The 234,689-nt window shown below is 45.8% G+C and overlaps 1 protein-coding gene across 1 annotated transcript; it reads right to left on the bottom strand.

The window, feature by feature from the left end:
• Positions 1-11,862: 11,862 nt before the first annotated feature.
• NTN1 (netrin 1) lies at positions 11,863-226,786 on the bottom strand. Its single transcript, XM_050919332.1, has 7 exons — positions 226,472-226,786; positions 225,025-226,067; positions 121,649-121,837; positions 96,874-97,023; positions 93,459-93,512; positions 38,768-38,842; positions 11,863-12,311 (listed from the first exon to the last, which is right to left on the bottom strand). The coding sequence occupies exons 2-7, from the start codon at positions 226,040-226,042 to the stop codon at positions 11,983-11,985; spliced, it is 1,815 nt and encodes a 604-aa protein (XP_050775289.1). The 5' UTR covers positions 226,043-226,067; positions 226,472-226,786; the 3' UTR covers positions 11,863-11,982.
• Positions 226,787-234,689: the final 7,903 nt, after the last annotated feature.

The raw sequence follows: 234,689 nt of genomic DNA, 5'->3' as shown, positions 1-234,689 counted from the left end.
AAATCACTCCAGAAGAACTAGGTATTATTCTTGTTAAGCTTCCCCAACACCATCTTCTGCCACTGTGCCTCAACCAGACCCAAGCATTCAGGCTCCATGAGCCAGTCACACCAGGAGCATATACTGAAACTATGCTGCTAATTGTGGTGGTGGTTTTTGTGGTGCACAGGTCACTCTGGAAGTTGGATGGATCTAGAAGAGTTATGTCAAAATGACTATTCATTCCAAATTTTCTTTGTTTTATATAAAATAAGATAAAAAAGTCAAAATCAAAATAAGTTTTGATTGATCCGAAACTAATATTTTCAGAATTTTGATTTGGGATGAAAAAAATTTCAAACTCTCAATTTTTTTTTCATGGGACAGAAAATCTGTTTTCCAACCAGCTCTTCACAGCCTGAGCTATTGCGCTCCTGGCTGATGTTTCAGTGTACGGGTAGCCCAAGTGGGGAATGCAGATGATATGGGAGGCGGGTACACAGGAATAGTTCAGGTGAACAAACCATTAAGTGAGTTTTAACCTAGCAACTACCAAGGGAAGTGGGATAAACACAGCCATGTATTAGGGAGTGAAAAATACCTTGTCTTCTGTGCAGTAAAACCCAAGGACTCAGCGCCCCTCCATCCTGCATTGCTGGGAAAGGCTCTTCTGAAAAGCTCTGACAAGTCAGTTAAGTCATAATTGTTTAGGCCTCAGGGTCATGCCTGTTTGCGCGTTGTCACTTGGAAAGGAGCTCTGTATTCAAACGCCTCAGGAGAAAGCAAGAGGCCATTTAACCACTGCATGTTTTGCAGGAAGTTCTCAATGATCTTATTGCTTGACTTTTTTCCAGTACAAATGGAAATGCGGTAGATCTAATTTACCTCGATTTCAGTAAGGCGTTTGACACGGTTCCACATGGGGAACTGTTAGTTAAATTGGAAAAGATGGGGATGAATATGAAAGTTGTAAGGTGGATAAGGAACTGGTTAAAGGGGAGACTCCAGCGGGTCGTATTGAAGGGTGAACTGTCAGGCTGGAAGGAGGTTACTAGTGGAGTCCCTCAAGGATCGGTTTTGGGACCGATCTTATTTAACCTTTTTATTACTGACCTTGGCACAAAGAGCGGGAATGTGCTAATAAAGTTTGCGGATGACACAAAGCTGGGGGGTATTGCTAACACGGAGAAGGACAGGGATACTATTCAGGAAGATCTGGACCACCTTGTAAACTGGAGTAATAGTAATAGGATGAAATACAATAGTGAAAAGTGCAAGGTCATGCACTTAGGGATTAATAATAAGAATTTTAGATGTACGTTGGGGATGCATCAGTTGGAAGCGACAGAGGAGGAGAAGGACCTTGGGGTACTGGTTGATAGCAGGATGACTATGAGCTGCCAATGTGATACGGCTGTTAAAAAAGCAAATGCGATTTTAGGATGCATCAGGCGAGGTATTTCCAGCAAGGTTAAGGAGGTGTTAGTACCGTTATATAAGGCGCTGGTTAGACCCCATCTGGAATATTGTGTGCAGTTCTGGTGTCCCCTATTCAAGAAGGATGAATTCAAACTGGAACAGGTCCAGAGACGGGCTACTAGGATGATCCGAGGAATGGAAAACCTGCCTTATGAAAGGAGACTCAAAGAGCTTGGCTTGTTTAGCCTGGCCAAAAGAAGGCTGCGGGGGGATATGCTTGCTCTATATAAATATATCAGGGGGTTAATGTTAGGGAGGGAGAGGAATTATTTAAGTTTAGTACTAATGTAGGCACGAGGACGAATGGGTACAAACTGGATATTAGGAAGTTTAGACTTGAAATTAGACGAAGGTTTCTAACCATTAGGGGAGTGAAGTTCTGGAATAGCCTTCCGAGGGAAGTAGTGCGGGCAAAAGACTTATCTGGCTTTAAGACAAAGCTTGATAAGTATATGGAGGGGATGTTATGATAGGATAGTTTAATTTGGGCAATTGATCTTGGATTATCATCAGATAAGTCTGCTCAATGGTCTGCGGGGAGATGTTGGATGGGATGGGAACTGAGTTACTGCAGAGAATTCCTTCTTGGGTGCTGGCTGGTGAGTCTTGCCCACATGCTCAGGGTTTAGCTGATCGCCATATTTGGGGTCGGGAAGGAATTTTCCTCCAGGGCGGATTGGCAGGGGCCCTGGAGGTTTTTCGCCTTCCCCTGCAGCGTGGGGCATGGGTCGCTTGCTGGTGGATTCTCTGCAGCTTGAGGTCTTCAAACCAATTTTGAGGATTTCAATAACTCAGTCCTGGGTTAGGGGTTGTTATAAAAGTGGATGGGCAGGGTTCTGTGGCCTGCCTTGTGCAGGAGGTCAGACTAGATGATCATATTGGTCCCTTCTGACCTATGAGTCTGAGCTTTTAAACCCAGCCACTCCAGCCGAAAACAAATAATTGTGGTTCCTGGTGTTGTATTTAAAATCTGCATTCGAGCAGTTTCTGTGTTAAGGAACCTGAAGAACCTGGTTTTTAATTAAAACTGCCATTTATGGGAGGGGGAATTCGGGTTTTATTTGAAATCCTTGGATACGCTGATCAGAATAAATTGTGCCACGGTTCTGTGCAACATTCTGGGTCCATTCTGTAGGGGCTTTTTAAAAACTGCTTTCTGATTTGTTGTATTCTTGGGGGAACAAAATTTCTGGGGCATAAGGAAGGAGGAGAACCAGTGAGTCTTATTGCTGAAATATTTAACAAAGAGGTCCTTAGATTTGCCCTTTAAATAACATTAAACATGGCATGTGGGTGAGGAGTTTTAATAAAAAAGAGAGAAGTGGATTTGGCAGAGCTTTCATGGTGTGTGTGGAAATCTTTTGTGTTTTACTGCTCTTTGGAAGGGAAGGCTAAAATAAACAGACTGGTTTTATTGTCTACAAGCGAGTGGGACTGAAGAGTGCGAAGTGTGATCAGTCTGAATTCAGTGCGTTTTCGGTTTATGCTATTTAATGAATTTTATAAGCTGGTTGCTGTGGCATCTGAGCACGTGACACAAATGAAAATCAAGCAATAGGTTTAAATTGCCTAGAGTAGACACCAAGGACACCCTCACTCCCTGTACAGAGCCATTCCAGCCCATCATACGTCAACCACCACCGTCCCCAGCAAAGATCTGTATAATCAGACTCATGCTTGATCAGAGAGAGACGCCTTTCATTGTGTGTTCCTGTTGAGACTCCCCAACTGCAGTGGGCCTGGTGGCCAATGGGAGCTTATCTCACAGCTGGGAACCCTCTGTCTCCAATTTCCCAGGAATGCATTTTAGGGGAGGATGAGCCAAAGCAGCTTAGCTTAGTGGTGCATAGACAGAGAGGTCACCTGTAACAAAGCCAGGACTCAAATATAGCTAGGACCTTAGAGTTGGAAATCAATGCCTTGACTGTCCCCTAGTAGCAATGGGGAAACCGGTGCAGTTCAATATGCTTATTAATTTGGTTTTAAATACACTCCAACTAAAAATAAGGGTCTTTTTAATAGCCAGGGTAAGTAACCATTGGAACAACTTACCTGGAGATGTGGTGGATTCTCTGGCACCTGATGTTTTTAAATCAAGGCTGGAGAGCTTTCTAAAAGAGGTGGTCTAGCTCACCTGGAAGTTATGGGCTTGATGCAGAAATTATTAGGCGGTGATCTTAAGCCTGCTATGCAGGAGGCCAGATTAGGTTATCACAATGGACCCTTCTGGCCTTTAAAAATCTGAGAGTAAAAGAGCCCACCCTGGGGTTGAGGCACCCTGGCATGAATTAATACGGTGCATAGCCCTGCTCAAGCCTTACCCAACCTGAAAGGGAAACGAATCCCTGGGCTCTCGTAGCTGGGAAACTCGACATCCTGGCAGATGGTCAGCTGTTCCACATGCAACCTGGTCAGTCCCCAGGTGCTCATCCCCAGGGATCTCACCAGGTTTGCAGAGGTAGAGAGTTCTCCTTTCCTTCTGTGCCAGCCTAAAATATGATAAGCAAAGTGCCCTGAGCTCGCTCAGTGTGGTCAAACCCTTAATATTACCTTGAAGGGATGAAAACATTTAGCTCAACTAAATGCTTCTTCATAGGAAGGCCGAGCATCTCCCAAGACCTGGATTTCTGGATGGAAGCATCCTCCAAGAAGAGATCCTTTGTCCCCTCTCAGAAAAGTCTATTAGACAAGCAGTGTAGCTGTAGCTATGTCAGTCCCAGGCTATTAGAGAGACAAGCTTTCGAGCCACGTACCGCTCTTCTTTAGGCCAAGAACTCTGCATGGTTCGAAAGCTTGTCTCTCTCTCTCTATCACTCTCTCCCTCACCAACAGAAGTTGGTCCAATAAACGATATTCACTCACCCACCCTGGTTCTCTATTACACGAGTCCGGCAGGACAGGATGGCGAGATGGGTGACTACAATCGAAGAGGTTACAGACAGGTCCCTTGGAGACCCATCCACTCCATAACTAAGTGTTCTGGGTAGGTGTCCATGCCTCCACTGATGCAGCTTTCTGCCAGTGCGTCCTCGGAGCAGACAAGTTGATAGGTTTGTTTTCCCTTCCCTATTTGACTCATTGGTGCTGCTGTTAAGAACCTACGAGTACAGACTGCTGGAGGCTCTCGCTGCTGAAAAGGGAATTTCCATTTCCTGTAGCTAGCTTTGGGTGCAGGTAGCTCTGACATACCACACACCTGTGCAGTTATTGGTAGGGTGCATTAGTGATGTTGTATGTTAATCGTTTTGGTTGATCTGCTAATCCTAGAGGAGTCACTCTCATGGCTCCTGGGTGTGCTAGCGCCACAACTCTTGTGCTGGGAGAGGATTCGTCTGATTTGTCCATCTGCCGCTCAGTCACCAGTGGAGGTGGGGTGATGTGACTCGCTAATGTGGACCACGGAAACTGCTCTCGCAGAGTCCAGTTGCAAAGTAGACAGAATTCCCTTTCTTCTGCCAGCGCCTGATCCTGGCATTGCTTGTACTTCCAGACTGGAGTCACAGCTTGCACTACCTGTGTGTGCATCAGGATCTGAAGAGAGATTTCAGATGATGATGTGAACCCATTAATGGCCTGGAACCTGTTAATGATACTGGCTAGATTTCTATGGGAAGCATTTACGTTGCTTTGCTGGTGGATGGCTCCCCTGCTTTGAGCATTTCCTGGTGTTTTGATTGTCGCATTGTTTTCTGTTGAGTGAACATGTGCTCTGGAGTCTAAAATACTTTTCTCTCTCTTCATTGTTTCCAATTTTAATTTCTTTGTTAAGAGGGTAAAATACCAGAGTGGGAGAAAATGCAAAGTACAAACTCTCTGATGTTCTGCTGTACAGTAAATCTGCTGTGAACAGCACTTATTTCTGTTGGAGTCTAGTTCCTACAGTCAGAATAAATGAGCTCTTAAAGCTGTTACACTTTGTTAAATTACCTTTCTTATTGCTTATTTATACAGCGCTCCACTGATGCAACCGCTGCTGCTGCTGCTCCAGGAAGGATAATTTCATTAGGCACTGAGCATGTCAGGCCAGAATTCACATCCCAGAGCCAATTGTCAGCCCGGGTTACCCCAAAATTCACATCCCAGAGCCAATCGTCAGCCAGGGTTACCCCAGAGCCTTTTGAAGGGACTTCTTTATACTTTGGGCTGTGAGGAGAAGTCAGGACACTACTGGGATTCGTGCTGAGGGCGAGGAACGAAAGGCCAAGGCAGTTGCTAAGGCCGCATGTACACCCATCGTTCAGCTGGGAATAGGCTCATTTCCCCCGGTTCTCAGAGCTGCTGCTGTTTCTCCTTTACAGACCGTTAGCTAAAAGCAGGAAAAACCTGGTAAATCTATTTTCACTTTTTTAAAGCTTCAATCAAGATTTCCAAAGAGGAGGTGGCAGCGTGTTTGACCCATATGCCTCTGCCATAAAGATCTGAGATTGCTGACCTCCAAGATGTTTTTGAACTAATAAATTATTGTAGACGTTAAGGGCTAGAAGAGATGGATTGGGTCGCTCAGTGTGACCTCTGTGCAATTCACAGGATCTTTGCCCGCACTATTCCCTCTCACAGCATTTGGGTGTCTGGAAGCCTCCCCTCCAAATGTCACCCTCTGCTCTGCTTAACTTGTCATGTAATGTTTTAATTCTTGGCTCATTTCTTCCTGAAACAGGCTGCCTGGTATGAAATCTAGCCACACTCATGGTCGTGCAGCATCATTAACCGCTGACATCCTGAGAGCTGTATTGCAACTGAGAGGGAGATTTGTAGTTTTCAACACAAGTCGCTCTCAAAACAAGCCTGGGCCGGATTCCTGAAGGATGCATGTTCCTTTGCTGTTCTTACATCTTTTCCTCAGGCTACATTTCCCGTGTCTTTTGATGCCCTGGATCTTACCAGCATGTTCAAAACCCCACCTCCTCAGAGACCTAACCTGAGACGCTATGGGGCCAGCAGAACGGTTGGAGAACATGGAGGGGGAGGAGGTGCAAGGATAGGAGGAATGAGTGGAGGGGAAATAAGACAAGTAAATCATTATTCATGTCAGGGTTGGCCCTGGCCAGGGTTCTGGGCTTTGCTTGGCTTTCTCAGGGTGCTTGCTGCACAGGCTGTGTAAGCAGGGAAAGTCCTAAGGTCCTAGCCCTGCCCCCACCATGGGAAGGGATTTCTTTAATCATCCATCAGTTCCCATGTGCACGGAACTGGATGCAGCTGGGAATGCCTGGGAGCAGAGCGGAGTCGTGCAGGGTGGCTCAGAGACTTGCTAATGGGACACAAGAACCCAAGTCACCCATTCAAACCCATCCCACCTCAGTCAGTCCCATCCCATGGGATACTCAGTGGCCTCCATGTGCTAGACTGGGGAGGTGGTTCCTGCTCGGCGGGCGTCTGCATCATGGAAACCACCCACCACCTCCGGCAATAATTCATACCACTGCTGGCATCCTCAGGGAGAGGCCATTTAACGCCGCGCGCTTGGGAGTCACTGGCCTGGCCAGGGCTGAGGCCTGGTACTAGGGCAGTGGAGGGAGGTTAGCTGTGCTGCTGCTTGTGTTTGTACCAAGGACCGGAAACCTGGCAACTTTCACCAGCACTAAATCCCCAAATTCTGCTGTTTGCTGCCAACATGGACTGGAGCGAGGCTGCTATATTACTGTTAGGCTCCTCCCTTGGCACCCATCCCCAAAGTGTTGATTGCACAGCATGTTAGGGAACGCCCAAAGGCAAGCCCCGATCCACCAGACTGATCCCAACACAGCTAAGAGCTGATGGGGCCTGTATGCCACAGTATTAGAGCCTCTCTTTCAGAGCAACGTAACTAAAAAGATTGGCCTAGGACGAGTACAGTTTACAAGAGTTTATTCAACTGGTTTCTGACTTGAATTCTACCAAGTGGGTGCTGAACAGTTACAAGCTCCGTCTGGGTCAGTTACAGCCATCTAACAAAACAAAACAAAAAAACAACTTGGAAAAAAAAAATAAGAAAATCCACAACTTTTTCATGTCATTAAATATATTCATATATAATAACCATAATATATTAGTATGCATTGTAAAGAAACATTGCCCAAAACAGTATGTAATGGTCATAACTAAACAACATTTACAATTCAAGATATTAACAGAGATAAACAAAAAACACAGGTTTTTCTGCCAGGTCTGTGTAACACGAGAAAAGGCGGGTGGGTGTGTGCAGGGGTGGGGAAAGGACACAGAATGAAACAAACAAAACAACTTTTGCTACTGTGGAGTGATGATTGTTTTGGCATTTCAGCTGCTTTCCAGAATCGCTTTGTTGGCACCGCAGCCCTTTATCCTGTTACAAATTCCACATTACACTCCCTCAGAAGACCTCGGGAGATATTTACTTATTTTTGTGGTGTTCAAGTTACTATCACGTTCCACCACTGTGTGTGACCTTTAATGATCACTGCCAGTACAGAACTCTCTGAAAGCCCTTCACCCTCTCCCTGGGCCCCCGGGTTTTTCTCTCGTTGTCCTGGGTGATGATTTTGGTTCTTTCCCCTGTAAGACTCAGATGAGGGTTTTTTTCATTTCAGTGGAACGTTCTGACGAGGCTCTCAGTTTCCGGAGGGAGCACTACAGCGTGACATTTAATTCACATCAGCCATTGGGCTAGCAGGCCCGAATTAATCAGCCACCAATCCGCTTGCTTTTAGGTGGTGGGTATAAATTCCTTGCTGGCTGGGATATGAGGTTGCCTTATTGGCTACCTCCAGATGAAGAGATGTAAGATTCTTCTGAGGAGCAGCTGCATCTATGGAAGTTGTTACCCAAAGAGTATAATCCGGGCCCTACTAAAGTCCAGGGAGTTTGTCCTTAAAGAGAAGCCAGCAACCTGTGGGAAATACTTCATAAGACACCCCCTGAAATGCAGATTGTTTTGCTTCGCTTTACCTAGTAGTAATGGAGATTGTATATGATACACATGCTCGGTATTCTGTATGAACGTATTACGCACAGCTAAAGAGGGATACTTCTTAGGTGTGGGCGGAGTGAAACAAGCCCCTCAGACTTGTTGGCAAGCACAAAAGTAAAAAACCGAAACCCAAAAAGACAGTATTTCTTACTAGGCTTGCACGACAGGGGAGGGGGGTTTAAAAAATCTACAATATTATACTTCTGGTTAACAAAATTTGAGCACTAGTTTGTTTTACATCTCATACTAACTATACAAACAAACTTGGTTTTCTTTTTATTTATTTTCTTTTTACTGTCTGGAGTACACATGGCCCTTTGCAGTGTTTCAGCCTACAAATATCCTGTGTTGGAGGTGTGAACATTTTCTGCATGTTCTTTCAGGGGTTCTTTCAAAAATGTTAAAAGCAATGGCCCGAGGGGTGGGGGTTTTCTTTTTAAAGTTTAATTTTTTGTTTTGAATGCCATCCTAGGTGCCGGGCTCCAGGTTAACAATGCTAACTCCACAAACCCAAAGGGGAAGTGTCTGCCATTGGACGGCTAGCCATCGTGGGGAATGCAGCAAGTCCGCCTGCAAGGCAAAGCTGCTGCCCCGAGGGACCCTGCTGCAGTTCAATGTGCATTTGGGAAACGCGAGTGCAGGAGGAATGTGCTGCATGCCAGCCAAACCTCAGGGACTGGGGCGGGTACCTGTGTTTTGAGGTTATACTAAACACAAACTTGGGAGCTGGGGTTGTAAAAGGCACCGGAGGGTACTCGCCTACCACTGAAACTCCCTTCTCACTCCAGCCACAGGGTACCTTGGAAATCTTAGTTGGAAAACCTCATCAGCCAGTTGAATGAGCTTTGGGATTATCAACAGAACATCCTCATAGCGTTATACAGCGGCCTGCCTAGAGTTCTCCTAGAATAGCAGGTTTTTTGCAAACGTTCCTTAGCTGTAGATAAGCCTTTACTGCATGTAGTGGCTGGCAGCTGCAGGGTGATGGGACTCAACCGGGTGTGCCATGTGTGCTGTACCACAAGAGCAGCCAGAGCAGCTGGGTGCCATGAAGCACAGACAGATCTCCAAGCCAATGCAGGCTCTCAAGAACTGTGCTTTGGCCCAGTCCAATTTAATCAGTTTGGCCAACATTTTATGCTCTCAAGTACGTATTTAGGCATTGGAGGGTGAGATTTTCAAAAGCGTGCAAGTGACATAGGAGCACTAGTCCCGTTGACTTCAAAATTGTTTGCCTTTAACACCAGATGCCCCTTCTTCTTTCTGGCCGGTGGTCAGTAAAAGGAGATGCGGGACAAATACTTGGTTTTGCTGAACACTCACTGCCACGGAGCGGTCTGTAGATTTTCTCTCCTAACAACTAAATTGGCTTTAGTTAAACCTTGTAATTCACACCAAGGGTGAGACAAGCTCAGAGGAGCTGGTTTCCCCATCCTAGCCATGAATTTCAACTCTCCAAGCCCACTCTGCGTTTCACTGGGCACCTCTCCATTTTACACCGATTTACATCGCTGCCTTGCTTTAGGGCAGTTTATGTCATTATATAAATATTGTCAATTGCTATAAAACAAGGCAAAACTGCTGGAAAATGTCATAAAATGGATGTTTCCAAGTTTCCTAACCGGAAAAATATCAGGGAGGTTTTGATTTTTGTAGCATGGGCATCGTAGAGATTGAGTCTGAATTGTGCACCCAAATTGCGCCCGTTTTTTGTTATTGTTTTACAAGCAGTTGCTTGTACAAGTTGTGTGTGAGTGCAAACCTCCTTCACCCCTTATGAGCCTAATGTGGAAGCTAAGAAAAATCTGCACCGTGACTTTAACAAAGCAGAAGTGCCACAGGCTCCGTGGAGGAGTTAAGCCCCTCAAACGCAAGTCTGAGCTGATCTGCCCCAACCGCTCCACCATAGCAGTGTTATAATGGTGAGGTGCTGAATATCAGCAATGCCTACGGAAGCCAAGAGAGAGCTGAATACAGCCTCTACCTAGAAGAATTGACCTCTATGGACAACAGAGGTTCTCTCATTTATACTGGCAGATTATTGTTCTGTCTTGGGAAAGATTTGTTTCTACAGTGGCTAAATGGGTAGAGCCTTTTGCATCTAGTTGTTTTGGCTAGTGTTTCTCCCGGCGCAGGGCTATACATCATGTACATCAAGTGGGACTGAAGTAGCACACACGCCTTCATGCTGGCCCCTCAGCACAGGCATGAAACTGCATCTGAAGCTTTGTGTTATTACCTGCTGCTCTAGCACAAATCCCCAAAAGAGAGACATTCAACCTGATGCTGAACAAAAATCTCCCCTTCTCGTCGTCACTTGCATGAGAAATGAGAAGACAGGTGACCAGCTGTCTCAGGGACACATGAGGACTCTCAGGGGCAGGAAGTAACGTGACTGTGTGGGCTTCCCAGCAGTTTGCCCAGTGGGGCCTTCATCTTCTGAGTAACATTTAAAGGGGGCGGGAGGGTTGGGGAAGGTGCAGTGGATTGTGAAGGGCTAGTTGGGTATAGAAGTGAAGCTACTGCTAGCAAAGAGTTGGAAAGAAGCCTCCAAGCAAAGCCTGGGCACCAACCTCCCTTAGGTGCTTCTGCAAATCTTCTCCTCCTATCTCCTCCACTCTCTGGATTTAACACAGTGATGACTGGCCATTGGCAAATGGGACCTGAATTTATTAAACTCTAGACTGAGGATTATCAGCTGGGAGGTGGATCCATGTGTGCCGCAACGTGGTTCAGTGCATATCTTGTGCTAACCAGCTAGCATCTAAACAGCATGCATCTCTCCTTTGAAAATCTGGATTTGAATCCAACAGGAATAGCTGGGCCATGATTCCAAAGTTAGGTGCATGTGAAACACACTGACTATTGTGTTGTCTTCTAGTGGCTGCTCCACACACACTGTAAGAGGCACACAGTTGTGAGGGTGCAAGCAGCCACTAATAAACAAGCACCATCACACACGCCCAACTTTGAAAATCGAACCCTATCTCTTAGATACTGTACAGCAGGCAAATGATTATTAGAACTATATTTTACTGAAGACCATTCAAGTAACCATTGTTAATTGATCCTCAAATATGTCCTCAATGATCAATTTCTAATTAGTTCCCCTACAATAATTGTCTCGTTCAACCTAAGATGAGAAAATGTGATTCTGGGATAGGAAAGTTAATTTCCAGCATTGCCGTTGGTTAGTTTCTTGGCTTTGGAACTAGCAGGCGTTAGCAATTTTAAGGCAGTTTGGCGTCTGTGATCTCTTCGACACAAAGGGGCGAAATAAGCGAGGGGACCACGGGAACTGGTAACTGAACAAGCCTGGGTACTGTGGCGATCGAGGCAGTGCAGGCCCCAATCCAGCCTCGTGGCGCAAAGGTTTTTGGGTGTGTGTGAGAGATTTTTTTTTTATGTACTATGAGGTGCAAACTTGGCAGTCCCAAAGAAGTGATTCCCCTACATCCCACCCGCCCGCCCCCCTGACACACACAAACTGCAAAGTGAGTTCCTTCATAAAATCCCTAATCCCAATCCCTATCTGCTCCAGGTTCTACACAAAGCAGCATGCACAGTCTCTCTTTCACGCTCCGCTGCCACCTCTTCCTCTAGGCTTTCTTACACTTCCCCTTCTTCTCCCGTTGCTGGAACTTCCTGAGCCGCCGAGCCCATGTGTCCCTCCACTGTATCACCAAGCTGCTCTTGTCCGCTACGATCCCATTCTGGTCCGGCGAGTCTTCATCATTGCCCAGCAGCAAGTACTTCTTCATGGGCTTGATTTTCGGGCACTTGCATGCTATATCTTTGGAGCGGATCCACAGGATCTGGTCTCCACGCCGTATCCGGTTGGTCCCTTGTTTGTACACAGAGATGATGTTGACGGTGAACTTCCACCAGTCGCCAGCTTTGTCGGCCTTCAGGATGTGGATCTGCACCGCTAGAAAAAGACAAGAAAAGGAAGCAAGTTGAGGCTTGTTTTTAACTCCAGCTAATAAAGCACCTGAGAAAAAGACCCTTCACCTCTGGTGACCGGCCTCTGGAAGGAGCAGCCAAAGACCAAATAGATTTGTGGTGACCACATGTGAAATGAGTATTGAATGAAGCTAAATCCCCCTGAACCAAAGTCCATGTTGCAAAAGCCACCACAAGAGTCACTGCTAATTAACTACTATGCAAGCCGTCTCTAAGCAATGATGTCAACCATTGCCTGCGTCATAAAGAATGCACTCTGGTCATACCCCCAGGCATGGTCCCAGCATGTCAGGGATGAGACTTGTTAGTGAGATGCTTGGAGAGAAGTTTCGCCCTGCTGCTCATGAGGTACCTATTCTGAGGCTAAATACAGGGCATCTGGCACCAGGGCCATCAGTTCAGGAGACTTTCTGAGCACAAACGTCTGAGACACTAGAATTAACCCCTACCCCAAAGTACTTCTTGTGGAACGGGGGGTTGCTGCACACACAACATGTTTGAGGCTGAACCGTAAAAGCAAGGAAGGGAAAAATGCATCCCCTCTTCTCTGCCCAGGCACCCACCTTACCATCACTGCACCTACTGTACACCACAGAGCATGCACTAGTGCCTTAACACCACCCCCTGGGTCCTTCTGCCCCAGGCTGTTATCCCCCATAATCCATAACTGGTAGGTGTGAATGTCTGGGGCAGTGGTACAAAGGGCGATGGGACCTGGCAGAAAGGACTGAGCTTTGGGGGTCAGTGGAGGTTTCAGCCATATGGGATAGGCTCACTCCTAGCTGAGAATGGCAATTAAAGGGACCTGGTTCAAGGTGGTCATTTGACTCATGGCAGGGAGAGGGGCTACAGGGAGACCCCCACGAGCAGGTCAAGGAGGAGGCAGACATCAGCAACCCAGGTGCAGAACCTCCAGCATCCTAGCAGGGAGTGTCCCGCAGAGTCAGGGAGTGTGTGGCCTGGGTATCAGGAAATGGTTCCTGGGATGGGGTTTCAGCCTTGGAAGAGTCTCTCAAGAGAAAGGATGGAAGCCCCAGTGCCGGTGACTAGAAATGGGACTGCGGGGAATGCTCCTGCCCTGCAGGGTCGTGGACTGGCTGATCTGACAGGCCTTCATCACTCCTCTCTAAGTGGAAGGAAGAAAGCTAGAAATACGGCAGCTTCTGAATGCTGCCCATGGGAGCCCTGGTTCGAACTAGTGCCCAAGAGCTGGGCACTGTATATAACACTCAGATACACCACAGGTGCACCCAGGGCACAAGACTTCCATTCAGCCTCTCAGAGCCTTCAGTTTGCTGTCTTAGCTATGGAGGTACCTTAATAGGTTTGGCCCATGGAGACTAACAATGGAACAAGCCAGAGCCCTTTCTGCCTGATGGCTCTGTGACCACTTGGCTGCTTGGTTTCCATGGGTGCTGATCTCTCCCAATAAGCCATTTGTTTGTTTACCAAAGGGAGTACAAGTAGGAGCAAGTGTAACAGTCTAGGACCATGGAGAGATGGCTCCTTAGCTGATGTAAATCCACACAGTTCAAAGGGCTTCCGTGGTGCTACGCTTGATTTACGCTAGCTCAGCATCTGGCCATTATTATTTCTGGTAGAATTATTGGCAGGCTACTGTTGGAATTTGGTGAAGCCCTGGCTTCCAAGGTAGAAGCCTGTATGGGCCTGGGATGTGCTCTCCTTTGGACCATCCTGCCTTGATAGCTCAGGGTGGAGCTCTATGCTGTGATTCCCTCCATTATTCAAAGCACTGCTGCTCCACCCGGAGGGTGGGGTGAGAGGCAGGGACAAGGGCCAGGGGTGCCGAAGATGCACATGGATGACGTTCAGAGTTATTCATGGTTCTTGTGGTGAGAGAGACCCATTCAACTTTTCTCTCAGATGTTTCTGGGCATCCTGGTCTTTGCACGCCAGGCTCCATGTTCAAACCCGGCTATGATGGTAACCGTTGCCATGTTTGCCTCACCAAGGGATTTGACGCTTATTATGAACTTTGAAACAATAAATAAAATAAAAAGTAAATTGGGTTCATGTTTGACTGAAGTCATGAAGGTAACCATGGTGACAAAATGCACCCCTTCCGCTTAAAGCAACAGGGGAAGGGGGGGTGGAATAAACCATCCAGAACCCTTATTTTCCTTGGACACAGCTGGCCAGGACTGTGCAATGAATTTCATTGCAAGATATTCTCAACATTTACTCAGCAAAACTGCTGCTTGTTAACCTGCTCCTAGGGCACATTGCCTTCTCTCCGGGTGCTGGAGAGCTGGGAACACACAGCAAAGAACAAACACAATTCTCCCACACACCCGCAGCACAGCTTGGTCTAGAATCCTCTACTATTGGAGCAGCTAGAGCGCCTCGAGGTGGCACTATTGCGCTTATCCTCCTTGTACATCTGCCACTAGGTGGCAAGGTGATCTCTCACACCCAAAACCAATCCTTGGCAGTGCGAGTTAGGCATGTACATGAAAGAATGGCCATACTCCTAAAATGGGAGTGGCAAATGAACCTCAGCGCCTAACTCCCATTGAAATCCATGGGAATTAGGTGCCTAAATATCTCCCCTAGATTGTGACATTGCAAGTCACTGCTTTTAAGATGCTGTCCCCTGGACAGGCCACTCCTGGGACATGGAGAGGTCATCATGGTGGATGATGTGCTACATGAATCTAAATCAAATCTGCTATTGAGTCAGATACCAGAGCTGCTTTGAAGTGGTATGTGGGCCTTTTGCGCACAAATCACTAGCATTTATGGAACATACAGCAGGACCAATGCGCACAGGACAAGCTCAGATGTCAGAATGCGCCTCAACACCATGACTTTGCAGCCAGGGCTGCTGGGTTGGGTGTGAGAATGACCCTTGAAAATGGAAGGCCTGTTACATGGCCATGAGTGAGTAAGCAGTGGGATTTTTGTGGCTGGAGAATTTGGGTTTGGGGGTTATCTTGACTGTCATTCATCATCTGTTTAGGTTTTTGAGGAATATTTTGTCTTTGCCTTGCAGATGAGTGAGATTAGCTCAGGAGAATGTAAAAGTTTGATAGCAGCCTGCAGCTCTGCATTATCTGGACTAGTGGCTCAGTGTCCTAAGACGTCAATGTCTTTCCAGACCTAAACCTGAACTGCATCACAAGTCACGTGAGTATGGTGACCCCCATGTGTGTACATCTAGCCATGTCGCCCAACCAAGAGGCACATGGACACCATGAATAGACTCTGGTTAGAAGAGGCTCTGCACTGGAATAGCAAAGGAGTGCTGCTGGTCAGGAATGTAAAGATGCTGATGGAGCTGGAAGAGACCTGGTCATGGCATGATGGAGAGGGTGGAGGGTGCTGCCACTCAGGACAGAGATGTGGTCACAGCACTGGGGGGGGATGCAAGGGAGTGATGTGACCATACCTTTTGGGGGATTAGCTGCAAGAGAATCTGGGCTGGCCCAAGGAAATCAGAGTGGGCCAGCAGAGGGCAGCTTGGGTAACAGCTGGGACAATTGCCCAATCCTCTTGCACAACTGGCCTGTTTTCCAGGAGAGAGTCACAGCCCAGGCTGAGGCAGGATCTGGTAACAGCACTTGCAGGCAGCCCTTTCTTCCCAAGACTTGATTTCCCCATTGGGAGGCTATTACAGGATGCGTTTAGCAGCTGAGTTAACTGTCCAGCATCTCCTGTGAACTCAGCCTATTCCCTTTTGGAAGGAAACAGGATCTAGGATATCTCCCACAGCGATCTCTCTTCAGAGGAGAGAGGACACACCTGGGGTTATATTGACCAGCTGCGCAGAGACCAGGTGGCTGGAAGACAGTTTAGACTAGGACAGCCTCCCCGCTATTAGCGCAGGACTTCAGCCAGTATTAACAGTACAACATCCTCACCCCCCCTCCCTCCCGGCCAGTTTGTTCCAGCTGTTTGGACAACGTGCTTTTGGAAATAGCTGCGTGTTCAGAGCTGGATCCCAGCCTTTGCGACTGCTCAGATTCGGCAGTATGGAGGGGAATTGGTTTGACCCATTCGTGCATGGGCCCATCCTGCACTGAGCCCAGGCAGCTGGGCAGCACGATCTAAGGAGTATCTCCCCTTTCTAGCTGCATCCTGGCATCACTGAGCAAACAGGACATTGTCTTTGTGTTCACATCACTTTCAGCATAGGAGAGAAGTACTGTACCTGGAATGGAGGTGAACAAGCCCTAAATCCCAGTCTGACCCCAGGGTTTCAGCTTCCCTTCTCTGTGGCCCTGGCCTGTTGCATTCGATCTGAGGCAGCGTCTCAGGTGCCATTCAACTGAATTAGAAACTCAATAAGTGGATTTGGCCCTTCCAGAGCAGAACACTAACCCCACTGCCCGAAACATGCATGGATGTTACCAGCAGACTCCACACAAGTCTCATCAGACCGCACCCTCCCAGTCTAACCCTCCATCTTCACAACCCCGCTACTGGTGACAATGGCTGCCCAAGGTGTGCACAGCATGGGATGGGAGGGAAATGGAGTCATGTAAGCCTCCACCAAGCTGCAGAAGTTTAAGCTCCCGCTTATAACCTGGGGACTATAGGAGGGGATAGTGCATCTGAGCTCAGCCTGGCTGTGGCAACTCCAAGAGGAACTGGTCCAGGAGAGTTGTAACCACCTTTCTTTTTATGGGACAGGAAAGGAAAAGGTCTCTTACTATGGGGGGAAAGGATCTATAAAGTTTGTTGAGTAGCAGCTATTGTGCTGTCTCGCAGAACAAACCGCTCCTCCCCTATGATGCTCAGTCATGTGCTTGCCAAGAGTGCAGCATTCTGCACCCAATGTACATCAGTCTGGGCTTAAATCAACAAGGTCTAAACATCGGATGGAAGTCCTGCTGGGAAAAGGAGGTGGGTGTCTGCCGATCGCCCAGGGACCTAGATTTCCAAGAGCATCAAAAGGTGGTCCCAACGTCCATGAACAATCTGGGATTGCTGTCTTATTAGCACTTCCCTGGCCGGGCTCTGGTTTTGTCCATCTTGTCTGCAAAGGCCATCTGAGGCCACAGCACTGATTGGCTGCTGGTGCCAACATCGCCAGCCAGCTGGAAAGGCTGAAGGTGGAAGGAAAATCAACTGGGAGTCAGCTCAGAGCAGTGGACTGGAGCTGGAGCCCAAAGTCCCTGGTTTTATTGCGCAAGACTCTCTCCTGCCAAGGGGAAGCACATGCTCTTGGTCAGTTACCATCTATTAAATTTGTATTAAAAATCAAGCAAGCAGGCTGCTTAGCCCTGTGCAGGGATGGGGCAGAGACTGCTTCATGGGGATGGTGCTGAGGAGCAGTGCTTGCAGCTGGATCTCAACTTCCCCAAAGTTGAGGGAAAGGTTCTGGCTTAGTCCACTGTAAAGAGATTGGCTTGAGCCAATGTTTGGCCCCAGATTTGAATCTACACAAAGTGCAAGGAGGCTTGGATCTGGGGGTTGGTGCAGGCTCATCTCTCCTAGCACTGTTCAGCAATGACCCCTATTGCTAATTACAATCCACCGCTTATGATCTTGCAAGGATATCCTATTGAGATCTGCACAAGCAGAGGAATGAGGTAGCGATATAGGGCTTGAGGGCTGCAAACTCCAAAGCCATGAAGTTCAGGTGTTCGTAAGCAAGAAGAATAATTTTGGATGCTTACCCATTCCTTTGGAAATGTTGGGATGAGGAGGTGGTTCTTAGTTTAACTGAGCCAGTTCACCAATCTCTGGCTGGAGTGTAGAGAGGCAGAAATTTAGAGAGGGGCCAAACCAAATCCCCAGATCCAAACACCCAGATCTGGATCTGGCAGATGATGGGTAGTTTGTCTCATATCAACAAAGCCCAGTGCATGTTTCTGATCAATGTTTTGATTGGCCAAACAGGTCTGTTCCACTCCTACCGATCTCCCACTTTCTGAGCATACAGGTACAATGCAGTGCTGGTGTGTGCCTGTGTAAAGATGAGATGGTTCTTTTTGGCCTACATTATGTGCAGAATCCATGATCCAAAGGTTCAGTTCCTAGTCTAAGCAAGTTCAGTGCAGAAATGGTGCTATCCTTTCAGCACCACAACTGACACTTCATAGCCCAAGCAGAGACACCAAGAGGTGCCATCTGGGCACTCTCAGCAAGAAAATGGGAATGTCAGCTGACTGTTCCTGGGAAATCCCTCGCTCAGTTTTGGATACTGTCATTTATGGGACACAGGGAGGGGAAAGTGGAATGACGGTGACATCTGTTAAGACATTCAGCAGTGTGCTGCGCTGCTATCTCCCATCCCTGTGGCATCTTTCACACTGAAGGACCCAAAAGCACAGTGCAAACTACTACTTGTATATTGCCGTATCCTTTCACCCACATGCAGTCACCTCCGGCGTGGAACACAGAGGCTGTTTAACAGTGCCTAATAGCACTACTCCAACATTACACAAAGGTGACGTTACATCATGATCTGAAGATAGCAGGAACAGGCCTCTTCCTGGTCTTCTATCGGAGGATCCAAAAACTAGGCCCTGTGGTTGACAAGAGCTTTCTTCCAGCTCCCTTGAGTTTACACCTGTGTTCTGATACCTGCAGGATGCTAGACTGTGCCTGCCATGATTCAGAAGGTCCAGGATTGATCATAGTTCTTCCATGCTGAAGAGCTGGTTTTGATCTGGCTCAGGTGCTGAGTGGGATGCAGTGCAGGTTATGAAACATCTTCAGCTACACCGGATCATTGCATTATGCACTAGCTTCAGCCCTTTTGTGAGACAGTGTCTGGACCTAGCCAGTAGGGTGCTGGGTACTGGTGTTGGTTCTGATCCACCCTCCAAAGGTTCTGGGCTGGACTGGAACCTCCTTATGGAGGAGAGAGGCTGCTCTCCAGAACTTGATGCACTGGGCTGCTTGATGTTTGTCATTCAACAGCCTCCTTCTGTTACCACCAGCCCCTTTTATCGTTTGTGTGCCCACTTCTGTGGATGCTGCCTCTGTCCCAGCCCATGTCCGTTTCTTTTTGAAATGTGGCCTAAACAGAACACTGTAATCGCTCACCTGTCCTGTGCCCAGGGATCCACTCCACTGCCATCTTCACCCAGATGCTCCGCTACAAGCCATCCACTCAGGCAGCTGATTTAATATATCTCAAGTTGAGCACCAAAATTGTAGGTCCCCCAAATGTCTAAAATCACTTCTGAAAACCCTAGATCATTATCCCTACTCAGAGCTCACCCAGAGCAATGGAACCAGAGGTGCATTATAAAGCCCTATCCAACTCCTTTGGTTACCAACAGCCTGATAAGAGTTTTTGGCAGCTATTGTTCACCCAAATAATTCACTGCACATGCTACTTGCTTTGTTATACTTATTTAAAGCACCAGTTCATGCTATAGATACACAGACATTTCCAGGTGGAGAAACCCATCCATTCACCTAGTCCCTGTGCCACTTTCACCAGAAGTGAATGCATTTCAAACAGGAGACAAACACTGGCTCTGGGCCCTGAGCTCTGCACAGAAAGTTAGTCTCCATTGCTGCCATGAACTACCGTAGGGTTGCCAGATTGGTGATGCATGGTGCAGTCGGAATTTCCATTCATAAAAATGGCAGTGTTGTGGATTCAGTTTCAACCCACAAGGAGGGAAGGAAAACTGCTTTCATTACTCGAGTAATGGAGCATTTTGAGTGGCTGCATGTTGATGAAACAGAGACAAAATCTGGAGGCACCTTTCTTTGCCTTGTTAACGTGTTTGTTTCTTTTAAAGAGCTGTCAGTCAAATGAAACCCATGGCAGCTGTAAACAGAAAATGGGGGAGGAATAGGCGACCCTGCTGTATGTTGCAAAAAGTTGACACACCGTGTCTCTTATTTTTGTCTTTCCTCTGATGAGGGAACGGTTGACTTCCAGGAAAGTGCCTCGCGGGGAAATGATTATGCAGACTTCATTAATTTATTTGCTAATTGTGAGCTGAGAGGAATCAATAAAACCAGAGAGAGGGAGAAGAAAATCCACTGGAAGTTACAGCACTGGACAGGAGACAAAATAAAGAGAAATCACTTTATGGGAGATCCAAGCTGGCTCAGCCCAGAGGATGTAGTCATGCCACTTTTTCCGTTTTCCAACCTGCCTTTGTAGTTCAACAACGAAACACTTTATTGATTGGATTTTATTTTTTGCCTTCCAACCTCTTGATTTACAATGCAGCCTCTCTGTCTGTCTGTCTGTAAGATTTATTGTGAGCCAGGTCAATGCTGGAGGGATGCAACCTTCATTATGTAGGTTGAAAAAAAGACCTAATCAACCACCCAAACAAAAATCTCTGACCTGTTTAGATGACAAATGAACATTCAAACTACTGAATTAACACTTGTAGGAGCAACACATGTGCATAAAAAACCTCATACACAACATGATTTAATGCTAAAAGGTGGGGGAGGAAGAAAGCTGGTAAGTCCACAAATACCATAAAAAATTGCAAAATATATATTGTTTTTAAAACGCGCATCATGAGTGCCAGATGCTTTCATGAAATCCGAGCTCTGACCACATATTTCCCAGACTAGTGTGAAGGTAAGAAATGGTGAAGATGAGCCAGTTTATTATTTTTTTGGAAACAAGTCTTTCCAAAAAACTCAAACCTTTGGCTGGCCCTGATCCGCACTGACAGAATGGAGAAAATGAATGCGAAGGAACTGTACAGAGGTGGTTAGAGGAAACATGGTTTGTCTAAAAATATAGGCTGTATATTTTGATGTCAAAGTCCTCTTTTTTTTTCTTTTATTAATGAAGTGGAAGGACTGAAGGCTTAGGTGAAAGCTTGGCTGGCACAGCCACTGCTGTTTTCATTGACAGAAAGTTTTATGCACCAACCTTTCATCTAGAACATGTGGTTTCCCTGGAGCTGAAGGAAAAGAAGTGGCCTTTCAAATATTGTTTCCTCTAACTGGTAGGTGACTGTGGCCAAACATCTGTCACCCACATCTGGGGTTCCCAAAGGAAGCTCCTGCAGTCAGAAGGGGAGTGAAAACTCACCCCTTTGCCTTTGGTTTTACAGTGGTAGCGTGGAGTCACCTTCCCAGTCACCAGGGAGGGCTGAGTTTGGGCAGAACGATCCCCCAATGGCATATTTAGATGGACTTCTGTGCTAGGGCATGGGGAGAGACTTTCACTGTCTGTCTTTGGAGCAGGTGGTTGGCATGTTAGCTGGGACCCAGCCACAAAGGTCAGGGGGTCAGTTTTCAAAAGTACTTACATGACTTAGGAGCATAAGTCTGATTTTCAAAAGTGACAAGAGCCCACTGACTTTCAATGAACCTTTAGCTTTCTAAGGGCCAGATGTTCAAAGGTATTTAGCAGCCTAAAGATGTGGAAAGGCATCTACTGGGATTTTCAAAAGCACCTAAGCAGGTGAGGTGCCTAATGCCCATGGAGTTCATTAGATCAGGTCCTAACCTGCTTTTGGAGCCTAAGTCAGGCGCTTTTGGAAATGTCACCCCAGATCACGAATGCACACCCCTAGTGTAAATGAGCTGCTTTGGTGCAAATTACTCTTTTTAACTGTCTGCAGTAAATCACACTAGGGTAAGCTTTCAGGGCAACACATCTTCACTGGCGGTTGCACCAAGGAAATGGCATTGCTTTAGTGTACCCCAGTGCATTAAAAACACAGGGCCTAAGGCTCAGGGAACAATTCCCTGTTGCCTCGCAACATGTGTCCTTGTTTCAGTGTGCAATGTTAGCAGGCTGGGGTTTTATACCCACTTCCCACTCATTTGCATGGATGTAAATGATGGCATAAGTTGCAGGCTAACATGACAAGAATAGTCATAAGCAATAATAATAATGTTGCTATTGTTATAAATTGCCATAGACAAGTTGTCACCTAGACAAGGTGCAGGGCAATGGAGAATCAGACATGAATCTTCAGACTCAGATCCTCAAAGGTGCCTAATTCCCACTGAAATCAATCCCATGACAGTTTTGAGGACCTCGGCCGAAGTCCAGAGAGAGGCAAAGGCCCTGTCTTGGTTAGGAGAAAAGGTGCTTTTCCAAGGAGCATTAGCGAATGTGGTGAGAACCACTGAGGGCACCCACTGCCTCTCACCTGTGCGAGTCCATTAGCTGCATGTGTTGTAACCCACATCGAACCCAATGAGGCGCTTGTTTCCATAGCTATATGTGTGCTGTGTATCATAGGCAACTGAGGCACCAAACCCACATCTCAGACTGTTCTCCTCAATTCCACCTCACTGGCAACCACCCAGCTCACCACACAGCCTCCCTAGCCTCATGTGACCTTAAGAGCCCCTCAATGCCAACTGGCCAGGGCGATGCAGGAATATCCTGCTCCTGGGCTATACATTCTGGTTCGCCAAAGAATATCATGTGAGGTCTGAAACAGTCATTAATACCATTGTGAAATGTACAGACAGATGCTATGTCAGGTGGTGTGTGTCTGCTGGTACTACATCCCTGCAGTCTGTATCAAGAGCAGCACTGACACGTGGGTTTCTGCTGGACACAAGATGTTTATTCCTGTCTCTGTCACTCACATGTATATTAAGCATTGTAGGCCAGTGCAGTGGAAGCTTCATTTGCATATGAAGTCAGTGTGGGCTGGGAAGCTAACAGGGAGGGTGCACACTGGAGAATAAGCTCCAGAGGCTCATCCTGACTCTGGGAACGGACCATGAACTTTGAGTCTACAAGGAGAAGGCCAGGGTAACACCCTTTCTCCTGCACCTGTGAAGCGAACAGTGCATTGATAGTCATGAAAACAGGATCTGAAAGTGCCAAAGGACATTTGGGGTAGGATAAAATGATTTAGCCCGCAGGTTAGCCTGCAAGGGATAGACTGTAGGAAGCATTTATAATTTAGTTTTATATGTAACCCTTTTCTTACCATTATCCCTGCTCACCCTCTCTGAAATGGTGATCTGTGATAATTGACAGCTGGTTTCACTATAACTATATCTCAGTGCTGTGGTATTAAACGAGCAGCGGTGCCTGTGATGCATCTCACATGCTGGTGTGTGCACTGGTTCCTTGGGAAAAGAAGACCTGCTAGTTCTGTGAGTGCTCAGTGGAGAAGGGGCTGGGTGCTACAGGGGACCGCCTCAAAAGGGCGCAGGGATTGGGGGTTCACCTACTGTTAGCCTGCAGGGCAAAGCCCAGATTTGCCTGTTTGGGTGGCTAACAGGCTGGTGCTCTTAGGGAGCTGTCACACCTTGTCTCACTGATTTTTCCCATTGGGCATCATTGGCTAGGCCAGCAGATCTTGTCTGAAAATAGCCTAACATCAGACTCTGAACCCAACAAGAGGAAAATCAGCAGTGTGCATTGTTGCGGGGTGGGGAGATAGAGGGGTGTGACTGCAACGTGGCCTCTGGGGCAGCTCCAGTGTTTTTCAGTCACTTGGAACCTCCCAGAGGGCAGAGAAGCCAGTGATAAATGTCACTGCTGGGCATTGTGGCCTCTCTGCAATGCTGATCTCGCTGTGGTGGCCCATGAGCCCAGCACTCCGGTGTTGGCAGACAGGCCATGCTCCTGTTCCACAGGGCGATTAATGGTGGCAGGGAAGGTGTTTACTCCACTGGCTCCTGAACCATTCCCCCTGACACAGCTGCACAACCAAGGCCTAGGGCACGGCCTTGTCAAGCCGCTGCTGGGCACCCTTGTGGAGTATGATCTCATCAGAGCCCTTTGGGGCTGATTAACAGCTTAAGTGCCTCTCTCTTTCCCCTGCCTGGCCCCCTGGGAACTGGCTTGGTAAAGCACACGGCCAGGGCAGCGCAGCAATGCTCAGGGGAGAGACATGCACACTCGCAGCCCGTTCCTCCTCCCATCTTTGCTTGGAGGCCCATCCAGCCAGCAGGGAGATCAAATCAGCATTTAGCCAAAGGAAGGTTTGACAAGCCAGCTGGTTAACAGGGCTAGTAACCTCTCCCAGCAGGGAAGAGGGGAACTTCCCGCTGCAAGGCATCACCCCCATTGCATTCACAGTGGTGCTCACACAGCAAGCCACAAAGCCCACCCGATGATCAGAGGCAAAGTGGATTAGTCTGAGCCCTGGCATAAGAAATACACGATGGGCGAAACTGCTGTGATTTGTAATTGAGGCGAGCTGTTGAAGCAACCAGCGGGTGCCCTGTAAGCAGCCATGTGATGCTGCTAAGTTCCAGCAATGTACCCCCTGAGGGGAGAACAAAATCAAATGAGTCACAGCTTTCATAGAGCTCTGGCTGCAGCCTGGGCCGATGACACCGGTTTTCAACACGGAATGGCTCCTGTCCAGTTCCTGAACAGAATACCTTGGGAGCGCACAGCTCCAGTGGCCGAGAGCAGAGCAGGCATCCCTCTGGCTGCCTTCGCCTGCTTGTTTGCTTTGGGCTTTGAAAAATCAGCTACCCACCTTCTTCTTAACCTCTCCCCTAGCTCTGCATTTGCAAAACTGGCTGTTGCTTTCCAGGCTCCCAGCCAGTGGTGCGGGTACCCGGGAAGGCCCACTGCTATCTCAAGCCAGTGAACTGTGCAGGTGTGGTTAATTCCACAGGATGCCTCACTTGGATCAGCAATGGGGATTCTTTCCTTAGACCAGTGGGTGTCCAACTTTTGCACTGGTAACCCCTTTCACACAGCAAGCCTCTGAGGGCGACCCCACAGTCTACATTAAAAAAAACTTTTTTTATATTTAACACTATTATACATGCTGCAGGTGAAGCAGAGTTTGGGGATGGAGGCTGACAGCTCACAACCCCCAGGTAATAACCTCGTGACCCCCTGAGGGATCATGACCCCCAGTTTGAGAACCTCTGCGTTAGACCATTTGCTTCATTTATACACTCCTCCCTCAGGCAAAGGCATGTTGGCCTCGATGAGATGCTGGTCTGACTCAGGAATGAGTCAAACCAGATTAAGACTTTGTTTGTCTCCAAGGCCTGGTCTACACACAGTTGCCTGGGTTTAACTAAAGATGTGGTGTGAAACTAATTCAATTAAATCAGTGCAGCTTTGTGCGTGGATGCTCTTAACTCACTGGAAACCTAGTTTGTAGCTGTTTGGCTTGCCCCTGCAATTAACCAGTTTTGAACTGATACAAGTGTGTCCACACACTGGTTTGCACTGGTTTCACTTAAATCCCGATGTAAGTGAAACCAATGCAACTTCCACCTGTTCCTGGGCCTTTTATTGTGGTTAAAGCTCTCAGAGATACAGCCCCAGAGAACAAAATGCAGGTACAGCACAGGCGGCTGCAGGGCCAGCCACCCAAACCTGCACTACAGCACTGATGTGCCTCAGCCAGGACCGTGAGGTACTGCCCCAGAGATGGGAAGATGCTCAGCTGTTTGGGCCATTCTGCCCTAGGTCCCTCTGACGTTGTGGTGGCATGGACACCTCATCACTGGAGCTGAATCGAAACCCACCAAATTTACTTTGGACATACCCTGAGACAGCCACCAGATGGCGATACGCTGCTGTGATCTTTAAACAGGGCAAGAACTGGCAGCCCCTCCCACCTGAGCACAGGTTACAGCCTCATGTGACAACGAAGATGATGTGAGGATCTGATATATCAATCAAAAAAATAGATTTTTAAAAAATGTTGGAGGCCATCATCATAAAAGACCAAACGAAAGCAGCATTGTCAATCCCCAGAGTTCAAAAAGCTTGAGTCAGGTCCTGAAAATCATGAGGGTGCCTTAAAAAAAAATCAGGAAATTTTCAAATATAACCAATTTGGGGTTCTTTTTATTGGCCTTCTGGTTCCTGAGTCTTTAGGGTCCCTGCTTTTAAGCTTTTCTCCTTAGCTATGATACTTAGAAATTTACTTTTCAAAAAACAAAAACAACCCTCTCCCCCCAAAAATGGAGCTTCTGACATAACCACAGGACTCCAGAAGCTAGGGCTTTAAGAAAGGCATCAAACAGTGTGAGAGTTGGCAATACTGTAAAAGGGTAACATTTCCTAAAATGTTCTAGCTTCAATGTTCATCTTTACCTATTATTTTTAACATTATCATTAATTGGGCAGGCTGAACTTACTGCTGGGTGGTGTGTGTGTGAATTTATTGCAGAGAAAGTCTTGGTATCTTGTGGAAGGAGTCTCCAAAGAACCCCAAATGGCAGGTACTTGATGGAAAATGCCACCATGCAAACTGGGGTGTCTAGCAGCTCATTTTATTGCGAGTGATAACATATTAAGGGAAATACACTGATTGCACAGCATTACTGCGATGCTTAATCAGCCAACATTTGTAAAACACTCTGAGCGCCTCAGACGGAAGCTGCTGGCGAAGGCTAAAGTGTGACTGGGTTGCATCCTGGAGAATCTCAGATGGGTTTTGCTTTTGGAAGCCCTAACCCAAACCCAGTGGCGGCTCAGGGCCAGGTTCCATGTCACCCAAGCACTCTAAGTGCATGAGGGTTTGACCTGTTTTTATAAGTGGTATAGGTACAAGCTTATTCAATAATAAAGCCTGTCTATGGCACCACCCCACCATCCCTGTGGTAACTGGGCACCCCACAAACACTAATGTATTTACCCTCATTGCACCCTGTGCTGTAGGGACGTAACATCATCCTTGTTTGATGGCTCAGGAACTGAGCCACAGCGATCATGTGACTTGCCCAAGGTCACACAGGCAGCCAGTCGCAAAGCCAGGATTTGAACCTAAATCCAGCCAAATTTAGTCCAGCCCTTTATGTGCATCTGTTCGGTTTTCACTAACCAGGGTTGGGGAGTGAAAATTCTGCTGTCACTGAAGTCAATGGCTGTTCTGCCACAGATGGCAATAGCAGCAGAAACAAATCCCAGTAATGGCTCTGATACTGTTCCTAGCTCATCTAAACTCCCCGCATTTAAGGGCAATCCAGTCAGATGGTTCTGGTTTCATCCTGCCTCTCCAGCAGCATTAGAAGATGGTGTTCACCCTGCAGCATTGTTTTATTGGTTAGCTTCACTCGTGTCATACCAGTTTAATATCAGAGATTTATTAGGTTTAATCTCTCGCTGTTTGACCCATCCAGGCCCTTTCCTTTTCGCACGGTCTAATTCATTCTTGCACCAGTTTTATTACAGCCCTGGAGGAGCAGGTTACCTCAGTGTTCCTCTGCCCCAGAATTTTCCTTTGCCACACAGCGTTCCAGAGCATATGGACACAGTTATGCTGGGGATTTCGTAGCAATTCACTCCCGCTCCATGGACTTTCCCCCTGCATTCAGAAATATGGTTTCTCCACAATAATACAGAGAGGAGGTCTCTCTTCTGGAGAGAGGCTTTATAAAAAGCAGAGGTATGGGTTATCCCCTCACTCTCACAGGCTGTCCCTAGGGGCCTCCTCAGAACAGATCGGTTTAGGTTTCTATGTGGAATACTTTAAAAAAGTTGCCTTTTCAAAACATATTTTGATTTTTCCATGTGCCGCTGCCAAGATGCCTTTCAACAAAGGGGTGAGTAACTGAAGGCTCAGTGAAGGAAGGATTTTTCCAAGAAAGGGCAGAGTGAGAAGATGATCTCACCTTTTCAAATAGGATCCCACCATCTCCCCCCACCCCCAGCCCCTCTTCCAAAAGTTGATTGGGAAGGGACTGGTGAGTCAAGGGAGCAGGGGTAGGCCAGCAGCTGGGCAGCATGCTGTGCAATGGCAGTCAAGTGACTTGTGTTTGGAAGGCCGCCCCCTGTCCCACTAATTCCCCTCGCTCCCCTGGGTGTGCTAAAGGGATGTGGGTGTTGGGGGGGGTCACTTCCTGCTACACTCAGAAAGCTGAGATCTCTGCTCTCAAGGAGGCATGAGGCACAGGGAGGACAGCTTTGGATCTTGCTTTAAGAAGGGGCTTAAGAAGGGGCTTGTGGTTGCAGCCCCTTTGTGTTCAAAGCCGAAGGGAACTTGCGTGCTAGGCTGGATAGCATCAGGTGTGGAGCAGCCCCCGAGATGTCAATAGGAGTGAACAGGATCGGGTCCCTCTGGAGAGGCAGGAGGAAGGGCTCACTCCTAGTTAGGTGACACTATTCACACTGGGATCCCCACGAAGAGGCTACAGACCTGCTCCCTCTGACTTCGGTTGTGCAGGATCGGGCCCACGCTGGGGGCAAAGGGAACCCTCCCACGTGAGGTCAGAAGGACTGTGAACTCGAAGACTCAATGTCCAGGGTGGGTAGATTTATTTTTGCATTTGGAGCGGAAGGGACAGGGGGCAGGGTGAGAGAGAGAGGGTGGGAGGGAGAGAATGTATAAGGCACATGTCTGTAAGAATTAAGAGATTAACAGCTCTGGAAATTGAAACCCTCTGTTTATTCACAGGCCAGGTGTGGTGCAGCACAAACATACCACGGGGCAGTTAATCTTTCCTTCCCTGGCCTCCTAATGACCTCAGCTTTGACCTGGAGGTGCTACCTTCTCTAGAGGTCAATACCCAGTCACTTTCTATGCTGACCCAGGCCTGTCCTCAGCCCCTCCAAAGCCACCAATTAGCACAAATCCTATTGTGCTAGGGAATGGAGCCGGGAATCCATACAAACACAGCCTGTGGTTTTGCTTTCTCCTTCGTGGCTGCTCAGGATTTGGCTTCACTGGGCCTGGTGCCAGAGCCTTCAGGTGAGGATAGAGCGTCTGGGACTGCCAAAGAGATTGTAATGGAGATTCCGAAGCTGAGCTGGAAATGACAGAATCCTTCCCTCCTCAGAGAGTGGAACAGCCAGAGCCTCGAGGGATGGAAAAGGGCTATTTAATCCCATCCATCTCCCTGCCAGCGCCAGACTGGCCTGTCCAGTTCTGTGCTAAGTGGGCCAGGCAATAGGGGGAATCCCTTAGGAAATTTATTCCATGGGATGTTTATATTCAGTCTAAAAGCCTCCGTACTTCACTAAATAATTCCTCTGCCTCTTTGGACTTCAGACCCTTCTAATAACCTGCAGATTGTTACTGTGCTTCGGGCTATGCAGATTTACCTTCTTCGACTTGGCCACAGGAAGCCATAACCACTTTGGGTTTCTCTTCTCTGAACTCCATCCAACTTGCCTATCTCTTTTAGTAAATAGTTGCCCAGAAATGCTCACAATTAGCCCAATTCTCTTCTCCCTCCCAGCAGGGTAAAACTGGAGTAACTCTACTAAAGCCCCTGGTAAGAAAAGAAGCAGGCTAATATTCCAGAGCTGCAGAAAGAAGGGCCTGGGGCTTTGTGATGACGTGTGCCTCTCCATCTGCAACCCCAAAACTAGACTAGCCCTTTTCCTTTCGGCAGCTGCATCACATTGCATATTCATGCCTAACTCCCAACATGTATTAGCAGCTGGGTTCCAAACTGAATCTTGTGGTGATATTTCTTGCTCAAATCTCTAGCGGCCTTTGCCCAGATACCTCAATGATATTATGTACTGAATTCCCATTTTCAATAGGAGTGAGACACCTAAATACCTTTGAGAATTGGATCCTTATCCATTGCCCACTTATGCCAGTAACGAGACTCCCACTGACTTTCATAGGCCTTACCTCCCTTTGCGTTATTTCGCTCCCCTCACTGCTCCTTCACAGATTCATAGATCCCAAGGCCAGAAAGGACCATGTGCTCATTTAGTCTGACCTCCTGTATGACACAGGCCACAGACCTGCCCCAAAACAATTCCCAGAGGAGAGCTTTTAGACAAACATTCAGTCTAGATTTAAAAATTGTCAATGAGGGAGAATCCACCACAGCCCTGGGTAAATTGTTCCAGTGGTTAATTACGCTCCCTGTTAAAAACGTACGCCTTATTTCCAGCCTGAATTTGTCTAGATTCAACTTCCAGCCATTGGCTTATGTTAGATCTTCCTCTGCCCACTGCTGGATTGAAGAGCCCACTGTTAAATAGTTGTTCCCCATGTAGGTACTTATAGGCTGTAATCAAATCAACTTAACCTTCTTTTTGTTAAACTAAATAGATGGATTTGTAAAAGCAGCAAAGAATCCTGTGGCACCTTATAGACTAACAGACGTTTTGGAGCATGAGCTTTCGTGGGTGAATACCCACTTCATCAGATGATATGCATCTGACGAAGTGGGTATTCACCCAAGAAAGCTCATGCTCCAAAACGTCTGTTAGTCTATAAGGTGCCACAGGATTCTTTGCTGCTTTTACAGATCCAGACTAACACAGCTACCCCTCTGATACTAGATGGAGCTCTGTCACTATAAGGCAGGTTTTCTAAGCCGTTAATCAATCATTCTTGTGGATCTTCTCTGAACCCTCTCCCAATTTATCAACATCCCTCTTGAATTATGGATGCCAGAACTAGATACAATATTCCAGACACAGTCACACCAGTGCCAAACACAGAAGTAAAAAAATAATCTCTGTAATCCCACCCAAGGTTTCCCTGTTCATGCGTTCCAGGATCGCATTAGCTCTTTTGGCCATAGCCTTACACTAGGAGCTCATGTTCAGCTGCTTATCCACCACAACCCCCAAATCTTTTTCAGAGTCACTGCTTCCCATCCTCTAAGTAGGGCCTACATTCTTTGTTCCTAGATGTATATATTTACATTCAGCTATAGTAACATGCATAGTGTTTCCTTGCAGCTAGTTTATGAAACAATCCAGATTGTTCTGTATCACTGATGTGTCCTCTTCATTATTTACTACTCTCCCAATTTGTATCATCTACAGATTTTATCAGTGATGATTGTATGTGTTCTTCCACGGCATTGATAAAAATGTTAAATAGCTTAGGGCCAAGAACCGATTCCTGTGGGACCCCCACTAGAAACACACAGTTTACAATTATCAGAGGGGTAGCTGTGTTAGTCTGGATCTGTAAAAGCAGCAAAGAGTCCTGTGACACCTTATAGACTAACAGACGTTTTGGAGCATGAGCTTTCGTGGGTGAATACCCACTTCGTCGGATGTATGTAGTGGAAATTTGCATATATATACCTGCCCCTGGAAATTTCCACTACATGCATCCAATGAAGTGAGTATTCACCCATGAAAGCTCATGCTCCAAAACGTCTGTTAGTCTATAAGGTGCCATGGGACTCTTTGCTGCTTTTATAGTTTACAATTACATTTTGAGACATATTGGTTAGCGAGTTTTTCATGTGTATCATGTTAATTTCATATCTTTCTAGTTTTTTTTAAATCAGAATATCATGTGCTACCAAGTCAAACACCTTACAGAAGTCTATGTTTATTACATCAACACTATTACCATTAGCAGTCAAACTTCAGAACTAGATATCAAGTTGACAGGATATATTTTCCATAAACCTGTCTTGACTGGCATTAGTTATCTTATTGTCCTTTAATTCTCTATTAATTGAGTCCTCTCACCCGCTTAGTGGTGTCAGGGACTGCTCTAACATATCCAGCAGCTCTAGGTGCTTGAGCTCCGCCCCTTGGAGCCAGGGGCACTGTTTAACATAGTTCCTGTTCATCACTGGTTAGGCACCACGGGTAAAAGACACCTACCGACAGGAAAACCAAGGCTTGAAATGTAGGGATCTAAATAAGTGTCTGGCTTTTCAGAGGTGCTGAGCACCCATCACGTCCTCGGGTCAAATACTGATGTCAGGTATCTGATCCAGGTACCCAGTTGTGCTGGCAGAAGGGCAGGCTTTCTAGTGATGCTGCTGCAGCCAGCAGCATCCTGGACACATGTAGCTCGAAATTCTCACCGGTGGCCACAGAACGGCCTCTGAGATCTCCAGGGGCTTGGAATCAGGCACCAATGCTTACCCTGGAGTCACATTGGCAGAAACTTCCCTGGACCAAATTCCCTGGCCACTTATGGTTGCTTTGTGTGTCCCCCGTAGGGCAAAACAGCTTTAAAGCCAGCTTAACTGGCCAAGGTAGGATTCCTCTTGCATTAGGGAACCCTCCATGGTGTAAGGCTAGCAAAGCAGCTCCAGTGCTCCCCCTACTACCCAGCACTTGGGACCAGGCTGGGGAATCTCAATGCCTCTGTGATCCCTGGATTTGGGATTGGCCCTCTGAGACCACAAATAGCTTGAGTAAAGTAGAGCAACCCTGAGGCTGATCTAATTTGCCTGGCTAGCAGCCTGGTGATCGGACAACTCTGAATGGGGTAGGCACAAAGGATGGCTTAAAGAATGGCTCAGTCCTTGAATCTGATGTGGGATTGCATCACATTCTAGTGGTGAGCACATCTCAGTAGGACCAGAGTATTTGGTCTACGACCAGACCTATGCTTTTACTAGTATAGCAATGTTGGTTGGGGGGGATGATTTTTTTTTTTTACATTATCCTGGCAAAAGCTCTAGTGGAGATGCAGTTATACAAGCCTAAAAGGGCTTTTGCTGGTATAGCTTAATCTGCTTGCTGCCCTGGTATCAGCATTACTGGCAAAATAACCTTTTTGCCGGTATACCCACACCTGCACTAGGAGCGTTTGCTGGTGTAGCTCTAGAGGTGGAACTAAACTGGCAAATCTTTGCTAGTGTAGCCCTGGCCTAAGCCACTGTGACTAAGCAGGAGAAGAATGGAGCTGCAGCAAACCAAGTACATTTGACTCCAGGGGCTGGCCTGCAGAGATGGGTGCACCTCCTTAGAATGGAAACCAGGGGTCTAATTCTCCTTTGCCTTGCATGCTGCATGTCATTCTCCCCTGTGGAAATGGGAGTAAAATGCAATCCAGTCAGAATCCTCCGCTCACTCACACCATAGTGTGAGCGTCCCACGCCCTCTTTGCACAACTGTGAACGACCACACAAGGTGCAAAGCAGCTGAAAAGTAACCTCTGCCATGAACTTCTTTACTAGGCCAGGAAGATGGGGGGGGCGCCTCACCAACTTCACCCCCAAACCTAGATACCCTCACAAACCCAAGGCTTCCCAGTGCATTGCTTGCAAAGCCCTGAGCTCAGAAAGTTTAACAACTTCCCAGTTTACCAGCTCAGTCTTGTTTTCTGTGTAATGGGGATTTAGCAAAGTCACTAACTAATTCCACTTGGTAGTAAAGTAAAAAGAATTTTGTTCTACCCCAAGTCTCATTGAAGTTGCATCCCTCTTACATGGCTTAGCTCAAAATATTTGTACAGAATATACTTTGCAGGAAAGAGCCTATTTAAAAAAAAAAGCACAAATAGATAAAAATAAATAAATAAAAAGATCTGCTTTGAGTCACTGAATTAAAATGGAAGATAAAAAGCCCTATTGAGCAGAGCTATCCAGATGATAGCTCCCTGCTTTAGCTCACAGGAGAAGTAACCGTGTTCAACCTAATTGGGGCTTTTTAGGACATTCAGAGCCGCTATCATTCCGTAAAGTTGAGGCAAACTGCTTCCTAATTGGCTTCCCGCTGGGGTGTCAGTCAAAAAGTCTTTATCATCACTCCGGGCGCCTTTTCAATCCTTTATTCCCTCCTGGAATGTTTCGGAAGCTGGGCTGCCCTCACCTAACGCATGCTTACACGGCCCCACTAGCATGAGTGCCGGCTAGCCTATGTGGCTGGAATCACTCGCCCCCACCCTCTTCTCCCTGTGCAGAGCCGAGGAGTACACATTTTTGGTGCCCTTGGATGTTCTTTCATTTGACTTGATACCATTTGGTACGTTCACTCAAACACCACTGCTTGAAAAAGTAGAGTCCCAAATGTTCTTCAGCCCTACCTAAGACGATCTACTGACTGTAGGCCTGTATAGGCAGGGGAGAATGGTATGAACTGCATTACAGGTGTGATCCTGAGGGCCTGAGTCCCTCCATTTTAGAGCCTCTTCAGCTGAGGTGAAGGGATGCTCCACTTCCCAGCAGGATCTCAGCACATCGCAGGATCGGAACCCAACCCCCCTACACAAACTTCCTTGGAAAGTTGTTTTTGTTTTGTTTTGTTTTTAAACAAGTGTTGCTACTGTATGGAACAAAAATTAACAAAATATTGCAACTTCCATAGCTCCCTCTTTCCTCCTACGCATCCCTGTGGGGTGCTTCATTGCAAGTATAGGTTTTTGTACTGTTCTGTACAGGTTTTTATACTGGCTTCACAACCGTAGTATCTGACAGGACAGCATCTTAAAGCAATAGCATGCGATTGTTGAAGACCAGAACTTTAGTTCTTCTTTTAAAAAATGTTTCACAAAACCTAACAGAGCTTTAAAAAAAACAAATCAACTCAGCAAAAACAAGCATTTTGAGGGGTGAAAAAAACCTAACCATTGTCAAGCTATAAAATTCCTATATTGCAAGACTGCTAGTGCATGAGAACCAGGAGCTGTAACTGACTGGAAATGACATTGAAACTAACTTCTGAAATGCAAAAAGTCAACACACAGCTTCAAAGATGAAAAGTGCTTGTGATTTTTAAAATTATTTCCCTCTAATAATTGAAGACACTACTTGTAAGTAACGCTAAGGAAAGACATTTGTGGCTGATTTTAGGATTTCAAACTCCTGGTTGCTCGTGTATCATTGGGAGCAGAATTTGGCAGGGTCCTTTTTAATATTCTGTAGTGCATGCATTCCAGCCCTGCCTGGTCATTGTTGCAGAATGGGGATGGTCTTGCATTTAAACTTCAGAACACATTTGCCATGTGGTATAAAGCAAGAATAAACAGGCAGATTTTGCATTCAAACCCTACGCGGTGGGACTGGCTGGGAAAGTCCGGATTGCTGCTGTTTCAAAGTTTGCCCCCTCCCCCCCATGTTAGAAAACAAAGATGATAAATTATTCAGGGTTTAATTCTGTAAATGCACGATGGAATTTTATTTCACAGTGAGGGTGGGTGGGAGCTGGGGGGTGGAAGAGGAGGCGGGTATATGTACAAGAACAGGGCCGCCTTCTTACTGCCCCTCTGTGCGCACTGATCGCGTGAGTTCACACGAAGCTGTCAGATTACAAAGCCAAAGCAGAGCATCTTGGAACACAGCAATTTTTGCCACTGCCAGGAATCCCTTTGTATGAAAAAGATGTTGTGAAGGAGTGTTAAATGGAAATTAGTTCTGCGTTTGCAAACACTTCCAGGATGTGCCGTGTGGCTGGTGTGACTACACGTTCGGAACGAGGAGGAGGAGGTGCCATTACCACTGCTGCTGGAAACTTTGATACAGAGAGGATGCCTTTTTATTTTTTTTTCCAGAGGCCTCCAGCATTCAGCTGAGCTCATCTGGGCTTGCTCCAGGCATCACATTAAAAACTGGCCCTGGATTGACACAGCAACAGTTTGAAATCGACATGCACAAGTATGCTGATCAACCCCAAACATGACATGGGTAGGATACGGGGCTTGGAGAATAATATCTTAGGCCCCCAGCAAGGGAGCCAATGGGATGGGGGTATAATGTGTTAATTGTGACTAGGAGTGGTGGGGATGAAATCAAGACACCCACAGAAATAAAACATGGCCAGACAATATCTTGTAATTACTTCATTATTCATTAAAGAACTGATTTTAAAATATGCCTGGTACATCTCTAGGAGCATGTACAATACTGGCTGTAACAAGTAACTATTACAAACAAAAGGCCCTAATAAATACCCTAGACCGGCTCCTAAGTGGATGTAGCACTGTTGAGATCACTGGAGCAGTGTATGCAGTGCATGCGTGTGTGCCCTTGAACCAGCTGTGCCCATGGGACAATTCCATCTGGCCCCCAAACACAGCTGGAGGACACCACGTTCTAGACTTACATGGCAGGCTCCGCACAGCGTGGGCTCTTACGCACCATATGGGCGAGGTCATCCTACATGGAGGAGGCTATTTTGCACGACAGTGTAGAACTGCATGCCTGACTAAAGATGTCAGGCCCTGCCCCTGCAATGTGCTGAGTTTCACCAGCTGTGGATCTGAACCCCTTTACATAGTGTATTATACACCAGTCCACTCCCCCACTGCATATAGGCAACAGCCAGTGCTTAGAGATGGACTCTGAAGATTAGTAGACACAGGAGGCTGATTATTTACACAAAGGCCTCTTTACCTCACTCTGGCAGCATCAAGGGGCTTTAAAGTGGATACAACTGTAATTCACGCCCACTTTAAGTCTTCTTTACACTGCCAGAGTGAGGTAAAGGAGCTTCCTTGTAAGGGAGAAGGTGGCCCAGGCTCTGCTAGGGCCCAATCCAGTTTCCATTACAGTCAACGGGAAGATTCCCATTGACCTCAACAGAAATTGGGTCAGGACTTCATCCTAGTGAAGGAAGTGAATTCAGGAGTCCAGAGTACTTGACTGCACACAGCTTGCTGCCTCCAGTCCCCCTCCCTAATGGGAAAGCCCTATGGAATTAAACAGAAAATTATCACTTTTCTGTAGGATTTCTGGACTATCCTATAAAATGTAATAGAAAATTAGATCCCGAATGTGGAATTCTATAGGTGACTTTAAAAAACCGTATAGAAATGATCTCAGTCCCTGTAGGCATGTTTGAAGTTATTGCTACAAACTTCAGTTACATTTCTACAGAGCCCCGTTGATTCTACCTTTAACAGATAGATGGAAAATTCCTGTGCAATCTGCTTCCTAACACCTAGAATACCCCCAGCTAATCTCAACTGCAATGGCAACACTTGGGAAGCAGGGTTGATCTCCCCGAAAGCCAAGACAGATTCTAACCTCATTTAACTTCAGCTAAGCCCACAGTAAGTCTGTTGACTTCTTTGGCGCCCCCTCAGTGAAATGCTACCAGAGTATCTAGGATCAGAATGAGGCCCATTGAGCTCTATAGATGAGACTCAACACTTTGAATTGCAGCTGACACTGGCCTGAGAACTTGTCAAAGATATTGATGATGTAATTAAATCATAGCTCCATTACAAACTTCTTTTTGTGAAGATACCTTCATGACCAAGGATCTAAGCATCAACGTATCATTAAAGGGTATAAGAAATGCAAAGGATTGATGTTTGACTCAATACAGAAGTAACATTCTATGGTCTGTGTTTATAGACTACATGATCTAAGAGTCTCTTCTGTCCTTAAAATCTATGATACTTCTCTCACAGACACTGATGTGAATCAGGAGTAACTCCATAGAAGTCACTGGCAAAACTAGTGTTATAAATGAATCAGACCATTTTGCATAAGTATATCAGTTCCATCTGGTATTTAGCTGTGACTCTCTTAGTACCTTTCCCAGACCCGAAGAAGAGCTCTGTGCAGCTGGAAGGTTTGTCTTTCTCACCAACAGAAGTTGGGCCAATAAAGCTTGTTCCTCTACATTTAAGGGGCAGATAGTTTAGCTTAGGAGCTTATTGGGTTTATTTTATCTACATTAAATCAAAACAAAAACAGAAGTGTGTAACCAATAAGCTAATCATTAGAGGCCAGGCTGTCAGCTGGTATTAACTGGCACTGCAGCATTGACTTCAGAGGTCTCTGTACTGCTAAGTCATGTGATGTGACACACCACCACCCCTCTTGCCAAATTATCCAGCTACTCTGTCTGGTAAGAGCCAGAGCGTAGGAAGTTAGGGCTCTGGAATTGGAAAAGCCTGGATGATCTTAACCTCTCAAGCTGGTCTTTTGACTAGATGTTCCCATCTCATTTGGAAAACTGTAACTTTCCAGACAAATGAGATGGGAGAGCTTTTGATTGTGCACGGTCTGACTTTTGCGAGGTATCCCAGTGAATTGGATGCCATCCTCACTTGAACAATCATTAAAAACCTACTGTATAAAACACACAGTATTCTCTTGCTAAGACACAGCAGACCGGTCACTGAGTCTGCAGACGCTTCGTTTCCCCTACCCCTTGTTTCAGTCACTCTGAAAATTGCTAAGCGCTAATGATAACCTGTAGCATGGAGCCCAGATCATGAGACTTCCATGCTACAGGGAGAGCTGTGCCTGGTGTAGCTGGGTGGGGAAGAGTATATGCACTCAGATGACAAAGCAGCACTGGCCACTAGTTTTCCGGAGCCTAAAACAATTTTAAAAAGGTCACCTGCCGTCACAGAGTACGCATCACTTGGGCTGAGGCGTGGGCATGGCCCCAGAGGACTCTAGGTAACAGAGATCCCAGAGTTGGGGCTGGGCAAGGATCCTGGGGGAATTGTGTTCACTGTTCATTGCACATACTTTTAAAGCAGCACTGCATGTTCTAGAAGTGTCATTGCACACATAGGTATCACTGCGATATACAGCCTTGCTTAGAGAGTCTGATTTCATCTCTAAACCATAGAAAAATAATGCCTGAAATACAGGTTACAACACACTCAGAGCATGGGGCAGGAATGACCAGAGATTGCACTAGAGCTGAGATGAAGCTGTACGAGAATCTTGACCGCTCTGCTCCTTCCATATCTACAAGTTCTTCCAAGGAAGTGCACGTGGTCCCTGCCACATATGTGCCCCTCTCCTGCACACTCTGTGACTATGCTGGGCAGAACATGTCCTGGGTTCAGACATCTAGAGCTCATCCCTTGCAGTCTCATCTAATACGAATGAAGCCAACTGCATTTGAGGAAAGAGATGTTTTTTTTAAAATCCCTCTCATTTTAAAAACGCTGGGAAGGCCAAGAATGCACAACTCACCATAATCTTTCTTGCAGTATTTCTTCATGTTAATCTTCAGCTTCCCCTTGGATGCCTTGCAGTATGAGTCACAATCTGTATGGAGGAGAGAAAGCGGGAGGGCAAGAAAAGATTAACAAAACAAATTAGCCTTAAAAATGCATAAAAGGCTGGGGGAGGAGGAAGCGAGAAAAGCTGCAGGCTGCCATGAATAAGCAGCATGCCTGTGATATCCATCTGCCAGGCCCCGATTGGGTCGTCTAGCAGGGGCATTCAGCAAAACCTTCCTTTCTAAAGAAAGGCTTTTACAAAGGAAGCCATTCCTCCCTCCTCCCCACCTGACGAATCCCTTTAGCTGTCTTCGCCGGGCTGCCTCTGCCTTCATGGGAGAGCCCGGGGCCTCCCTTATTGTGCCACCCAGCTCTTTTGAGAGCCACACAAATTCCCCCTGTTCTTAAACTGCAAACTGGAGCCTGATTAAAGCCCACAGAGGCCTCATTGTAACCCCTAACCCAGGCCTGTGGCAGGCTTTGGCATTCATTGCAGCGAGATTCTGGCTGCGGTCACACTCCAACAAAAGAGGTCAGAGAGGAAATTAGCAGCCCATGAAGCATTAGCAAAGCCTTTTGGTGTCCACTCTACTGGAGTGTGCAAATAAAATACCCCAGTAGGAACATTTCATTTCTAATGGGCCCTACTGCTGTGACATGATGATTTTACTCCTCCGAACATCAGCCTGTGTTCCACTGCCTCTAATGTGATGGAGCCGGGACTGTCGCTCTGGCAGCGCTGGCAACATAGTGACTGTGTTTGCTTTGCTGGAGCAATTCCATGCATTGCAGCCCACTGGATACTGACTTATTCCTGATACATGGGAGGCTCCTCCCTGCTTGGATTTTGACAGAGCCAGCCCCGTTTTGACAGGCTAGTTCTAAGTCTGGCTACGTGGCTGGAGCAGACAACACATCATGATGCAGCCATGCTGCAACGGGATGATGTAACAGCAGTACACTGCACTGCCAGAAGAACATAAAAACGGCCATACGGGGTCAGACCAAAGGTCCATCTAGCCCAGTATCCTGTCTTCCGACAGTGGCCAATGCCAGATGCCCCAGAGGGCATGAACAGAACAGGTAATCATCAAATGATCCATCCCCTGTCACCACGACACTGCACTGTGATGTGCAAATATATTGGCACGAGGTGGCGACAAAGTAACGTCACATGCAACCATGCCATGGCCATGTTGCCATGGCCGCACTGCACCTTGGCACTGTAACAATTTTAAATGACTTGGATATTGGTGCTTCCACCATTGGCCTTAGAGGTTCTGGTACACACGGCTGCTCTGCTGCAAATGGGCCTGATGGGAGGGGGGAATGTAAGGGGAGTGAGAGTTTGACTCAGGCAGGTGGCCAGGCTGAATCCACAAAAAAATACCCCTTCTGCAACATCTTGCTCACCCCTCTCCCATTTTTAAGCAGTTTTTTTGGTAATCCTTAAAAAAATGCAAATGGCACCAGAGCTCTGTGACTTAGGGCCGCCGGGAGGAGGAAAGCAGGGTCAGTGAAGGGAAAGGCTGCCAGGGCACAAGCAGATGAGCCATCTGCCACTGGTCACAGCAGGGTTTGCCCAGATCCAGCTGATGGGAAGTTGCAGGTGACTTTCTGACACACCTCCCCAAGCTCATGTTCTGACCTGATGCAATTTGCTGCTGGAGATAAGCCTTGGCTGGAACCGTGCAGTGTCCGCCTGCACCTCCTCCAGCGTTGGACCTGATCTTCTGAACCTGCTTGTAACACTATTGCCGCTTACAACCTTGTGGCCATTCCACCTCTATTTTCCCTTCATACAGGCCCCTTTAACTCACTCAGTCTCCAGTGACCTTGTAAGGTCAAATCCCCTAATTTGCTCTTCACCGGCACTCCTCAGGCTGGCAACAAACTTTGTCAAAAGTCCAGAACAAACACACAGCTTCTCAGCTCACTTTCCCTCCTGTAACTCCAGCGTGGTCTGGCTAGGACTCTGCAGCAGCATAATTTGCTCCTTATAGCTGCTCCATCCACCAGCCCCAGCTCCACCCAATGTCCTGTTTCCCAAGCATCCCATTTACAGCCAGGCCACCTGTACTGCCTCTGGCAAGCTCAGTACTTTCCCAGCCATGCCCCTCTTCGCAGCATCCTGCTGCCTTTTATATTGGAATCACTAGATTCCTCTCAGGTGGGGCTCATCTTGCAATCAGGGCTGCCTTAGCTCCAGGCTCTCCAGCCCACACATAAGCCACCTTGTTACACTGCTCTTATTATTTGCATTACAGTAGTGTCTGGAGGCTCCAGCTGAGATCAAGGCCCCATTGTGGTATGCCTTGTCCAAACCCATAGGAAGAAATGGCCCTTGCCTGGAAGACCTCACAATCTAAATAGACCAAGGGTAGAGGGGTAACAGAGGCACAGTGTGGGGAAGTGATTGGGAACTAGCAACACCTTACCCACCATTCTCCTAACCTTGGAGAGGTGCAGAAAGAACGAGAGGTGTCTAAGCCCACTAGGGCCTTTGTAGCTGCAATAGCTATTTGAAACTGGAGTTACTCTCCAGAATTCCTGGGGAAGTTTGTTCTATTGAACCTGTGCTGACTCTGGTGGGAAGTCGGCATGTCTCCAATGCATGATGAAGACACAGACCTCTGCATTAGCCAACTGACTTCTGCTGGGACATACCAGGCACGCCTAAGTAGAAAGCATCAATCGTGCCAGCTTTACTCCTCAACGTATGTATCCTACTCCATGAGTAGTGCCACGGATTTCAATGGAGCAAGTTACTACTCAACAGGAGCAAGAGTATCAAAATCCGGTCCTGTGTTAGGTAGAACTAGTTGGAATGCACCTCCTGTATTGCTAAATACACAAGGTACAGCCAGGAGAAGTGCAGTTGTCCAACACCAAGGGACCCGGAGTCAGATTTTCAAAGGTATTTAGGCCCTAAAGATGAAGATAGGCACTTAGTGGGATTTTCAAAATGTTTAGATGCCTAACGTGATGAGAGTTAGGTGCCTCGGTGCTTTACAAATCTGGGAGAATTCAAATCCCCTGATCCCAGACCCAGCCAGTTGTTTTGGTACCAGGTCACGTTTAAACTCAGAAGCAGATTATTTTCTGGTTCTGGTTGGGATGTGGCCACAGTCTTGCTAAGAGACCAAGATGATAGAAATTCCAGGATGGCTAATCTTCCAGACTTCCACCAATTAGGGCTAAAATCTTGCAAGATCTCAAAATCTAACTCTGATTCCACCTCCAACCCAAGCCCCAGCCCCCAGACTAATCCTAACCAAATACACACACGGCCTCATCAGACCATCTCCATTCGCTCCTATTGTTCTCCAGACACTAGTCTCTTGACTGCTATCAACTTTATTCCCATCCCTCAGAATGATGATAAATTGCTTTGTGCTCTCTAAATATGATCTAATCAAAGTCGGGGCCAGAAGCAAAACCTATCATTTGAAACAACACGGTTTTCCATGCCAGAAGCCCTGCTGAGATTCCCTACCAGGCTCCCAAACTGCCAAGAACCTTTTAAATGGAAAAGAATAGCCGAGGGCCAACAGATTATAGAAATCATTACGGCTCTTTGTTTTCGTCTTCTAATGTGACCCTGAATGTCAAGCAAGACTTGAAGTTTGTCCAATAAAAGATATTACCTCACCCACCTTGTCTCTCTAAGCAAGACTTGAAACACACTGGAACAGAGAGTGGATATCCCATAAAAGCACTGGCAGAAAGCTTTTGCTGGAATCTTTTATAATATCTAACCCTTGCTTTCACTAACCCTATAGGGTTGCATTCTGACAATCATTCAACTGCCTGTCCTCAGAGGTTTCCTCTGTAATCCTTAAACCTGTCTGCGTGTCCTATCCTCTGTAGGGGTAGAGAAAGGCCAGAACTTGGTTGCAATTCATGTAAAGGAGATTCTTTATGAAGGCTACAGTCACAGACAGATCCCGTGGTTCTCTCTGGCTCTCAGACTGTGCTGACTAATGTCACCATGAAGGGCTACCCTAAGTCCTGGCCTGAACTTTGGAGGAACTGCTGATTACCCTGAATTCCCTTTGTTCAGACCACAGGAGATGCACTTTCCTCTTTTTGTAGTGACACTAAATGGCAGGCCAATGTTTGCAATGGGCCATACAACACCAAACCATCCTTTGAGGGCACAGGCCATGTCCAGGATGGGTTATTTGAATGTTGACAATGCTGAGGACCTGTGAAAGATTCCACATGATGAACACTGAAAGAAAACTTGTGTGGAAGAGTCTGCAAAGAGAAGAAGTCCTATGGCCCTGACCTAACCAGAACAGATAGAGCGCTGAACAAACTCATCCGGCTAAGCAATGTGCAGATCTGAGACTAGCAATCGGATTCACTGAATATGCAGCTAATGGGATTCTAGTCAGGAACAACAGGAAGGATGTTTTCTGGATACTAATGCACTACGATGATGATTATTTACCAACGCTTTGCCCTCCCATAGCACTTGTCATTCAAAGATCTCTAAGCTTTATAACTACTCACTAATTGGGCTTTGTAATTCTCGTTTCACAGAAGAGAAAATGATGCACAGATAGATGATTTATCCAAGGCCATACAGCAGGTTACTAGCAGAAGAAACTAAAACCCAGGAGTTCTGTCTATCAATCTGCTGCCCTAACTGCAGGACAACACAGGGAGCAAATTACCACATCCTGATACTTGTACCAAATGAAATGAATGAAATGAGCAGCAGGGATGTAACGTTAGTTATAAGCTGGAGCAAAAATGCCCTCTTGGATGAATGGCTAATGGTCGCCCAGCCCAATCTACCCCAGATGGCAGAGGCTTCCTTGTGTCTGCTAGCTGGTGGGGGGACATGACCAGTAGACAGAGTCCCTGATCTGGGTCAAATCTCACTTTGAGAGTGCAAAAACTCCAGACATGACCAGTGTGGTCCACAAGTACCACCTCTACTAGAACCAAACAGTAGATTTGTCACTGGCTGAGCCAGCGGGAGCCGTTCTGAGCATGTCAATACAGGAAGGCTTTCTGCCCATCTCCTATAGCTTGCCCTGTCTTAGCATCAGGTCCAGAAGTACTGCTGGTAGAGAAAGTGGGATTAATCCTAGACCAAGAATCACTCTGGAGTTTGTCTGGAACCATGCATGGAAATGAGGTCACATTTCTTCAAGAGCTTCAGAGAAGTTCAGCAACCTTTTCTTGTGGCTTAAATTCTCTGCACCTCCCAATCACCAGGCTGTTCTCATAGTATTTCCAGTTGGGCTGAGATTAGGAACTCCAAGAAACCTTCCCTCGTGAGGTTTCCAAACCCAGGAGCCTGGGATAAGATTCAGAGAAGTATCCAAACTCGACCGACTCTCCAGACCTTATGAGCTTGGCCTGCCAGTATGTACTTCCTAAACGGATATTGCATTGAGTCAGCAATCAGCACATTTGAGCACCACGGGCTCAGTCCTGCTTTTAGGGAAGGGAGTAGCATCGGGGCTGGTGATTCTTAACATGACAGGAAACAGCCTAACGGTGCCCAGCAAGGATTGCTAATAGCTGTGGTGTGAATACATCCTCTGTGCTTCAGCAGCTGTGGCTATGGAGATACTGTGAGCCTCATGCACCAAGTGGAACCAGTTTAGCTCTTAATTAACTATCTAGTTCTATGTTCTGGGCCTGGTACTCCCTGACTTTCGCTGCTGTCAATGAAGAGTAATTCCACTGAAGTAAGGGAGAGCTGGATCAGACCTTCCTACTCTGCCCTCTCTTCCTTTTTTCTCCCTCCTCACATCTCTACTTTCTGGGCCAGCACCTCAGCTGGTTTAAATTGAAGTCAATGGGCCAATTCCCCAGCTGGTATAAATCAGCACAGCTCTAATGAAATTGGGCGGGCCGGATCCCAACTCATGTAAATCAACGTAGCTCCAGTGAAGTCAATGGGTCAGATCCCAGCAGGTGTGAATCCACAGAGCTCCACTGGAAATCAATGCTGATTTACATCACTAGTGGATCGGGTCCCCTGGCTCTCTCTCTGTCTTTCGCATTCTGAGCTCTCTCCTTTCTCATACTGCTAGAAAACCCACCGGAGACTTTTTCAGATGACAAATTAAATCTCTGAAACAAAGCTCAGATTTTGTGCTTGCGAATGAGCTGCGCTGCATACTTAATATTAAATATTAGCCAAGCCAAATGCACACAGAGAGCGCTGTAGTCTATTACACTAATGTTGCCTAATGATTAAAAAAAGATTCCGCTCAAGTCCATCAAACATAATTTCAACAGCTCAGACTCCAGTGGAAAGATTTACTGTGCTGCTGCTCCCTTGCTGAAAGCTGATCACTGAGCCAAGCTCCAAGGGTTGCTGGGTGCGGGGGTCGGAAATGGGGAGGAGACGCGACTTGCTGACAACTGGAATACACTGAGCACTGCTGCAACACATACAGGACATTAAAGGGATGTAGGATTCTCCCTGCCTCAATTATTTCCCCGTGTTCTTCCTCGCCATACGCCCATTGCCTACCAGGCTGAGGGGGACTGGTCTGATTGTGAAAGGTGCTTAGTATCCACAGCTCCCAGTGGCTTCCATGAGAGATGCAGGTGCTCTCTTGCACACCTCTTGGGTTAACGAGGACCAACCATGTGGTAATCCCCCTCTAGACGAATGATCCCAGAGACCAAAGGATGTGGCTGAAGCATCGAGAGGGGAGCTGCTTAGCAAATAGGTGAATAATTTTCACCTTAGACATTCTACTCACCCGCTGTCTCCAGATGGAGTGATAGAGACCAGGGCAACACAGGGCCTGCTGCGAGAGGGAGGGGAACCTGTAGTGCAGTGTAGGAACTGAGCTGTAAGAGCAACTGGGAAGAGTTGAGTTGCCATTTGTCCCGGTCCCATGGGGAGCAGTCCTGGGCTGGAGGTTTTGCCCTCTGCTCTGCCTCTCAGGGATTGGCTGGAGGATGGAATCAATCCTAGCTATTTCTTAACCATTACAGCTGCTGCCATGTCACTGTTCAGTAATGTTTTGGCAGCCATAGCGCTAAGGGTCAGGTGACTTCCTGGAGTGGGTGGAGACTTTCCACCTCAAACAACTCCTTTGTTTTGAACCTTGCTTCGCCGGCAAGAAAGCTGGGTTCTCCCGTTTCTTCCTGCCTGACAGACATGATCTCTTGCTTGAGAACATAGCGTGCTTTCCTCCTAAACCCAGCCTGCACAAATTGCATCTGGGACCCACTGACTCACAAGGTGACCCATGCGCTCTTATGGATTCAAATCTATTTAACAAGGAGAAACTACAGTACAACACTTGTCACTAGTCCAGCACCTTTCATCTGAGGGCTCAAGTGCATTAGAAACCTGAACTAACCAAGCCATACAAGTATCAGAGGGGTAGCCGTGTTAGTCTGGATCTGTAAAAGCAGCAAAAAGTCCTGTGGCACCTTATAGACTAACAGACGTTTTGGAGCATGAGCTTTCGTGGGTGAATACCCACTTCGTCAGATGCATGTAGTGGAAATTTCCAGGGGCAGGTATATATATGCAGGCAAGCTAGAGATAATGAGGTAGTTCAATCAGGGAAGATGAGGCCCTGTTCTAGCAGTTGAGGTGTGAAAACCAAGGGAGGAGAAACTAGTTCTGTAATACAAGCCATACAAACCTCCCTTCATTGTATCATCCCTGTTCCCCACAGATGGGGAAATGGGGGCACAGAGAGGTTTAAAGAGCCAGTTTTCAAACACAGACACCTAAATCCATATCCTTGACCCTAAATACCATTTTAAGCACCTAAATTCTGATTTAAGGGAGTAGATCAGCACTTGGGTGGCAAACAAAGGACATGAAGTGCCTACTTTAGGCATCCAAATTAGAAAATTGAAAATACAGGAACTCTGAGGCAGGACTAAAACCCAAACCTCAAGATTCCCAGGTATATGTTCCTCCCACCAGCCCATGTTTCCCTTTTCCATGGGCTGTAGACCTGCCAATATCAAAGAAAGGGGAAACATCATGATAAAAAATCTTACCATATATCATGGGAGTGACTGGATGGTATTCCATGAGAAAACATGAACTGGGAAGGCAGTTGCTGAGTCTCAGTGGTAAACTGAGCAAGAGGGAGTTTGGAAAGATGCAGTTGGTACTACTTGTTCTGAGAGCGATCCAAGATCTTAGAGCAGGGAGCAGGAGGCTATTTTGTGTCCATCTCAGCTTAGTAAAATATGTCAGCAATGCATTTACAGGCTTTATGGTGCTGCCTATCCCTTTGCTCTAGCTAAGTCTCTGGCTGTGTGAAGGGCTTTCACGGCTAACACTTTGTTTGTTTTATTAATTTTTTTTCTCCCGAAAAAAATCACTTTAATTTAAAAAACAATGTTCTCCCTCCATCTTTTTAGGGAGTGTTAGTGCTGGTGAGAGCCAGGCATGGTGCAGTCAGGTGCTGGAGAAACAACCACACTCAGCTCTACCTGTGCATCTCCTTTCGGATCTGGGAGAAAGCTGAATGAATAATGGATTTTTTGGCTCAGGAACGAACTTGAAAAATCCAAAAAATATTACATATTTATTCAAACTGAAACTGTATTTTTGGAATTTTTTTGCTGAATCAAAAAAAAAAGGCTGAAAAAAAGTTCATGTAGGTTAACCCAAAACCAAGTTTTTTTGGTTTTTCATTTTGTTTTAGTTAATTTTGGGGTGGTTCCCTGCCTTTTTTTCTTTTCTTTTTTTTTTTTTCTAAATGAACCACATTTCTAAGCAAAATGCTGTTTGGAACTAAAAAATGGAAATAAAATGTTTTGAAATGGTCAAAGTGAAATATTTTGACTTTTCAGAAATGTTTTTTTACATTTTTTTCAGGCCAAACTGTTGTCAAATTCACTAATTGTTTCATTGCTCCCCCAAATGCATTTTTTCTCCAAATTTAGTATTTGCCAAAATTTTCTGCCCAACTCTAATTGGAACAGTGCAAGGCAGGGACGTCCCATCATGCCCAGGCTAAGCTGCAACCAGGAAACTTACTTCACTTGTGATTTAAAGATGATCTTCACATCTCTGCTAAAACCACACTGCAGTAGTGAAAACCAAATGCCGCTCAGATATAAAGAGTTAGAAACATTTAAAACCATTTTGAGATTTGAGAGCCTAACCTCAATATTGATGTAGCTGCCTAAATATAGATTTAGGTGCTTAACTTTAAGCACCCAGATCTGAACATTTGGCCTCAGCACACATCAGTGACTGAAACTCACCTCCTCCCCACTCCTGCTGCACAGTCACAAGGTTCAGATGCAGCATGGATTGGCATCTTTCACCTGATACAACTCAGAAAACCTCCCCTGCATGAGAAGGCTGCAGTAGTTCTAGTACTAGTGCGTACAGGCTCTCCGTTGGTGTGAGGTGCATCTGGTCCCCTGCCTTGTCCCCACCACCCAAGGAGTAAGCATTTTCCAAAGCATTTGAGTTTCTTGTTTTGCGCCTTGAAGGCTATGAACGCAGGCTGTCACAGAGCAGAGCAGGGATACAGATAGTTTGGATTTCAAACGCTCCCAACGCTGGCCCTTCATCCCGTTACAAAGATCGGGTTGGCCTGAGAAATTCAGATCTGGGTCCTGCTTTGTATCTCAAAGGGTTTGGGATCTGGGGTGTTGGTTTGGGCCTCTCTGTTAAAAAGACAGGACTGTAGGAAAAAATGGGCTTCACTTCCCCCTTCTCTCCATCCCCCTCCTTCACCTTCTCCCCCCATGTGCAGCCTGTATGCTCCAATGCTGCTGTATTGTAGATGGGACTAGAAGAATGAATGAGAGGAAGGCTGCATCAAGAGCCAGCTGATGGAAACTAAAAGGCCCCATTTCAACTCCTTATGTACCAGAATGGCTCCTACCCTGTTTATTTAGGTGATTCAGAACCCACCTCTATTGTGCTGGTTTTATAGAAAGGCTAAACGAGGTTTAAAAAGTGCTCTGCAGTTAGGATTGCCAACCTTCTACTTGCACAAAACCAAACACCCTTACCTCCTCCTGCCCCCTCCCTCCTCCGAGGCCCTGCCCCTTCTCCAAGGCCCTGCCCCTGCTCACTCCATTCCTCCCTTCCTCTGTTGCTCATTCTCCCCACCCTCAGTCACTCACTCATTTTCACTGGGCTGGCTCAGGGGGCTGGGGTGTGGGAGGGGGTGAGGGCTCCAGCTGGGGAGCAGGTTTTGGGATGAGGCCAGAAATGAGGATTTCAGGGTGCGGGAGGGGGATCGGGGCTGGGGCAGAGGGTTGGAGCATGGCAGGGGTGTGAGGGCTCTGGCTGTGGGTGCAGACTCTGGGGTGCAGATGGGGATGAGGGGTTTGGAGTGCAGAAGGGTGCTCCGGGCTGTGATCGAGAGGTTCGGAGGGCGAGAGGGGGATCAGGGCTGAGGCAGGGGGTTGGGGCGCAGATGTGTTGTGAGGGCTCTGGCTGCGGGCTCTGGGTTGGGGATGAAGGGTTTGGAGTGCAGGAGGCTGGGATCGAGGGGTTTGGCGGGCAGGAAGGGGATCAGGGCTGGAGCTGGGGCAGGGGGTTGGAAGTGGGTCGAGGGTGCAGGCTCCAGGCGGCTCTTACCTCAAGCAGCTCCCAGAAGCAGCTGCTTGAGCAGCTGTTTCTACACGGAGACACAGCCAGGCAGCTCCGCATGCTGCCCTGTCCACAGGCACCGCCCCTGCAGCTCCCATTGGCCATGGTTCCTGGCCAATGGGAACTATGGAGGTGGCATTTTAGGCAAAGCAGTACGCAGAACCAACTGGACAGATAATGGCCTGGTCAGTGGTGCTGACCAGAGCCACCAGGATCCCTTTTTGACCAGGTATTCCAGCTGAAAACCAGATACCTGGTCACTCTATCTGCAATGCTAAAGTACCAGGTGAGTGCTATGTATGATTGCTAAGGTTCTCAGCTAAGCCTGCAGAGGGGAAAGGCTGGTGTATTTGATTTTTTTAGTGTGAAATTCACCGCTGTGCAGGAGGGTCTATGCACCCTAAAAGTCCCACGTAAGCCCTATTTGGGACATTTAAATGAAACTTGAGTGGGGTCTATGCACCCTTGTGCTGTCCCTCTGTGCAGTGGTGAATTTCACTTTAACCCTTGGCCTCTCTTGTGAGACTACCAACAAAGAGGCCTTTCTAGTGACATGGACACATGCAGCCCACTGGAACTGGACTGAGATTCACCAACTCAGTTTGCATAGACCACCAAAGAGTCATCAGACGACACTGACGTTAAGTCACTAGAAATGTGGGCTTTGTCTGAGCCACCGATTTAAAGGTGAAAGGTGTTGTATCCCAGTGCCTGTGCCCTGAACCACTAAGTCTGCCAAAAGGCCTCTCTTTGCCACCCCTTTTCAGATCCTTTCCCATTTCCTTTTTGAGTCTCAGGCACATCACACAGTTCTTGGTTACATGAAACTCATCTGCTTTCAGGTTTCATTACAAATGCAGCAGCATTTACTGAAAGATTCCCCTCATTTCACAAGGACTTTCAGGTAAATATGAGCTGAGATTCTCCCTAGTATTTTATTGTTTTGTGTGGAAACTGTACAAAATCCAGGTGTAAACCCCACATCTGGAAACAGGGAAACAGTTTACTTTATTCCTCTGTGAGCCAAAACTGCAATGCTTTGCACAGTTAAGTTTAGGATGCTAAAACTAGAGATAAACCTGAACAAACCTTCCATCCCAATCTGAAATTGGAGGAAATCTCAGATCTAGCTCTGGATCCATATCCTGGCTTTGCAGCCTGCCTCTGCGTCTATAATGGGCTGAACCAAACCCTGGATTTGAACCGATCTGGATCCAAACTTGGTGGTTTGAGCCACCTCCCATAATAACTAAGCTATCTAATCTACATGCTGCCTTCATACAAGCTACTCAAGTGCCATGTAGTCCCCTGTCAATGGCCTAGGAATTGATCCTACATTACATTGTACCCTGTCTGTAAAGCCAATCAGTCCAGGGAACTGGACTGGAATGGGGATTTCTCAGCAGGGCCAGAAAATAATATGGTGACCATAGCAGTGCAGGCTGTGTGCATGTGAGTGCATTCCATTAAACGAATGCAACATATTCTGGGGATGAATTATTTGGTAAGCCAGCGCTCTCCATGTTTTGCACATGGGAAAAGCATTGGCCAGCACCACAATGGATCAGCAGAATTTTTCAGCCTGAATTCATTTCTGTCTTTGCAGGGCTGGGCTCTTTATTTGACTCATGCTCAGGCTGCAAATCAAGTCTCCAATCCCCTTTATAAGAAGAGCTTTCAAACAAAAGGCCTGCCACAGTGAACATCTTCAGCATGTAGTCAAGGATGCAAAGGAAAGAACCTGGGGTGGGAAGGTGGTGTTTGCAGGATTAGAACCAAGATTGCGGCAGGAGTGAGCGAGTGGATCCCTCTCCATGGCTGCTCATGGAGGCACACATGTGTATTACACAGAGATGGGGGATCAACACAGAACAATGAACTGACATGACTCTTTGCCCAAAGCATGAACTAAAAAGAAGTGACTTTTGGAGTCGGTGGGTGGGTCAAACATGAAAATGACATTTACATAAGCCATATTGAAGCATCCCAAAGCATTGTACCAACTACAGAGCAGGAATCAAACAGCACACCACTGTAATGCAGCCATCTCTCTGATACAACTATTTAACAACAGGACGGAAGGTGAAGAATATCCTTTTGCTTTCCGTTGTCTCCACAATTCTGTCTGACTCCCAAGAGATGATGTCCCCTGTATGGCCATGCTTCACATTGTAATCAGCAAGTTGTTCACCCTCTAATAAACCCACCCAGGCTTTGTACTGAATTACTCTGCAGTCAGGAGCGGCTCCAGGCACCAGCACACCAAGCGCGTGTTCGGGGAGGCAAGCTGTGAGGGGCGGCCTGCTGGTCGCCATGAGGGTGGCAGTCAGGCTGCTTTTGGCGGCGTTTCCACAGGAACTGCGCTGGTCCCATGGCTTCAGCAGCAATTCGGCGGTGGGGACACTGAAGGTGCAGGACCGGTGGACCTCCCACAGGCATGCCACCGAAAGCCGCCTGACTGCCGTGCTTGAGCAGCAAAATACATAGAGCCACTCCTGTCTGCAGTGCCAGAGCGATCAGCCATTTGTGCTTTATATACAGTCAATTTTTAACACCTGCCATCGATGTCTAATATCTAAGTATGCAAATGAAAAGGCAATTTGTGCAGCATCCCCTCCCCTCCCCGGGACATAAGGCCAGCAAAGGGCATAAAGTAGCAGCTAATTTGGAGGGAGCATGTTTGGGCAGCACGACAGGCACTCTGTAAAATTAATCTAATGGTTGCTACAGAAACATCAGCTGTGGTAAAACTGCAGAAATATTAAAACCATCCTCCTTGGATGGGAGCATGTGGTGGTTCTAGTGCTGGGCAAAGCACAAAAGGTTTGGATGGTCTTCTTGAAGAAGTGTCCAAAAGTTCAGTGCCAAATTCCTCGCTGCTCTAATTCCTTTGATTTCAGTAGACAGTCAGATATGAATTTTGCCCAAGGTACACCAGAATATGTATTATTCTGATTGATTATTTTGGCTTGGAACTGATCAGATTATTACATTTCGGAGTGTCCTTTCTGTAACATAAAAGAAACCTAGTGACAGAGAATCCCTTACTGCAGTCACTTTAAGAGCCATGGCTTCCACACTGTTAATTTCTTCTGCATCACCCCACACACTTTATAATATAATTGACAGGGAAATGCTGAGCATTACCATAAAGTATGGTTATTTGCAGAGTCAGTTTAAATTAGGGTGGACCCCTGTAGCTGTGATTAAATACAGTAGTTAATATGTATAACGTGCTTTTAAAATATGAAGTTGTATGTAACTGCAAATTATAATTCTTAATTATGATGATTGCATGAGACTGAGCATACTCAGTCCATGTGGGATTGCACCTTGCTGATATGAACCCCAACTGCATCTCAACATTTGCAAGATCAGGTATTGTGCTGAGCCTGAGATTAAGGTGCCATAATAATATAATACTATTTAGTATTTTATAGGGCTTTTATGTGCAAAATGCTGCACAAAGATCCATGAAGGTGGGTTAAAGGAAGTAGGTAAATATTATTAACCCTATTTTACAGATGGGGAAACTGAGACAGAAAGGTGAAATAACTTACCCAAGGCCACCTGATACTTCAGTCTACACTGAGCAATTACAGTTAGAATAAAGCACTCAAGCATGATATTAAACACTCAGGCTCTGCTCAGACTAGGAAAAGGAAGTGTTTAGCAAACGTATCAGCTAAAATACTTTTTAACACCACTTAGAATAGGCCAGGAGGATGATGTTTAGAAGGGGTGATGGTCACACACCCAAGGACATGACAGTGCTGATCTATACAGAGTGCTGAGCCATGTTTAACATCAAGTTAGTTACATGTGTTCTAATATGATGCAGTTTTCCAGCACTGACAAAGTCACACAGAACCAGGATTCAGAACTCAGGACTTTCCATGGCCCAGCACTGGTCTCGTTCCTCCAGGACACGCTCCCTAACATCTGCTGCCTCCTGACTTTGTCACTGGGCCACAGGCATGAAAGAGTAAAGTCATTGCACCAATGCATACTGACTCAAACATTACAGTGTAGCACTAATACAGTGTCACTAGCCCAGTGTTTTTCAGACTGGGGTTCCTGACCTCAAAAGGTGTCGAAGCTTATTGTAGGGGGGTCACAGTATTGCCACGCTGACTTTGCACTACCTTCAGAGCTGGGCGGCCGGAGAGTGGCAGCTGCTGGCAGGCTGCCCAGCTCTGAAGGCAGTGTCACTGCCAGTGGCAGTGCAGAAGAAAGGGTAGTATGGTATGGAGTAGGGGAAGGGACATCACAGCCTGAACTATGTTCAAAAAGGGGCCCAGCAAAAAAAGTTTGAGAACCTCTAACCCAGCCCGCCACGCCGAGCTCGAGGGTACAGCAGGATTTGTTCACTGTCCTCTGAGATGCAGCTCCCTCAGACTCAGCCTTGTCTACACTAGCAAGGGTTGTCCGGTAGAGCTATAATGGCAAAGTCTCCTAAGACTTATTTTGCAGGTATAGCTGATACCACTTCGTTGAGATAAATTAGCTACACTTGCAAAAGGACTGTTTCGCCTGCATAACTGCATCTGCAGGGCTTTTGCCAGCACAGCTGTGTCAGTTAAGGGCAGGACCAGACTAACCCCTAGGCTAATAAGGCCTGGCTATAGCCTTAGGCCCAGGGACAGCTTCAGGCATCAGCGCAGCGGGGGCGGCGTGCCAAATCTTGAGAGGGCGGCAGTCAGGCAGCCTTCTGCGGCGTTTCTGCAGGAGGTCCACCAGTCCCACAGCTTCGGTGGCAATTCGGTGGTGGGTATGCTGAAGGCACGGGACCGGCAGATCACCAGCAGAAACGTCGCCGAATCTGCGTGACCAGTGGAACTCCCGCAGAAACCCCACCGAAGGCTTCCCGACTGCCGTGCTTGGGGTGGTAAAAAACATAGAGCTGCCCCTGCTTAGGCCCTCCTATTTTTAGGCCCTACTGTAGGCCCTCCAGTCTATACTGAAGTAACAGCTGAGTGACAGTAGCGAGGCCATCGGAAAGCTTTCCTCATTAGATATTGCTTTGTACAAATTAATCCATCAAGATTGCGAATTCCATTTATGGTGGTTGTAATTTTTTCTGCAATATGTAATTCATACTTAGGCCTTTCCTTTCCAAATCGCCTTTGGCCCCTCATAACCTTAATCCGGCCCTGTTAAGAGGGTGATTTTTTCATACTCCTGATATACCTACGCCAGCAAAATTTTGAAGTGTAGACCAGGCCTAAGGCTACAGGCCAAAGACCAGGTCTACACTTTCAAGTTATGCCACATGAACTATGTTTGTATGCTTAAAGTGGACCCCCCTAGTGTAGATCCAGCTATACTGGTATAAAAGTGCTCATAGCAGTGTAGTTTCTTCAGAGTTGACCAAGCAAAATAAGCTATACTGGTGCTTTATATCGGTATAACTCAGGGGTGAGAGTAACTTAAAAGGACTTGCCGGTACTCTGGAATCCTGAGAAGGGGCGTGGCCTCCACCGGAAGAGGTGGAGCCTTTAAATCCCCAGGCCTTTAAATCAGGATTTAAAGGGCCTGGCGCTAGGGCTGTGGTAGCAGCAGCTGGGAGCCTCAAGCCCTTTAAATCACCCCCTGAGCTCCCAGCTGCAGAGGTGGCTTGGAGCCCTGGGGTTCAGAAGCAATTTAAATGGGGGGATTTAAAGGGCCTGGGGCTCTGGCTGCTGCTACCAAAGCAGAGCCCCAGACCCTTTAAATTGCTGACGGAGCCCCAGGGCTCCAGCAGGAGGGCCCGGGGCTCTGGCTGCTGCTACCCTCCAGTTCCTTTAAATTGTCTCTGGAGCCCTGCTGCCAGAGCCCTGGGGTAGCGGTGGCAGGCCTCTGGTGGCTATTTAAAAGGCCCAGGATGGTAGAGGCAGCAGGAGCCCCGAACTCTTTCAATAGCCACCAGAGCCCTGCCACCGCTACCCCAGGGCTCCGGCAGGCTCTGGGGGCTATTTAAAGGGCTTTGGCCTTTATTTGTCCCTGGAGCCCTAGGATAGTGGCAGTGGGGTTCCAGCGGTGATCCAGCAAGGAGCCCTGGGCCCTTTAAATCACCACCCGAGCCCCGCAGCTGCTACTCCAGGGCTCTGGCAGCGGGGCTCTGGCAGCAATTTAAAGGGCCCTGGGCTCCAGCCCTTTAAATTGCTGCCTCAGGAAGTCAATCCACCCCAGTATGGCATACCAGCTCTTGCCGGCAGGGGTGGCAGGTTTGTAGAAATTTTGGCGGTGCCCAGAAACTGCCCCTGCCCAAACTCTGTCCCCCTAAACTCCACCCCCCAGCTGCCCAAGACTCTGGGAGGGAGTTTGGGTGGGGGAGAAGGTCTGGGGTGCAGGCCCTGGGCTGGGGCAGGGGACTGGGGTGCAGGAGGAGTGCAGGGTGCAGGCTCTGGGAGGGAGTTTGGGGATGGGAGGGAGTGTGGAGGGAGGGGGCGCGAGTTCTTGGAGTGAGTTTGGGGATAAGAGGGGGTGCAGGGATGAGGGCTGTGGGGTGAGACTGGGGTGGATTTGGGATGAGGCTGGGGATGAGGGGTTTGGGGTGTGAGAGGGGACTCAGGGCTGAGACAGAGGGTTAGAGTGCAGGGGTATGAAGGCTCTGGCGGGGGCTGGAGGTGAGGGGTTTGGGGTGTTGGAGAGGCTCAGGGCTAGGACAGAGGGTTGGGGTATGGGGGGATGAGGGCTCTGGCTGGGAGCGTGGGCTTTGGGGTGGGGCAGGGCTGGGGATGAGTTTGGGGTGCAAGCAGGCTCCCCTGGGACTGGAGCCAGAGAGAAGGGACCCCCCCAACCCTCTCCCTGCTGGCAGCAATGAGCTCTGGGGTAGGGACCCCCTTCTCCGCCCCCGGCAGCACACTCACTCCCCCACTGTCACTGCACATGCTCCTAGGGCCCCTCTCAGGTCCAGGAATTCCCCTGCCTCCCCTGTGGTGGGTGCCATGCCGGGGGGGGGGTCTGCCATCACATGTGCACCTCCTCCCCTGTGCTGCCCCTCACTGTAGCTTCACTGGGGCTGCCCCTTGCCCAGCATGGAACAAAAGCAGTGACTGCAGGCAGGGGGGCAGCTGTACTGGTGGAGGGTCCCACTGGAAAATGAAAGGGTCCGAGAGGGAAGGGCAGCCTACCCTGCAGGAGTGGAAAGGGGCACTGGGACCCTGTGGTGGCAGTTAATGCAGGCAGGCAGCATGGAGCTGCAGGGGGCGGGGAGAGACAAATGCTCTGCTCCGGGACCCAGGGAGGTGCATGAGGGCAGCAAAGAGGGGCCGTGGCACACTCAGGGGAGGTGCGAGGGGGCAGCAGGGGGGAGACCTGGCCCCGAACATTCATGGAGCCGGGCTGCCAGACCCTCAGTTTTGCTGGAGGCCGGAGGTGGAGTCAGAGAGGGAGAGCGTGCTCCATTTTCTTGCTGGTAGCCACTGGACTTTTTCTTACCAGTCCTCCGTACCGGCCCGTACCCGCTTACTTTCACCTCTGGTATAACTGCATCTGCTTTAGTGCTTCCAGTTAAAAAAAGACAAAAAGCCACAGCCCTCACTGACATAGTTATGCTGGAAACTTTTAGAAGTGCAGACCAAACCTGAGATCTTGTCTATGCAGGAAAAGTGTACTGATTTAATAAATCAACTGGATTTACTGACCCAGTCTAACCTGATCTGGATGAAGCTTAACCCAGTTTAGCTACATCTGCAGCGGGAGTTTGCACTGGTTTAACCACATTAACTTTGAAATGGATCTAGTTAAATCAATACGCTTGACTACATACATAAGGCCTGGTTCAAAGAGACACTTATGTTAAGCTGGGCTGTTCTGTAACCGAACAACTTTGCACTGATGAGTGCTGTAGGAAGATAAGGTTCAAAATGACACTCACTCAGGGCAGGCTGTGTCATGTGCAAACAGGAAGCCAAACTGAGTGAGGGCTGCAGCCCCACAGGCAATTCCAGCAAGGATAACTGCCATTAAACTCACTCTTGGAAAAAGAAGGTGCAGATAAGCCCACAGCAATGCAATGTCCTTTCTTCTGACTGAACAAGATTGATTGAAAAACAAATTGGCGCAAATAAAGCATGTAATTAGATTAAAGCCTCTTGCCCGGAGCTGCCGGGTTGGAAACCGAAGCCCAGGCTTTTTGCAGGAGCCAGGGCTCCATTAGTATTCCCATCTCTGCCCCTTTCATCCCCTGCAGCCCGGCGAGAATGCCACGTCCAGAAGTTCTGTTTGCCACCATGTAGTTATAACCCAGAAAGCAGGATCCTTTTGCCCCCCACTGAAGGATGCTTATTGGAGTCATAACTGAAAGTCCCCACCCAGAACCTCTCTCCCCTCCCCTCCACTGTTCTTCCACTCTTTGATGGGGAAGCAATTGCAGCTGGAGCTTGGCAAGAGGAAGGCCTGATGGCTCCAACACCACTAGCAGAAGCTAAGGTACCCCATTTAGAGCAAACGTTTCGATGGAGCATCTGCCTGAGTGTGCATCTCTTTCAGTCTAGGGCTAATCTGTGTCTAGCTCAGAGGAGTGACACATGGAACTCCCCCACCCCACCCCAGTACTTGGACACACAGACAGACCAGCAGTCCCTGGGCTTAGGGAGAGTAATGGGATTGCCCCCTCCTAGAGCCTGCAGGACTGCCAGTCCCAAAGGGTTGGGGGAGAAGCAAGGCCCCCTGGCTCCATCTCACTGTGCAGTGCTGGCCAGACAGCGCACAGGGAGAGCAGATTTGTAGTGTGCACTCTCCCCTCCAAGCACTGGGGAAGGGATCGTGTCTCACACCTGGGGAGGGATGGCCATGCAGCATACCCAGCATGGGTGAGCACCACAACTCAGCCCTTAATGTAATATATATTAATGGTCATTAACTCTTTCACTGCTGGTTCCCCATTGCCCCTGCCTGTGCTGCCGTCATCCATCGATATTCCCTGGGAAAACAAAGGGCTGTTAAACCTTCACCAGTGATGGTCCCCTTCCTCGCTCTCTGCATGGAACTCTCGAGCGAGCTGCTTTGGCCGCAAGCTTGGCAGTTCTTAGAGATGCCCAAAAAGCCCACAAGAAAGCATAGGAGAGGTTGAGCTGCCCCGTCCACATCCCTGTCTGGAGCTGCACTTCCCCAGAATTCCCAGCTGTCTGGTTCAGAGGCAGCAGAACCAGAGCTGGGCCTGGAGGCCGAGGCTCCCTTCCTGCAACATTCTGGGTTCACTGGTATCAGGCGCTGAGGTTTGCCCCAGTCTATTGTTATTGTTCCAGATGCAGGGAGGCAGATTACGGAGGCTGCTGAAAATTGCTTGGGAGTGAGACTACGGGCAGGAAAGGCCTGAGAGTGACAGGTAAATGGATGGTGTTGAAGGGGGCCCTGAGACACATATTATAAAGTGCCAAAGCGGAAGCAACAGGAAGTGATCTGGAATGAATTGCACCTCCACCCCCACCACTTGCACATGGCAGTTCTCGCTACATTGGAATCCCCCACACTGCATGCTCCCATGGGTGCCTCTTTGCAGCCTCCAGATTCCACAGCTGAGAATGCCAAGGTGCCCCCTGTGGAGAATGATGGGACGCTCAGCTGCCTCGCAGGCATAATCTGCCCTGGCACGCCTGAGCTACAGTCAAGCTACAGTCAAGCAGCCAAAGGGAAAGTCTGAGCACACTAGGACACTAGAAAACAAGTCAACATATGAGCAGTGAGGTTTTGCCGTCTTTGTGCCTCCATGTCAATGGGTGGTCACCTGCCACACACCCCTCATAGCCTCAGGTCACTCTGCACGCAGCCTGCCTCGGTTTCCCCCATCAAGGAGCTTCTTAAATAAATGCCACACACATGCTTTCCATCCAGTACCACTTGTTCCTTGGGGCCTGAGGTTTTATTAACAAAACAGTTTAAAATAAAATTCTCAAATCCCTGCTCAACACCATGCCTTTGCCCCCTCACTCTCAAGCCTTTCCTGCCTGGAGTCTCACTCCCAAGCAAGTTTCAGCAGTCTCTGTAATCCACCCTAATCTCCCTGAACTCCCCCCTCTGCAGCTTCCTGCTGTTCTTTATAGGGAAATCAGCTGATTCCTGCTCCTTAGATACATGATTGGCTGGTCCCAAGCCTCTAGCCCTTAAGGGCAAGCCACCCTGTTACACTCCACCAGAGTCTTTACTCACTTGCTTCCTTTTAAATTTGAAACAGCCACAGTCCCTATCAGCAGATCCAAACCACGCAGATACTGCAGCCCTCTCCCCAACATTTCTTTGTATGCATTGTCCCACCATTAACCGGATCAATTGCATCCCAGCCAGCCAGGCCCCAAGGTGCAGTTGCCATTGGCAACTTCTCTCTGGAGTGAATTAAAGCCCTGAAGCCTTTGGCTTGTTTACTAAGATCCCTGTGTCAAACTGCAAGTGCCCAGCACCCTGCATCCTCACAGGAGAAAAGGATCAAATCCGAATGGTCAAAAATATTATATTGCCTGAACTGTGGAGGGAAATGGATCAGCCTGCAGCAAGTGTCTGGAAAATGCCCCATATATCTGCTGAAAGATACAAATCAAATGAATGCAAGTCTCTCTACTGGGCGAGCTGGAAATCTCATGGGGGCAAGGAGTGACCAGGTGTGAGCCCACCCTTCAATCCATCCAGCAGAGCTCACCTGGTGCAGGGTAGGATGCGTACTGCATCCTATAAAATGGAGCAGTAGTGGCAGTGTTTCACCCTGCACTTTCATGTCACCATGCAGGATTCAGGCCACTGCTCCTGAGAGTATGTTTACACTGCAGGGGCTGGTGTAATTTCCAACTCAGGTGGATGGACACATACCAGCTTGGTTGAACTAGCATGCTAAAAATAGCAATGTAACTGCAGCGGCCCAGTCAAGACACCCAAGTACAACTCCTCCAGAGAGCCTAAGTACATACTCAAGTGGCTAGCCAGTGCACTAGCTCTATCAAAGCTAATGTATGTTTATCTACCTGAGCTGCAGCTGCAGTGCAGACATACTCTCAGGAGCCATGCCTCTTGGAGCTCGTACTGCAGAGGTAAGCCTGAGAGCTGGTCAACACACTGAGTTGCACTGGTTTAACTAAGTTGTGATTTTCAACGATTTAGCTAAACCACTAGACAAGGCTGAGGGGCAACGCTTATTTTACTTTAATCCAGGTTTATTCTGATTTCTTTTAAAGAACAGGTTTACATTAAACCAAAATAGGCCGCTGTTTAACCAAAAAAGTATCCAACCAAGGGTTTGCACCAGTTTAAGTAAACTGGTTTAACAAAACCAGTTTAACTGAACCGATGCAATTTTGTATGTAGACAAGGCCTCATATGCACACACATATGCATGCATGCACAAATGCATGAACACAAAGAGACACACACACACACGAGCACACACACACATATACACTCACAAAACACATGCACATGCACAGATATGTACACGTGAACACATACACACAGACGTGTGCAGACACACACACAAAAATACAGAGATATGCATGTGCACACACACACAGACATGCATCCACACACCCACATATGGAGACATGTGTGCACACACATACACACACAGAGTGAGGCTTCACGCCATGGTTTAATCCTACAAAATTTACAAAACACTTCACTCCAGCCCAAACTGCATTTTGTCACGAAGGTAACACAGCCAGGAGCAGGGCTGATGAGGGGGGGTGGAAGCTGGTACAAATTACCGGGGCCCAGCAGTCTGGAAGGGGGCCTGCAGCCCGGTTTCCCCAGCTTCATCAGCCCTGTTTAACCCATCTGCCCTTGCTGGGGTGCCCCAAATTTTTTTTCACCGGGGCCCGAACCCTCTCTCAGCAGCCCTGGCTGGGAGCTTTTCCTCTGGAGAGCCATCCACAAGCCAAAAGCCTTTATTCCTATTCCCAGCTTGAAGAATAGCCCCCGAGTTTGTGCCCCAACTGCTGACATACTTCAGAATTCCCTATTACAGCTGCCCTCCAGGATACCAACTCACAGAAAGCTCTAGTCTGTGTGATTAAATACATTAATAGGAAACCATCTGTCCTCAGTAGCATTGGCCACTCTATAAATTACCAGCCAGCCAGCAGCTCTCTGTCAGAATGGCCCATGCACTGTACCAGTGCTGTGAGGCACGGAGCATGTACAGATGGAAAGGCTGTAACCCAGAGGTGGAGTCTGTTGCTCATTGGAATACAGTGAAAGTTTCTCTTTAGAGGTGAGCTGAACATTTTAATCCATCAGTTGATGTACTTAAAATCCGGGATCATTAGGAGCATACACACACACTGGGCAGAATTAGTTACGCAGAGACACCAGCTTAAATCCAGAGCCATTCTGCTGACATCAACAGAGTGACTCAGATTTATATCAGAGAATCTTAAAGTAGAATTTAGCCCATAGCTTTTAACATAAATTGTTTTAAAACATTTATACTCAGTCCCCTTTCATTCCCCCAAACCGAGACCTTGTCTGTGCATGGAAATTGCACTGGTTTATTGGTTTAAAAAACAGTTTATCTAACCCCATTTAGCAAATCCTAGTGTGGACACACATATGATGGTTTAAAACTAGTTATTGTGGAATGGTTATAGAATTCCTTGTCCTCCACAATTACCAGAGAGGACCACCATGTGTTGCAGCAGGGAGCCTAAAAATGTCGGAACTTCCTGGTTTGGGAGGTCTCCAGTTGCTGTTTAAAACATGGCTCTTGATATGTGTGTCTACATTGTGTCAGGAGTGAATCCCTCTCTCCAAAGAAGGAGTTGTGATGCTGGCAGGCCAGGTGCCAGCTTGTGCCAAGGTCCCCATGTCTCAGCTGGACACTAACAGATACACAGCTGGAATCTGTCTGGCTCACTTGGGGGTTAATATTGATAAAATAAGTATTAGAATTATAAGCAAATGTGTAATGTCTGGACTCCTATTGAATGCCTATGAGTTGCTGCCTGTATTAATCTTACTTGTAATATCTCTGAGCTAAGAGGTGAAAACATTATCTAAACATTGTATCTGTGCTCCATATTGTAATGTAACATTTGAGCAGTTGTCTTGTGAGACTCTGTGACTGTGTGAATCGCCATACAGGGGAGGGACATTAATTAGTGTGAAGAATTGCTCTTCTACAGACAATACCAGACAGTCTATGGGTGGATCTTACAACTGGAAATGCCCCACATCTGGATTGAGGAATCGTCAACAAAAGGACTAACAAATCCTATTGTTGTATAGCTCTTCTCCCTGAGAAGATGAGTCATGCAAGTGGACTCCTTCCATCAGCTGATTTTGCAGGTCAAAGCACATAGAAGGACAAGGAAAAAAAATCCTAAATCAAAGGAACTCAGGATATCTATGCTGCTTTGACTCTAGGGGGCAAAATGTTTCTAAGCTTAAGCAAGAGATCCCCAGTTTTTTAGCCTGAGTTAGCCCTAAAGATCAAATAGAGCTTCCTGATGATAGAAGTCTATATTATCTTTTCAAACCTAAGGCAGTAACTAATTTGTGTGTCTATGTTTGCTTGTTTTAAACTTTTAAATAACTCTTTAATTTCCTTTTCCTATTTAATACATCTTTATATAGTTTATTATAGGGCTGGCTATAAGCCAATATACATCGGGGATTAACTGAAGTTGTGCAGATAAACTGGTGCTTCTTACACCAACAACTATCAGTTAGACCCAGATCTCACACTAGCAAAAGTTATAGCAAAAGTCAGAATGCAAGAAACTATAAAGAACAGCAATGTGACTTACATGTTAGCAGCAGAGGGGACAATACTGATACAGTAAACAAAAAAGACAAATGTGAAAGGAGCAATCAGACCAAATGTATAACATACATAAAGTGCAGATCTAGAGCATCTGAGACTAAAGAGCCTTAATAGGAGGAAAGCTTGGGAAAGCTCTGGAAGTTGTGGCAAGACACCAAGCCACAGATGGCAAAAATATCCAGCAAAAAAGACAGAATGTGGTAGATGTTATAAAATGGGACATTTTGCAATAACATGCACGTCACCAAGAGTAGTGGAAACAATCCCAGAGGGAGTGTTATCATCAGATGGCAATGAGTCCATACTTCTCAATAGAACAGACAACACCTTGGTACACAGCCATTAATCTAAACAGCGAAAACCTTAAATTTAAAATTGATACTGGGGCAGCCATCACTGCAATTCTAAAAAAGAAGATTATAACTGATGCCAGGATGGATATCTGCAAAAACCAAATAAAATGTTATGTGGGACTAGTAACAATACATTGGATGTTTGTGGCCAGTTACTTGGGAAACTAGAGAAATGATGGAAAATTCTTCATCAGATAATAAATGTAATATAAGAACTGACAACTCCCCTACTAGAGTTGCCAGCAATACAAAACTACATCTCGTAGAGAAACTGCAGTGCACTAATGGCAAAAAGCAAACTAAACAGGAGATGTAACCACATGTCTTCACAGGGATTAGGAAAGCTGTCAGGGCAGTACAAAATACATTTGGTCCACAGTCCAACCCTGCATTCCTATACTCTTGCTAGGGAAAGTCAAAGGAGAGTGAAAGCGAATGGAAGATATGGGAGTTATTTCCCTGATAGAAGAACTCACTCACTGGTGTGTGGGGACTGTAGTAGTACCAAAGCTCGATGGCAAAATCTGAATTTGTCTCAACCTGACACAACTTAATGTAAGCGTGTGCAGAGAAAGACATGTATATTTTGTTCTGCCCTGATAGCTTCCCTAGCCCAGTGGACCAGATGATAGGTGTTACCAGAAGCCAAAGTCTTCTCAAAGTTAGCTGCTACAGAAGACTTCTGGCAAATTCCACTTGCTAAAGAATCTATACCATTAACTACATTCATCACCCTGTTTGGAAGGTACTGTTTCACTTGTTTTCCATTTGGCATATCTTCAGCACTAGAACATTTCCAAAAGAGAATCTCTTAGATTGTGTCAGGTTTGCCTGGCATCCTTTGCTAGGCAGATGATGTGTTAGTATTGGTATATCATAGCTATCATAGTTAGCTTCCTCTGGGCCCAGGGGGTGCTCAACCCCACAGCTCCACTCCAAGCCCCATCCCTCCAACCCCTTCTGCCAAGTCCCCACCTCCACCCCACCTCTTCTCATCCCTACCTCATCTCTTCCCACCAAGTTCACCCCCTCTCCAGAGCATGCCTCCTCCACACTCCTCCCCCTTCACCCAGCACCTCCTGCATGCCGCGAAACAGCTGACCGCAGCAGTTGGGAGGTGCTGGGCAGGAGGGGGATAAGTTGATTGGCAAGGCCACCAACAGGTGGGAGATGCTGGAGGGAGGGGGAAAGGGACCTGGCTTCCATGTGTTAATTTTTTCCATGGGTGCTTCAGTACCTATCTGTTATATGACAGAGAGAAAAATGAACATGATCAGCTACCACATGCAGTTTTGAGATGCTTCCAACAAGCTGGCCTCATTCTGAATGAGAAATGTGAATTTGGAAAGGAGCAGATAAAATTTGTATGACATATAATTAGCAAACTAGAATTCAGACAAACTGAAGGCATTACTCACCTCATCCAAACCCAAAGATATTTCTGCTGTAAGAAGATTCCTGGGCATGCCAATTCATTTTGGGAAAACCTTACCAAGTGTAGCTCATCTAACAAAACCCATAATCGATGTCCTTAATGGTCATGATATGTCTATTTAGGGTAACCAACACCTAAACTCATTTAATAAAATAAAAGAACTACTGACATCTCCACCTGTTTTGGCACAATATTCGGTAAATTATCCAGCAATGGTAGCAGTGGACACATCTTCATATGATTTGAGAGCTCACATGGAAGCAGCTGGAAGGAGACCAGAGACCTGTTTCATTCACAATAAGAAGCCTCACAGAAACTGAGCAGTGGTTTGCTCAACTGGAAAAGGAAGCTCTAGCAGTCACTTGGACCTGTGAATGGCTCAAAGAATAGCTGTTTGGCTTGAATTGTAACATAGAAACAGACCACAGGCCCTTAGTAGCATTATTGAGTTAAAAATGACTGGCTGACCTTTCCCCGAGGATTCAAAGATTTTGACTATGGCTGATGATGTGACTTTCTTTCAACACCGAGCACATACCAGGGAAAGCACTCACAGAAGCAAACACTCTATCTAGAGCCCCAATTGAGCATCCATTGATGGGAGGAGGAAAAGCTTAGAGAAAGATGTCAAAATCTACACTGACCTTGTTCTGCCAGAAATTCCAGCATCTGCCAGCTGACTTCAGCAAATTAGAGATGAACAAGGATGAGACTTGCCAGAAACAGACTCAACTCTGCCAAAGAATTCGGCTGGGAGTCAACTTCCAACAGAACTACTATCATAATGTCAGGACCAAAATGACCTTCACATGGCCAATGGCTTACTTCTGAAAGGATGGCACATTCTTATCCCTGCGGTAGTTCGGAAAGTGATGCTCTCCGAAATCCATGAGGGACACCAAGGTATGAACAAGTGCAGTTCAAATGCACAAAAATCCATATGGTGGCCCTGTTTGAGTAGGCAAATTCAGATGTTAGCAGAGGGCTGCAAGTTATGTAACAAGGGGGGAAAAATTAATCACCAGAACCATTACTTTCTACAGAGCTACCTGGCAGACCTTGGCAGCGGGTAGCCACAGACTTGTTTTTCTGGAAAAGACACGCATGCATTTCTGTAGTCGACTACTTCTCCAGATACACTGACTTGGCTATATGCAGACATCATCGGCACAGGTCATCGAGAAACAAAAGTCAATCTTTGCAAGACCTAGAGTCCTGAAATCCTAATAGCAGATAATGAGACTCAATTTACTGCTGAAATATTCCTAGCATTTGCTCAGGGCTTTGATTGTGAACATCGTACTCCTAGTCCACATTTCCCCCCCAAGCAACAGGGAGGTGGAGAGAGCAGTACAGACTTTAGAAAGACTTCTAACAAAATCAGTGGACCCACTCCTGGCATATCAGTCAGCACTGTATGAGTCTGGACTATCGCCAGCAGACTAAGGATACCTTTACCTGTGGCACCAATACAGCTTAAACTGGAGTGGCCTGACCTGTAGGAATTTTGAAAATAGGATGCTGAAATAAAAATTTGGCAGCAACAAAACTTCAATGTTTGGCTGAGAACAAAAGCACTATGTGAAATGAGACCATGGAACAAAGTTTGGCTCTAAAGCTCCCAGACATTTGGAGCTGTTCAGAACCAGGCAGAAACTCCCAGGTCCTACCCAGCGGAGACTCCAAAAGGACTTCTTCTGGAGAATCAGGTTCATCTTCAATATTTCCCAACACAATGAAGAGCCGATCTGGGACCTGCAGGTCCTCTGTCAGGAAGTTCCACAGGGAACTTCACGTGCAAACTAAACAGAAGCGAGAACACGCTCCAGAGAACTGCTCAGACTCCCTTCCCTCCATTCCAAAGACTCGATCTTTAGAACACTGCTCAGGACTATTTAAATGCAACTGATAAGGGAACCGAGTAGTGTAAATAGTTTTAAGGAATCTGGAGTTTATTTTTAATCATTTGTATATATATATATATATTGGTTTATATTTTAAGTTTTAATATTTTATTATAAAGAAAAGGAGATGTGGAATGGTTATTGAGTTTCTGGTCCTTCATAGGTACCAGAGAGCACAGGATGTGTTGTAGAGGGGAGCTTAATAAATGTAGGAACTTTCTGGTTAAGGAGTTCTCTAGTTGCTGTTTAAAGCATGGTTCTTTGTTTTTATGTCTTCACACTACACTTATAGAGGTTTAGTAGCCTCTTAAAGTTTACCACACAAGCTAAACTGATATATACCGGGGTTAAATCAGTATAAAACTGAGGCTCCACTGCCCCAAAAGATGGTTCTTTAAAGCAATATAACTAATGTGCATTAGCAATCCCACTGTATGGTCCTAGTGGAGACAAGACTCAGATAGAATTTACCGTGATGTAGGTAGGGAACCTCAACACTATGTTTCACCCGCGGGGGGTTGACCTTGCTGAGCTACAGTGCCTTGTTTCCACAGTGGGAGAGGTAACACACCTGAGCTCTCTTGCTGTAAGAGCACACCTTTTTCGGGAGTGATGACATAACCTAAGGGCACGTCCAGACTAGGGTATTAAAATCGATTTTAGATACGCAACTTCAGCTACGTGAATAACGTAGCTGAAGTCGAGTTTCTAAAATCGAGGTACTCACCCGTCCAGACGGCGCGGCATCGATGTCCGCGCCTCTCCGTGTCAATTCCGGAACTCCGTTCGCGTTGATGGAGTTCCAGAATCGATGTTAGTGCGCTCGGGGATCGATACATCGCGTCCAGACTAGACGCGATATGTCGATCCCCGAGCAATCGATTTTAACCCGCCGATGCCGCGGGTTAGTCTGGACGTGGGCTAAGAGTGCCAACTCAGAGTTGTACACTGGTTTAACTAAACTGATTAAAAAATGAACTTGAGTTAACCTGGTATGACTTTGTGTGTAGACCAGACCGGTAAAGGGCAAGCACCTTTCTGTGCATGTCATTTTTAATACTCCATTGTGACAATACTACTTACCCATTTGGTAATACCAAATGGAAATAGCACCACTCACCCACTGGCTTCTTACCTACCTTTGTAAAGCTCTTTGAGTTCTTTGGATGAAAAAGCACAGTGTCATCATTAGAAGCTCATCCTCAGTAGAACAAGAAACAGTGATGCATTAGGCATGTGGGCTCCCTAATTCATTTGCATTCAAGTGGGTTGTGAGAATATGCCCAGTCTGCTGAGATGGGGCAGGACTGTGCTCAATAAAAGAAACTGCTGCTCAGAAACTAGCCACCACAGAAATCCCTGTCCATTCATTTTCTATGATCAGAGAGCCTTTACCTAAAGAGGAATATTTCATAACCCTGCACATGTGGAAAGTGGCTGCATTTGCACCCATTGCTCTGTTTTAACTAATCTGTGTGTGTGTGTGCACACCTTTTCACCTAATATAATACCCAGCAAACTTCCAAGACGTTACATGTTAGACCTTAATAAACTAAGGCTAATCAGTTAGTTTCTCACTATTTTATGAAGGTTGGTTGTGTGCACAGTGGAAGGTGCATTCTGTGATTTCACCAGATCTGTGGACAATTCCAGTTTGAAATCAGATACCCCCATAAGCCTTTCCTTACCTGACATATTGTCCAGGAAGAACAAAATAAAGCTGTATATGAGATATTTTGCTTGTCCTTTTAATTCTGAATTTGCAAGCAGAAAAATATAGAATATGATGGGAAGCTGACCTGTTAAAACAATCCACTTCCCGTGCACAGATACAAGCACACAGCAGAAATATTTCAGACCTGCTAAAGAAACAACATGAATGCCTGGCACTGCTGAGCACTGTTCCCCACTCATTCACTTCCTGCACAGCTGGGCTCCTGTTTGGTCCTGTTCCACTGAGAGGGCTGTGCAAGCACAGGCCTCTCCTGTATAACTTGCGCCAAGCCAATCCTTTGCCACCAGAAAACCCCACAGCATCGCAGGGCAAGTTCAAGATCCACAGGACGTGACTGTTGCTGCAGCTGTGCATGCTGAAGACGGTTAAGGCAATATCCTTGGAACACAAGGCAAAAAGCCAGCCTCTGAGTTTGGGATCATGAAGCAGTGAGCCCCAAGGACCTGCCTTTGTAGTGAGGGAGCTGCAAACTCATCCCATAGGCCTGCTGAGCCAGCTGCTTGGCCCCAGCCTAAGAGCATGGAAAAGACCACTCAGAGAGGCTAGCACAAAGACCTGGTGGCATCCTGGAACTGATATGCCTTCTGCTGCTTACCAAATCCATCCCTTTGCTGGTGTAGGTCAGAGCTCCTGCAGGCTGCCCTGAGATGTGCCACTGCCCAGTGCAGAATCACTGGTGTGTAAGAACTCCCTGCCCACTCCCAGTCTGTCTGAAAGAATCCCCTTCCCCTGGGGAATTCAACAGGCAGCCTGGCGGGGCACTCTGGGTGGATGTAATGTGGGGTTCAAACGGCAGATTTGACAGTTCTGAAATCCTGGCTGAAATGCCATAAGCTGAAGACAGCAAATTGCTTGTGTCTAGTCTTAGATCAGACCTGGAGCTACAACCACAGAGAAAAGTCTGGATCTGGAGGTTTTGATTTTAACTTAACCAAAGTTCAAAGGGCTTCAGGTTCAAGGGTCTGGTTTTGGGCCAACTCTGAGAAAAATACCTTGGCTGTTTTTTGACTCTGAGCCCTGCATCACTTTCACACGGCCTTGCTCTTGGTGCTGGAAATCCAAGAGCCCCATGAACTGGTAGCACAGTCTGTAAGTGAAGGAAACATCCACGGTTGCTTTCATTCCACTTAAAAATACGAAGCAAAAAGCAAACCTAGCTGAGGACATCTTCAGTGCACCCAGAGAAGAAACCTCCTCCTGCCTCCAGCATTTTCCTTCAAGATGCTTCAATATCTCCATGGGAATGCCTTCAGAAATAATAAATTCCTCCCCGGCAACAGAAAAGCTGATCTTGGCTGCCCCGCATTCTGAGGAGACCGACACAAAGACTCCAGCGAGACTCAACTCCCAAGACAAAATAAAAGCCTCCATAGAAGGACTTTTGCTTTGCAAAGGATAAGGGTGGGTGTGGGGAAGGGGAGTGAGGTGCACTTATAAAGGCCATCCATGCTCACTCCCCCTGCCCTCCAACTCCTACCAAGATGCCCCATTGTTGCAAAGTAGCAGCATCCACCTGCAAAACCAAAGCAGAGTGAAAATAGTAAGAACTGGAGAGGGAAAGGCAGACAGCTTTCCTTTGTGTTGGTTGGGGAGTCCTCAGTGACCCTTCACAGCCTTCTAACCTTTGGCACAACCTTTGGCTTCCTCCATTGTAAATGGATTCCCATTGTGAGGTGTTATTCTTTAGAGCAGGAGTCGGGTGTTAAACATGATGAACACAGCAAAGGAGCCTGGAGTTAAGAATGGTTTCAGAGCAGTAACCGTGTTGGTCTGTATCAGCAAAAACAACAAGGAGTCCTTGTGGCACCTTAGAGACTAACAAATTTATTTGGGCATAAGCTTTTGTGGGCTAGAACCCACTTCATCAGATGCATGGAGTGGAAAATACAGTAGTAGGTATAAATACACAGCACGTGAAAAGATGGGAGTTGCCATACCAAGTGGGACGTCAGTCTAACAAGACAATTCAATTAACAGTAGGATACCAAGGTAGGAAAAATCACTTTCATAGTGGTAATGAGAGTGGCCCATTTCAAACAGTTGACAAGAAGGTGTGAGTAACAGTAGGGGGAAATTAGTATGGGGGAAATTAGGTTTTGTAATGACCCATCCAGTCCCTGTCTTTATTCAGGCCTAATTTGATGCTGTCCAGTTTGCAAATTAATTCCAGTTCTGCAGTTTCATGTTGGAGTCTGCTTTTGAAGTTTTTTTTGGTTGAAGAATTGCCACTTTTAGGTCTGTAATTGAGTGACCAGGGAGATTGAAGTGTTCTCCTACTGGTTTTTGAATGTTATAATTCCTGATGTCAGATTTATGTCCATTTATTCTTTTGCGTAGAGACTGTCTGGTTTGGCCAATGTATATGGCAGAGGGGCATTGCTGGCACATGATGGAATGGATCATTACAAAACCTAATTTCCCTTAGTTATTTCCCTTAGTTTATTATTTCTAGGCACTAAGGCACCTAGTGGTGGAGTGACACTTTCCTCGTATAATTATGGATTTTATTCAGATTATGGTAGTACCTCCAATGTGATGCTAGTGCTTTTTAAACAAGGAATTTACAGTCTATGAAAGCATTGTTGGCTCTCGGGAAGTATCCACTGGGAAATGGGAAATAGCCACTGGGAATTGCTTGGCATGGGCAGTGACAAGAGCTTAGAATCATAGAATATTAGGGTTGGAAGAGACCTCAGGAGGTCATCTAGTCCAATCCCCTGCTCAAAGCAGGACCAACACCAACTAAATCATCCCAGCCAGGGCTTTGTCAAGCCGGGCCTTAAAAACCTCTAAGGATGGAGATTCCACCACCTCCCTAGATAACCCATTCCAGTGCTTCACTACTTAGTATGAGATTAAGTGTGACCAGTAGAACTCGCCACCCACTCTGCACACAAACAAACACACTATGTGCCTGTTCCATTCACAAGCAAGAGCAATTTTGGGATGAAGAGCAGATATTTAATCATGGTAAAACCAGTCATGTTACTGGGAGTGGAGACCATGGGTCTAGTAGGACTGGGACATTTGGTTTACGTTCACGTTTGATTTATGACATTATCAACCCCTGGAACCTTTTAATAAACCCTTCCTCCAAATCCCCCCCCCAAGGGCATGCACCATAAGAACTTGGATGTAGCCAGTAAGCCCACTCCCGTCTACACACAAAACCCTCTCACCCATGGTTCATGGTGCTTTCAACCCAGGCTAGTTGGTTTGGCTGGGGATGTGGGATAGAGCCTGGGTTCTGCTTTCACTTGGGCTGGGAACCCATCCACTTTGCAGTGAAAATGCAGTTTAAATCCATTGTGTTGATAGTTCTCCACTGCCTTCCGAAAATTCACCCCGTATGCCCAGAAGGGCAGACAAGATTACCCACAATTCATGAAGAAAGGCGCATACAGAGGCTGTGCTTACTGCAGCACAGAGAACCATGGGATATGGTCCCAGAAATCTGGGTGACACACATGAGAGAGTGCAGCACCAGTGAGGACATGGTAGGGCTTTGCCATACGGCTGCTCACACCCAGGCTAGGCTAGCGGAGGGGCTCAAACCCATGTGCCGATCACCCTGGCTAACTCTGAAGTGAAGACATACCTTGTGATTCACAGTGACCAGCCCCCCAAAATATCTGAGCCATACGATGTTTCCTGTGGATACAATTGTGTGTTATTTGTAAGGATTTGGGCATTTTAAATGGTGACATTTCCATACAAATAGGTGGACAGTTGACATGTTTTGAAAAGAATGACAATGCTGTTCTCTACATTAACACAAAGATGGGCTCACAGCGGTTGATTTCAATTTCTATGAGCCCAAGATAATAACCAACATTCTCTTGTGCTCTGCTCCTCCTCCTTCCCCTCCGCTCCCCCTCCATGAGATCACATTTGCACTGATTCACAGAAATGGAATTGACTTTTTAGGTCAAGCATAGTCCATCCTCTGGCCAGTGCAGGAATGTTCCCTACTGTATGTTCTCCAGGGTTTTTCGTATCCAGTTTTCAATAATGCTGGTACTTGCATAATCATGTTTCACAACAGCTCTTGCAAATTAAATGTCACAGTTTTACACAACAAAGGGGAAGAGTAAGGTCATTAGAAACCCCCAGGAACTGTTGCTCCATTTTGCACCCGAGTCCTGTGGTAAACCTTGGAAACATGCCAAGTCTGCCCACCCTGCACTGTGGAATTTCTCTGGTGTGTTTTTCCAGTTCCCTGAGGGTGACTTAGCAGTGCGTCATTGGCCTGGGATGGCATCTTGCACAGAAGATCTCAGTCCAGGGAGGAACTTGGGATCAGAAGGAGGGGATGTGAGTGTGGCTGTCTGGGGACACAGCAAGAAAGCAGAATTACAGTACACCAGCCAAAAGGCAGTCCTGTAGGGATAAGAAACTGATTTGTGAAACGCCTCACATTGTTATTAGAGAGGAGCCTCAATCAGAACCCCAGACATTAGTCCTCTCAAACTTGGGGATGGACTAAATGTAGTCTAAATATAGTGCCCATATTTAAAAAAGAGAAGAAAAAGAACCTGGGGAACTACAGACTGGTCAGCCTCACTTCAGTCCCTGGCAAAATCATGGAGCAGGTCCTCAAGGAATCCATTTTGAAGCACTTGACGGAGAAGAAGGTGATCAGGAACAGTCAGCATGGATTCACCAAGGGCAAGTCATGCCTGACCAACCTGATTGCCTTCTATGATGAGATAACTGGCTCTGTGGATATGGGAAAAGCAGTGGATGTGATATATCTTGACTTTAGCAAAGGTTTTGATCCACTATTCTTGCCAGCAAGTTAAAGAAGTACAGATTGGATGACTGGACTACAAGGTGGATAGAAAGATGGCTAGATTGTCAGGCTCAATGGGTACTGATCAACAGCTTGATGTCTAGTTGGCAGCTGATATCAAGCGGAGTGCCCCGGGGTTGGTCCTGGGACCAGTTTTGTTCAAGATCTTTATTAATGATCTGGATGATGGGATGGATTGCACCTTCAGCAAGTTCACAGATGACACTAAGCTGGGGGGAGAGATATATAAGCTGGAGGGTAGGGAGAGGGTCTAGAGTGACCTAGACAAATTGGAGGTTTGGGTCAAAAGAAATCTGATGAGTTTCAACAAGGACAAGTGCAGAGTCCTGCACTTAGGATGGAAAGATCCCATGCACCTCTACAGGATGGGAAATGACCGGCTAAGCATCAGTTTTGCAGAAAAGGACCTGGGGATTACAGTGGACGAGAAGCTGCATATGAGTCAGCAGTGTGCCCTTGTAGCCAAGAAGGCCAATGGCATATTGGGCTGTATTAGTAGGCGCATTACCAGCAGATAGAGGGAAATGATTATTGCCCTCTATTCGGCACTGGTGATGCCACACGTGGAGTATTGTGTTCAATTTTGGTCCTCCCACTGCAGAAGGGATGTGGACAAATTGGAGCGTCTCCAGCGGAGGGCAACGAAAATGATTAGGGGGCTGGGGCACATGATTTATGAGGAGAGGCTGAGGGAACTGGGCTTATTTAGTCTGCAGAAGAGAAGAGTGAGGAGGAATTTGATAGAAGCCTTCAACTACCTGAAGGGGGGTTCCAAAGAGGATGGAGCTAGACTGTTCTCAGTGGTGGAAGATGATAGAATAAGAAGCAATGGTCTTAAGTTCCAACTGGAGAGGTCTAGGTTGGATATTAGGAAAAACTATGTCACTCGGAGGACAGTGAAGCGCTGGAATGGGTTACCTAGGGAGTTGGTGGAATCTTTATCCTTAGAGGTTTGTAAGGCTCGGCTTGACAAACCTTGGCTGGGATGATTTAGTTGGTGTTGGTCCTGCTTTGAGCAGGGGATTGGACTAGATGACCTCCTGAGGTCTCTTCCAATCCTAATATTTTGTGATTCTAAGATTCGGATATGGCTCCAGACTTTGCAGCTCTGGCCCATCTCTAGTTGTTATTGAGGTGTTGGCCCACTGAGGAGGAGCTCAGAGCTGGGGAAAAGGGTGCTGTAAACATATCTATTCACACAACATACCAGCCAGTCCAGGTGCTCACATGGCTTGGGCTCTCCCAGGGGTAAATCACCTGCTCCTTTACCTAGAAATAATTGTTGGTGAGAGGAGCTAAAAGGAGCTAAATCCAGTCTTTCCTCAGCCCAAACCCCCACCGACTTCAATGGGAGAGTTTGATCCAAGGTGATAGAAGGCAGGGGCTGGCAGGCGCTGACTGCAGCTAATGCAAACACAGGGAGACAGGGCCCAGTTCCCAGCCCATGGATAATGTGTAATGCTCTGCCCATGCTCTGACTTTCAGCCAGAGCTGTGTAACCAGTTAGAGGTAACTTTAACCAGTTACAGGTCACCTGGCTCAGTGTGTGTCCAACCAGCAGTGTTACTGCCATCGTAGCTGTGTTTGTCACATTGACTCACCCAGGTTGGTATCAGTTCAAGTCCCACTTGACATTCTCCTAAAAAAAATAGGGAAATGTGGTCTAGATGAAATTACTATAAGGTGGGTGCACAACTGGTTGAAAGACCAGACTCAAAGAATAGTTCTCAATGGTTTGCTGTCAAACTGTGAGGATGTATCTAGTGGGGTCCTGCAGGGGTCAGTTCTGGATCTGCTACTATTCACTATTTTCATTAATAACTTGGATATTGGAGTGGAGAATATGCTTATAAAATTTGCAGATGACAACGAGCTGCGTGGGATTGCAAGCACTTTGGAAGACAAGCTCAGAATTCAAAACAACCTTGACAAATTAGAGAATTGGTCTGAAATCAATAGGATGAAATTCAATAGATAAGTGCAAAGTACTTCACTTGGGAAGGAAAAATCAAATGTACAACTACAAAATGAGAAAAGAGCTGGCAAGTTGACAGTATTGCTAAAAAGGATTGGTGGGTTATAATGGATCACATTTATTATTAGTCTAGAATGTGATGCAGTTGTGAAAAAGGCTAACATAATTCTGGGGTGTATCAACAGGAGTGTTGTATGTAAGATATGGCTGGTAACTGTCCCACTCTACTTGGCACTGGTGAGACCTCAACTGGAGTAGTGTTTCCACTTCCAGGTGCCACACTTTAGGAGAGATGTGGACAAATAATAATATAATATATGGAGATATACCTATCTCATAGAGCTGGAAGGGACCCTGAAAGGTCAGTGAGTCCAGCCCCCTGCCTTCACTAGCAGGACCAAATACTGATTTGTGCCCCAGATGCCCCTTTAAGGATTGAACTCACAATTCTGGGTTTAGCAGGCCAATGCTCAAACCACTGAGTTATCCCTTCCCCCAAATTTGAGAGGGTCCAGAGGAGAACAACCGAAGTCATAAAGAGTATAGCAAACTCAACCTGTGAGAAAATTTAAAACAACTGGGCATGTTTAGTCTTGAGAAAAGAAGACCGAGGGGGGACCTGATCACAGTCTTCAAATATGTGAAGAACTGTTCTAAAGAGGATGGGGATCAGCTGTTCTCCGTGTCCACCAAAGATTGTACAATGTTGGGGAACTGGGATGAGGACAGTCTAGCCTAGTGGTCAGAGCAGGCATTGGGAACCAAGCTTTGGAACCAGAGATTAAGCTTGAGTCAGTAGTCATTAGCCAGAGCCATGGGGCAAGCTGGAGAGCAGGAACTGGCTATCAGAGCTCAGGGTCAAGCTGGAGTTGATAGTCAGAAGCTGGAGCCAAGGGTTAAGCCAGAGGTCAGGAACTGAGGAAGCAGGGGAGCAGGCAAGGATGGGTGTAAGGCAGGAGCGGCAGAAACAAGGTAAGATAGGAGCAAGGGCAGTGGTGGGCATGAGCATGGCAAAGCCAGTGAGCTGCTGCTGCTGGCTTAAGAGCCAGCTTGCTGGCCCTCCAGTGGGCCGGCCAATCCGGTTGCCTCCTGCAGGCCAGCTGCACTGATGGGATTGCCTCAAGACAAGTTCTGATGCAGGCCCTGATTTCTGACAGACGAGCAGTAATGGGCTTAATCTGCAGCAAGGGAGAATTAGGTTACATATTAGGAAAATCTTTCTAACTCTAAGGGTAGCTAAGCTCTGGAACAGGCTGCCCAGGGATGCTGTGGAATCCCCATTGGAGGTTTTAAAGAATAGGTTGGACAAACACCTGTCAGGGATGGTCTAGATTTACTTGCTTCTGCCTCAGTGCGGGGGGCTGGACTTAATGACCCCTCAAGTTCCTCTTCCAGCCCTACATTTGGAGCAGAGAACCCAAGAGGCATGCCCAAGAAATGCCAATGCACTCTGTGTGGTGCCCTAGTGCACAGAGAGCAGGGAGGAAGAAAGGCCAGCCAAACCAGTTACACAGAGTTAGTGTTTCCTGTCTGAATTGGAATCTGAATCCTTCCCGCACCATCAGACATTGCTGTCTGGACTGCTAGAAAACAGTGTCTCAAAGCGGTTCCTGGAAGATGAGCATGTGCTTCCTGTCAGGGTGGCATACTGCCATGCTTACTGAGTATTAACCACCCAATGTGTAGGCACAAACCACGCTCCAAGCCAACACCGTCACCAGTTAGTGACAAAGTCTGATAAATGTTGTACTGTAGAGAGGACTAATATGCTGATGTCCCTGGAGTTACTGCAGATTTACACTGGTGTAAAAGAGAGAAGAATCTGGTCCATGGGTTCCCCCCACTAATATCAAGTGAAGTATCCTGCCTTCAGCAGCAGCCAATATGTTATACTTCAGAGAAAGGTGGACCCCTCCCTTCCTTCCCTTCATGGGCCTACACCATTGTGTAGGTTGAAGAGGAGAGTGTGGGATTGTCTCCAAACCTCTGCAGTGACCAGCTGATTGCCCCACCCAAACAGTCAGATCTGAGTGCCCTTATCTCAGCACATGACTACAGACATTATTATCAGCCCAACAGAGGCCTGGTCTACACTACGCGTTTAAATCGATTTTAGCAGCGTTAAACCAATTTAACGGCGCACCCGTCCACACTACGAGGCCCTTTATATCGATATAAAGGGCTCTTTAAATCGATTTCTGTACTCCTCCCCAACGAGAGGAGTAGCGCTAAAATAGGTATTACCATATCGGATTAGGGTTAGTGTGGCCGCAAATCAACGGTATTGGCCTCCGGGCGGTATCCCACAGTGCACCACTGTGACCGCGCTGGACAGCAATCTGAACTCGGATGCAGTGGCCAGGTAAACAGGAAAAGCCCAGCGAACTTTTGAATTACAATTTCCTGTTTGCGCAGCGTGGAGCTCTGATCAGCACGGGTGGCAATGCAGTCCCAAATCCAAAAAGAGCTCCAGCATGGACCGTACGGGAGATACTGGATCTGATCGCTGTATGGGGAGACAAATCTGTTCTATCACAGCTCCGTTACAGAAGAAGAAATGCCAACGCGTTTGAAAAAAAAATCTCCAGGCTACACAGTGCTGCGTGACAAGCGTAACGGGAAGCCAAAGAATCAAATGGACGCTCATGGAGGGAGGGAGGGGGTACTGAGGACTCCAGCTATCCCACAGTCCACAGCAGTCTCCGAAAACTATTTGCATTCTTGGCTGAGCTCCCAGTGTCTGTAGGTTCAAACACATTGTCCGGCGTGGTTCAGGGTATAGCTCGTCAATTTACTCCCTCCCCCTACCACATGAAAGAAAAGGGAAAGAAATCGTTTCTTGACTTTTTTATATGTCACCCTATATCTACTGAATGCTGGTGGTAGACGCGATGCTGCAGCATTGAAGAGCAGTATTCGCTCTTCTCCCCTCCCCGGTGGCAGACGGTACAATATGACTGCTATCCGTCATCACCATCAGCCCGTGAGTGCTCCTGGCTGGCCTCAGGTGAGGCTGGCCGGGGGCGCCTGGGTAAAAATAGGAATGATTCCTGGTCATTCCCAGTAGATGGTACAGAACGGCTGGTAACCGTCCTCATCATAGCAACTGGAGGCTGAGCTCCATCAGCCCCCTCCCTTTCATGTGTAAAGAACAGATTCTGTAATGCCTGGACTATCATAGCAGTGGGATGCTGGGCTCCTCTCCCTCACACTGCTTAATGTTCTGCCTGGACTGTCATAGCAGCGGGAGGCTGCCTCCCCCTCATTTTATCTCACTAACAAATCACTGTTTCTTATTCCTGCATTCTTTATAACTTCATGACACAAATGGGGGGGACACTGCCACGGTAGCCCAGGAAGGTTAGGGAGGAGGGAAGCAACGGGTGGGGTTGTTGCAGGGGCAACTCCCGTGAATGGCATGCAGCTCATCATTTCTGCAGGATCTGACATGGAGCAGCTGTGCTCTCTGATACACTGGTTCTCTAGTACACTTGCCCCATATTCTAGGCAGGACTGATTTATTTTTAGATACCATAAAGAGGGATTGACTCAGGGAGTCATTCCCATTTTTGCCTTTGCGCCCCCGGCCGACCTCAGCCAGGGGCACCCATGATAGCAGCAGACAGTACAGAATGACAGATAACCGTCATCTTACAAAGTTTACAGTTTACAATGGCAGTAGATGGTACAGAATGACTGATAACCGTCTCTGCTGTCATGCAAAAGCAAACGAATGCTGCTGTGTAGCGCTGCAGTAATGCCTCTGTCAGCAGCATCCAGTACACATACGGTGACAGTAAAAAAAAAGCTGAACGGGCTCCATGGTTGCTGTGCTGTGGCGTCTGCCAGGGCAATCCAGGAAAAAAGGGCACGAAATGATTGTCTGCCGTTGTTTTCCCGGAGGAAGAAATGAGCGACGACATTTACCCAGAACCACCCGCGACAATGATTTTTGCCCCATCAGGCACTGGGATCTCAACCCAGAATTCCAAGGGGCAGGGGAGACTGCGGGAACTATGGGATAGCTACGAATAGCTACTCACAGTGCAACACTCCAGAAATCGATGCTAGCCTCGGACCATGGATGTACACCGCCGAATTAATGTGCTTAGTGTGGCCGCGTGCACTCGACTTTATACAATCTGTTTTACAAAGCCGGTTTATGTAAAATCAGACTAATCCTGTAGTGTAGCCACCATATTGGCTCGGGGGCTGAACTCCACTGAAGTTAATGGGAGGTTGCCACTGATGTCTCCAGGAGTAAGAGTGGGCCCAGTGATTTAGGTAATCAATCAAGAATGGACCCACGTTTCAAAGTTTAGATCCAGCCCCAGACTATCCCCAAGTCCGGTGTGCTTGGATATCTGTGTTTTGGTTTGGGCCCTAAGTCCTGGAGAGGCTCACTGGAATTCCATAGCCCATCAGCTGCCAAACTGTACTCTGTTTTCCTTGCACTCCTTGCTGATGTTACTTCCGGTCAGAAAGGTCCCACAGTGCTGGCCACGTGTTTCCAGATGCTAAACCATACTAGAAGACACTAGCAAGACATTAAATCCTTTCCTAATGGCCATGCAGACAATTGCTGCAGTTACTGCCAGGGGAGTTATGTGACCATGAATGGGAGGTTCATGTGTCCATGAATGCACATGAAAGCCAGTGGAGGTTGCTGTAAGATACGCTCCCCATTAAGCTGTGCTCAACAGTATGGAAACCTCTATTTAACTTTCTGCCACAGAGCCTTCCTGGCCACAGGGCATGTACATCTGCGCAGGTGGAGAACACTGTTGGCTTCCTGTGGAAGCCCCCTCATGTCTCTTACCATTCTGGATTGTTTGGGAGCAATGGTGGCTGGTATGTCTCTGCAATGCTGATCTGCAATGGAGAATGGGCAAATGAAATTAACCTTCTCTGACCCTTCATCCAGCCTCGAACCTGGCATGTTAGTTATTTGTTGATTTATTTAGTTTAGGTTTGGTCACTTGATGTTGCTGATGTCTTCCTTTTGCACAGTATTTCTTTCAGGCTTCCTGGTCCTGGCCAGACCCAGAGGCTGGGATGCCAGAACACCATGACAAAGGCTGTTTCTCTTCTTTTCCTGGTCCCAGTGCAGGCAGGAAGTACCAGCAACGTCAGCTCCAACTGAAACTTACAGACTCGAGAGGTTCGGAGAAGCAGTGAACGTTTTGCAGGCAGAGACTGAAACTGCAGTGTAAAGTGGGTTTCTGCTTGGCTAGGGGAATGCTGCCTATGTTTCCCAAGTACGTTAGAAAGTGATCTGAGCCCCTGGATTAATATGAGGGGCCCAATACTGTGGTGTGCAGAGCCCCTCTCGAGAAGTGCTAACCCCCCACAGCTGTCACAGAAGTCAGTGGGAGTTGGTGCTCAGCACCATGCAGTATTGAGCCTGTGGCTCCCATACTCTGCCCGTCCTTGCCAACTGGCAACTCCTGTATCAGAGTCCTGCACTGATCTTTATTTTGGAGTCACTTTAAGGACAAATATAAATCCAGCGATAAGGCTGCTGGGCGGATCAGCTCAGCACATGAGCTGGAGAGTTTTCCCTCCTGGAGAAATGATGTTTTTACATGAATGTTTTCTAATATTTCTTATAAAGTTTCTGTTGCCCAGACCGGAGCCATAGCCTGTTTTTGTGTTTTTTTCCAACTGAGGCTTAGCAATAGGAACAGTCTCGAAAGGCTCTCACAGCTTGCAGGGGTTGATTTTTTTCCTCCCCTCAAATCTATTTCAAATTGTTCCAACACAGAGAGCAGCTGCCTGCCTCACATCTCAGGAGCTGATTCCGGAAGATATCAATCCTGCCTGCACACTACAGGAACTCCAGCTGGGCCTGATTCAATCTCCATATTGGATCCCCCCCAAACAGAGGGAACGTTTGGATCTGGAGCCTAACTTTGTAGCTGGCTTCTATTTCTCTAACAGCTGCACAGAGCTTTCCATGGCTGATGAGTCTAGGCCAGGATTTAGGAAGACCCTATGGAGGCAGCGTGTGTGGGTCAGCTTGCAAGACAGTCAGAGATCCACAGGGTCTGTCTGTGTTCAGCCGCCTCAGTAAAGAGTGTCTTTTGTATTCACAGCTATAAATCCCACCTCTTCCTTACCGGTAGGAAATCAGAGGGCCAAACCCAATCCCTGGATCTAATCACCTTTTGGGCAAGTTCAGATCTAGACGTGGAATTTGCTAGATCTATTTCCAGTGGGAAGTCATTCAACATTGCGTATGACCCCAAATCACCTGTATTTATTTCTTTAGGCAAACTTACTAAGATAATTGTTTCCAAGCCAATCTGGGCCAGATTCAGATAACAGAAGAACTGACTGGCAGCTTCGCTCCAGGTTTGTAAAACTTTCCACACCCCCCATTGTTTTTCTCCTTTACTGTGCCTCTGTCTGGACCTTCCATGTTGCAGATAGGACGGGATGCCAGCAAAGGCTGTGCTCATTTCTGTCCTGGCTAGCAGCAGGCAGCCACCAAAATTTCCAGCTATCCTGGCCTGTGCAGCAGACCCTAGAGGGTGTCAGAGTGTGGACACGGTTCGTACAAGCAGTGGAATTTGAGCTGCTTTACCAAACTAATCCAGAACTGTTGGGGTTGCAGAATGTTCTGGTTGTCCCTCCTGAAGTCAATCTTGTTTTGCCAACTTACACCAGAGCTGAATTTGACTCTTTGGAGATTAGCCCAACTCAGAGCCTTTAAGGCCAGAAGGGACCATCGTGATCCTCTAGTCTGACCTCTAGCATATTGCAGGCCACACAACCTCACCCATCCACTCCTGTAACAGACCCCTAACCTCTGGCTGGGTTACTGAAGTCTTCGAATCTTGATTTAAAGGCTTCAAAGCACAGCAAATCCACTATTTGCTCTAGTTCAAACCAGTAAGTAACCCATGCTGCAGAAGAAGATGCAAACCCCTAATGCCTCTCTGCCAGTCGACCAGGGGGGAAATTCCTTCGTGATCTCAAATATGGTGTGTGGGGAAGCCCACCCAAGAAGACACTTGGGGAAGAATACACTGTAGTAACTCAGAGCCGTCACCCCCAGCGTCCCATCGCTGACTGTTGGAGATATTTGCAAAAAGCAGTCAGGGATGCACTGCATGCCACTGTCGGCAACCTCGTCAGACCAGCCCCTCCATAAACTTATCAAGCTCAGTCCTGAAGCCAGTTAGGTTTTTTGCCCCCATTGCTTCCCTTGAGAGGCTGTTCCAGGACTTCACTCCTCTGATGGTTAGAAACGTTTGCCTAATTTCAAGCCTATACTTGAAGACTCGATGGCCAGTTTAAATCCATTTGTTCTTGTGCCAACACTGGCTGTTAACTTTAATAACTTCTCCCACTCCCTGGTATTTATCCCTCTGATGTATTTATAGAGAGCAATCCTATCTCCCCTCAGCCTTTGGTTATTAGGCTAAACAAGCCAAGCTCCTTAAGTCTTCTCTCCTTGGAGACACTAATTCAGTTGTTGGCTAGGAAGCCACTTTCTGCCAGTCTTAGCTACAAACCAAGTTAAAGGAAGCATCTTTCCAGGAGCTGGTTTCACAAAACCTCCTCCTAGATTTCTCTCTGGATTTCAAGCTGCATGGCCCTTTGTGGCCGTACCACAGGAACCCTGGCTACTTCTCCTGGAGCAGCAGCCTGCAGAGACGCTGACTTACAGATTGTCTAGGAAATGCTGCGGATTTCGGCAGGCTGCCTCGGAGGATGTGTGCAGTGGTGGAATCTAAACGGCGCCGAGATCCAGAGCCGTCTGACACGTTGGCCAGATAATGAAACGGAAGGAACAAAAATATGGGAGGTTCAAGCTCCCCAGCTGAAGTGGTGCTTAAAAAGTCCAATAAAAATTGTTATAAAAAGAATTATTATCAGGCGCTCTGGCATACTCGGCCAATCAGATTGCTCAATTTGGCTGAACCTTCCTTGTGCTTTTAAAGAGAGGGCGCCTTGTGCTATGATCGGTTTCTGAAAAGATGGATTGTTCCATTGTAACTGATCCAGGCAGGGGAACGAGGAAATCCTAATTTTAAACAATACAGGAATCCAAATGACACTGCTGAGTCATTTTTCATAGTTCCCAGATTGCTGGAATTCTTGGTTTGCTCTTCAGTCTGTTTGTTACTCTCTTCTAGCAGTCTGAAAACAAGAATTTCCTTTCCCGCTTTAGCCCACAATCAAAGTACCTAAGCAGGTGCTTAACTTTAAGTGTTTTGCCCAAATCTAGATTTAAAAAAATGTTTTAAAGCTCAGATAAGTAACAATTATCCATCTACAAGCAGATCACAAAATAAACTGTAGTTAGATCCATCTCTCTGTGCCAGAGGCACACGGCTACAGGCACTGGATAATGACACTGTGGACACTAGTGAAACAATGAGTAATAACAAATGCTCTGCTATATTACCATGGGACCTTTCATTTCAAAATCCTTCAGAGTGTTATACACAAGGATCACTTCTCCTGTCACTGAAATGCAGGCTAAGCAGGGCAGCTGTGCGGTGCTTGATCTGTAACAAAAGAGGTGCCGGGGCTTAAGCAATTTTTTTTACTTTCCAAACTGATGCAGGAAGCCCAGAGGTGCCGGGGCTATGCACTCCCAAGCTCGGAGGTGCCAGATTCGGCCCTGGCAAGCCCTGGCGCAAATTAAGCACTGCAGCTGTGTAACTGCACAGCAATGCTAATAGGAGTGATGAGCATGGATAGAGGGCTTTAAATGTTCAGTGTTTTGAGGCTCTGGGTTCAATTCATCCTGGAGGGTGCACCAATCTGTGCTCTGGGATGATTCTCCTCTACACACACTTTTCAGGAAGCATGGGAGCAGGCAGTCTTGCCACTGGTGCCTTCCTGCAGAACTTACACCAAGAGACCAGCTTCTGTTGGTCGAAAGCTTGTCTCTTTCACCACAGAATTTGGACCAGTAAAAGACATTACCTTCCTCACCTTGGCACTGTGGAGGGCAGGGTGTGAAGAATACGGTATCCTATCAATGTGGCAAAAGGAATATCGGGTAGTCAGGTACAATTACTGTATCTGGAATTTCGCCAGGTCATTGCAGCCGGCTCTTTACTTTACAAAAAGAGCTATTTCTCTCTGATTTTCTCCTGACTTTGAATTCAGTACTTGGATTGGGGAGGCATGTCACCCGCAAACACTCAGTACCGCGTAATCACCTGAAACACCGGTAGAGAAATACTGGGTGGGCTGTCTATTGTGTCCCTTTAAATTGGAGTGCTGTCTGACAGAGACTGGCAAAGACAGCAAGAAATATCCACCCCACCTGGATTCATTGGGGCTGCATATGTGTTCCCTTTGCATTCACTCCCTGTGAAGATTTGAGAGGTTGAGTGTATTGGCATGAAGAATGGCCGTAAAGGAGGGAGTGAGCATTTGCAGAAAGCAAATTTTGGGCTCATAAAGATGAATATTTGTAGCAGAGACCCAATCCCAAGAGTTACACTCATCCAATCAGAGGACAAAGAGACACCAGGTGACCTGCATGTCCAATCAAAACTAACTGAATAACTTGAATTTCTGATACCAAATCCTTGGGCTTTAAGGTGCTTGCAAGTAATCCCCAGGATCATGTTTAGAGACAAGCTGACAGGTGAGGTGACTGATGAGGAATGTATTGGAACAGACTGCAGGCAATCTGCACATAGAGACCTGGACTGAACCAGTTCCTTGTGCAATGCTCCTCCTCCTCCTCGTGTTCCCATTATACCTCTGGCGTTTAGGGCAGCGACGAAGCTCCTCCACTCCTTCCATTTCTGGCAAGTCTTTCAATGGTTCCCCAGCTGTGCCCCAGGTTTTTCAGCTCAGTTTCCACAGCTCTTCTCCAGGTTGTTTCCAGGTGACTTCATTTTCACTTGCCTTCAGGTGTCCCTCTTATTGCTATTCTGGTGATGGAATCAGTTTCCATCTGAAGCACGTGCCTCCTGGTACTGATGGCGCTCATATCTTCTTGGCTGGACTGTGTGAATAGGTCTTGGTTTGAGATTGTTCTGGGCCAAAAGATGCCTCAGAAAAATCCTCTGTAAGTTATATGGAATGAAGACAATTTGGACATGTCATACTTTCTCATTCCCCAGCATTCTGTACTATAAAAGTATGCCGCTCTGATAAATCTTGAGTTTGATTTTGGTGTTGTATTTTGATGATTTCCAGACTGTATTTAAGCTCCTGAAGGTGTTCCTGGCTTTATTGATTCTGTTCCGGATGTCCTGGTTTGTTCCAGCCTCCTGGCTGATGCTGCTGCCCAATTATGTGAATGTTTCAACATTGGTGAGAACATAATCCTCTCTCTGTACTGGTGATGGTGAGGCAATATTAAACGGCATGATATCTGTCTTATTGCAGTTGATTTTCAGTCCAAATTTGCTGGCTGAATGCGTTGAGTCGAGTTGTTTTTTTCTTGTATATGGTGTTGGGATGTGATAGGAGAGCGAGATCATCTGCGAAGTCCAGGTCTTCAAGGGATGAGAAGAGTGTCCATTTAATGCCTCTTGGCATGTCTTCAGTTGTATGCTGCATTACCCAGTCAATCGCAATGTTGAAGAGAATTGCAGATATGACACATCCTTGACGTACTCCTATTTGACTTCAAAACTGAGCTCACTGTGATCAAACACTGGATGTAAAGTTAGAATAGAAACTTTTGATGATGTTGATTGCATGGAGAGGGATTCCATATGCCTGCAGAAAGTGCCATAGGCTGGTCCTGTGAATACTATCAAAAGCCTTCTCAAAGGCTATGAAGTTATATAGGATTGCTGTTGTCATTCTAATCAATCATTCTTCTATTATGTTTCGTAGAGTGAAGATCTGGTCTGTGCATCCACTCCCTTTGTGAAAACTAGCTTGCTCTTTCCTGAGAATGCTATCAACTGTCTCTGATATACACTGGACTATGATCTTACACAACACCTCGCTTGGCACAGATAAAAGTGTGATACCAATCACTGAGAGTCCCTTTCTTTGAAATCTTCACTGTAGCCCCATTGGTCCACTCATCTGGCACTTTTTCCCTTTCCCAGACTGCTGTAAATAGAGGGACCAGGATAGATGCTGTTAACTGAGGATCTACCTTGAACAATTCTGCATTCCTGTTATCCTTGCTAGGAGCTTTCCCATTTTTTAAGGATTTGAGGGCTGGAATGGTCTTTTCCTTAGTTGGTGTGTCTGTGTTGACATCAAGATCTTCTTCTGCTTCCTGGATGTTTGCTTCCTCTTTAGGTGGCGTCCTGTTCAGCAATTCTTTGAAGTGCTCTGTCAAGCGCATTTCTTGTTTGTCCCTGATGAGAGTGTTTGTTGGTGTCTGTTGTTTACCACTGATAAGCCATGTTGCCAGATTATCAATATAATGTCGTTTGTCTGATCTCACAAGGCGTTTGACCTCCTGGTGTGCCTTGCTAAACTGCTTGTGATATTTGTCCTTTAGCTTCTGGGATTTTGTGTCAAAAACTTTTTTCTTCAGGGCTCATCTGATTTCTATGGCATTCCATGGGCAGGATGTAATCCACTCCTTTCTTCTCTTCTGTCTGTAGCCTAGACAGGCTTCACTGTTCTGTTTATAGATCGTTGTTACTTTGTCCCACTTCTTGTTGATCTCATCTCCATTCCCCTCCTCTTTATCAAGGTCTTCAAGTGCCTGAAACCTGTTGTTTAAACACAGAACGAAGGCTTTCTGTATTTCAGGGGACTTTAGCTTGTCAACGGGATAACGTCTATGGTCCTTGTTTGATGGACCCACACTTCTCAGTTTTAGCTTGATGGAGGCAGTCACAAGTTGGTGGTTGCTGCCAGCATCTGCTCCCGTTCTCATTTTCATATCTGTCAGTGAGCATTGCCATTGATCATCATATGGTCAATCTGGTTCTTATCTCTGACATTTGGAGAACACAATGTCAGCTTGTGAATTTCACAATGTTGAAATAGGGTTCCGACAATGACTAGGTCATTCATACTGAAGAAATCACAATGTTCTCTCCATTTTCATTCATGGTGCCACACCCATGTCTTCCCATTGCTCTGTCATTGTTTGTGTTGTCCTTACCGACCTTGGCATTCAGGTCTCCCATGACGATAGTTAGGTCGTGGCATGGTACTCTCTCTAACTCCGCCTGTAATGTAAGGTCAAATTTGTCCTTTGCTTCTTCCTCATTGTCATTTGTCAGAGCATAGCATTGAATCAGGGTGATATTATTATATTTCCCTTTCAGTCTGGCTCTCATAACTCTGCTGCTGATGGATGTCCATTCAAGCAGGGACTGCTCCACCGCTTTCTTCAAAAGGCTGGCAACACCCTCATGGTGTTATACATCATCCCATCCAGAATACAGAAAAGTTTCTCTGAAGGCTGTTGTTAATCTCACTGATCCTGTCCATCTGCTATCGCTGACACCCAGGATGTGTAAGCTGTGGCATCTCATCTCTGCTGTGACCTGATCTAGCTTTCCTGTTTCATACATTGTCCGTACTTTCCAAAAAAACAAGTTTGGTTTTTGTCTTGGTGATGAGCATTTCAGTCTTCATGCCAATGGCTTCCTTTCAGCTGTCACCACTGGCAGTCATACAGTCATCATGCACAGTAACAGTCGATCTCTCCGCTGCTGCTTCCATAACATATTTTGTTTTTTACGTGACAGAGTTGTTAGCCCTGTGCCTAACCCCCAACTTGGAGGACCAGGGTGTCTGTTTTGTCTGGCCCCTCCCCCACGGACCAAATCAGCATGGTTGAACCTGCCAGGAGAAAAAGCCCCCACCGACATAGGCTCTGGGGATCATTAGAGCACACAAGCTGCCCCGCCACGACAAGGCACTAACACCAGAGGACAACAATGCAGCAGCAACAAATTCAACATACTGGTATATAGCCTCTTAAGGTTGAGCCTGTCCAGCACAGGTATGGAGTGGGGCATGTATTTGGGCATAGGTAAAAGTCTGAGATCTTGCACTAGTGTGTGTTGCTTCATTGCAACTGGGCTACTCGGAGCAGGAAGCACCTCAGCAGCAAGATGATCCTCCTATGGCCAGTATCGTCTCAGACACACCCATTCTTTGCCCTTCATGCTTTCTGTTAGCCTTTGCTCTTGCTATAACTTACCACAGCTCAGTGCATCAGGCTGAACCTTGCATACTATAACTCATGCCTGAGCATAGCCTCCTCTCACCCTTCACCTTCAGCTAGCTTCTGCACACCACACAAAGACTTGCAGAATCCAGGCACTTTCAGCAGCCCAAGCCATCGCTGCATGTGTTCCCAGCAGCCCTGATGGGCGATGCTGGGGACGGTCACGTGAACCAGCTGCAACAAAATACCACCCAACCCAACCAGTTTTGTAACATATGTGTTGATCTGTGTAGCTCACTTTCAGTTTCAGTGTAAATTCAGAGCTACTCCACTGAAGCCAGGAAGGTAACATTAGTGTAAAGCCAAAGGGAGATCAGAATCAGACCAAGAGATGCTTTGGACACAACTTAGGCAACCGAGTGGGACCTGCCCAGCTGATCTGCTGGCTGCTCAGATGAGCATGTGAAATGAATTGTTGGTGTAAGTCCAGTTCCGAGAGGGCGAGTGTCCACAGTACCAAATGCATGATGACATTGGGCACTGACTGACTGTCTCGGTAATTCAGGGCAAATACTGGGGACCTGTGCAGACTGAATTGCCCTCTCAGCATCTGAACCCAGGGCAGGGCTGTGGTACATTGGTGGGGAAGAGGGGGCAGTGGAATATTGAGGTGGGACAAGCTTGTATCATTGCTGCCAGGGGCTGGGGAGGACATGAGCCTCCAGCACTCTCAACCCAGCAAAACGGCCTCCTGAGATCCGTGCACAAAGCAGCTCAGGGGTTACCCATTAGCCCTATGCACTGACACTGTCACCATCACCATGGTTTATGCCGGCAATCAGTACCATTACCAGAGCTCTCTTTGGAGAGGCACCCCAAACCAAGTTAGGCAGAAGAGTAGCCATGAGAGTCCACGTCTGCATCTCCTCGGCTACAGAATGTCCATATTCATCGGCATGGCCTTTGATACACGCACCAGTGTTCTGGTTTGACATTGATCACACTGCAGTGTATTGGGAAGTGCTTGTGAGAGGGCCCCAAGGCATGACATAAAAAACACAGTGTTCCCTGGCCTCGAGACAGCATGCTAACTCCATCTGTGAGTCACCCCACGATAACCAGACCCCGTGAGCATCAAATTTAATATTCCATCTGCCTTTCTCTAACCGGGTCTGAGCCAGACCTTATGCTCGAATTTACCATTCTCTGATGGAGCCGACTCAGTATTACTACAAACTGCAGCCTGCAGAATCTCCTAATGAACTTGCTGTCAAACCCCCACTGGAATACTGTCAGGATTAGTCCCTTCGCTGCCCGTTAATTTACACTTATGTACTCCTCTTAATCTGAAACCTTTTGGGGTCCCCCAGACTGAGACTGGGTTATTGTACATTCCCACACATTTCAGGAACAGCAAAGATGTCCCTCAGCACCTTCATGATATGTATCGCATCCCAAAGAAGTCTTAATTTACAGCACCGGTGAAGGTTTTGGGTTTAGCTCCTTTGGCAATTTGATTTTTGTCAAGGGAGAGCAATGGGACAACGTTTCCTTTAGCGTTCCAACCAGATTGTCACAAGCATATTTCCAGATGAGCCCTTTAGAGCCTGTTCCCTCTGGCACCTGTTGCACTGCTGTCGCTCATTAGCATCCCATGGAAATCATTAGAGTTTTTGGATACACCTGATATTGTGCATTCAGCAGCACAACAGTGGTTTGGCAGCTATCAGACAGCTGACGCCTTTTAATCTTTACACTTCAACAGATTAAAAATTGTACAACATTTCAAAGGTCCTAGAAAGGGTCATTTTCCTCCAGTATTTCATAGCACACTACTGAGGGTGAAGGAATAACCAGATGCTTTTCATCTAGACAGCTAAACAAATAAACGGCATAGAACATCTTATTCATCTCCTCTCCGTTTGTGAGCTCACTTTCTCACTGGTGCTGAATCGGAGGATGGTTATTGGTGATCGGTCCCAAGTTGCTTTCTTTCTCTAAAGAGAGATTGTCTGAAACTACTGCCACAGATATCAGTTAAACTTCGAAAACAAACACATTACAAAGAGATATGCCAATGTAAGATACAGCTCTCTTATCCTTATTCTGAATCCAGTCCATTTTATCATGGTCAGAAACCTTGGTAAGGCCACTGGAGTTAATTTTCTGCAATATCACCCATTGGTACATGTTTTCCCATAAACTGGTGGCACAAGGTCATTCTTTGGTCATTTACTTATGTCAAGCATTTCTTAACTCTATAGCCTAGTATGGCTAAGCTAAAATCTTACAGGCCGCAGTCTATAGGCCTTGTGTTTCAGTCCTACTTACTTATACACCAAAAACCTAATTATCTCTTCTAACTACTGATCCACCTTGTACTTCTATAATCCTATAATGTGTGGTCACTACTCTTGGACTTTGTGTGCTCCTAGAGACTCTACATCTGAAGCAAGTCGCAGAGGTGACTTTCACTTTGCTGAGCTTGAAACTGTAGCCACCAGAGCTGAACCCACGGTGGTGTAATACCCCAGGACAAAATTTGCTTTAAATAAAATAAAAGGCTACACATGCATTTCCACTGAGAATAGCCAGGTCCCTAGGAAGGAACTATTACCTCTCGTCAGTATCAATGAGAGGCTTTAGTCAGGGAAGCACATTTAGTACTGGGGACGTTGCATAAGAATGAGGTGGTTGCAAACTGGAAGAAACTCATAACAAAGTAGCAAAGACAATGAAAAACTTAGAAAATAAACTTCTGGAGGAACTCTGAGAGTCAGAAGATAATTGCTCAGAAGTTCACCATGACAGTCTAAGGACAAAAGGGAGCAATAGTTCTTCCCAGTGAAAGATGATAAGACAAGAGAAAACAAGCTGGAGCTGTAACAAGGAAGGTTTAGATTTGTGGTTGTGAAATGTGTAACAAAGACCCAAACATCCAGCATTTTCAAACTTAGTTGTTCCAATTCTGCAGGGCTGCCTCTGTTGCTAATCCTTCTTACTACTGTTTTATTTATTGTTGAAACACGCATCAATCTCCTGTCATCACATGTACAAATTTGCTAACGTTAAAAGACAACAGTTAACAAACTGACCTAATGTCAGTGCAAGCTCTCAATACCAAACTCGGGTTAGGGGACATACAGTTTGGGAGGAGTTTGTTTTTGCACAGATTCATACTTCGTACCTGGGCCATGGGGACTGCAGTTCAGTGAACAGTCTTCATGAGGCATAGATGAGAGTTACAGACTCCAGGCTTCAAATATTTCTTGACCTGAGCAACAGATTTCCCCTCTTTAATCTGGGCCACCAATCAACCCGACAAGACAAGTTGAAATGCAGGGTTGCTGCTGCTGTGACTGAGTGACACAGGAGGAATAGAGCAAAGGCTTAAACGTCAGTGCTAAAGAAAACATTGAGCAGGCTTCAACTTTCCATGACACTGCAAACTAAAGCCTTCACCCTTTCACTTTCCAGGTGTCCCTGTCGTGGAAAGGGTTACTAAGTACGGAGCAATGTGACTGGCCTGAAAGTTCACTGGGTGAAAAGTCCTGCCACCAAACAGTGCAAGGGACTGAGTTCAAGTGAAGGCGACATCCATCACTTTTAGTACAAAATCCCTAATTTATGAATCCTCCTACACTGCTGGGACAAAAGCAAACAACCTCTGCTCCCAAAGTCCTGCACAGAGACAGTTCTGTTCAAATACTGCAGGAATCTACAAGTCTTTGGACATCATCAGTTATGTCCACTTTCCTGGGGGCCTCTTGCTTGCATTGTAATTGCCTGTTAAGACATGTTAGGCCTCAAGGAAACTGTATATAAATCTCTGGCAAATCACTTTGTGACATGGGAGCTGGGGTGAGGGGTGGGCATTCTTCTATGAAATACGCTGGTATTAATCAGGAGTAACTCCATTGTAGTCAGTGGGATTGCACTGGTGTAAAGCTGGTGTGAGTGAGAGAAGAATCAGCTCTGAGGTCTTCAGCTCCAACATCTGCACTGTATAAAAGTATTTGTTTCTAGTGCAAGGAGGAGGAGCATGAATCGCACGTCATGAGGTGCCTGGGCTTTCTCAGAAAGATTCAGGTTTATCCTGGATCAGGGACACTGTACTGAGGCTGTCAATCTGGACATTATAACAAATCCACAGCCACCTAAATATTCCATGGTTATCCCACGGCCCCTTGGAACTCCATTGCAACAGAGGGGCTAGAAACCAGATGATCTTGCTTTAAAGCTCAGGCTCATACCATGATTATCCTCCTGCCTTTACTAGTGTTGGGCATAAGGAGTGGAGGGCAGTGGTGTAAGTGCATGCACATCTATTCCCCCCTCCCCACCCAAGCCAGCACATTGCACTGAATCTCTGTCCCAAACCTAGCCCAGCTTCTCTTTGACGGTGGAGGGAATCCCTCCCCTACACGCCCTGGCTCAATCGGCTGTAAGGAGCGAATGTGCCATCCTGGCTTGCCCAAGCGTTTGGGGCAAGCAAAAGACAAATCACTTTTGCCCTGCTGATGAAGAACAATTGAGCCAGGCACTGTGGTGGCATGGAGCCATTTTTAGCCTCACTGTCACTAGACAAGGGAAGATTTGTAACCACGCGGGTGAAACTTGGCTTCTAGTCCTTATCTCAGTCTGGTCATGGTGTTTCAGTTCCAGGCCCACTCTGGGCAACCCCAGACTAGAACGTCACATACACACAAACCAAGCCAATGCAGTCACCATGTGCCTCCTCCGAAAAGTCTCCCTGCGTTTCTATCTGTGCAGCCACATGATGCAGGGTCCCGGATGCGACCACCTGCACAGGCATTTTGGATCTTCTCTCTGCAAGCACGTCTTGGCCTTTAATTGGTATTAGTTTATCTCAGTATAGTTAACAGAACCAAGGGGGTACTTGTGGAGCGAAAATCTCCCATTTCCCCTGCCTTTCTCCCCAAAATGGCTTTCACTCTTGCTTGCCTATCCAGGAAGCCTCCCTCCTCTGCACTGAAAAGGTATTTTCCATCCATGCACCCATCAGTGGAGTGGATTAAAAAAGAAAGGAAAATAACATACCTGCAGGTTCTTCTGCGCTGCTGGCCGCAGTGGTGGGTGGAGCAACAGGAATCTCTGTGCAGGAGAACAAGAAACAGGAAGGGAAAAGAAAGGATAAAAAAAGGAGGGGGGCATTATTTCAAGCTCCAGATAAGATTGGGCTATGCACACATCCTACTTGCTTTTACTAACTCCATCTGCAGGGGAGTTGTTTGCACAGTCTTACATGTGTCACAGTGAGAAAGCAAAGGGTTACACTCGAGAGCCAATGATGCTCTTGAAGGATACAGAACCTGCCCCAGGTTGACAATTGCTTGTGTTGCCCAGGTGGGTGTAATATAGGAACTGGGAGTTCATCTGTTTATTTTTTTAAATAAATAAGAAACATTCAAAAGATGGCCTGGGGCTAAAGCAGCCAGTTTTAACTGTGTTCTAGGCTATGTCAAACAACGGAAAGAGAGAATGATGCTAATGTTTGCTTCTTCTGCTCAGTTGTTGTGTGGATGCATGTTTCAGGAAATGATCTTTGCAAATCATTTCTTTCCAGTGCAGTAGGCTATGCCATGTGTCATGTATGAACCCTGTTGTATCTCCTTGGTGGGACAGACATTTTATCTCACACCTCAAAGGAAATACAAATACCTCTATTTCTAATGAAATGTTCCCTGCTTTGATTTCCTAGTCATAGGATATTATGTATTTTGATACACATTTGAGGCCCAATAATGCCCTGGATCTGCATGCCCAACTCTAACTGAACACAGTGATGTCAATAGGATGGAGTGCAGGATATGATCCTAAGTGCAGTGAGATGATCTATTCTTTCCTCAGTGCACATGGAATGAAAACTTTTGCATATTTAGAGAAAAGTGCCGGGATTTCTGTTCACATGTGAAAATCCTGGTAAGAGAACAGAATATGAGTCAAAATCCTCTATGTGAATCTGAGAGCAGAATTTAGCCAGAGGAAAATAGCAGACATACTAATGCTTGAAATCCTTCTCTTCATAACTTGTGTGGCTCCCTCTGAAATCAGTATAAACCATACAGATGTATGTCTGTCGGATATTTAGCCATAAGCGTATTCCTGTTCCTTACATGGGCTGTGAATTTTATGAAAGATGGAAGTCTACTGGATTTTGAATGGGGAAAATATAGGCAATGGTAAATCAGAGAGTTGAATCAGAAAGTTAAAGACAGATGGAGGAACCTGTTCTAGACAAACTTTACCGGCTTCCTCCCTGTCTGTGTCATGAAAAAGATGCTTAGTACAAAAACCATTGCTCTGCATTAAAAATATCTATTATGCTGGTTAACATTTTCTACGGATGAAACTGTGCTATTGCTTGAAAAAAATTAGAGATCATAGTGAGCAGATTTTATATAAGTTTTAACGCTTTTGGCTGCATATATTTGGCATACGTGTATTTCATGAAATATCGGACCTGCAAAATTATAGTTGTCCTCATGCCCTGGGACAGGTAATTTTTACTGATTGGCAACTAAAATATACTTTCCTCTTGATGATCATCATTGTAAAGAATATTCACTGGTTCGTAAATTGTCGTGACAATATACACATATAGGAACAGGATTTGTAATCAGTCCTCAGTTCTGAAATTATTCAAATTGAACCCCCAAAATGTGTGGGTTCCTTAAAACAATATTTTACAATGAAAAGAATTAAAATCCAGTAATAACAGGAAAAAAATCTCCTGCAGAACTAATCAGGGAAGTGCTTAAAAGCCTTCAGACATCATCATGTTTTCTGTCAAAGGCAGAGCAGAGTGCCTGCATGTTCTTTAAAATGCCAGCAATATGGAAAGCCAGACATCCAGCCACTAGAGAGCACCTTAGCATTCTAGCAGGCTGATACTCCAGCAACATGACTGTTTTGCAGGCTGATCCCATGAGTCGGCATGAACATGCTCCTCATTGTGTTCACTTTAATCACGTTGAAATTCTGTGTCTGTCTTTATTTAGTGCAATACAACCCAGGGCAGGTGATGCAAGGAGCAACTTACCCTCTGATTTACCATGGCTGTTGGGGATGGTAGTGATAAACCTTTGCACATATCCATTGCAAAGCACAGTGAAGTGTCAAGATTATGGCATTTTGGGAAACAAGCATCTGCTTTTGGCTCCTGCTGTCCCATTGCAACATGGGAAAGAATGAATCTCAAATGACCAAAACCCACTATGGAATGCATGCTTGATTCAGTAATAAAAGCAGAGAAGGAGTATCTCTCCATACTTAGAAATAGTCATCATCTCAGGCAGTCCTTGGGAATGGACAATGCTGAAATAGACCCATGGTCTCTGATAAAGACTTGATTCTTTCAACCTTCATCTTCCTTTTTGTCTTAACAATAGGAAGTTAGCATAGACAAGGAAGGCTGCTGTCTACTGCCCCTCCTGCTTTCCGAGACTACTGTGGTTTTGTTTTGTTTTGATTTTAACGGTTAGAATTTTGTCATTTGGTTTCTTTAACAGAATTAGAGAGAGAGGGACTGAAACAACCATACACATATCACGGGTGGACAGAATTATCCAACAACAGCAAAGACAACAGGCAGCACAGCGAATGGTTCAATTGAAGAGATTAGGGGTTAGCATTTGACTGAGACATAGAACACACTGTGGCTGGCTGTGCAGATGTGGATCTCCCTAAGGCTGGTTCATAAGGGGGTATAAAAGGGAGGGATCTGGCATTTTACAAAAGGAGGAAACTTTGGAGGTTGCAGCCTGGTGCCTGTTTCTGTTGCCGTTTTTAAAGTGTATTTTCAATCGGAAGATTAATAAAAACTTTAAAAGACAAATAAAAAAGTCAAATGTTCCACATTTCTGGCTGGATCATGTGAGTGTACAGTCCCGTTTAACAGTCTGGGTGTGCGTCCTTGTAGAGCGCTCAGCTGCTTTCGATATGCTTTTAGGATGACAGCAACTGTTAATAATGAACCCTGGCAATCTGCTGGTTTCAGTTGAAGGCCTTTGACAATACAAGGCAAGGAAAGGAAAACATCATAGCAATTTGCCATAGGAACCAAGATTGTGGTGATATCTCAAAGGAAATAAACACTCAGGACACCCATTGCATTAAAGAAGTGTTTGCAAAGCAAAAATCAAGCCCTTTTAAAAAGTACCCAGCTGTTTGATTAAGCGGGTTTTAAATTGCACTCACATAAACTAACCAGTGTGGCAACTGAGATGCATGTAATCTGTGCATATATCTACGGCATATATGCACACAGTACATGCAATCTGTCCAACTAGGAGTTCACAAATGTGTTTTCAATTTAACACTGGTAATTGAGCATATAAAATCTGGTGTTAGTAACCATTCGGCTCATTCAGGTCTCAGTGGCTGAGTCGCTGTTGTTATTTTTAAAAGGTTAATTCCACTATGCTACAGACTTCAAAAAGAGTGGTCCACGTACTTATGCAAGGGGCAATGGGAGATCGGCTTTGCTGGTAGCCTTTGGCACATCGATTGCACGTGATGCCAGTCACACCATCTTTACAGGGACATTGACCTGTGGTTTGATTACAGGTTTTGCCAGCTGCACCCACGGGATGGCAATCGCATGCTGTGGGGGGAACACACAACAAAAGGGTCAGAGGTGGGGGAGGGGAAAAATGTACAATGTCATCTAGCAACAATATCAAAGAGCGCCACCTATAGTATGAGACCGTGTTACAGTAGAGCTGTAGGACTAGGTAAAAGTAGCAGTGATTGCCACAAGGTTTCCACAGCTATCCATCCAATCTAATGCTACTGCATGTCTGTAGCCAGCAATCTCGTCAACCTGAAACAAAGGTGGCAATTTATAGAGGTGGATTTAAACAGTCACTATGCAAGTCAGAAACCACAAGGGGATGAACAAGCCCACAATCCAATTGCTGAGGACATGGCTCAGGCCAAACACATTTTGAAGGCAAAACACGCACCTAGTTACATCAAACCAAGTGGATAGTGTTTAGTGGAGGCTTTATCTGCCTCCAGATTATGTAGACCTGAGCAGCCAAGGTAGCACGGGGTCTTTTAGAGCATTGCTGTGATGACATCCACCCTGTGATGCTGCAATTGATTATTTCTAGGAGTTTTTGAGTTTGGAGTGTTCGTTCCATGGCTGGGAGTGCCAGGAGAGGGAGAGGCAGATAAACATGGTGATTCAGGACCCAGTGCCAGCTGGTGATGGTAAAGTCACATAATGCATGTTATTGGCCAGTTCATTAAGAGAGGAAAACAAATTCAGGGAGCAGTTTCACACCTGCTGGCTGCAAGAAATTTTAGCTGGAAACCATTTGATTTCAGAAAAGGTCCGAATTCATTTCACCTCTCATGTAAGAAACTACTTTTCTTACTTTCCCTTTCACTTTCTTACTTTTCCTTTCACCCTTTCTCTGCTGAGCAGCATCTCCTGCAGCTGGTACTGTGGGCGCAGGAATGAAATGCCCTTGTCTTTTTTTCCCAGCCTGGGGTACCCACTTGGTGGCATGTCCCACTGTTCCATTTCAGGTGGATGGAGGTTTTAGTGCAGATGTGAAGGGCGTGAAAGGAGATGCAAAATCTGCACTTGAAATGACACTACGTTAATTTCCCACAAGGTCACTTACTGTGCAGCTGTTTGTAAAAACCATCAGGGACTGAAACTATCAAAACACTTCATGAATACAGGCACAGAGGCTCATTAACATCCCTGTTTTTCATATGCTACACACTTAGGGCCAGATTGTGGCCTGCCCCACCGAGATGGGCAGAGATGAGGAAGATGCGAGAAGCCTTCCTTTCCTCCTCTAGCATTCTCCTGCAGAGTTCATTCACAATCCCTCTAAGAAGTGCAAACCCCTCTCCCTCTGAGTGTCCCCATTGGTCCTAGCATCCAGAGGGTTTGGGTGAGGGCAGGGCAATGGCTGGCCCTGCTGCCTATGCCCAAAGGCCAGCAGAGCTGAATGGGCATGGGAAGGGGAGCGTGTGGTTCAGCTGAATTCCACTGGAGGACTCCAGCCTGTTAGCATCAGTTTGAGCAGTTTGAGTAACTCCCACTGGTGCTAATCATGGACTCTTGAGAGGGCCCAGCCAGTAGGTCCTCTTGTGCATCTCCATTCCCCATTGTGGCAGTCTGGATTCCTTCACCCCATCAAGGGGAGACCATGTCTCTCTGGGACATTTTATACTCCAATCTGCACTATGGACCCCCCTTTGTACAGCCAGTGACCATTCTGTGCATCCAGCTTCGCTCCACGGAACCTCGTGATTCCCACCAGTTTGTCCCGATGCCATTTGTCTCATTGAACGCATTGCCGGGGCCCCATTTTCTGTGCTTCGTTTGTGTGTATTCAGGCTCATCCTTGACTGCAACAACACCTCTGAGAAACCTAGACTGTTATCCAGACCTCCCTCCCAATACACATACATGCTGGTCACCTCTTAACCACACTTTACATAGTCAACGCCTCAGCTTTACTGGGGTCAGTCCCTCCATCCCACTACATATTGTTGTTCCTCTCTTAGACCTTCTCTGTATGGTAGGCTTGCCTGGGATGAGGTACAGAATGGAGCACAGTGTCCCAGAGGGAGGGCTCACTCCCTAGAGCACAGAGTGGGGCTGTCCCCCAGAATACTCTGACAGTGGCAGCCTGAAAATGCCCCCAGCTGCCATGGCAAATAGAAGAAGGTGGTGGCCACAGACCCCTCACCCCTACACTGGCACTAGAACTGCCCCAGCCTGTCCTAACAGGGCTCCCCAGAGGATTCAGGGGGCCTGAGGTTTTCAGTGGCGGGGGGCCCCCAGCCACCGAATTGCCACCAAAGACCCGCCACTTTGGTGGCAGGTGTCGGGGCAGAAGGACCCTCCGCCGCGGGTCTTCAGAGCACTTCGGTGGTAGGTCCCAGAGTGAAAGGACCCCCTGCCGCCAAATTGTGGCCAAAGACCCGGAGCGGAAGAAGGTCTGGGGGCCCAGGCTCTGCGAGAGTTTTCTGGGGCCCCTGGAGCAAGTGAAGAACCCCTCTCCAAGGGCCCTGAAAAACTCTCGTGGGGGCGCCTGCGGGGCCCAGGGCAAATTGCCCCACTTGCTCCCCCCTCTGGGCGGCCCTGTGTCCTAACACCATCAAAGCAAATCTTCTCTGAACTGCTCCTCTCAATTTTAGTAACAGGTTGGGGAGTCATTTGGGCCCAAAATTTGGGTCGGGGAGAATAGTGGGGCACAAAGCTGACTCTACAGACTTTAATTCCTGCTGCCCTCTCATTCTCCTCACAAGATCCCCCTGCCCCTCCACTGGCACACACCCCTCAAATTCCCTCTTGCCCCCCTCTGGCTTCTTTTTTCTTGCTCAAATTCCCCATGCCACAGCTCTCCTCTGACTTCCCCTCCCCTCCCTCAAATTCCACCTCCCTCCACCCACCTGGCTCTCTCCTTCCCCCTCAAATTCCTTCCATTCCCACTCCTTTCCCTGCCATCAAACTCCCCCTCCACCACTCTGGCTTCCATATTCTGCCCTGGAGTCTCTCTCCCCATCTCCAGTTTCCTCTTTCCCCTCCCCCCAGCCTCTCTCTCCCCTCCCCCATCTTTCCCCCTGGAGTTCTGGGAGGGGCAAGTGAGCAGCCTGTAGAAGGGCAGCTGCCTCATCTCTTCCCCTGTTGCCCAGCTGCGGATAGAGCCAACAGTCAGGAACTGCTGAACTGCTCTTCGGCTGTCAAGGGGCGGTTCAGGTTGGAGAGGGGAGTGCAGCAGGATGCACAATTGTCCTCCCTTCCATCCAATGCCTTTTCTCCACTTCCATGTCTACATGGTTGAGAGTTTGGGGGGGACAGGTGTCCCCCTCTACTTGAAATTTGGGATGGATGAAGATGCGCCCTCCACCTTCCCTGTATTCATGTCCCTGCTCACTTGAAGGACTTGTGACAGCATGAGGCAGAGGAGAAAATCTCTCAGGGAGGCAGCTGGGAGGATGGGTAACCTGCCACCTTCCCACTGGCCTCTCACAGAGCTGGTTGGGAAAAGAGAGAGGGAGGAGAGTTTCCTGCAGAAAAGTGACAGAAATTGAAATTTTAATCAAAAAATTTAAAACTGCAAGTTTTCTTCTGATTTGGGGTGGGTTTAACTTGAAGTCAAAATTTTTCCACAGAAAGCAGGCACTTTTGGTGAAACATTTAGTTTAATCAAAGTCCAATTTTCCATCAAAAGACAGTTTTGATGGAAATTTTTTGACAGTCCAGACTTAAGATCAAAAGAGACAGGCGGTCTCCTCTGGGGAGAGAGCAGTGTGAGGAAGGGTATCAGGAACAAGCTAATCAGAAATCAGGGAAGGGTTAGCAGCAATAAGATATAGTTTAAAACTGTAAAAGGTTATAAAGGAAAACAATACACAGGGAATTGGGGAAGGGTTGAAAGAAATACAGAGTCAGGAAAGGGTTAAAGATCAAAGACTAGCTGACAGGACAGGATTCAGAACAAAGAGTAGCCAGGCAAGGGTTAAATGCAGTAAGGCAAATCAGACAAGGGTTCTGAGTGGCAGACAAAACGCCTTGTGATGCATGTTGCCTCTTCCCCATGTATTGTTCAAATAGGGCAGGAGCCCGCAAGCCCTCCATCCTATGAGTAATCCTTATCCACAGGAAGGCCTCCATTGATTGCAATAGGATGGCTTCAGTGAATAAAGATTGCTTTCATGATTAGTAAGACTCTCAGAATCAGGCCTGAAAGGTAGGAACCTTAGAGGAGAGGGGGTCTGTCTGTACAGGCAGGATTTTGTGTGCACCATATAAATAAATAGCAACCTCCCTCTCCCATGATGTGATACTTTTGCGTATCCTGTCCAAATCTGATTTTGTCATTTTTACAGCCATATCACACAGTAAACTCATTAGAGAGATAAGGTGCATGAGGTAAGGTTGTCTCTCTTTCTAACAGAAGTTGGTCCAACAAAAGATATTACCTCACCCATCTTGTCTCTCTAAAATCCTGGGACCAGCATAGCTACAACAACACTCCATACAATCAACTCATGTCTAACTGGTTGTCTACTTTCACCCCTAGGTCTCCTTCAGCATTAATTATACTTTGCTCCTATAAGCACTTTACAAAGGAAGATCAGTAGAATTATCTTCATTTGGGATGTGAGCACAACACAGGCACAGACAGAGGCAGGGATTTGCCCAAGGTCTCACAGAAGGTTAGTGAGCCTGGAATGAACCCTGGACTCCTTATGGGCCCTATCAAGGGGCCCCACTGATTCTCTTCAGCATGGAGTCTCAGCCTGGCTTCTGTGACCTCCTGAATGGGAGGGCAAATCCTGAATGGATTTCAGAACTCCCTTTATTAAGTGGCTCCCAAAACTTTTCTGATTTGTAGCATGAGATTGAAAAGAAGTGGGGGACATTATTAGGGCAAAATCCTTACATTTGGTCCTCACTGGTTATATAGGACCCACTCTGCAGATTCTGCAGTCATTCCATGCATAGAATTTCCATGGACAACCCAGATACCAACAGAGTGCAGAATATCCCACAGAGATATATAGGGCAGAGGGGAGAGGAGATTGCTCAGTCCAGTCTGAGAATATGCAGAGTTGTGCAAAGATGTTAATAACTAAGCAGAAAACTAGGTTTCCTGGAAGGGTGTGAATCTTTCACCAAACTTGGGCCAAGTTGAAGAGTGACTCTGGGACCTGAGTTCTAAGTGGGCCCATGTTGACAGGTGGAAACCACATAAAACTCTGAGGGTTTTATACTGACCTAGATCAGACAAAACTTGGTCAGTCTTCACTGCAGAGGATGTTGAGGAAATGCTTATCCCAGGTCTACTTTCTGAAGGTAATAAAGTCAGGGCACTGCCAGAGGCTTTGGTATCAAAAAAAAAACAAAAAAAAAACACCAAGATGTGGAAACAAATGGATAATTTAAACAGTAACAAGTCGTCAGGACTGGATGGCGTATGTCCAAGAAGCAGAACGAATTTAAGAATGAAGTGGCTGAGCTACTAGATAAAAGATGCAATCTCTCATTAAAATCTGATATGGTGCAGGACATGAGTATACCTGATGCTATCCATATCTTTCACAAACTCAGCAGAGGTGATGCTGGAAACTAAAGAGAGGTTGGTCTTACGTCTGTACTGGTAAACTGCTTAAAACAACTGTTAAAAACAGAATTGTGTGACACCAAGATGAGCATCACATGACAGGGACAAACCAGAGTGACTTTGATAAAGGAGAACTATACCCCTCCAATCCATTTGAATTCCTTGAGGGAGTCAACAAAATAGTGGGAAAAGGAAAACTAGTCAAGATTATTTATTTGGGATTTCAAACAGTTTTTGACAAAGTCCCTCACAAGAGTCTGCTGTTATTATTAACTACCTACTAAGGACACCAAAGAGTCATTGAGTGAGGAATAAAATTCAGTGATAGTTTAAAAACTGGCTAAGAGACAGAAAACAGTAGGACTGCATGGTCACTTTTCAACATGGAAAGAAATTAACAACGAGGTGCTTCAGTCTACAAGGTCTTGTGGTGCTTGTATTGTATTTATTAGTGAGCTGGGTGAGAAGGGAGATCGCAAAGTTTGTATACGACTCAAATTTATTTTGGTCAGTCAAGACTAGAGATGACTGTGAAGAACCTCCAAGAGGCCTAATCACCAAGCTAGGTGAATGTGCAACATAATGACAGATGAAACTCAATGCGAAAGCAAATGCATTATTGGGAAGAACACAGTGAACTATTCACACATGCTGAAGGGTTCTAAATTAAGCATAACCACACAGGAAAAAGATCTAGGAGTCACTGAGGACTGTTCAGTGAAAAACATCTGGCTGATGCATAGTGGAGGTCAGAAAAGCAAACAAAATATTAGGTAGTATTACAAAAGGGACAGTGAATAACAATGAATATAATATCATGCTATCATATAAATCAATGGACTGTCCTACCTGGAATACTGTGTTCATCTAAAAAAAAAAACAGGAATAGAGGGAGCCAACCAAATCAATAAAAGGCATAGAAAGGTTTCCACACAAGGAGAGATTGAAAAGATTAGGATAGTTTAGTGAGAAGATGAATAAAAACACTATTGAGGAATGCCAAATAATATACAGAACACAGAAGGTCAATCAAAATCCAAGAATGAAATTAAAAGGCAACATATTTTAAATAAAACAAAATGCTTCTTTTGCATTGCACATAATTAACTTGTGAAACTCACTGCTACAAGACATTATGGCAAAGGCCCAACAGCAGGATTAGATTAAGAACATCTGCAGTTGCAATAGCTAGGATTAAAATATATACTTGGGACATATAAACCTCCTGTTTCAGGACACAAGCCAACTACTAATTGCCTGGAGACTGGAAGAAATTTCCCCCATGGGCATGGGTTATTGCAAAATTGTCTGTTGTGAGGTTTTATATCTTCCTCTGATCCAATAGTGGCCACTGCTATAGACATGATTCTGTATTTAGACAGACCACTGGTCTGACTGATTATAGGCACTGTTTTGTTTTTATGCTTCAGCTGAGATTAGAATGGAGTTTTCAGGCTTTCGAATAAAAAACCTCAAAGCAAAGCTCAGGGCTGTGAATGAGAGAGTGAGAAAGAAAGAGAGCTATTCTCTTGAAATGTTTTAGAACTTGTTAGGATCTGTCTGGCTTGTGGCAGGTCACCAAGCAGCCATTACAAAAATGCAAATATTTTTCCATCCTTGAATTTTTGTCACAGGTATTCTCAGCCGCTAATCTCCAAACGCATATGTGTTGAAAGATAAGAGGAGGACAAATTTCCAGGATTATCTCTTGTCAAGTGTGACATTTTTGAGAAGGTATTCAGTTCACCCAGGGGTGGGAGACTGAAAGGACTTCACATTTTTTAAGAATTGCATCTTCCTGTTTTAAAGGAACTTGTTCCTTTGCAATGTGCTAAGAACAATACAAAGCCCATTTCATTGGATAAAAGACAACTTAATTTCCTGGTAAGTGTTTGGATTTCTTCATGTTGCACCATATCTGCAATGATAACATCATAGCTTTCAGACCTTCCAGTTTCAGACTTAAAACCCAGGGTTTCGAGTGAGCATTCTGTGCTTTGTGGTGAGCAGTAAAATGTCAATACAAATACTGAACTAAGCCCAGAGAAATATCTATTCCTTTGCAGTGGTTAGTAAGTAAGGACCCAATTCAGGAAAGTATCCCTTTTCAGGAAACCACTTAAGCATATGCTTAACTTTACATATGTGCTTAAGTACTGTTGAAGTCAATTTTTCTAGATGTTTGTTTTGTGGGAAATTTTGACTTTGTTCTGATTCAGAATGAAAACAAATTTTGAAATGTCAGACTACCCCATGGAACAAAAAATCTGGTTTCCCATGAGCTTTATCTGGAACGACAGAAGAATTGAGATATTGGGTCCAGTCCATCTGATACATCATATTTAGTAACTCACATACCAGGAAAGCCTGATTCTAGTAAATTCACCTGGCTTGGGACTGAAGGTCCATGAAACCACTGAACTCTGCATGATTTCCACCAAAAGCCATAGTAAGGTAGATGTTCATCTGAAACTTGACCCCAGCCTCAAAATTCAGCCACCCATTTTCCAGAAGATTCTAAACCTTGGCAAATGATTTGGTGAATTGCTTTTGGCTTTTAGGTTTTCAGTAAAATCCCAGAACAGGAGAGTGTCACATTGTTTGGAGATTCAGAGACATTTCACCTACATCAGACATCCACACAGTTTCACTTTGAACATAGCCACACCCAAGATGATGCAAAGAGATATGATCTATAATAGCCTAGCTGGACTCTTGCACTGTCAGGTTGATTCACACTTAGGGAAAGCAGACAGCCCTCCCTTAGGGTTTCCAGCAAAGGCGGATTATGCTGTGGAGAGAACTCCGTGGAAGCTGGCTCTCATGGGAATGCACCAATCCGTCACATCCCTTGGCAACCCTAGCCACATCCCTCTCCAACCAGATCTGTTCACTGGGAGGGGAGGCTACAGCAGAAGTCACAGCAGCTTCAGTGTGTTGACTCTGAACACTCATGATGACTATTTAACTACCAACATTGTTAGCTAATTTACTGCTGATCATTTTAGCAGAAGCATTCAGCTACATTACTCCTGCAAATGAATATTTATTTCCTTGAGTTTAGTGCAGTATCACCTGGGTTCCTCTTCGCATCCCTTAGGAGATGCCGAGGTTTCTGGCGAACAGAAATACTAACTCACTTCCCTATCAGGTAAAATCAAATAGCTCCTTTCCACATCAAAGTGTTCCTGCCACTGTGCTGTGCATCAATGTCCTAATTTCCTGTTTATGGAACTAGAGCTCAGGGCAGCATCGTTAGTGGCCTTATATTTCTCACCTCACAACTCAGTCCTTCTACTGGGCATCTTCTCTGTGACATGACACCAGGGAGGTTCCACAAAGCCCCCATGGAGCAAGAAGTTTGATTAATCCAGAATAAGACTTTGAACAACTATAATAAATCCAGTCTTTGGTCACTCATGGTGTGGGCTGGCTTTGGAGATGCGAACAATGGGACAATTATTAGGGAGCTTGCAAACAAAGCCCATGCTCAGCTACCTATAAGCAATGATCATATTAAAGTTCCCACACCCAACAACCCGGCAGCAATGATCTCCGTAATACTGACATTTTCAGTAATGAAAAGCTGAAAAAAAAATCTTCATTTTGTGCTGATCTCTACGGCCTGCTCCACACTTAAAAATTAGATTGCCCTAACTACATCACTCAAGCTGGTGAAAAATTTTGCACCCTGGGTGACATAGTTAGGTTGATCAAACCTCTGGTGTAGACTTGGCTAGGTCAATGGAAATTTTTTTCTATCAACCCAGCTACCACCTCTCAGAGACATGGATTACCTAAATAGATGGAAAAAACCTTCCGTCAATCTACGGAGCATCTATACTAAGGGCTTGTCTATATTACCGCTAAAGTCAATGTAACTTACGTCACTCAGGAGTGTGAAAATACAGCATCCGAAGCGACGCAAGTTACACTGACTTAAAGCAGTGTCTCCACTGCACTATGTCAGTGGAAGTCGCTCTCCCGCCAACATAGCTTTGGCCTCTTGTTGAGGTGGAGTAGTTACAGTGTGTCTTCACCACATGCGCTACACTGTTGCAGCTGTATTGATGCAGCAGTGCCAATGCAGTGCAGTAATGAAGACATGCCCTATCTTGCTACAGTAGCACAGCTGCAGCAACTTACCTGTACGGCTGTAGTGTAGACATGACCTAGTGCTCGCATTCTGTTGCTGGCTGTTACCTACACAGCACTTCACTCTTTGGCTTATCGATCAAAGTGTACTTGCTAAGCACAGAGGATGAGAAAACTCTGGCAATAGCACAAGGCAGACTGTGGAGAGCAGGGAGCTCCTGCAATACTGGAGAGAAGGGAAGCAGGCCTGCAGAAATGTTCTGATCAGACCCACTACTTAACTCATTTCTAGAGCTTGTTGGGAATTTTCTGACAAAACATTTTTCATGAGAAAGTGACGGATTGTTGAAACTGAAACAGTTCACGGACAAGGGTCAGTTTGGACCAATTTTTCAGCTCATGAACGTTTTGGCAATAGTTTCAAACTTCTCAAAACATTTCGTTTCAACAAACGCACAACAAAAAATTCTGGTTTTCTAGTTTGAAATTTAAACTAATTATAGTAAAAAAAATTAATGGTCAAAAATCGAAATGATGAAAGGTTTTGATTGGCCTGAAGCATTTTTTTGTTTGCAAATATTTGAGGATTTCAACTTTTCATCCTGATTTGGGATGGGAATTTTTTTCAATCTCTCAGTGTTTCACAGGACAGGAAAACCATTTCTCACCTAGCTCTACTTGTTTTATTTTTCTTTCCTTTTTTCCTAGATATGCATGAAGTGCCAGGTTTTCAAAGTGACTAGTGATTTGAGGTGCCCAGCTTGAAACCTGAGGGAGAACTGATTTTCAGAGGCAGGTGCTCAGCATTTTGTGAAAATCTGGTCTCCTTTATGGTCTTTCAAGTTGGTTCTCCAATATGTCTACACCTAAATCACTAGTCATTTCTGGAAATCTGGGCCAGAACATGCCTTTAACATTTCATTTTGTAATGTGTTCTTGATGAAAGAATTAAATATAAAAGGCCACAATTTTCAAACGTGGGTGCCAGAAGTTTGGCTGCTAAATCTATTTTTAAGCACCAAATTAAGAATGACCTGAGTTTCTGAAGTGCCAAGAATCCACAATGCCTATCGCAGTCTGTTGGATGTGCATGTGCCAAGCATGCTTAAAAAAAAAAAAAAAAAAAAAAAAAAAAATCAGGTCACTTTTATTTAGAAGCTTAAATACAGATTTGAGAGGCCAACTTAAAATATATTTAAATACATATTTTAATTATATATTGTGACAAAGTTCCTCCTCTATCTTAGTGGGTCCTGTGCTTATTGACAGATTTGCTCTCCTCAGAGATTCACTATGTGGGTCAGGAAACAGCTCAGAGACCTTCCTCTCTGGTAGAAGCCACAGTCCAAGTGAATTCCTTCTGTGTCTGATCAGGAGTTGGGAGGTTTGGAGGGAACCCAGGCCCACCCTCTACTCCGGGTTCCAGCCCAGGGTCTTGTGGACTGCAGCTGTCTAGAGTGCCTCTTGGTACAGCTGTGCAACAACTACAATTCCCTGGGCTACTTCCCCATGGCCTCCTCCCAACATCTTCTTTATCCTCACCACAGGACCTTTCTCCTGGTATCTGATAATGCTTGTACTCCTCAGTCCTGCAGTAATATACCTTCTCACTCTCAGCTCCTAGTACCTCTTGCTCCCAGCTCCCTGCATGCATGCTACAAACTGAAGTGGGGTCCTTTTTAACTCAGGTGCCCCAATTAGCCAGCCTGTCCTAAGTGATTCTAGCAGTGTCTTCTTAATTGGCTCCAGGTGTCCTAATTAGCCTGCCCACCTTAGTTGGTTCCAGCAAGTTCCTGCTTGTTCTGGAACTGCTCCTGTTACCTGACCCAGAGAAAAGGGATCTACTTAATCTGGAACTAATATATCTGCCTTCTAACATCTCCTATAGCCATCTGGCCTGACCCTGTTACAATATTTAAAATAGATTCCCCTTTATTTTCATGATTATGGGGCAGAGTTTTTGAAGGTGCTCAGGGGAATGAGGAGCACAAGGCCCATATAAAGTCAGAGATGTGTGCTCCTAAAGCCCTTAGGTAACATTGAAAATCTCTTCTTACATACATAGGATGAAAGGCTGGTCCTACTGAAGTCAATTGCAAATCTCTCATTGACTGCAGAGGGGCCAGGATTTTCCCCCGTTTCCAGCGCAGTCTTTGTTCCTTTTCGAGGTGCTTTGGATGCAGAATATTAGTTTTGTGTTAGCTCTGTAATTGTTCAGGTCCGTGTTCCTCAATCCTGGCTACCCATCCCTGGTCCTTCGTTCCCCCCCAAAATGCCAAGTAAAGGTTATTTTTAGTCAGTGCAAAGCAGCTTCCTCTGGATTTCTTCTCCACCATGGCTGTGGTCATGTGATTGTTGTTATGCATCCTGCAGATTTTATTTTGTTGAATGAAACAAGCTCATTCCTGAAAGCCAAATGCCGATGTTATTACAGAGAGAGCATCTGTGGAAGAGCAGCCTCTCTGCACTCCAGCAGGCAGGACACTCAAACACATGTGCCTTGCTGCTAGGCTGAGATATGATCAAAAAGCAGAGGGTCTGGGAATACTTCTGATGTAACTGGGCACACTCTGACTTCAGAGATTTCACTAGGGAAGTCGACCGGACATGTTGGAGCAACATTCTAGGAGTTGCACCGGAGGTCAGACATTGTTCCAGTGAGATACCGTCTTGTTTATGTCCAGATGTCTTCTCAGCCTTTTTGAAGGGATGTCAAAGGCCCCATCTTGTTCCTGGTCCTTCCCCTCCCATAAGCTCTATCTGTTTTAAATTTGACACCAGGGATGTAAGACAGTCTCAGAAATTTCTGAATGTTCAAGAGAAGATGTCCCAGAAGAAAGGGAAGTGTTGCTGAAGAACATTGTGGAAAGACGGTTTTAAATATGGCAAGGTCTTCTGGAACAATACCGTCGTTTAGAAATTAACTCATCACCGTGTACTCTCTCTCCCTCATAAAGAAATAAAACCTCAGAGCTTCAGGCCTGTACACGGTGAAATCTGACAAAGCCAGAGTTCCAGAAAGAGTCATCTCATCTGAAGAGTTAAAAGGGTTGAAAGAAAATAAAATTATACCGGGATGGAGGCTGAGGGGGAGCAATATGTGAAATCACTGGTTCCCTTAAGACTTAAGCCATCTGCAGCTGAAATGATTTCTGGCACCAATGTGACTTCACCGTGATGTTATTAGCAGGTGTATTACCCAAGCATAGATATGCTTTTTTTTTTTTTTGTAATGAATTACGGGGCCAACTGGGGAGAATCTGGCGTTTAAGGTTCTGCAGCAGCAGGGAACTGGTGCAAGAGGCAGATGCCTTCAGTCTTCAGTGTGCGTGGCAAAGAACATCACCCAGCTCATGTTCCTTCAAGGGGAGATGGCTTTTGCAAAGCCCTGGTCTCTGCCATTCTGCTCGCCCTATATGCATGGCATTTTCTGAACGTACTGGCTCCAATTCAGAATAGCATTTAACTATGTTGTCCTGAACTGAGGTCAGGGAGAGGAGGAGGTCAGAGAGGAGCAGGAACGGAGAACAAGCACTGACACAGGGACACCTACAGGGTAAGAGATAGGGAGGATTAGTGTTCAGTGAAGAAAGAAAATACTGAAAGCTTTAGCTAAACAAAGATTAAAAGTACGAAATGGTGTCTATGGTTCCTAGCAATCCTGGGGAGCAGATCTCAAACACACATCTTTCAACACAGCCATACACTTGAGTGGAGACGGTGGGTCACTGTTGGTTGTGAAGAGAAAAGGGCTTCGTGTGGTTTCCAGTATTCGCTTTTGTTCCTTGCTAATGATACACGTGGATTATATTTCATTAGAATGAGAGCATATGCACCAAGGGGACAACAAGACTGAGGTTTTCTCATGGGGTCCCATCTGGCTTGAAAGTATTAGAAACCTCTAGGTAACTGTGCCAAGCAATAGAAATACTTCACTGTCCCCGATTCAGCAAATCATCGCTATTCAGCATAGCACATAAGCACCTGCTTAACTTTAAGCAAGTGCTTAAGTCCCATTAAAGTAAGTACATTTGAAGTTATGCAAATTAAGTGCTGTGATGAACAGATATGGGCTTTAAGTGTTTGGCTGAACTGGGACCAATATCTTCTCAATTGGTTAAAAATAACTTTAAAGCGCAATCATACTTAGTACTTTCATCTGAGGCTCTCAAAGTGCTTTACCAAAGGGGCATAAAATGATCCCCATTTTACAGACACGGAACTAAGGTGAAGTGATCTGCCCAAGGCCAAATAGTTAGCCAGTGGCACAACCCTCCCAAAGAGAGAGTTAATTTCATAATAGAACTTGCAGCAATGTTTTAGACAATGACTATATACAACTTATAGGAGTTATATTGTTGTATAAGGAAACCTTCAATGTGATGGTCTGGCACTTCTGTAATTCAGCTTCACCGAATTTGTTTTTCTGATGACAATGTTTGTAAATAAAACTATGACCTAGTGCTAGATGTTTGTAACCCTATCAAAAACTAAACAACCTACTTGGTCACATGGAATTGGAATGCCCAGACATAGACACTGCAGTGATGAGGGTGGTATAAACATTTAACTAGATTAGATAAAATAAACGCATGCCCTGGTGAATCTCAGGGAAGGTGTAGCTAGGCCTGGCAGAATCCAATTTTTTATTTTTGGATAATTTCAATGGATAATAGCAATGTTGATTGAGAAGCACGTTTAATTTTTTAATCTATTTAAGTTTTCACAGGTATGCGAAATTATGGGGGCAGATAATAATTATACAAGAGCAGTAGATGCTGAGATTCGAAAAATTAAAGTTACAACACAAAGTGTCAATATCGCATATCAAAATACGCAAAGTAAATATCCCTCAATCAAATGCTAATAAGTTCTCAAGTAGCATTTTTCTTACTTTCCTTATCTGTAAATTTTGATGATTATCGATGGGAATAGTTTTTGTTTGTTGGTATATGTATGGTTCAAATCAATGTTTACTGACATTTATTGATAACAATCTAATCCTTCGAAGCTTTGATGTAGAGCAACGCTCGGGAAGTTTTGGGTCAGCTGAATGTAGTAACAGGAGTTCTTGGGAGTACTCATCAGAAGTTGTCCTGAACAGGCACCAGGTCCAAACACTGAGGACTGGGCTCATCTCTTCACTTAATATCAGGGGTAAAAATCTGTCTGGGGATTGGTCCTGCTTTGAGCAGGGGGTTGGACTAGATGACCTCCTGAGGTCCCTTCCAACCTTAATATTCTATGACTCAGATCCAGCTTTAAGAAGGAAGGGAAAAGAAAAAGGGGGAGCTTTTATAACGAAGGGTGACTCTTTTGGGCCCAATTCTGCTTCAGACACACAGGGTGACTCCCTCCAAAGGAAATGAGATCTCCAAGCATGCATCTAAGGACAGAATTTGTCCCTCTTCCTCAACCTGCTGAGGCCAAAGCATGGTGAAAGTTCTGACAATGAAAGGCATCAGAACCAGAGCTGTGCAAGTAGCTGCCAGTAAGATAGAAGCAATTTCTTCAGCATATCCAAGTATTGCCTCTAGGTTCAGTTTCACGATGTAACATTTTGAGGTCAGTGACTTGCAATCATAAAAGACAGATGACTAGCAATGGGTGATTTCTTGCCCAGTTTTCCAGATGCAAAAAGATTGCAGGTGACACGGAATTATGGAGGTTAGTTAAGAATGGAGAAGTCTGTGAGGAACTCCCAAGGGATGTAGCCAAGCTAGGTGAGTAGGCAGCATGATATCTGATGGAATTCAATGTTGGTTGATGTGATGCACCTTTGAACGAATAATTTGAACCATCTTACTTAGCTCTAGGTTAATGTAACAACTCTGGGAAAAGACCTGGGCATCAGTGTGAACTTCTACATGGAAACCTCTGGTCAGTGTGAAGCTGCAGTCCAAAAAGTAAACAAAATGTTTGGATGAATAAGGAAAGGGATAGAGCATAATACAGAAATATTATGATGCCATTATATAAATAAGTGGTTAGCTCTCACCTAGGGAACTCTTCTTTGTTCTGGTCACCCCATCTCAGAAAGAAAATGGAATAAAGGAGGCAATTAGAATGATGAGTCATGGAAAAACCTCAGATATTGATTGCAAAGGCTTGGATTGTTTACTTTAAATAGGAGATGTAAGAGGGGACATAAGATATACAAAATACTTAATGGCACACAGAAGATAGGTCCAGCAATTCCGTTCATCATTTCTCAAAGTACTGGAACAAGGGGACATTCCATGACATTGAAAGGCGGCAAATTAAAAATCGATAAAAGGAAATTCTTCATCACACAGTGAACAATAGTCCAGGGAAACTCGTTGCCACAATATATCATCAAGGCTAAGAGCTTCTCAGGATTCAAGAAAGGACTAGACATTTATAGGGCTAACAACAGTATTCAGAGTTATAACAGTAAGGATTCAAAAAGCAAAACAAACTACTGAATAAAAAATAAGGCCAAGAGTTCTGGAAGGGGGAAATAAACATTCCTGCTTCAGGGCATCCTCTGAATGAGGATTAGGAGGGACTTTAACTGTGGACATGTTATTCCACAATTGTCCACTATGGGTTTCCTTGAACCTTCCTCCAAATCAGCTGGTAGTGGCTACTGTTGAAGACAGGGCACTGGATTAGATGGACCTGTGGTGTGTTTCAGTCTGTCACTCCTGATGTTCCTGTGATTTGATAAGCATAAGATACCTATCCAGTCACTTGTGCACATTTCCTTATTGACCCTGCGATCTGAGCCTTCTTCTGGAGTTTAACCAGCACTAAGCACCCAGTTGAGTGGAAAGGAGGTAAATCTGACTCTAAAACATGAGACAGTTGGGAACAGAGTTTAGGAACACAGATGTTCCCATCGGATCATTGGTCCATCACATCTCGCATTCTACTTCTGGCGGTGGCAAATGTCTTTGCAGAGGAAAGCAAGAAAAAAACATGGGAGATTCTCCCTTTAAGTTGTGAAATAAAAGCATTGTACCGATAGTCCATGCAAAAGAGTGGTGCAGGATCAGAACAGAATCTTAACACTTAGCACAACTTTCAACAAAGTCCTTTGCTGTGTCTTGTTTTCTCTTCTCTTTCCTTTAATTTATTTGCCTTGTTATCTGTTTCATACTCACCTTCTCCCTCATTTCATATTTCCAGTCATTTTATAACAACAACAACAACAAAGGAGCTCCGTATCATTAACACCATGTTACAGATGGGGAAACTGAGGCACAGAGACTTGCGCAAGCTTACTCAGAAGACCCGCGACAAAGCCAGGAATGGTCCCAATGAGCAAAACTCCCACTGATGTTCTGAGGAAAGGGCCAAAGTGAAACAGCGGAGCTAGCTCTGGGCATTTGGTGGGGCTATGGGGCCCTCTCCCTCTTCCGACCAGGCTGCTCAGAGCCCAAGAGTGTCAAAGATACTGCCCCTTTAATGTCTGAAAGGCCCCTTAAGTGGTGTTCCTGCCTGCACTCTATTTCCTGATACCGAGCAGGAGTTAGGATGGAATTACCCTGTTATTTAACCAAATGACAGCACAAGGCTTTTCTTAAAGGAAGCATGGTTAGTTGCCATTAGATGGTTCCCTCTTGATCTCAAGGACCCTTCAGTCCCCATTTTCATGAAGCTGGCACTGAGCAAAGTTACTGGGATCCAGGCCTGGTGGCTAACTCAGCAATAAATAACATGCTGGAGAACAAGTTTCAAGTGGTCTCTTTCACTTCACCTGCAGTGTCTGCCAGTGCATCCATTAGCAGACGTATTACCATTAGCAGCATGCGTGTGTGCAACCTGGAGAAATCGTCACATGCACAGATACCAAACTGTGTGTGCAGATACAAAACTGGAGGCTCTTCACACACACACAGGTGGGAGTACACGCAGCAATCACAGAAACTACATGACAGTTGACCCAATCTGTCTCCAAAAGGGAAATTTCCATATTGTGTCTGGATGAGTGAAAGGCAGTAAATTCAGGAAGGATAGGGTCAAACTTTTTACGCAGGGTGGGTCATAATCCTTCAGTGAAGATTTATAATTCTGCTGAGACTCTGTGTTGATACTGAGCTGAAATTGCAAGTTGGAGGGGGAAGATTCGTTTTCTTAATGAAATTTTTAATCTTGCATTAGGCGATCTAGCCGTTTCTCCTACCTATGCCAAATCTCACTCCTCTGCAATAGGTTTACATTGGCAACTTTAGCACAAGTGCATTCATGGTTCATATCACTTGTCATCTTTTCATCAAAAGCATGTAAATCCTTTCTCCTCAAAGTGCAGGACTGTTTCATGGAAATGCTATAAAACCCTACAGGTTCTGTTTCAATATAATTACATTAGGACCGATAGTCTGGCAAATATCAGGACTGAATTTAATCAAAAGAGCTAATGGAATCTACTCTACTTATAATAGCTTATGACGGAATGGGTTTACATAGGCTGGAGATGTGGAATTTCACGTGCAACATCACTGAGAGGTGTGGGTGGGTTGGGGGGAAGTAAATCAAAGTAAGCATGGAGCTTTATTTCGGAGGAACGACCAGTTTTGATGCCATGGTTTAAGGCTTGATCCTGCTTCCACTGAGGTCAGGGAGAGGCTGGAACACAAATGTTTTAAGAAGATATTTGTATAGGTTTTTGCCCAACTGTTTTTCACACAGTGTCAAGCCTATTGGGATAAACTGAAGTGATGCAGAAAGGAACCCAGCTCCTAGTTCAGCTGCTAGAATATAGGAGCATCATATTCATTTAGGGCTGATCCAAAGCTCACTGGAATCAGCAGAAAGACTCCTACTAATTTCAATGAGCTTTGGATCAGCCAAGAGACACCAGGCTCATTCATGCAGTCTGACCTCTAAGCTTGAAAGACATGAAGGCCCCTTCCTGACCCACTTGCTTCTCTCATTTTGTCTGACCACCCACCATCAGAAGTAATGGGGCTGTTCCTTTTGCTTCCAGGCTCTGCCTTGGAGAGCCTGGCATAATCCCAACACTGCCACTTCATGCAATATCCCTTCTCACTCTGGCTCCAGTTCCCTTGCACGTGGTTTGCAGCCAAATTGCAATGTCTGGCTGAGCAGCCTGCCAGTCTAGTAAAAAAGTTTTCCATGTGCCTTCATGCCATGTGCTGGCTGTTGCATCGGTCTGGGAAGCAGCCTCTCCATTCATTGAAATCTTTCTTTGTAAGAAGATAACAGGAAGGAAGCAAATGTACAGTAAATCAACATGAACATAAGAGCATAACTCTTTAACAGGCCACTGTCAGGTTAAGTCATCCTTACAAGCCCCAAACAAACACACATTTCCTTACCTGGGTTTCCAGGACCACGGTGGATTATTAAAACTGAATTTTTTTTAAAAGAATGCATTTTCATTATGCTCTTTGTTCACCGCTACCCTCCCCCTTAACAAAAGCTTCACTTAGTCTGAACAGAAGAACTACCTCGGTCATTTTTACTTCCTGTTTACAGCTCATTCACAATTTGATCTTCATACACTTGCCCAATGTGCAATGTTGGGAACCAAAACAAAACAAGGGACCTATTTATGGCTTTTTAAAAAAAGTTTTAATTAATTAATTATTTATTTATTTATTTTTTAAAAAACCACCATGCAGACATTTCTAAAAACTCTTTGGTAAAGCCCATTTTGTAAAAAACCATTTCTGAGAACCCAACTGGGTATATGAAAGTGTCCCTTTAGAGAACACAATTTTGTTCATCCAGCAGTCTCTTTTACCTTGCCATTAGATATAAAATAAATGAAGAAATGCAATGTTGTTATAGTATGGAGTGAAAGAGGAATAACACACATACGAGGAAAAGCAATTTAGCTAAATGTATCTGTTAGGTTGAATTAATGAAGTTGAATTATTACATACAAACATATCCAGCAGATCCTTTATCAAACACATGTTATAAGTTCACACCAGGCAAAATATACTTGCAAGAATGATTAAGTATGCTGCATGCTGGCTTGACAGTTCTCTATCAATTTTATTTTCACAAGACACTGGTATTTCATTAAATGTGTTAAACGTAAAATGTGAATGGAGCATTGCAATGGTTGAAAGAATCAAGTCTTATAGAGAAACATTATCTGCTCTGTGAAATGAAACGTGAGTCATTTGTAAGGCTGATGGCAGATGCAATAGGATGGTTAATTTCTTAATTTTAAATGCATTCATCCACATGAGATTCTGGGGGAGCCAAGCCCATCAACAGATGGTTTGGTGAGATGATAAATTAATATTGTTATCAATGGAGAAATGGCTGAAATTGTTAGACGATAGCTCTTTTTTAACAATTATTTTACCATTTTAAAAAAATATTTTATAATAGAGCCAAAGTTCATAAAGAACAACAGTGGAAAACGAAAAGCCTCTGTATTGTAAAGAGCTCAGGAATACGATGGTTCAAAGGAATTCCCCATTCTGCAGGAAACTTCATTTCATCTGCGTTTGTATAGGACAATAGATTATACCAACAATAAACCATTCGAACTACTGTGAAATTGTGCTGAATAGCTGGAGAGTCAGGGACTTATCAATCATTAGCATATTTATTACGTACCTTTGTATCTATTAGCTCCAATAGCCGGGGTTTTGTTATAAACTATAGAGAGTGGGGAGAAGTATTCAGATTTGTTGATCTCTAATTCAAGAGCAGGAGCTATTCAAGAACAAGCCACATCAAGATACATTCATTGCAAAGTGAATTTAGTAGAATTAATTAGGATTGCAAAGTGTTTTACAAAGGTGAGTAAGCATTATTCTCATGGGGAAACTGAGGAATAGAGGGATTAAGTCACTGTCCAAAAAGACACCGAGTCACTGGCAGAACTAGAACTAGGATCTCCTTAAGCTTAACAATGGGCTTTAACCACAAAACCATACTGCCTCCCTCAGGTGGAACTTCATTTTTATGCCAAGAGATAGCATATGGTGTATGGACCACCATGGGGGTGTTGCATGGGAATTGTGGTGTCTCTTTTTACAGGGATGAATTGCACCTTTTGTGCCTATGGAAGATGCTGACTTGACAGGCATGGAGAATAGGTACATCAGTGGCAATGGAAAACTGCTCCATCAGTGAGCTTCGGGGAGGGGGACACCTCTGGGAGATAAAAAGATAAGGCTGTTTTCATGCTATTCTATCCTATGCCCAACCAAGTATTTGTTGTGAGAAGGAATAGTCAGCACTAAAGAACCACCTGCTCATTCCCCTAGAACACTAATATCAGGGTATCAACAGCAGCCAGCAAAACCCAGCACATGGACTCTGTCCACTACTGAAAGGCACAATGGAGGCAACCTATTGATTTGGGCCAAATTTAAGGGACTCCAGAGCTTGAAGGATGGGGAGGGGGAGGAGCATTGGTGTAAACTGCCATTTGCCTGACTGTAGTGAAATGATCCTGAGCTGATGCTACATCAAAAGTCTTTCCTTCCACACAGCTGGGCTCACAAGAGCAGCCCATTCCCTGCATAATGGAATCCAATCCTGCTATCACCAAAGTCGATGGCAAAATGTCCACTGACTTCACTGGAAGCAGCATTGGATTTAGACCCTTACATTGTGACAGCTGGATTTGGTGCACTGGGAAAACCCCCTTAGATCAGAAGGGTGCATTCTCCTTCCATCACATGCAGCCAGGAGACTTGGCCCTGGTAAAGCCAAGCCAAAATAGCTCCTTTCCACTCACTAAAACTTTAGTGCTTTGGACTGAGCACTGGGCATAATATCCACCATGGGGGAAAGCAGCTAAGTCAGTTAGGAACCTATGTTCCATTGGGATCTAGATACTTTGGAAATTTTTATCCGGTTTCTTCCAGAGGCAATAAAAAAAGTTTTATGTTCCACCTGAAAAAAAAAGAACAAGTTAAAAAGGCAACAATCCCGGCTTCCAGAGACAAGCTTGCATTCCTTTGAGATCCACTAACTGACAAAAAATGACAAGCCTGTGTTGAAAATAAAAGTAAATTAGACATGGAGTTTGCAGTGGTGTCAGCATTAGCGGATATCAATGGAATGCTCCCAAAAGTAAACAAACAGGAGCAGAATCATCACTGTGACGTAATCAGAAGCATGTGAGCAAATCACTGGGTATTTCAGGAGGAAGCCCATGTCACCAGCTAGTACCAGGCAATCATACTGTAAACATCAAATTTGCAGGACTTTGCTGCTGCCTATTGTCAGGTTTTCCATAGTAACCCCCACACACCACTCTTTTGATAAAAATCCCAGAGCCAGCTGCTCCAACGTACCAGGGATTAAAGAGAATTATGTCTATTTCAGGAAAATTAGAGGGACCACTGGAGTAGCTTGAAAGTGACCAGGCCAGGCTGATGGGTCAATATCTGAATCCTACTAGAAGCAGGTATTTAGGTTGTGTGGAAGAATGAGGGGTGAAGAGAGTGTGACATCGGGGTCCTATTGGTGGTTCACTGTTCTGTGTTAGCAACTCTTGCTAGGACTGATACACTCACTGCACCTAACACACTGTTGTCATGATATATACTCAAAGTGGCATGTAATACCTCACTGGAAAACTAATAATTCACTGATTATTAATATTACTTCGTGACGTATGTATGGGGTGTGTACGAGGAATTATGGATATGGGCTAGAATTATGTTCTTAAAATGTATTTGGCAAGAAATGCATAAGCCCAGTCTGCCCTAGACAAAGAGATGTGTGTTTGGTAGTCTAACCAGCCTGGTCATCAAGCAGAGATAATGAAAGTACATTTTACATAAAAGGTAAACAAAGCCATCAACCTAACAAAAAGGTCTGTTTTCCATAGAAAATTTGGAGTTTTAACTGAAAAAATGAAAATCCAAGACTTTTCAGCCAAAACTTGCCATTTTTGGCCAAAAAATTTCAGTTTTCAGTCACCGTTTTCCCACTTTTTCCATGAAAAGACAAAATTTTCCTGTGGAAAAGAAATTCATTTTCAAGTCAGCCCTACAAACTACCTATTGCCTGTTGAGTATCTTTGTTTTCTGAACAGGGTATCTCAGGCATGCAATTCATCTTCCTCCCACCAGCTTGGCTGAGAGTTGAAACCAGGCCTGATTTTCATGGTTTGATCCTTCCTTACCCTGTATACTCACAATTTAGAAAGGGCTGAGCAGGACTTGTGGTGCTGGGGACCCCAACCCCATGATAGTGGGAGTGCTAATGTGCAGCCACCACCTACACCTGGCTAGTACAAGGCCCACAGCCTAAAAAGTAGACAGCATTGCTAAGCACCTATGTGCAGGGTCAGAATCCAACCTAAGCCCATGTATCCTCAGACATGTCCATTCTCCACCCACTCCCTGCCTCCTTTAACCATGAACTCTTAAGGGAGCATCTCCCCAAGGCTAACTGTTCCTCACTGTAACCTAAGTCACCCTCACCCATTGCCTCTGCTCATATGTACACAAAGGGACAGCTGCCTTCTCATTCCGCAGCAGGTGCCTGTCTCAATATCGCCAAATAAAAATGGTTTGAAAAATCAATTAAAGGGCATTTGAACAGGCCCAGATCGAATGACGACACAATGTCTGTGGAATTCCAGAGTACTAGAATTTAGGGGCTAACCCAACAGATCCTCCTATGCTCTGAAGGAACCGCTAGAGTTCTGGCTCGAGCCCAAATCACCTATGGAAGTTTCATTTCCAACGAATCGCAAAATTAAAACATCACATCAGAAAAATTAAATGATTATTGCCTGGTCCGCTGAGCTGTAATAGATCCCCCTGCTTCCTTTTTTATTATTATTTTGTCCAGAGGAACAAAGCTGTTGGTACATGGATTAAATGTTCTCTTTTCCTTTCTCTCCCTAATGCTTGCAACCTATGTTGTGTGTATGCCAGATATATGGATTCGTAAGAGATCTGACCTTTGTCCACCCCGATGCTAAGACTGTTGAATGGAGCTCACTGTTTGCTGGTATGCACACCTGTGAGAAGGTGTGGGAGGCGGGGGACCAGAGCTTTGGTTTTTAATGTCAGAAATCCCTTTGCTGATCTGAATAACCGTAGCAATCTGTGAACACCTTTGTTTTTCTTCTCCTTTGGCTGCATTTTCTTTTCCATTTCATTGTTTGTTTTTGCTTGCCTGGTCACACGTGTTGTGAATAGCCGCTCAAACCCACTGAATATGTGAGTGTGTGTGTGTCTCTCTCTTAAGCTATGACAGGTGCAATAAAAGACCTTTTTTCCCCCCTAATGAGTGAGATTTGAGTGGGTCACATTTGTCAGAAACAGCCTCTAAATCTGCACAAGTCAAATTTGTGTCCATGCACATCAGGTGGTTGTGGCTTTGTACCATCTACATGGCAGGCACAGCTTGGTGTTTGGTTAAGATTGCTTTAAAAATATGACCCAAAATATCTTCTTGAAATAGACATTGCAAAATCTTTCATCCTCAGAGCAGAGATGCTTTTAAAAGCTACCTTCAAACTCTCTTTCTAAATAACAAGGGCTTGGCAGGTCTGGTGAGTATGGCTGTGGGAAAGAGCAGTTTTCAGGTATCTAAAAGGGTGTCATCAGGAGGAGGGAGAAAACTTGTTCACCTTAGCCTCTAATGATAGAACAAGAAGCAATGGGCTTAAACTGCAGCAAGGGAGATTTAGGTTGGACATTACGAAAAAGTTCCTAACTGTCAGGGTAGTTAAACATTGGAATAAATTGCCTAGGGAGGTTGTGGAATCTCCATCTCCGGAGATATTTAAGAGTAGGTTAGATAAATGTCTATCAGGGATGGTCTAGGCAGTATTTGGTCCTGCCATGAGGGCAGGGGACTGGACTCGATGACCTCTCGAGGTCCCTTCCAGTCCTAGAGTCTATGAATCTATGAATAAGGTGAGGTGGAGAAAAAGGAGTGAGGGGGTGAAAGAAGAGGCATTTTTGTGGTTTGGCCTTTGAGAGGATAGAGTGGGAATAGGCTAACAACAGAAACAGCTATGGAGATAGACAGGAAGGGAAGGGCTAGGGGGAACAGTCTGTTCAGTATCCCAGACATCACCTCAGGCACTCCTTCTCTGCGTACCTTTGCATGCTTTCCTATGGGTGATCGGCTTGGTCATGTCCCGGTAGTAGCCCTCTTTGCAGTAGTGGCAATGACGGCCCGCCGTGTTGTGCCGGCAGTTAAGGCAGACCCCTCCGCTCTTGCGGCCTGAAAGCTTGTAAAGCTCCATGTTAAAGCGGCATCTCCGGGCATGAAGGTTGCAGTTACAAGCTGTGGGAAAAGAGACAAAAAGCAGAAAAGTTGCCACTTGTGGTACATGAGTCTCATGAACGAATGCAGAGGTATATCCCAGCCCCTTGATTCCTACTGGCTGACTCAACCCCTGATCATGGGGAAACTGGATCTCAGTATGCCATGGGCCAAACGTAGGCTACTGGCCATTACCACAGAGGCTAAGGAGGAGGAGGAAGCTGGACATTAGCAAGTCAATCTGGTTTCTATGAACAAGAATCAATCTGAAACTCCCTACAAATATGCAAAGGGACCAGATTTTTCTTTCAGACACTGGTGAAAACAAGTCAGTGATGTTGCTCCAGACTTACACAGCCTAGATTGTAAGCCCCTTGGGGCTGGGAATGATGTTAACCATATGTTTATACAGCAGCTTGAACAATGGGACCCAGCCTGGTTGGCCCTCAATGCAACATTCATGTTAAATTTAAAAAGATGGTAATTTGTTACATTCATAATCTTGCTCTTGCACCTGAGACTGGGAGTGGAAGTGACAAAATACCACGGGAAGGGCTGCTTTCCCAGCCTTAAGGGTAGCAGGCCACTGAAGAAACCAGCTCCTGAGGGTAAGTCTACCCTGCAATTAAAATCCCAAGGCTGGTTGGTGCCAGCTGACTCAGGCTTCTGGGGCTCAGGCTACGGGGCTGTTTAACTGCAGCGTAGGTGTTTGGGACGAGCTGTGACTCTCTCACCTTGCAGGATCCTAGATTCTGGGCTCCAGAACAACCCTGAACATTTGCACCGCAATTAAATAGCCCCTTAGCTCAAGCCTGACTCAGCTGGCATGGGCCAGCTACAGGTTTATAACTGCAGTGTAGACATAACCTGAGAGATTTAAACTGAGTATTAGAGACTCCTGGGGCATGGAGAGTTTGGGGAAGCACATCAACTTCGGAGGGATTATCTCAGCCTTCTGAGGTTACACCCTCATGATGGGATAACAGCGCAGGAAGTGGATCCCCTTGGCCCTCCCCTCTTATAGTCAGTCAGATGGGCCAGAAGGTAGAGCCTGGATCAAAACGTGCTTTAATTTTGGATGCAGATTTGAGCTTTGGGAGTGAGGCCCCTGTCTAGTTAAAATGGTGGTGCCTGCCTTTGATAGGCTTCTGCCACTTTCAGTCAGAAACGTTTGTGACTGTCAGCTTCACTGGAGTAACATTAGAGAGCCATGCGAACTGTTATCATCTACCCTCTGATTTCCTCTTGAAGCGGCACTGCATTAACTAATGTTAAATAGAGAACATCCTGCAGCCGGACAGACATCTCCTGAGCCCGTGGAGTCCGGTTCACCAGTATGTAATTGTTCAGCACATGCCTCCCCTCTCCGCAGTCTCTATCCCACTTTTAAAGCGTCGGAGGCAAACTCTCCTTTCCCACCACACACACTTGCTGTACAGTTAGGAGATGCTCAGTTTCTGTGAATTCTAAGGATCTGAAATAGTTCTATCAAATCTTCCCCTTTAATATTTCTAGAAAGGTTTGGATTCTGTAGCCTCACCATTTACTGTGTGTCTAGATCACAACATTACAATGCAACCTCCTGCTCCTTCACACCAGCTGTTCTCAGCCTGCTGCAGGGATTGGGTCAACCTGACATTGCTAGTTAAATACTAAGCAGTCCTCTCTGTTGACAGTTACGCCATGATTGAACCTGCCAGGAGATGCCAGATCTTTCTGCCATATGCAACCTAATGACAACATGGTGGCTATTTTTAACAACGGCCAGTACAAAAGGAAACTAATAAGAGAACATCAAAAGCTCAGCCCCTCCCCTGCCATTCCCCAGAGCTGTCAAGCGGCAGTTGCAAGAACTGTGTGCTTTGCAGAGTATTTTATAGCTTGTTTTTCTTTTCCCTTTGCTTTCATTTGCCCTACAGCGTTGAAGAATGCAGCAAAGCAATGCAAACCCACATCTGGGCCTCTCCGTTCTGCAAAGGGAAGGTGTCAGAGCTCTCTGCTCGTCACCTTCCTTTAGAACAGAGACATCTTAATCCCATTCCTTCCTGTTTACCTCATGCTCCTTGCCCAAGACAAAGACTTGCGGTATTTGCTTAATTATCAAATTTCAGCCTAAAAAATTACAGTGCGGCTTCATTTTATTTTTTCTGAGCAGTCACTGTTCTACTCCTGATTTGCAACCAACCTATCCCTACTGGGGAGCAAAATACCCTCTCTACCTAGAACAGCAGGGCAGAAAAGGCTTTCTGTGTTTTTGTTCTGTATTTTGTTTCATTCTCTGATGCTGTGAGGCCTGCTGGGGCTTGAACTAGCCCCCTCCAATCCCAAAGCAGCAGCTCTGCCCCATGAAATAAAAAACTTTCTTAACACTAGGAGCAGCACTGAGATTATCTTTCAGGATATTCTCAGCCACTGGAATCCATTAACACCAACCAGCTATGAGACTTCAACCCAAATACTCTGACTATCTCCTTAGCCGGGCTCACCTGCTAAAAGGAGTGCTATATCTGCCCTGCTAGGAACACAGCAACCTGTTGGTGTGGGGGGATTTCTGCTGGTAGGGTTTTGCCTGCACAACAGATACATTCACAAGTAGCGCAAGTGCAACTAACGAGACTGTCATCTAGGACAAAAATAGGATCCATGCATTCAGCACGTTCTAGATTTTTTTGTCTTGCAATTTTTTTCTTTATACAGCTGAAACTAGAGTAAGAGGACTTGGCGGGGGGGCAGTGTTACACTTTTTTGAGGGGAAAGCACTGAAGTGTTTCCAAGCCCCAGGCCCACTCCCCTGTGCTCTGCCATACCCAGCCTTTCAGGCCCATCATAACCCCCTCTCCTAATGCAGGGGCAGGTGAATCTCCGCTATCCCTGAAAAGTAAACTTTCTAGCCCTTTTCCCTGCAAAGGACCTTGGAAGCAGAAACCAACAGTGGAGGCTGAAAGAAGCAAGCAGCTCAGGCTGTTCATCAGCAGCAGGAGACTAAGGGGCTTAATGGTTCGCGTGGCACATACACACTCACTGCTGATAGAACAATTGGAGGTACCTAAAAGAACCCCTGGAGGGGACTCCATAGCCTGTAGGGAGGAACTGTTGCTGCTGGGAGCCAGTTCTGCATTTTAGTTTCCTCTCTCTCACAGCTCTCTCTCATGAGCACCATTCTACAAACCCCGCTCACTTCCGTCTGCCTGGCCTCAGCCTTACCTTCGATGAAAGCACCTTGGTGCCAGCCAGCCTACCCTTCCCAGGAGATTCCCCTCCCCCGCCCACACACTGCTCACACTATTGTTAGCTCCCTCAACACACCAAATGGTCCCCTCCTTCCACCCACACACCAATAGCTTCCACAAGCTTTGTTTCTGGTTCTCTCACCCTCTCCGCCTACTTTATCTCCTCCCCTTCTCTTCTTGCTTCCCTCCTCTGCCTGTTCAAACTGCCAAAGGATCTTCACTCCCCACAGCTCCATTTCTTGTACACAATAGACCCCTGCACTTAGAGCAAACTTCTGCATTGTTTGGGGTGGGGGGGAAGTTTGCACCAGGATACACATCTCCATCTATGTCCAGCTCAGATACAAAATGTGGGAACAAAGAACCTTCTTCCCTCCCCCACCCACCACCCTTCCTTTCTGAGCCCAGAGAAGAGGGGGAACCATGAACGATAATGTTTCATTTTCCTGCCTCCTTATCCTTGCTGTGGAATGATCTCTATGGAGTGTCAGGCAGTGCCAGCTTTTTGTTGGGCCTGCAGCTCCATAATCGTCATCCTATTGCATACTGCTGCACACGCGCGCGCACACACACACACACACACACACATTATTCCTTCCCCTTCCAATGCACCTGTTTGCAGAAACCATGGCCTGTTAATCAGTCCATCCATTGGAATTGCGGCTAATACGGGCTCTAGTTTCATGACAAGACCGGATTTATTAGAAACTATTGTCTTCCATCCTATTCCTGAATGCCCAGTCACTGAATACTCTGGCACTATGTTCAACTGGCCATCGGCCAGGACTAACTGGCAATTACAGTAGTTAGCCTGCTGTGCTTTATGATGCCTGTTGAGAAAGGTTTGATCTGACCGAAAAATAGCCATGCCATTTCCCTCTTACAATAGCATGCAGGGAGGGTGGAATAATGGTGGCACATTGAATAAATATAAATGTGAAGGAACTGATGCCTAGATGGGCCTTTTGCAAGAGCCATGTTGGGGTACGTGGCTACACCAGAGCAGTCCCCTGGCACATCACTAAAAGCATGGTTCGTCTTGAAGTGTAGATGAGACTGGATCCTGCTTCAGCCTTGAAGGATTTGAAGATGGTTGGCTCCAATCTATACCTTGCTCATGAGCTATTTCAGGGAGTTTGTAATATCAGAACTGGGTCTCCCAATGCTAGTTTATACATCATATATTTTCATAAATTTTATATCCAAAAGGAACCATGAGATCATCAGGCTACAACACAGGCTAGAGAATTTCACTGTTTCCCCTGTGTTGAGCCCAATAACTTGTGTGTGACTAAAGCATATTTTCCTGAAAGGCATCCGGTCGGCATGTGAAGACATCAGGAGGTGGAGAATCCACCACTTTCCTTAGGAGTTTGTTCCAATGGTTAATCACCCTTTTGTATCTTATTTTTTCATTTGTCTTTGCCTAGCTTTAACCTCCAGCCATTGGTTCTTATTATACCTTTCTGTGTTAGATTAGAGAGCTCTTTATTACTTGCTCTTTTCTCTGTGAAGGTATTTGTACAAAGTAATCAAGTCACCTCTCAATCTTCCTTTTCATGAGCTGTGACCTAACAGGCTACCCAAACTTTCTCATGTTATCTCCCAGCCTACATAATTTCTTCCTTTTGTCAACAGGAATAATAATAATTGTCAATATAGTCAGCAAATGCCTAGCAGACACCCAAACCTACAGGTTAAGTACAGAACAAAAGAACATTGTCATTTGCTGAGATCTCTAGAATGCCATTGGGAGTCTCACTGGACAGCGATACTTGCAGCGACTGTCTCCAGCATTGCCTGGGACCTGAATTACCCTATGATGGCTAATTTTATTTGCAAACATGCAAATATTTCCATCATGCTCCTCTGGAAAGGGCCTTTACCTGGAGAACCAGGCTCAAGTGTAAACTAGTTAGTACCAACTAAATACAGATAGTACAAAAAACAGAGAAAGCCAAACCTCAGAAGAGTCAGAGGTTTGGTTTAGGGCTGGTTGAAAAATTTCAAATGAAACATTACTGAAAAATGACTTTTTGTCAAAAGTTTCCACAGCACAAGATAAGTTTTGGTGGACTTTTCCATCAGGAAAACTGAAATGTTTCATTTTGGGTCAGATTAATATTAATCTCTGTATTTACATGAGCTGCCGCAGTGCCTCATGGGAGTTGTAGTTCCAGTCCTTCATGCATCCATTTGCTCCTAAGGGCCCAGCTTCCCAGGGAGATGGCATCCCTCATGGTGCACCACAGCCTCTCCATTTTTCAATCAGCACTACTTTAGCTAAGCTTCCAAAAGTCTGGTGGTTCATCAAAGCCAGCTGGGCTTGCAAAATTCAGCTGGGAATCTCCAGTTCAGTCAGGAACACAGAACTGCCTGTGACATAGTGGAAGAAAACCCCTTTTTAAAGCTTTTTTGAACCTTGCATAAAGTTCAAATTGTGTTGTAGGTGGAGAGTCAGGCTGTGGTTTTAGATGAAAGTTTGGGTCAGATTTTATTTTATCTGACTAAGTTCTACCATCCCTTGGAAGAACACACATAAATAGGCAGTGCATTGGCTAATGTCGGGTGGCCTGGTCCCCGAGGAAAGGGGGATCTGGGAAAGTTTCTTTGGTTCCCACAGACTAGCTAGTCCCATCCGGCACATATGGTTTCATTTGGTGTATCAGTTTGAGGTTTTAGGTGCAGAAAGACATAAAGCCAGAAGTTGAAACGCAGAGGTCCTGAAACTCAAGCAGGCCAAAGCCAGCAGGCTTTGCACTGCACTTACCCTCCCCAGACTGGCAGAAGCTGGGTGCTTTCACTTTGCACTGACACCCCCCTTCTCTTGCTCTCTGGGCCAGCAAGGCCTGAGTGTGCAGTGGAGGCAGCCTGCCCACTCAGTAGCAAGCTTGCCACCTTCATAAGGGCAAGCTCATTGTGCTGCAACATTGCCTCTTCACCTCGTGATGCAAACAAAGGTGCACTGGTCTGTCCCGGGTGCTGTTAGCCCTCCCTGTGCAGGGACCCCACCCTGGAGGAATTGAGAGCCTTCTCAAAGCAGGCAAGAACCCAGCAATGACCTCCTCAGTTGACATCTCCATAGGTCTGCCAGTGACACCAGCCTCACCCAGCCCTTGTAACCGAAGTAAACTCCCTGTAACTCAGTGCTTTGGGGAATGGGGCTGGGATGTGTGGCAACACCCTCACCCCTGGTGCAGACATTACAAGGGAGTTCAGAAAGTCATCCCTTTGTGGAAGATCCCTCACTATATCACACTGAAATAATGATCAACAGCAACCAGCAATCTATTCCTACTTGCTGTGCTGGCTGATGTGCCTCCGCCTAGCAGAGCGGTTACACAGGCCACAGGGATAAGCCAGAGCTATCCCCACTGCTGGATATTTGTCATCAATCACAGACTCTCGCAGCCTAAACCGAATGTAAATGCTTCCTGGGACAATTTATTTGCATATGCTTCACATATGAGTAAGGGAGAGGAGATGAAATAGATTTGGTTTGCCTGAGATAAGCCACTATGGGGAAAAATACACCAGCATATTGTGGCTATGAAAGGGAGACCTGCTGGCAGCGTGGACAGTCAGAGTGCAAGAGTGCAGTAAAGTCTGCGTGATAGAATGGAGAGTCATTACATAATAAACAGCTACGCTTTGGCAGAGTCCACGAAATCTTCGCTATGAACACGGGCTGCAGAATAAAGGAAGAATGGGCACTGTTTATGGACAAATAATGACTCATTAATGTCAAGTCACAACGGAATTTCCCATTACTGCATTGTCTGAGGCTGTGCCAGAGAAATTTGGAGTGCTTATCACCCTAGCATGCCCTCATCACACCACGCTGAGGGTAAGTCTACAGGGCAATCGGGAGGCATGACTGCAGCCTGTGCAGACAGACCCGAGCTAGCTCAGATGTTAGGCATGTTGCTTAATGCATGACTAGAAATAAATTAGTGCATAGAGTGATTGGATTAGCAGCTGACAAGTTGTGCTCACTCAAGCTGTAGCTTGAACCCCTTGAAGAGCCATCCAAAGCACCACCACACTTGAGTAAAGGGATTCTGTGTGGGGACGGGGACTCAAGTTTGGCCAGGGGCAACACTCACATTATAACTCGAGTTAACTCTGCAGCGCAGCCAAGCCCACAGATCATAATAACAGTAACAAACAGGCACATTTCTGGGGCTCAGTGTTGCCCCATCTGGAACACAGAGACTAGTACTTACAGGAGCTGGGTAACTAACTCAAAGCAGTCTGCAAAACAGCCACTGCAATGAAAAGTGAAATTTGCTTCCTCTCTGCTTGCTCTCCTTACAAGACTGTTTTCCAAACAGCTTAGCTTACTGGCAGGGAGTTCAGAAAAACAGTGAGGCTTGGTCTATACTTGAAAGTCACATCAGCATAATTACCTTGGCTAGGAGTGTGAAATGACACACCGCTGACTGATATAGCTATGCCAACAAGATCCCCAGTGTAGACGCAGCTATGTCAATGGAAGAGGGCTTCTGTTGACATAACTAACTGTCCTTTGGGGAGGTGGTGTTCCCAGACCAACAGAAAAGTCCCTTTGATCTGTATAAGCTGCGTCTACACTACGGGACTAATACGCAGGAAGGGCCTCCGTAGTGCAGACATACTCAGAATTTTAAAGCAAATATTAGAGAACATTCACAGAGCTTTGGAGCAGGAAGTATTCACCCTCCAAAATCTGATTGGAAGTGTTCCCCACATCCAATCTGAGGATAAGAACAAATCAATGACAACTGGGTGCCAGTCACCACCAACCACCACAGTTCAATATTTTGATAGCAAGAACTCCCAACAGACAATCTGTCAAAAATCTACAGGCCAAGGACTATTCGCTGCAATTACCTGGCAGATCATTTGAACAACAAACGGTTAGAGAAAAGCCTAACCTGCTTGTGAGCAATTTGCAAAGAGAGAAAAGGACAAACCTCATCAAATCTATTACTCTGAGGGTAATTTTCTCAGCTCTAATATTTACCACCTTTGTAAAGAGTTGCAAGATCATAGAATCAGGGGGGAGGGATAGCTCAGTGGTTTGTGCATTGGCCTGCTACACCCAGGGTTGTGAGTGGACTAGATGATCTCCTGAGGTCCCTTCCAACCCTGATATTCTATGATTCTAAGATTAGGGTTGGAAGAGACCTCAGGAGGTCATCTAGTCCAATCTCCTGCTCAAAGCGGGACCCACATCAACTAAATCATCCCAGCCAGGGCTTTGTCAAGCTGGCCCTTAAAAACCCCTAAGGATGGAGGTTTTTGATACCACAACACACCTTTGGAAGCTGACCAATAATCACTGCAAACATAGAAAAACCATTCCATTTCAATCATTCCAGCATCCTGAGTGGCACACGAACCAGGCTGGATAATAAAAGAAACACTTGAAACACTGCCTATAATGGGAATCTGTGGTTTGAAAAATGTAGGTTAACTTTAAAAAAATACATCATTTCTGCACAGCTTAGTTCCAGACAGGACTGGAGTGCTAATATCAAGAGAGATTCCCAGTCTGTCCACATAGTATTTCTGACCTGGCAGGAAGCACCAAGAATCTCACGAGAAAGCTTGTTCCTGTGAGACTTACAGCCCCACTCTGCAGACCCAAAGTGTTCAGATAAAAATCCAAACTGAACTTTTCAGGTCTGCCTATCACCAGCTGACAGGTGGCAAGTAGCTCTTTCAAGTCAATGGGATTCTAAGGTGTCATATATTCCTAACTTGTATTCTATGAGACACTTCCAATCATACAGAATGGCTCCTGTGGTTCATTATATTAAATATCAAATAATAACAATATCTACTTCCAATTACAGTGGATCAGAGTCCTCAAGACCTTACCCTTTGGATCCCATGCATTGTACTGAAATATTACTGGATTCACTGACAACAACTCAAAGCCATTTTCTGCACAGAGAAAAACAGTCTGCAAAGCAGCTATCTGCCCTTTGGAAGTTGCTAGCCCATTTGCATCACATCAAGATTTTGATTGTTATTACCAATGTCTATGTTTGTTTCTTGTCAAGATTCTCTTTTTCTTTAGCTGGGTTTCTTGCTGCATTGCCTCCACAGCTCACATGTCTTTGTAGAGGTTTGCAGACCAGGCCTAAACAGGCCTAGACTCAACCTGAATTATTTCTGATGAAAGGAATGAACAATGTATTTCAATCCAAGTGATGATACTAAAGCAACACTGGTGTTTTATTTTTAGCACCCTGCACAAATCAAAGATGTGTGATTCTTGAAACGATTTGAAAAGCATTGTTTATATCCAGTAGCTCAGACTTCAAGCCTAAGGCAAGAGTAAATGCAAGGGTTATCAGAGAAAGTACACAGCCGTTGGCCCCTCAACTTCCGGCTCAAGCTAAACTCTTAGGTGTTTGTTAAGTGTTTATTTAGAGTCCAATTGGAATCCACTTGGGAGCAATTTGTCCACTTAAAAACTGCTTGCCCCTGTAGTTACACTCTTATCTGGTGCAGATCTCAGCAGCAGCCTTCCCATAGCCACAGGGAGGAAAACAGTGTTTTGGAGTGGTCGAACCTTCTTCAGCTAACTGCTTCCTACAAACATTATTTGCTATTATTACCGGGCACTTATGTAGTGTTGCAAATTTGCATGATGCTTTACAGGAAACAGAGGAAGCCAAGTTCCCAGCCCCAAAGAGTTTGCAATGTTACTCAACACCTAACATTTTTGCACTAGTGTCTTTGAGCTGCTCCGATAAGATTTTAAGGAATGAGCCTAAGCCAGGTCTGGGTTTGAAAACCGCACAATTGAGGTGTGTTCTGACCTGTAGTTCTGGTTCAGATCCATCTCTAAGATGAAAAGGTTAAGCCCTGAAACTGGATTTATGGAATCAGTACAGCTGTTGCAAAATGCACCACTGGCACAGAGTTGTTACAAAAGCCATTTTTATGCACTTTGCTATCCTTCCCCAGTAGGAGTATTTTACCTGACCAAAACCATCGTTCATCTGGAGTCTCAGGTGAAAGGGCAGATCAATAAGTAGAGTGTTAGAGGCAATGAGAGAATACTGAATTGTCAAACTATGCAAAACTAGTAAATTCAGAGTTAAGTTTCCAAGAAACTTGAAAGCACACTATAGTTTTAAAATGCCCAAGACAATAAAGTAGAAAAAAGACAGAAAACTATACATTAAAGTGAGCATCCCAGAAAAAACAAGAATGGCGATTCACAGGTAAGAAACTAAAAGCTATCTCAACTCTGGTCGTATAGTTTCCCTGAAAACGTGAACTACTTCAGCCATCCATAACAAACAATTTCATCTTAATGGTGACCACAAAATCTAGAAATTCTTACTCTAACTGAATAATCTATTCTCCTGCATGCATAACTGCTTCATCGTGTGACCTGGAGCTATTAATGTGCATCAAATAATGTCCTACACTGAACCACTCAGGAGGCTTATTTCATTTTACATTGCAGGTCAATAGAGCAGCTATGGTGACTGGTGCTCTACAAATGCAACAGAGAAGCTTTCAGTATGAAACCTGAAGCCAAACAAAACTCCTCTGGTATCTGGTTTTGTTACAAATGCAGAACTCATTATCTGCTGAGTATCCTGGGACTTTCAAGAGAGTTTTGGTCCATTTGTGGTTTCACACTAAAACCAGGTGAAAATCAGCAGCTTCTGAGTTTCACCTGGAGGTCTGAGGTATGCAGGGGTGGCTCTAGACATTTTGCTGCCCCAAGCACGGAGGGTCCGCTGAAGTCGCGGGACCAGTGGACCATCCGCAGGCATGCCGCCGAAGGCACCCTGCCTGCCGCCCTAGCGGTGACCAGCAGAGCGCCCCCCGTGGCTTGCTGCCCCAGGCACGCGCTTGTAGCGCTGGTGCCTGGAGCCGCCCCGGAGGTATGTCTGAAATCAGAGGCAGCATGGCTTTGGGGGCGGAGGCTAAGGAAAGGCAGAGGAGTTACAAGCACCTGAGTTCTAAGAACTGCTGAGCCACTGACTTGCTCTGTGAACCTGGATGAGTCATCCTGGCATGGAAACATTTTCAGCAAGGTTGGGTTTGATAATATCTTGTTGTTACAAACTTAAAGCTGAGGACTACATTGATGTGGCTTTGCTCCTTTGAAGTATTTCCTGCTCTTAGACCCCGTGGGCCCACTTGCACCGATTTCAGACTGACTCCAGTGGAGTTACTCCCGGTTTGCACCAATGTAACTGAGAGCAGAATCAGGTCCAATGATCAAGAATTAAGAGTACTGAATATTATTCTCTTTTCCTAGATAAGAGGGGCCAGGTACTCAGCTGCAGGAAGTGGGTGCTTTTTCATTGACTTCATTGGAGCTGCACCCATGTAGATCAGTGGAACACCTTGCCCTATACAACACCAATATTCTCAAAAGGACTACTGCCTAGGTTAAAATATCTGACATGGCGCCTGTTAAACCCCTCTAAATACAGCTGGGTTGAGCAGCTGCATTAAATAAACTGATGATAGCCCCGTCGGAAAGGGAATCAAGGAGGAGCAGCTTTGCCTCACTTATAGTATTATCCCTCAATAAATAAATCCTGCAATCTGGCTGAGTGGAGGTCCCGCCAGTCTGTGCCGAGATGGCCATTCGATCACCAGAATTGATTTTTCCCATAGCCAGCTCAGGAAACTCATATTGTTCCCCTTCTTGGTGTCCTGCTTTGTGCAAGAGAAACGGAACACAGTGCAAGCCCTTGGGGAGCATTTATCGATCCCTCCTCTCCTTTCCGATGATTTACAGACCTTGCCACTTGATGGGCCAGACTCAGTAACACAGGCTTAACAGATTACAGCTTTTGGGAGGTTGCGTTTTGGTTTCCCTCAGAGGCCAGGCTGGCTCAGGGCAATGGCTGGCAGATCAGCCTGCTCATCCAACTGAGCAAATCGAGTGCTTGTGCTGCCACAAAGATACTCCATCTCCTGTTACAAGGGGGAATTTGGAGTTTGTTTCATGATGGGATAAGCAACATTCAGCAGCTGTGCTCAGTTGCTATTTTTCCAGCAAAGGGAAGGTTTCCCCTAAAGCTTCCAGCACTGACTATAGTTTGAAAAAGGGGGCCAGCCACCTGATCTGCTATGGTACCTCCTATACTCTTACCTTCACTGGCCCTACGCTCCAGATAAGGAGGACTATATACCACTCCAACTACCAGCCAAAAGGGGCTGCACAAGAGTGAGGAGAAGTGCTGCCTATCTACCCCTACCTCCAGATGGTTTAGGCACTTCTAACCCTGCCAAAAGACCAAAACGGGGACCCAGGTTGTTGTGAGGGCTTTAGTTGCTTGGGCTGAACCAAATACCTCCTTTCATTTTAATTTAAATCACAAAATGTTTTCTAAAATATGAGAACCCTCCAAAGGGAATAAAGGCTCCTAGATCGATGAATGGTTTGTTGTGCGAATAAAAGTTAATGTCATGGTCTGGTTTTTACTAGCAAACCACTCCATTGATCCATTGTGTATTAAGAAAATGGCATTCCAGTAAGCCCAGGAATAAATATTAACACGTCTCCTTGCCATTACCCTGATGAAATGTGTCAGGCTGGTGAGAAATGATACCTCATTCAATCAACTAGGCAGTGCCTAGATAGCATGGTGATTGGCACTGTGTAAACATCTAGCGCAGAGAGAGACACACACGAGGGAGGGTAGTTGTGTTGTAATAACAATGACAAGCCAAATGCTGACGTATTTAGGTACATATAAGATGATGGGGTCTAAATTAGCTGTTACCACTCAAGAAAGAGATCGTGGAGTCATCCTGGATAGTTCTCTGAAAACATCCACTCAATGTGCAGTTGAGGTCAAAAAAGTGAACAGAATGTTGGGAATCATTAAGAAAGGAATAGAAAATAAGTCAGAAAATATCAGAATGCTTCTATATAAATCCATGGTACGCCCACATCTTGAATACTAAAAAAAGAACAGGAGTACTTGTGGCACCTTAGAGACTAACAAATTTATTTCAGCATAAGCTTTCGTGGGCTACAGCTCACTTCATTGGATGCATAGCTATGTATAGTATAGTATGTATAGTACTCCTGTTCTTTTTGCGGATACAGACTAACACGGCTGCTACTCTGAAACCTGTCATCTTGAATACTGTGTGCACATCTAGTCGCCTGATCTCAAAAAAGATATATTGGAATTGGAACGAGTACAGAAAAGGGCAACAAAAACAATTAGTGATATGGAACGATCATAGGCGCTGACTCCATGGGTGCTCCGGGGCTGGAGCACCCACAGGGAAAAATTGGTGGGTGCTCTGCACCCAGCAGCAGCAAAGCTCCCCACCCCAGCTCACCTCCACCTACTCCCCTGAGCGCGTGGCGTCCTCACTTCTTCCCCTTGCTCCCAGTGCTTGTCGCCCGAAACAGTGAAACAGCTGTTTTGCTGTGGCAAGTGCTGGGAGGGAGGGAGGAGGAGGGGGAACGCGGCGTGCTCGGGGAAGAGGCAGGGCCAGGGTGGGGATTTGGGGAAAGAGTCCAATAGGGGCAGGGGGGGCGGAGTTGGGGTGTAGACTTTGGGGAAGGCATTGGAATGGGGGCAGGGCATGAGCAGGAGGGGGAAGGGCAGAGATGGAGTTCGGGCAGGGCCAGGGGCGAGGTGGAGGTTGAGAACCCACTAGCACTGGGAAAAGCTGCCATATGAGGAGAGATTAATAGACTGGGACTGTTCAGCTTGGAAGAGAGACAACTAAGGGGGATATGATTGAAGTCTGTGACATGATGACTGGTGTGGAGAAAGTAAATAAGGAAGTGTTATTTACTCCTTCTCATAACACAAGGACTAGGGGCCACCAAATGAAATTAATAGGTAGCAGGTTTAAAACAAACAAAAGGAAGTATTTCTTCACACAACGCACAGTCAACCTGTGGAACTCTGCCAGAGAATGTTGTGAAGGCCAAGACTATAACAGGGCTCAAAAAAGAACTAGATAAATTCACGGAGGATAGGTCGATCAATGGCTATTAGCCAGGATGGGCAGGGATGGTGTCCCTAGCCTCTGTTTGCCAGAAGCTGGGAATGGGCAACAGGGCATGGATCATTCCATGATTTCCTGCTCTGTTCATTCCCTCTGAAGCACTTGGCATTAGCCACTGTCAGAAGACAGAATACTGGACTAGATGGACCTTTGGTCTGACCCAGTGTGGTAATTTTAGGATATTCCCATTTTATAGAGGCTCAGAGATGAAATAACTCACTCAAAGCAAAGCCAACCACTAAGAGGGCAAGGAACAGAATTCAAGTCTCCTCACTCCAGGGTCTGTGCCTAACCACTAGAGCACACTGCATCTCTTGATGTTCAAGCTTGGAATTTAATGGGAACATCTGGCTACTTCTCCAGGCCTCTGAGCAATCACTAATGTATATCAACAAACCTGGAGCCTTACACCTGTCACCAAGGGGATTCTGTGCCCCAGAGAGGAAACTCCACAAACTAACATTAACCCCCTTAAAAAGACACAACAAATGTATTAAATGAAGCCTTTGCTACGGATTTATTGCTCTCATGTGTGTTAAGACTCCCCATTCTACCAACCACCTAGATTATTTGCTACCATTTTCCTTGCCTGGTAGGATGCCTTGAGTCATTATTCTCTTCTCTAATTGATCCCCACATCTTGATGTGACAGTTTTGGTCTTAGTTCCTTTGACCACATCAGGAAAGTGACCCCTATGCAGATTGCACCCCTCAGCAAGGAGCAGCTAGCTCCTCATTCTGAAATGCCACCCTCACACCACTGAACGGAAACACATTTGCCCATTGTTTTCTGCATAGGGGCACTGCAATAGAGTTATTTCATGTACGTCATCCCTGCAGGAGCCCTGCAACCTTCTCCGCTCTTGCTTCTCAGTAAAACAAGACCATTCCCATCACTCTACCCCCCACCACCGTATCTCCCCACACACTTCCAGCAGACTGGCAGCCTCATCCATTGTGAATGGTAAAATTCTGACCCCCCCAGACTAATTGGTGCAGCTTCATGTAGTGCAGTAGATCAGCCTGTAAATCTGGGGTCAGGACTCCTGGGTTCTAGTCCTGGCTCTGCTACTTGCTAGCAAAGCTATTCCACTTCTGTGCCTCAGTTTCCACCTTCCATGACATGGGTGTGATATTTCTGTACCATACCTCATGGGACTGTTTTGAAGCTTTTTTTGATATTTATAAAGAATGCTGAGCTCTTCAGATCAAAGTGGCAAACAGGGTTATATTCAGAGACAAACAAGCAGATGGTTTCCTATCAGTCAAAGCTGTTTCTTTCTGCAAGAAGAAAATTGAGGCAACCATGGAAAATGTTCTATTTTCTCACAACCCCCTAAAAAGGTAACATTGGAGTCAAACTGGGCTGGATGAACATTCAAAACTAACTGGGATTGGGAAAGCCTTCATTTGAATGGATTTGTAGTTCTCATAGACTCATAGACTCTAGGACTGGAAGGGACCTCGAGAGGTCATCGAGTCCAGTCCCCTGCCCTCATGGCAGGACCAAATACTGTCTAGACCATCCCTGATAGACATTTATCTAACCTACTCTTAAATATCTCCAGAGATGGAGATTCCACAACTTCCCTAGGCAATCTATTCCAGTGTTTAACTACCCTGACAGTCAGGAACTTTTTCCTAATATCCAGTCTAAATCTCCCTTGCTGCAGTTTAAGCCCATTGCTTCTTGTTCTATCATTGGAGGCTAAGGTGAACAAGTTTTCTCCCTCCTCCTGATGACACCCTTTTAGATACCTGAAAACTGCTATCATGTCCCCTCTCAGTCTTCTCTTTTCCAAACTAAACAAACCCAATTCCTTCAGCCTTCCTTCATAGGTCATGTTCTCAAGACCTTTAATCATTCTTGTTGCTCTTCTCTGGACCCTCTCCAATTTCTCCACATCTTTCTTGAAATGTGGTGCCCAGAACTGGACACAATACTCCAGTTGAGGCCTAACCAGCGCAGAGTAAAGCGGAAGAATGACTTCTCGTGTCTTGTTTACAACACACCTGTTAATGCATCCCAGAATCATGTTTGCTTTTTTTGCAACAGTATCACACTGTTGACTCATATTAAGCTTGTGGTCCACTATGACCCCTAGATCTCTTTCTGCCATACTCCTTCCTAGACAGTCTCTTCCCATTCTGTATGTGTGAAACTGATTGTTCCTTCCTAAGTGGAGCACTTTGCATTTATCTTTATTGAACTTCATCCTGTTTACCTCAGAACATTTCTCCAACTTGTCCAGATCATTTTGAATTTTGACCCTGTCCTCCAAAGCAGTTGCAATCCCTCCCAGTTTGGTATCGTCCGCAAACTTAATAAGCGTACTTTCTATGCCAACATCTAAATCGTTGATGAAGATATTGAACAGAACCGGTCCCAAAACAGAACCCTGTGGAACCCCACTTGTTATACCTTTCCAGCAGGATTGGGAGCCATTAACAACTACTCTCTGAGTACGGTTATCCAGCCAGTTATGCATCCACCTTATAGAAGCCCCATCTAAATTGTACTTTCCTAGCTTATCTATAAGAATATCATGAGAGACTGTATCAAATGCCTTACTAAAGTCTAGGTATATCACATCCACCGCTTCTCCCTTATCCACAAGGCTCGTTATCCTATCAAAGAACGCTATCAGATTAGTTTGACACGATTTGTTCTTTACAAATCCATGCTGGCTATTCCCTATCACCTTACCACCTTCCAAGTGTTTGCAGATGATTTCTTTGATTACCTGCTCCATTATCTTCCCTGGCACAGAAGTTAAACTAACTGGTCTGTAGTTTCCTGGGTTGTTTTTATTTCCCTTTTTATAGATGGGCACTATATTTGCCCCCTTCCAGTCTTCTGGAATCTCCCCCGTCTCCCATGATTTCCCAAAGATAATAGCTAGAGGCTCAGATACCTCTTCCATTAACTCCTTGAGTATTCTAGGATGCATTTCATCAGGCCCTGGTGACTTGCAGGCATCTAACTTTTCAAAGTGATTTTTTACTTGCTCTTTCCTTATTTTCTCTTCTAAACCTACCCTCTTCCCGTAAGCATTCACTATATTAGACATTCCTTCAGACTTCTCAGTGAAGACTGAAACAAAGAAGTCATTAAGCATCTCTGCCATTTCCAAGTCTCCCGTTACTGTTTCCCCCTCCTCATTGAGCAGTGGGCCTACCCTGTCCTTAGTCTTCCTCTTGCTTCTAATGTATTGATAAAAAGTCTTCTTGTTTCCCTTTATTCCCATAGCTAGTTTGAGTTCATTTTGTGCCTTTGCTTTTCTAATCGTGCCTCTGCATTCCTGTGTTATTTGCCTATATTCATCCTTCGTGATCTGACCTAGTTTCCATTTTTTATATGACGCCTTTTTGTTTTGTAGGTCATGCAAGATCTCAAGGGTAAGCCAAGGTGGTCTTTTGCCACATTTTCTATCTTTCCTAACCATCGGAATAACTTGCTTTTGGGCCCTTAATAGCGTCCCTTTGAAAAACTGCCAACTTTCCTCAGTTGTTTTTCCTCTCAGTCTTAATTCCCATGGGACCTTGCCTATCAGCTCTCTGAGCTTACCAAGATCCGCCTTCCTGAAATCCATTGTCTCTATTCTGCTGTACTCCCTTCTACCCTTCCTTAGAATTGCAAATTCTATGATTTCATGATCGCTTTCACCCAAGCTTCCTTCTACTTTCAAATTCTCAACAAGTTCCTCCCTATTTGTTAAAATCAAGTCTAGAACAGCTTCCCCCCAGTAGCTTTTTCAACTTTCTGCAATAAAAAGTTGTCTGCAATGCAGTCCAGGAACTTATTGGAAGTCTGTGCCCCACGGTGTTATTTTCCCAACATATATCTGGATAGTTGAAGTCCCCCATCACCACCAAATCTTGGGCTTTGGATGATTTTGTTAGTTGTTTGAAAAAAGCCTTATCCACCTCTTCCGCCTGATTAGGTGGCCTGTAGTAGACTCCCAGCACGACATCACCTGTGTTTTTTACCCCTTTTAGCCTAACCCAGAGACTCTCCACCCTTCCGTCTCCTATGTCCATCTCCACCTCAGTCCAAGTGTGTACATTTTTAATATATAAGGCAACACCTCCTCCCTTTTTCCCCTGTCTATCCTTCCTGAGCAAACTATACCCATCCACACCAACATTCCAGTCGTGTGTATTATCCCACCAAGTTTCAGTAATGCCAATAATGTCATAGTTGTATTTATTTATTAGCACTTCCAGTTCTTCCTGCTTATTACCCATACTTCTTGCATTTGTATAAAGGCATCTAAGATACTGGTTTGATCTTGCCTCCCAGCTTTGCCCTGACCCTCCTTCCTCTCTGCCATTATAGCCCTGCATCAAAGTTTTCCGAAACTGAGATAATTTTGTAAAAATGTGTTGCTTTGTCACCTATTTGGAAATATTTATTAACTGCAGGCCCAGCGATCTATCAGGTAAAGCATTATGGACTCGTTAAACAGCCTTGAGTGTTGATTATAGCAAATCATCCAAAGTAAATCAATACCCCACTGAAGGTACAGGCGGAACAGCAGCACTTTCACTAGCAGCCCTGTCGCTATGAAGCTACCCCTCCACTGCATGTACCCAGTGAGGGGTTGTGCTGCAGCCAGAAGTGATCCCCCTGCTTACAGTCACAAGTCAGAAGAGTTACATCTGAAATCTGCCAGACACATACAGGAAAGAGTGAACTTCCCAGGCAATGTACCAGGCAACCAGCTTTACTGCCAGTAGTGTCAACAAGGCTGGCCAGAGAAAGCTAGACCCCCCGCCCTCCATCTGGAATAGTGGGGGCTACATGCAAAGGGCCTGTGATCTACCCTTCTTTTCTTCCTCTCTTCTTTCCTGTTGTTTGCTCTGCTCACAAAGGCATTAACCCTGGATCCCTCATGTCAGGCCTGGGCTGTGCTTACAAAACATCCAACAGGTGTGAAGTGCTTGTTACAGTTGTATTTGTTCAGCTATATTCCTGCCCCTTAAGGACTGTTGACACAGCGTTCCTTTGTGACCAGAGGCTAGCTAAACCCACAGTCAACACAACAGAGGTATGTCCAGGGATTTTATCAATAAGATCTAAGAAAGGAGGAAAACTGCAGCTTATATGACTGACACCTCGCTCAGTGTTATCACGGACTTGGACATGAAAGTGTTTGAAGGTGTCAGGACAAGCTATTTTCTCTCCCTAGTCCCCACAGCTGTTCTGATGTTTCATGTCTGTTCAGTACACCTACAACAGAGGTGAAAACATGCAGGCATTACACAAAATAGAAGAGCGATTGTGGCTTTGGGGTTTTGTCTCCTGTAAGTCTCCTGCGCATTTTATGTTGGATATTGGGTTTATCAAGAGTAGACAAGTTTAGCCAGTGTAATCAGGAGAGCAAAGCTACTATTCTCTGCAACAGATGCTCCCTCCAGGCAAAATCTTGGACTGCTGTCTCAGCTCGATGAGGTCTAGATGGGGAATTTCAGGGAAGGTAACTTACAAGTTTGAGGAGTCAATGGATAATCCCTTTCCAGAAGGAAGATCTGTTGTCTCAGTGGTATGCATAGGAGCTACGTATACTGTTCAGTGATGCAGAAAACCAAGGCCCTGACCACTTGTGAACATTAAAGATCAGATAACATCTTCCACAGAAGCAAGGTTAACCCAACTGTCCTGCATAAATCCCGGTGGGCTATTGTATTTTGTCTCCCAAAATTCCTCTCCAATTGCCACTGGATATTATTTTTCACTTCCTGTCCCAAACTGCTGAGCAGTGACAGTTTGAACTGTCTAAAAGCTCTTATGTTTCACCCCAGAAGTGGCTTCAGTCCAGTGATGAATGAAGTACTATTATTTATATTGCAGCAGTGCCTATCTATCTTAGGTACTTCTGTATCCTCTATTACCATAGTATCTGTGCCCCTCATAATGTATTTGTCCTCACAACACTTCTTTGAGCAAGGACAGTGCTATTATCCCCATTTCACAGGCAGGGAAGTGGAGGCACAGAGAAACTAAGTGACTTGCCAAGGACACACAGGAAGTCTGATGGAACAGGGAACTGAATGTGGGTCTCTCACATTCCAAGCTCGTGCTTGAACCCTTTCTCCTAGGAGCCACAGTCATGGACCAGGATTCTGTTGTGCTGGGCTCTGTACAAAAACAGGAGTGGGGCATTGACCTTGCGTTCAACTCTTCAGAGCATCAGACTCTAAACCGTGGGGAAACCATCTCCAGCACTAGGCCAGGGGAGCCAAAGATGACTCGTGGCCAGTGGGCACTCTCAGCAATGGGTCATTGTTCTAGTGTAGACTGACCCAAACCAAGAGACGACCACTGAAATATAGGAAGTGGGTATTCATCCACGAAAGCTCATGCTCCAAAACGTCTGTTAGTCTATAAAGTGCCACAGGATTCTTTGCTGCTTTTACAGATCAGACTAACACGGCTACCCTCTGATACACTGAAATATACTGATGCTTTTGCAACCTCAGCACCTCTCTGAAGGCTTCCAAAAAGAGAGCACTCAGTAAGGGTCGCCTGTCCCTTCCCCAGGAGGGTCTGGTATTAAACAGCACAGCTCTCCCACTGAACCACGGCACACTTGTCAAGCTCTCAGCAGGTATCCGTTCAGGTTGAAAAGGGACCCTGTGGCTCCGGTCAGCACAGCTGACTGGGCCATTAAAAGTCTGGTTGGTGGCACTGGCAGGCTCCCTACCTGGCTCCGCAGAGCTCCCAGGAACAGTGACATGTCCCTTTGGCTCCGAGGTGGCCAGGGAGGCTCAGTGCACTGCCCCCGCCCCTTGCACCAGCTCCACAGCTTCTACTTGCCAGGAACTGCAGACAATGGAAGCTGTGGGAGCAGTGCCTGCACCAGCGGAGGCAGCGCGCACCTGGCAGAGCTGCCTGGCTGCCCCAACACCTAGGAGCCAAGGAACATGTCACCACTTCTGGGGAGACCCCTGAGGTAAATGCCTCCCAGAGCCCGTACCCTGCACCTCCTCCCACACCCTAACCTCCTGCCCCAGCCTGGAGCCCCCTTCTGCACACAAACTCCCTCCTGGAGCCCACACCCCCTCCAAGACCCCAACCTCCTGCCCCAGCCTGGAGCCCCCTCCCGCACCCAACGCCCTCCTGCACCACCCCACACACACCTCAACCCCCTGCCCCATCCGGGAACCCCCTCCTGCATCCAAACTCCCTCCCGGAGCCTGCATCCCTCACCCCCTCCTGCACCCCAACCCCCTGCCCTAGCCCTGAGCCCCCTCCTGCACCCAAGCTCCCTCCCAGAGCCTGCACACACACACAGACACCTCAACCCCCTGCCCCAGCCCCGGGCCCCCTCCTGCACCTGAATCCTTCATTTCTGGCCCTACTCCATAGCCCGCACCCCCAGCTGGAGCCCTCACACCCTCCTTCAACTACAACCCCTGCCCCAGCCCGGTGAAAATGAGCAAGTGAGTGAGGGTAGGGGGGAATGGAGTGAGAAGGAGGTGGGGCAAGTGTGTTTGGCTTTGTGCGATTAGAAATTTGGCAACCCTACCGAGCCACCAAGCTCCTATCGCCTCCCCTCAACACTGCCCTAGCTTAACAGGCTCCTGCTGCCCTCAAAAGGTCCCCCGGTCCCCATTGTCATCTCCCTCCAACAAATCCCTAGGCCCCAAGCTCCCACAGCAGCTCCCACTCCCTGAGGCACTCACTGCTTTCCTCCACTACAAACAGCCCCCCAGCCTCTCCCATCCATTCAAGGCTAACATTGCCCAGAAGGGAGATCTTGCCTTTTTGCTTCTAACACAGGGACAGCCTACAATGGCCAGCTGCAGCTATGACAGGGATCACAGCATTGCAGGCAAGTATTTTTGGTTCACTACTCAGTATTGCCAACCCTCGTGATCTTATCACAAGTCTAGTTTTGTCAAAGCCCCAGCTGCTGGAATCATGTGATCACATGAGAATCTCAGCTTTCCTTTTTAAAATAAATACATTTCTTAGCCCCTTGTTGCAGAGAGAAACTTGACAAGGTGACCCCAGTGTAACCAAAGAGCTTTGAAATTGAGCTGAGCGAATAATTGATTTTGGTGGCTGAACTGCAAAATTGGAGGGGGTGGGGGTGAACTGGGGTTATTTTGAACCAAAATGAAAAAACTGAAAAAATCTGTTTGGGTCAAATGAAACAAACAACTGAAATGGCTCCATTTTGGAAATGCTGAAATGAACCATTTTCAAAAAATGTTCTTCGTTTTTTGTTTGGTGGAAACTATTTGCTAAATCTGACCCAAACTTGTGAATAGTTTTGGTTGCCCCTGCAATTTTTTGGAGAATTTACCATTTGCAGGAAAATGTTTCCCCAGCTCTCCTCAGAAAACAGAAGGCAAATAGAAAGACCTCACAAAGTTGGTTCCTTCTCTCCAATCTCATTTTTAAGCCAATCTCATGATTTTTGACTCATACTGTCCTCTCTGTGTTTTAGGAATAGGAAAAGCAGTAGATAAAAATCCCCTTTGCACTTTAAGTTCGTCAACCTCTATTAGGGTGATTAGACAGCAAGTGTGAAAAATCAGGACAGAGGATGGAGTGTAATAGGAGTCTATATAAGAAAAAGCCCCAAATGTTGGGACTGTTCCTATAAAATCAGAACATCTGGTCACCTTAACCTCTATCTCAGTGGAGATTCTCCCTGCGAGACCAGAAAACAGGCCAAAGCTTAGGCCATGCCTTAGATCTGGGACAATCCCCTATAGCTCTGAAGCTTCAGACCTGTGAGTTGCACCCACCTGTGTAGATAAAAGAAGCTGTTACAAGTTTCCCAACTCCATTCTAAACTAAGAAGAATATTTTCTGATAGTAACAGTTGCCATCAGGTCCTGGTTGGAGTTTATGAGGAGCTCATGTTTCAGAGGTGGGGAGATGATGTTGCTGGGGGGAAGGGGCCTGGGTTACTGATGTTTTGGGGCAATGATTTTGCAGAGGACTACCCGAGGTTTGGAGGGGTGGGGCCAGAGGAGGATTTGCACAATTTTAAACAAGGCTGTTAATTCTCTAAGCTAAAGTACCTATATCAAGGCAGATTCAGCAGAAAAGAGCTTGCAGTAAAAAGCTAACCACAATGCTGTTACTCCAAGTGCACGAGAACTCGAAAGCCTCTTTTCTTCACTTTCATTTTAGCAAAGAATTAAGAATTGCACATGGCTGTGGCATTTCTGTGGATCTATCTGCATGCTTTGTGGCATTATCTGGGCGAAGGTATATGTGTGCCAGAGCCTTCCAACGCCTCAAGAATCTGTAAGAGTCCAGCAGAGCTGAGCCTTCTGCAAGGTCCCATGTGCCTGCCTGGAGTACCTCTGGTCATGTTTATAACCCAGCCTCTCTGTCAAAAACAAGTGCTGGGGAGTGGAACTGAAGAATAACAAAGGTGGGCAAGGAAAGGAGCTAGGCTAGGGCCCACAATGGTGTTGACAAGCTCTGGAGCGAGGGGAGCTGGGAGGGAAAGAATGAAGCGATTTGTGCAGCTCAGCCAGCCTCTCTCCAGTTCCTCACTGGGGAGGGCTCAGCCACTGGACTCCCAAGAGTCTACAAGGCAGATTTTTATCAGACCCATTTAATTAGCTTATCACAGGCAAATAGCTTCATCGCTTAGACTCCCTCTAGAGCAGCTTACAGATCTGGAATGTGTCAAAGCCATTGACTTAGAGACTTATGTTTCTCAAGCCAAGAAAAGACATCCTGGAAATAGAAATCCTCTAAGCCGCCACCAGGGGAGAGGCAGACATGAGAGGTTTGGCTAAGACCCTGATGTCTCATGGCAGGGTACAGTGGGGCTTCTGCCTTGGGCTGGCACAAGGAGTCTTGGGTTGCTTCAAAAGCTGATCAGTTTCCATCATGGAGTGGCTGGCAAATGGGCACTTTGCAGGCTCCTCAGAGCTAGCCGCATATTTCAAGCCTCCATCTGGGAGAGATCACATGCAGGGAGGGTGGCTGCTGTGGGCACATGGCGATGGGAAAGGCCTGATCACAGATAGGGTCCCTAAAGCCATTCACATTTCTATATAAGCCACAAACACTCAGATACAGTAAAAATGGTCTTTGCTCTTACTGAGCTTTTGGGGCTTCTGTGGGTGCCAACAAAGAATTGAATGCTCCATTACCTTGTACCTTCTCTACTCATTTATACGTATACAAAGTGGTGTGAAAAGCTATCACTGGTCTAAGTCAGTGGAACACCAGAATTCTGATCTGGAATCATTCCACACTCTCCCTCTCCCTCCCAGGCACAAGGGTGAGAGGCCTGGGAATCGATGAAACAAGGAGAGCATGTCCTTTTTGTTTCCTTTTATCTTTTTTAAAATACTTCACTCCCCTGCAGTTCAATCCACTGTGTTACCTACCGAGGCACACTGCGGTGTAAGAGCAAACATCTCTTCGGGAGACCTCTTCTCTACTTCGGCTTTGTTCATGAATTCAGTCTAGTGCAGAATTTTGCCCAGGTTTTGCAGAGAGGAGATTGCATTTCCACTACTTACCAGAAGATACTGGGAATGAAGACTCTTGTGCTTTAGTCTGGGCTCTTATGCTGACTCTTGGATGCTTCCTTGAGCCACACCTTGGGTCCTTTCACGGTTCATTTTCCAGTGCATCTGCCTCACAAACTTTTAAAATTAATGTTTCATACAGAATTCTTTTTTGCCTGATGGATGCAGTGGGAAAATCTTTCCCAAACAAGAGAGAGGATTTTTCCCCCGGTGGATGTTTTTAATAACATCAATCATCTGCAAAAGGCTTATTCCTTTCTGACCTCAAAACAACTCCTGGGTAGTGCATTCCACCCAGGCCACAAAACCAGTCTGAATTACTCCACATGGGCAGTTAAGAAGTTTTCCATAACAATGCACAGTTAACAAAGCCTAAGATCCCGTGAGATGCCGAACTACCTCTTATTGTCATTGACTTTGATGGGAATGGTAGAAGCTCAGCACCTCTCAGGATAACACCCAGAGTGCCTTGTGCCGGCTGTGTTTTCATCAACCTATCAGTTATGGCAGAGTTGCTCCAGACAGAGTGCAGCCTCCCTAATTCTCAGGCATTTCCTTCCATCCTCCACGTATGAAGAAGCCTGTAGCCTGTAAGGACAACCTTGATTGTCCTGGGCCGCTTTGCACAACATCACTTAAAGATGTTGTGTCAACCAGTGACTGGCTCTTGTTTTAAGGAGGGCGCCTCGAGCAGAGTAAACATGCATTCTGAACATTCCACCACACTCAGCCTTCCCACAGGGCGGGCAATCAAGGTAGTGAGCCATGGTGGACAGCTGGGAGATGACAGGCCATGCCTCAGTATTGGGGCTTGGGCCTTTTCCCCTGGCTGCTAGTGCTCATTTCCTCAAATGGTTGAAGGCCTGTCAGCATCACACCCTAAGGACATGTGAGGCATGCTCAGAAAACCAGCCGTGATACACAGTAGTGTAGCCATTGAAATGCATTTCTAAGATCCTGCCAACCTGGCTTTTTCCAGTGTGGCTGTGCATTACTAAATACCATTATCCCTGGGCAAGCAACTCTTCCTGTGCCCTGTACTGCACAGGTAAGGACTGTTGCAAGGTAAGACGCATTAAGCAGGACCAAATATCACAATTACATGCACAAATCAACTGTTTCTCACAACAGCCAGTCATGCATCTTACTTGTCCTTTATGTGTGCCAATGCCTGGTTTGAGTGGATGTGCAATCCTAGTATTAGTGCATGCAAACTAGCCATTCCAAGGCACATCTGACTTCTTGAGAATCAGACTGTGTGTGACTGGTTCAAGGTCACAGTTGTATGCAACATAGTTAGGAAGAAAACCCAGACCCCCTGACTCGCTGTCCTCTGCTTTAACTCCTAGACCACCCTTTCTTTCATATGTGACAGCTGAAAAAGTTAAGATATTGTCCAAACTGGAAAATTACATAGTGTTAGGGCTTGTCTTCACTGCAGAATTCACTCAAGTTATAACTCAAGTGTTGCTCCTAACTCAAGTCCCATGCATGTACAAAAGTCCTTAACTCCACTGTGGTGGTGTTTTTAACTCAAGTTGGCTGGCTTGAGAGGGGGCATGGGCTAAAACTCAAGCGAGTACAACCCATCAGCTGCTAACATGACCACCCTATAGTTTGGCTGTATGATGAGTGGCACTCAAGTGCTGATAGTCCTCCAATGCCATCTCACAATTCTCTCCCCCACCACCAGGAGCCCCAAAAGGATAGATAAGTTCTTCCACAATTCACAGGGAAAGAACTCATAGTACCAGCCCTAAGAACCAGGGGATGGTCCCCTAGAAGTTCTAGCAACACATAAGAGTAAGTACAGCACAAGTGTGAACGCAGCAACTTGTGTGGCCAGTCTCGCTTGTGCTAGGCCAACTCAGGTGGAGTAACTCAAGTGTTGATAACTCTGCAGTGAAGACAGATCCTTAGTTACCATGAATCCTCGAGGTCATGTTGTAAAGGCACATCTACACATACAGTGCAGCTGTGCCACTGCAGCGCATCTGGTGAAGACACTCTATGCCAATGGGAGAGAGGTCTCCCATCAGCATAATAAAACCACTTCCATGAGTGGCAGTAGCTACATCCGCGGGAGAAGCTCTCTCACCGACATAGTGCTGTCCACAGCGGCACTTCTGTCGGTGTAAATTATGTTGCTTGGGGAGAGGTGGTTTAGAATTATAGAATCATAGAACTGGAAGGGACCTCAAGAGGTCATCTAGTCCAGTCCCCTGCATGCAAGGCAGGACTAAGTTTAGTCACACTCCCGAGCGACATAAATTCTGCTGACATAACCTGTAGTGTAGCCATAGGCTAACACTAAGTGAAATGTAAAGTAGCATTCAGTGTAGACAGAGACTACCATGTTTAACACCATGGCAGTAGTGGAGCACATCCAGATGCTGTGCTAGGAGAGAAATGCTCAAAGAGCCAGCCTGGAGCTCAGTGCTCAGGGCTATACATAGCAATTAGGTATGCAGAAACCACTCTTGCTTCTGTCCTTTGTTAATGGCTCAGAACTCACTTTTGTAAGCAGTAAATCTTAATGGCTTCTCATTACCTGCAAATATGAAAATTGAAAGGTGGATAAGGAACTAACTGGTTAAAGGGGAGACTACAACAAGTCAGACTCGTACTGAAAGGTGAATTGTCAGGATGGAGGGAGGTTACTGGTGGAGTTCCTCAGGGATCGGTTTTGGGACCAATCTTATTTAATCTTTTTATTACTGACCTTGGCACAAAAAGTGGGAATGTACTAATAAAGTTTGCAGATGACACAAAGCTGGGCAGTATTGCCAATACAGAGAAGGACTGGGATGTCCTTGTAAACTGAAGTAATAGTAATAGGATGAAATTTAATAGTGAAAAGTGCAAGGTCATGCATTTAGGGATAAATAACAAGAACTATTGTTATAAGCTGGGGAGGCATCAGTTGGAAGTAACAGAGGAGGCGAAGGACCTCAAAGTATTGGTTGATTACCGGATGACTATAAGCCGCCAATGTGATATGGCTGTGAAAAAAGGTAATGTGGTCTTGGGATACATCAGGCGAGGCATTTCCAGTAGAGATAAGGAGGTGTTAGTACCGTTATACAAGGCACTGGTGAGACCTCATCTGGAATACTGTGTGCAGTTCTGGTCTCCCATGTTTAAGAAGGATGAATTCAAACTGGAACAGGTTCAGAGAAAGGCTGCTAGGATGATCCGAGGAATGAAAAACCTGTCATATGAAAGGAGACTCAAAGAGCTTGGCTTGTTTAGCTTAACCAAAAGAAGACTGAGGGGAGATATGATTGCTCTCTATAAATATATCAGAGGGATAAATACCAGGGAGGGAGAGGAATTATTTAAGCTCAATACCAATGTGGATGCAAGAACAAATGGACATAAACTGGCTATCAGGAAATTTAGATTTGAAATTAGAGGAAGGTTTCTAACCATCAGTGCAGTGAAGTTCTGGAACAGCCTTCCAAGGGGAGTAGTGGGGGCAAAAGACATATCTGGCTTCAAGACTAAGCTTGATAAGTTTATGGAGGGGATGGTATAATAGGATAGCCTAATTTTGGCAATGAATTCGTCTTTGACTACTAATGGTACATATGCCCTATGGCTTGTGATGGGATGTTAGATGGGGTGGGATCTGAGTTACCATAGATAATTCTTTCCTGGGTGTCAGGCTCGTGAGTCTTTCCCATATGCTCAGGGTTTAGCTGATAACCATATCTGGGATAGGGAAGGAATTTTCCTCCAGAGCAGATTGGCAGAAGATTCTTTGCACCTTGAAGTCTTCAGTGGCTCAGACACAGAAGTGAGTGGGTGAGATTCTGTGGCCTGCATTGTGCAGGTCAGACTAGATTATCATAATGGTCCCTTCTGACCTTAAAGTCTATGATTCTATGATTCTAAGAAATAGAGCTCTAATAACCCTCTTCTATACAATCACTCTCTTATAAACAATGCTGCTTTAACCAGTAGTGGCAGTTAATGGTGGGGAAGTGGGTCAGAAGTCCCCTGTTGAAGATTCAGGGCATGTCTACACTGTGGGTACTACAGCAGCATAGCTATGCCATTATAGCACTGTAGCATAGATGCTTCCTACAGAGACTGAGGCGGGGTTCTGTAGCTGAAGCATTTTTCCATTGACCTAGCGGTGTCTACAACAGGAGTTAGGGCAAAAATAGTTGTCATGCTCAGGGGGGTGAATCTGAGCACTGTTGCTATATCTATCTTAATGTTAAGTGCAAACCAGGACTTAGCATCTTAGGGTATGTCTACACTGGCAAATTTCTGTGTCATGAGTTATACCACTTTTATTAAAATGCTGGAATTAAATCGCTGTTGCATCTCCACACTGTGCTCGTGACGCAGGAAAGCATCCACATTAGCAGCTCTTGCAAAGATAGCTATTCCATTCTGGTAGCTATCCCACCGTGTAACTGGCCACAGGGTACTTTGGGAAGGGTTTGCGTCACATGATGCAGATTTCCCAATCCCATTGGTCCATGGTCATCCTATTCCATTGCCAGCTGCTTTTCAACTGAAGTGGGGGGGACGGGAAGAATGTGTGAAAGGGAGTGTGTGTTTGTGTATGGGGGGGGCAGAGACAGTTGTGTTTTGGGGGACAGAGAGTGTGTCAGCAAGCTGTCTTGTAAGTTCAGACAGCGGCAGGAAGCAACCAGCCTGAGGCAGGGGGAAACCCGGACATCAGCCCCTGCCTCCCTCCCTGGACTCTCTGCACAGCAATCTCTCTCTCTCTCTCTCTCTCTGGCCACGTCCAGACTAGGAATTAAAATCGATTTTAGATACGCAACTTCAGCTACGGGAATAACGTAGCTGAAGTCGAATTTCTAAAATCGAGATACTCACCAGTCTGGACGGGGCGCCATCGATGTCCGCGGCTCTCCGCGTCGATTCCGGAACTCCGTTCGGATTGATGGAGTTCCGGAATCGATGTAAGCGCGCTCGGGGATCGATACACCGCGTCCAGACTAGACGCGATATATCGATCCCCGAGCAATCGATTTTAACCCGCCGATGCCGCGGGTTAGTCTGGACGAGGGCTCTCACACACACACACACCTGCCTCTGTGTTCAACAGCACCCACATTAATGGTTTGCTTTGTGTCCTATAGCAGATCGGCACAGTATGCAAGGGCTGTCAGAAACAGCGCTTTGAAACCGGAAGGGTGCATGTCTCCAGGGCAGCTGAGTTCAAAACAATGAGCAGAGTGGTCACTTGAGGCATTATGGGAAAGCTTCAGAGGCCAATCCCAGCACAGAAAGCAATCAAGTGTCTACGCTGGCAGTAGAGCGCTGGCGCCTCTGTGCAAATAGCCTTACAACTCTCGTCAAGGTGGTTTTTTTGCAGCGCTGCACCTAAGGAGTTTCTGCGCACAAAGTGGCTTGGCCATGCGTACACGGGTGCAGTTTGAGTGCAAAAAGCTGCTTTATTGTGCAGAAACTTGCCAGTGTAGACAAGCTCTTAGGGCCCATCTATACACAGACTGAAGCCAAACCAATGAAATCAGTTTACATTCACACCTTTCGTTATTTCAGTGCAAGCTTGTGCGCACACTGATTTCAGATTAAGAGGGTCAGTTCAATTTAACTTGTCTGTAAAAATTTTTTTATAAAATCCTCTCCCCCTTGCACTGATCAGAGGTGCTTTAGTTGAGAGGATCCAGTTGGAAATAGTTTTCTCTGATGGTTTCTAAAGCAGGAGAGAGCTTTCCCCATTTCAGAGAGAAGCTTAGCTGCAGGTTAAGAGCTTTCCACTTGCAGAAGGCACATTAGAGCCAATTCTAACTTGAGTGACCTGGCTTGGTATTGAAACAATAAGACAAGTTTGATTTCTTGGTAGAGATGAGATTTTGCCTCTTTGCTTGTGCCTGATTTAGGAAGCTGCAGGGTCATGGATCTGCTCCAGCTAAAGGGTTCTGCTATTGACTTTGGTGACTGTCAGTCTGACACATAACATGACAATCATAAACCATTATGGGCCAAATTCAGCCCTGATTTAAGCTTTTGCAGTTCCTCTGACTTCAACAGAGTTAGAAGTCTTTACGCAAGGCCTGAGTTTTGCCCTCGGGTAGTTTCAGCCAGAGCATCCCCTTAGCACCTCAGACACATTATGAACTCTTATCTTGCCCCAAACTGTATTGCTTTATCCTGAGAATTTTATCCTTGGTTTATAATCCTTATTGGATTAATAATATGTCACTATTGCTCTGGTTTCCCCCTCCCTCACCAACCCAGATGTTATAGTCAGGGTGATATTCCAATGAATACCTTAGGGCTAGTCTTCAGCTAAGTTCTGTAGTCTGTAAACAGCATTTAAACCACTGTTTCCTAATGTAATAACATTCCTCCAGACCCTTAACATTCCTGACATCAGTCTGAATGCAGTGCACTGGAGCAGTGCTTCCATTACAAACATCTGGGTTCCTAGGAAATGCAGTGCTTTGCCACCCACTCTGCGGTCTGTATTAACACTTATTACACTATATTTGTTTCCTGCTCTGAGGATCATGCTTCAGCTCAGGGTTACTTCCAGGGCTGTGGTGAACTTTGTGCCAGAGATCCAAACCATGGCAAACAAGCCCTTGCCAGCTTATGGTTCAGTGCTGGGCAAATTACAAACACTTCAGAGGTCTGGGTTTAGAAAACAAAGCTCAGAAAGGAGGCAAGAGAAAGTGACATACAGGGGTGATCAAAATGTATCTGACTCCAGACTAGGGTAGATGCTTTTCTGCTCTGAGGAGTCTCCGTTGTCAGAGGCATCAGCATCCAGATTATACTCTTCTTATTCAAGCCTCTTTGGGTGGATGTGTCCTCATGACAGCACATTTCCCAGAGCGACTCCTAGTGCTTTGTGGTATTTTCTGGTTCAAAATCATTACAATAAACATAGCAGCAGGGACTTTGCATTTGAGTTTGTAGCCCCAGCTGATTTATTTGGGCATGAACTTTTGTGAGTAAAAACCCCACTTCTTCAGATGCATGGAGTGAAAATTACAGATACAGGCATCAATATACTGGCATGTGAAGAGAAGGGAGTTACCTCACAAGTGGAGAACCAGTGTTGACAAGGACAATTCAGTCAGGGTGAATGTGGTCCACTTTCAATAATTAATGAGAAGGTGTCAATACCGAGAGAGGGAAAATTGTCAACATAGTGACAACTGTAAAAGCCGCAGATTTGTTACACCAGTGTCAAGCTTTGGATTGTAATGGGTGTGAATCCTTAATGCTGCATGACCAGCTTTGTTTCACTAGTAGCCTATGTAATGATCTGCCCAGTGTATAGTGTAACCAGTACCCTCTACTGAGTGGCATCAACCTCTCAGCTGTGTGTCATGTCCTCTATACTCCTAACAGCCAAAAGAGAAGTGAGGGCAATTTAATGAAACAGCAGAATCCCATGAAATTTCCAGAGCAAAGCAGTTCTGATAAGTTCAGCTGATCAGGCCTTTTGAGGTCACCAGCCTTCAGGGTGCAGATAGTGTGTTAGCAAAGCTTGTTTTCCAGTTAATAGCAAGGCTATCATCCTCAGTTCTATGAAATGTGTTTATTAAAGGCAGTATCTGGCAGGGTGGACATGCAGAAGGACATGTGAATGGGAGAGTGACCATCTGTGTTGACAAAATATTGCTGCAATAATAATGCTGGTGTTTTCCCACTACAGATCTCAACATGCTTGACAAACATTCATTAATTAGGCCTCAAAAGTCCCCTCTGATTAGGTATTACAGTCTCTAGTTTACTGAGGGAGAAGCTGAGGCACAGGGAATTTCAATGACGCTCAGAAATTCACACAAGTCAGTGACAGAGACAGAAAAAGAGCCCAGATCTCCTGATTCTCTGGCCTTAACCCTACATTTCAACTTCAGTCTCTCTGGGGCAGGAAGCATCTTTTTGTTCTGGGTTTACATAGTGCCTAGCCTAAGGGGGTCCTAGTCCATGACTGGGTCTTTTAGGTGCTGCCACAGTAGCAATAATAAATATGCTTATTGAAGTCAATGGGAAAGCTCCTGTTGACTTTACTGGATGCAGAATCAGGAAATAAAATAGATCTGCCCTAGGAATTATTCCGGGGAAGTTCTATGGCCTGTGTTATATAGGAGATGAGATCAGATAATCACAATAGTCCCTTCTGGCTTAAATCTATGAAAAATAAACACTGTACTGCTACTGTGATCTAAACGGGCTTTGTTGTCTCATAGAATCATAGGACTGGAAGGGACCTCGAGAAGTCATCTAGTCCAGTCCCTTGCACTCATGGCAGGACTAAATATTATCTAGACCATCCCTGGCAGGTGTTTGTCTAACCTGCTCTTAAAAATCCCCAATGATGAAAATTCCGCAACCTCCCTAGGCAACTTATTCCAGTGCTTAACCACCCCAACAGTTAGGAAGTTTTTCCTAATATCCAACCTGAACCACCCTTGCTGCAATTTAAGTGCATTGCTTCTTGTCTTTTCCTTAGAGGTTAAGAAGAACAATTTTTCTCCCTCCTCCTTGTAACAACCTTTTATGTACTTGAAAATTATCATGTCCCCCCTCAGTCTTCTCTTCTCCAGATTAAACAAACCCAACTTTTTCAATCTTCTCTCATAGGTCATGTTTTCTAGACCTTTAATCATTTTTGCTGCTCTTCTCTGGACTTCCTTCAATTTGCCCAGATCTTTCCTGAAATGTGGCGCCTACAACTGTGCACAATACTGCAGTTGAGGCCTAATCAATGTGGAGTAGAGTGGAAGAATTACTTCTCGTTTCTTACAATGCTCCTGCTAATACATCCCAGAATTATGTTCACTTTTTTTGCAACAGTGTTACACTCATATTTAGCTTGTGATCCACTATGACCCCCAGATCCCTTTCTGCAGTACTCTTGTCTAGACAGTCATTCCCCATTTTGTATGTGTGCAACTGATTGTTCCTTCCGAAATGGAGTACTTTGCATTTGTCCTTATTGAATTTCATCCTATTTACTTCAGACCATTTCTCCAGTTTGTCCAGATGATTTTGAATTTTAATCCTATCCCCCAAAGCATTTGCAACCCCTTCCAGCTTGGTATCATCTGCAAACTTTATAAGCATACTCTCCATACCATTATCTAAATCATTGATAAAGATGTTGACCAGAACCGGACCGAGAACTGATTCCTTCGGGACCCCACTTGTTACGCCCTTCGAGCATGACTCCGAACTATTTTGATAACTGATTTCTGGGAATGGTTTACCAAACAGTTTTGCACTCACCTCATAGTAGCTTTATCTAGGTTGCATTTCCCTAGTTTGTTTATGAGAAGATCATGTGAGAAAGCATCAAAAACTTTACTAAGGTCAAGATATACAGGCAGTCCTCGACTTTATGACATTCGACTTACGAGGAACCACACTTACAATGTTTCTGAACTGACATCCTGATTCGACTTACAACAATTGGTTTAGACTTTACAACACTCGGTCCCACAATAGAGTGTATTGCGGTTCCGTGTTCAGATGTTTTGACTTACTACACAATTTTCAGGGACCAATTGTGTCGTAAGTCTGAGGACTGCCTGTACTATGTCTACCACTTCCCCGCATCCACAAGGCTTGTTAACCTGTCAAAGAAAACTATCAGGTTGGTTTGACATGATTTATTCTTGGTAAGTCCATGCTGACTGTTACTTATCACATTATCTTCTAGATGTTTGCAAATTGATTGCTTGATTATTTGCTCCATTATCTTTCCAGACACAGAAGTTAAGCTGACTAGTCTGTAATTCCCCAGCTTCTCCTTATTTCCCTTTTTAAACATTGGCACTATATTTGCCCTTTTCCAATCTTCTGGAATCTCTCATGTCTTCCAAGACTTTTCAGAGATAATCACTAATGGCTCAGATATCTCTTCAGTCAGCTCCTTGTGTACTATAGGATGCATTTCATCAGGCCCTGGTGACTTGAAGACATCTAACTTATCTAAATAATTTTTAATTTGTTCTTTTCATGTGGAATTTAACAGAAAATGATAACCTTACTCAAGGCATTTTTGAATCAGCCTATGGAATTTACTAGAAAATTATTCACCTGTTCCAGAAAGGAATTTATTCTTTATTACAGTTTATAGGTTTTTAGAATAATTCCTATAGAGCTTTCTTCTCTTGACTTTGATGGCCCTGATCCTCAAAGGTATTGATTTAATGAGAGTTAGATACTTAAATGCCTTTGAGGATCTGGGCCTATGGGACTCAACTCAGGGCCTGCTACTACAAGCTGCTATTCTTGTGTGTGACTGTGGCTATGATTTTGTGACAATTGGAGATGTCCTTGCAGCTCGGGCTGGCATATCTGCGTTAGCTTTAATCAAGCTAGCATGGCTAAAAATAGCAGTAATTCCTTTCTCCCCTTCCAACAGAGGTGGGAATTGAGTCTCTCACATCTTGGGGAGAGCTTTAATCACTAGGATAAAAGTGATAAGGTGGGCACCACTTGCTCCTCTGGCCAGATTATAAATGGGATCTAATCCAATAGGTAGCCTCTGAGCATGCCTACTAGATTGGGCCCCGCAGGGAAGATAGACATTCACCCCCCTATCTTCCCTTGGTTCAAGGTTGGGGTTTAGCACCTAAGTACCTTCACTGATCAGGTCCTCACCCTTTCTGTGCCTTAGTTCCTTACCTGTACAGGGAGGATAATAGCACTGCCCTTCCTCATGGGAGTGTTGTGAGGATAAATCCATTAAATACAGTGCTAGACTCAAGAAGATCAATTTATCTAGCTTAACGAAGAGAAGGTTATGGGTTTGCTGGATCACAGTCTACAAGTATCTATACTGGGAATATTTAATAATGGGCTCTTTACGCCAGCAGAGACCGGTATAACAGGATCCACTGTGTGGAAGATGAAGCTAGACAAATTCAGATTGGAAAGAAAGTGCAAATATTTAACAGTGAGGATAAGTAACCATTGAACAGTTTACCGCTGGCCCATCACTGGCCATATTTAAATCAAAACTGGATGTTTTTCTAGAAGATCGGCTCTAGGAATTCTTTTGGGGAAGCTCTGTGGCCTGTGTTACATAGTAGGCCAGCCCACATGACCACAGTGGTCCCTTTTGGCCTTGGAACCTACAACTCTATAGGATTGTGAGGTTTTCAGATACTCATGGTAATGGGGACCATATGAGAACATAGGATAGATGGATTTCAAACATTTGTATTGTGACAGACCCAAACCAGTGGGGTACAGGAGTCTGGTAGAGGGCAAATATACTGGTCACTGGATGAGTAGTTTTCTGTTCCCTGAGTGACCAGAGCAGAGGCTACACTAGAGTAATCATGAACCTGCTAGAACCAATTAAGGAAGACAGGCTGATTAGATCACCTGCAGCCAATCAAGGCAGGCTAATCAGGGCACCTGAGTTTAAAAAAGAGCTCACTCCAGTCAGGCGAGGAGGAGCCAGAGGAAAGGAAGTGTGTGTGAGGAGCTGGGAGCAAGAGGCACAAGGAGCTGAGAGTGAGAGGCTGTGCTGCTGGAGGACTAAGGAGTACAAGCGTTATCAGACACCAGGAGGAAGATCCTGTGGTGAGGATAAAGAAGGTGTTTGGAGGAGGCCATGGGGAAGTAGCCCAGGGAGTTGTAGCTGTCATGCAGCTGTTACAAGAGGCACTATAGACAGCTGCAATCCACAGGGCCCTGGGCTGGAACCTGGAGTAGAGGGCGGGCCCGGGTTCCCCCCAAACCTCCCAACTCCTGATCAGACACAGGAGGAGTTGATCCAGACTGTGGGGAAGATCACTGAGGTAAGAAAATCTGCCAATAAGTGCAGGACCCACCAAGGTAGAGTAGGAACTTTGTCACAATATAGAAACATAAGTATTATTCTCTAGTGAAACCTAACCAACTCCCACGCTGAATTGAATCAACACCTGTCATTTATACCAGAGAGAGAAAAAGTACTGCAGTGATGCTGAGCTATAAACACACATTGGAGGACACTTATAACATCACAGTGACTGAGACATTGAACTTCATCCAGCTTGGGACCCCTGGGGATCCTCAGACGCATGCAGAGGTAGTCGCAATTCTCCTGTCACATATCTTGATATGTTTGAAAAGCACACCACGAATGATGACAAAGTCATGAAAATCACAAGTGAACTGTTCCTTTGTCCTGATCCCTCTGAACCTGAAACCAGACCCCTTGGCCTTGAATCTCTTCCTATATTTATTTCTTGCAAGATTTTCTCTTCCTTTCTTTGTTGAGGAACACGGGGGTGCTGTTTTTAAAAGCAGAGTTTGGTTTCAAGACAGGGCTACACCTGGAAGAGCCTCTGTGGCTAATTGACTTCCCTAGTTTCCCAGGCCTGTGATTCCAAACCCTTTCCCTAATTAAACAGTCAAATCCTATTCTCCAAGCCTCTTAGCTCCTACCCTCCATCCCTGGCTATATGCAGAATCTTCTCCCAGAATCTTGGCCAACATCTGTAACCCTCTGGCTCTAGCAGACTTATAGATGACTGTGTGTGGCCTATTTTAACTTTGGCTCTCCTGTGTTTGCCCCTGCAGATTGCAACTAGCCATGAAATGTCTGTAATCCTTCTGAGTAAACCACACTGCAAAAGTGAAAAAGTGAACTGAACTGTATTGCACTCAGCTCCTTTTAGTTGGTTGGGCTCAGCCATCCAAGGTAACTCAGCCAGTATAAAAGCCTTTCATATCAGCCTCCAGGACCCGTGCAAGATTGTTCAAGTAATCAGCAACAAGTCTTCTAATGTTTTGTCCGATCTACTTTTAAATGCAACAAGAGATGAGGCTTCCACCCCTTCCCTTCAGCAACAGTTCCACAACCTAACAGAACTCACTATTAGAAAGTGCTTCCTAACGTCCAGTCTAGCTCATCCCATGTTTTAATTTCATTCCCCACCATTACTTGTTAAATCCCTCAATCACCTATCATAAATTCCATTGGAATCACCACAGGATCTTTAGTGGCCACAAATGGGCAGGACCCCTGTTCTACATCTCACCTGAAAGACATCACCACCAGCTTTCTGCTGGTGCACTGGGCCCAGATCCATGAAGGGACTTAGGCAATGCAACGCTGACCGTCACGGTGCCTAACTTTTAGGTGCCTAGTAAAAGCACAGGAACTACACTGCAAACCACAAAGGGTGAGTCAGGCACTTAGGCTGTCTGTACAATAATGGGGAGAGAGCGGTGCTTTTAGAACGTGAATTACAAAAGCCAGCATGCTAGGTGGAGAGCCATCTCCATCAGCCAACGGGAGATGCCAATGATTGGGGGGGTACTAAGCCCCGCCCCCTCACAGAGACAAGTGCCTAAGTATAGGTACCTCTTTCTGTTTGGCAATCTGCAAATGGGAACCTGTTTCCTGGAGCCAGGCAGCTTAGGCACCAAAGCAGCTTCCTGAAGGAATGAGTTAGGGGTTGGCCTCGCACCACCCAAGACCAGCGGTGGCAGTGATACCCACCTTGTAACTTTTAGCCCAGTGGTTAGAGCGCTCACCTGGGATGTGGAAGACTCAGATTCAATTCCCCCCTCTGCTTGAGGGAGAGAAAGGATTTGAGCAGGGATCTCCCACCTCTCCAGGGAATGCTCTCACCAGTGAACTCCGCTATATTCTTATGTGGGGCTCCCTCCCTCCGTCTGTCCTCTGGAAACTCTTCCACTATGGATAAATAATGAAAGAGTGGTTGGAGCAGGGGGTTTAGACCAAGGGTCTCCTTCCTTGCAGCTGGATGCTCTAGCCACTGGACTACAGAGTCCTTCTCTCTCGCTTGCTCTCTTTCTCTCTCCGAGAAATAATGCGGGCAGCGGCACCACCACCTTCAGCGGCCAGATTCTGAATGGGACCCAATCCAGTAGGTGGCCTCTGAGCACACCTCCTGGATTGGGCCCCACCTCCAACTTGGACGGATGAACACCTGCCTTCCCCTGGTTTGTGGCTCACTCAAGGGCTTAGGTAGGAGATGGGCATCCAGACGACAGAGGCAGCAATGTGCCTGCCCAGAGCCAGGAACATAAGGGCCAAGGAACTTTTACCCTGAAGGCTTGGGCACCGAACGAGTTTAGGCACCTGCAGGGTTTGTCAGGAGTTTTGGAGGTGGCAGTGAAGCCTAAAACTGGGGCTTAGGCCCCCAAGCCCAAGACTTCGGTGCCAACACCTGGGGTTTAGATGCCTAAGTCCCCATGTGCGGTGGAGCTTTGGTCCAGCACTAAATCAGTCAGTAAGATAATGTGTGTCTGCTTTTTAAATAAACTGTGTCTTCAGGAACAGCCCAAAGAACTGTCAGTGGGTGACATATGTGAACGGTGAGGTATGCTCATTAGTTAGCTCAGCCAGTGTATTACCTTTGTGTCTTCTATCTCGTAGGCTATTCTGTTCTGTGCAGGGTCTTATACTGAGCATTCATCATGGCCTCCAGCACCACAGCCTCTCACCTCCCCGTGAGGTAGAGAAACAAAACACACTAATGAGCTGTATTTTCAAAGTTATTTAGACACGTAAAGATGCAGATAGTCCCACTAGGCAATTATCTGCATCGTTAGGCCCCTAAATATCTTTGAAACGCTGGGTGTAAATGGCTTTCCCAAGGCCACACAGGAGGTCTGTGGCAGAGCAGGGAACTGAAGCCAGATTTTTTAGGCTGGCACCCTAACCCCTGGACTAACCACCTGTGGGCTAGTGTGTCTATGAAATAGCACCCCTACTCCCACCCCGCAAGGCAGAGCGTTGCACCAGAGTTCACACAGTCCCAATGAGGTGTATGTGTTTTCTTCTTAGTCCTGGCAAGGTTGGCTGGTCCTGGTGCCCAAGTGGTGTGGAAATCCCCACAATTCTTAAGTCTCTGGTAGGGTTCCAGCCAGGGCCCCAAAGCCGGCCAGGCAGGATCAGAACTCAGTGACTCTGGTCATGTCCCAAGCTCCTTCTTACCTTCATTTGTAATGAAAGAGGTGCCAGGGCTCAAGCTATTTTTTTTACTTTCCTAACTGATGCAGCAAACCAGGGATGCCAGGGCTATGAACTGCCAAGCCCAGAGGTGCTGGGACTCAGCCCTGGCAAACTCTGGCACAAAATAAGCACTGCCTACCTCCCCTGGTTTCCATAGGCTTTTCATCCTGTAGAACCAGTTGTCTTGTCTCAGGGGGCTATCCCTGTTCAGCTCTCAGCAGCCTGCTGGTAGGAGTTCTCTTCTCCAGCCAACTCACTCCCCTGGCAGCCACCCTGCCTCTTTGCTTCCCAGTTCTTTTATTCTCCCAGCTACTGTGAGGCTTCCAATCAGCACTAGCCCTTTGGTTGCTGAGTCAGCGTGGGGGTATATACACCCCTTGACACCATCCCATTGAGGTCTACACTTCCTTACAAAGGAAAATTTCACTGTGGTATCTGGCCACACTGCAGTAAGGTGGGACTTAAGCTAACTTCCCGCTAGCCATCAGGATAACAGGTCCAGTTTAGCTGCATTTTAGGCAGAGACAGAACTGAAATGGAAACCCAGATCCAAACTTCTTGGGCCTGATTCTAATCTCACTTAAACGTAAATCAGGAGTTAACTCCACTGGAATCAATGGAATTACACTGGTGAAAATACAGTCTGAGTGAGCTCCGAATCTCTGGCTTCAACAGGTCAAATCGGTCCCAGCCTGAAAACCGTCTCAAAATCCAAACTTTCCCAAATGCTGGGGGGCTGTGAACTCTGTAGGAAGACTTGGTCTGATTATGGACAAATATTTGAGCTGCCAAGTTGGATCTGACTCTGAATTTGGGACTTTGAGCCCGGCCCTTCATTGATCTCAGTTTGGGCCAGTCGTCACCCATACTGGTAACAGCCAAAACACCGAGACAGGGAGAGGTCTCCTGTCACCTGATTGAGAGCAAGAGGCCAGATCCTCAGCTGCTGTACTTGGATTGGAGCTGCTGGCTCTAGGATGTAATGTAAACTGTACTGCTCTAGTTTTTCCTTCTCACTCACCTTCCACTGCCTCCTCCAAAAACTGACTGTTCGCTTCACCTCTCTCACTCATGGCTGTTTGGGCCAAAATGAACAAGACCTCACAGTGGAAGCAGCTATGAGCTATGTCTGTGCATAGTTCTGCTTAAGTGAAAACAACTATGCTGTGCCAGTTTAAATACAATTACCCTTTTATTACTTATAGAATGTGGTAACCTTCTTTCAGCAAATTCACTTAATTCCCAGCGCAGTGTACTACGAAGCCTTAGATTTCTTGGTGACAATGGCAGAGACTCACAGAAGACAGCAGAGCTGTTACAGTCAGTCTTGCTAGTTTTGTGTTAAGTGCTGGATGTTTGCTAAGTGCTCTGGGTCATCAGTAAGTACCCAGGGCCCGCTCCTTTGCCCACTCTCTGTTTTGAATCACTGCATGATTTCTCTTACTTGGGACCCACTCAATGCACAGGTTTCATGCCAGTCTGCGAGGTTGTTTGACTGCGCTGTTTGCCAGAAGCTGGGAATGGGTGACAGAGGATGGATCACTTGATGATTGCCTGTTTTGTTTATTCCCTCTGGGGCACCTGGCATTGGCCACTGTCAGAAGACAGGATACTGGGCTAGATGGATCTTTGGCCTGAGCCAGTATGGCCATTCTTATGTTCTTAGGCGCTGCCTTTATGCCAGCTCACCAGGACCACCTAGCATTCCCTCTGGCCACATTCCTGAACCACTGTGGAAATCTTCCTGATTTTGTTTTCTCCTGTGAGGCTAGGATCTTCATTTTGCATAAGACAGAGGAGAGTAAGGGCTTGCCTACGCTTGAAATGTTACAGCAACACAGTAGCTGCACTGCTGTAGCACTTCAGTGTAGACACTACCTGTTCCAATGGGAGCAGAGGAGTTCTCCAGTTGGCATAGGTATTACACCTCCCTGAGAAGTGGTAGCTAGGTGGACAGAAGAATATTTCTATTGATCTAGTGCTGTCTGCTCTGGGAGTTAGGTTGGCTTAACTCTCAGGGGTGTGGATTTTTTACACCCTTGAGCAACGCAGCTGAGTCGACCTAACTTTTTAGGGTAGACTAGGCCTTGACCCTTGTGATGGGGTGAACAAACCCTAAAGTGGAGAGGAAGGGGTTAAGAAGCTGCTTTGGGCCCAGGCACAGGGATTTGCAAAGGGGAGCAGAGTAGCTCAGCAGCAAGCAGACAATGGAGGTGTGCTGCCCTGCACTCTCAGTTCCTGAGAAGGACCACCACAGGGATGTTGCCTGAGGCCTGGTTACAGAGACCTGACCAAGCCTGCAGAGGAGGGATTCGGGACTCTCTGTATGTAGTTTAGTTCTTTACTTTACCCTGGGAGAAGAGAGGGGATGGGTAGGAAGTGATGCAGGGAGGCAGCGCATAGCATTCCAAGATGCAGGGTGCTTGCTAGTGGGACCTGAATTGGAGCCTGGTGCAGCGTGTGGGCTGGGCTCCCCTACCACCCCCTAAAGAAGAACAACGACAGAAATCTATCCCTCACCCGGGAATCTAGCTGGGAAAGACCCTGTAGGTACAAGCAGGGCCGTCCTTAGGATTTATGGAGCCCTACGCAGTATTATTAAACTGGTGCCCCTATGCCGGATGGCAGCCCAGGCTCACAGCCTGGTGGGGGAGGGGGAGGAGGGACTTGACAGCAAAGGATAATGAGATGCCCAGCCTGCCTCATGGTGGCGGAGAGTCACAGTTCCCCGCAGAGACTTCCATGCCCTCTCCCTCATGCAGAATGGACATGAAGAAAGTACCTAATTAAAAGCACTAAAATTTGAGAATAAAAAATGTCAGTCATAGGTTTTTTGATATGCCCTGAAGTTTGTCAGAGATTTATTTGCAAAAACTTCATAATAAGAGTGAGTCAGCTGTCCTGCTGAATACAACATTACATATAATGGAATACATGATGCAGCTCTTCTCTGTTTTACATTTTCTTCATCAGTATTTCTAAGTTGAATTTATATTTTAAATGTACTCAAATCTTAAGCCAGCATTCCAGATTACTATATATTTAACTCACTGAAACAAAGACATTCTTTTAAATTAATCAGAGAGGTTTAGTGTGTTCATAACAATGTTCATTGCTTTTAGAAAAAGGGAACAGTAATTTACTTTGTGTGGTCTCCATAACAAGAGACATGGTTATGAAATTTCACCAACTTTAAAAAAATATATTTCCAAAGATTTTAGGTATAACAAGGATTTTGTCTTACTAAGGTACTGATTTTGCTGGAAGGTTCTTTTAAAACTAGTTTGTCGGATAGTCAGAAGTAAAGAAAGGGAGCTCTTTGTCCAGCTATCTGGAAGGGAAGGACTGTTGTCCCTTTAAGGGCTCTCTTCAGTGGGGAGTGGGGGGAGAGGTGGTGAAGGGATGGACAGAAAGGACAGGAAGACTTGGAAGCACTTTTTTTTTAACTATAGTAATTAAAATGTGTATTTTAGATAAGGGAGGTCTTTTGAAGGATTTATTTAAAAAACTACGTCTGAAGATCCACGCATTTAAGGCTAAAGATGATTGTGCATCTAAAACTCTATGCAAGCATTTTTTAGAAATGTGATTTTATAATCTTCACCAGCTCACTAATGAAATATTTTTAAAGCAAATTTTAAACTAAGGTCCTGTAGACTGACATGTTCAGTGTAAATATTAAATTAATGCACAACTGTTTTTGTCAGTAAAGTCAGAAACTGACAGCATAAAAATTTATTTGGGCATAAGCTTTCGTGGACATCTGATGAAATGGGTTCTAGTCCACAAAACCTTATGCCCAAATAATTTGTTAGTCTTTGAGGTGATACAAGGACTCATCCTTGTTTTTGCTGATACAGACTAACAGGACTACCACTCTGAAACCTGTCAGTATATACCTTGGGGTTGGCAAATGCCTGTTAAATGGCTTTATTACCCCTTGAATGTCTCTTTAACAGTTTCAATGTTGTGCTAATAGGTCTGGCAGGCTGGAGGTTTTTTTCACTTTTAACTACTAGATTCCCTCCCAAGGAAGACTCACCAGGCTAGAGCAGCCATCTGTGGGAGCCTGCAGGAAGGGTCAGAACAGGGATAGGAAAACAAGAGGGTGGACACTAAGACCCAGTGGTGCCCCAAATTTTCAGGTGCCCTACGCAGCTACCTGTGTTGCCTATGCCTAAGGACGGCCCTGGGTACAAGGGTCTGGACCACAAGACCCCGACATCAGGGGAAAGCTCTGAATCCACTGCCAAATTCTGAAAACTTCTCCATTATCAAACCCTTTATCACACTTTCAAGACTTGAAAGTGTGACTTGGCTTTAGGGTTAAGTCACTGAAAGGTCGGACCACCATGGGGCGGAGGTGTAGAAAAAAAGGGGGATGCCCAGGAGGAAGACAACCTGCCACACATTAGGTGGCAGTGGCAGCGGGTGTTCCCTCGCCCAGCCCCTCACAATAACACTGTAGCAGAGACCTTATCCACAGGCCATAGACAGGGGCTCCAAATGGAGCCCTGGGGGACTCCTGAAGAAAACAAAGTATAAGAGGCTTAAGAGCAATGGGAGAGCTTCCCATCACCAGCTCCAGGGGTGGTGGGTGGGCACAGGTGGTTGCATGAGATACTAGGGAGAAGAGCAGCACAAGCGGATCTCACTCTCCCACTGGATGTTAAATAGGTGCCTGCCCAGCCAGTTCATTAAGATGACCGTTGTTTTGGAAAGGTGTCGTTAGCTGGTGGTTTTCCAAGAACCTCAGAACTCTGGCAAGACCCAAGCTGCAGTTTATTAGGTTAACAAAATGACCTTGTGGTACAAACAAGATCTCTAATTCCTCAAAGAAACCTTCTTGGGGCAACTCCTGTCCTTACCAAGGGGACTCATCCCAGTTAAAGAGCCGTCCCATTCCCTCTTCTCCCCCAGCCCTGATGGAGTTCCACTGTCTATCCATGGAAACCCTTGTGCTATCCCTATAGACTCAGACGTGGCTGTTCTCCTCAACAGTCTGAGAGACAACAAGTGCCTCAACTTCTACAGGCACTTATCCACTACAAACGCAGGCTGCAGCCAAGAGCAACCTTGCAAATGCCCAACTCTGTCTCCCTAGGAGGTACTCGGCCTGCAGCAGCAGCAGGAGTCTCCAGGGACAGGCCCGCCTGGAAATGTCATTAGCATGTGTCACCTCTCCCTGCCTGGAAGGATTAATCAGTGTGAGAAGCTCAGCTTTAACAAGCCCTTCCTGGTGTGTAATTGGGGGATATTTAAAAAGGCCTGACCGAAACAGATTTTCCAATAAAATTTACAGAGCATGAAAATGGCTTCAAGCTGGTGCCGTTAGCATTAAAGTTCAGAGGTTACTGGCCTTTCACATGTCAAGGCATGACCTCCTCCTCTGAGAAGAAGGAAACAAGCAAGCAAAAGAACGCCACGGCCAGATGAGTTAAGTCACCTCTGCAGCCAGGAATGAATGAATCACTTTTGTCTCTGAATGATGAAAGGTGCAAACTTGTCCTTTCCAGAAATCTCTGCGTAGTGCTGTTACTACGCAGGCTGTATCGCAGGAGCACTTGGAGACCTCAGCCAAGATCAGGGCTCCGTTGTGCCAGGTGCTGCACATATAGATGGCAGGAAATAGTCCCTGGCCTACCGAGTTTATACTCTAGATAGATGAGACAGACTGGGAGCTGGACTGAAACCCACCAACCTTCAGTCACTACCAGCTTTTGGGTACCATCCCCTGAGGCATCCAGTCACCACTTGAGCATATTTATGATTTTCTGGGAGCATCATTTTTTATGGCAAACACTAGGTGTGTTTTCATCCTTCACCAACCCATCTATGGACACCCTGCTGGTTCCCTCTGCCCAACTGCCCCCTCCATTCTAGAGATCAGAACAGGACTGAGGCTGGACATGGGAACTCTGCGTGTGGAAGGCTTCCAGGATTGGGACCATCGTGTGCAATAGCCGGTCTGCTGTGGGAGTTTATGGTTCCCCTGTGGGGTCAAGGGGAGAGAACTGACTACAGCCTCCCTCCAGTGCCCAAGTTCAGGTTGTCAGGACCCACAATTCCTCTGGGTTGTGGCAGGTACTCTTCCTCCCTTTCAAAAGAAATGTATTAATCATAACAGTCTATAAATCCTTTGCTGTCTTTGTGGAGGGCAGGCACAAGTGCCAAGTCTCAGAGGATCTCCATCATTCTGTATATATCTGCAGTCCTCAGAGATTCAAACTCTGAATCCTGCAGTTCATACAGACTCTCTCGGGGGGGACAGACCCACCCTGTTCAAACCACAGGTAAAGTAATAATCATGGAATCATAGAAATGTAGGGCTGGAAGGGGCCTCAAGAGGTCATCTGGTCTATCCCCCTGCAGTGCGGCAGGATTAAGTACACTTACACCATCACTGACAGATGTTTGTCTAACCTATTCTTAAAAACCTCCAATGATGGGGATTCCACAACCTCCCCAGGTACCTGGTTCCAATGCGTAACTACCCTGACAGTTACAGTAGAACCTCAGAGTTATGAACACCTAGGGAATGGAGGTTGTTTGTAACTCTGAACAAAGTGTTATGGTTGTTGTCTCAAAAATTTACAATTGAACAGTGACTTAATACAACTTTGAAACTTTACTATGCAGAAGAAAAATGCTTCTCTCCCTTTATTTTTTTAGTAGTTTACGTTCAACACAGTATTGTACTGTATTTGCTTTTATTTTTTTGGCTCTGCTGCTGCCTGATTGCGTACTTCCGGTTCCAAATGAGGTGTGTGGTTGATTGGTCAGTTCGTAACTCTGGTTTTCTTAACGCTGAGGTTCTACTGTGGCAAGTTTTATCTAACCTGTTTCTTGCTGCAAACTAGTCATTTGCTTTTTGTTCTACCCTGCTAGACATAGAAAACTCTTGCAATTCAGATCTGTAACTTCTTTGCCTCTTATTTGTTTAACAACTTATTTTTCCTATTTGATTTTTAATGCTTTGGATAATAATAATTACATAGAATACCAGCTTCTTTGGCATTACTTAAAAATAATGAGAAGCAAACCAAGCAGACCAATTCCAATTATTACTGTCCCTGAGGAACACGCAAAGTTCTAGTGAGCTATTTTCAAACTTTAACAGAAGCCATTTGAATTCTGTTCTTAGCAGGATCATTGAGCACACACATGCTCACCCGCACTCCTCCCCAGTCCCCAAACCAACCCAACAATGATCAGCTGATATTCTTTAGATAAAAGTTGTTACCTTTTTTTCCCCACTGTTAGGTCAGAATTTGAGGATTCATGTTTTCCTTACTAGTGTCCTTTGGGGTAGCCCCAGGGCCAGTGCAACCATTTAGGTGACCTAGGCGGTCACCTAGGGTGCTAGGATTTGGGGGGGGCGGCATTTTCTTCGGCAGCGACCATGGCGGCCAGATCTTCGGCCGCCCCAGTCACTGCCAGCATTTAGGTGGAGGGAGCTGGGGCAGGGGAGCGCAGGGAGGGCTGCCTGCAGCAAGTAAGGGGAATTCCCTGCCCCAGCTCACCCCTGCTCTGCCTCCTCCCTGAGCACGCTTTGGCCTCTTCGCTTCTCCTGCCTCCCACGCTTGTGGCTCCTAAGCTGATTGGCGCCACAAGCCTGGGAGGCGGGAGAAGTGAAGCAGCGACGGCATGCTCGGAGTGGAGGCGGAGCAGGGGTGAACTGGGGTGGGGGGGCCTCAGGGTGGGGGGGGAGCTGCCGCGGCACGGCACCTCAGGGCGGGGGCTCGGGGAGGGCGCAAGGTGGAAGTTTCGCCTAGGGCGCGAAACATCCTTGCACTGGCCCTGGGTAGCCCACATGGAGCCAACAAATACAAACAAGATTGTTAGGAGGATAGCCAGTGGACTGGAATGCCTGGATGAGAACTGATTTCTGAAATACTCTGACTCTATTAAACTCCATTTTGTTGGAGCACTTCTAAGCAGTCCTGGCTGTGAACAGAGCTGTTTTTCTGCTCTCGTTTATGCTAGTGTAAATCTGGATTAGAACTGGTTAGAATAACGGTTGAGAAGGATATTCACTATGAGTTTAGATCTTCTTTATCTTACTGAATTGCTAAGATGCGTCTATTCACTGTTCAAAATTATACAGTTTGTGTAAACAAATTTCAGACTCTGCATCATTCTCAGTCTGCTTGCTTCAAGGATTCACTATTGGTGGTGTGTGTGAGTCATCAGCTAAGTCACACAGTTTTCTTGCTCCTCCCTGACTGGATGTCTGAGGGGGAGAGATTTGGGTTCTCTCTGCTCCTTCTTAGGTGAAACAAAGGGAGTCAAAACCTCTGCTGCACATACTTCTGGTTGGGGGAGCAGGTGTAAATTCAGTGGAGTCAACTCCTACCCCTCCTTCAGAGAGGGGGTGTTGGCATGGGCAAGGGAGCAGCCAAAGGACTTCAGTCCCTGTTGCCTGGTCCTTTAGGAAGCCCCTGGGAACCACAGACCATCTGGTGCAGTTTACAATAGTCTCCAGGCTCCTCTAAACTGATCTGGGGCCAGAGCGGATTCTCTGGGAGCCATGACTAGTTCCCTGACAGTCTCCCCCTCTGCTGTGCCCAGCATGAAATAGACACGAGAGAGAATCTGTCCCTGAAACTTCTTAAAAAGGGGAACTAACTTACAGGGAATAATAAATAATGACTAACTAATGCTCTGGTTCACTCTAACTGCCTTTGTTGCATTGCAAATGAATACAGAGAAGAAAGACCTACAGAGAAGAGCAACCCCCAAACATCTGTGCCAAGAAAACCCACTGCCACAAATGTTTCAAACAGAAAGCAACAAGATGCTCCTCAATGTAGCCACTGGAGACACTGAGCCTGGTCGGATCATGAGTGTGGGGTCATGAAATTAAGTCCTGATTCCTGCCAGCAGGCCTGAGCGTCAGACCTAGATGATAAAAAAATCCAATTTTATTTTTGCAAAAGAAATTTCAAATGAAACAACTTTGAAATTTTTTGTGGGAAAATTTTTAATTTCCAGTGAAAAATGTGTAAATGAACTAATAAAAAACTGTGTGTTCCATTTCAAATGAAAATTGTTATTTAGTTTTGTTTTTCGAAAACCAAACCAAACCTTTAATTAAAAGCAAAACAAAAAAGATTTGTGTTTTTAATTTTTTTCCAGCAAAAAATTTAAAAAATCATCAGAATCAAACAGTTTTCACAACACATTTTGATGAAATTGACGTTTTCAATAAATAAAAGCAAACATTTGAAAATTGTTGACCAGCACCCTCATTACAGGCACAGACCTAGTCTGACTGGAATGCCCGTGAACACTCTGCATTGCTCCACCAGCTCTGGCATGGAGTAACTCCAATAATCCATTCATTCAGGTATTGCAGTTTTTGGGTGCCCACTTGAGACACACAGGATTTGATTTTCAGAGGTGCTGAATGCCCTCAATTCTATTTGACATCAACAGGAGCTGTGGTTGCCCAGCACACCTGGAAATCAAGCCCATGATGTCTCCACTGGATACTGAAGTGCCCAAAATTAGTAGCTCCTGTGGAACATTTTGGCCTCAATCTTGTGGTTGTATATGATTATTTGTATTCCCATAGCACCTAGGAGCCCTACTCATGGATTAGGACCCCACTGTGCTAGGTGCTGTACAAACACCAAAGAAAACAATGGTAAATTAAAATTACAAACTGTAAAATGAGGATAACAACATTAACTCGTCTTTGCAATCCAGGGATGAAAAGTGATTCAAAAGTGCTAAGTATTATTAGTATTTTATCATTTCTGTGTTCTACTATTTTCTCCTTTCTTCTTCCCTGTTTAGCAGAGGGCAGAAAGGACTCCTGAAGCTTGGGGGTTAATTTTTTAATCCTCGCAATATTTATTAAAGAGTTAAAATGGGGAAAGGAAGCGGCCAATCGTGTGTAGGGACTGAAATGAAAAAGTCCCGGATCCCCAGTGGGACAGGAAAGTGTCTAAGGGGAGGCACATGCAGCTACACATTGTTTCTTGATTCAAACATGGTATGGTGCACAAAAGGGGACAAATAATATCACTCTCCCATGCCTTGCTGGTGATAATAAATAAAAAAGATGCCAGCATGAAACATGATTCGGGATTAACAGCTCCCATGTCCCACCTGCTGGCTCAGGGTATTCTTCCATTTAATAGGCCTCCAGCTTTCTCCAACCCCATGCACTCCAGGAGAGGATCTATCCCTTTCCGGGCCGCCATTCACATGCTCTGGGATCAAAATGCCTTAGGAAAAATTCCCGGGGAGCTGATCGTGTGAATAAAAGGACAATCTGTCAATGACTCCACTTGAGCACAAACGCTTGGGAAATGGAGATGGGGGGAGCTCGGATTTCCTAGGAGGTGGTAGCTGGAGCGGAGGGAGCAGCACAATAAGTTCCAGTTAATGCCTCAACTGACCAGTGTGCTGGTCCCAGGGAGTGCAGGCGGCTCAGTGCTCAATGACTTCCCATGGACTCCTCCTAATCTGCCATTATGTCGCCTCTTTAAGAAGGCTTTCCTCTGAGCATGGGTCCCCTCTTGGCTGCTTTGCTCCAAGGAAGGAGGCAGGGATGGCTTGCCGGCCCCTTTCCCAACATCAAGATGTGCTGACAATGGTCAATTTTCTACTGACTTGTCAATTACACTGACAATATTCCGAGCACAAAGCAAGGCAGTTGACTGATTGGCATGACTGCTGCTACCATGAATAGGTGAACCTCAGGGAGCTTGAGGGCCCAGTGAGTTCCTGAGCTACTTTGGGAGACTTTTCAGTGATTGAACACTTGTTTTTTTCTCCATAAGGCTAATAAGTTAAAAAAAATAAAGAGCTTTTCTAACCGGTGTGCAGTCTGGACCCGCTGAGCGAGATGGTGCTGGAGGAACCAGCAGAGCATTAACAGCACTGCCCCAGGAATGTTACAGTTCCACCCCGGGCTCCCTGGTAGGAATTTTACTGCAGTCCTGAAAAAGGTGAAAGTGGCATCTCTGCACTTTCCACCCCTCTTACCTGCACCCTGGAAGGCACCATGCAGAACACAGGACTGGGATCCAAGCTCCTGCCAGCCCTAAGAGAGTCCTATGGGGAATCCTTACTACTCTACTGCATGGTCACTTTAAGGGGAGGCAAAATCTACCCCTATTTTGGAGAGAGAAGAATCCCCCCGAAGGATAGGCTGGTCAGAGTGGGTGCCCTATATACAGAGGACCTAATTCCCATGTACACAAAGGCCATTTTACACCACTCTGGCCAGGTAAAGGGGCCTCAGAGTGAGCATGAATTACAGAGTAACTGAGAATCAGCTGGCTTTCGTTCTGCCCCCACTCTCTCATCCATTTTCACTACAGGTGTTGTCGAAACCTTTTTCTCTCTACTGCTTTCCCCACGAACTGCCCCAATCCAAGCACAAACCCTCTACAGCTGGAGCCTGAGAATCACACCATGTTTCAGTGGGTCAGAAAAGAGCCAACCTCAACTTGCCCAGCCAACATTCATACAGCACTTCCTACGGTATGCCTGGTGCACTGCAGACATGGGGCTTGTCCTTGGGAGCACCAAGAGCCTTTAATTATTTTTGAAATCAGTGGGGCTGGACGGACACACCAGCCTATTTCCCAAAGCACCATAGGGAAAGATTTGGACGGGTTGTCATTTAATCCAGGCAGATTCACTCATCCTTCGAGGTGGGATCTTCCTTTAGAAACACCAAGGGAAATGGTCCAGGATTTCAAGCCACATGGAGAAAAATGCTCCATTTAGATTTCCAGAATGAACCTTTCTGTCTTCCCCCTGCAGCCACTGTTCTCTCTCCACCTCCTCCCCTCATCCTGCCCCATTGCCCCCTCTACTCCACTAACTTTTACAATGTGAACCATAACCTGAAATGACCTGCACTGCAGAGACCCCCAATTTCATCCTTACTCGCTTTGCCATGAGCAGCCTCCAAATCCCAAACGTCACAGGATTGCAACATGCTGCTTTCACAGTCTCTTGTTCTTTTTCTTTTCCTGTCCAGTTTTGTTATCCTTATTACACACACAAGTCCATGAGATTGTCACTTGAAGCACAGGTCTGGGTGAGCGTGGTAGGGGGGCATATAAAATGCACCACTCCAGGAGACATGACAAAGATGGGGGGCTGCGGAGTGCAGCGAGGATGCGTGAGTGCAGGTGTGAGACCCTTGTCCAGAACCTGTAAACCCAGGGTCACTAATCAGTGCAGACGCTCAAGCATGGGCTTAGAAATATCAGGTCTATGGACTTGAGTCCTATAGACCCTGGACTTACACTGCTATGTAGATATACCCGAGACAGACACCTGAGTCACAGTTCCGCCCAAGCTTGTTCCGGAGATGGGGTTACAGTGGTGATGGTAATTTACTGCTGGCCTATTCCAGCAATATCCTGTTCATCTTTAACAACAGTCCCTGGCCCCCACAGAGATCCTATTGCTTAGTCTTTCTGGTTTTCAGGGACAGAGAAGCCATCTTTACCTGCACTGCAACCATCTACAACTAATAAATAATACAGGAGGGAGGATCACAATTTGATCAAGTACCTTAAACCAGCAAAACCTCAGTTTAGCAACTTGCCAATTTGGTGGCAGATATCTGTCTATTTTAGGAGTTAATAGGACGCCACTCAATATTAGCTAAGAGAAAGTTACTGCAGTATTATCTAGTTACAACGAGAGCTGTGCAAATAATAGATTTTTCAGTTCACTGGCAATTCCCAAACATTGGAGAAAGAAATCATTTCAGGTTGACTCAAAAATGAAAATTTTGGCAAACCACAAAGTTGAAAAACAATCATTTCGCTGTTGTGCTTTTTAAAAAAGGATTTATCTAAAAAATAACTACAACTGAAGTAAATTTTGAAATGAAACATGGTTTCAAATAGAAAAATCAAAATTTTGAAAATGTCAAAACAAGACATTTTGCTTTTTTCTGAATTTGTGTTTCTTAGTTTGTTAACCGCAAACTAGTACTTCCTCACCAACTTCTAAATGTCTAACAGAAACAGAAACTGTTACCCCAGGGCCATTCAGAGTTTAGCTGTGCAGTCCTAAAATTAGGATGTTCCGCTGGATAGGCTTGTAATAGTCTCATGCACCTACTCAAGGCACCTACCCAGGAACTCTCTGATTTCCCTGTGTCGGTTACACCATTTGCAGGGCCTAGTGCTGGAGGGAGAGTAGCCTCCTGGGCAAGTTAGCAGGAAGTGGGCAGAGCCCTCCACAACATGCCAGCCATCACAGCTAGGCCAGGACATGGGGGAGGGAAGGGGGAGTAATTGGAACCAGCTATAGGACTAGCATAGATCATTTCCCATCCAGCCCCAGAGAAAGGGGAGAACTGAGGACCAGACTGTAACTCAATCTGAGTCATAATCTGGTTATTGATATGCTTATGAGGTGGCACAACTGTGCTCTGCCCTTACTCAGAGCTTGTAGCAAAGCCACCTTTTAGCTCAGAACAGGACAGGAGGAAATGGGACAATGTTTTTTTCCAGCAGATATCACCATGATTGGCATGTTAAGGTCCTCAATAAAACAAGGAGAAGAGAAATATGGGCCTGATTCTCTTCTCATTTACACCTATTTTACATCACTATGACTTCATTGGCTACAATAGATTTGCTCCCCTTTTGCACCAGTGTGAGCGACAAGAGAATCAGGTCCTCAGAGTCTTATGTTTGTAGAGCTGTCCTGGGACTGTCTGCTGGAGTGTTCCTCACAGTTTATGTGATATTTGCACCTGGGGGGGGGGGGGGGGTTGCGTGCATCTGTCCAGAAAAAATCAGAACCCCCCTTTAGGCCATTTTGAGAACCAAATCTTTCATCAAACTGTTTGTTTTCCCTCCTTTCCCATACCACCCCCACTGCAGCCCCCATTTTCCATTCAGATCAGGATTTGCAGTGGGATTTCAAATTACTTTGAGTATTTGAGAGTTAGCCGTGTTAGTCTGGATCTGTAAAAGCAGCAAAGAGCCCTATGACACCTTACAGACTAACAGACGTATTGAAGCATGAGCTTTCGTGGGTGAATATCCACTTCGTCCAACCCACATCCAACGAAGTGGGTATTCACCCGCGAAAGCTCATGCTCCAATACGTCTGTTAGTCTATAAAGTGCCACAGAACTCTTTGCTGAAATTACTTTGAAACACTCTGGTTCCTGAGCTAGTTTTAAAGCACCCTGCTGAGAGCTGACCAGTCAATCTAGTATGACACAACATGTTACTGAGTGTGACTCTCAAATTCAGTCCCGTGCCACTGAATCCAGCAGTGTTTGAGAGTGCTACTGTTCAAGGAGCACTTTATATCACCATGTAGCAGTGACTTCTCTGGCCAGCTCAGGAGTAGCCCTGACAGCAGGTTCAGAATTAGGCCCCATCCAGTCTTGATCAGCCAGATAGTCAGTTGGACAGACAAAGTTCTGGGACAGTAGGAAAAGAGGGAAAAAACGGTGTTGGAGGATGATGGAAGGACAGAGATCTGGCTGAGCCTCTGTGGAAAATAAAATATACACTCCATGGAGTCTCCCAGCCACTTTGGAAACTTCTGTAGGGAACATGAACTGGAGCATTCTGCCCTTTAAATTGAATGCAGTGGACACTGTTCAGACAGCATCGCTTTATTCAGCCATGACATGGTGTGCATCAAGGCACATGCTCTGAATATAAAATACAGGTAATTCTGAGTGTAGGGCTAGGATTGCTCTGTGTGTGGAGAAACATAACACTTTCTATCTTCTGGCCCAGTCCTGCTCCCATGGAAGTCAATGGCACAGCTTCAATGGCCCAGGCATCATAATCTGCTCTGTGTATCTTTACTCAGCACTGAGTGCACTGTTGGCACTCCATAAATCATTAATAAGCAGTATTGTTATATTATTTTAAATCAAAGCCTGGTAAGAAACCTAACCCTTTAATAGCCCCAAGGGACTCTGCTATTTGTGCACAATGTGCCTGGTTTGTGCAACATGTTGTGCAACTGTCAGGTGTTTTAATGAAAAATAATTTACATGCCACAGCTGTAACCAGATCCCTGGATAATCCCCCGACAGGTTATATAATGATACACTACTTTTCACAACTTGGAAGCAGGGTTTGACTCATACTACAGTGCGTAGCTAAGATCCCAGAGGAAAATGAAAAGGACGTATAAAGGGACTCTGGATTCCAGGAGCTCAGCTTTGTCGAGCAGAAAGGCAACAGCTGTATAACAATCATTAGGGAAGGATCAAGTATTCCCGAGCGCATAGAGTAAAATTCCTATGTGTCCTAAAGACGTGTGTCATGGGATGAGCTGGCCCTTTAAGATGGGTTCAAGGCCCAACTCTGGCCCTGTTCCTAGTTTAGCCCAGAACAAAGGTATTCTGTGACTTGTAGTCCAGAGAGACCATTGGCATTGTAGGCTGGGAGTGCTTGGAAAGCTGGCAGGGATATACCTGAGCTCCTTTTTCCCTAGTAAGAGAGAGACTGGAGAAGGGTGAGACATCTGGTTGGCCTCTCTACCTGAAAGGAACAGGACCTGCTGTTGGGTCTTCCTAGGCCAAGAGGGTGGAGAGAGGTCTAGAAGGGCAACCAAAGGGTGTTTTGAGCTAGGAAGAATAAAACTGGGGGGAACCTTAGGAGAGCAAGAGCAGCTTAAAAGTGTGCCCGTGGGCTGTGGGAGAAGCCCAGTGTCAATGGACTGACTTGGGGTGGGGCACTGAAGGCTGAGGGTTTGCAGCTTGTGCTGGATTTTTTGTTTTGCTGGACTTTTGAAGGGGAGGCATTGGGGGATTTGACCAGAGGGATGAGCTACCTGACCACCGAGTGGAAAATGAGGCAGAGACTGTGCTGCCAGGAAGAAAAGTCCCTGCTATGGTTTCACATGCAGCAATGCTGGTAAAAGATTGGCCTCTTCTCCTTCACCCTACTCATAAGTCATGTCTCAGGACTACAAGAGGTTAATATCCCTGTTTGATGACAGAGGTTGGTGTCCACTGACTCCAGCGGATACTGCTACAACCTCCCCTTTGAAAAGACAGACCAATCAATCAATAAAACATAATAACAACTGGAAACAACCGCCAAAAACTAATACAGCCAGTTAATGAAACATAATGGAGATGTTTAGCATGGAGGAATGCAGCGGGAGAACCTGGATCCCACTAGCAGTCAGCAGGATTATTCTACCTTTTATTGGGCATCAGTTTAATAACTCCCATTTCTGACTCTCTGGCTTTTGATCATGCAGCCACTTCTGGTTCTCAAAACAGTTCAGACTGAGGTAGCCAGTTCAGGCGCTAAGATGGATCCACCCCTTGGAATTCAGGTTTGCAGGCAGCTCTTTGATGTTTGTCATTTTCACTGATTGGGTGGGCGGATGCTGCTTCTGTCAGTCCACAAGCACTCTCTACCTTTCCTCAAGAAGCAGTCAGAGTCCCCCTTGGCTTTTATTAGATGTCTAAGGACCAATGGGACATGATGACTTATGTCCTAGCTAGGATGGTATAGCTGTTACCTTAGTAGGTTTCCAACAACTTTCTGATTGGAATCCAACATTTTCTCTCACTTGCAGTGGGGTAACGGTTCAGCATTTCTGCCACAGTATTTCTTCTGTTGTGGTTTCCTGGCATGTAACTCTTGTGTAAGTATTTCAGGTAGAATGTTTTTGGCTGTAGAAATTTGTTAGAAGTTGACACCAAGGGTCTTTTTCTTCTTCCCATACCTTTCTGAACTGGTGATTCTAATAAAACCTGGAGAGACATGTTCTTACCTAACAATGTGTCCTGAGCTGTCCATGCCAAGTATGGGTCCTTCCAAGCCACCAGGTCCTTTTTCACAGATTCATTTTAAAACCAGAAGGGACCTTTCTGATGATCTAGTCTGACCTCTTGCATAACACAATCCAGAGAACCTCACCCAATAATTTCTACATCAAGCCCATCTTGTTGAGCTTCAACATGCTTTTTAAAAAGTTATCAAGTCTTGATTTAAAGTCTTCATGTGGTGAAGAATTCACCTTGTTTCTAGCTAAGTTATACCAATGGTTAATTTCCCTCACTGTTAAAATTTGCACTTTATTTCTCTTCTAAATTTGTCTAGCTTCAACTTATAACCATTGGGGCTCTTTCTGCTAGATTAAAGAGCCATCTACTATATTTTGCATGTAACTCTTTGCTATTTGTAGTGATTTTTCTATCAACCCCATTGAATGTGAACAAAATAGGCTTGAAGTGACCACATGAACAGATATGTCAAAGAGAATTGCCAAAACAAGTCACTTGTGAACTATGGAGCTGTCATCTGTTGTTGATGCCTCTCAAATGTCATGGTGAGTGAGGACATGATTTAAATCCATTTTTGCATCACTACCCAAACTGTTGTGCAAAAGCTCACTTTAAACACAACTCTGAGCAGTAGTATGCTACTAAGAGGTAATTTTCCCGTTTAGTTCAAATAGATCTGCACCCAACTTATACCAATGACAGCTGGGAATCTCCTGTGGTTTCAGTGGCTCTTTCAGTTCTATCACCTATATTTACTGCAGATTTCACACTTAGATCTTCAATGGTAGCATTCACACATGGCCAGAATAGGATATCTCAGGCTCTGTTCTTAAACTGCTTACTACCTGGATACATACTATGGATTATGTTTAGACCTTCTAAGTTTATGTTGGTGCAATATTATGACACAATATCCTTTGCACAGAATCCATCCTGTGTAGCAATTTGATCTCAATAGTCCCGAAAATATTTTATATTTGGAAATGTCTGGGATTTTCAGTTATCCATCTAGCATTATTTCCTCAAACTCATGTAAGGTTGTGGTGTGGTGTGGTTTCTCATTTTAATTCTTCATATTTTGTTTTGAAAACAGGCTGTTCTTGAGTCATAATTGCTTCAGTCTCCTGCTGCTTTGCTCAGTGGCTTTTGTAATTTGCTTCTATAAACTTATGGGGTAAAATCCTGGCCCCATTGAAGTCAATGGCAAAACTCTCTTGACTTCACTAAGTCCAGGATTTCACCCTTGCTCTGTTTCTACCACAACCAATTTCTACCCATAAACATACATAATACTGCTCACTGGAATAATGGCCTCCATTTTTTCTTCCATCTGAACATAATTGTGGTGTGTTTCAGTCAGTGGTTTGGAAGCACATGACTACAAGCCATCATCTTCAAGAAGGAGGCCTCCAATCCACGTCAGCTTGTATGTACTGAGATCATAGGTTCTTTGTTAACCTCAAAATATTTCAGTACCAGTTTTGTAATATTCTGTGATTACATTTTACTTTCCAAGATCTTATTTCTTGCAAATTATCCTAAAACTGTATTGCCTATATTGCCCTCAGGCAGTATTCTGGGTGCCACTTTCAAAATAAATGAAGGGTGAATTTGCTTAACATGCCCATGAATCCCACAAGCCTCCTTGTTCTGAGATCTTACCGTTTGCACAATTGTCCCTACATTTCTTCTGCTGAGACAAACTCTTTGTGTCCCTAAGTATGTGTCTTGCATAACTAATCTAATTTAGCCTGGTTGGGTATTTGTTCCCATTTAAGTTTCTTTGCTTTGGTATGCTTCTGGACATTGCACAGTTTATCACTGTGTTGTTAAATATTTGCATCCAGCAGAGTATTAACAATTATCTCCAGTCATCCAGATCTGGAACATGATGATTTGATATATCATGGGTGCTGAGGCAATCCCAAAGGGAAGCTGCTTAACCCTGTATCTACCAAAACCAGAGTTAAAGGGTCAGAGTTTTGCACTTTCTGTTTCCAGTTAGACCTGCTGAAACCTTTGGCTTACACCCAAAACTTCACTAGAATGTGAAACTGGAAACAGAACTCAAGTATGCAAACCTAATGCAGACCTGAAGCCCTATGAGTGAAATTGATGAGCTTCTTATAGAGACAAGCCTGAACCAAGGGATTCAGATCTACTTCTAGACATCCCTGAAGCTTGGAAGTATTTAGGTTTTGTGGTCCTTCTCGGGGCGCATCTCTAGACTCCAGTTGTGCCCACTTTTGCCTTTGAAAGTTCTATGCCGAGTGACTCCCCATGGCAGGATATTCCCTCATTCCAGCTCTCCTAGCTTTTCTATTCTAATAAGAACCCTATTTTCAAGGTTCTGCATTTCATCTCATTTATAAAATTAATGCTAGGGGGAATACTTGGCTCAGCCTGAGGAGTTAAGCTATAAATCTGCACAGTTCCCCCATTTATGCCTCCACTGAGCTGCTGTCACTTCACCCATTTTAAGTTGAAAAACAAATCACGACATTTCCCAGGTGCAGATGCATTTGTCTCTTTTCTCTGCTTCTTTCCAGAGTTCTTCATCCTCCCTCTCTTTTTAATAAAGAGATTTTGCAGGCGCTTCATCTGAATGGAAATTCATAGCCTTGAATGGAAAGGAAGGAAGGAAGGAAATCATGGCTTGTGGCACTGCAGCTACGCTATTAAATTGATCTGCTGAGTAGTGGGCCTGAAAGTCGCATCCTGCTTCAGGAGAACTATAAAGGGAACAAGTTTTCATTGTCCCACTGCAGAGAGAGGCAGAGATGTTTAGGAAGGTGGCCAGGTGCTTGTAAGCTAGTAGCTACGTCAAGAAGCAAAGCAAGCTGACTAGCACTGGTGGGAACATGGCAGAGTCTGCTGACTTGCCCCAGAAACAGTGGAGAAAGGTAGGACAATTATAGAGGAAGCTGAGCTCTCAGGAGTTTTCTGCCAATTAAATCTGTTGGACAAAGCGGAAGGAAGGCTGGTCTGGTGGTTAAGTTATTGGACTGGTGTTCAAGTGTTCAGAGTTCAATTGCTGCTTCTGCTGCAGACTCACTGTATAACCTCAGGCAAGTCTTAATGCCCAGTTCTCCATTGTTCTGCAACTTCTGTAGTTGGTGTCAAATTTTTCCAGCTCAGAATGGCAGTGTCTTAGGCTACGTCTACACTACAGGATAAATTCGAATTAGCTTAAACCGATTTTATAAAACAGATATTATAAAGTTGATTGTGCGTGTCCACACTAGGCACATTAATTCGGTGGTGTGCGTCCATGGTCCGAGGCTAGCGTCGATTTCTGGAGCGGTGCACTGTGGGTAGCTACTGTAAAATAATGAGGCCAATAACGTAGATGTGCGTCCACACTAACCCTAATCCGATATAGTAATATCGATTTTAGCGTTACTCCTCTCGTTTTGTAGGAGTGCAGAAATCGATTTAAAGAGCCCTTTATATCGCTATAAAGAGCAGTGTAGTGTGGACGGGTGCAGCATTAAATTGATTTAATGCTGTTAAAATCGATTTAACAGCATAGTGTAGACCAGGCCTTACACACCCTTTGCTCTGATGTAAATGATACAAAGGTGCAGGGCAACTGAGAATGAGGCTCTTAGTCTCTGTGGCCATCTCGTCACTTGGGAAATGGTGTCTTTTTAACATGAGTTAGTTAACCTGTGTTAAAACTGTAGTGTAGACAAGGCAGCTATAATTTTAACATATGTTATCCAGTCCAGGTACACCATAAGGGGGAGCCCTGCTATGCATCTGTGCAGTGCCTAGGACAATGGGGCTCCCATCTCATTTGAAGCCTCCAGGTGCTATCATAAACCTAACAGCAATAAAATGGCCAAGTTCTAGAGAGATGTGCATGTATTGCTCCTCTGCTTGGCCAAATGCTCTGTCAGCCAACTCTGCGGGGATGGGGGAGCTCCAGCACCCCAGGCCATAAGGGAGCTATGTGATAGTTATAGCTTGTTGTCTGCTTGGTGCCAGAAGTTGGTTTGTCTCTTAATACAATTGTCAAAATGGGGGAGGGTGTCTTATTTATTTATCTGGTGCCAAAGGACTCCTGTTTGGATTGAACGGCGATACGAGATGATTGCGGGTCGTCGTGACATTGCTTTATGAGCTGATGACATTTTTACGAACTACGAAAGTCTCCAGACAATTCTACGTGTTGATGCATCGGAGATGCCAAGATCTTTCCAAGCAAATGAACTTTCTCCATGTACTTTTTTAATAGCTGGAGACTTTGGAATGTGGTTTCTCTTCTCCGCTGCACACTGGAGTCCTCTATGCTCCTCCTGCGCAGCCCAGGGTTGGATTCCAACCATCTCCCTTCTCTGTAACCTCTTTATCTCTCATTTCTGTCCCTCCCTGCAGTGTCTTCACTCTCATGCTCCAGACAAGAAGGACTGAAAGGGATTCCTTTGGAAGCCTTCTAACTGACCAGTTACTCTTTCCTGGTGCCCACTGCCCTGTCTGTGATTATGGCTCCTACTCACCCAGAGAGAGGCTGGGAAGTGACTGCTTTCAGCATCACAGAAACCTATGGGGCTTTGCTGGTTTGCATTTGCTGAATCCAGAACTTTTGAAATCGGACTTCAGGAGAATGGATTATTAAAACATCTGTAGCCTAGCATATAGAGACAGACAAGGAGCTGTTCACTCGTACCAAGGAACTAACAGAATAGGGAAGGAGGCCACTAGACAGTGAAGTGAAAGTGAATTTAGGGTTTTATCCTAATCCCTGCCTGCAGACACTACAAAATTAAGGAACCATTTACACAAATCACAGGATTGGAAAACTCCCGGGACTGGCAAAATATCAGTGATACAGGTCAGGATTGGGATCCATGGCAGGGCCATGTCAGGGGCTGGAATGGACAGTCAGGATATCGTCCATTTTTTTGAGGGGTGCAAGGTCAGAACAGTAGCGGGGTTGCTGCAGGTGAGATCTGAGGTGTACTGTGGAGCTGTTGATTTATCCGTAAGGATAAATCCTACGTCTCTAACCTGTCAGAGGATATAAATAATCCAGACTCTTCAAAGAGCTTGATAAAGTTCTCCACAAAAATCTATTAAGGAAACTTCATAGCCACAGGGTAAGAGGCAAAGTCCCTTTGTAGAGTAATATTTGATTCCAAGAGCAGAAGCAAAGGATAGGACTAAATGGCCAATGCTTGGCATGCAGAGATGTTAATGGTAGGCTATCCAGGCCTCAATAATAACACATAATAATACGTAGCACTTTTCTCTGTTTTCAAAGCACGTTGCAAACATGAGTTAGCTAATCAGTCAGTAATTTACTAATTAACTAGCACAGGGACCAGTGGCACTCAGTATGATTAATGATCTGGAGAGGGGCTAGATAGCTTGAGGAAACATTTGTTGATGAAACAATAATATTTAGTGCGAGCAAGAGCAGGGAGGAGCTTGAGGATCTAACAAAGCGAGGTGACTGGACAGCATGAGAAAAGAGACGTTCTGATGCAGATAAGTTATTTAATAACCTCACAGTCCCAGCAAATAGAAGGGGAACAAACACTTGTACACCTACTCTTTCAGAGCTGCTGTCCCATTCCCACCTTACAAATAATGGGTAAAAGTTTCAGAAGTACCTTAGTCAATTGGGGTTAGAATTTTAGAAGTCTGTAAGTGCCTCCTGTGGATCTTTCACTGCCTCTTAGGTCATCAACTCCCCTAGCTAGCCAGGAATCCCCAGGAAATACCCTGCACTGGAACCTTAGTTTTAATACTACATGATATAGAGCTAGGGAGCCCAGTTCTCCTCTCACATCCACAGGTGTAAATCAGGAGTCAGAATTACACTAGCGCACAACCAGTGTAATGAGAGGAGAATCAGGCCCAGGGTTTCTAGTGGCTCACATAGTGGAATGGGAGCTGCCACTCAAGGCCTACCCTCTACTCCATGCCTAAGTTTCCCCATCTGTAAAATAGGAATATTATGTGACATGTGCAGTAAGACTTCATGCTTTAATATCTCTAAAGTCATGTTGCATTGTTAATCATGGATTTGGATTAGAAAATCACAGGAATCAGGTCAAAGGCATTTCCCCTAAAGGTAGCCCCCCGTCTTCTCTCAGGCTACGTCTACACTACAGCATAAAATCGAAATAACTAAAACCGGTTTTATAAAACTGTTATTATAAAATCGATTTTATGCGTCCACACTAGGGCACATTAATTCGGTGGTGTGCCTCCATGGTCGGAGGCTAGCGTCGATTTCTGGAGCGGTGCACTGTGGGTAGCTACTGTAAAATGATGAGGCCAATAACTTCGATTTCCGTCCACACTAATCCTAAATCGATATAGTAATATCGATTTTAGCGTTACTCCTCTCGTTGGGGAGGAGTACAAAAATCGATTTTAAGAGCCCTTAAAATCGATTTAAAGTGTGTTGTAGTGTGGACGGGTACAGCGTTAAATCGATTTAACGCTGTTTAAATCGATTTAACTGCGTAGTGTGGACCAGGCCTCAGAAAGTACCTGACAACTTCTGTGGAACGTGTTAATCCTGGGAACACTACCACTCAACTGTGCAGGTTTTTTGAAAGGACATAATGATGCCAGAGATTCTATATTTCGATCAATATAAATTCATGGCTTGTAAAAAACCTGCACTTCACTTCCTGCACTAAACTATCACATGGCATTGCTTTCTGTTATTACACAGCTGCCATTTTCCACCCCACAGGGTGCATTCCAGTGGAGGAGGTTAAATTATTCTTATCTAAAGTTTGTGTATCAATTTATCAAGTCTGTAGAGCCCTTTGGAATTCTCTGGATGAAAGCTGCAATATAATTAAAAACTATAAATATATAACGTAGTATATTACATATATATTATAATATAAACAATATATATTCCTATCAATGCAACGTTATTACAATGCTTAACCATATTGTTTCTTTCTCACAAGTGCAAGGTTGAGCTAAACATCAAATTAGCATCTGGAAGGAACTTTCTCTGAAAGGGAAATTAGCAGGGGTTTAGGGAGATTGTCTCTTCCCTCTAGGGCATTGAGCAGAGGTCAGTTGTCAGGCTCATGTAGGCATCCCTTATGGAAAATTCCTATAGAATGTAAGCTTTCTGTAGACTTTTGAAAACTTCCTATGCAATCAAATATCTGTCTGTCTGTCCAGACTCCATGGCCTCTGAACACTTCACAAATTCATTAATGTGTACACAAAGTATAATAGAAAATTTAAATCTCTGCCACAGAATTCTGTCGGACATCTGTAAAAACCTACAGAAAGGGTCTGATTTTAGAGTGATTTCTATGGAACTCTATTGGTTTAATTCCTATGCAGGTCTATGGGACCTTTTCCCCAAGGGGTATTCCCTTGGCTGATTTGACAGAACAGGATTCTACTCACCTTCTCTTTCTGTAGGTACCCAAAGGAATGACTTCAAGAGCACAGAGAATGTAGTGATACAGGTATCACCCTGCTAATGGCTCTGGGACAATCTATCCTTATTGGGACCTGAACCATCAAAGAGGCATCTGGATAAGCTTTTTCTCAGCTATCCGCTGGGCACTGAGAATTTAAAATCCGGCCTGCCATTGGCCAAACAGCAGCAGACTGAATTAATTGTATGCTGGTGGGTAGCAGAAGTTTTAAACTGCAAACACTTGATTCTGCAGCAAAAGAAAGAAAGAAAGAAAAAGAAAATTCTCCCATGCAGAACACTGTTCCAAGGTCAATAGAGAAAAACCCTGTGGCCTGAATACCCGATCTGGGAAGAATTCGGAGCCTGGCAGGAACCCTTGAGGGTTGGGTGTCTGTGTTGTCACACTTGTAGCCAGGTTACCATGGCTCATCCATCGTGCATCCACACCCTGGGGGTCCGCTTCTCTCCCTCATTCAATGGGGCTCTGCTCTTCCAGCATTGAGGAGGACAGTTGATTTGCAGAAGAAAAGACAGTCCTTAGTGGCGCTGTCATGTCATCACCCCAGGGTTCACAATGGATTGTGGGTGCCGTGCATAATAGAGCTGGCTGCCTCTGTCCGCACTGTGCTGGGCCAGCCTCATGGCTCGGATTCTCAGAAGGCACACATCCCATTCTCATGCTCTGCAGATGGATGCTGAGCAGAGAAGAGAGTGGAGAGTGTGCTGGAGGAAGACAGGGGGCTGTTGTTAAGGATTTCTCCTCCTCGTTATCACCTTTTCCTGGGATGCCCGCTGAAAACCATCTGAAGTAGTCAGGGTAAAATGATATTCGTAACAGAACAGTTCCAAACTGATTGCTCTCTCGACTTGCCCCTACATGGCTAACACCTAGGTTACTTCTCAGGATTCCCTGCCACATTCTCTTTGTGTTCTAAAAAACTGTGGGCCACATCCTCAGCCACTGTAAATCAGCATGGACTTCAATAGAGCTACACTGATTTAAATTCACTAGATAAGCATATTCCAATTTGAGAAACCATTGACTCCAACCCACAAATGATACAAACAAGGGAGGTGAGGCTACCCTTCCTCTCTTCAAACCTGGCTAGAGGATTGAGACAAGAAGTGATGGAAGAAACAGATCAGGGAATTTGGTAATCATATTCACACTGCATCTGAGCTGCATGCCCCGGAAATCTGAATTCATTGCTGGCCCCTCTGCGTCCCCTCCACCCCCGCCCTTGGAGACAGTCTCTTGCTTGGCTGTTCTGATGGGGCTTCTCTCCATGTAATCTTGTTGGGACTGCATTTGGGATTCTAAGTCTGTTGTTGGTGGGGGAGGGAAGTTGGGTGCTTTGGACTTTGCTCCCCTTCCCATCTCCCAGGGGAAGAAAACTGAAATAAAAGGTCCATTTCTTTAGAAAGCAGGACTGACTATGTTTCCATGCAGCTTTCCCATCCTCCCCGTCCGCTTTGAGTAATCTCACTTCTGGGCCTGAATTCATTCAGACATTGTGAGGGATTAGCTGACCTTTCTTTCAGCGCTGGGTGAGCTTGTGATGTTAAAGCTTCCCAAAAATTAAACTCTCAGGAGAATGTTTCAGAGGCTGGAAAGCCTGGAAGCTTGATCATTTTGTACCAGCTGTTTCCCCATTGTCTGTTTCCGGGGCAGTAACAGTCAATCATTCACAGAAGATGTATCATCCATTTCTGCTGGAAAATGGAGAGTTCTACCAACGGTTCTATCAAATGTTAGAAAGCCAGTTAACAATGGTATTGCCAATCCCAAGTGTTAAAGTGACTTGGAGTGGCTAGAGGCATTCTATATGTGCAATCAGAGCCAAAACCTGAGCATAAAGTGGTTTGACTTCGTGCAGAATGTCACAAACTCGCAAAGAGCTCACTCTCTATGGGTACGTCTACACTACAGGATAAATTAGAGTTAGCTTAAACTGATTTTATAAAACAGATATTATAAAGTCGATTGTGCGCGTCCACACTAGGCACATTAATTCGGTGGTGTATGTCCGTGGTCTGAGGCTAGTGTTGACTTCTGGAGCGGTGCACTGTGGGTAGCTACTGTAAAAGAATGAGGCCAATAATGTCAATTTGCATCCACACTAACCCTAAATCGATATAGTAATATCAATTTTAGCGTTACTCCTCTCGTTTTGTAGGAGTATAGAAATCGATTTAAAGAGCCCTTTAAATCGATATAAAGAGCAGTGTAGTGTGGACGGGTGCAGCATTAAATCGATTTAACGCTGTTAAAATCGGTTTAACAGCGTCGTGTGGACCAGGCCTATACTGCATAGCGTGCTCTCCAGCCATGTCATCAGGATGGGCAAAAGCATCCCAGCACACAGTGCTCTCAAACTCCCCATCAATGCGCAAAGGGGTGCATGCCCAGACCCCACCTGGCATCACCCGTAGGGCCACCCAGTGGATTCGCACGATTGAGCCAGATCTGGGAACTTCACAACACATGCCTGGTGCGATGCCATCAACCAAGTCAGACTGACACAACGGGCCTTAGACTATACATGTTTGCTGATGATAAAGTCTTAAAAAAATCACAAGTTAACCTTCCCCTCCAAAAAATTAGAAGGTTGGCTTACCTATCAAGGGATTTTTAAAAATATATAAAATGTAGGTTGTCTTTATTTGCCACCTGGTTTTTGAACATCTAAGAAGTCACATTTTCAAGCTTTTCTCCACACCAATGAGGGCTAGAAACTTAGTTTTTTTTTAAAAATGTCAGGTGATCCCATGACTCCAGGAGCTGGGGATTTAGGAACACCAGTGGCAGGGTATACATTAAAAGGGCCAAAAAATACCCTGGTATAGCTTCATTGATTTCACTTCCATGAGAGCTGAATTTGGCCAAATGAGTCCAGTTGGAGGAATCTGCTAATGGATGTGATACACCATCTGTCACAACAGGCACATGGCCACTAGGGCACTGCCTTCCTACAGCCCTCTTTTTTATTGCTTGACCAGAAGCTCACAAACACTCCTGGAACAGGACCAACAATATGGGATATACCTGGGAATGACATGACAACATGCAAAGGAATTGATTGGCTGATACTTTGTGACTTCGTGGCTGGAAGTCCGATTTACAGCTCTAAGAGGTGGTATTTCTGGAACTGACACTGGTTTCCATAGGTTTGGGCTTCTTCTGATGCAGGTATACTGTGTGTGTGCATGCTTTTAGCACACCTGTGTGTGTGTCTGCAGCTGTATGGATACAAGTCTCCTGTCATTTGCAGCAGTGTAACTCCACTGAGTTCAATGTCATCACTCCCTGAGGGCAGGGCCCTGGCTGCATTATATGTGCAGCCAAATAACAAGACAGCTTGCTTCACAATTTCATCTTAAAACCACATCAAAAACACCAGCTAAAGTCAACTGCCCATCCCCTTTTCTGAAAGAGTTGAGCCTCTCAGACTTACATCAGACATGATCTTTCTAAGGAACAAAGGCACCCAAAGGTGCAGGACTATATTTTGGATCGATGGCACATTTCTTGGCAGATAGACAACTCAGATCTGCATCCCTTCATCTCTCTGGATCAGCTCTTGCATGCTCCTCAGAACAACCCCATGAACCTAAAGATCCTTCTGTCTTACAGCAGGATACATTGTGGTCACCGGGTGGTTTAACTCACAGCTTTACCACTGGGGCTTCTAGAGCTCCCTGTGGATCTCAACAACAAACAGCTATCTTGTTATGGACTGCCCTCTTTAGTATCTTGATAGTGGATGGATGTATTTGACATCGCTAGTGATGCCGTCGTGACAATGGCTACATCACTTACACAACATCTAATTCATTGTTTGTACCATCAGATACTAATGCCAGAAGAAGACTCCCTGATTTTCACTGGTGTCAGTAAGAAGAGAATCAGGCCCTACATATACATACAGCTATTAGACATTTAAACACGTGTGCTATCATGTTCTTTCCTGAAGAACCATCTCCTGAAAGTGGGTTTTCAGGAATGGTAACACACTGTACTGGTGGGTTGGTCCTGCCAGACACACTCTTCCTAAATGCATCTGCCTTTACTGATCCTTTCTTGATACATGTTTATGACTTCATAGACTATCTGAAATCTAATTATATTTACTATAAGGAAAAATAGCCAGCTCATCTATGTCTGTGCAGTGCCTAGAACAATAGGGCCCCAATCTCAGCTGGGCATTATAGGAATACAAATAATAAATAATAACTGAATAGTAGCAATAAGGACCTGACCTAGATCCCATTGAAGTCAATGGAAATACATAGTCAAATATAAGCTAGAAGCCCTTTCAGTCTTCTCATCCCTCTTGGTTTCTCTGTACATCGAATCTGACCCAAAATGTTTCCCATGCCAATTTTTTTTTTAAATTCAGGTGATCTGATGAACATTGGAGCCAAACAACAATATGTTTTTTGGTTTTAGTTTGTTTAAACTTTCCAGGAAATTTATCAGAATTTAAATTTAAATGTAAATGTTAAAAGAGCTGAAAATCGGTGCCAAAAATTACCAGTTTTCCGGGTAAATATCGGGGTTAATATTGGGGGACAGGAGGACAATCTGTACTGCCAAGGTTACCTAGCTGCCATCTCTCCTTCTGGAGGGACAAGCCAGGTCCAGGGAGTCCAGGCTCACTCGATAACTGCCCTGTTCTCTTCATTCCTTCCAAAATTCAGGTGAAAATTGATAAAACCAAATAATGGCCTTTGTAGAACCTGGGAAATTTTCAGTAAAAATCTATAGAAACTGAAAATGAAGAACCATTAACAATGCTGTAATCTCTATAAAAGCAGCCACATTAGAAAAAGCTAGTCCTTGAAATGGTCAAGTTAACCAGGGCTACTATACAGGAACTGTGAATTGGGGAAGAGGAACTAACGTCTAGTTTAAATTGTCATCTAAATGGATAGTCTCTTTCCGAACTGTCTAGTTTTACAGATCTCATATCCTTACATGCCTGTTCTTTCTTTAGAGCCTTGACTCCCCATCCATCACCTCCAGTATTTGAACTATTTGGGATTAGATAATACTCGTAGTTGAAGTATGAGTTTGATGTTAAAATCAGGGTAAAAATGAACATATCTATAACTGCATGGATGGAAAAGTTACAGGTAATTTGAACAACCATAAGTACAACTTGAGGTAGATTTGTATACAGCACGTTAGACACAGGAGCTGGCTTGTTTATCCACTAGGCTGCAGTCTTTGATTAGTCTCTGTTGGAAATTATTTACTCCTTCACAGAACACAAGAGCCAGGGGTCGCCCAATAAAATCAATAGGCAGCAGGTTTAAAACAAACTAAGGAAGTATTTCTTCAAACAACGCACAGTCAACCTGTGGAACTCCTTGCCAGGGGATGCTTTGAAGGCCAAAAGTATAACTGGGTTCAAAAGATTTAGATGAACTGGCTATTAGCCAAGATGGTCAGAAACACAACCTCATGCTCTGGGTATCTCTAAAAGCTCTGACTGCCAGAAGTCAGGACTGGACGACAGTGGATGGCTCACTCGATAACTGCCCTGTTCTCTTCATTCCTTCCGAAGCATCTGGCACTGGCCATTGTCAGAAGACAGGACACTGGGCTAGATGGACCATTAGTCTTACCCAATATGGCCATTCTTATATTCTTATCTTCGATAAGCATTATAGGTTCTTCTGCTGAGCCTTTCAAAAATGGCCTCTGGATTTCTTCACCAGCTGGAACTCCTACAAGTACTTGGTGTGTCTAAGGGTTTGGCTACACTTGTAGCTGTACAGTGCTGCCGCAGGAGAGCTCTCGTGGCAGCACTTTGAAGTGCAAGTGTGATGACGGCGCCAGAGCTCTCCCAGCGCTGCAGGTACTCCACCTCCCCGTGGGAATTAGTTTACAGCGCTGAGAGCCACGCTCCCAGCGCTGGGGCACTATTTACACTGGCACTTTACAGCGCTGTAACTTGCTGCGCTCAGGGGGGTGTTTTTTCACACCTCTGAGTGAGAAAGTTGCAGCGCTGTAAAGCACCAGCGTAGCCAAGCCCCATATGGTGAGTGAATATTTGTACTAAATTGCTAGCTCGTGAAGGAACTGTGGCTAGAGGCTGATCTCAGCTACAGTGGTATAAATCTGGACCCACCGCCCTGAAATTAGCTGGAGTGACTGGATTATCACCCTTATGAACAGGTTTCGATCTGGCTCTGGATCTCTTTATATGTTTGCACAGTTCTGAGTGTGCAGTTGGCATTAATAATAATGTTAATTTACCCATGAGAAGCCGGATATAATTAGCCTTCAGTCCTGTATAATTACACTGAAAATTACAGGAAAAAAAGTGAACCTATGGGCTATGGTATCAAAACCGGATCTAGAATTTGTCCTTAGTTACGTATACTCATAACTGGAAGCCCCCAAAGCATGGTTCCTGGTTCATGACTTATCCTGCAGAAGTGCAACTCTGAATGAAAATCTTGTTCCAATTAATGTACATTTTCCTGCAATAAAAAAACAAGAAGCCAAAAAAGGAATGTTTGCATCTCCTTTTCTACATGTTTGCTCTAGCTTTCCCCCGTTAATAGGGAACCTATGAATATGGCTTTCCTGCATGTGAAGCTGCCGTGATTATATATGCAGAATCACACAAAGAATACAATCCAAATGCTTAATATTGTCAGGGCAATGAGAGCCCAGAGCCTCGCGAGCCAGCTCCTTTATAGCTAGCAGTTCTTCTCAAGTCCTCACTGTGAGTCTCTGTTCTTTTGCTCTTTCCCACACTTTAGCAGGGCAGTGCACTTCTGACTGGTGACCTCTGCATTATTTTAACTAGCAAATATCTATGTATCAGTGTATACACATCCTTTTTCCAGTTAGGGGACGCTGTCCAAACACAATGTAACTAACAAGGGATCTTTCACCAGCAATGAACGTGCGGTTATTCTGCTTCTCAGACCCAGGCAAGAGGGAAGATTTTAGAAAACACTGGAAATCCACTAAACTGTGGCCTTGACTGCATTTTGTTTTTTAAGGAAACAGAGTTCTACTGCTCTGGCATGGCCAGCCCCATGCTGCAGTTCTCTCATTAACAATCCTGCAAGCCTGCTTCTAATCCCAGGGCTTGCTGTGCACGTATTAAGACCCCACTAGCTAACAATTGTTTAAGAAAGCTGCTGGTCTAGCACAGGAACAGTTTCAACACTTACACAAGGCCAAAGACCTCACATTTCAGCACATTTTTCTTCCAACTATCCCAAACATGATCAGTTCAGGCTGGCTCAATCTCACTTAGCCTTTCCTTCAGAAGCATTTCAGAGACTATGGACCCGAGCCGTCTCCTCCTGAAGTCGATGGAAACTTTGCCACTGATCTCATTAGGAGCAGAATCAAACCCTCTGGGCCTGATTTGCACAGGTGTGAGCACCCACAACTGCAGCTGAAGCCAGTGGAAGCTGTGCCTGGTCAAAGCTTCTGGACATCAAGCTCTATGTTAGCTAAAAGAGAAAAAACAATGTGTTTTCTTTATCTTTCTTTCATTCTTTCTTTCCCTGGGCAGTCTGCAGAAGGCTCAGCTGACCTACACATACTGTACTTCCTATGTCTATAGAAGTGCTGCATCTCCAGGCCCCACTGACTCTGACCTTTTGCTGCTTTGCAACTTTCACCCCAAGCTACTATGCTGCGTTAAATTTTACATTTCCTAGCTTGTCAGGAGCAGGTAGTGAAATATCTGAAAGAGTCTGAATAATGGTTAGAATACAGTTATTTTGTAAGCTGTTTAAAAAAATGCGGCGTGATCTATGGAAACTACTTTAAAAATGGCTGAGTGCCACGCTAAAGTCGCCTTCATTGAAAATGTTAATTTGCTGACACAGTGCATGTAAAAGCTATAACTTTACAACAAGGTTAGAAGCATGTACATTTATCACAATCATTGATATTGACTCAGAAACATCTGGTAAAGTTCTCCCCATCATATAAACTCCATCTGCCCTAAAGCATCAGGGGAAAATACCAAATGATATAAATCTAAAATAAAAGTTCAGTCTAAAGCCGGATTGCTCAAGCACAATCTGAAATTTACCAAACTCGGACTCCTATGGACCAGCTGTTACTGAGTATTCACACCAGCGATAGCAGGAAACTTGCTGCCTACATGCAAAGCATTACATGGTCTCCTCAGTTCTTTTCATGAATACTCAACAGACACTAAATGACTCTCCAATCAAGGCTCCATTCAAGCGAGTCCAGAACTGGATCCCAAGTATCTGCATTAGACAATCTAATGTAATGCCTGCGGGATGTGGGATGTCTTGCTGCCACTAATCAACATGCCGACCTTTTCAACCATGACTTGGGTCAAGCTGGTTGTACTATTCATTGCAAATAAATTAACCACAAATTTACTCCTACTGTAAGTCTCTTTAGCACTGCCTTGGTGGTGCAAAGGAGCCTTAGTGGACATAAGAATCCGGCCCAATGCAAATTCCAAATCCAGGTCTGAGTCTTTGCCATAATGACACTATAATGTATTATTTTACATACATTAAACTCATCCATATTGGTGAAACTCTCTGTTATAAAATTATACTCATTCTGCATTTAGCCTCCTTTGGTTAGCAAATAATTCACGAGCCAGTCCTGATTCTCTTTGAATGGATTCAATATCTATAAAGATTTACTACATAATTTGGATGAATCATTTTTGGTATATGAGCTGTTCACAATTTGTTCACTTCAGCTATTCTCTAGTCATTATTCGTTGTGCGTCATAGGTCACCCAAGTCACATGGTACTGTTTTTGTTTCTTGATCGGCTGATCAATTTCTTTTAAACAAGAGACCAACAAAGCACAAACAAAGCACTTTGGGGCCCAGATGTTTGGATGAATCATTATTGATGAAAATTTCTGATCTCATAAACATTTTTGTGACCATCTGGTGATTGTCCAAATACTTGTGAAATACAAATAACATGAAGTAAAGTTATAACGGGATGTCATATTTATGGTTTTTAAATTTTCAACTATTTAATTAGCTCTAATTATTTTCAATCTGATTATTAAGCAGCCATGTTTTTTTCCAATGACTCCTGGTCACCAGGGAGAAATCTTGTTGCCACTAAACTCTTTGCTTAGAATATTGGTGAAAAGTGAACTTAAAAGCGGCACAAACTCAGCTGAAGCCAATTTGCTTTAAAATTCTAATGACCAGTTGTAGATTATTTAAAGATACAGTTCACCAAGCTCTGCTTATCACAGTCATTTTCACAACAGAATAAGGTCCTGATGCTACATTATTGAAGACAACAGAGGCTCTATGTGACTGTAGAGTTCCTCCAGCACATAGCAGGATTAAAGTCTACCTCTCAGGAGCACAAGGCCATGTCTAGAGGTGTATGCATCCAGTTGGAAAGAACACATCTGACTTATGACCCATTGCTAATGACGTTTAGCTTTTTACGGTTTCCAAGCACTCTACAAGTATGAACTAAATCATCCTCCTAGCAGCCCTGTGAGAACAGGAAATATTAGCCCCACTTTGCAGGTAGGACAGCTGAAGCCCAGAGAAGGTCCAAATTTTCACACTTGAGTGTCGGAAGTTTGGCCCCTAAGTCCATGCTAAAGAAAAGTTGCCAGCTTTTCAGAAGTGCTCTATGCCCACAATTTCTACTGAAGCCTGTAAGAGTTTCAGCACCTCTAAAAAGCAACCCAGAACTGACTTGTAAGAGTTTCAGCACCTTTAAAAAGCAACCCAGAACTGACTTGCCCAGGGCTACATAGTGATAGGAGCTGGATGCAAGTATTTTGGCAAATAGTAAATTTGCAAAAAAAAAAAAAACGCATTTTTAGGGGCACTGCAACTGTTTGCAAATTTGGGTTGAATCTGTCAAATAGTTTCAGCCCAAAAGAAAAAATGGGGGGAAAAATCAGAAATGCTGAAACCCATTTGTTTCGACATTTTTTAAATAAATCATTTCGAAATTACATTTTAAATTGACTTTTTTCAAAATGATGTTTAAAAGGTTTTGTTCATCCCAAATGAAATTGTTCTGGTTTCACATTTCAGCAAATAAAACAGAAAAAATTCAGCTTCAGCTTGAATCAAACTTAAACTGATTTTTTTTTTATTTGCTCAGTTCTGAAAATGAGCAACGCTGGAGCAAAGTTGACATTAGAACCCAGGAAGTCCTGATTCCAGTCCTGTGATCATAGCATTGCTGCATCATACTGCATCCTAGAATCACACTCCAACAGGCAATTGGCCAGATCCTCAGCCAGTATAAATTTGTGTAGCTCCATTGAAGTCAAAAGGGCTATGTCGATTTACCAGCCAAAGATCTGGACCAATATTTCAAAAGTTTTGTCAATTTTTGTATCCAATTTTTCTCTTACATGTTCTGGAACTGAAAGTGCTGAAATAGCCCAAGAACTGGTTGTTCTCACACCACTACTGGCTCAGACCAGATGCAGAAGGGCCAGGAATCCAACAAGAAAGCATTCTGTAGCCCAGTTTCTCAGACTCCAAAGCTTACAGCATCCAAATTCTGAGGTGCTTATCCAAATCCAACTCTGAACCTTGTGACATTTCACTAACCCCAATTACAACTCCATCGCAGAAGCCTTTGTGAAGGAAAAACACTAGATTCCAGAATGACCGCTGAAGTATTAGCTGAGTTACAAAAACAAACAAACAAAACCCCATATAAGGCCATTTCATTTATCCTCCTTTGTCCAGTTTTGCTTCAGTGTGAAAGTCGCTCTTTAAACTTCAGCAGTTGGGTTACAACTGACTGGGTCTCTGCTCCAAAGCGTCACGCCGAGAGCTTTCCAATGGAATGTTTGCACAGGTCAATTTATTTCAAAATATTCAGCAGTTTCCCTCCCTCCTACCCTTGGGTGACTCTCTGCCCAGGATCGGAGTGTGTAAAGTAAAGGGCCTGGGATCCTGGTCCACAGAGCCATTGTGTGCGAACACAAGATGCTGTTTGTATTTGTCTTCACACTGTCAGAACTCAATTGTGCACAGTGCAATGCCCGCTGCCAGTCTGCCTTCAATATCCGCTCATCTCTCCCTGCCTGCCAGAGACTCTCTCCACCTCCCTCCACCCCCCACCCCCCCATCCCTTTTCACTGTGAAGCAAAGTGATTTAATTTCACGAGACTTTTGGTAATCATATTACAATCTCAAACATTAACCAGAACCAACTTCCAACTGCAGAGGGAGGAAAAGACAGAAGAAACAGCCTGGCTCAGGATAGCCAGAAATACAAGAGGAAGACAAAAATCAGAGCAGCTGCCTCGCTGGTTCTCATGTCAGCATCCGATTATGCCAATAAACAATAGCCTCTTGCCAAAGGTTTGAAAGCAAGGAAGCTGGGTTTGGCAGAGTCTGAGGATGACGCTCAACAGGTTAATCAGCTAATTTCACAGGATGTTTGTGGTGCAAGATTAGACTTAGTTTTTAAAAGCAGCTCTTTTTCCTCCACTATAATCGTTTCCTTGCATTCCTCCCAACTCTAATCACTGACTATTGCATATATGGTGTATCTGTACCTCTGTAAAATCCACCACAGTGAACTGGCTTCTGAAACAAGCTCACCTGCTCAGGAACCTTCTGACTTTCATCTATTATTTATATGACAGTAGCTGCTAAAGAATCCAACTGAGATCAAGGCCCCATTGTGCCAGGTGCTGCACAAACATAGAGTAAGAGACAGTCCCTGACCTTACATGTGAGAAAGAGAAGCTAAGACAGAGAGAGATTATGGGTACGTCTACACTGAAAAAAAAAAACAACCCATGGCAGCGAGTCTCCGAGCCTAGGTCAACTGACTTGGGCTTGTAGGGCTAGTGCTATAGGCTAAAAATAGCAGTGTAGACATCTCCGCAGGGGTGAGGTCTCAGAGGCGGAGTGGGAACAGCTACACCGCTATTTTTAGCCCCGTAGCACAAGCCTGAGTCAGCTGACTCAGGCTTTGAGAGTCAGCGTGGAAGATTTTATTTTTTTTTAGCAGTGTAAACATACCGTAAGTGCCTTGCAACAGGTCACACTCAGGGTCTGTGGCCTCGCAGGGAATTGGACCCAAACCTCCTGATTCCCAGTCTATTTCCTGAATCACAGGGCCTTCTTCCACCCCGACCTGGATGAGCTGCTGCCCATGACCCCTGAGACTCCCGCTTTGAGCTTGAACTATGATACCACTCAGGATGTTCATGTACAGAGACCTTGTCTGCACTAACATTGTAGTAGCTTCTGTATGGAATCCCATAGTGGATAAGATGATGGTGAATCTGGCTGCCACCTGGTGGGGCATTTTGCTAAATGTGTGTGGCTCCTAAATGGAAGACTTTGTGGCCTCCTCCATTTTCCTTTAAAAAAGTTTATGGCAGTTGGGAAGATGGGTCAGGAAGGGTAGGTGGATGGATGGATGGATGGTAGACTGGGGGTGGGGAATGACAGAGGAAGGGTTTGCAGATGTTTGTGGAGTTAGTGTGTGGCCTGCTCTATCCACCTCTGGATTTTCAGGGAAGACCAGTGAATTTCATACTGAGCAGCTATCTAAGGAAGACCCTGTAAATTTAAAGCTCCTCTTGTCCAGGGTTCTTCCATGACATGAAATGCAACAAAGCATACCTGACCTGATTCCAAACAGGAGCATATCTTACGTGGTAATTATCATAATTGCAATTTGAGCAGCATTTTTCTTAACTGGTTCTTTTTTACTTTTGTTATTTTTAAACTCTCTTTGTCTATCAAGACATGGGAGGCGAACAAAAAAAAGTTAAACAGTCGGGGGAGGAGGGAATGAGAGAGTGATGCACACAGAGAGCGAGAGAGAGAGCGGCAAACACTGCCTATCAACAAATGCCGAACGGGATGGTGAGGGAGAGCCCAGCACTCCCAGGAAATGAGAACAACTATCAGAAATTATACAGCTACACTGGCAAGCTTTGCTCTACAAACAGATAGCCACACAAGGGCAGAGCCCCATTGAAAATAGAGCATCAGGTCAACTTGGACTCTAAAGAGCTTAATTTAGTTCCTGGCTCTGCCACAGGCTTCCTCTGTGATCTTGGGCAAGGCACTTCACCTCTCTGTACCTCAGTTTCCCGATCTATAAAGTGAGGCTAATAATGTTTCTTTTTCCCAACAATTGTCTGTCTTGTTCATTTTAATTGTAAGTCTGTGTTGAGGCCTCTAAGCACTACTATGTCATTAATTATTAGTTTATTATTATTATAGTTAAATAATTGAATGCCCATAGAATAATAATTATTTTATATTAACTGCACCAGTAAGCTGTGCACACTCCTAAACTGCATAACTCCGCAAATCTATTTTGTTTGCCCTCTATCAGCTCACCCTCTTCCTATTGTTTGTCGCCCTCCACTCCATGTCTTTTGTTAGACTCATCACATCTATAATGTAAGCAACAAAAGGATTTAAGGGATCCAGTTGATCATAGGTGGATCACAGAGGGAGAGGGGAACTTGGAGCTTTGGATAGGGTAACTAGCACCTTGAATTTCACCCAGAAGATGATTGGCAGCCAGTTCAGATTGGAGACTATAAGGATAACATTCTCTTGCTGGTTCACCTGGCTCAGAAGGCAGTTCTGCTAGCTTTCACAACAAGCTGCAGGGAGATCCTGGTACAACTGTCCAGCTTAGAACTATCTAGCAGCAGCATAGATGCATGTGGCGAGGCCTGTATCTGAGAGGAACGAGTGCAGCATCAAAGATGAAAAGAGAGGTGTTTCTGTCATCGATGCACTGTGGAAACCTAGGGCAGAGATGAGTTAGATCCTGAGACTGAAAACCACTGTGACAATAGATGGGAGGGAAGGGAGCCACCAGCTGGCTTTCACCCAGGCTCCTACCTCTGCCAGACATCAGGAGAGCAAGGCAAGGGATACACCTAGGACTGATGGAAAGGCAAGACAGAACTCAAGGCAGTGCAACCCCTGCCACCTCTCAGCCACCCCCAGCCATTCCACATAAATGAGGAACAGGGATGACAAGCCTGAGCCCTATGGAGCTCCACAGCTGTGGGCTCAGAAAGGAAAGCAGCCACTCATCATTCCCTCTGGGACCTCTCTGACAGAAATGAGCAAAACCTTCTGAAAACTTGTTCCTTTTGCCCCTAACTGGTGCCACAGTCACTTCATGGTCAGTGGTCTCAACGTTCACTGAAGGATCTAGCAGTATTAGCAAGGATGTCTGACATCTGTCTACTGCTTGAGGAGATCATCATCTATAGAGGCTAATCTTGGTGTCATAGGTGTTTTTACTGCCATGTAGATGTACCCAACAAGGTGGCAACCTGAGCTGATCAGATACCCTCTCAGTCCCACCCCGGGACAATTCCACTGGGCAGGTGAAAGAAGAACTCTTACCGTAGACTCCACCAATTGTTCTACCCAGTACTTGACTTCAAAGTTAAAAGAAATAGGTGGCACTTAAGGGGACTTGCCCTCTGAATGGACAGACAGCAGAAAGGTAAAAATGGAATTTATCAAGAAAATTGGGAAACTAGACGTGTGTGTGTGTGTCTGTGTCTGTGTCTGTGTGTCTGTGTGTTTAAAATAATTACAAAAAAATGCCATCACCAAAGAAAAGCTCTTGTGAATGGCCAGCTCCACACAAACTAACATTAGGTCTATGGCAATGAAGGAACAGTGATTTGACATCCTTCCATCAATCAAGAATGATCCCAGGCTAAAGAAATCAATCCTGTGGTGATACAGCAGGATGGACTCAGTGAGCCAAGGGAGATTCCTTCCAACACAAGTGAGGGTTCTATGACCAAGGGATGATAAAAGCTCAGCATCATCCCACCCTCTCCACGCCCCAAGGAGGTTCTCAGCCATTTGGCTACTGCACAGTGATTGATTCGTGCTAGACCTGTCCCAGTCTCCAGTGGACAGCTGCAATGCGAATAGCGTATCTGTCTGTCCTAGGTGTTAATATAGTAGCAATCGCTGTAGTACTGAGGTGCTGACATATAGGTCTTGGTGGTGACACTGTAAATTGCTTCCTAGCCACACCAAAAAGTGACTTGGAGATCTTCTCCTCTCCTTCAGCATTACCCACTCCCGTTAGCTTGGACCCATCCTGTTGTCACTGCCATGATTAGACCCCCTGCCTTTGGAATGTCATCCCTGCGTTCTCTGCTGCCCTTGAGCTGCTCCATCCCCCTGACTTGCTCAGCTCCAGTCTCTTCTCCACGGGCAACAACTTTCCCCTCTGCCCAGCCCAGGGCATCCAAACAAGAGCCTTGGCTTGCACCTGGCATCCTCCACTTTCACTGCTTCTCCTGAGCCACTGGAGGAGATCTAGGGACTGTGCAGAATGCCTGCACTGCAAATCCAGCCACTCCTCTTCCAGCACTGCCCCTAGCAAAGCAGCTCCACTCCTCCTCTCTCAGTGAATGCAATGCTTACAGCGCCATGGCTTGATCCTCCAGCCTTCTCTCTTGGTCCCCTCCCTCTCTTAGTTCTGCCATGTTTCGCCCTTCACTTTTCTCCCAACTCTCCCCGCACCTCCTCCCAACATGTCTCCTCCTCCTCCCCCCCGCCACATACGTTCAGATCTCTCCTCTCTCAGCCTTTTGTCCCAACACCTTGCTCCTATCCTGTCCCAACTACTAACCTCACTTGATCCTATGCTCCATCTCCCTCACCCTGAATCTTCCCTTCCCTGTGGATCCTTCACCACTCTATATATGCATGTCCTAGTCTCACGCTTTTCATGTTGCTAAGAGAAAACACAGAAGTCTGAACCCCAGCACTTGGCAGGTCACAAGGAGATTTCCAGCCATTTCATTTTAAAATGGATTGATCTGTAATTCTGAGGTCTGTGCATAGATTCTGTTTAGCGGAGGCTCCAGGCACCAGCGCTCCAAGCGTGTGCCTGGGGCGGCAAGCTGCGGGGGCGCCCTGCTGGTCCCTGTGAGGGCGGCAGTCAGGCAGCCTTCGGTGGCTTCCCTGCCGGAGGTCAGCCGGTCCCGCGGATTTGGCAGCAATCGGCAGTGGGTACGCTGAAGCCACGGAACCGGCAGACCTCTCGCAGGCAAACTGCCAAATCCGTGGGACTAGGGACCTCCACAGACAAGCCACCAAAGGCAGCCTGCCTGCCATGCTTGGAGTGGCAAAAAAGCTAGAGCCGCCCCTGATTCTGTTCATGAGTCGTGAATCTTAGACTTGTTTAATGCTTTGCAGTTCACCTCCAAAGACTGGCTTAATTTTCATTTCTTGGGGATTGTTAATGTTTGTGAAATGATTAATGAGTTGTCTCCTAAAAGATCATTTTCTTCTTGCATAATTGTTAATCCTAGCAGGGCCACATTCTGCTCTCATTAAAGTCAAAGGCAAAACTCATTGCATCCAATAGAATAGGGCTGGGCCCAAAATAGATATTTTGAATAATCAGTCAGTATGAACTATGATATGCACAAATAGTCTTAACTGGTCAAAATTAAATGCAGATTGAAATTATTCATTCAGGACCTGATAGTGCTGGCTTTTTATATATATGGCCCATTGAAAACAAGGTGATAAGTGCTCTAGAAGTACCATCAGGTACATTGGGTAGACTTTTCAGCTATGCTTTTGTCCACATGTCTGTCACTTTCACTGGAGAGACATGTGCAAAGATAGTGACCAGAGAACAATCAGGAAAGTGAACAACTACCGTCACCTTACAAAATGTTAGGTTCTTTATCAGATCCAGATGCACTGCAGGTAGGGGACACTGCACAGTGTGATAAACTGATGAACATTTGAAACACCTTGTTTCTTAGCTTCCCTGTGCATATCTTCTTCCTATGTCTAATTCCCATCTGGGGACAGAAACTGTCAAGTCCTGCTAACACGCCTGCATGTGAGCAACTGGGAGTGATCTTTTCTGGCTACGATACAGATTTAGACAAATCAACTTGTTCACTTCTCAGTGCATGAGGCAACCAAACAAGGGGTGACAGTCTGATTTCTCATCCCATCTCCCTTGCGCAGATAAAAAAGAATCAATTTACCATTAAAACAAGACAAACAAACCCCATTTACTCAATCACGTACCCATGCTCCAGTTTGATGATTCAACCTCTAGCCTACAGATGGGCTTGTAGGCTTCACCGGGTAGCCCTTAAAGGTGAAGATATTGGCTGGTGAGTCAGTGAGTCAATAAGCGCTGGACGCGGGGGGCGGGTGGTATGAGTTCATGTTCTTCCTACTCTACCAGGGGAACGTTGCAGTTTTTGCTCTGGGAAAGGGAAAGTGCATCTCACAGGCTTGCATGAAACTTCTTCCCCAGTGATTTCACATCCCAAGAGGAATGTGCCAGCTCACCTTTCTGCCCACGCATCTCATCAGTGCACTGCCCTACTTCATAGGGAACTGAGGACAAGGCCCAAGACCTTTTCTTACAGCTCATCGGATCACGTGTCCCTTAGCTTTGGCAATTGCTCAGCTGTAGATTTCATGGCTAGTGGCTTAGAAGCACAGATACTTGACTCACAGAAAACTTAGATCATCTCCAATAAAATCTATGTCGAGACATCCATTGCTCAGTGAGTTCCTGATAGTTTTGGATATTTATTGAAGTTGGCCTGAAAACTGCATGAGTGTACAGCAGTCCCCGGGACCTCTTTTTTCTGCTCTATTTTTCCATTTGGCTGTAAGAGAAGTCTAAAACATCCTGGATACAGCTGGCAAAATTTGTCCTCAGCTACAAATCCCCTTAAGGTCAACAGGAGTGGCAGGGTTCAAGCTAACTTTGGGCCCAATCATTGCCCGGTGTTGATTGGTGCAAGGACTATGGGGATGTAAGGGCCTGGCACTGGCCACCCACATCAGAAATACCTATGGCTCTTCCCTGTGTAGGCAGGCGGGAGTAGACAGTGCCTTTGTTCTGCCACCTTGAAGTGCTGACCTGCTGGGGCGTCAAGCAGCATGCAACTCACGAGATACAATTGCAATTCAATACCTCGTGGAGCAGTGGAGAAACTGACACAGACACTGTGATTCCCTGCACTGCTCCAGAGACAGCTGAACAACACACTGCCACTTGCTCAGGGTCAATCATATGGTCACAATCTGGCCCTGAGGATGCCTCTTTGGCTTATGTTATGCAGGTTAGGATCATGTTATGCAGGTTAGGATCAAATAGATCCCTTCTGGTCTTAAATTCCGTCTATCTACTGACTGCCTTAGTGAGGCCATCTGCTTTTAATGGTGGAGTGAGCTATCCCATCAGCCTCAATCACTGTGTCAAGCACAAGGGAATAGACTTAATTTTTAACATTCCATTATAAACAATAGCCCTTAAAAAAAGTTTGAAAGTGAAAGTCCTAGCCCTCCAATGGTGCCCTTACCCATTTAAGGCTCAGTGATTTTCCATGCCTTCCTAGAAAACTTTGACATTAAACTTTGCTCTTTTTGTATTTTGGTGTTCGCTCACTGGCCTCTCCAGTGATGCCATCCAAGCTCTGAGAACACTGTTTGTAAGTTAACAGCGACTATCAGTAGAGAGAGGGCTGAGCCACAAATTTCAGATATGGATCCAAAGCTTTCCCAGAGTAGAGAGCCAGAGTTCGGCTCCAGAGTTTTGGTTCAGGTCCTTCTTCAGCCCACAGAAAGAACAAAAAATGCTGCTTTTTATGGGTAGGCTCTAATGAAACCACAGTTTATGAACTGCTTGTGGGTTATACTGTCTCTTAGGATATTCTGTGATTATCAGGGATCCTCCTTTTAAAAAGCTTCTGGAGTTTAGGGCTTTATCTTGACAGATTTCTCACTTACACCAGGGCTGCTAGGCCTTGCTTTCTGGGTGCCAGTTCCGATACAGCCCATGAGTTTGTCAGGTTTCCTCCTCCCACCAAAGGCTATAGCCTAAGAACAGATGTATCCAAGTCTAGGCAATCAGAAAGATAACCAATGAGCTGGGATTTGCCAGAGCCAGAAAAAGCATGGTTGTATGCCCAGTGGTTTCTCCTGGTTGGAACAAAGCTGAGACAGCAATGAGGAACCCTTCGTGGCCACCCTCAGAACAACCCCGAGAATACACTGGCGCATGCTCTGGGAGTGAAGCTGAAAAGCTATTGATGTGAAGGGAGGAGAGGATGGGTGAAAAGGGACATGGTCAGCGGACAGCTGGATGCACCCTCCATGCCAGCTGGGAAGCAGCTCAGGTAAAAAGCCAGATGTTGCCCTCAGCCACATCCACACAGCACAGGTAAAAATAGAACATAAGAACATAAGAATGGCCCTACTAGGTCAGAACAAAGGTCCATCTAGCCCAGTATCCTGTCTTCCAACAGTGGCCAGTGCCAAGTGCCTCAGAGGTAATGAACAGAACAGGTAATCATCAAATGATGCATCCCCTGTTGCTCATTCCCAGCTTCTGGCAAACATAGGCTAGGGACACCATTCCTGCCCATCCTGGCAAATAGCCGTTGATGGACCTATCCTCCATGAATTTATGTAGTTCTTTTTTGAATCCTGTTATGGTCTTGGCCCTCACAACATTCTCTGGCAAGTAGTTCCACAGGTTGACTGTGTGTTGTGCGAAGAAATACTTCCTTTTATTTGTTTTAAACCTGTTGCCTATTAAGTTCATTTGGTGACCCCTAGTTCTTGTGTCATGAGAAGTAGTAAACAACACTTCCTTATCTACTTTCTCTATATCAGTCATGATTTTATAGACCTCAATCATATCTCCCCTTAGTCGTCTCTTTTCCAAGCTGAAAAGTCCCAGGCTTATTAATCTCTCCTCATACGGAAGCCATTCCATACCACTCATCATTTTTGTTGCCCTTTTCTGAACCTTTTTCAATTCCAATATATCTTTTTTGAGATCTGCACACAGTATTCAAGATGTGAGCATACCATGAATTTATATAGAGGCAATATGATATTTTCTGTCCTATTATCTATCCCTTTCTTAATTATTCCCAGTATTTTGTTCACTTTTTTGAATGCCGCTGAACATTGAGTGGGTGTTTTCAGAGAACTATCCACAATGGGATTGTGTAAGTGTAAATGGAGGCCCAATTTGAGCCTCTGTATTTAAAATGTCTCCAGGTCTGCTGTGACATTTTTGTATGGAAGACTACACCCAGACCCTGTGAGGTGCCAAGCATTTATACTGAGATTTAATAACATAGGGGTGGGGGGAAAAGTGCAGAAGCCTTGTGTCAGAGTGCTATAACAGAGAGGCCCACAAAAGAGGGACAGTGGGCTGTACTAGACACAGCTTCTGCTTGTCACATGTCAGTGGTGGATTTTTCAGAGGAAAAGGTAACACCCTGATGTTGAACGATTTATGCGCTATCACAGTATGTTCTTTCCGGACTGTGGTTGAGGCTTGGGGATTGCTAACCCTTATCATTTTCTCCTAGATAATACAGCTTCGTCTTTCTACACCTACCTAGAAAGGGAAAGATGTTTTAATGAGTTTAATAAATATGCATAAAATTAATCTTAAAATTGATTAACAAGCATACCATAAATTCTCTCTGATCTGTCAGTTCTTTGGGGCAGTGAACTTACTCATTGTGTTAAAGAACCAAATAAATGTTTGTCACTATTGTAATGATTATTAGTAACAACAGTTTATAAGTGTTTCCTGTCCTGATCTTCATCTAAGGTGTGGAAGCCTGAGAGATGTCGGCTTTGGGAGATTGGGTGTATTTTTGTTGGCGTACACTACACCGAAGGCAGAAATGAGGCCACATCAGTGATTGCTTCCTAGACAACATCCCAGTACACAATACTGCATTTTGGAGTGTCCCTATGCCCTACATGGGGCCATTCCACATTTATTTCTGCAATTCAATAGCACCAGAAAGGCTAAGCTGGCCACACATTTTCACAGAAAACCTTACAGACACCAGAGAAGATTTCACACTATTCCAATGGTCCTGATGTAAGGCTTGTGCTTCCCCACTTCAATAATCAGTGCTGGGTACCAGAACTGGCAAAGAGGGGGCTAGTTCCCAGCTGGGAATTCTTGCTTCCCACATGTGGCCATAAGGAGAAAGTGTTAGTGTGCTTTGGGAAAATAATATACCCAGAAACCTCGGTATCACTGGGAAACCAGTCAAGAGATAAGAGCCTAAACTCCAGAGGCTTTTTTCAAAGCAGGATCACTGATAATCACCAAAGATCAGATCTTGCTCAGTCTTCTCACAGGCTGAACTTCCCTGGTAGCCAGTGGGAGTTTGTATCAGTAAGGACAGAATAAGGATGTCATGCTTTGGCCCAGAGAGAGGAGGGCAGAGGTCAAGCAGTGGACAAGCTTAGCAGTGGACAAGCTAAAGAGAAGGCAAACCTCCAAGGCTGGTTTTGTTTTAGCCTAACTGTGCTGGTTTTGTTTGTGTAAAACCTTTTTGTTGAAAACCAGTTTAACTTTAAGCTTCCCGAGAATAAAAGACTGTGAGAAAGCTCCCCCAATGCAAGGCTCACTTGTGAGACTACAATCAGCAAAGCTAGCAACTTATAGGCCCATACTTCTATGGATACTGCTTCCCATCTGGTCCTTCCCATCAATACCATCCATACCTATTATACCGTCCACACCTCATGGGGCAGAATGAACCTGCCTTAGACTGTCCCAGGATTTAGGGCCTGATCCTAAGGGGTGTTGAGAACTTGGAAGTTAATCGAAACTATGCGTGCTCAGTATTGCTTGGGATCAAACCCTTCTTCTGCAACAAATTCTCCTACATGGACTTGATTCTGAAGTACAATTCCTGTAGACCATCCCAGCCAGAGGCTTTGCTGTTACTCTATGTAGCTCATTTGACTGCATCACTGACCACACTCCTGGAAAAACTCATATTGAACACATAGGTATAGTAATAATAAACAGCACTTTTCACCCATGCTCCACAGCACTGTACAAGAGATGGTATTGAATTGCCCTCCCCCCATCACAGATGGGTAAACTGAGGCACAGAAAGGGGGAAGAGGTTGATTTCCAGAGTTGATGAGCACCCACAATTCCTACAGAAGGCAATAAGATCTGTGGGCTTTCATCATTTCTGAAAAGTAGGCCCTATGCTACTAGCCCTGTCTTTGTTTTATGGCATTTGTATATAAATGCTGTTATTTCAAGCACCACACTGATGTGCTGCTCTCAGACAGGATAAGAATGTCTGCAAAGACAGCTTGAAAATCCTGCTTCAAGGGTCTGTGGTTAGTAGAGTGCATGTGTCTCCACTCATCACAGGGAAAAACAGCTGCTTCAAAGCTTCCACCTGCATGTGATAGCCACCAACGAGCGGGATGAATGCCCAGGCTGCAGTACTGCTTCTGACTTCCTGGAGATTTGCATGGCCATTTCTTCACAGCTTCTTTCATAGAATCATAGATTATTAAGGTTGGAAGGGACCTCAGGAGATCATCTAGTCCAACCCCCTGCTCAAAGCAGGACCAATCCCCAAATGGCCCCCTCAAGGATTGAACTCACAACCCTGGGTTTAGCAGGCCAATGCTCAAACCACTGAGCTACCCCTTCCTCCTCTTTCTCATTTCTCCTCCATGGGCTACTGTGCTGAAGAATGAGTGTAACAGACCCTGCCCCCAACCAAATGATTATCTGTGCGGCTGTTTGATGACAGCATCCAAACCCCTTCATGACAAGTACCAGCTCTGGCTTCTGCTCCAATCCATGTGTATGAAACATTAGCCTCTGCACTAATCATCCCTAGCTTTTATATAGAGAGTTTATCATCAGTACATCTCAAAGTGCTTTGCAAAGGAGATCAGTATCATAAGCCCCATTTTACATAGGGGAAACCGAGGCATTGGGAGATGGAGTGACTTGCCTAAGGTCACCCAAGAGGCTAGTGGCACACCGAGTCCTAGTCCAGTGCTCTATACACCAGCCCACACTGCCTCTAAGATTGAATGAGGGTAAAACTCAGGTAAAGGTAAGAAAAGATGAGGTGAAGGGTAAGGAAATACAACACTTTGGATGTTGGGTCTTTGCCCAATTTGATTTGAGAACATTGTCTACACTAATACAAAAATACCAAATTCAGGCCCATATATAGAGGCTGGCATACTTAGATCACAGCACCACAGAATCCACTGGCTCAGAAGGGGCTCCAGAGCTATGCAAATCCCCCTCAGATTTGCTTCCCATGAATTTCAGCATGAAATCCTGGAGCCACTCATCTCACTGACTAAGACTCTCTTCACTCTGTGAGCCAGATCTTCAGCTGGTGTCAACTGGTGTAGCTCCACTGAAGGCAAAGGAACTATGCTCAGATACGCCAGCTGAGGATCTGGCTCCTTGTCTTCAGTGCTGAGGAAAGCATGGTCTGTCTTCTGCTCATACTGGGAGATATGAATAGACCCAATATTAACTGTAATTGTATTAGGGCATGTCAAATGTGCCCAGATACCACCATGATGGGCTCCCTATGTGCATGTAGTAAATAAATACAGTTGCAGTGGCCCTGGTCCCCAGAACCTCACGAGCTTCAAGTTCAGAAAAAATTAGACACGTTAGTGGTTTCACTGAGACAGAAGAATTTTATTCTAAGCTATTTGTTCCATTGCTGAACTGTCCTCTGAGTTATTATAAAGTTTAGTCGAATGTTTAACCTTTATTTTCCCATCCCTGCTTCTTATCTCCTCATTGATAAATGAGAATATTTTTCATGTAGCAGGTTTTCTATAAATAATCGCAAGAATCATGCATTTGAATTGGCAAGTTGATTATAACACATTTAGTTATTTATCTCCAAAGTACTGTTCCTCATTGCCAGGCAGGCATCTGCACACATTTTCCAGGCCAGCATGGGTTGTGGGGTTGGTGCAATGGCCTGTGGAATAGCATCATGGGTTGCCGCAGGCCTGACTTGGACTCAATTGCCAGTCTCAGCTTCTCACTCCTTGACCCACAGGGGCTGGGAGAGATGGTCTTCTGCTGCTCAACTGCATCCCCTCAGGCTCATTGAAGAGAAATGTTGATGGGAAGAATGCAGTGCTTCATTTGTGCCAGGGCTGAGCCACGGCACCTCTAGGCTTGGCAGTTCACAGCCCTGAGATCTCTGGGCCTGGTAGTTCACAGCCCCGGAACCTCTGAGCTTGGCAGTTCACAGCCCTGGCACCTCTGGGCTTGCTGCATCAGTTATGAATGCTTGAGGCCTGGCACCTCTTTCATTACATTTTAGGCACTGGAATAATGGAGACTGTGACATGAAGCTTTGAGGGCAGGAAGATTGAAGCTAGTTAAAATGAAGGGTACCTCAGGGTTTAATAAAGCACTCGGGAACTCCTTGGGGAAAAATACAACAGACCTCAAATGCGTGTGTAGAATTACAGCCAGATCCTCAGCGGGTGTCAATCAATGGAACTCTGTTGAATTCAATGGGGCTAGGCTGAGTGACACAAGCTAAGGATCTGTCTCAGAATAGTTTTTCTACTTGGTTTGCCCTGAAAACTTTTTCCTAGCAGCAACAACTGCAATACTAAAGTCCAGCCCCAGGTTCACTGGAGAGGAAGTTGTTCAATGGTAGGATTTTGCATTTACAGTTTTACAAGAGTTTATCAGTCACCCCTCATCCAGTAAGCCTGAGCTGTAGTTTCCCTTTAACTAAGGAACATCATTACCAGCAGACTGTTCTCACATCTAACTGTAAGATACAACTCAGGCATGGGAAAAGGCTACTGTGGCAAACAAGCTATCTCTGGCCTAATGCAAGGAGAGACTTAATGTGCATCTTGTGCCAGCTCCTGTAGCTGAAAAAACAATATGTTTCCCTTTTCACACTGTGATTGCAGTTGTTATTGTTAAACATTTTCTAGGCGAACAAAAATATAGAGCCAAAATCTGAGAGGCACAGGGCACCTGCAAGTGCCATTGACGTCAGAAAGACATGCAGGTGCTTACTTCATCTCACGCCCTGGCCCCATAGATTAAGCCAATGGTATGGGAACAAATTACAGAGGTCACATTCAAAGTGCTCGCTCAATACAATGCAGAATATATATTTATCTAATCGTGTTTCCCATATCCAAGGCAACCATGAAGGAATTTTATTCATTTTAATGGGAGTTTTAAAAGTTTTTTACAGTAGTTCTTATCTCTAGCACTAAAAAATTTAGTGAAAAGTTACAGAGCAAACTAGTGGCTCTAATTTACTGATGCTACTAAATCTGTTAAAAGTACAGGCAAGATTCCCTGGCCTCTTTCGAAAGCGTTACCATGGTCTAGCACAGGGGTTGGCAGCCTTTCAGAAGTGGTGTGCCAAGTCTTCATTTCTTCATTCTAATTTAAGGTTTTGCGTGCCGGTAATACATTTTAACGTTTTTAGAAGGTCTCTTTCTATAAGTCTGTAGAGGAGCAGACTCACCCCTGCGGTGCCTCCTGCTGGTTACTTCTGGGAATTAGCTCATTCCAGCTCCAGAGCACTCTCTGCAGGCTGGTGATCTGCCTGTCCTCTGGCCCCCGTGTCCCTCCCTGGACCCAGTGCCCTTTTATATGGGGTGCTGCCCCGTGGCAGTAACCCCTTTCTCTCTGGGTCTCCCCTCCCCAGGGAACCCCCACCCACTATTCCCACCTCCCCTCAGTATAAAGCTATTGCCAGTCATCGTCTAGCCCCACAGCCTGGGGTAGACTGCAGTATCAGCCTAGTCATCATTGGCAAGGAGGGTTTGGACCTGCTGCCTTGGCCTACCCCTGGGCTGCCCTCTGTAACCCCTAATACCCATTGGCCTTCTGCTAGGCCGCAGCCTGGGGCTTTCTAGACTAGAGCTCCCCAGCTCCTCAGCCTGTTCCCAGCCCTGCTTCATTCAGGTACTCTGCTCAGGTCCCTGCAACCAAGCCCATCTCCCTCTACAAACAGAGAGAGACCATTTGCTCCTGGCTTCCCTGACCTTCTTATAAGGCCCTGTTGCTCAGTTTGGGGCATGGCCCCAGCTGCAGCCACTTCCCCCAATCAGCCAGGGTTTTAACTTGCCCTTGGCAAGGCTTTTCCAACCCCTTCCAGGCTGGAGCGGGTGGTCACCTCCCTACAAAGTCTATAATATATAATTAAACTATTGTTGTATATAAAGTAAATAAGGTTTTTGAAATGTTTAATAAGCTTCATTTAAAATTAAATTAAAATGCAGCGCTCCCTGGACCGGTGGCCAGGACCTGGGCAGTGTGAGTGCCACTGAAAATCAGCTCACGTGCCGTCTTCGGTACTCATGCCATAGTTTGCCTACTCCTGGTCTAGCAAATATTTGAACTCAGAAGCCATTTCACTGGTGGATTTTTTCACTGGCCCCTTCCCGCTATAAAGGACTTGGATGCTTTATAAATAAGAGTTTGGGCTGGCATGCAATTGGCTTGGATTGGCCAGAAGCTGACAGGAATGGAACTGATCAAATAGTGTAATTAGCAGTGTTGTTGTAGCTGTGTTGGTCCCAGGATATTAGAGAGACTAGGTGGGCCACAGAATATCTTTTATTGGACCAACTTCTGTTGGTGAAAGAGACAAACTTTCATGCTACACAGAGCTATTCTTCAATGCAGAGCAGATGATAACCTGAAGAAACAAGGTTGAGAGGGGAGCGCCACACAGAAATATTATGTAACTAACTACTAGCACCTTGGTATACCCTCTGCAATAGTAAACAAACCACTGAGTCCAAGTCTGTACTGAGTCAGGACTGTGTCGCTTGAATCACTTTAAAACACTGTTAAAAAATATCCTATTTGAATTCACCAGGCTGTATATTTAACAACAATAATATACCTCCAAGCCATGTCTTTTCTCACTCACCCTCCTCTTTCTGGAGTATGTTATCGTCTCACTTCTGCACCACATCCATCCTTTAAGCCCTGATTCTGCAAAGAGGTCCACATGCGTAGATCAGATCTGAAGGGATTTCCACTGATGTTTGATGGGACTCCAAAAGGGTGAAAGGGTTTAGGTGTGTGGATCCCTTTGCAGAATTGGATCCTTAGATGATAAGCTCTTTGGGCCCAAGACCTGTCTTTTCCATTTGAAGATTCGAATACACTGGTGGGCCCCATGAAATAATAAATAAGAATTAGAACTGGTCAGAAAAAGTGTTTTTTTTCCCCCAGGGAATATTTTGACTTTTCATCAAAAAGCCAAAAGCCTGAAAATTTATTTTTTTCCAGCTAAACAATACCAAAAATGGAAACATTTGAGGCTTTTCAACTGAATTTTTTTTAGTTTTTGGCCCAAAAAAACCTGTTTTTCAGGTTTTCTGATGAAAAATTGAAAATTTTCAAGGAAAGCAGATACTTTCTGTGAAAATTTTCATTTAGTTGAGAACCCAATTCTCTATCAAAGGAGACAAAAATGTTCCAGTGGAAGATGTCTGACCAGTCCAGTAATAACAAAACTGACTTCCGGCTAATTCAGGTTTCAATAAGGGCAGCATGGCTGGGAACCTGGCATTCTGAACACTGCTCCTGGGAGGGATTTCACCCTCTCCATCTACTGAAGAAGATTTCAGAGTGAAGCAGGAAGTATCACTCTATGTCTGCTGACTTTTTCACCTTTTGTTCCCAACCTCTGTCTGCCTAAATCCGGGTTTGTTACCCTTCAATGCATGTTGCAATTCCCATCTTTGCTCTCTGGCTTTTGATCATGAGCCTGCTGCTGAGAATGGGATGAGGATTGCTGGGAAGTCGGTGGTGGCTGAATAGGTTTATTATGATTGTTATCTATGGGTGATTATTCCAAGCTGTATAGTCGTGGCAGGGCAGTTTGTTTGTTTTGTTGTGTTTGGTAGGGGATTTTATTTAGAACTGGTGTATTCTAATACATACAGTACCTAGGGTGCTCTACAAACTGAAATACATAATCCCACTTTGAAATGTTGGTTTATAGCACTTTTACCCTTCCAAAGCACTTGCTTCCTGTAAGTGTAGGGCATTTGTTGGAAAAGATGAACTGGTGTGTAACTCAGAAATTTAAGGTCTAAGATCTGCTCTACACTACAGAGTTAGGTTCGTGCAAGACAGCTTATGCTGACCTAACTATGGAAGTGTCTACAGGTAAATTTTGCTCCTGCCAATGTAACTGCCCCACGACGCCAACTTAGTAACTCCACCTCCATGAGTGGCACAAAGTCAATGTCAATGTAGACACTGAGTTGATTATGTCGACTGTTACAGGAGCCATTCCACATTGACCCACCCTGACAGTACAATCAATACAAGTGCTCCTGGTGAGGACGCACACTTCTGACACACGGAGCAAAGTGAAGACATATACAAACAATGTAATTACTGCAGCAGCTGTATGCTGACGTATGTTAGGTTGACTTAATTTTGTAGTGTAGACATGGCCTAAGAGAAGTGGTGTTTTCTGAAGAATCCTCCAATAGAATTATTAAAACAAATTTAAGCCCAATACACAGTGGTTTCTGGCATGAACTCCATGAGATTCATCAGAAATACACACTCATTTCCTCTTTCTCACAGGCTAATTTGGAACAAGAAAAGAAGGTGAGTGTTATATTGATTCCTGGAATGGCTGAATGTGCTAGGGCAGAGGTTCTCAAACTGTGGTCCATGGATAGTTCCCTCTAAGGTGTGCACCTGGGCGGCTGCACATGAGAAAATGAAGGGCCACCCACCTAATTAGGTGCCTGGACCCTGGAGAAGATGCACATGTAAGGTGAAGTGGTGGCCTTGGGGGGAATAAGGGGTTGGTGGGAGGGGGCAGTGGGCTGAGAAGAGGGAATGGGAGGAATTTGGGATATGCAGGGCTGCAGCAGCCAGAGAAAGAGGCGACTTTCTCCAGCTCCAGGGCTGCGGCTTCCGGGGAGATACAGCCCTCCTTCCCAGCCTCAACTCTGTGATGGTGTGGTGGGGGAGAGACCGCCCTCCTTCCCAGCCCCAGCTCGGGGGCTGCCGTGGTAAGGGAGAGAGGGAGAGCTGCCGTGGTGGGGGAGAGAGGGCACATCCATTGCATTAGAAAGGTAAGACTACTGATATGTTCTTATGATATTAAAATATGAGTTGTGTGCTTTTATTTGTAGAACAAAAAAATGTTAATTATTATTATGAGGTTTTTTATATAGTGCTTTTATCCAAAGCGTTTTACAATAGTTAGCTAATGGTACAAACAACATTTGGAAATATCATTAAATGGTCTGCCAAGACCCTCATCAATTTTCAAGTAGTCCGTGAAAAAAAAAGTTTGTGAACTACCGTGCTAGGGAATTTCCAGGAAGTATTACCAGTTCAAATGTATTGGGCCCTCTTACTCAGGCAAATAGGTCTTACTCACACAGGTAATCCCACTGCAGTCAATGGAACTATTCTTGTGAGTAAGGACTTGTGCGAGTTGTAAGATTGAGCTATATTTTAAGTGTTCTCTGTAGTGGTGAAGCACATAATTGGGAGTCAGGACTGAATCAAGGGCTTCCTGTCATCTTGTCTGTGTGTCTTCCTAAGCAAGGTTGTTGTGGTCGTGTCAGTCCCAGGATATTAGAGGGACAAGGTGGGGGACGTAATATCTTTTATTGGACCAGTTTCCGTTGGTGAGAGAGACAAGCTTTTGAGCTTACACAGAGCTCTTCTACAGGTCTGGGAAACCTAGGGCTTGTCTACACTATGGCACTGTGATGCTTCAATGTGGACACTACTTACACCAACACAGAATGGAGAGGCATTCTCCCATCAGTGTAGGAATTTCACCTCCCCAAGAAGCTCTACATGGTCAGTATAATTACATTGCTCAGCGGTGTGACTTTTCACATCCTTGAATGACCTAGTTATACCAGTGTAGGTCTGTAATGTAGACTTGCCCTAATTTTCCAGTGTAGACCGGGCTTAAGTGTAGACAAGCACTTACTCAGGCCTGGTCTACACTATGCGTTTTAACCGATTTTAGTAGCATTAAACCAATTTAACCCTGCACCCGTCCACACAACGAGGCCCTTTATATCGATATAAAGAGCTCTTAAAACCGGTTTCTGTACTCCTCCCCAACAAGAGGAGTAGCGTTGAAATCGGTATTACCATATCGGAGTAGGGTTAATGTGGCCGCAAATCGATGGTATTGGCCTCTGGGCGGTATCCCACAGTGCACCACTGTGGCCGCTCTGGAAAGCAATCTGAACTCGGATGCACTGGCCAGGTAGACAGGAAAAGCCCCGCAAACTTTTGAATTGCATTTCCTGTTTGCCCAGCGTGGAGCTCTGATCAGCACGGGTGGCGATGCAGTCCCAAATCCAAAAAGAGCTCCAGCATGGACTGTACGGGAGATACTAGATCTGATTGCTGTACAGGGAGACAAATCTGTTCTGTCACAGCTCCATTACAGAAAATGAAATGCCAACGCATTTGAAAAAAATCTCCAGACTATGATACAGAGTCCACAGCACAGTGCTGTGTGACAAGCATAACAGAAAGCCAAGGAATCAAATGGACGCTCATGGAGGAAGGGAGGGGGGACTGAGGACTCCAGCTATCCCACAGTCCCCGCAGTCTCCGAAAAGTATTTGCATTCTTGGCTGAGCTCCCAATGCCTGTAGGGTCAAACACATTGTCCGGGGTGGTTCAGGGTATATCTCGTCAATTTATCCCCCCCTCCCCCCTGTGAAAGAAAAGGGAAAAAAATTGTTTCTTGACTTTTTTTCAATGTCACCGTACGTCTACTGCATGCTGCTGGTAGACGCGGTGCTGCGGCACTGAACAATAGCATCCTCTCCCCTCCCTTCCCTGGTGGCAGATGGTACAGTGCAGAAGGACTGGTAGCCGTCCTTGTCATCATCCCGTGAGTGCTCCTGGCTGGCCTCAGATGAGGTCGGCCGGGGGCGCCTGGGTAAAAATAGGAATGACTCCCGGTTATTCCCGGCAGATGGTACAGAACGGCTGGTAACCGTCTTCATCATAGCAACTGGGGGCTGAGCTCCATCAGCCCTCCCCCTTTCATGTCTAAAGAAAAGATTCTGTACTGCCTGGACTATCATAGCAGCGGGATGCTGAGCTCCTCTCCCCTACACCGTTTAATGTCCTGCCTGAACTATCATAGCAGCTGGAGGCTGCCTCCCCATTTTATCTCACTAAAAAGTTAGTGTTTCTTATTCCTGCATTCTTTATTACTTCATCACACAAATGGGGGGACCCTACAATGGTAGCCCAGGAGGGTTGGGGGAGGAGGGAAGCAACAGGTGGGGTTGTTGCAAGGGCACACCCTAGAATGGCATGCAGCTCATCATTTCTGCAGGGTCTGACACAGAGTGGCTGTGCTGTCTGGTACACTGGATCTCTAGTACACTTGCCCCATATTCAAGGCAGGACTGACTCTATTTTAGATACAACATAAAGGAGGGAATGACCCGGGGGGTCATTCTCATTTTTGTCTTTGCGCCCCCGGCCGACCTCAGCGAAGGTCAGCCAGGAGCGCCCATGACAGCAGCAGACGGTACAGAACGACTGATAACTGTCATCTCATCGCCAATTTACAATGGCACAGCAGATGGTACAGAACGACTGATAACCGTCTCTGCTACCTTGCAAAGGCAAATGAATGCTGCTGTGTAGCGCTGCAGAACCGACTCTGTCAGCGGCATCCAGTACACATACGGTGACAGTGACAAAAGGCAAAACAGGCTCCATAGTTGCCATGCTATGGCGTCTGCCAGGGCAATCCAGGGGAAAAGGGCGCGAAATGATTGTCTGCCGTTGCTTTCACGGAGGAAGGAATGAGTGACGACATTTACCCAGAAGGGGTGTTAATGGGCCACTTCACCTTGAAAGGTCCCTTGAAATATGTGTTAACTACTTATGCTAAACAATCTGTCCCACCTTGTAGTTGGCTGTGACACTCTGAGCAAGGCTATGTCTAGACTGCATTTTGTGGTTAAAACTTTTGTCGCGCAGGGGTATGAAAAAACACCCCCTTTGAATGACAAAAGTTTTAACCATGAAAAGCACCGGGGTGGCCAGCACTTTGTTGATGGGAGCCGTGCTCCCATTGATGAAGCTACTGCCCCTCGTTGAGGGTGGTTTTATTGTGTCCTAAGGAGAGCTCTCTCCTGGCGACAAAGAGCGGCTACACTGTGTACCTTACAACAGCGTGGCTGTAGCAGCACAGTTGCACCGTTGTAAAGGGTGCAGTGTAGACATAGCCTGTGTTTCCCAGACTTGACAGAGAACTCTGTGTAGCTCCAAAGCTTGTCTCTCTCACCAACAGGAGTTGGTCCGGTAGAAGATATTACCTCACCCACCCTGTCTCTCATCTTGAACAAGTCATTTCATATCCCAGTGACTATTTACCAATCTCTAAAATAAGGACAATAGCACTCATCTACCTTACAGTGGTGTGATCTTAGTTAGGAGTGAAATTTACGCTAGGGAGCAGAAAGAACAGGAGTACTTGTGGCACCTTTGAGACTAGCAAATTTATTTGAGCATAAGCTTTCATGGGCTACAGCTCACTTCATGAGATGCATAGGGAGCAGATTATTCTCTAATTATCTTCTACGGGGTTTCTTGCACCTTACTCTGAAGCATTTAATACTGGCCATTTTCAGAGACAGGACATTGGACTAGATGAACCAATGCTCTGATACGGCAATTCCTATGTTCCTAACAAATGTTTATAAAAATGCTTTGAGAATCTTTGATTAAAGAGCAGTATTCATGGAAAGTGGTTAGTTTTGGGGATGTTTCTTATGGGTAAGAAAGCTATTTGGGATTCATGTAACTATAAATTAGACCCATAGAGCAATGTAATGTGGTGATTGTATATTGTACAACAGACATAGAAAGAAATTATCATGATGACAGGGAAGAAAATCAAATCAAGTGGACTTTTTGAAGTGTAAACATATAAGACTATTAAGGATGTGATCTTGAGTTAATCCCAAAATATACATTCACTTAATAAAAAACATAGCTTGTCTTAAAGGGAAAAAATAGGTACCAGCTGTGGTGAGAAAGGCTGGCATTCCCCAAGAAGGAGAGATGATTTTCACAGTCTTTCCAACAGCCACACTGGGAATACACATTTTAAAGCATCTTCTTCTGTGTCTTCTTTTACCTTTGGCCTTAGGCCAGAGCGAAGTTTGGGTGATTGCTTTTAAGAAGTAAAATACTCAGGGAGACCAAAGGAAAGAAACTGGCTTATTGAAATGGCAGCTCTGGCATGACAAAGGCAGTGCAGCATGGCGGAAAAGGGCTCTCTTTAGCTTGTGGCAAGCCTGGTATATTGTTTATGTGACTAGCTGGAGGATCCTGGTCACTAGGTGTTAATGGGAATCACAGCAGTGGCTCTGCTCCAGATGTTATAGGCTAACTGAGAAAAATGACAGCTCTATACTGTTTACACATTTAAACAGCACTTACTAGCTTCACACTAGGGACTTGGAGATGCTATTTCCCATGGAGACCCACTGGCTAATCATGTTGCACCTGTTAACTCCTTCATTGCTGCGAGTCTTTAATCTACCCGGTTATTTCGATGCTGGTCATTACTCTTGTTAAAAATGAAAGTTATTCAGAACTCCATAGTGTTTGGGGTTTCACACCATGCACAGAGCACAAAACCAAAGAAATCTCATTTTACAATAAGAGGAGGAACTAGACCATGCTTCGCTGTAGCCCTCAGATTTTCAAGGCCAAAAGAGACCATTGTGATCATCTAGTCCAACCTCCTGTATAACACAGGACAGAGAAATTCCACAAAATAATTCCTAGAGCAAATCTGTTAGAAAAAAATCCCCTCTTGATTTAAAAACTTTCAGTGATGAAGACTCCACTACAACCACTGGTAAATTGTTCCAATGGTTAATTACACTCAGCGTTAAATATTTACACCTTATGTCCAGTCAGAATTGTCTAGCTTCAGCTTTCAGCCACTGGCTCACGTTAGACCTTTCTCTCCTAGACTGAAGATCCCGTTATTAAATATTTGTTCTCCATGTAGATACTTATAGACTGCAATCAAGTCACCCCTTGGCTGTCTCTCTAAGTGACACAGATTGAGCTCCTTGAGTCTATCACTATAAGTCACGTTTTCTAATCCTTTAATCATTCACATAGCTCTTTTCTGTACTCTCCCAAATTTATCAGCATCCTCCTTAAATTGTGGGCACCAGAACTTGACACAGTATTCCAGCAGTGGTCACATCAGTGCCAAATATGGAGATAAAATAACCTCTCCCATTTGAGATTCCCCTCTTCATGCATCCCAGGATTGCAGTATTTCTTTGGGCCACAATATCATATTGGGAGCTCATGCTCAGCTGATTATCCACCATGACCCCCAAATCTTTTTCACAGACCCTGTTTCCAAGGATAAAGTCCCCCATCCTGTAAGTATGCCTGACATCCTCTGTTCATAGTGGTATACATTTATATTTAGCCATATTAAAATGCATATTGTTCGCTTGCACCTAGTTTACTAAGCAATCCAGATTGCTCTGAATCAGTGACATGTCTTCATCATTATTTACCATGCCCACAGTTTGTGTGTCATCTGTAAACGTTATCAGTGATGATTTCATGTTTTCTTCCAGCTTATTGATAAAAATGTGAAATGGTGTAAAGCCAAGAACTGATCTCTGTGGGACCCCACTGGAAACACACTCACTCAATGACAATTCCCATTTACAATTACATTTTGAGACTTATCAGTTAGCCAGTTTTTAATCCACATAATGTCTATTGTATTAATTTTATATCATTCTAGTTTTTTAAAGACATAGGTCTAGATTTGCCAGCATGCTCTGGCTGCTGTGTGCTGTGCCAGTGACAGAAAACAGCCATTAACCCAGTTTAACTGGTCAGAAAAGAGATCAGATGTTGTGACAGTGGGACAAAGCAGTCAGAGTATAGGTGAATCTGGGCTCCGCTCCCTTTGACCACTTCTATACCCTAGACATTCCATGTACTTCACTGGAGCTACTCAAGATTTACACAGATGTGAGTGGGATCAGAATCAGGCCCTCAGGGATTGTTTTTACCACCTCCTTTGAAGACTTGGGATTTGGTGTCCTCAAACAGGTTAATGCCAATAAGCCACTTTTTACACCAGAGTAGAAATTGTAAGTATAAAACCCAAGGATTTTGTGTAATGAGCATGTTCAGGGTAAAGAGACAAACCTTTCCCTTTGTAGTCATTCCTCTCCTGTGTATTTAATCTTCCTAGTACTCCTGTGACCCAGGATTCCATTAACTTCCACAGTGAGAATTAAACACTAATATTATTCTGCATCAAAGCTATTCCAATATACTCTATAGAATTATCTTCAGCAGCAAAGTATTTGACTCCTGCAGCTGAGAGAAAAGTCAAATAAAGACCACACTCACACAGCTCTGTTTGTGTCATTATTATCATTGTATCACAGGTACACAATACCAACAGACAAACTGAGCTATAGGGCACTAAGGAGCTCATTTCCCACATCCATCTTTGGTGTGGGGTTTAAATTACAGCTGTGTTATGCAAATCCGTGGTTTCGGTTCCAGAACTAGTTTTCATAAACTATAGCCCAGCCGCAGACTTGGGAAGATCTTGGAGCATTTGTCTTGTGTGATTTATTTTTAATAATTATTTTCAGCAAAAAAACAATGCTGAAGTGGCACATAGGAAGTTCTAAATTTCATAGGAAGGTTATTAAAACCCCAGTCACTCATTTATGAAATATATCTTCAGTCTGTGAAAACCAATGGAGCCTAAAAATTCACAGGGATCGTCAATACCCCTTCCACAAGCCTCAACTCATCCGGAATAGAATATCCATTAAAAGAAAGATCAGTACCACCACTATTTCAGATCACACACACATGTGTATAGATTACCTATACCTACATACACACATTGGACTACATCCTCAGATGGTGTAAATAGGCACAGTTCAATGGACTTTAACAGAACTCTGCTGAGTTACCCCAGTCGAAGATCTAATGCATGGTTGAATGAAAGATTTCCTGTATTCTGCTGAGTGTCACCAACCCTGAAATATTATATTTTTCTCTTTCATGCTGTTTAGGATTATTTCTGGAAGAAATTCTAAGTTTCACTGAAGAGAATAATCTAGCTTTCCTACATCCATGAGTATTTTTTTTATTGTATACACACATACATCGGTAACTGCTCCACAATTAAGACTATGTTGTGCTTTCCATTTAAAACTGGACTAATCTCTTCTTTATCTATCTATCTATCTGAAGAGAGACAACGTGTGTATGTTGGCAGAGTAGAATTCTACTAAAATGTAGAATTTACATGTATATGGAGCTAAGGTTTAGTAAAGGTTTTGCAAAGCACATATGTCTGCATTTTGTATGAATCTTGAAGTATTTTAGCTGTATTAATTTTCTAAAGGAAGAAGCCTTAGTTAGCCAAATAACCCTGTGCATTGCCAGTATTTTTCTTTGTTATTATTCTTGGTGTTCAAGAGGAAGACACAGAAATTAAATACTTTCAAAGTCACATCTGATTATGATTTAAGCAAAGTAAAAACAAACTGTTCGAAGATGCTGCACAATGTTATTCTTATCGCTGGAGCGGAATATTTTGGATGACAGAACAAGTGATATATACTTTCTTTGTAAATAATGCGATTAAGTATTCACAAATGATAGAGGCACTCAGAAAAAGTTTCCCTCCAAGGGCTAGATTCTGTTTACGGTGGTGTAACCCCAGAGGAACGCCATCAATGTAAATGGAGTCACAGTGGTGGAAAACCGGTGCAAGGAAGACCAGAGACTTATGTACCATCAATGGCTAAAATTTGCCGCCTAAATAAATAATAGAGCATTAAGGCACTTTTAATAAAAGAGGTCCTCAGCTAGCGTAAATCAGCATAGCTCCACTGACTTCAGCAAAGCGATTCCGATTTACACCAGTTGAGACTCTACTCAAGATATGCAAGTGCTAAAAAACATGTGATGCTGCTGCAGCATTTTATAAGTGAGTATTGTTATATGTTAACTAGTCTTGGAATGTGGCTTAGATGACAAGTAAAAATGAGTTATAGCTGAGTCTCAGTTTAATCTCTGGTGGGCAAGTTTTCATACCGCAGCACTACCAGTGTGTGACATGACTTTAAGTCTCTGGCTAGAAGACCCCAAAGACTAGAATGGTAGAACTGGCTGGGGATTTTTCATAGGAAAATGCTGATTCATCGCAACTGAAACTTTTCATGGAAATGTACAAGAGAGAGAGGGATCCACCACAGAAAAGCCATGGCCCAGGCGCTAGGGCTTTTACTTGGGTCTCTCACATTTTAGGTGAGTGTCCAAACCACGGGGCTATTTTGGAGTGGGTCTCACTCACTCTTGCTCTCTCTGAGATTTTTAGCACAGTGCAGAACAAAAACAAATGCTGAAGCCTCTCTTTTTTTTTCTTTCTTTCTCATCAGCCCTGTAGAATAGGGTTACTACAGATCAACTTTAAGATGTATTACTAGGATGTGGAGTATGGGACCATGACTGGAGGGGAGGGAGTTGTAGGTTAGATTAGAAGTTTACTGACAATGCTGGGAGTGAGGGGCAAAAGTGAAAATTCCTGCAGGTTAGAATGCAGGTGAATGGGCGAAGCTGGGGGAAGGTGCCTCGGGACAAGAATGGGAGGTGGTTTGCTGTGGGACAGGACTAAGGTGCATTGGCAGAGATGTGGGGGACTCAGGACAAGGGAGTGCTGCATATCAGCATTGCCAGAGCTGGAGGCAGGAGACTCAGGATCAGACTATAAGGAGGTGTTGGAGATCAGGAATAAGGTGCATGCCAAAGTTGTGCCGGAGCCCAAGAATGGGGCAGCAGGGCATGCTACAGGCCAGGAGAGAGGTACTTCAGCAAGAGCTGTGCAAGTCATGGGCTAGGAGAGGAGGGGTTCCTCTGAGTGGTGTTTGATGAGCTATCTGTGCCCATCTTATACTTGCCAATTTCTCACCCACTTGTCTTTTTGAATGTCAAAATTACCATTTACAGGGAAAGGGAAAGCTGGGATGGGTGAAGCCTTCCTAACAGATCCAGGAATATCTGCGCCTTGTCTGAGAACATGCGGCTACACACCACCAACCACACAGCATCCTCCTGCCTGTCATTTTCAGGAACGACCCATGCGGGAATATTGCAGCACTGCCTATAAATACGCTAAGAATCTTTCTTGAATGATAACCTAGATCATTGGAATTGTTTACAGCCAACAGGATCCATATTTCTTGCCTCAGACCTGGTGAAATAAATCATCCCCCAAGCACACTGCTGTTTCTCATTTCAGCCTTGGTCCTCATTCAAGTTCCTCATTAAAGACCCACAGTATTATTGGCTTGGCCAGTGTTTCTGCCTGAGACAGAAATGATACAAACTCATCAACTCCACACAAACCCTCCTTTGCTCTCTCCTATTCATGGATCAATTGAAGGCACTTCACAGGGCTGGGACAACATCTTCAGAGGGAGGTGCTGCTTTAATTGATTTCATATAAAGTCAGCTGGAGAAAACACCACCTAGTGTGTTCTCAGAAGGACTCATTGCCAGAGCTCTGTCAGTTCTCTGGAGCTATAAAGCCACTGAAACGTTTCTGATGCACAGCTTATGATCTGGAGGCTTCTGAGCGAGGCTGTAACAGTCTGCCTTAAAAGCCGCCTGGATGGCCCATAACTGAGGAATTATTTACATTTAGGCAGGACTAGAAAGTGACCCTGCCCTTCTGGAGCTGTCATTAGCTAAATATTTACTAACAGTCCTAACCTCGCGCACGTCTGAACGCCATTCATTTCAGTCAGGCTTGTCCGTGTATAGTCTGAACTAACCGATGCGATTGCTCCCCAGGCTCGCACTCCTCTGCACCACAATTTATGGTGAGGCACCTGTGTAGCGTGGGTTGGGGCCTTGCCCGGGAGATGTGTCACAACCTAGAGCTCATGAGACATGACCTGTCCCGGCTGCAGCGGGTTATGTGATCGCGGTGAGACTGGACAAGGCGCCTTTCTGCCTGGGCTTTCCCCAGCCATCTCTGACCCAACCGCGTCAGCTTGCGGGGCGCTAAAGCCGACTCCGCCGGAGCATTTCCTCCATGTAACACCTGCGCTGGCAGCTTGGGAGAGCCGACGCGGAGCCCTCTGATCTGTCTCCCCGAGCCCCCGGGGCACCGATCAGCGGCACTGGGCATGGGAGCGGGGGGGATCAACGTTCACCCAGGGGGGGCTTGGCCAGGGTCGGCGCAGCGTCTCCTCCTAGATCTCCGGGCTGGAGGGAAGGATCCACGCGAGGCTCCCCTAGGCCAGGGGCCCGCGCCACGCGTCCCGCGCTCCCCGGGATCCCTTCGGCCAGGCACACGCGCCTCCCCACGCACGCGGGCCCCTGCCGGGGGCTTGACTTACCCACGCACTCGTTGGCCTCGCGGGCCGTGGCCCGCTGCCAGGGCCGGTCGTAGTGGAAGGGCTTGCAGCGGTCGCACTCGGGCCCGGCCGTGTTGTGTTTGCAGTCGCAGACCAGGTTGTCGTCGCGGTCGCGGACGCAGCGCGACGCGTGGCCGTTGCACTTGCAGCGGCCGCCCACCTGCAGGTCGGAGACGGCGTAGAAGTAGGAGTCGCGGGCCAGCTCGGAGTCGTCCTCGTTCTCGTCGCCGAAGGTGTGGAGGCGGCTGAAGGCCACCTTGATGTCGGTGGCCGTGACCCAGTCCTGCAGCACGGGCGAGTTGTCGAAGTCGTGGGCCGAGGGGCGGCCGTCCAGGGTGCTGAAGGCGATGAGGCCGCCGGCCAGCGGCCGCATGTCGGTGTGGGAGTCGGTGCAGATGGCCTCCTGCTCGTTCTGCTTGGTGATGGCGGCGCGGCTGGGCTTGGCGTACATCTTGCGGCACTGGGCCGAGTAGAACTGGAAGGGCACCCAGCTGCGGCCGTAGTCCATGGACTTGTAGATGGCCATGGACTCGGGGCGCGGCGAGCAGAACTGCAGGCTCACGTAGGTCACCTCGAACTTCTTGCCCAGCGAGAGGGTGAGCGTGACGTTGTGCGGGTGCTGCACGAAGTTCTCCGACTGCCAGCACGTCAGGTTGTGCGGGTTGTTGAGGTCGGTGAGGAAGGCGGGCGGGTGGGCCCGCCGCGGCTCCGAGGCGTTGCAGAGGTGGCAGGTCCGCACGCGCTCCTCGCCCTTCTCGCTCACCACGCAGTAGCGGGCCGGCGGCCGGCCGCAGGTGCTGGACACCTTCACCTCCTTGCCGAAGGCGGAGTTGACGAAGTCCGGGATGCACCGCCGCGGGTGGCCGTTCTCGTCGTAGCACGGGTCGGGCTGCGCCGTCTGCACCGCGAACATGCTCATGCCGTAGCCGCCGCGCGCGCCGCCCGCCAGGCACCACAGCGACACCAGCGTGACCAGAACCCGCCAGCACTTCCCGGGCATCCTGCGGGCGCCTCCTCCGGGGAGCCTGGGGGCAAACACAGAGAGAGAGAGAAGCGGGGAGGTGAAGCCGCGGTCACAAACCCAATTGCTCCGCTACGCGGGCCGGGGTGGGGAGGCTGCAGCCCGGCCCGCTCTGCAGGGGACCGGCTCTGCAAGCCGGGCGCTTCCCATCCAGCGGGATCGCTGCCCAGGCAGCGCACGGGAAGCGCCCTCCGTGCCAGGGCACTGCCCAGGAAAGCCAGACTGCAGCCCGGCGGGAAGCTGGCGGCTTGGAAGGAGAACTTTGCGCCTGGAGGCAGAGAAACCCTGGCTGGACCAGAAGCGCAAAGCGACCCTGGCCTCCTCTCCCAAACTAACCCCCGCCGCTAAGGCGGTGGCTTTAACCCCCCTGCAGCTGCGGCCGTCGGAGACCAACAGGTGGGACGCTACCTTCTTCGCTCGCTTGGTTTTCCTCCTGAGGCGCAAAAGTAAAATTTCTGGAGCTCCCGGGGAAGGTGGCACAGCTCGTCTTCAAGCTCTCAGCCGAGCGCTCCTGGCTTGCGGAGTGGAAGCGCTGGATGCTAAACGGTGTGTGGTTCAAAGAGCCCAGAGCATTCCCATCCTCAGACCAAAAAGGAAAAAAACCACCCAAAACACCCTAGTGGCGGGGCTCTGTCCTTCCCTGCCTCCCTCTCCGCGCCTTGCAGAGAGCCTGAATGACGTTCCCAGCTTCTGCTGAGTTTGAGGTCATCTTAAAGGAGTGACATTCCGCTCACACAAGGAACAGAACAACGACATCCACTGGTAGTTTATCAATAGGAGGGGAGGTGGGGGGAACCCAGGCAAAGCATCTGATTCAGAGAGATGGGAGAGGAGCACGTGGGGGAGGCGACGGGGGGTGGGGACGGAGCAGACAGAAGGAATCGGTGCGAGCAGACTCTTCACATCGGCTGTTTGAAAGCAAAGTTTTACAGCGCAGCAAAGACGAACTTTAGGCAAAGGAAGAGAGGAGCCGAGGCAGGGGGAGGGGTTTGATGTTCCCACCCACTGCAATGGCAGCAGGATCGGGCCCTGCTCTCTTCCTTTGACTGTGGCAAGGACCTTCCTCGTGCTCTCCCTTGTGGACGTGCTGGTGTGTTTGGGGATGTCCTCGGGCACAAACTCTGCTCTCGGTTACTCTGTCGGCTCCGCAGGGGGTTGTACTGGGGGTCCTGAGGGGATCTGGCCGTAACAATAAGGACTCGTTAGGTCCTTCTTGCTATTTACCTCTCTGCACTCTGTCCGCAGGGCGAAGGGTTTGTGTCACGCCAGGCACGAGGTGTGAACAAAAAGTCAGAGCAGAGCTTTCTGCCAGTCTGTTCGGGAAGCGACTGGGAAGGAGCAGCTGCGCCCGTTCAGGGGGAGCCGGGGAAATAACATGTAAATAAACAAGCAAGTGCTGGGAGCGGGGCTGTGCTGGTGTCTGAGGTTGAGAAAAGCCTTGGCACGCTGCTGAGTCCGTGGAAAGAGGAGTCTAGAGAAAGCTAGAGCGGAATCGTTCCCTATCGGCTTCAGTGAACACAGGATCGGGCCCTTTCCACCCAGGGTTCAGTCCCGCACTTCGGGCTCAGGCAGAACTTCCATCAGCTGCTCTGATCTCTCCCTGGGCCTTTTGCCCCAGAGAGGAGTGCAGGATCGGGCCCTCATCATACAGCTGTGCCCTCAAGGACAAATCTTATGCAAGGACCTGCGGGACACTCGGTGATTGTACTGGGCGAGCCGGCAAGAACTGGTCACTTTTAAGGTAGAGAACAGAGGCAAATCTGCCCCGCTGGGGGTAGTCAGAGAGTCTGGGAGATGACAGGGATCCTAAAATAGGATCCACCCAGCTTTCTAGCGCTGGAAATATCCTCAGTCACTAGCAGAACACCGGAGTCCCTCTGAGGCCTGGGCAGTAGGGGCTAGGCAGCTTCACTGGTTCCCGTCTCAGGTATATTCTCCGGGGAACCCATGGTCCGGGTGAAATAAAAAAAATCTGCTAGCAAATTGTATGGGGGAGGGGACTTTTTAAACTGCGTAAAAGAAGTTCCCAGCGCCTGTTGAGGAGATTGGGTCCTGGCAGGACAGGGCCTCTCGGCCTCCTACCGGGAAGATGCCAGAGAGGGGGGCAGATTTCAACCCAGAGGCTGCTTTCCTGCTAACCACTTTATCCCCACCACCACCACCCAGAATACACATACACATACACATACACACACACACACCCCATTAGTTAGGGCACTTTCCATGGTGGAGGTCACTTCGCTGCAGGTGCTCAGGATTCACTTATGAGTTGACCAGGGCCGCCCCAGTTATGAGGGCGCCTGCAGACTGGCTCCTGCGCCCCTAGCTCACCCCCAAACTCCTCTGGACTCCAATTCCCCCTGCGCCGGGTGTTCTGGCGAATTGTCACCTCGCTTCAGAACAGCTACGAGCGCTAATGATGCTGCATTAGCAATTGCAAGGGCTCCCGTCGGGCAAGAGCGGGAAAAGATCCGAATCAACTACTTGTTTGCACCCCGGGGATGAATCACATTGTGTTTGGGCTTCAGGGAGACACCTGGAAATGCTTCTTGGCACGTTCATTTCCACCGACAAGTCACGCCCTGCGGGGCGCATGGAATGAGCTCCCTGCTCAGCCCTGCCTTCCCGGCTGTCTGTAAAACAGAGCCGAGCTCCCCCGACACCCTGGAGCCCTTACTTCCCGCTGGGGCTGCATCTCATGCTCGCTCTCAAGTGTGCAAATGAAAGGAAGCCCCCAGACTCCGCTTCTGATCTCTTATCACCTGTGCTCCGGCTTTGGTAGTTGCTCACTAATTAAACACACTGGATTATGTTACAATGTGGATTATACAATAGGAGTGTCCTTATAATTAACAAATTATCATTAATAACTAACAAATAATCATAGTTCATCGTTTCATCCTGAGTGAAAAATATCTATATCCTGAATGAACCTATGAACGTGTTGTTAATAATATTGATATGGTGTATGTATTGTGAACAGTGTTTCACTCTTTCTTACTGAAACTCCCGGCTCTTGGGACACTGATTACAGATAAAGAAAACGCCACCAATAACTTAAGAACAAAGAGAGGAATGAATCAACATGAGATCAAGGGACAGGTCCGGGTGACTTTCTATGAAATACCAAGATTTTGGATGTGATCCTCCCATCCAGGATCACAGAAGATAGCTTTGGGGGAGGAGGGGGATAGGAGGTGTTGGACTGCCTGAGTTGTCGCTAAACAGTACACACTAGATAGTCTCTGTCCTCAGCTCACAGCGCGGGACCCGGGTAGGGAGAAGTTATTTTGTCGGTTAAAAGCATGGCGGCCTCTTTAAAATCTTTCAAATCAAACTCTCTAAAAGGCACGAGTGTGTCATTTTCATGGCGGTTGTTCTCGTGGGCTGAATTCCCTCCGGTCTCAGTCCTACTTGGGGCCGCATCAGAAGGAGAATTCGCTCCCCAGTCCGTTTCTCTGCTGGATCTACTAGCTCCAGAAAGACAAGGGGACTTGTTCGAAGCTGGCGTGTGCGTGTTCTTGCGTGTTCCCTGCGGTTCTCGCTAGTTCATACATACTAGTTGCATCTGACTCCATGGCAGTGTTGACCCTTAACGGCTTGTTACCTGTCCCTCGCTCTAAACCCAGGATGTCATTCCCATGTGCGTGGGAACAAGCCCATCCTCCGGGAGCTTGCCAATGCTCCCATCAGGCTGCTGGGTATCTGTTCTAAAGCATGTAGACAAGGATCAGACACCTTTCGGGGGGTGGGGGGGAATCAGACATGATTTTGCAGAGGCTCACTGACAAACCCAGCACATTCCCCCTACCTAGCCACAGACTAATACACAGTTGAGATATCACTAGACCTAAACGCACCAGGCACCAGGAAAGGCCAATCCAAAGCCGCGAGTCCATGGCAGCCCCCCATCTGTGGGGCTCTGAGCATCCCGAGGAGACGACTCCCTACTGAATAGGTGGGGTGGGGGAGTGTCCGCGAGGCGGGTGCTGAGCCGAGCGCTCTAGCCAGGCGGGCTTGGCTGTGCACCGCCAGGCTGCGCTCAGTGGGTGCGGGGCTGGCATAGCCCCCCGCCCTGTTCCCAGCCCCAGCGCCCGGCCCTGTTTGCTATCCCCCACCCCAGCTGCCTTCCGGCGAGCCCCTTGATTAAAAGCGCAGTTCTATTTTTCCAACGGAGGTGCCCTTTCCGCGCGGGCTCCCTATGCATTTGTCACTCAATCGCCTGGGATCCGGCGCTCCGCAAGCCGCCCCTAGTTTCTGCAAACGGCCGCGGTGACAGGCATTGCTCGGGGGATGAGGAGCGACGCGAATAGCCGCCCCCTCTCCTGCCCTCTCCCCGCCCCTCTCCCCCTTTGAATTCCTTGCCACCGCGCTGAATAAAAAGGGTTGTTGTAAATTGAATTAGGGCCTGATTAATCTGCTCCCGCTCCTGCTCAGCCCAGCGGGGCGTCTTTGGCAGTGCAACCGCTCTCCCTGCAGGGCAGCCGGGCTCCGGCAGCCTGAGCTCAGCTTCCCTCCGGCCCCCAGCCCTCTCCCCTTTGACAGCCCTGCTGCTGGATGGATTTGTTAACTCTGCGCCGTGAAACAGCCCAAAAGCCTCCCCCGGGCGCTCTTACAGCTCCATCTCCCCGGGCCGCGCCGGGGCAGGATTACAGGAGCCTCATTAAAAGCCACGTTAACCCAGGACGCGGAATCGCCCCGGGAGTTACAGAGATTTGCCTGTCCCACACCCCTCCCCTGCTCCGAGCACACACACCCCAAGGCAGGGGTAAAAGCCCCATTCCCTCCCCCCCCCATCCATAGCTCGATGGAGAGGCTCCCCCTTTATATGGAGCACATTTCAGAGAGGGGCCCAGCGGCAGGGTCCCTGGGGGACTGGCTCAGGGAGAGGGGCTGGGGGCAGGGTGTGGGGTTATACTGTCCTCCCTGCAACCACCCCCTTTGTTCAAAGCGTTTTGCAAAGCAACAGGAGGGTGGGGATGGCTCCAGGTCGGACTCATTCTGACTTCTCAGGGAGAGCCACCGGAGGCTCCCTGCTCTCTGGGTTTCCCTTCCCCGAAAAGGAGCTAGTTTTAAACTTCTGTTTTTAAGCGTAGAGAAGTTTGGGGCTCCCCTGCCCCGAATGATCCAGTCAGAGGGATCCTTTTCTAGTCCGTGAAACTGACACCCAGGCCAGCGGCGCGGTCGTAGGCTCGGGGAAGGAGGGGCTGGGCGGTGGGTTTGATGTTAAAATTAGAGGTTGAGCAGCCTGGAAGCTGCGGGGTTGCTCAGTTTTATTTTCTTAGCCCCTTCCAATGACACCTTCACACTCAGTCAAAAGCCGAGCTAGAATTTAAAATACAAACTACCCCCCCCCACCCGCCGACCCATCCCCTCCTGTTTTCTTTGATTGATTTCCCAAGTCAGTAGAGACTCCGGTGTCAAAAGTCTCGTTTGAGTCTTTCAAAAATCTCCAGTCGGTCTAACGTTAAGGGGTCCTGATGCAGTGAAATGCGTGGCTAGGCACGGGGAGATATTACTTGTGTAGTCGTGTGTATGCAGCGTATTACATGTAACTTTACACATGTATGAATTTTATATATGTGAGTATCAGAAGGTGCATTTACAGAAACCAGGCCTCTTTCTCCCTCTTTACCATCAAAGTAATTTAAAAAAAATCATAGGAAATGTTACACAGTTACCCCGGGACCACAGTCTAATTGAACGGTTCGGAACACTCTGCAATCAGTGTCAACCAGGATGAGTTTACAAAGTCAGATGGAGGTGCAAATGATTTTTCAGTTGAGGGGCTTTGCAGACAACGTCAATCTGAGAGTGGAGATCGCAGATGGTTTAATAAAAGCCGGCCATTGGAAACTGCATGTTTTGATGAATCCGGGTTGTCCCGGATTTATTGATGTCTATTTTTTCATGCTTGCTCGGCAACCACGGTGTAAATGTCAAAGTTTCTAGCCGCTTGTTCGCATCGCGTTACGTCGCTGTGACTTTATCGATTTGATCCTGTACAGATCGCTTTTTCTGGAATAAAATCTTATTCTCAGATTTAAAGGTGTAGAGGTGACAAAAACAAAACAGCGGCAAATTTAAGAGTTGAGTGTACTTGCGAGGCCCTGAGACACCTCAGGTTTAAACTAGTTCGCTTGACTGGCCTTTTTATAACTGGAGATACTTGAAAACGAATGTGGGAAAGCTGTGCCTGTTTAAGAGATTCCTGTGCTTTGTTCTCATGCTGACTATGAATGTTGACAGTGCTAGTCTGTTTTGCTCTCCTGGGAATTTTTTAAAAGATGTTTTTTGCTGCAGTTTAGCAAATGCAAAATATTTTAATCTATTCTGTCTGCAATAACTATAATGCTCATTAAGATTAATCGGAGGGGGGGGGAATCACTTGCCATCTATGGAAACAATGGGCCCTTAGTTGCAGGCTGAAGTTCCATTGCCAGATCTCAAGCGAGTTTTGCCTGAGGGCCCGATCCTTCAAATCCTTACCCAAGTGAATAGTCCTTGTTCCTGCCATGGATTGCAGAGCGGTGGGGGGAGACTCCTCCGATAGCTTTTCAGCTGGCTATGGCTTTGCTGGATCGGGATCTTCAGGATGCGACCCTATTTAATCAGCATCTTTTTGTGTGTGTGTATGTATATATAGAGAGAGAGAGAGAGAGAGAGAGAGACCCACCCGGGGGCCCGATCCAGCAGTTCACCTAGGACCGCGTGGGAAAGCGCCGCTCAGGCTGGCACTTGCCGATGCAAAATTCCTCCTGGTAACACAAGTGAGCGTTAGGGTGGGCGCTGGAGCCGGACCCCCGGCGGGGGCTGGGGAAAGTGAGTGCGGGGCGGGCTACCCTTAAGACCCCTCCCGTTAGCTCTGGGAGGAGGGGGGGTGTCAGGTACACCTACCCCGCGCATTCCCGCCGGCCTAGCTCAGCTCTGGAGTCAGCACAAAAGGGCCCCTGTTTAGTTGGCCACTTGTCCAACAGCGGCCGACTGTAGCTCACACCAGTTCCCTTTTGATCAGCCCCATCGCGGGTAACGGATGCACCCACGCGCGGTTTGGGATAGCCACACAGGGATCCTCCCAGAGAGGTTAGAAAGCCCAGCTGTGTGTGCTTAGGAAAGGAAAGGGGTAAAGTGACTGGGGTGAGTGTGTGTGTTTGTGAGTGGGTTGGGGGGGGGGGGGGGGTTAGTGGTACTGAAGGAAGGAGAGAGAGCGAGATTTCATTTGTTAGACAGCAGCAACAAGTTTTCTTTTGTAACCCCCCTCCCGTGTAAAGTTAGACCTCAGCGCTCCGGATTCATTCAGTACAAAAATCCATAACAACTGGATTCAGTAACACCCAAGTGCCGAAGTCTGGCAGTACAAGGACGGCAGGATCAAGCCCTTGGTTCCACAATTAATGCAGCACCTTTTAGTGGCATTTCTCTAATTGAGTTAAAGAAGTGGCAGGCGCAGGTAAGGGAATTGTACTGGTATCGGAGTGAAATCTGCAGGGCGGTGTATCAGCAGGGACGGCGGATTCTAACGTCTACCTCCTCAGTAGCAAACACCGTAAATGGGAAACTTTGCATAACACGTTCCTATTTATTATACTACAGCTAGTATTTTAAATACACAGCGAGTGATTTCTGAGGCCAGACAACTCACAGCAAATATTTCTTCAGTTGCTTTCAACTCTAGCATGTTTCTAGCTAAACAACTGCTGTTGTTTTTAAAATGGATGTTTATGAACCCGATCCATGAAACAAACCATTTGACACAAATGATGAACACTCCTTTTGCCTCCTTCAAACCAAACCGGCAGGAATTCATGGCGAGCCTGACAGCCATGAATAAGGCAGGACAAGGTACAGTAATAGAGGGGTAGCCCTGTTAGTCTGTATCAGCAAAAACAGCAAGGGGGCCTTGTGGCACCTTAGAGACTAACAAATGTATTTAGCTTTCTTATGGGCTATAACCCACTTCGTCAGATGCATGGGTGCCCATTGTATTTTTCACTGCATGCATCTGATGAAGTGGGTTTTAGCCCACAAAAGCTTATGCCCAAATAAATTTGTTAGTCTCGCCACAAGGTACAGTATGTCACACTCGGCTGAAGAGACCGATTTCTCGCCTGCTTCTGAATAGTCCTCCTGAATAAGATGGCAAAGCACATGACTTGACTGCCTGTATCTCTGCCCTGGTTTCCAGAGGGAAGGCCAGTCGTTATTTAAATATAGCCTGACAAAGGCTTTGGGGCAACTTTGTGCTGGTAAAACAAAGGGAGGTGAATGGAAAGGAGCAGAATGGGGGAATGTCAGGATGTGTTGATGTGTGCTTGCATGCTTGTTTTGCTCCCTCCCCTTCATGAAAAGGGTCTGATTTTCACATCATCTGGATACTTTTCGCTCTCCACAGCAATGAGATGAACTGGGCTGACCTTCCTGGAGGTTTGCTTAGGGACAGAACAATGTTTGTCTTGTCCAAACACTATGAATTACTCAGTGCTCCATGACCAGTCCCACAATCAACTGATACAAATAACATGCACAATTAGGGGAGCCCTTTTAGAAGAGGGAAAACAATATATAATAATAAAGTGCAGTGAAAGGGAGAGGCAGGCTTAATCCAGGCGCTATGGCTGGGCTGAGA

This window comes from Gopherus flavomarginatus, chromosome 12, assembly GCF_025201925.1.
Source record: "Gopherus flavomarginatus isolate rGopFla2 chromosome 12, rGopFla2.mat.asm, whole genome shotgun sequence".
NCBI lineage: Eukaryota > Metazoa > Chordata > Testudines > Testudinidae > Gopherus > Gopherus flavomarginatus.
Note: the sequence above shows the minus strand (reverse complement) of the source record. Positions and strands in the feature narration are given on the sequence as shown.

Excerpts from the sequence above, each read along its gene's own strand:
- NTN1 (XM_050919332.1), bottom strand. The coding sequence starts at position 226,042 with ATGCCCGGGAAGTGCTGGCGGGTTCTGGTCACGCTGGTGTCGCTGTGG. Across the intron at positions 93,513-96,873 it reads TCCCATTGCCCCTTGCATAA|AGATTCCTGTTGCTCCACCC; the intron begins GTACGTGGACCA and ends TCTCCTGCACAG. Across the intron at positions 38,843-93,458 it reads CAGCGCAGAAGAACCTGCAG|ATTGTGACTCATACTGCAAG; the intron begins GTATGTTATTTT and ends TCCTCCATACAG.